The 270,030-nt window shown below is 44.2% G+C and overlaps 7 protein-coding genes across 17 annotated transcripts; 5 read left to right on the top strand and 2 right to left on the bottom strand.

Annotated features, from left to right (window-relative positions):
- The first annotated feature begins 5,844 nt into the window (after nt 1–5,844).
- snrpb (small nuclear ribonucleoprotein polypeptides B and B1) lies at nt 5,845–29,559 on the top strand. 2 transcript variants are annotated; one of them, XM_055652006.1, is made up of 7 exons: nt 5,845–5,981; nt 11,218–11,369; nt 16,210–16,321; nt 19,437–19,589; nt 20,016–20,145; nt 24,839–24,961; nt 29,296–29,559. In XM_055652006.1, exons 1-7 carry the CDS (start codon nt 5,979–5,981, stop codon nt 29,331–29,333), a joined length of 711 nt encoding a protein of 236 aa, XP_055507981.1. In that variant the 5' UTR covers nt 5,845–5,978; the 3' UTR covers nt 29,334–29,559. The 2 variants fall into 2 exon arrangements, with proteins under 2 accessions (XP_055507981.1, XP_055507980.1); XM_055652005.1 differs by having other exon boundaries at nt 24,839–24,970.
- Nucleotides 29,560–29,683: 124 nt separating this feature from the next.
- On the bottom strand, nt 29,684–66,912 carry ddx27 (DEAD (Asp-Glu-Ala-Asp) box polypeptide 27). Its single transcript, XM_055652004.1, has 21 exons — nt 66,752–66,912; nt 62,681–62,824; nt 61,593–61,652; nt 57,197–57,416; nt 56,249–56,286; nt 55,631–55,717; nt 55,146–55,251; nt 54,109–54,282; nt 51,513–51,663; nt 46,572–46,671; nt 43,726–43,867; nt 42,142–42,295; nt 39,337–39,418; nt 38,592–38,769; nt 37,908–38,014; nt 35,378–35,474; nt 34,951–35,039; nt 34,275–34,398; nt 34,007–34,100; nt 32,649–32,723; nt 29,684–31,313 (listed from the first exon to the last, which is right to left on the bottom strand). Exons 1-21 carry the CDS (start codon nt 66,824–66,826, stop codon nt 31,298–31,300), a joined length of 2,313 nt encoding a protein of 770 aa, XP_055507979.1. The 5' UTR covers nt 66,827–66,912; the 3' UTR covers nt 29,684–31,297.
- A 7,996-nt stretch (nt 66,913–74,908) lies between these two features.
- Nucleotides 74,909–88,698, bottom strand: LOC129707187 (uncharacterized). The gene is made up of 3 exons (XM_055652003.1): nt 88,463–88,698; nt 84,239–84,314; nt 74,909–80,219 (listed from the first exon to the last, which is right to left on the bottom strand). Exons 1-3 carry the CDS (start codon nt 88,544–88,546, stop codon nt 77,269–77,271), a joined length of 3,111 nt encoding a protein of 1,036 aa, XP_055507978.1. The 5' UTR covers nt 88,547–88,698; the 3' UTR covers nt 74,909–77,268.
- Nucleotides 88,699–99,011: 10,313 nt separating this feature from the next.
- LOC129707184 (tubulin beta chain-like) lies at nt 99,012–111,596 on the top strand. Of its 2 annotated transcripts, none has more exons than XM_055651991.1 (5): nt 99,012–99,153; nt 99,301–99,374; nt 106,318–106,426; nt 106,656–106,766; nt 109,685–111,596. In XM_055651991.1, the coding sequence occupies exons 1-5, from the start codon at nt 99,078–99,080 to the stop codon at nt 110,746–110,748; spliced, it is 1,434 nt and encodes a 477-aa protein (XP_055507966.1). In that variant the 5' UTR covers nt 99,012–99,077; the 3' UTR covers nt 110,749–111,596. The 2 variants fall into 2 exon arrangements, with proteins under 2 accessions (XP_055507966.1, XP_055507967.1); XM_055651992.1 differs by having other exon boundaries at nt 99,110–99,165.
- An 8,639-nt stretch (nt 111,597–120,235) lies between these two features.
- nudt19 (nudix (nucleoside diphosphate linked moiety X)-type motif 19) lies at nt 120,236–137,851 on the top strand. Of its 6 annotated transcripts, none has more exons than XM_055651998.1 (3): nt 120,273–120,368; nt 124,350–124,420; nt 130,209–132,248. In XM_055651998.1, the coding sequence occupies exon 3, from the start codon at nt 130,213–130,215 to the stop codon at nt 131,398–131,400; it is 1,188 nt and encodes a 395-aa protein (XP_055507973.1). In that variant the 5' UTR covers nt 120,273–120,368; nt 124,350–124,420; nt 130,209–130,212; the 3' UTR covers nt 131,401–132,248. The 6 variants fall into 6 exon arrangements, with proteins under 6 accessions (XP_055507977.1, XP_055507973.1, XP_055507975.1 ...); XM_055651999.1 differs by lacking the exon at nt 130,209–132,248 and adding an exon at nt 136,577–137,851 and having other exon boundaries at nt 120,354–120,368; XM_055651997.1 differs by having other exon boundaries at nt 120,366–120,428.
- A 5,458-nt stretch (nt 137,852–143,309) lies between these two features.
- On the top strand, nt 143,310–162,724 carry cstf1 (cleavage stimulation factor, 3' pre-RNA, subunit 1). 3 transcript variants are annotated; one of them, XM_055651994.1, is made up of 6 exons: nt 143,310–143,456; nt 146,476–146,687; nt 149,394–149,671; nt 152,269–152,466; nt 154,878–155,268; nt 161,341–162,724. In XM_055651994.1, exons 2-6 carry the CDS (start codon nt 146,519–146,521, stop codon nt 161,598–161,600), a joined length of 1,296 nt encoding a protein of 431 aa, XP_055507969.1. In that variant the 5' UTR covers nt 143,310–143,456; nt 146,476–146,518; the 3' UTR covers nt 161,601–162,724. The 3 variants fall into 3 exon arrangements, with proteins under 3 accessions (XP_055507969.1, XP_055507970.1, XP_055507971.1); XM_055651995.1 differs by having other exon boundaries at nt 143,310–143,463; XM_055651996.1 differs by lacking the exon at nt 143,310–143,456 and adding an exon at nt 144,279–144,410.
- Nucleotides 162,725–171,306: 8,582 nt separating this feature from the next.
- On the top strand, nt 171,307–265,296 carry LOC129707182 (cas scaffolding protein family member 4-like). Of its 2 annotated transcripts, none has more exons than XM_055651990.1 (7): nt 171,307–171,705; nt 234,092–234,517; nt 238,755–238,868; nt 247,287–247,415; nt 249,283–250,641; nt 253,419–253,517; nt 256,632–265,296. In XM_055651990.1, exons 1-7 carry the CDS (start codon nt 171,658–171,660, stop codon nt 257,070–257,072), a joined length of 2,616 nt encoding a protein of 871 aa, XP_055507965.1. In that variant the 5' UTR covers nt 171,307–171,657; the 3' UTR covers nt 257,073–265,296. The 2 variants fall into 2 exon arrangements, with proteins under 2 accessions (XP_055507965.1, XP_055507964.1); XM_055651989.1 differs by lacking the exon at nt 171,307–171,705 and adding an exon at nt 225,567–225,752.
- The last annotated feature ends 4,734 nt before the right edge of the window (nt 265,297–270,030 follow it).

Genomic DNA, 270,030 nt, shown 5'->3' with positions numbered 1-270,030 from the left:
AGCTAGCTTACTCCAACAGCACTTCAACACCACTCAAACCCATGACTTCTACCACAAAAAAGCCAATAGTGACATGGGTGTACTTTTAAGTAGAACGATTACAACGGCTCAAAGTGACGAGCAATTAGTAATGGGTGATAAATGCATCTCGCTGCATCTCCCCTTTTCCTAATCGGCCACCATTTAGATAATAATCTGCTTTCCTGTTTTTGCCACCAAAGTGGATAACCTCACATTTATCCACATTATACTGCATCTGCCAAACATTTGCCCACTCACCCAGCCTATCCAAGTCACCTTGCAGTCTCCTAGCATCCTCCTCACAGCTAACACTGCCCCCTAGCTTAGTGTCATCTGCAAACTTGGAGATGTTGCCTTCAATTCCCTCGTCCAGATCATTAATATATATTGTAAATAGCTGGGGTTCCAGCACTGAGCCTTGCGGTACCCCACTTGTCACTGCCTGCCATTGTGAAAAGGACCCGTTTACTACTACTCTTTGCTTCCTGTTTGCCAGCCAGTTCTCTATCCACATCACAGAACCCCCAATGTGTGGTTTAGTTTGTAAAAATCACCTATCCTTGCATAACAGTTATACAGTGCAAAATAAAAAGACGTTTCCCAATTAGCAGCATCGGAAACAGGCCACATAATAACTCAATCCAGTCCCTACAATAAATAGTCCAGTGCCGAACGTTTTTTTTTTTTGTCCCCCTTAGTCCCACCTGCCTGCACTCATACCATAACCCTCCATTCCCTTCTCATCCATATGCCTATCCAATTTATTTTTAAATGATACCAATGGAACAGTTCTTGTACCGAGGGTAGGGAGACTCCAATGATCCTCTCTGCTCCCCTCACTACCCTCTGCAGAGCCTTCCTGTCCGAGCAGTTGCAGGTGCAGTACCACGTATTTATGCAGTACGTGAGTACAGACTCCACCGTACCCCTGTAGAAAGTCCTGTGGGACCTTGTCGAAAGCCTTCTGAAAGTCCAGATACAACACATCCACTGGTTCGCCCCTATCCACTCAACTGGTTACACCTTCGAAAAATTCTATAAGATTCGTCAGACATGATTTACCTTTCGTAAATCCATGCTGACTTTGTCCAATGATTTCACCACTTTCCAAATGTGCTGCTATCCCATCTTTAATAACAGACTCTAGCAGTTTCCCCACTATCGATGTTAGACTAACTGGTCTGTAATTCCCCGTTTTTTCTCTCCCTCCCTTCTTAAAAAGTGTGGTTACGTTAGCTACCCTCCAATCCTCAGGAACTACTCCAGAATCTAAAGAGTTTTGAAAAATTATCACTAATGCATCCACTATTTCTGGAGCTACTTCCTTAAGTACTCTGGGATGCAGCCCATCTGGCCCTGGGGATTTATCGGCCTTTAATCCATTCAATTTACCCAACACCACTTCCCGACTAAGCTGGATTTCACTCAGTTCCTCCATCTCCCTTGACCCGCAGTCCCCTGCAATTTCTGACATATTATTTATGTCTTCCGTCATGAAGACAGAACCAAAGTAATTATTCAATTGGTCCGCCATATCCTTGTTCTCCATGATCAATTCACCTGTTTCTGACTGCAAGGGACCTACATTTGTTTTAACTAATCTATTTCTCTTCACATATCTATAAAAACTTTTGCAATCAGTTTTTATGTTCCCTGCCAGTTTTCTTTCATAATCCATATAACCATATAACAATTACAGCACGGAAACAGGCCATCTCGGCCCTACAAGTCCGTGCCGAACAACTTTTTTTCCCCTTAGTCCCACCTGCCTGCACTCACACCATAACCCTCCATTCCCTTCTCATCCATATGCCTATCCAATTTATTTTTAAATGATACCAATGAACCTGCCTCCACCACTTCCACTGGAAGCTCATTCCACACCGCTACCACTCTCTGAGTAAAGAGTAATCTATTTTCCCTTTCCTAATTAAGCCCTTTGTCCTCCTCTGCTGGTCTCAGAATTTCTCCCAGTCCTCTGGTATGCTGCTTTTTCTGGCTAATTTGTATGCTTCATCTTTTGCTTTGATACTATCCCTGATTTCCCTTGTTATCCACGGATGCACTACCTTCCCAGATTTATTCTTTTGCCAAACTGGGATGAACAATTTTTGTAGTTCATCCATGCAGTCTTTAAATGCCTTCCATTGCATATCCACCGTCAACCCTTTAAGAATTAATTGCCAGTCAATCTTGGCCAATTCACGTCTCATACCCTCAAAGTTACCTTTCTTTAAGTTCAGAACCATTGTTTCTGAATTAACAATGTCACTCTCCATCCTAATGAAGAACTCAACCATATTATGGTCACTCTTGCCCAAGGGGGCACGCACAACAAGACTGCTAACTAACCCTTCCTCATTACTCAATACCCAGTCTAGAATAGCCTGCTCTCTCGTTGGTTCCTCTACATGTTGGTTTAGAAAACTATCCCGCATACATTCCAAGAAATCCTCTTCCTCAGCACCCCTGCCAATTTGATTCACCCAATCGATATGTAGATTGAAGTCACCCATTATAACTGTTTTATCTTTGTCGCACGCATTTCTAATTTCCTGTTTGATGCCATCCCCACCTTCACTACTACTGTTCGGTGGCCTGTACACAACACCCACTAGCGTTTTCTGCCCCTCAGTGTTTCGCAGCTCTACCCATACCGATTCCACATCCTCCAAGCGAATGTCCTTCCTTTCCATTGCGTTAATCTCCTCTATAACCAGCAATGCTACCCCACCTCCTTTTCCTTTCTGTCTTCAACTTGGTTGAAGGGGGCGCTGTTCTGGCGGCAGCCATGACAGCAGCGCATCAGCCTTTCAATTTTATTTTTTATTTTTAGTATGTTTTAAAGTGTGTATTTAGTGGGGTTTTTTGTGTTTTGTGTGGGGGGTGGTGTGGGTGGTGTAAGGGGGAAACGGCTTTGGTCGCCTCCTCCATGGAGAGGCGACTTTTTCCAGGTCTACCATCAAGGATCGGCGAGGTCTTTCCCGGAGACGTGCCCAGGGCTTCAGCGGCAGGCGCAGCGTGGACTCGGCGTGGAGCGGGTGAGCCCTCGCTGGGGCTTGCCGGAGGGGAGTGCTCCCTTTCACTCCATCCCCCTCCAGCCAGCAGCCTGAAGTCGCAGCCTTAAGCCACGGTCTCACTCCAAAACAATTGAGTTCTTCCCAGTTCTCTGCGTCTACAGCCCGGGACCCAGGTACTAGAAGAAGCCGCCATATATGGCCCGCGGATAACTTCTACCGTGGGCCCGGCAGTGGACTTACCATCACTTATTGGAGGGGAGCTTCAACTACGGCCCTGCAGTCTACTCAGCAGGCTCAGCCAAAATGTGTGGAGAGTTCAACATTTCAGCCTGATGACCACACAATCTTGAAGCCGCGGTCTTTGTGATTGCCCGATCCTGGACTGACTCTGGACTCTGGTCTTGTTCAATACGGTGGGGGGGGGGGGGGTTAAATGGAGGAGGACGGCCAAAATTTTTTGTGCCTTCCACCACAGTGATGAATGCTGGAACTGAATTAAAAGCTTGGCTACGTTACATGTTGTGTCCTGTTTATGCATTTTATTATTTTGTTAACCCATCTTTATGCTTTGTATGGAACTGATTTTTAAATTATGTAAAGCACTTTGGGGTCAATGAAAATTGACTATAAATGTGCTATATAAATAAACTTATTATTATTATTATTATTATTATTATCCCTCCTGAATATTGAATATCCCTGGATGTTCAGCTCCCAGCCTTGGCCACCCTGGAGCCACGTCTCCGTGATCCCAACCATATCATAGTCATTAATAGCTATCTGCACATTCAACTCATCCACCTTATTACAAATGTTCCTTGCATTGAGACACAAAGCCTTCAGGCTTGTTTTTTCAACGCTCTTACCCCTTTTACAATTATGTTGAAAAGTAGCCCTTTTTGATTTTTGCCCTGGATTTGTCTGCCTGCCACTTTTACTTTTCACCTTGCTACCTATTGTTTCCACCCCCTCTGCCTCCTGCCTCACACACTGTCTACTAGTTTTCTCTATTTGAGTCCCTCCCCCCAACCGTTCTAGTTTAAAGTCTCCACAGTAGCCTTTGCAAATCTCCCCGCCAGGATATTGGTCCCCCTCGGGTTCAAGTGCAACACGTCCTTTTTGTACAGGTCGCACCTTTCACAAAAGAGGTCCCAATGATCCAGAAATTTGAATCCCTGCCCTCTGCACCAGTCCTTCAGCCATGCATTTATCCTCCACCTCGCTCCATTCCTACTCTCACTGTCGTGTGGCACAGGCAGTAATCCTGAGATTGTTACCTTTGCGGTCCTTCTCTTTAACTCCCCTCCTAACTCCCTAAATTCTCCTTTCAGGACCTCTTCTCTTTTTTTACTACCTATGTCATTGGTACCTAAATGCACCATGACCTCGGGCTCCTCTCCCTCCCATTTCAGGATATCTTGGACACGTTCAGACACATCCCAGACCCTGGCACCAGGGAGACAAACTACCATCCGAGTCTCCCGACTGCGTCCACAGAATCGCCTGTCTGACCCCCTAACTATAGAGTCCCCTATTATTAATGCCCTCCTCTTCTTTTCCTTACCCTTCTGAGCAACAGGACCGGTCTCTGTACCGGAGGCCCGGCCGCTGTTGCTACCCCCAGGTAGGCTGTACCCCCTCAACAGTACTCAAACAGGAGTACTTATTGTCAAGGTGTACAGCCACCGGGGTACTCTCTAGTCCCTGCCTGTGCCCCTTGCCTCTCCCAACCGTGACCCACTTGCCTGCCTGCTGTGGTCTTGGAGTGACCACCTCCCTGTAACTCCTCTCAATGACTTCCTCGCTCTCCCTGACCAGACGGAGGTCATCGAGCTGCTGCTCCAGGTTCCTAATACGGTCCCTTAGGAGCCCCATCTCGACGCACCTGGCGCAGATGTGGACGTATGTAAGGCTGTCAAGATTCCTTGATCTCCTACATCTGACATCCAGAACAGCAAACTGCCCTGGCACTCATACTCCCCTCTTACCTAGGATGCAATACAAAACAAAGTACAATACAAAACAAACTGTCACAATACCATCAGCAGGGATCTGACTCCCAATCAGCTGCTCCCTCTTGTCTTAATTTCCACTCTATCTATTTGTGTTGCAACTTTCAGGGAGATAAGAACTTGGATACGAAGATCATCAATGCTGTTAAAGACTTTCCCTGACAGTTTGACCTCCTAAGTGCAACAGCTCGCACTTACTCAGCCTAAACTCTATTTCCCATTGTGCCCATTGCTGTCACCAATGAAGACAGTGCGATCAAGAAACGGGAGGGAGATGTCGGAGATGATCCAAGTGAATTTGAGTGCAGGATGGAAATTAGTAATGAAGTCTGAAGACTGAAGAAGGGTATCGATCCGAAAGGATGGAAATTAGTGGTCACCCATTCCTTCTCTCCAGAGATGCTGCCCAAAGATCTTATAGCGGAGCTCTAAGATCTTTGATGCTGCATGTCCCGCTGAGTTACTGCAGGACGACAGATAGCACAATGGGCTAAGAGTTCGGCTGGCGACCGGAAGGTAGCCGGTTCAAATCCCGCTTGGAGTGCATACTGTCGTTGTGTCCTTGGGCAAGACACTTCACCCACCTTTGCCTGTAATCATAATGGAATGTTACGGCGGCAGGCGCGGGCACACCGCGACGCCCTGTGTCTCCCTTTCAAGGGAGATGCTAAAAATGCATTTCGTTGTCTCTGTACTGTACACTGACAATGACAATAAATTGAATCATTTTCATTTCATTTCATTTTGTATCCATCTGTCCACCTCTTGCTCGCCCCGCCCCGCCCCGCCCCGCCCCTCCCCTCCCCAGGCTGAGGCGTCGCCACGGCGCATGCGCGGACCTGCAGCCAGCCGGGAGCCGCCGCGGCCGCGCTAATTTTTCTCGCTCTTCAATCCGTCGGGTTGCGCGCCCATCCCGCCCGCAATCATGGTGAGGACACCCGGGCCGCCATCTCACGGTCACCATCCACGATGCCCAGCGGATAGTGCGCGGAAAAGCGGGCGGGCGGATGGATGGATGGTCATAGTAGTTTGGGGTTGGCGCCGGCGCCGGGCTGCGGCCTGGTCGCGGGCAGCGGGGCCGGGGGAGGGAGAGGGGCCGTGGGCCGGCCGTCCACCCGTCCAGTGCGGGGAGAGTCTCTCCCGGGCTGCGGGGCAGAGTGGAGGAGGCTAGAGCCCGTCAGATGCGGGGAGAGCCTCTCTCTCCCGGGTTGTGGGGCCGGGAGCCTGCGGGCGGCCCGCCTCGCCGTGCGATGCCCGGGGAATCTGTCCTGGGCGCTGGAGCCCGCAGTCAGCCCGCCTCGCTGTCCGGTGCGGGGAGAGTAACTGAGGGTCCGGTCTCTCCCGGGCTGAGGCGTACTGCCGCTTCATGCATCGGGAAGGTTTAGAGAGGCGAGGGCCAAAGCGCCGGGGCTAGCATTGGTGGAACATCTTGGTTGGTAGGGACGAGTTGGGCCGAAGGGAATGTTTTTGTGTTGTATGGCCCTGACTTGGTCGAGTTCGTCCCATTAGTGTGGGGTCACCCATTAAGGAAATTGAGAACCGACGAAATACGGATCAGTAAACCTGTAAATCAGTAAACCCGAGGGAAAGATCCTTCGCCGCCTACATCAGGGAAATAGGGATAGTGTTAAATCCAAGGAAGAGGCATATAAATTGGCCAGAGGAAGCAGCAAACTGGAGGAGTGGGAGAAATTTAGAATTCAACAGAGGACAAAGGGGATAATTAAGAGGGGGAAAATATATTTTTTTAAAACAACTTCTGCAGTTGTATAGGGCTCTGGTAGTGTGTCCAGTTTTGGTCTCCGAATTTGAGGAAGGGCATCCTTGTGATTGAGGCAGTGCAGCGTAGGTTCACGAGATTGATTCCTGGGATGGCGGGACTGTCATATGAGGAAAGATTGAATAGACTAGGCTTGTATTCACCGGAGATTAGAAGGATGAGGGGGATCTTATAGATACATATAAAATTATAAAAGGACTGGACAAGCTAGATGCAGGAAAATGTTCCCAATGTTGGGCGAGTCCAGAACCAGGGGCCACAGTCTTAGAATAAAGGGGAAGCCATTTAAGACTGAGGTGAGAAAAAACTTTTTCACCCAGAGAGTTGTGAATTTGTGGAATTCCCTGCCACAGAGGGCAGTGGAGGCCAAGTCACTGGAGGGATTTAAGAGAGAGTTAGATAGAGCTCTAAGGGCGAGTGGACTCGAGGGATATGGAGAGAAGGCAGGCACGAGTTATTGATTGGGGACGATCAGCCATGATCACAATGAATGGCGCTGCTGGCTCGAAGGGTGAATGGTGAATTCCTCCTGCGCCTATTTTCTATGTAAACTTCTATAGATATGTGAAGATGAAAAGATTAGTGAAGACAAATGTAGGTCCCTTACAGTGGGAAGCAAGAAAATGGCAGACCAATTAAACAAGTGTTTTTAATATGGTTCCCTAAGGAAGACACAAACAATCTCCCAGAAGTACTAGGGGACCGAGGATCTAGTGGTAGCGAGGCACCGAAGGAAATCCACATTAGTCAGGAAATGTTGTTAAGGGCTTGGACACAATAGAGGCAGGAAACATGTTCTCGATGTTGGGGGAGTCCAGACCAGGGGCCACAGTTTAAGAGTAAGGAGTAAGCCATTTTTAATGGAGATGAGGAAACACTTTTTCTCACAGATAGCGGTGAGTCTGGAATTCTCTGCCTCAGAGGGCGGTGGAGGCATGTTCTCTGGATTATTTCAAGAGAGAGCTAGATAGGGCTCTTCAAAATAGCAGAGTCAGGGATATGGGGAGAAGGCAGGAACGGGATACTGATTTGGGATGATCAGCCATGATCACATTGAATGGCGGTGCTGGCTCGAAGGGCCAAATGGCCTACTCCAGCACCTATTGTCTATTGTCTAAATGGTGTTCGGTAAACTGTTGGGACTGAAGGCAGATAAATCTCCAGGGACTGATGGTCTGCATCCCAGATTACTTAGGAGGTCGCCCTAGAAATCGTGGATGCATGGGTGATCATTTTCCAATATTCTATAGACTGGATCGGTTCCTGTGGACTGGAGGGTAGCTAATGTACCCCCACTTTTTAAGGAGGGAGAGCGAAAACAGGGAATTGTAGATGTTAGCCTGACATCGGTGGTGGGGAAGATGCTCAAGTCGATTATTAAAGATGTAACAGCAGCGCATTTGGAAAGCAGTGGCAGGATTGATCAAGATCAGCATGGATTTATGAAGAGGAAATCATGCTTGACTAATCTGGGATGTTTTGAGGATGTGATAGGTAGAATGGATAAGGCATATCTGGACTTTCAAAAAGCCTTTGACAAGTTCCCATACAAGAGATTGCTGTGCAAAATTAGAGCACATGCTATTTGGTGTAGTGTATTGACAGGGATAGAGAACTGGTTGGCAGATAGGAAGCAAAGAGTAGGAATTAATGGGTCCTTTTCAGAATGGCAGGCAGTGACTAATGGGGTGCCGCAAGGCTCAGCGCTGGGAACCTCAGTCATTTACTATATATATTAACGATTTAGACGAAGGAATGAAATACAACACCTCCAAGTTTGCAGATGACACAAAGCTGGGTGGCAGTGTGAGCTGCGAGGAGGATGCTATGAGGCTGCAGGGTGACTTGGACAGGTTGGGTGAGTGGCCAGATGCAGTATAACGTGGATAAATGAGAGGTTATCCACTTTAGTGGCATGCGCAAGAAGGCACATTATTACCTGAATGTTTTCAGATTAGGAAAAGGGGAGGTGCAACAAGACCTGGGTGTCCTTGTACATCAGTCACTGAAAGTAAGCATGCAGGCAGTGAAGAATGGATTGTGCATGGAAGCAAGGAGGTCCGACTGCAGTTGTACAGGGTCCTGGTGAGACCACAACTGGAGTATTGTGTGAAGTTTTGGTGTCCTAATTTGAGGAAGGACATTATTGCTATTGAGGGGATGTAGCGCAGGGTCACCAGGTTAATTCCTGGGATGGCGGGACTGACATATGATGAAATAATGGATCGATTGGGCTTCTATTCACTGGAATTTAGGATGAAAGGGAGTCTTTTAGAAACATATAACATTCCTAAGGGATTGGACAGGCTAGATGCAGGAAAAAATTTCCCCACGTTAAGGGAGTCCAAAACCAGGGGTCACAGTGGAATAAGGGGTAGGACTGAGATGAGGAAAAAAAATTTCGCCCAAAGAGTTGTGAATCTGTGGAATTCTCTGCCACAGAAGGCAGTGGAGGTCAATTCACTGGATGTTTTCAAGAAAGTTAGATATAGCTTTTAGGGCTAACGGAATCGATGGATATGGAGAGAAAGCAGGAATGAGGTACTGATTCTGGATGATTAGCCATGATCATATTGAATGGCAGTACTGGCTCAAATGACCTTTTTTCTATGTTTCTATCATGAACTTAATGACTGTCTCCACAAGGAGTTTTAAGTATTCAGTCAATGTTTCAGGTTGGTTTTTCAGGGGGTTTTTTGTGTATCTCCACATTCATATTGATGTAGAAACAAGAGACTGCAGATGGTGGAATCTTAAGCAAAACAAAGTGCTAGAGGCAGCATGTTGCGAAGTAATGGTCAGTAGGAAGGAGGGTCAGGAACCAAAACATTGCCTGTCTATTCCTTCCACAGATATTAACTGACCTGCTGAGTACCTTCAGCACTTTGTTTTACTTTGCTGATGCTGTTGGCTGACTGGCAGTGTTCTTATTCTCATCATTTGTAGCTGTGGATGTGAGAAATAACATTGTCGAGCCTGGCTTCCAAGTACAGAAAGCAGGTGTAGGGTATGAGATGTTTCTGGATCTAGAGAAGAGTAGAGTGAGAGTTAACTTAAATCCATAATCTATTCAACTGTCTTATCTTGGGTCCCAAACAGTAGAAAACTGTTTTCATAATGAAGTCAAAGACAGACACAAAGTCAGGCAGCATCTCTGGAGAAAAGGAATAGGTGATGTTTTGGTCACGACAAGACCCTTCTCAGAGTGAGAGTCAGGGGAAAGGGGAACGAGTGCTATAGATGGTACTTCGGAGAAATGAATGGAAGATAATGCAAAAAGCTGTCCCTTCATTGGGACAGAATTGAAACTGTCTGAGCATTCATTGGCATTGCAACTGTAGGTTCAGGAGGAGAAAAATAGGAGGGGGGGGGGTTGCATTGTTGGTTAAAGAGGATGTCACGGCTTTCAGAGGTGACATTACGGACGGTTCGTCTAGTAAGGCTATATGGATCTTATAGAGGTGTATAATATCACAAGGGGAAATAGATAGGGTGAATGCCCAGAGTATGTTACCCAGAGAAGGGATTTCAAGAACCAGAGGACATAAGTTTGAGATGAGAGGGGAAAGATTAATAGGAACCTGAGTGGCAACTTTTCCCCGGAGGATGGTGGGTATATGGAACGAGCTGCCAAAGGAGGTTGCCAAAACAGGTACTAGCACAGCATTTAAAATACATTTTGACAGCTACATGGATAGGAAAGATTTAGAAGGATAGGAGCCAAATGCAGGTAGATGTGACTAGCGTAGATGGGCAAGCTGGCCGAAAGGACCCGTTTCCATGCTGTATGACAATGATGCCATGCTCTTGGCTCCAGCTGCAGTCTTGAGGGAAACTACTTTCCCCATCATTATTCAGACCACCTCTTCCACCAGCATTCAGACAGGTTAAACAGCAATCTCCTAGAGTCATAGTGATAGAGTGTGGAAACAGGCTCTCGGCCTAACTCGCCCACACCGGCCAACAGTGTCCCAGCTACACTAGTCCCACTTGCGTATGCATATCCCTCCAAACCTGTCCTATCCAGTAGAAAATGTTTGGAGGAAGCAGAATTTTTAATTGACTTCAATTGTCAAGATATGGAAGGAGAATATAAGGCAGTGTGGAATGCAAGATGTTGTATTATAACACAATCTGTATTAACTTTTGAAGTTCAAGGATTTTTGTTTTTAATGTTAAAGGCTGTCATTGGCCTGGTGTCTTTGTTCTTAGCTACATATGAATCAGGCAATACTGATCACCTTGAGATTGATCAATGGAAATCATTTTTATTTCTCTGAAATTATGCTAAAGAAAAATCGTATTGCCTAAAAGCCACAAAATGGCTAGACATAATTTCATTTGGAGGAGTGACTTTAGAGTAATGATTTTCTTCTCTCATCAGACGGTGGGTAAGAGTAGTAAGATGCTTCAGCATATCGACTATAGAATGAGGTGCATCCTTCAGGATGGGCGCATCTTCATTGGAACATTCAAAGCATTCGACAAACACATGAACCTTATCCTATGTGATTGTGATGAATTCAGGAAAATCAAGTAAGTAAATGAAAAATAGATTCTTGTATGAATAGGAAAAATATTTACATTTCACTATGAGAGACATCCTTCTGTTTATATATCATAAAAATGTTGATGACTGGCTGGTTCGTACTGTCTTGTGGATGTAGAGGTCTGGATGTGCTGACTATTCATTGTTGCTTGCTAACATTGTCTTTCTTATATATAGCCACTCAGATCTTTCTGAACACATGTGTATCGTGTCATTTAAACAACCTGCAATTTTTGTTGTCCAGGAATGGATTACATATATTTCCTATATCATACTCCATTTGTTGACTTATTTTCTTACTTGCATAACCTTATTGCCATCACAATTTACCATTGCCTACCTTTAAATCTCCTGCATATTTGGATACTTTTGACTTGGTTCCTTCATCCAAGTTGTTTTAAATAGGTAACGCCCCTTGTCAAGCAGATTAAGCTTGGTAGCCTTAAAATGACCTCCTTATCCCTCATTTTTGACACTTTCTCAAATTACACCAGGTCAAATGATTTCTTGAATTACTTCTGTTTTCTTATCCAAAGTCTGGAGACACTGGCAGCCGGTCTAAAGCCAACTCACAGAACCCTAGGATGCAGCTATTGAATTCCATGGAATTTATCTTTAATTCCATATAATTTAGCTAGTACTTTTCTCTAGATTGCTTTAAGTGCCTCGTGTCTTGGTGGTTGAATATAATGTCTCATTTCCTTCTTCCAGTCCTTCTATAACATCTCTTCCCACATGAAATACCAGGCCACATTTATAAGAAATCCCATGCCAATTTAAGTGATCTTGCAAAAAAAAGGGGGGGGATTTCTAATTTGCCTGAATGTGTGCTTTTTAAATTCTAATCACCTTGTCTTTGACTGACGGCTCATTGCACCATTTATACAATTACTGATTTCCTGAACTAATCTCTGGTTGCTTGACCAGATATGGCAGATAACCAACTTGTGCATGAGGTCAGTCTGGATATGTAGTGAGGAGCAGTTCAGACTCTGCTGCTGTCTGTCAGAACTGCTCAATCCAGTCGAGATAAACCACATTATTTCTCTATTCCAAGCCACTGCCTTATAATTCCTCTTGTTTGTCTCCTTTTTTCCCCATAAATGCGAGGACTTCTGGTTACTAAGATTATTTGATCAACGGCCCTCGGTCTCTTCCCCTCTTGTGCTAAACAGGCCAAATCTCTACTCCCCCTCACTTACCCCAGCCCAGAACTTGCATTCAGTTTTTCCTCCCTATTTCAGCTCGTGCTTCTCAAGCATATTTTTTCAAACACACCTGCTTTCATCAACCTCTGGCAGTATCATTGGAAATGGTGTGATTTCCATGCAAAAGTTGTCTACGTCCACATTTTAACCACTGATCTTCCGCTATCTAAGTTGCTACACTGTTTGTGCAAACTCCAAAAAATTGAAGTGTAAATTTCTTCCTGCTAAGCAATTTATTCCCAACCCCAAATTCCATTCCCTGGTTTTGGACTTAATTTGTTTTGCAGCTGGCAATATTGCAATCTTGGGAGGGAGAGGGGTACTTTTGATCCTAAAATGAGCTTTATTTGTATCCAAAGCTATTTCTACTTTTTGTGGCTTCAACAAAGTTATTCTCTCTGCCTCCTGAAATCATGTCATTGTTGCCACTGCAATTTGAATAGACTTCTGCCAGTCTCTGTTGTTGTACACTTGTAAACTTGAGGTCATCTTGAAACTTGCCGTGGATGTCCAAACTTGTACCATTGGCTCCTGATCAAACTTATTTTCAAATCTCTCTTCAAATCTCTCATCATTCCCTTTTTCTGTAATCTACGACCCTCCATGATATATCACTGGTCTCAAATCCTGGTCTCTTGCCAAATCTAGACTTTAATAATACTTCCAATGATACCTGTCTTTTCAGCTGTTGTGGCCTTTAATGTTAGGTAAAGCATTTACTGCTGCATCCAAAGAATGCTTTTAAACAAATTCTGACATCAAGCTACTTTAGAACATTTGTTCATAAAAAAAGTTAACAGATTTCAAATCCTTGAGCTCTGCAATTAGAATGTTTCTGTTATTTTCTCCTGGAAATGTTCTTTTAACATCTATATTTATAACATGCCCTAATATCTACTTGAATGATTTGGTGTTAGATTTTATCTTGAGATGCTTTTCTATCTACAGGCACAATAGAAATCACAGGGTCTGCTTTTGTTGACAATTTAATATTGCAAAGGAGTACTTTCCCATAATTGTGTGTTATTGTCCATTTTCTACCATTGCTTTCTTTTAAACAACCCAGTAATTCTCTGCTAGATTCAACTGTCAGAAATGCCCTCCTTAAATAGAACGTAACAGTGAAAACTGACCCTTTATCCCACGATATCTGTGCTGAACAAGATGCCAAGACAAACTCTTAGCTGCCTATGCATAATCCATATCCCTCCCTTCCCTGTAAATGTAGGTGCTTATTCATAAGCCTCTTAAATGTCACCATTGTATCTTCCTCCGCCACCATCCCTGGTAGTACATTCTAGGTCTCGTCATTAATTGTATGTATAATTGTTTATTTTGTAGGCTTACATTTGACCTCCCAAACTGCAGCACATCACGCTTGCTCAGGTTAAACTTCGTCTGTCATTTCACTGCCCATTTCTGTAGCTGATTTATATCCTGATCTGTAATCTGACAGATATTCTCGCAGTCTGCGACTCCAGCAATCTTGGTGTCCTTTGCAAACTTACTAACCAACACATCTACATTTACATCGCCATCATTGTTATATGTATATAATGTGTGTGTGTGTGTGTATGTATGCATATATATATATATATATAATTATGTGTGTATATTTATAACAGGAGAGGTCCCAGGTCATATCCTGCAACTCCATTAGCCACAGACCTCCAGCCTGAATATCATCCTTCCACAGCAACCCTCTTCTCTTCTATCTAGTTGTAAATCTTTTGGATCAGCCTACAATGGGATACTATTAAATGCCGTACCAAATACCATGTAGACACATCCACTGTCCTACCTCCGTCAACTCCTCAAAAAACTCGATCAAGTTAGTAAGACATGGCCAACCACATACAAAGCTATGCTGACTCCGTAATTAGCCCATTCTCTTCCAAATGAGAGTAAATTCTCTCCAATAGCTTCCATACTACTAACGAAAGCCCAACTGGCTTGTAATTGGCCTGGATCTTTTCTACCTCCTCCTTAAAGGAACAACATTAACATCTCCAGTCCTTTGGAACCACGTCTGTGGCTAGAGAAGATGCAAAGATCATCAAGGCTCCTGCAATCTCTTCTCTTACCTCTGCCAATAACATAGAGATATAGGAGACACCTGTCCCCTTTATCTTCCCCGTCGACTCCATCCAAGGACCCCTACAGTCTTTTCAGGTGAGGCAGAGGTTCACTTGCACCTCCTCCAACACCATCGACTGTATCAGCTGTTCCAAGTGTCAACTTCTGTACATCGGCGCGATCATGCGCAGGCTCTGCGATCTTTTTGCTGAATGCCTCTGCTCAGTCTGCCTTAACCAACCTGATCTCCCGGTTGCTCAGCACTTTAACTACCCTTCCCATTCCCAATCTGAACTTTCTGTCCTGGGCCTGCTCCATTGTCAGAGTGAGGCCCAGCGGCAAATTGGGTGAACAGCACCTCATATTTTGCTTGGGTAGCTTACACCTCAGCAGTGTGAAATTTGACTTCTCTAACTTCAAATAGCCCTTGCTTTCCATCTCTCTCCATCCCCTCCCCCTTCCCAGTTCTCACACCAGTCTTACTGTCTCCAACTACATTCTATCTCGTCTCGACCCAAAACATCACCCATTCCTTCTCTCCAGAGATGCTGCCTGACCCACTGAGTTACTCCAGCATTTTGTGTATACTAAAGATATATGTTTGTTGCATTTGCCACAAGGAAATTATTCCTTGCAATAAAGTGATATGGGATTAAAAATGATTTAATTTTAAACTAATGTTTGAAATAAAGTTTGCCAGTTAGTGGCCCGATATTTCACACCAAAGGTTTGTCCATGAAGTCGAAAGAATCTTCTAAAATTAGACAGGCCTATTAAGGTATCTTAAGACCTACGGTGCCCAGTCAAAGCGAAATGTGTGGGTATGAGATATGTGCCAATGCTTATTAAAATAACAAACTACCAGGACAGTGCCTGCGTACTATAAACAGTTCAAAATATAAACCCCAAATCTTTTTTTTTTTTGCTTTTAAATAGCATTTCTCAAGCAAAGCAGCAAAGTTCTCTCAGTCTGATGAGCATTGCAGGCCTTCAACTTCAACTAACACTGAATCTGACAATGCACCGATTAGATCGTGGTGTGTTTCATCAGTGATGGCGTCCTTGATTTGCATAACTTTTCTGCAATTGTTGCCTGCACTTGTAGGCAAGGGTGTTTGTTTGAGATACTGGAACTAACCTAACATGTATCATTATCATTTAAAAATAAATTGGATAGTTATATGGATGGGAAAGGAATGGAGGGTTATGGTCTGAGTGCAGGTAGATGGGACTAGGGGAGAATACGTGTTCGGCACGGACTAGAAGGGCCGAGATGGCCTGTTTCCGTGCTGTAATTGTTATATGGTTATGTAGAGTACCCAACAAGTCATCTTTGGTTTGGGGATGTTTGCTATCTGCAGCCTTCCTCCTGGGTTTGTGGGCACCATAAAACCTTATGGATTAGGGTAGACTTGTTTCTGTTCCAGTGATTCAACGAAATTGAGGGCATAATCTTGCTAAACTCAGATGATAAGAGAATATAGTTTAATTGTTAATCTTTAGTTGGCTGTGAAAACTAATCTTTTTTTCCTCCCTACGTAAGGCCCAAAAATTCCAAACAGCCTGAGCGGGAGGAGAAGCGGGTTCTTGGATTGGTCTTGCTTCGTGGCGAAACACTGGTTTCTATGACTGTAGAAGGACCTCCTCCAAAAGATGCAAGTATCTTCCTTCTCACTGGGGATTGGATATTTCCAATATAAATAAGGCTTTTACCCATGAAATGCTCAATTTTCACTCTATGACTTGGTATCTTAATGATGTAGCAGTCAGTGACGTTTTGGAAATCTGTTGCGTGGTGGTTAAACATGCGTATTGCCCTCTGGAGATATTTTGCCGAATATTTGAAATCGAGCCAGATTGGCAGAAATTGGGAACGGGTAAAGTGGCAAGTTGCATACTTCCCCACAGCCATCAGGCCTTTAAACTTGGCTCGGACAAAACTCTGAACATTAATAGCCCATTATCTGTTATTTGCACTTTATCAGTTTATTTATGCATGTGTGTATATATTTATATAATGGTATATAGACACACTGATCTGTTTTGTAGTCAATGCCTACTATGTTCTGTTGTGCTGAAGCAAAGCAAGAATTTCATTGTCCTATCAGGGACACATGACAATAAACTCACTTGAATCTTGACAAATTGCTGGCACATATGACCAAATTGTCACCTAAGCATCCGTGATTCAATTTTGAAGAGTGCTGCTGGAATAATAACTGAAAATTATAATAGATCATATAGATGTTTTAGTGTGTAATTTGGACTGAATTTACTATAAATGATATTTGATTGTGCAATTACAGTCATTGGAAGATATTAGAGGTTTAGGTGTTTCAAATAGAGAAGATGCAAATATCAAGGATCCTGCAATCTCTTCTCTTGCCTCTGTCAATAACCGTGAGATATACGCTTGTTGCATTTATCACAAGGAAGCTATCCCTTGCAATAAAGTGATATGGGATTAAAATGATTTAATTTTAAACTAATGTTTGAAATAAATAGACAATAGGTGCAGGAATAGGCCATTTGGCTCTTCATGGCTGATCATCCCCAATCAGTACCCCGTTCCTGCCTTCTCCCCATATCCCCTGACTGCTATTTTTAATAGCCCTACTGTAGCTCTCTCTTGAAAGCATCCAGAAAACCTGCCTCCACCGCCCTCTGAGGCAGGGAATTCCACAGACTCGCCACTCTCTGTGAGAAAAAGTGTTTCCTCGTCTCCGTTCAAAATGGCCTACTCCTTATTCTTAAACTGTGGCCCCTGGTTCTGGACCCCCCCCCCCTCAACATCGGGAACATGTTTCCTGCCTCTAGCGTGTCCAAGCCCTTAACAATCTTATGTTTCAATGAGATATCCTCTCATCCTTCGAAACTCCAGAGTGTACAAGCCCAGCTGCTCCATTCTCCCAGCATATGACAGTCCCGCCATCCCGTGAATTTAACCTTGTAAACCTATGCTGCACTCCCTCAATAGCAAGAATGTCCTTCCTCAAATTAGGGGACTAAAACTGCACACAATACTCCAGGTGTGGTCTCACTAGGGCTCTGTACAACTGCAGACCTCTTTGCTCCTATATTCGATTCCTCTTGTTATAAAGGCCAACATGTCATTCGCTTTCTTCACTGCCTGCTGTACCTGCATGCTTACTTTCATAGACTGATGTACAAGGACCCCCAGATCCCGTTGCACTTCCCCTTTTCCCAAGTTGACGCCATTTAGATAGTAATCTGCCTTCCTGTTTTTGTCACCAAAGTGGATAACCTCCCATTTATCCGCATTAAACTTCATCTGCCAAGCATCTGCCCACTTCCACAACCTGTCCAAGTCACCCTGCATTCTCATAGCATCCTCCTCACAGTTCACACTGTCACCCAGCTTTGTGTCATCTGCAAATTTGCTAATGTTACTTTGAATCCCTTCATCTAAATCATTGATGTAGATTGTAAATAGCTGTGGTCCCAGCACCGAGCCTTGTGGTACCCCACTAGTCACTACCTGCCATTCTGAAAGGGACCCATTAATCCCTACTCTTCGTTTCCTGTCTGCCAACCACTTCTCTATCCATGTCAGCACTCTACCCCCAATACCATGTGCCCTAATTTTGCCCACTAATCTCCTATGTGGGACCTTATCAAATGCTTTCTGAAAGTCCGGGTACACTACATCCATTGGCTCTCCCTTGTCCATTTTCCTAGTTACATCTTCAAAAAATTCCAGAAGATTAGTCGAGCATGATTTCCCCTTCGTAAATCCATGCTGACTCGGACCGATCCTGTTACTGCTATCCAAATGTGCGGCTATCTCATCTTTTAAAATTGACTCCGGCATCTTCCCCACCACCAATGTCAGGCTAACTGGTCTATAATTCCCCATTTTCTCTCTCCCGCCTTTCTTAAAAAGTGGGATAACATTAGCTACCCTACAATCCACAGGAACTGATCCTGAGTCTATAGAACATTGGAAAATTATCACCAATGCATCCATGATTTCTCGAACCACTTCTTCCTTAAGTACCCTGGGATGCAGACCATCAGGCCCTGGGGATTTATCAGCCTTCAGTCCCATAAGTCTATCCAACACCATTTCCTGCCTAATGTGGATTTCCTTCAGTTCCTCTGTCACCCCAGATCCTCTGGCCACTACTATAAAGTTTGCCAGTTAAAATACCCTGCCTGCCCAATCCTTAAGTCCCATAAGTTTTTGGAATCATAAAATCTATTAATTAATCTATTAGTGACCTCCAGATACAAAGTTGAAAAAATCATAACAGTAACACTTTGAATGTCCGTTGTCTGAAAAATGAACTCCTAAAACACTGGTTTGCGTACCATGCTGCCATGCACCCTGATAAAATCTGCATTTGCTCATCCGAAGTAATACTTTATTAAATGAAAGTATCTGTTACTAGGATTAAGCGAACATAGTGAGTAACCAAAGTCATTGCTAATATGAGTATAAATGTTGTGTCACGTTGTCTCGATGTGCTGAACCAGTTTATAGTGGTGACAGAGCAACAATGCATTGAGGTGGAACTAAATTGGGAGGCAACAGCAGAAGTCTGTCCAGACGGTGCACACTGGTCTAGAACATTTTATGTTGGGACATGTTGGTTACCATGCTCCTTTGCCTAGTGAGTGTACAATGTTTAATGATCTACGGGGAGAGGAATTGGAGGTCGCATTAAGTATCTTTGCTTTTGCACGCTTGACATTCTGGCTGTTGATTTGTTTGGACGTCTTGGATTACATGTGCTTTTCTAATTGCAGACCGGAATTGCTCGTGTGCCTCTTGCTGGTGCAGCTGGTGGTCCTGGTATCGGGCGAGCAGCGGGTCGTGGTGTCCCTGCGGGAGCACCAATGCCACAGGCTCCAGCTGGGTTGGCAGGCCCTGTCCGAGGAGTGGGAGGACCATCTCAGCAGGTGCGAATCTTCCTGACTGCTGCTCTCTGTCATTTATAAGCGGCAACACTTTAATTTAACTTGACTGGTGTATACCCAGATATTAACATGCCAGTGTACGTCACAGTAAACTGGTTATTTTAAATGTTTGTATCTTCCATTATAAAAGGATCTGAATGACTCGTGCGTGTGCAGTGACATGCCTGCCTTGGCTGATTTTGGTTGCAAATTTTATCATATAATTAGTTTTGTAAATCACTCTGTCCCTTTAGCAAGAATTATTATACTTCATATATATATATATCCTGAATGTGGAATGTATTAATGTGCACTGAGATTTATCGTTGGGGAAGTATGCCCATCTAAATAATAATATAATTTGGCATGTTATATTTGCAGCAGTGAGGAGCTGATGTTTAATGATGATGTTTCTACCATTGTGTATAGGTGATGACACCCCAGGCACGTGGGACTGTTGCAGCAGCTGCAGTTACTTCCAGTATCGCGGCAGCACCACAGCAGTACATACCTGGCCGCGGAGGCCCACCACCAATGGGCCGAGGCGCACCCCCACCAGGTGAGAGCATAACACATTGGCAGCAGTGTGGTGGTGTAGTGGTATACACTGGAGCTTGCTGGAGATGGCAGAATAGTTCATTGTAAAGCCTACTGTCAGACTTCACAAGGTCATAGAGTCAGGCAACATGGAAACAACCACATTGGCCCAACCTGTCCATGCAGACCAAGATGTCCCATATGTATCAGTCCCACTTACCTGTGCTTGGCCCATGTCCCTCTAAATCTTTTCTATTGTGTACCTGTCCAAATGTCTTAAATGTTGAAAATGTACCTGACTTGATCTCCTCCGGCAGCTTGTTCCATATATCTAACATCCTTTGTTTGCAACAGTTGCCCTCCCGGTCGGTTCCTGTTCAATCTTTCCCCGCTCATCGTAAACTTAGCTCTCGAGTTCTTGATTCCCCTATCTGTGTTCACATTATCCCCCTTATGAGTTAAACACCTCTATAAGTTCACTCTTATCCAAGGAATAAAGTCCTAGCCTGCCCATCCTCTCCCTATAGCTCAGGCCCTCGTGTCCTGGCAACATCCTCGTAAATCTTCACCTGCGCCCGTTCCAACTTATAGGTATCTTTCCTATAGCAGGGTGATCAAAACTGAACAAGTTAACAACTGGTTAAGTTTCATATTGTTATTTCAAAATTCCTTTTTATCAACTGCCCCTTATTTGGAATGCTTGGAATTGGCATAATTGAACAGTGGAAAATTGTGGTGTCTAGTGTGTATTTTCTGAATACAACATACCCCAGTGTAGCAGTAGTTTGGATAATTGTTGGATATTGGTAGGAGGCTACCTTTTAAAAACTAAATAAAACTTTGCATTTCTATCACCTATCACCGGACCCTCAATGGTACAGTACTTCACTTCTCATTGAACATTGTGCTTTACTGATCTCGTTGTCTGTTTGGGGGTGAATTTGCTGCTGAAACAGAATAGGCATTTCCTGTCTCATATTACATCAAGCAACAAGTATATCGTATGGTGGCAGATATGGTGACTCCCATGGTTATCTGGACTCCACTTCTTCTCACCCTGCATCCTGTAAGGACTCTATCCCCCACTCCCAAGTCCTCCGTGTATGCCGCATCTGCACGCAGGATGAGATGTTCCAAACCAGGGCATCAGAGATGTCCTAATTCTTATGGGAACGGGGGTTCCCCTCTTTGACTATAGATGAGGCTCTCGCCAGGGTCTCCTCTATATCCCATTGCTCCGCTCTCACTCCCCACCCCCTCCCCCATTCGTAACACGGACAAAGCCCCTTGTCCTCGGCTTCCACCCTACCAGCCGCCACATACAACAGATAATCCTCCGATATTTTCGCCACCTCCAACGGGATCCCACCGCTGGCCACATCTTCCCATCTCCTTCCCTTTCGGCTTTCCGCAGAGACCGCTCCCTCCGTAACTCCCTGGTCAATTCGTCCCTTCTCACCCAAACCACCCCCTCCCCTGGTACTTTCCCTTGCAACCGTAGGAAATGCTCCACTTGTCGCTTTACCTCCCCCCTCGACTCCATCCAAGGACCCAAGTAGTCTTTCCAGGTGCGGCAGAGGTTCACCTGCACCTCCTCCAACCTCATCTGTTGCATCCGTTGTTCTGGGTGTCAACTGTTCTACATCGATGAGACCAAGTGCAGGCTTAGCGATCGCTTCGTCCAACACCTCCACTCAGTTTGCATTAACCAACCTGATATCCCGATGGCTCAGCACTTCAACTCCCTCTCCCATTCCGAATCCGACCTTTCTGTCCTGGGCCTTCTCCATGGCCAGAGTGAGTCCCACCGCAAATTGGAGGAGCAGCACCTCATATTTCGCTTGGGTAGTTTACACCCCAGCGGAATGAACATTGACTTCTCCAATTTTAGGTAGTCCTTGCTTTCTCCCTCTTTCCCCTCCCATTCCCAGCTCTCCCACAACCTAATGTCTCCGCCTCTTCCTTTCTTCTTCCTGCCCCCCCACATCAAGAAGGGTCTTGACCCGAAACGTCACCTATTCCTTCGCTCCATAGATGCTGCCTCACCCGCTGAGTTTCTCCAGCATTTTTGTCTACCTAGAATATTATATGGTAATCTCTATGCTTGGAATTAACAACTTCCGGAAAGAATCATAGAAAATTTATGAGACTTGAAAAATGACCATTCAGTTCATTGTGTCTTCTGATTGCAAAGGAGTTATGCACCCTAATCCTACCTTCCAGTGAAATGGTTTATTTCTTTACCAATCTTCCACATGGTGAGTTCCAGCTGCCTGCCTCTGTGTTTTCCTAATTCTTCCTCAAAACTCCCACTTCTGTTGATCTTGCCTCTTGGTTCTGATCCTTCTGCAAAATGGCACAAGCTCTTCCTATTGAGAACAGATTGTGTAAATTTTATACCACAATTTTCTCCTCTCAGTAGTCTGTCTTCCAATGAAAACATCTCATCCAATCTTTCATTGTTGCTACAGTTTTCTATTCCCAGTCTCTTTCCATACATTTTGCTTTTCTATTTTCCTTTTCAACAGTCTTCCAGCCTTTGTGCCATTGTATGTTTTTAGGTCTGAAATAATCAGCTTTATTGTTTATCCTATTATGCAGCTCTACAATGAGAGGACTTTAGATGTAGCCGTCCACATTTTTTTAAAGGATCACGCTTGTCCTGAACACCTTGAATGCCTCCCTTTTCTCTTCTGATTTATCTTCATAGTAGTATGCTATTCATTTCTGCTGAGGGAATTCTCAGTTTAGCAAAATTGACCTTCAGTTAAACTTTTATTCCTTAATATCTTTGTCCTTTTTTAATAACTTTTGATCAACCAAATGATGATTACTGCTACAATAAAAAACGCTTGTGCCCCTTCTACACACTCTACTTCATTCCCTGAATCTAATTCTAGAATTATACCTCCCCTTCAGAGTTGCTATGAAAGTTCTCTTGAATGCAGTGAAATAATTCTGTATCCTCTATATCTTTTATATTGTATCTCAATGAATATTAGGATAGGTGGAATTCTTGCTTTTAATTTCTCTAGTGGTTTTTTTCTTTGTTTCAGTAACTTGGTTAAAATTTGCTCAATTAACTCCCTCAAACCCAAAGTGTGATCACTCCATCTGTGTTATTTAGTAACTTATGAAGCCCCTTTGGTGACCTTTCAAAGATATCACTACTTCATATCATGAGCATATCAGTCTGAAGAAGCTTGACATAAATGATTGTAATTCTATATTGTGATCTGTGAAGCTAAGATAATTCCTCACAACTGCACTGATTTCCTTTATTAATAGTGCTATATCTGTTACCTGTTCTTCCTAAATGTTGATTACCCTGCAAAACGTCATGAGTTCAGGAAAGATATTAGCCCCTAGTAGCCTTAAAATTCCTGCGTGCTCCAAATCCCAAGTGTTGGGCTCTGTTTATGAATAAGTTTATTGGCCAGTTTATTATACAAGGAATTTGCCTTGGTGCTCTGCCCGCAAGTGACAACATGACATACAGTGACAGTTCAGAATGATACATTAAACATTAATAATAAAACATTATTGACGAAACGGTGAATTAAATAAAATACCAGAGCAAAAGGAGGCTACAGATGTTTGGTTATTAAGTAGAGCTTCTACTCGTGGAAAAAAGCTGTTTTTATGTCTGGCTGTGGCAGCTTTGACAATCCGGAGTCGCCTTCCAGAGGGAAGTGATTCAAAGAGTTTGTGACCGGGGTGAGAGGAGTCAGAGATGATCTTGCCCGCTCGCTTCCTGGCCCTTGCAGTGTACAGTTCATTAATGGAGGGAAGGTTAAAGCCAATAACCTTCTCAGCTGATCGGATGATTAGCTGCAGCCTCTGGATGTCGTGCTTGGTGGCTGAGCCAAACCAGACCATGATGGAGAAGGTGAGGACAGAGTCTACGATGGCCGTATAGAATTGGACCATCATTACCTGTGGCAGATTGTGCTTCCTCAGCTGCCGCAGGTAGCCTCCCATTTAAGGTCCTTGGAGATGATGGTTCCCAGGAACTTAAAAGACGCCACAGATGTGACTGTGGTGTTGTTGATGGTGAGTGGGGTGAGGGGAGGGGGAGCTCTCCTAAAGTCTACAATCAATTCCACTGTCTTAAGAACATTGAGCTCCAGGTTGTTGCGATGGCACCAGGACGCCAGCTGTGTCACTTCGTGTCTGTAGGCAGATTCCTCCCCATCCTGGATCAGTCCAATCTGGGTTGTGTCATCCGCATACTTGAGAAGCTAGACAGAGGAGTCAGTGGAGGTGCAGTCATTGTTGTAGAGAGAGTAGAGGAGAGGGGAGAGTACGCAGCCTTGCGGTGCTCCTATGCTGAGGGTTTGCGGGTCCGAGATGTGCTTTCCCAGCCTCACATGCTGCTTCCTGTCTGTCAGGAAACTGGTGATCCGCCGACAGAGGGGTTCAGGCACAGTCAACTCGGAAGGTTTGGAATGTAGTAGCTTTGGCACAATGGTGTTGAATGCAGAGCTAAAATCAACAAACAAAATCCTGGCAGTCTAGGTACTGGAAGATGAAGTGCAGGCCCAGGTTGACTGCATCATCCACAGATCTATTGGCCCGATTTGCAAACTGCAGAGGGTCCAGAGGGTTTGTGATATTTATCCATGGGACATTTCTTTGCTACTTGCTAGGAAGGAAATGATGACTCTGTTCTCTTGTGTTTGAGTGCTCTAACATTGTATACATTTGGTTGGCAGGTATGATGGGCCCTCCCCCTGGTATGAGGCCACCTATGGGACCACCAATGGGAATGCCCCTTGGCCGAGGGGCACCGATGGGAATGCCACCAGGGATGAGACCGCCACCGCCGGGAATGCGAGGCAAGTTTGGTAATTATAATCCATCACTCACATCAATAGTTTGGATAAGAATATACAGGGCAAGATTAGCAAGTTTGCTGATGATACAAAAGTCGGTGTTTTTGCAGATATTGAAGATGGGTGTAAAAGATTGCAGCAGGATCTGGGTCAATTGGCCAGGTGGGCTGAGAAATGGTTGATGAAATTTTTAATACAGAAAAGTGTGAGGTGTTGCATTTTGGGATGTCGAACAAGGGCAGGACCTACACAGTGAATGGTACCCCTCTGGTGAGTGGTGTGGAGCAGAGGGATCTAGTACAGGTGCATGTTTCCTTGAAGGTCGAGTCGCAGGTAGATAAGGTGGTCAAAAAGGCTTTTACAAAATTGGCCCTCATCAGTCAGAGTAGAGAAGTTGGGAGGTCATGTTGCAGTTGTATCATTTTGTAAGCATTTGGAATATTGTGTTCAGTTCTGAGCACCATGTAATAGGAAAGATATTGTCAAGCTTGAAAGGGTTCAGAGAAGATTTACGAGGATGTTGCCAGGTCTAGAGGGTATGAGCTTTCGGGAGAGGTTGGGTAGGCTGGGTCTCTATTCCTTGGAGTGCGGGAGTATGAATAAAATCTAATGGAGGTATATAAAATTATTAGAGGAATGGATCGGGTAGATGCACATTCTCTTGCCCAGAGAAGGGAAATCTAGGACCAGAGGGCAAAGGTTCAAGGTGAAGGGGAAAAGATTTAATAGGAACTTAACTTTTTCCACACAAAGGGTGGTGGGTGTTTGGAACAAGCTGCCAGAGGAGGTAGTTGAGCCTGGGACTATCGCATCGTTGAAGAAACAGTTAGACAGGTGCATGGATACGACAGGGTTGGAGGGATATGGGCCAAATGCAGGTAGATGGGAAGAGTGTAGCTGGGACATGTTGGCTGGTGTGGGCAAGTTGGGTTGAAGGGCATGTTTCCCCACACTATGACTACCAACTGGTGGAATGTATCCAAATTTAATTACCAGCGGGCATCTTTTATGACTAATTATGTTAACAGCAACAGGTCATAAATTCTAATCCTACTGCAACTATCAGTGAAATACAATTTCGTATCTCACTGGCTGATGAATCATCAATGTTCATGCAGCAACTTCTCTGTGCCAAACCTGATAAGTCGGTGTTGTTGCCATTTTCGTTAGTCTTGCATACTCCAGAGGTTGACTTGCTGTTTGTAGAGATTATCCGGAGTGATTCAAAGCTGCCTGCAGTACTTATCAATCACCCCAGCCAATCTGGGTGAAGTGAAGGGTACTAAACACAGCCATGTCTGTGTCATGATGTATATACAGCCTGTTTCAGAGACTCCTCTCCCATCCAATTTCAGAGCGTTTTTTCTTGTCATGACCCTTCAATACTAAACTAAGCTTGGGGTTGACATTCTGAAACCTTTAATTTTCTTTTCTAACAAATGCTTCCTTGTGGATAATCAATAGGACAGATGTAGTTAAGAGGAAGCTAGCTAAGCAAATGATTTAAAAAAAATATATAGAACAGTAAGCTGTGCTGTGCTGAATTTTATGTTGTTAGAGATATGTCAATGACAACTGGCCAAAGTATTAAATGAATTACAAAGGCAACACCAAATGCTTAAACTTTGCATTGTATACAAGATGTGATCGGTCTGGTGGTGACTCCCAGGCTCAGGAAATGCTAATCCTCTGGTTTCTCTACAATCCCAGTTAAGATGCTGTTCCATTGTGGGATAAATGTTGCTTCCAAGACCTGTCTGCCTCATCTTGCTCCTATCTCGGTCCAATCCTTTTCATCCCTGTTGTAGCTGGACTGTGGTTAGCATGGTGTTTCCTCCATTTTCCACTTGAATTGTGAGTCACCTCAGTTATTGGTACTGAGCCAGAAGAGTGGGTTTGATTGCTCTGGCAGTTTATACAAGGGCCCCACTCCAAGTGGTTTCATGACCCAGCTTCATTACTTGAGGGATGTGTCTTAATCTGCGTTTATAGTTTCTCATATTACTGTGGTAAAGGCCAGTCCTTTTGCTCGGCATTACTCAATGTTTATCTCATCTCACTACAATTAGCTACTCAGTATCTAATTGTATCCAGTTTATTAGACCTCTGAGAGAGACCTTGAGTAAAGCAAATCAATTTACAGTGATGCTGACAGGATATGTTAGGGTATTTCTAGCTTGTAATTACATTTATTGCAGTAAGGTCAGAGGGGAAAGATTTATTGCAAACCTTTTTCGCTCGGAGTGATACATATATGGAACCAGCTGTCGGAAGTGGCTAAGATAGATACAATAACAACATTTAAGGAACATTTGGACAGGTGCATGTTTCAGAAAGATTATGGCCAAGTGCTGGAACATGGCACGTATACATGGGCATCTTGCTTGGTGTGGACGAGTTGGACCAAAGGGCATACCTGGTATGACTCCATTTCACAGCTGCTTTATTGTGCTGTTCCACTCTGGCTCAGGGCCAGAGTTGAACAGCACAGAAATGAACATTTTGGCCTTGCCAAGTAGGATGCCCTTCCAACATTTTAATCCCATTTAGCTCGCTATCACTATGATTTGCTTATTCATGTGCCTGTCTAAATTTCTCTTACACAGTGTATCTGATTCCATCATCTTCTATGAGTTCCAGTTCCAACACTGGCTTAAAACAAAACCTTTCTGGTGGTATCCCTTTTAAAACTTCTTCCCCTCTTGTTAAGCTAGTGTCCTTTTTTTTTGCTAACATTGCATTTGGAGAAGATTCTAATGATGTTCTTATTTTATATACCTGTATCAGAGCTGCCAAGTAGTACGGAAATGCGATAAGAATACTGATGTACGATGTTAAATACGGATTTAAAATACGGAGTTCAGTTCAGTCTGAAGAAGGGTCTCGACCAGAAACGCCACCCATTCCTTCTCTCCAGAGTCGCTGCCTGTCCCGTTCCAGGTTTCAACAGAGCTCTGTCAGTTTAACGCGTGGGAATTTAAACGAAGAGCTGTCGGCTGCAACGCTGTGGGTTCTAAATATAGCGCTACCGGCTGCAGCGCTATGGGCTTTAAACATATGGGTCACAGGCTGTTCAGGAAAATTCTCGTATAACAATGAGTCTTTGGAATTCTCTTTGTCAGTGGAAGTTGAGCCTTTGATTATTTTTCAGGCAGTAGTAGAATTCTGGATAAGTCTAGTGGTGAAAGGTTACCAGTGGGATTGCAGTTACATTGGAATTGGCCTTGATTTTACAGAACGGTGGGTGGGCTCAAGGGGCAGAGAGGGAGGGGTGGGGAGGGAGAGGGAGAGGGAGGCCTCCAAAATGGCTTCTACATCATCATCTGGTGCTAAAAGCAGTAAGCAGCCGTTCAAACAGCAGTATACAAAGAGATGGCAATGAATGCACTGTCAAGTAACGTGCGTAGAAGACATGTCAATTGATAGCAAAGTTATGCATTCTTGGACTATTACATGGGTATGACCGCACATAAAAAAAGTTTTTTTTTTCAGCAAAATGGCACCGCGTAAAAATACTGATTTTTCAGGTACCAGAATACTGAAATGCTGACAAAACGTGGCAGCTCTGCTGCATGAGGTCACTCCTCTGCATCCTTTGTACAAGGGAACGCAAAATCTCTAAAAGCCCTAATTAGTCTTTAGAAGTTGCAACAAAGTTCCAAAGTTCCAACTTTTATTTTCTATGCACTGGCCTATTAAGGAAAGCCATGTGACCCTTCATCATGAAGAAGGGTTTCGGCCCAAAACGTTGCCTATTTCCTTCGCTCCATAGATGCTGCTGCACCCGCTGAGTTTCTCCAGCTTTTTTGTGTACCTGCCCCTTCATCATGCTGCCTAGGTGTCATGCCACTTTGGATTTGAACTCCAAGGTCCCCACTGTTTCCTTAGTTCCCAATTTTGAATTGGCAAGCTTGCCTTGGGCCCCATTTGGCTTAATCTTCTGAATCAGTGTACTATGCTTGACCTTTTCAATTGCCTATAGTTCATAGAGATAACAAGAGAGTGCGGGAATCAGGCTTTGTTTAAGGTGCAAACCTCCACGCCTTGTTGCAGCAGCATCTTGTGTTCTAGCATTAAGGAGCCTTTCCTTCATCAAATGAGTAAATCACGATTACTCCCACAATCCCACATAAACTCATGCTGAATAACCCTAATCAGCCCTCGGTTTTCCAATTGTACATAAACCCTATTCCTTGGAAATATTGGAGAATATTCTGTCACTTGCATAAGGCTCTACCAGTCTTATACCTGTTTAATAAATTAAAAGCATTGCCATTTTTATGGTACCTCACTGGTGCAAAAATCTCAGAACTAATACATGTCTAATTTACTTTCAGGTCCTCCTCCGCCCAGTATGCGTCCTCCAAGACCGTGAAATTGTAACCGATAAGAAGTCAGGGTTGACAGATTCTACCCGTCCACGTGGGAACATTTGTTTTTCAGGAAGTGGTGCCCTGAACAAAGACTCCCCCTTGTGACATCCCGTGGTTGCAATGCAAGCACTGAAATTTCTGGGATTCTTATGTAGAATGGCAAAACTGTTGGATTTGTTTGATTTGTATTGTAATATTTTACATTTTTTATTAAATGTTTGAGTAAAAGTTGACTTTCAGCTTTTATTTTCAAGTCACTCCATCGATTGTCGACATAAGCTTCAGCATAATCCAGGTCACTGCAGAAAAACTTGTTTTTGTAACCACACATTGATATCTTTGATTACATATATAATGCAAAAAATGTGTTTATTAATAGCATTTGGGTCTGCTGACAAACAGGAAACCAATAATTTCTTTACGTACATAGGCATGACTTATTTTCAGCATAAATTTACTTAATCATTTTAGTTTATCCTGGAATTTACTAACAGCCGAGGCCCATTCAAACATTTAAAATATTCATAGCTTTTAAAATGGAATCAAAATGTCACTGCTATACTTAGTCTGAACCTCCACCATTTCTATTTGTTTAACTTGCTGTACACATCACCTCACTGACCCTCAGTCTCTTTCCCTCTACTGTCTTGTTCTGATCAACTTCTGAGCATGGACTAGTGTTCTTACACCTAGGTTTAGTTAGGGATCACAGAGACTGCTGCTTAAATTTAATTACACTTTTGCCTCAGCAGAATGAATGCAGGAGTGAGGAAGCTTTCCCAAGAAATACAACGGACATGACCCTGGACTTTTCCCTTGATGCACTGCATAAACATGACTCTCTCCTATTCACAGCATCACCCCTGCCCATGAGGCATGACTCTACCCAACAAAAGACTCAATACCTTTGCAGGACTTGGCTCAAAATGACAACTGCCCATGTCTGCCCTGCAATGCTGTCTGCTCTGCTAAGTTTCTACAACACTTGCTTTAGCTCAAGATTCCAACATTTCCAATTCCTTCTGCCTCTACCTTAGTAGATTATATTGGCCTACGAGTGCATTAATAAAAGAGATACATATAGGATACTTGTGATAAATCGTACTGCAGAATGGGTGCATTGGTTTAGTTTCCCTGCCAAATGATCGAGTGTCATTTGAGGACATGCAACTCGCTTACGCTAGATTGATTTCAACCAATAGGATGTTTCCCCATCCCTATTTAAAATACTACGATCTTAATGTTCCCTTGGGCTAATTTTGAGGGGGGAGGTGGGGGGGAAACTAGCCAGTGGCAAAATTGAATTTTAACTGGAAACGTTCACATTGACACGGCAAAGCAAACACCACATCCAGAAGGGGTGTCCTGAGTATGGAAGGATGCATCGGTCAAATAAACAGAACTTCTGTCCCAAAGGATTGCCAGTCGAGCAGATTTCAGTCATTTTGTCAAAATACTCTTTTTATATTTCAGATCTGCTTATATAACACAAAATACTCAAGGATAGGTGCTCACTTCAAGGCAACAAGGTTCCTATTTCAATATTTTCTCTTGTTCGTTTTTTGTTGACAGTAGATTCTCCTCAGCAAGTTGAAGACGAGGCAGTGTGCAAGGGCTAAGTAAACGTGAGCGTCTGCAGGACACCACTTAAAATTGACACATACCTGTTTTAATTACAATGCAATGTTTCTATTTCTGAAAGGACTTTACCCACAATAATCAATACTTGGGTACAGAAGGTGGGAGAGTACAGGAAGTGAAACAATACCAAATATGAAATCTCAATTATAACAAAATTGGAAGTCGGCTTGTTTCAATAAATTGATGTCCATTCTTACACAATTTTTCCGGATCAGAAGTATGAATCAGTTTCATTATTAAGTATGTCACAAGTGTACATGCTAATAAGGACCTCATTCTTGGAAAGGCAATTTCATAAATATCCAGCTGCTTTTTCTGTTCGGGTTCACCTTCTCTTGTACCTGAAACACAAAGGACGTATGTGAATACCCTAGTAGATTAGTAGATTTCCGGCGGCTGTCACTCTACTAAACAACGTACCTCGGTGACTGCCAATCACCCCCCCCCCCCCGGACACTTATTATTTATTTTTTATTCAAATCGTTTGCTATGTCGCTCTTCAAGGGAGATGCTAAATGCATTTCGTTGTCTCTGTACTGTACACTGACAATGACAATTAAAATTGAATCTTGAATCTGAATCTGAATAATATGCAGGTGGTGAACAGGCCATAAGAAATGGGCAAGGGGCAACGGCAATGATTCCAGTTCATCTTTAATGATTGGGAGAAATATTAGAGTGAACATGAGAGAAGGGGCCAGGAGCCCGACTGCACTGTGTGAAATGGCCATGTAAGAAAAGCCTTAGAGGTGCACGTAAAGAGTTGTGATGGCAGGCAGTGGACCTGATGGTAGAAGGTTTATGATGGGCCAAATGGCCTTTGCTTAACAAAGTCTAAAATTCTAATTCAAAGGGGGAGGACGTTGAGCGGGAAAGCTTCTGGATCACAACAAAATCAACCTGCCTCCAAATGTACTAAGTACTAATGATATCACTTTTATCATATGGGTGCTGCACCCAATCGCTACAGTTAAAGACACTTCAATATCTTCAAATGACAAAAAACAGATTATAGAAACATTCAACAAAGCATATCCAAACCTCAGTTATACCATTAGAATAAAATGTCTATTTTGAACTGGCTGTTATATTTAGCTTTAGCATCCTTAAACTGGGGGCAGGGGATGAATACAAACATATTTTTAAATCATGTTTCACAGCCAAATGACGCGTCAGTTCTTTTAGAGAGAGTACACATTTTTGAGATGTAATCATGTCTGAAGCAGAACACTCATCTCACTCCTGCACCCACTGGAGGGGCTAAATAAATAACCAAATGTCTAGGTTAACATGTAACATTGGGCAATGTTTGTCCTTGGACTGCACAACTAACACAACAAATGAACTGCAAATTCAACTCCCTCTTTTAAAGAGGCCAGAAAACCTCACAAATTGCAGAGACTGTTTACATTTTACCAATCCCCAGGTTATGAGAGTGAAGAGTCAAATGAACTAGAATATTTAAATTCATGCTTGCTGCAGCTTTTTGAGAGAGTAGCTGCAACACCAACAAATATAAACGTGCTGGACGTAGAGTAAACTAAGTAAACTGGACTATACAAAGATGTAGAGCAAACTTAACTGAGTTCTGGTGATGATGTACTGAAGGAATATTCAGTCTGAACTAATCACCTAGATTGCTAAAGTTGACCACTTTTTTAAAAACTGGAGCTTACCTAGATTTCGATTTAAATGCATTCCCTTTCCTATGCTGTGATATTCCAAGTCTCTGTCTGTCTTCAAATGATGGCCTTTAAAAGAAAGCAAGATTCAATTAATGCAGGTACCAAAATAGCATCACATCTCATAAATCAAAAGTATACAATAGTGTCCCACACAGCAAGTTCTGACGAATAGCAATGGTTGTATAGGACAATTTATCTACTAAATATGATCTATAAATTTCATGAAGCTGCCTGGCTCCAGTTTTGTAAGTCTGAAGAAGGGTTTCGACCCGTAACGTTGCCTATTTCCTTCGGTCCATAGATGCTGCCTCGCCCGCTGAGTTTCTCCAGCATTTTTGTAAATTTGGTTCTTATGATGCCAAGGAGAGGAAAGCTCATCTATTTCACCTGACATGACATATTTCTCTACCCAGGTACCAAATAGTTAGACAATGAATACATTCCTTCTAGTTTGTTCCAAGCAGAAGGAAAGGTTTTCTTAATCTCTAAAATGACATTTGCCATTTGTTGTGAGGGATAAAGCACCATTTGAGAGGGTCGAGCATCTGACTCAAGCCCAAGGAGGGTGGAGGCATCCCTAACGTTCACAATTGAGGCATCGCAGCTTCTGATCCCAGGCGGGTAGACCACAGTATGATTATTATCCGCACCGTATCTCTAAACTAAACTAGTGTCTTTTCCAGTTTAAATCTCCCTCAGAAAACTATACTAATCTCTTGATATCCTATAATTTTGATCATTCAGCTAATAAAACCCTCGGGAGTAAATCTTGCCGCTTCCCTCACCTCCTTTAAAATATTATTTAAAACGATTTTATTGGGATGCATCACACAGCATACTATTTGGATAGTTATATGGACGGGAAGGGAATGGAAGGTTATGGTCTGAGCGCAGGTATATGGGACTAGGGGAGAATATGTGTTCGGCATGGACTAGAAGGGTCGAGATGGCCTGTTTCCGTGCTGTAATTGTTATATGGTTATATAGCATGATTTGGAAACAGCTCCAGCCAAGACCACAAGAAATTGCAGAGAATCATGCACATAGCCCAGACCATCGTACAAACCAACCTCCCTTCCATTGACTCCATCTACACTTCACGCTGCCTCGGCAAGGCCACCAGCATAATCAATGATGAGTCTCACCTCAGTCACTCCCTCTTCTACCCTCTCCCATCAGGCACGAGCTACAAAACTAAACCACTGAAGGAGCTGCAGGTCGACTTTATTAACATCTGATGTAGTTTGCATCATATTCTACTTATAAAATGCTCCTGTGTAATACCATGAGATATCGTACTGCTTCAAATGAATGATACAAAATGGAAGATGCTGGATTCTACAACTTACCCTGCTCGATATCGTTTAAGAGCTTTCTGACTTGTATTTGTCAATTCTTCATCAAATACAGACTTCTTTGATTTGTTTATTCTATTCATTTGATCTTATGATAAAGAAAAAAATATTTTTCATTCAACGCATAAACATTTTTATAATCAGACTGGTATAATAAAATAATACCAAATAATTTCCTTTTACAAGATAACCAGCTATGATCTTGTTTGAAGAGCATGTTTAATTGAGGTTTCATCCTGCAATTGGTCCATGCTTTACCCACCAGCATCGTGGCTTGGCTCCTCTTCAGGCATTACTCGTGCCCTCTTTGGTCTGCGGCCTCTCTTAGCAACGCGTTCTGCATACATCTGCGATTTGACTATTTCAATCTGTGCCCTGTCTTCAGCCTAAGGTAAACAAGAGAGTACTGTCACTGCATCTGCCGCTGTACACCACAGTCTCACCTCAGGCTAGCATCTTAATGTTGTCACTGGGTACCGTAGATTTACCACATCTGCCTCCCAACGTTCTCCTGCCGCGATGTGCTTAACGGTTGCCAAAAGTTTCACGAAGAAAAAGAGAGGAGCAACTAAATTTAAACCAGTGAAATGGTTTACTACATTTACTGCTTCCATTTATTTGTATTCTTACATTTACATTCTCCAGTTTGTCCCTCCACTCTTGCCAGTTCCTGTCACTATAAATCCAGGTCAAGACCTGTGTAAAGGGCCTTTTCTGCATGGCTCCATTTCATTCAGTTGAAGGAGTTTTGGTGTCACTCTGGTCCACGCAATCAAAAAATTCCACCCCACACTCATTCTAGATATTCTGCTAATGGAACACTAATACGAGTACAATTATATTTGCACTTCTACTCTCTTCACAAGACTTTAATTTAACTTCAATCAGCTGCAAGAGGTTTATGCAAATGTGAATATGCCGGCGGCAACAGTACTCACCGTCATTTCCTTCTTTTTCAGGTTTTCCATGAATTTCCTCTTCTTTTTGCCTCTTAATGCAATGTCAAACTCTTGCAGAGCCTTTGAAACTGTTTGTAATAGAAAGCATCAAACAACCTTTAATAAATATTTTCCTGTCAAACGATTCCATGATCAATTTCCCTATTCAAATGAGAATTGCAAACATGCAATCTGTATTATTTACTGGTCGGAGGGGGAATGTCGGTACAGTCTAAGGAATTACAAAATAAATGTCTGTTTGCATGTGGTTTTGAGTCAGAGTTATACAGCGCATGACCCCATTATCAAGGACCATTTTCACACCGGTCATTCTCTTCAAGGATCACTTTCCTGTCTCTTGCACTAAACCAGACATTTCAACACTTTAGTGATAGCGTTCCTGGGGCTTATCCAGAATGAAGCTCACCTTTCTCTCTCTTGCGTTCCTCTCTGGTCTGGAACCAGGTGCGCTCTGGCCTGGTGTCCTCATTGTCCTTCTGCAGCTTGTTTTGCGCAGTGTTGATCTGTGGGGATCAAGTCATTTAGGAGTCATTGTTTACTGCAAATCAATGATCCAGCTCAATGGCAGTGCCCCTCCTTCCACCTCCGTACACTGTCATCAACAATTCTTTCCACTCTCCCCTGCTTCGTGCAAAATCACGAGCTATACTCATGCAATCAACAGTATTGTGGGAAAATGAGCCCAATAATCATGAAAAAAAATGCTTCTACTTGTTTATTTCTTTTTATTTGGACACAACTAGTCAAAAATGTCAACCTCTGATACACAATCCCTTCCGAACAACATAAACTTGCGATAGGAGTATCACTTAGCAGAATGCACCATTACCTAAAGACAGAGATAGTTCTGTTTAAAAAGGCAAATAATTTAGCATGTAGATATTGATCATCTCTGTACACCAGGGGTTGGCAACCGACCCCATACCCCATACCCCAAAATCGGCCGGCCTGCAGGCATATTTTTTTCAATTAATTTTCGCGACCTGGAAACTGCTGTCAGTCCCGGGGCACGCGGGTGACATGGGAACTGCAGAAATAATTGAAAAACACGTGAAAACTAATGCGAAAAACAACACCAAGTGTCGCACAATGGCAATAGATGAGGCCCGCCATACACATGGGTTTGGTTTCACCGTGTAGAAATCACAGCAGTGTTTATTCATAGTTCCCCCCCCCCCCCCATTTCAGGGCACCATGTTTGGGACATGGCAATGTCATTTAAATGAAAGTAGTCATGTTTAGTATTTTGTTGCATATATTTTGTTGCATGCAATGACTGCTTGAAGTATGCGATTCACGGACATCACCAATTGCTGGATGTCTTGTCTGGTGATGCTCTGCCTGGCCTGTATTGCAGCCATCTCTAGCTTATGCTTGTTTTGGGGGCTAGTCCCCTTTTCTCTTCAGCATATCAAAGGCATGCTCAATTGGGTTCAGATCAGGTGATTGACTTAGCCACTCAAGAATTTACCATTTTTAAGCTTTGAAAACTCCTTTGTTGTTTTAGCAGTATGTTTGGGATCTTTGTCTTGCTGTAGAATGAACTGCCGGCCAATGGGTTTTGAGGCACTTATTTGAACTTGAGCAGATAGGATGTGTCTCTACACTTCAGAATTCATTATGCTACTACCATCAGCAGTTGTATCATCAATGAAGATAAGTGAGCCTGTACCTTCAGCAGCCATACATGCCCAGGCCATAACACCCCCACCACCGTGTTTCACAGATGAGGTGGTTTGCATTGGATCTTGGGCAGTTCCTTCTCTTCCATACTTTGCTCTTGCCATACTCTGATACAAGTTAATCTTCGTCTCATCTGTCCACCAGACCTTTTTCCAGAACTGTGGTTCTCTTTTAAATACTTCTCGGCAAACTGTAACCCGGCCATCCTATTTTTGCGACTAACCAGTGTTTTGCATCTTGCAATGTAGCCTCTGTATTTCTGTTACAAAGTCTTCTGTGGACAGTGGTCACTGACAAATCCACACCTGAAGAGTGTTTCTGATCTGGCGGACAGATGTTTGGGGATTTTTCTTTATTACAGAGAGAATTCTTCTGTCATCAGCTGTGGAGGTCTTCCTTGGCCTGCCAGCCCCTTTGCGATTAGTAAGCTCACCAGTGCTCTCTTTCTTCTTAATGATGTTCCATACAATTGATTTGGTTTGGTCTAAGGTTTGGCTGATGTCTCTAACAGTTTTATTCTTGTTCTCAGTCTCATCATGGCTTATTTGACTTTCATTGGCACAACTTTGGTCCTCATGTTGATAAACAGCAATAAAAGTTTCCAAGGGTGATGGAAAGACTGGAGGAAAGACAAGGTGCTGAGAGCTCTCTTATACCTGCATTAAGGAGGCATTTAAACACACCCGATCAATTACAAACACCCGTGAAGCTATGTGTCCCAAACATTATGGTGCCTTGAAATGGGGGGGACTATGTATAAACACATCTGTAATTTCTACATGGTGAAACCAAAAATACCCTTTAATAAAATCTGACACTGCACTTTAACCACATGTGATTTTTTCTATTACAAATATCAAATTGTGGAGTACTGAGGCAAATAAATAAATGATGGGTCTTTGTCCCAAACATTATGGAGGGTACTGTATAATCTGAGTACAGGGTTAAAGTAAGGGGTAAGAGATTTGAAGAAGAGATTTTTCACCCAGAGAGCATTTGAAATGTGAAACACACTGCTAGACATGGTGGTAAAGACAGGTAAACATGGAAGGATACAGGCTGCCGGTTGAATAAATGGGATCAGCATACGTAGGTATTCAGAGGCCAGCATGGATTTTTGGACTGAAAGTTGGATTCCTACATTGCATAATTCACTGACCAACTGTGGCTAATATATCCAGCATTTGGTCACTTTGTCGACCATTGCCAACACTTAATAAAATGGTGTGAAACCCGAGGCAAATGTCACATACCTGAGCCTCCGAGTGTTGCATCATTTTTTCCTCTTTCTCCAGCTGCAGAACAGCATAGATTTCCTTTTCCAATTTGTCAATCTTCTGCCGGAACTTCAGCACCACATCTGTGAGTAGGAACAAGGACATGAGCACTGGGTCCCACACAGAATATTTAACATGCATCATCTGTCATACTGTAAATTTGGGACATTCTCTAATTATAGGCGCTACAACTGTGAGGTACAAGTGCTTATTCTACCCGTAATCCCGAATCAAACACAATTAACATCAACCGCCATGTCCTTTCCTCCCTCCTCTGCCCCAGACCATCCAGAACAACTGTAGCACCTATCCCACTCCTGGCTGTGATTCAGCTCCCCAAAGACAAAGGGGTCGGGTAATTTTAGTTCATTCATTTATTTGAACATGCAGCATGTAGGGAAGACAAATGCTAGAGCAATATGCAGAATACAACGAGTTCAAGATGTCACTCTACATTGGTACGAGTTGTACAAGTCCTCCCTCCTGTAATTCTCAACTCCTGCTGAACGATGGCTCCACAAGCACCAGCCACCTTTCAGGTCTTCATCCACTGGTCATCAGATTGTGAGCAGGAGCAACAGTGTTGGGCAAATGCAAATCTAGTTCAGGTCTTTTATCTTTACAGCACATGCCAAGCACAACGGTTCTGTCTGTTCTCACCTTGTGGAACGACACGAGCTTTCACCTCAGTTTTAGCTTTCCTCACAATTTCTTTTAGCATTTTCCTTTCCATCTCTCCAGCGAGGGACACGGATCGCCCACTGCGGCCTGCTCTTGCTGTCCGGCCCACCCTATGCACATAATGCTTGACCGTGTTGGGCATTGTGAAGTTAATCACCTAGAACAGGAAAAACACATTATTTCACTGAAACCAACCAACTCATTAACTCAGTCAATTTACTTAAACTTTCTTACTTGCCAAACAAAGATCAGCTTTCAGTGTGCGAGGAAATCAGAGCACCCAGATCAACGCAATCACAGGCAGAACGAGCAAACTCCACACAGACAGCACCGGAGGTCAGGATCAAATCGATGTCTCCGGTGCTGTGAGGTGGCAGTTCTACCAGCTGTAACACTGCGAGTCCACTTATTATAAATACAGCAGTTTAATGGAATTGGAAAGCCAACAGTGGATCACAAGACCATTACAGATTTGGACATGCAACTCCCCGGGACATTGCAGAGTGCCGCCTGTGTTAGACTTTGACGTGAAATCAACTTCCAGTTACCTCAGGAATAATCCTTCTCGACAACATCCTGTGTGGCAAAGGGGCTTAATCTGCTGGTAATGGGATCAGGTGGGGTGAATATACAAGCCCACCCGCAAAAATAAGAAAAACTTCTGTGTAAGATCCACGCCATCAATTTCCCATCGATTGTCCTTTTGCACATTTGAGTCACTTACTGTTTTGACCCCATCAATATCCAGTCCTCTAGCAGCAACATCTGTAGCTACAAGAATATCGATTTGTTCATCCTTGAAGCGCCTGTAACATTGGAAACGACAAATGAAGAGCTAATATTACTTTTACATACAACAGCATAACACTCTCCTGGAAGTAAAGTTGTTATATTAGCTATGGTTTCAGTTCAAACTCATCATGCAAAATAAGCTCATTGACAAGAGGAATCTTTATTTAGATTTGCCCTCATGTATCATACTTCAGGAAATAGCCATTGATTTAAAATGTCGATTAAACAACGAGAGGGTAACCAGGAAGATGGGACTGGTAAGGAGGGAATTTGTGTTTGAAGTTTGAGGATGTAGGCCAGGTACCTAACAAATACTTTGCAGCTGTATTCACAAAGGAGAAGGGCATAGAGGACAGCAATATCTGAATAGAGAATACTAAAATGCAATGGGAGTTTCACATCATGAGGGAGGTGATGTTGGCGAGCTTGAAGAGTATTAAGGTGAATAAATCCTCAGGGCCCAATGAAATCTAGCCCAAGAAATTAACGGAAGCAATTGGGGAAATTGCAGACTTTGACAAAGATCTTTGTGTCTTCTCTAACGACAGGCGAGTGCCCAGATGGCTTGAGAATAGCCAATGCTGTTCTTTTGTTTAAGAAGGGAGTGGGAGATATTCCAGGGAACTATAGACTGGAGAGCCTCACATCGGTGGTAGGGGTAATATTGGAGAAGATTATTTGGGATGGGATTTATTCACATTTGGGAATGGACTTGTTAGGCAGTCTGTATGGCTTTGCACATGGCAGGTCATGTCTTACTAACCCAATCAATGTTTTTTGAGGAAGCTACAAAGGTAATTGATAAGGGTAGGATGGAGGATGTTGTCTACATGGATTTTAGTAAGGCTTTTGATAAAGTTCCACAATGGTAGGCTGATCGAGAAGATTAAGATGCATGTGATTCAAGGTGACCTGGTCATATAGATTCATGACTGTGTTACCCATTGCAGAGATGTGTTTGAAGGATGCTATTCTGGCTGGAGGTCTGTGATCACAGAACTTCCGAAGGTATCTGTGCTAGTATCGCTGTGATATATATATTTATATATAACATGTGGTAAAGGCGTAAATGTAGATGGGTTGGATCGTAGGTTTGCAGACACCAAAATTGCCAGAGTTGCGGACAAAGAGAAATGCTATCAAAGTAAACAGTGGGATATAGATGCACTACAGAAATGGGCAGAGAATAGCAGATACGAGTTCAATCTGAGCAAGTGCAAGATATTACATTTTGGGAGCTCAAACGTAAAGGAAAAGTAGATACGTAGTATGGAAAATGGGTAGCACCCTGGAGTAGGAGGCTGTCTGATTTAGTTTCCCTGCTCCAGGTTCCAGAAGTTAACTGCATTATCTCAACTATTGATCCAGCCAAGATGAGCAAATATACCACTGATCAAGGACTCCACCTGGAACTCTGCTGGTCACATCACACCAATCGATTTTCAAATACTTAAACTTCTTTTGAACATGTGTTCTTTTGAACTGTCATCTCTAGTAGGTCACAATATTAAACCAAATACACTCTATTAAAACAAATGCTGCGGTTACAATGGAAACGCATTACAAATCTATAGGATGTACACAAAAATCTCTTGTACATAGGACAAAGAGAATACGATCAATTTGATGGATCCCGGTGATCCCCTCATTCTCCAAGCAACATCTTCAAACTTCAAAAGCGGACATGAAGAGGTAAAGTTACCAGATCACGTCTACAAAGACAGGATTAAGGGCAAGCCTAATCACAGTCTAAATCTACTCACATCCACACAATTTTCAGCAGGGATGACTAGCAGCATTCAAGACCAGGAATTTAAACTACAGGTGCACAACCTTTTATCCGAAAGCCTTGGGACCAGACACCTTTCGTAATTCAGAATTTGTCGGTCTTCGGAATGGAATTTTTTTTGCGTAGATTTTAATGGCTGGCTCAGTGGTAGAGTGCTCGGCTCATATCCGCAAGGTCGCGAGTTTGCGCCTTGATCCCGGCAGAAAAAGTTGGAGCGGGCTGGGCTGGGCTGGGCTGCTGCTGGCTGTGGGTCTCTGGGATCTCCGTGCTTGCAGTGGGCCTGGGGGTCGGTGTCCCGTTGGTCCTGACGTCTCCGGTGACTGCACTGCACTGCTAGAATCGCCGACGTGAAGACAGTACAAAGCCCCCACGCTGGTGCAATGAGCGGGGAGCTGGAGAGGGGAGGGAAGGGGTCACACACATGGCCGGGAAGCAGAGGGGTGTAGGTGGGGTGAAATTGAAGGGAGCGACAATTTGCTGCTGCCTGCACGCTGAGTTTAAAAGTTCCCACGCAAGACTCACGATACACTGTGTATCGTGTCTACCGTGGGAATTTTTTAACTCAGCGGGCAGGCAGCGGCATATTGTCAGTTATTAACCCTCCCGCGCAATATACCCTCACCTCTCTTTTATGAATGGGGATTTAGTTCCCTTTTCTTCGAGGACCGACCGGGGGTTCCGCTGTCACCTCTGCGGGCCGCCCTCGGTGAACGTTTTCAAGGACCTTTATTCAAGGACCGAAAAAATGGCCGCTATTCGGAGGTTTTCGTTATTTGGGTCGTCGGATAAAAGGTTGTGCACCTGTATAGGTACAACCGACTTCAAGAGATTCCCACTAAGCAAAAATTGGGAATTACTTTGGCTCTGCATGGCTTACCATTCAGTTTTTTTTACATACAAGGCACAAAATGAATTAGGAATCTAACACCAACCACTGGAGCAGCTTACCTAAGAGCTTCCAGCCGCTGGGTTTGGGAAAGATCACCATGTAGTTCGCCAACCTTTAGTCCCATCAGCCCCAGCAGGATGTGCATTCTATGGGCTTGCTTTTTAGTCTGTGTAAATAGCATAACATGGTCCTGAAATGTGCGAGTGAGAAGAGCTAGGAGGAGGAAAGGGAAAATAAAACGCAATCAAATCAAATGACCTTGCACAGATATTACCCCAATCTTATTCACTGCCATCTCTCACTCACTCCATATCAAACATCTTGCAAACAATATTAGTCATCTTAACCCTAGTTCGAATGTGGTAAACTAGTGTGTACATAATTAAGTCATTTCTAATTTGAAGAGATCATGGGTGTAGTTGAACATCTCATCTAAAATACAACTCCCCACCAATGGTGCAGCGCTGATGCCCTTGATAGTATCAGTCGAAAAGAAATCCATTTCCCATGAACAATATGATTACACCTCAACAGTTACTATGCTCTAAACCATGTTCTGTACATATAAGAGATGTTTTGTTATATTGTTAGATAAGAAGGGGGGGGGGGGGTTTGTTCCAACAATTATAATGGCTTCTACAGACTTCTCATCAATGATCCTATAGCGAGCAAGATGGTCCACGCGACGAAAAAGACGTAGTACGGTCACGGGCAGATTCATGGGTAATTTTCGGCCCCATATCCGTAACCGGCTTCCGTCTCAGCACCAAAGATCCTATAGCGGAGCAAAGATACTAGTGCGGAGACGGAAGCTGGTTACGGAAACATCCTCGTAAAAATAAAAGTTATTTGGTAAAAAATCTCATCATTTTCAGAATTTAAATTTATTAACACAAACTGTTCCCCCCTGCAACGTTGATTACACTGCGAGTCGGGTCGGGTCAGGTTACGGAAATGGATGAAAAAAAGGCCCACGTTCCACTCCGTTGTATACTACACGTCAGCCCATTGGCCCATTGCATTTAGCAGGAGTGGTCTATCTTGCTCCACTATAGGATCTTTGCTTCTCATTCTGAAACAGTTTGCGCTATCTAAATCACATGACTTTACACCATGCACTTAATTTGCATGTTACAACACAGTTTCAATTGTAACAATATAACAACATTGTATGACCAGACTCCCTTTAATACAACATGTCCCTGGTTTTGAAAATACAAGGGCTATAATTGTTCATTTTGCAGAATAAAATCTTAAACCAAAGGCAACACCAAGAAGGGGAGTGACCAGGCTGACATTAGTGGTCATTACTGTGAATTGGTATCAGCCACATACAAGTGTAAATCTGCAACAGTGGTTGAACAGCAGATTGAACCATTTGCATTAATTGTGCAATAGCACATTTTAACACTGCTTTCATTTCAACTGAATTCTCTAACAAAAGTCTACACATTTTTGCAGTCTTTTTTTCTTTTTACTGTCTTGCAAAAATGTTGTTTAATGTATGTTTATGTTTTTGTTGTGTTGTCTTTCTGCCTGTGATGCTGCTGCAAGCAAGATTTTCATTGTACTTGTACTTCACTGTTCTTGTGCATAAGACAATAAACTCAATGGCTCAGAATTCAAATGCAGGTCTTGGCTACCTGCAACAATCGCCTCCCTGTCTCCCTCACGGTTTGGACGGATGCGTACGAATTCCTGACGGAGGAAGGGGGCAACATCTGTGTTACTGTTCACGAAAATTCGAACCGGGTTCTTCAATGACACCGATGCCAGGTCATTCACCTGCAGGAAATGACAGAAAAAGCCTTAAATTACAACCAAAGAAGAGTTCTTGAAAGTGGCAGAAAATAAATAAATGGGTGAAACAGGTGACCTGCACCAAGAATAGCAACACGATTAATGGGTCACTTCTGGAGCAATAGATTAATGACAACCATCATACATTTTTTAAGACACAATGGCAATTTTTTCTTGTTTTTTTAGGAATTGAAAAGCAAGAGTGCAGGTAGAATTTTAAAAGGCGGCATTTAACACATGCTGCACAGGATGTTTGCCGATAGCACTAATATACAGTATTAATAGTTGATGGTGGAAGTGACCACCAGGGAACAAAAATGAACAAAAGTGACTGATGGACTGTTGCTTCCTCCTAATGGTTACCACTGGAACTACAAGACTATCAGGAATGTTGACGACACAAAGGTAGGAAAATGTAATAAGAATATTAGGAGGCTATATAAACGTATGGATAGTTTGAGTGGGCAAACATCTGACACTTGGATGATATCATGGGGAAAATTAAATGGACAATTTTGGCAAGGAAAATAGAAAGCAAATTATTTACATTAGATTGCAGAGCTCTATGATGTTCAGGAATCTGGGTATCAGTATATGGCTTGCAAAAGCTGCAATACAGATACATAATGATACGAACTAACAGAATGTGCACAAAATGCTGGAGTAACTCAGCAGGACGAGAAGCATCTCTGGAGAGAAGGAATGGGTGATGTTTCGGGTCAAGACTCTTCTTCAGACTGATTGATTTAAACCAGCATCTGCATTTCTTTCCTAACAATATGTGACTGATTATTACTACAGCAATTGATGAAAACTTCTTCAGTTCGAGGTCACAGGTGATAGATACTACAGCTGGAATAGCGTGTACAAAATCTGTCTTATTTAGGAGACGACTTTTATATTGGAAGCAATTCATAGGTTTATTATATTAATAAGTGGACGGGAGTGATTAGACAGGCTACAGGTTAGCCTGTATTCACTGAAGTTTAGAAGAATGAGAAGCAAGTGACTGAAACAAATAAGGGGGTCTTGTCAAGAAGGATGTGGAGGTGATGTTTCCTCATGGGGAATTCAAAAACTAGGGGGTTGCTGTTTAAAACTGAAGGGTCATTCATTTACTACAGAAATAATGCAGACATTTTTCTTACAGAAGGTCATCAGCCTTGGACCTCTGCTTCCATCATCTACCGAGAGAGTTTTGGAATATGTTTGAGGCAGAGGTAGATAGAGTTTAGACAGGCAAGATGACCACGGCTGAACTGCAATGCATGCAGAGTTGGTGGTACAACTGGGTGGGCTACACACGTATTAAATTGCAGTGCAAGCAAGGACCAGAGCAACTTAGTCCTAATTCATATTTTCATACCAATCTGCATCTGCTTGTGCGCTACCCATGATCACAAAGGCTGGCATATTGGATATAAAGACGTCTAATGAAATGTCCAAATACAAGATAGGGTTGGAAGAATGATAGTGTAGCAGAGTGGCGTGGCTTTGAGGTTGAAGCGCACAAAAGCAAAAACAAGTCCATAAATTGGACTTAAAAGCTTAGTTTTCCCAAGTTCGGAAACAAAATACAACAGCAAAGCACGAATAAATGTAGACAAATGTTTATTAGGATGCCCCTGTAACAGTAAACGAAACAGGAGCAACAGTATTATAGGACTGCTGCAACTACTGCACCATACAATAAAACACTGGCATATCTGTTCTTAGTCTAATCTCCCCTTTCCTACCCCATTTCAATAACCGACACATATAATCCCCAAAACGACCTTTCTCTATCTTGTATATATTCAATGACTAGGAATCAGAGATCTGGGGAAAGAATTCCAAAGATTCAAGAGAGAACAAAGCTTCCTCGGTGATCACTTACTCTGAAAATATGCCCCCAAGTCACCTTTGTCACCTTTGAGAGAAAACATGCTCTCTACATTCAGGTTGACAATCCTCTCATAATTCTGCACGTTTCAATATGATCGCCTCTCATTCTTTTAAAATTCCATGAGCATGGATCGACTTGCTCAACAGTTCTTCATGAGACAATCTCCATCACAGGAATCTACCAAAATTGTAGTTGCTTCTCTGGGTCCAACCTCGTCAACAATATTCTAAGATGTTCAAGTGTATAATCCTTCCCTTATATAATAAAAGGCTACACTCCAACTGCCTTCCTTGCTAACTCCTGCATGTTAACTTTCTGTGCTCTGTATAGGATGACACCCAGGTTCCTCTGTAGTCTCTCCATTTAAACAATTTTCTGATTTTCTGTTCATAACAAAATAGATAACTTTTCATCTGCCAAACTATATGCAGACATCTGTATGCCTATGCATCAATGTATAGATACATTTTGACAGATGGACTTTTGGGGTCCTTGCCACAACTTGCTTTCCCTCATATCTTTTTATCATCACCAGTCCTCAAGTTAGACTGCTAACAAAATGTGACGCCCCTTTAGTTGCAGAAGTTGATGCACCCCACAATTTGTCCATTTTGAGAGCACCACTCAGCAAGGATGCCGAAAGATTAAGCAGGGAAAGGCAAATACAAAGCTCGCTACTTTCAAGAGCTTCCTGTCGGTGACTACTACTTGAGGATGCATGTTAGTGTTCAGCAAGTCAGTTAGCCTGACTCTGCAACATGGTGAAACTACTTTGATATGTCATTCAGCAACACCTCCACACACCTCATCAGTCATGGTCGCAGAAAACAGCATTGTCTGCCGTTGGTGGGAGCAGAGCCGAATTATTTCCTTCATCTGTTCCTCAAAGTATTCATCGAGCATCCTGCATACGAGAAAGAAACAGAAATGACACGAAGCAGTAACCCCACCTCACAAATATTTCCGTTTATTTTGTACAAAACACTGCTGTAGCAACTTGAACAAAAAAAGCCAAAGTTGCAACACCGCACCATATTGGACGGATTAAGGGCCGAAGATATGCACCGAACTGGAACAAAACCTTAAAATAGTAAGATTAAACGAGAACTTACCAGTTTGAAGTTTGATCTGTATTTTATGAGGAGTTACGATGAGGGATTACGTGAAGACCCCGTCCAGCACGCATGCGCGATATACTTCAAAGCAGCGGTGTGGAATCACAGAAAACACAATAATTGAAATAAACACAGTAAAGATAAGAACTAAGATACCAGTTGATCTCTATAATTGAGGGTGGGAGCGGAGGGCATGTAATCCCTCAGCGTAACTCCTCATAAAATACAGATCAAACTTCAAACTGGTAAGTTCTCGTTTAATCTTACTATTTTACTTCGGAGTCACGTGAGTGACTACGTGAAGATTTTAAAGCTCTGTGATTTCAAACCGTGTAACAGTCCATACGTCACGCGCTGCCGAAGTCATCCAAGGGAGGAAGTATGTTATCGTAATCAAACATGAATCTGTTTGTAAAACAACAATGGTATTATTTGAAAATAATAACGAAGAAATTAATGCTCCCCCGGGCTAAATTATATATTTTTTGCAGGGTCTAAAATTCTCTCCGCAAGTGAAACAGGTTTTATAATGGCTTGTTGTAGAATGTTTAAAAGTTCTTCACATGGACCACCCCGCTGTTACCAGGTTAGGTCCAGTGGCACATCCATACTGTTAGCCGCCGACGTGTATGCTGCTCTGGTGGAGTGAGATGTGTAAATATCGCTATCCACTCCAGCAGTTCCCAATACTTGTTTGAGCCATCTAGAGATGGTTTGACTCGGTACCCTGACCCAGTGGCTTTTTTGTGGCTGACCCATTTTTGTCTCCCTCGGGAACTTTAGGCTGTGTTGATACATTGTAGAAGGCGAGTCATTTCATATAACGGGGGTCAGGTGGGTACGCCCGGAATTCCATAATGAGTCCTGAAGTTCCTGGTCTACTCTGTTTTACCAGCTCCTGAATGGTGAATGTTATTTGGTCTGATGTTACGACCATATTGTCCAGTCTGAGTAGGTAAAAGGACTGGACCGTATACAGGGTCGTATACAGGGTAGCTGTTTTCAGAGTAAGGGATCTGACTGGTGGCCATCCCTTAGGTGTGTCAGGACAACGCTGACATCCCAGATCTTGGTATATCTAGGTCTAGGGGTTTTGAATAGAAGGTACCTCTCATTAATTTGGCAACCAGTGGACGAGACCTATGGCCTGTTTCCCTTGGTGCCTGTCTTAGATAGGCTGACAGTGCACTTCTAGCACATTTGATAGTGCTATAGTTCAGACCTTCATCGTGGTGAAGGCTGGCCAGGAACTCCGGTACATAGGTATGGTGATTGATTAGTAGGTTGTCTCTGTTCTCGAGCAGTATGTTTCCCATTTTGTTATACTGGAGAGATATTGTTTCTTGGTGGAAGTCGTTGAGATGCTGTCATCGTGTCCATGGTCCTAAAAGGTCTTTTTTGACAATCCCGGCTTATTCTGTCATAGCATGGGTGACTTTTGCCTGATACAGGGTAGATCAGTAGATCTGGTCCGTGGGGAATGGTCATGGGTTTCAATGACCCTGTCAAGGATCACTGGGAACCATGGCTGTGTAGGCCAGTCGGGTACTACCAAAAAGTCCGAAGCAAAGTTCATCTGTATTTTGCGTAGTACCTGACTGATGAGGCAGAAAGGGGGGGAAACATAGAGATTAGTTCCCCCCCCCAGTTCAGTGAGAATGTATCCATCGCCGCTGCTTCAAGGTCTGGTTCCCAAGCGACATACATCGGTACGTGGTGATTTAGTCGGAATGCAAAGAAATCGATATCTGGTGTTCCATATTGCTTTGTAATTTCAGCAAATACTTTGGTTTAATATGTCTGCCACAATATTTAGCTTACCTGGTAGGTAAGTTGCTGATAGCCAAATATGTTTGACGACACACCATTACCAGATTGTGTTGATCAAATTGTCACATGATATCGATTTTATTCCGCCCATGTGGTTAGTATAGGCCACCACTGTGATACTGTCAAATTGTAAACGAACATGCAAAATGGTGCACTATTGAACAATATGCTTTTAACCCATAGAACGCACCCAACATTTCCAACTAGGTTTTATGTCCAGTGTCTGTGGTGGTGATGACTCTAGATTAGTCCATCTACCATCTGTTCTGGATATGGGTTATTTTGTTTAAACGCTAGCACCTTTGCTCTAATGGAAAGGTCCAAGTTAAGTAGCTGGTAATGCTGCTACTAATTTCACAATTACTCTTGCCACTTTGTCGAATGGTTGGTTAATTATTAACCATTAATTTGTTACAGGTTTGTGCCAATTCTGTTGACTTTCCTTTTGGCAACGTGATAGACATGTGGACTGAGTTAATTGAAGACCAGATAGTTGTGGATGGTGTCAACGTAGATTTATCTGGATTGTATGACAAAGCCCAGGCTAAATAAGTTTTTAGTAGCTAATGCTGCTGAATTAGCTAATTCCATGGTTTTGTCTGTTGTTAAATATCATCGAGATATGCCATGACAATATGTTTCCTTAATAGTGTCAGGGCTGGTTTAAATATCTTGGAAAACAGTTTTGGCTCATATTTAGCCCATTAGTCAATAATTTGTACTGCCATAGTTACCCCATCCAGGTAAATTGTTAGGTATCTCCGATGATCTTTATGAATGGGTACTGAATAGTATGCATCTTTTAAGTCGATGCCTACCATAAAGTATCCTTAGGAAATCCATTGTTTGGCAGTTACAATGTTTTCCATTAAAGTGTGTATACCTGACGAAAGTATTCAATGTGGTTAAGTCAATGATGGTGCAACATTCACCATCTTTTTTGGTTTTTTTAGTAAATTTAATACGGATTCCAAAGGTCCATATTTAGACTTCTTTATGACCCCTTTGTATGTCTTCTCCAGTTCAGCTTGTCCCTCATGTTTTCTTTTTAGTGAGAGGGTAAAACCCCTTTGGGGTGCGTGCTGAACTGGTGGCAAGTTTTTATTAAATTCAATTTTTATCCTTGAATACTTTTTGGTATATAACTACCAAGTGTGATTTTTCTTCATGCTTCCAAAACCAGGTGTAGTCCCCCCCCCCCCCCCCCCCCCCCCCCCCCCCCCCCCCCCCCTCCCCTGTTAGCACAATCCCCATACCTTTTATTTGATGGTAGGAACCATACCCACCTACCTCCACTGTTGTTTGGTGGTGTGTTCATTTCTTCGGTTTCTGGTTCCTTGTCTGTCGGGGTGGTGTTTTTGGTGGATGGCGCGTTTTCCATGGGGCCCGCTCTGTGCCCTTTCCCGAAAGACTTGAGGGGACGGTATGGGGGCCCCGAGCTTTCACCAGTACCATGAAGTAGACACCTACTGGTGGATGCGTAGAGGTACTGCCATCTGGGTTTTTGCGTAGTTTGCTCATTCCAGGTCCTGCCCTCATGAGGCCAAATGCCCTGGATTCTTTGTCCAGATTTTAGGCTTGATTTGGTAATTCTTTGCCAAATAGCAGGATCTGTGGTTCTGAGGTCAGCGTTCTACAGTTCTGCGAATTTGAGGTCGAGGGCAGGTCTTATGACCTCCTTCCGGAGGTGGCCAATCACATACTGTGTTGCACAGTAGAGCCAGGGTGTTTTGGCATGTCAACCCTGTCCATGGAATGAGCATGTGAAGTGATAGCCGACGTCAGGGGTATCTACATTTTTTGCAATTTTAAGTTTTTTGGGTTTAAATACCCTGCTCAATGTACCCCCTGTAATGGCAGGCAGATTGAGCAAATGCAATTTTGGGGAGGCGTGATAAAGTCCAACGCCTCAATGACTACCTGTCTTGGAGAGATTTAAAGGGCAGGTAGTAAGCTGGTTCGCCAGTTTAGGCTGTAACGGCCGTCCCGCTCGCGGTGTTGCCACGTAGCGGTTCACCACTCCCAGCAGCTCTTCCTGGTCCTGTACCTCAAGCATACTCCCGATTTTCTTCAGCAAGTGACCCCTCTTCTAGATCAGCCCAGTCCTGGTCGCCAATGCTCCCCTCTGTTGAGGGAGATGCGATGGCCAGTGCGTTAGTGCACTGGAGCGGGAGTGTTTGTGCTCCCTTGGCGAGCTTGCCCCAGCTCCCGGAGCAAGTCTCGCTGGAGCTTTTGCTCCATGAGCCTTTCCATAAGGCTTGAAACGGTCACCTTTAGCCGCTGTCGGGCGGGAGTCTACCGTGCCGGGCTCTGCTGAGTGAACCGGCCGGTCCGACTTCCGTGTGCCTTACATCCAGCCCGCTGCAGTTGGTCGCCAACGTTCCCTTGAGCTATGCTAGCGGCGCTGGGCTCGGCTCGGAATGCTGTCGGTGACTGTGGCGTTGTGCGGTCCAGGTGCCGCCGGGCGCCCCCCCACTGCTGGAACCTTCCTGGTCCATGGCAGCCCGACGGGAATGACCTTCCTTAGAGTTTTCCCTGTTCTATTCCTATTTAAAAATAAAGCAGAACAGGGTTTCGAAAACACCATGTCCTCAGAGTAAGATTTGCTTACCTGAAGGTCCGTTTTCAAATTGTTGCGGGAGAGCTCGTAGTCCCGTCCGTCGCTGTGCACTGCGAGACGCTATGTCGCGCATGCGTGCTGGACGGGGTCTTCACGTAGTCACTCGCGTGACTCCGAAGTAAAATGACTGTTTTACTCCCCCACCCCCTCCACGAACAAGGTTTCTTTACCCTTTCTTACCTGTCAGCTTCGTCCAGAATGAGGACCTCAATGCTGCTGAGGTCAAAGGATGGACAATTATGAAGATGATCGATCAATCGGCCTGGGGTGGCAATGAGAACATCAGGCCCTGATCTCAGAGATGCTTCTTGGGTTTTTACATCCAATCCACCTGAAATTAAACAGTACTGTCGTTATCTAAAGCTCCTCAATGAAAATGTTGCAGCACAGAAATCCCATTCAATTCACTCCTAGGCTGAGAATTTGTTCTTGAAGGCAAGTACATGTGCAACAAAAAAGCCCCATGCTCTTTCCTGGCTAGAACTCCCATGTAAAAACATGTTATCCTGCTAAACAGAACTTTTGTAATGTGCAAAATCTGACATCATGTTCCAGTCTATTTAAAAGGGACTTGCTTTGAATACAAAAATAGAGCATCTTCCTTCAATATTAGTCCAGATTTTGAGGGATTACACCAAAAAGAACCAGAATTGCTGTTAGGACCTGTGATACTGACACCAACCTCTGGGATTTCCATGCACATAGATGAAATTCAATATTTCAAGATGCCATCAGTTTGTTACTATGCTCCAATTATAACGTCCAACAGAGGTGAAGAAACTTGGATGAAAACCTCAACATTTGCATTTCACACTCACTTTAGAATCATGTGGCAGATCCCAGGAGATGCAATGGGTTTTCCCTCCCAGATTTGTATGGCAAAAGCTGAGAGTACCTCCAGAACAACTTCAGAAAAGTAATATTTTTCAATAACATTTTAAGAATACTGTCCAAAGAATACACTTAAAATGTTTTTAATAAATTAATGCCAATTAGTCTATTTTGAGAGTTTATGTACTTTTTCAAGTTGTGATTACCACAGTCCTGAAATGTTAATTCTGCTTTTCTTTCCACAAATGCTGCCTGACCAACTGGATATTTCCAGAATTTTCAGTTTTTATTTTAGATTTCAAGCCTTTGTAGTTTTCTTGATTTTCATTTAAAAGTGATCCTTTTCTTCAAGAGGAAAGTTTTCTTTCAGTTCAGTTCCAGTCACCTCTGAAGTGATTGCATGCTGCCCCTTAAGATGCATTTGCAAAACCTTGAGATAAAGAATTTCCCACCTGGAAGATCACCTGACAATTATCTTTAAACAGCTATAGTGGTTGCAGCAATATTGTCTGTGCTCAGGCTGATTTATTAGCAACAGAAAGAGGGCATGTGTTTGTAACAACCATGTAACTATAATGTCCCAGGTTATCCATGATCTGGATTTTCATTGCCCCTCTGCTAAGGGCCTTTGGTTGACATGGATACCATTGGCAGATCTTACATCAATAAGCGAGTTCGGTATTCCGAAAAATGCAACGAATCATGGGATTTGTCAAAGGTCACTCACTATAAAGAAAAAGCAAATGAAGCGCTGGCTGCATAAACTGTATGTAAATTCTTAACCATATTTATGATTTATGTGTAAAAATTTAATTTGAGGAACGGGGGTGCCATGTAGTGGGAGAATAGGTGTAACAGCGAGAGAGAAAGAGAGGGGGCAAATGCCAGTGGTAGACAGGGGAGAGCGCTCAGATCCGCGCCTCATCCACAGCCCGGGTCGAGCCCGTGTCCCCGGCGCTGCCGAGCCACCGCTGGACAGCCCCGTCCCGTCGTCTCCCCTCCTCCCCACCACCCGGGTGTCCCGTTCCCACCCAGGGGGCCGTGGCCGGAGCAGGGGGGAGGGGGGGGGGGGAGTGGGGGAGGGAGAGGGTGGGGGAGAGAGAGGCCTGCTCCAGCCCCGCTCGTACTCCCGAGGAACACATTCCTTTTCTCCGGGGATGCTGCATGTCCAGCCGAGCCACCGCAGCACCCCGCACGCATCCCTGCCGACGATCCGGCGACGGGGAGGTTGGCTGGCAGCACGCCCTGCCCCACCCACCCCAACGCCCCGTGGGCGCTCGGCCCCCATCGCCACCAAACCTCTCCGTCCACCAGCAGGCGTTGTGCCTATCCCAGCTCCGACTGACTCACTGTTTGTAATGATTATGACTACTGCCCTCCACCGAGGGGGCAAACCCACGGCCACTGGGCAGGGAGAGAGGTGCGACCAGTGGTCTCCGGCCCGCTGGGGGACGACCCCCTCGGGAGCCGGAGTAGAGCCGGGCTGGAGCGGCGCCGAGCCCTCCCCCCCCCCCCCCCCCCCCCCCCCCCCCCCCCCCCGGCTGTGAGCCCCCCCCCAATACCTCCGGCCACCTTGGGACGGGGACGGCCCAGCGGCGGTTCGGTGGCACCGGAGACCCGTGCCCGACCCCACGGAGCAGCACAGAGCACTCACTAAAACGAAGGTCTGATAACCAAAAATAACACACAGCAGATCCTCACCCTCCACTGTTTAACTCGTGACCTATGACCTGGGCATGTGCTGTCAGAATACCGAACTCGCTTATTACTCTGTAGTGTGGCTATCTATGCCTTTTCTGTTACACTATGACACTTTAGTGATACATATTGTTTTATAAAGAGCATACAGAAGTTGGCACAATTATAAAGCATTAAAATAGATGTTGTTGCCACATTCAGGTTCAGTTTTCGCACTGCAGCAGTTACATATTTAGTCCAAACTTACCAACAGCAAGACAGACGGTGATGGATGTGTACTGTGCCAAATTTCTGGCGACAGAATGCACTTGAATGCCTAGTTCACGAGTTGGAACAAGAGCCAACACCCTGGTAACAGGAGCCTGACGTGGTTTATAGATCAAACGTTCTAGCACAGGCAGCATGAAGGCAGCAGTTTTACCTAAAGTATAGGAGAATACAAAGAGAAACCTAATTAACAGCCACATGAGAGTTTAAAATCTTTAAACAAGAGATGTTCAGTGATATATCAGGCTGAGAGATAACCAGCTGTTATCAGGCAACTGACCATCCTACCAACAACTAAAGTAGTCCTGAACTACAATCCATCTCAATGGAGACCCTCGGACTATCTTTGATTGAACTTTACTAGCTTTATCTTGCACTAGACGTTATTCATGTTATTTTCTTTATCATGTATCGGTCCACTGTGGATGGCTCGATTGTAATCATGTCTTGTCTTTCCGCTGACTGGTTAACACACAAAAGCTTTTCACTGTACCTCGGTAGATGTGAGAATAAACTAATCTAAACATATGAGACCTTTTCCTTGCTGTCAAATGCAATACTCTTAAAATGGGTTTAAATTCATATCTGAGTAAACCTAAATTCTGTTTCTCCATTAATTTGCCTTGGACTAAACTCATTTGAAGCTATGGCCAGAAAAAGCATCCCAATGCAGCTACTTGCTAGACTACCAAAGCTGCCAAGAGTATTGTGTGAAAAGTACATCATGGCTAGACTGCATTGTCACTAAAAAGTCTTAACTCACGACAGAGCAGTAGCTGCACAATTTACAATAAGTAAATAGAGTTAGTACATAGATAGCACAAAAATGTATTGTATTGACAGCCCGAATTTGATAGCTTATGCTTGGAATACAGAAAATGAAATCACAGAAAAAAAATAATGTTCAGTTCCAGAAAATATTATTGTCTAACATCAAACTAAAAATTCTACGTGTACAAAATATAAAAATACAAGTGATATTGGTGACTGACAGGTAAGTTATTGAACAACACCCACCTGTCCCAGTAGCAGCACAGGCACACAGGTCTCGCCCCAACAAACCCAAAGGGATACACGCTTTCTGAATGGGAGTTGGCTGCTTGAAGCCCATGGTAGTGATTGCCTAAATTCAATCACACAGAAGAGGAACAACAGTTAGCGAGATTGGAGAAACTGTCCAAGAGATGCTATATTGCATGCAATATACTTATCGGACTCTATTAGGAAATGTCCCCAGGGATATGGGCCAAATGCCAATTTGGTCAGCATGCATAGGTTGGGCCTTTCCATGCCTTATATCTTTCTATCACTCCAAGATCCTAGACTTGCAAACCAGCAGTCATCATGGACAGCCATTAACAAACATCAAACAATTTAAACTGTACATTTTAAGAATCCCAATTGAACAATTAAATATGTACAAAATGGTCTAAGCATTTGCCTTAGCAAATTTAAAAGCTGACAACTTCATACTTTAAGTACTACACATTAACACACAATACCTTTAAAAGTGGTCGAGAGAGATTCATGTCCTGGAACATGAGGCTGTCATCAATCTCCGGAGCTTCCTCAAAGAACAAGCCCGATTTCTGTATTGGTGCAGAAAAACTGTGTGAATCTGGAGGCCTACACAAATATTTCGTCACATCATATTTCCTCATCTTCCCTCAATTTAACAATCTTATCCAGCATCCCTTGTTTCTTAAACCCTTCACAATGCTTTCCTACCTTGTATGCATAGAATGCTTTTACCCAAATGTATCCTCATTTTCCAAAGCATTTCACTTTATCATCTTCATTTGCTCGTCTACTACTCCCCCTAACTAACTCTGCCCCTTCTTCAATATTGCTGTGGCTCATCCCTTACTCCTTTCCATCAGCCTTGATATTGTTCCTCTTACTTTCCTGCATTTAGTTGTCCCTTCAATCCCAAGCAACCAATTGGTATTCAAGCATTTCTTGCCAGCTCTTGAGATTTAGAACTAAGCAAAGTAAAATCTCAACTGCTGGTAAAGATCATGAACAACTCCCTATTGCAGCTTCTGCCGAAGCATCTGGGCTCATCTTCAGCAATAAATTCATCCTTGTTATCTTCACGCAAAAGAAGGTGAAGTACTCACGTTTCTAGTTTTCTTCTTTCCTTTTAATTTCAGTGTGTCTATGAAACAAATAGCAATCAAATAAAATGAATTACATAGAAACATAGAAAATAGAAGCAGGAGTAGGCCATTCGACCCTTCGAGCCTGCACCGCCATTCAATATGATCATGGCTGATCATCCAACTCAGTATCCTGTACCTGCCTTCTCTCCATACCCCCTGATCCCCTTTAGCCACAAGGGCCACATCTAACTCCCTCTTAAATATGGCCAATGAACTGGCCTCAACTACCTTCTGCGGGAGAGAATTCCAGAGATTCACCAATCTCTGTATGAAAAAAGTTTTCCTCATCTCGGTCCTAAAAGATTTCCCCCTTATCCTTAAACTGTGACCCCTTGTTCTGAACTTCCCCAACATCGGGAACAATCTTCCTGCATCTAGCCTGTCCAACCCTTTAAGAATTTTGTAAGTTTCCATAAGATCCCCCCTCAATCTTCTAAATTCTAGCGAGTACAAACCGAGTATATCCAGTCTTTCTTCATATGAAAGTCCTGACATCCCAGGAATCAGTCTGGTGAACCTTCCCTGTACTCCTTCTATGGCAAGAATGTCTTTCCTCAGATTAGGAGACCAAAACTGTACGCAATACTCCAGGTGTGGTCTCACCAAGACCCTGTACAACTGCAGTAGAACCTCCCTGCTCCTATATTCAAATCCTTTTGCTATGAATGCTATCAAACCATTCGCCTTCTTCACTGCCTGCTGCACCTGCATGCCTACTTTTAATGACTGGTGTACCATGACACCCAGGTCTCGTTGCAGCTCCCCCTTTCCTAATCGGCCATCATTCAGATAATAATCTACTTTCCTGTTTTTGCCACCAAAGTGGATAACCTCACATTCTAGTGCTAACATCACGTGCTAGAATTAAATGACACTCTGCAATTTTAGACCCAGCAGTTCTCTTACCTGCTTTCTGTAAAATATTCTGATCTTCACGAGAGAATTCAGATATCGATTCTTCATCATCTTCATCATCTGTCGCTTGTTCTCCATCAGATTCCTTTTCTTCATCATTGTCCTCGATTTTGTCTGCTTCTTCTTCATCTGCCTTTGTCACGTCTGCGTTGGATACGGAGTTCTCAGTCGAATCGGTCTTTATTTGCTTTGCTTCTGTTGTCAATTTCTCCTGCAAGTGAACCAGGACAGACAGGTCGATTAATTTTTTTTTAAAACAGCGAATAATGGATACTCAGTAGATCTACCACAATCCTCGGATAATTCAATTAATTCATCCAAAAGAGAGAGTAAAGTAATTCCAGAGTTTAGTTTGAGCTAAACTGTACTTCTTAAATCAGACATAAAAACATGATACAAATGTCACCCAGATTTGATTTAGCAAAGCAAGAGAAAAAGATATTGACTGGACCTCACCTGAATACAATGAACAAGTCTAGCTAAGGTTGTATGTACATTTAAAATGAGTATAGAATCTGCCTTGTTTTAGTTTCATAATCTGTAATGCAGCTCAACAATATACACACAAAATGTGCAATCTTGAATATAGAATAATGTTGACGTGTTTTATCAAGAAGATTTGACACAGGTCAACAGAGACATCAGGGCAAATGATCTAAGAGATACAATCTAAGGAGAGGGCAAAAGAGAAGTAATGGAAAGATTTAGGAGGAGAAATTCAGAGCCTAGGCTTTGGTAGCTGAAAACCCTCTGCCAATGGAAACATTCAAGTTGGGAAAGGTCAAATAGTCAAAATTGGACCAGGGCATATATTTCAGAGGGTCATTTAGGACAGGAAAATTTCAGAGATAGGAAAGGGCAAGACTACCTTTGTGTTGGCTTTCAATCGTGCTAGATTGAAGGCCTCCCGTCACTTCTGGTGTGAACATACACTCTTTTCTTGTCTGTCGGGAAGGCAAAGGACAAAAAGGCAGATAGGAAGATGCCGAACACAGTGGGAGCTAGGATACAGCCTTGCTTCACTCCATTTCTCATGGGGAAACTCTCTGATGTAGCGCCATCAAATTGCACCATACCATGCATATTCTCATGAGCTGAATGAGGTTTAGAATTGAATTGAAGACATGGACATCCAATCTTGTCCTGTACCTGGTAGAGACAATGACTGCTGATCTAACAAAAGCTTTTGATTGTATCCATAAAAGTGATGTATAATGGGATTATCTGCTCTCTGCATTTTTCTTGGATTTGACGCCGGGACAAGATCATTGTTTATTGTGGATTTACCTCTGTGGAAATAGCATTGAGTCTCAGGGTATATCTGGTCAGCGAGTCGGTGAAGTCTTTGCAGGACCACTTTGGCAAAGGCCATTCCTGTAACACTCAGAAGTGAGATACCCCTGTAGTTGTTGCAATCTCCCTTGTTCGTATAGAGCGTAATGATGTTTGCGTTGCACATATCTTGAGGGACACACCCTTTCTCCAGGAGAGCAGGAGAAGGTTGTGCAGGCATGGCAGGAGTTGACGATTTCCACACTCAAGTTCAACAGATATGCCACCCTGTCCTGGATCCTTCCTGGCTGCCAGGCAATTGATGGCTTTTACCAGTTCATGCAAGGATGGTTCATAATCAAGCTTCCGAGGGAGAGCATCAAGAGCTGCGTTGGATATGTTAACCTCACACAAGAGGGTTTCCGCCCAAAACGTTGCCTATTTCCTTCGCTCCATTGATGCTGCTGCACCCGCTGAGTTTCTCCAGCTTTTTTGTGTACCTCACACAAATATAGCTGAGAGCAGTGTTTGACCCAGTTATCCAGCTGTTTCCTTTTGTCAGTGATGATGGTGATGTCTGCAGATTTCAAAGGAGGAATTTTGGAGACGGTTGGACCTATTGCTTGGTTTATGCCATTGTTCATGGGCATAAAGGTTTCCACAGTCACTTGCAGCTTGGATTTCTTTGCACAATTCATTCCAGTACCTGTTTGCGTAATGCCTTGCTGCTCTCTGTGTGGCTGCTTTTGGAAACCTTAGGCCTTTTTCTGTGTTGGGGTTCGGTTGTGCATCATGTGTGACGTGCACAAAGCATTTAACTTCAATTAATTTCATCGATGTATGCCTCAAACCAGTCGGTATTCTTACGCTTTTCTTTTCCGGCGGCAAGCGATGCTGCATCATAGACCTTTTTCGGGAATTTTCGGACGTTGTTGGCATTCCTTGGAGGGTCCAGAGCTGAGAGCGCTTGGGTGAGCAGTTCTGAGAAATGTTGATGTTCACCCACATTATTGGAGATGTTAATATAAGCTTTTCTGTTTGGACGCGTACACCTTACATGGGAGAAGCTTCACCTTGCTCTTGATGAGTGGATGGTCAGTGTTGCAATCTACACTGTTAAATTTGAATGCAGACAACACAAGGCAGATCCTTCACCTGCATCTGCCTGTTGTCCACATTCAAACAACCTAGCATAAGTTTGCCAATTTTAAGTACCATTTATAGAAACGTTGGTAACAATTTGCTGGCTCACACCTCACTGGTTCCTTTCAGCTGTGCGTTTTTTAATAGGCATCTACTAGTTATTAATGGGTTCCATACATGGTTTTCTGTATCTTTCCACAATTCGTGGCTTCATACAGATTTTATAAAAGTTTATCCGTCTTAACTCTCTGTCAGACCAAAGGCCCCAGCTTCGAATCTTTGTCCTTGTACAGTCATAGATTCATAAAGCACCGAAAAGGGCCCGCCATGTCCATGTTGAGCATTTTGCCTATCTACATTAATTCTAGTTACCCATATTACGACTATGTCTTACCTATTTAAATACCTGTTAAAACATCCCTTAAATGTCATGATGGTATCCGATTCCACCACCTGCCCAGGCAACATTCTTAGTGTTAAAAACGTTCCCCTCAAATCTCCTTTAAAACTCTTTCCCATCATCTTAAACCTATGCTCTATTGTTCCTGATATCCATACCAAAGGTAACAGGGCTCTGATCTATCCACCCTATCCACGTCTTTCATAATTTTATATACTTCTATCAGGTCACCCCTTGGTCTCCTTCATTCCATGGAAAACCTATCTAATCTCTCATCATAACTTGTTCTCCGATCCAGGCACATTCAGGTGAATCTCTCACGAGCTCATCCACATCCTTCCCGTGGTGCATTAATCAGAATTGCAGACAATATTCCAAGTGTAATCTAACCAACGTTTTGTAAAAATGCAACAAACTGTCCTAACTTTTGTATTCTGTTCTGACCTGCGAAGAAGGCAAGGATACCATCTGCTTTCTTCACCGCCTTTTCAACATTTGTCCTCTTTTATCGGCAATACCATTTTATAGGGAACTATGGACCTGAATCATAAAGTTCCTCTGCTCATCAATATTCCCTACCATTTACTGTACAAGTCCTACTCCTATTTGACTTCCCAAAATACATAACCCTGAACCTTGCCCATGTCAGGATTAATTTCCATCTGTCAAAGCTCTGCCCAAGTTTCCATTTGATCTCCATCCTCTGGTGCCCTCAGACAACCTTGCTCACTATCCACAGCACATTTTTTTTTGTCTGCAAACTTATAAAATCATACCTGCTATATTAATGTTTAAAACAAACAAGAAAGATCCCCTATGGTACACCGCTGGTCACATAGTTCCAATCATGGTGGTATTACTGGGCTAGATTGAAAGTAAATGATTTATCAGAGCTCTAGCAGCCGACTGGTTTTCTGTTGCCCTGGATCATGCGTGTGAGTTTGATTGTGAACTCTGCATTTACCTAGACTTGTACATAAAGCATAACCACTCAAATACAATACAGAAAATCTGCTAGCACCAGTGAGATAGTTCCTGCAAATCAACAGCTTAATTATTAGTTTTATTACTTTAGATTAGGGGCGGGGAACCTGCGGCCTTCTGGGCCATTAAGTGCGGCCTTTTGAATGAATCTAAACTTTGTAGAACAAATCCTTCTATCTTTATTAATATGTTTTTGTTCGTCTTTTATTATTTTAATTTTAATCTTAAAATGAGCGTATTTAAAATACCAAAGAGTAAAAGAAGATTCAATAAAATGTTTTCATTTTCTTGAAGTTAGTACATAGTAATTAGATATTTACAAAATAAAGTACATTTTGAAGTATATCTAATCGAAATGTCTTGGATGCGGCCTTATTAGATTACAGCTAACTTAATGTGGCATTCCAACATGAAAAGGTTCCCCACCCCTGCTTTAGATAAATGTGAAGAGGTAACTGTAGAGATTCAGGAAAAAGGACAAGACTGCAAAATGTAGTCATTTTGACAGCATCCAGGTTTCACTGAACTTCCCACATATGAGCATTCAGACACAATTTACTGATGGATTTGTTTTTTAAAACAACAGACCTCTTTCTTTCTTTTCTTTCGAACTTTGTCTATCTTTTCGTCCAAGGTTGTTGCTGCTTTCTGGAAAGAAACAAAAATATCAATCTTTAGCTTTTACTTTAGCAGAAACAGGGCCCCATTCGGCCCACCGAGTCCACACTGACCAACGATCATCCCATGCCCTAATATATACTTATACTACAAAAACTAGGGAGAATTCATAATTTTTTTACTGAAGCCAATTAACTTACAAACCCATACGTCTTTGGAGTGTGGGAGGAAACTGGTGTACCCGGAGAAAACCCACATGGTCACAGGGAGAACGTATAAACTCTGCAGAGGCAGCACCTGCAGTCAGAATCAAACTAGTGTCTCTGGCGCTTAAGGCAGTAACTTTACCGTTGCCCCAACGTGCCGCCCTTTATTCCTCCAGGGGAACTGATGAAATGTAGTTAGGGCCAGTCAAAAATCACAAGTTGCCATGTGAGATAATCCAGATGTCAGATCAATTCACTTGTGACTGATGGTTTGCAAAATTTAGGGAATAAAACACCTGTCTCAGTGCAGGGAAATTGATAAATAATCAGACGTACTGAAGGTGGAAAAACAAACCAGTAACTGATTTAGGATCATATAGACTTCCATACATATACTTCAGATTATTATTGTCACGTAGTAATGCGGAGATACTCTTACTTTGGCAGAAAATCATAAACAAAGCTTCCAGGTTTTGTTACTCAGTTTTACAATAACATTTGAACAGAGAACAATGTCTTCTACTGCACTAATAGTCAAAATAATCTAATTTTAACAAAATTGGAAGATCAGCCTGAAAATCAAGATGATTCCTTTTCTTGGTCTGGCATTTCATCCACCCCTTTCAAACATTAGGCCATAAAAGGCACAGTAAATAGGAGATCCTACATGGACCACACTGCAACAGTAAGCACTGCACCATGCACATCATTGCTCACAGTGTGATTGGAAGTTTCTGGCTCAACCATGTTATCGTGGCAAAACTTTGAGCAATCCAACACTGAATGCAATTTGACATTTTTATAAAACCTGTAGGATTACTGCAGTTGGATTGTGACATCAGAAAACCTCACTTTTTTCTTCAATTGCTTCAGGACATCTGCCATCGCCCAATCTTCATCACATTCCCCATCCTTCTCAGTAAAGAGAAAGTCTTCACTGAAGTCCACACACTGTTTCCTGAACTTCTTTTTCTTCAGCAAAATGACAGGCAATTCCTAAACAAACATCAAATAACCTTGTTAGTCAAAAGTAAATGCAATATCCAAGATGACCTGTCCTCTCCAATGCTTACAATCAGAATATTACATATCCAAATGAGATTCCTTGGTGCAAACCCAGGTTATTGTTTTGTAAGGTTACACAAAAAAGCTGGAGAAACTCAGCGGGTGCAGCAGCATCTATGGAGCGAAGGAAATAGGCAACGTTTCGGCCCGAAACGTTGCCTATTTCCTTCGCTCCATAGATGCTGCTGCACCCACTGAGTTTCTCCAGCTTTTTTGTGTAACCTTCGATTCTCCAGCATCTGCAGTTCCTTCTTAAACACTTATTGTTTTGTAAGTTCGGTAAAAAAATTTAAGTTCCTTAGAACAGCATTAGTCGACTTGCAAAGGTTATTAATTTTTATTTAGTGGCACATTTTTGAAAGTATGACTTTTCTAATAATTGATCCTAAAGTACAAACATTTCAAAGTGCATTATTTAAAAATGTAAATAAGGGCCAAGAGAAGACGACAGTTGAAGGGGAGCCCAGAGAGCAGTTCATCCCAGCTTGTATCAGATCACTTTCTCCAACCAAATAATACACAAATAAAATAAATGCTCCACTTTCTATTCCCACTACATTGCAATGGCATTTCTTCCACCTGACTTGAAATTTGAACACACAATTAACAGGTAATTCAAAATGAGGATGGCTACATGTTTTTAATTTAAAAGTATGAAACTGCTTCAAACATGCTTGAAATCGCATGCTTTGGTCCACAGAGTAATTGCACAAACAACAGCCTTGCAAATGTTTGAAAGCTTGGAATTCAATGCAGTGGAAAAGCAATTGAAAAAAATTTGTTTAGGAAGAAATTGCATATGCTGGTTTAAACCGAAGATAAAATAAAAAAAATGCTGGAGTAACTCAGCAGAACATGCAGCATCTCTGGAGAGAAGGAATGCGTGATGTTTTGGGTCAAGACCTTCAGACTTTAAAATGTATTTATGAGATATGGACATCACAGGAAATGATTGCATTGATTAGGAAGAGGCAGTTGCGGGGGGATGATTTTCTGTCTCTACATAATCCTGTTAGTCTTTGTCCAAGATGGCTGCCATGAAGGGAGAGTGGACGCTGGCGCGCTTTGGCTGCCGCTGCTCTCTCTTCACATTGTGTTTTTGATTTTCTGTTTTTGGACTGAATTCTGTTTTTAGTTTGTGTCTCTGTGATGTTTATTATTTATTTTACTCTGATTATATGTTTATATTCCTGTTAATCTATGTAAGGTGTCCTTGAGATATCTGAAAGGCGCCCAACAAATAAAATGTATTATTATTATTATTATTATCAGTCACTTTAGTGAATCTGGGAAAAGACAGCAGATTTTCTCCCTCAAAGAACATTTGTGAATGAGTTTAGTTTATATGACGATGAATGGTTTTGTGGTTATTGTTTCCAGCTCACTCTCACCTTCACCAACACCTTCTCCCCAATTAAGATTTAATTTTAAACAGAGCTATAGATTCATGGAATTATACAGCACGGAAACATGCCCTTTAACCCAACTAATCCATGAACCAAGGTGCCTGCCTACCTGAGCTAGTAACATTTGCCTTTGTTTAGCCCATATTCCTTTAATCCTTTCCTATGCATGTACCTGTCTTGTCAACATTAAATTGAACCGATCTGCAGATGCTGGTTTACAGTAAAAAGCAACGCTGGAGTACCTCAGTGGGATGTTTCAGAATTAAGATCACTAACGTCACTGATACCAAAACCCTCTCAAGCAGATACTGCTCGAGATCTCTCTTATATCCCTCTTGAGATCGCATCCTCCCAAGCCAACAATGGTCCTACCAGGGCTCCACCCTGCCCGAGGTTATTTGATGCCAGTCCAGATCTTTTCTCGCCACCAGCTCTTCACCCTACACCCCCACCCCACCGCTTCCAGTGTGAAGAAGGGTCCCGACCCAAAACTTCATTATTTTTCTGTCCCGCTGAGTTATTCCAGCACTTTGTGTCTATCTTTGGTATAAACTAGCATCTGCAGTTTATTTATTTGTTTCTACACTCTGTCCACATAATAGTCATTGCATTGTATTTACTACCAATCCCATTGTTATACAACTGCACATTTCCAATTCTTGCAACCTATCTAGCAGCACTTGAGTTTTGCTCACAGTTTCAGCATCTGCAGTTGCTTGTTTTTCGATCATAACCAGCAAGGGGTTAACTTCCCACTCCCTAAAACAGTCCCAGAGTTTCCCAATAATCTAGACCTTTAACATTGAATCCAATTTCCTGATTTATTTTGAAAAAAAACGAAAATCTGCAACTTTGGGATCCTTCCTGTCCCTAAATTACTATCCTCTCCCCCACCACATGCCTCCCCGCCGACTCCAGCGCTTCCCATACATTTGTAGTCTCTAGACGCAATTATTCATCGCTCCTCTGGCCGTAGGCGAGTTTATCTGTTAGCGATCGAAAGGGGAAAGTTTAGTCGGCGATGCCTGGTTTCAGGAGACCCCAAAAGAGATTGTTTGTTTCTGCTTCTGCTTGTTTCTTGCACAGCCGCCAACAGCTGGGATATATCGTGCAGGTTACGCTCGCATGGGCACCAAAGATCCTATAGATGGGAGACAAAAATGCTGAAGAATCTCAGCGGGTGCAGCAGCATCTATTGAGCGAAGGAAATAGGCAACGTTTTGCCTAGGGTTTCGGCCCGAAATGTTTCCTATTTCCTTCGCTCCATAGATGCTGCTGCACCCGCTGAGTTTCTCCTGCACTTTTGTCTACCTTCGATTTTCCACCATCTGCAGTTCCTTCTCAAATCCTACAAATGGGCACTGCTTCAGCCAGGAGTGATGGCCTTTCAGTCCGTTTGCGGCCACTTTTCCTTTAATGCGCTCTGACTGTTCTCCCTGCGAGATTTCTCGTTTATTATATAGTTATAGAGTACCTGCATGTTTACATATTCTTGCTGTGCTGCTGCAAATAATTTCATTGATGATGGACCCAAAAATGCTGGAGTAACTCAGCGGAACAGGCAGCATCTCTGGGGAGAAGTATTTTTTGTGCATATGTAAAGGGGTAGACCAGTTCTGCAGTTCCTTCCTACACATTAAGAATATAATTGTTCTATCTGACAATAAAACACTTTGTGCACTTTGTAAACACTTGAGCTAGTGCGAGGGGGCCGGGGCCTCTCCTCGGGTGGGTGACACCATCCCTCCCCCCCTCTCTCTCTCCCCCCCCCCCCCCCCCCCCTCCCCCCCCCCCCCCCCCCCCCCCCCCCTCCTCCTCCCCCCCCCCCCCCCCCCCCTCCCCCCCCCCCCCCCCCCCCCTCCCCCCCCCCCCTCCCCCCCCCTCTCCTCCCTCCCCTCCCTCTCTCTCTCCCCCCTCTCTCTCTCCCTCCCCCCTCCCTCTCTCCCCTCCCCGTCTCTCTCCCCTCCCTCCCTCCTCCCCCTCCTCTCTCCCCCTCCCTCTCACGTCCCCCCCGCCCCCCTCCCCCCACCCCTCCGCACCCCAGGAAACTCTCTCTCTCCCCCTCTCCCCGTCTCCTCCCCTCCCCTCCCCCCCCCTCTCTCTCTCCCCGATGTTGGGGATTAAATCCTCGTGGGTGTCTCTCGCCCCCAAAGCTCCCCGAGCCCCCCCCAAGTGGGACCGTGTCCGCCCCCCAACCCCCCCCCCCCCGCCCTCCTCCCCCGCCCACCCCCCCCCGCACAAAGGTTCCCCCATCCCCCTCCCCTCCGTCCGCCCACCCCCATCCTATCCCGACCCAGGAACTGCCATCCTCAGCCTCTCCTCCTTCCTTCTCCCCCTCTGATGCTGCCCCCTCCCCTCTCTCTTACTCCAGCATCCCCCCTCCCCCCTTCCCTCTCGGGTCCCACCCCCCCCCTCTACCCCCTTCCTCCCTCTCTCTCCCCGCACCCCTCACCTCTCCCTCCGACCCCGTCTCCTCCTCCTGCTCCGGAACCTCGTCCTCCTCCCCGATGTTGGGGATTAAATCCATCGTGGTGTCTCTCGCCCTCAAAGCGGAACCAGCACGTGTGGGACCGTGTCCGTCGCCAACACCCGCCCGCCCGCCGGCCGCCGCCGCTCACCACCCGCGCACAAAGGTTCCGCAACCCAGGAACTGCTCAGCCTGAGGGACGTCCATTCCTTCTCCCCACTGATGCTGCCACCTGTCCCGCTGAGTTACTCCAGCATTTTGTGTCTATCCTCAGACTGACGGGTGGCTCACTCCCACTTATCTGCCACGTCTGAGGCACAGTCATAAATACATATATTTTAATATTGTAGTAACATAGCTAACATATAATGTATAGATGGGTAGACAAAAATGCTGGAGAAACTCAGCGGGTGCAACAGCTAACTTAATGCGGCATTCTAACATGAAAATCCCCCCCGAATCAGACTCTAACTTCATCAAGAATGGTATGCATAGAATGAAGGTGATTGGCAAAAGTGAAATCTTCCTTACACAGCAAGTGGTTAGCGTTGCCAGAGGAATTGTGGATTCAAATCATCTATCGCATTCAAAAGTGAATTGGATAAATATCTGCAAAGACTGCAAGTCTATGGGGAAGGGGACAGCTGCATTGCCTTTACATAAGCTAATAAAGACTTGATGGACGAACTGCCTGCCTGTGTTGTCATCCATTGGTGAGAAACTCAGTGAGACAGACCGCATGGCCCATGTTGTCCATGCTCAACAAGGTACCTTCCTGAGCCATTCCCATTTCCCTGTCTTTGGCCCATATCCTCTTAACTTCCCCCATCCATGAACCTTTCCAAGTGTCTTTTAGATATTGAAATTGTAGCCACCTCTACCACTTCCTCTGGCAGTTTGGACTATATAACCACCCCTGTCTGTGAAATGCTTGCCCCTCAGGTCCTCTCTAATTATTTTCCCTCACCTCAGGGGCTGGCACAGTGGCAGTTGAGTTGCTGCCTTACGTTTACAGCATCAGATACCCGGGGTTGATCCTGACTGGGCGCTGTCTTAACAGATGTTTTATGTTCTCTGTGACCACGTGGGTTTCCTCCGGGTGCTCAGGATTCCTTCCACATTCTAAAGACGTACAAGTTTGGCAGTTAATTGGCTTCTGTAAATTGTCCCTAATGTGTAGGATAGAACTAGTGTACGGTTGGCACAGACTCTAGTGAGTGGATGTTAGTTAAAAAATTCTATCAACTATGTATCAAGGATAAGATTTTAGGATTTCACTCCTTTTGGTGTCATTAATTTTTTGGCAAGAAGTAAAAACATTCAGAACACTTCAGTGTGAAGTCTGTTTGCCAGCAGACAAAGGATTCTGTGTCCGCTACATTCGCAAATCATCTGAATCTTTAAATAAAAAATCTATTTGAAATATTTCAACCTTAATTCCTGCTGAACTCAAATCAAATCCAATACTATTAACCGTGTTTTCATTCTTAGAGGTACTGAGAGAATCCAAGCACTACAGGTCAAGATAAAACCTGCAAAACTGAGACCTTTACTTAGTTGTATTAAGCCCCTAGAAGTAATCCAAGAGTCTTTTACCCAATAATCATTCAGCATAGATGGTCAATGGAAAGGGGCCTGCCGCTGTTCCAACATCAAGAACAAAATGTACACAATTAAAACACTGCCGTTAGCCAAGACAAAGTCAATGCCGTCTGTGGACCAGGCACAGGCCTTTTCTGATCTGCATAGTTCAGAGACTTACAAACTACTGAATTACCATTGCAACCAAAAGCACAGCAACATGATGAAGGTGCTAATGTTAGTTTAGAAAAGATAGATGAATATTTTTATTTTTAAAGTTCATTTTACAAGCAGTCAAGCTTATATACATGTACAGGTCTCAAGCAAAATCTGGTCAAAGCAAACCAAATGGAAGTTCCCCAAATTGTAGTATTGTCCAAGATACAATCCTGATGGGGCCATTGCTGCAAATTTTTCAACTCAAACTATGTCAGCAATTTTACATAATTCTGCAGTTGTGTAACTCCTTGTTTCCTCCAAGGAGTGTGATGTGTACCCAGTGTAATATGATTCTCAGCATCAACTCTGCACTTGTCTTGAGCATCTCTCAGTTTTTCAGGATCTTGGTAATGGCATGCATTTCCTCATGGGTTAAAGGGGTCAGGTTGAATCCTTTGAGTTCAGGTTTTCCTAGGATGATAATTAAATCAAAAGGATTAACAATAACAAGAGTTTCCCAGTAGTATAACCAGCATTAACAGAAATAAAACATGACTTACCTCTCCAAAGACTCAGTTAAACGTGCACTTTGCCAAATAAAATGTAAGTTAATTTAATTTATTTCAACTAGGAATGCCGCATACCACAACTTACATTCACGTACTTTTTATGAAATAAAGCATCCCAAGTGATACATGGCGAAACATTTGGTAAATAATAATAATATACCAATTCAAAGATACTTCGAGGGGTGATCCAAGTTTGGTCAAAGGAGATAAATTAAGGAAATTCTCAACTAGAGAGGCCTAAGCTCAGAGAGTGGTGGACAATATTAGAGGATAAGGAAGATATTTAAAAACCAAGGATGATGAGAATTTAAAATCCTCATCATCCTTGGTATTGTGGCACAACAGTCAAGTGTTGTTGCTTTGCAGAAACCCAGGTTCCTTCGTGACTCCAGTGCTCTGTGTCTAGAGTTTCCCCGTTATCTGGTTTCTTTATTCATTAAAAAAACGTGCGGTTGAGTTCTGTTAACTACCCTTAGTGTAGAAAAAGAATATGAAAGGAAAGCTAATGGGTCTATACGACAGAATATAGTTGCAGGAATATGGGGCAACAAGGAGGGGTAAATGGGACAAACGTCACTGCTCTGTTGGGTTCTGGCATGGAGTTGATGAGCCAAGTGGTTCCCCTTTGTGTCATAATAAATATGTAATTTCTTTCAAATTAAAAATGAAATGTCAATCGGCATTTTCTGCCTTTCATGACCAATTCAATTGTATGCTCTGAATTCTCACCCACCTGTGGTAAATTATAATTTCTTTACCTGTCAAATACCTACCTTTGTCTTCAAAACACAGGACTCTGTTTCCACTATCCTCTGTGAGAGAGAGTTCCAAAGTAACTTGGGCCTCTGAGAGGATGTGATTTTTACCTTGTTGCAGTTTAAAATAGGCAACCCTTTACTTTTAATTACAAGGTCTGACCCCCTAATTCCATATTCTTTCTTCCATATCCATTCTGTCAAAACACATCAGCATCTTGTATGTTTCTTTTAAAGGACATTGTAAATGTTAGTACTGTATTTATTCACTGGTGGGTTCAGATTTGCAAGTTTAAAATGATTCCCAAAGGCCAGAGAAAATCTAGGTGAACCCTACATATACAAGAGAATTATAAAAGGGATGGGTTTTTTTTTTTTTAAATCACCTTGAGCTTCATTTAAACGATTAACTTTCATTTTCAACTGATTACAAAGTTTGCGTATTTCTTCATCCAAATGCTCTTGATCTGAAAGAACAAGTGATTTTGGTCTTAAATCATGGAAATTTTAACGTACAGGACACCTTTAAATATTAACATTAATCAATCTTTTACTATTTGAAAAATACAACCTATTATTTTACGTTAAAAAGAAAAACCTCAATTTTCCACATTATTGTTTGTATGATTCTCATCTGTTCCTGGATTATGGATTTCCAACCGTCACTCTGAAAATGCCACAGATTAGGGCTGATAAATTTATAGAAATAAAACGTAAAATTATTCAAATCCTGCAATCCTGTCCAGATCTTGGCACACGATACCCTGAAAGTGGTGTCACAGGATGATAGGATGGTAAAGAAGGCATTTGGTACATTGGAATTCAACAGTCTGGGCATTGAACTGTTACAAAATGTTGATGAGACTGCATTTGGAATAATGTGTTGAGTTTTGACCATTCTGCTATAGGATGGATGTCATTCATTTGGAAAGAGTGAAGAGAAGATGTATATGGGTGTTGTCAGGGCTATGGGCTTGAGGTATAGGATAGGTTGAGCCGGCTAGGACGTTATTCCATGGAGCGCAGGAGGTTGAGGGGTAAACTTATAGAGGTGTATAAAATCATCAGGGGAATAGACAGGGGGAATGCAGTCTTTTACCCAGGGTACGTGAATCAAAAACCAGTGGACATAAATTTAAGGTGAGCAGGGCAAAATTTAATTGGAACCAGAGTGGCAACTTTATTTACGCAGATGCTATATGGAATGAGCTGCCAGAGAGGGGAGTCAAGGCAAGTACTATATAACAGCATTTAAAAGACACTTGGACAGGTACATGAATAGAAACGGGTTAGAGAGGTAGGAGCCAAACACGGGCAAATGGGGACTAGATTTGATAAAGCATCTTCATTTGGCATGGACGAGATGGGCTTAAGGGCCTTTTTCCATGCTGTATGGCCGTTACATAATATTAGGACAAGTCTTTCTCCTGGTTTTGAATAGCAAAGACAGAAACTAAATTGTATTACCTTCTCAAAGAACAAAGCAAATAAAACATGACTGAATCATTGGTTCAGCAAAGAATACAACTGTTAAAGTAAAGGAAAATGCAACATGAAATCAAACTCAAATCTCTCTTCTCTATCAGTGGTTTATTTCCACAATCCCCTAGTTTGTGATTTTTCAACCCCGCGCCATCCACTAGAAATACTGTTGTTGTAAACATCTGTCTTTGCATGACACTATAATTTACATTGCTGCTTCCAGCTCACATATTAAATGGTATTTAAGCCATGTAAAATACCTACCTTTCTGAATCATGTCCTTGGTCCTAGTTTTGGAGAATTTGATAAACATGTCTCCAAAACAAACCATCACATTACCTGTAAAAAAAAAGATAAAAGTTAAAAGACAGCAGCTGTTACCAACTAATGCGATCCTGAGTTTTAATGACCTGATATGCAAACCCCAATAGTTCTTTTTATACAATGTGAAATAGAGGTCAGATTCCAAATGAAGAACATGACACTGCATGATACAAAACCCGAGTTGCGGTCATTGGTAAACTAGCAGGTCCTACATGGATAGGACAGGTTTGGAGGGATATGGGCCAAACGCGGGCAGGTGGGACGAGTGTAGCTGGGACATGTTGGCCAGTGTCGGCAAGTTGGGCCGAAGGGCCTATTTCCACACTGTATAACTCTATCTCAGCCATAGCACCAGTTCATTTACCATGTTTAAAATTATTGTCCCAAGCAGCAGGGTATAATTCGGCAAGACTTGTTGTATAGTAGTGGCACCTGTTGGAATTGCATGCTGTCAGCCCTATTGGTTTGACACTTTTCAATGCTTGTCAGAATGCTGATTATATGTTTAAGACAAAGTGAACACCAGAATAAAAACACTCTCTTGCGTTAACTGCTGAATTTTGAAGATTCTTGAATAGCTACAGCAACCAAGCTTCCACAGCCCTGTTGGAAAGAAATTTTCATAGAAAAAATATATTCTTCCAATTTCTGTCCCAAATGATCATTCTGTTGTATTGAATTGAATAAATAAATTGAATTGAATTTATTAAATTTTATTAGCCTATATATGTAAACATAGAAGGAATTTGCCTTGGTGCTTTGCTCGCACAATATACAGAAGACAATTAAAAATAAAACATTATAATTTAAACATGTGAAGAATGAAATAAAATACCAGAGCAAAAGGAGGCTACAGACTTTTGGTTATTGGGTAGAGCTATTGCTCGTGGAAAAAAACAGTTTTTATGTCTGGCACTGTCGGCTTTGACAGTCCGGAGTCGCCTTCCAAAAGGAAGTGCTTCAAAGAGTTTGTGGCCAAGGTGAGAGGAGTCAGAGTGAAAATGCTTTTAAATATATAAAAGATACATGGTGGAATACCTGACTAGGTTGTAGCTTGTATTCCCTCTCAAGCAGACTTTCTCTAGTGGAAAAGTACCAATTGATAAGAGAGAGAGACAAGCCCAGGCTTGTCTCAGGTTGATGTATATTGAGACAATGACTAAATGTCTTGTCCTGAAAGTACCATCTCATAAGAGACCGATGCCTTTGATATGTCTTCTCTTGGAAGTACCAACTGATAAGATGCCTTTGAATTGTCTGGTCCTGAAGGTGCTATAGCGATGTAAATTGGCTGCATCTTGTGACCATGACTGACATCTTCGGAATGTGCCCATATGGCATATACAGTAGAAACTAATGCCTTTGAAATGTGTCTACCAATTGATAAGAGAGACAACCAACTGGTAAGAGACAAGCTCAGACTTGTCCTGTAGTGATGTATATTGGCTGCATCTTGTGAACATGACCAGCATCTTTGGAATGTGACTAAGTGACACAGTATAAAACACCGTGCAGATCTTTGTTTACTCCACAGATGTGACTGTGGTGTTGTTGATGGTGAGTGGAATGGTGAGTAGTAGAGGGAGCTTTCCTAAAGTCTATAATCAATTCCACCGTCTTCAGAACATTGAGCTCCAGGTTGTTGCGATGGCACCAGGACGCCAGCTGTGACACTTCCTGTCTGTAGGCAAATTCCTCCCCATCCTGGATCAGTCCAATCAGGGTTGTGTCATCCACAAACTTGAGAAGCTTGACAGAGGTGTCTGTGGAGGTGCAGTCATTGGTGTAGAATGAGTAGAGGAGAGGGGATAGTACGCAGCCTTACGATGCTCCTGTGCTGAGGGTTTGCGGGTCCGAGATGTGCTTTCCCAGCCTCACATGTTGCTTCCTGTCTGTCAGGAAGTTGGTGATCCATTGACAGAGGGGTTCACGCTCAATCATCTGGGAGAATTTGGAGTGTAGTAGCTCTGGCACAATGGTGTTGAAAGCAGAGCTAAAATCTACAAGCAAAATCCTGCATAGGTCCCCTGGCAGTCCAGGTGCTGGAGGATGAAGTGCAGGCCAAGGTTGACTGTGCCATCCACAGATCTATTGGCCCGGTACGCAAACTGCAGGGGGTTTGTGATATTTTTCAGGTGGGCCAGCACGTCTTTCAAGGGTCTGCATGATTACAGAGGAAGTGTGACAGGCCTGTAGTCATTAAGACCAGCAATCCTTGGCTTTTTGGGTACTGTGCAGGTTTTCTGAGACTGATTGAAAATATCTGTGTAGACTGGTGCCAGTTGTTTGGCACAGAGCTTGAGGGTAGAGGGGGAAACATTGATTTTGCAGCTCCTTGTTCCAGACACCTCAACCAGGGAAAAAAAATCCCTGTAAAATATAAGGTTGTTATCTCCGGTTTGCTTCCAGTTCCCCGTGCTGTCGAGAGCAGGAACAGGGAGATACGGGACCTGAACGTGTGGCTGAGGAACTGGTGCACGGCGCAGGGATTTAGATTCTTAGATCACTGGGATCTGTTTTGGGGTAAGGGGGAACTGTACAAAAGGGACGGATTGCATCTTAACAGGTGTGGGACCAGCATTCTGGCAGGCAGGTTTGCCACTGCTACACGGGTGGCTTTAAACTGAATAAGGGGGTGGGGGGTGTCGAATGGGATAGTGGAGGATGGAGTTAAAGGGAAAGGGTTTCTTAAATGTGTGAGCGTAGAGACCGAGGGGTGTAAAATGAGGGTAGAAGCAATAGGTAGCAAGGTGAAAAGTAAAAGTGGCAGGCAGACAAAACCCGGGCAAAAATCAAAAAGGGCCACTTTTCAACATAATTGTATAAGGGGTAAGAGTGTTGTAAAAACAAGCCTGAAGGCTTTGTGTCTCAATGCAAGGAGCATTCGTAATAAGGTGGATGAGTTGAATGTGCAGATAGCTATTAATGACTATGATATAGTTGGGATCACGGAGACATGGCTCCAGGGTGACCAAGGCTGGGAGCTGAACATCCAGGGATATTCAATATTCAGGAGGGATAGAGAGAAAGGAAAAGGAGGTGGGGTAGCGTTACTGATTAGAGAGGGGATTAATGCAATGGAAAGGAAGGACATTAGTTTGGAGGATGTGGAATCGGTATGGGTAGAGCTGCGAAACACTAAGGGGCAGAAAACGCTGGTGGGTGTTGTGTACAGGCCACCTAACAGTAGTAATGAAGTTGGAGATGGTATCAAACAGGAAATTAGAAATGTGTGCGACAAAGGTGTAAAGGAAACTAGACGTCGTCCATAGTCCTTTAACTAAGTCTTTATTCAAGCACTAATAACACACGTTCCAGTACTAACCACAACTGGTCTACACACGTACTGGAACCTAACAGGGAGGGAACATGCAGACACTACAGTTATACTATAGAATGTGGGAGGGACGATATGCTAATGAGGTAGTTACATATATGGTTGCATGCATAACCATCTACATCCCTTCCCGTAAGATAAACAGCAGCAGCAGGCAATTATACAGACCTGCACATAATAACAATAATGGTAAGTGAACATCCCAAACTAAGCATAATCACCATACCGATCAGGGGCCCGCACAACTCTGCCAGAGCGGGTCCGTACAGCACCCTCACTCCCCTCTCCCAAAGACAAAGGCAGCGAAGATCGGGGGGACGGAACAGGCAGTAAAGCAGGTCGGGGACTAGAAACCGGCGAGGCAAGAGACGAACTAGAAGGGGAGGACGAAAAAGGAGAACTGACAGGAGAGGACCGTGGGGAAAGAACAGGAGAACCGAAATCAGGTTTCACAGGAGCGGGTAGGGTAGCCGCAGGAATGACAGCAGGGGCACATGGGATAGCCCGAGGGGGAGAGACAGGTGAAGGAGTGGATGTGTACGGGAAAGGGATCGGCGGAGGAGGCTCACGGACAGCACGCAAATGCTGGCGACTGCGACGATATACAGTGCCCTCGTAATCCACCAAATAGGAGCGAGGGGAGTCAGCCAGCCCTACAACAGTTACAAGCTTGGAAAAACCGGTAGGAGTCTGCATGCGAACCACCTGGCCCGCGGAGAGGGAAGGTAGAGGACGACAAGACTTGTCATGAGACCGGCGCTGGATCTCATGGCGATGAGAGATGCGGCGGTGGACCGCCTCAGGGGAACGAACCGCAGGAGTCAGCAATTGTTGAGAAATAGGCATAGGAGGACGGAGGACGCGAGACATGAGCCGTTGGGCAGGAGAACCCAAAACCCCATCGCGAGAAACATTGCGCAAATTCAAAAGTCCTTGGTAAAAATCACAATTTGATAAACGAGACTGCTCCAACAAAGTCTTGGCACTGCGCACAGCACGTTCTGCCAGCCCGTTGCTCTGAGGGAATTCCGGACTGCTAGTGTAATGGGCAAAGTTCCACTTAGTCGCAAAAGCAGCGAATTCAGCACTAGTAAACTGCCGGCCGTTGTCAGTTTGAAGCTTCACTGGTGACCATCTCTGAGGTGATGGTGGGAAGAAGGTCCACATCAAACCAAGATGAATACGAGTCAACAAGTACCAGATAATTCTTCCCACGCCACTCAAAGATATCGGCGGCCAGTGAAGACCAGGGCATTTCAGGTGCCGGCTGTTGTAGCAGGGGCTGTCGTTGATGGTGAGGGGCCGTGGAGTTGCATGCAGCACACGCAGCAACACGAGCCTTGATGTACTTGGCCATAGCAGGCCAATAGTATTGCCCTTGGGCATGGGCAACGGTTGCGTCCGCGCCCGGGTGTCCGGAGTGTGCAGCAGTATATAGCAATGTTACAAAATTTTGAGATTTTAAAAATCAAGTCTGCAATTTATCCCATCAGATAAAGCATAACAATAAGTTTAATTTGACACCAAATTCACTTTCATATCTCAAGTATTAAAAAAGTTATGGCCATTTTCATACTCGGAAATTAGCATCTTGTTCCCTATTGATTTTCAATGGACATTACAAAAAAGCTGTGATCTTGGATAATCAAAGGCTCATTTCTTAAGGAAAGATTAACATTTTTAAATAGCCTAAGTGTCCAAAGATTATTCACAAATAATTCACAATATAACATGATTTTTATATCTAATTTACATTAATTTATAGGCCAAATGGAAGGAATTTAGTGTTCAATTGCTGTAAATAAATGCCCATTTAAATCTGCTTTCTAGTGGGTTCATGTGAACGCGCGCTGGTTTAGAATGTTGACAGCGCGCTGGATTAGTGCCCTCAAATGCCGAGAAAAATACTGCGGGATATAAAAAGCCCAAAATGAACTACTCGCTATAGATAACTTGATATATAGGGTTATATATATGCCCCATTTAATGTAAAAATAAGGTACATACCTTTAATTGTTTGCTTTATAAAACCCTGGGGCTGCGAGATGTTGCGGAATCAGAGAGTAATTTTAAACTATTATAACTATATTATCGAGGCCTATAAAACTAATAATACCTTTTGCGACCGGGTCTTGCAGCGATTTTTCGTTAATGATTTACTAGGCTGAACATCTGCGATTAGTACAGCCTAGTAAAAATCGCGTTTTAAACCCGCCCCCTCCAAACAGCGCCAAAATCGCGGACCTGGCTGTGGGCAGATTCCCAATGGCGATTCAGGTAGGTTTTGTAACATACCTACAGTATAGTAGGCGCATATAACGAGGCAGGAATAACAACTTTGTGACCCTTAATGACAATACCATCCCGAAGTACGAGCTCGTCCCGAGCCAGGAAGAACGGCCTCACGGCAGCAGGCAGGGAGTGTGGCTTGCAGGGCCAATCACGCAGAATAACAGCAGACAGCTGCTGCAAGTCAGAGTCCACAGCGGTGTGCTCAATCAGCGTCTGCAACTGCTTCGATGGGACGAAATTCACGTTGAGGACATGCAGATCAGATTGTTCATATGGATGCTGTGCACAGGAGGACAAAGGCGCCCGCGACAGGGCATCAGCAACATGCATTTCCGTGCCCTTCTTGTACACTATGTCAAATTCAAAACGTTGCAGCTGTAACATCATCCGCTGCAAACGGGCCGGGGCAGCATGAATGGGCTTATTGAGTATAGTAACCAGCGGCTGGTGGTCCGTTTCGACTGTGAACCGCACACCGTAAAGAAAATCCCGAAACTTCGAACAGGCAAACACCACAGCCAGGAGCTCCTTCTCGATCTGAGCATACCTCTGCTCCGTGTCAGTCATGGTGCGAGAGGCAAACGAGACAGGCAGCAGAGAATCACCTTCGCAGATCTGCATGCAGGCAGCACCGAGGCCAAAACGGGAAGCATCACAGGTCACGACAATCGGCAGCTTGAGGTCGAAGAATCGCAGTACTGGAGTGTCAATCAGCTTCTTTTTCAAAGCATCAAAAGACAGTTGGTGCTGCGGGCTCCATGACCAGGCAACGTCCTTCTTGGTCAGAAGGCGCAGCGGCGCACTGAGTTCACTGAGGCGCGGGATAAACTTGCCCAAATAGTTCACCATCCCGAGAAATCTTTGCAGACCTGCAACATCAACAGGGGCAGGAAAATCTGAAATAGCCGTAGTCTTAGCAGGGTCGGGCTTCAGACCCTGAGAGGTGAAAATGTGTCCGACGTAGGAGACCTCAGACAGCCGGAACCGGCACTTGGAGGGATTCAGCTTGAGGTTTATCTGACGAGCGCGGTCGAGGACCCGGCGGAGATTACGGTCATGCTCCTCGACATCCCGGCCGTACACAAGGATGTCATCTACAATGATGGCACATGGGAGCCCGGCAAACAACTGCTCCATGGAGCGCTGGAAAACCTCACTGGCGGAGCTAATCCCGAAAGGCATTCTGAGGAACTTGTACCTCCCAAAAGGCGTAGCGAAAGTAGTTAGGTCGGACGACTTGCTGTGCAGAGGAATCTGCCAGAAGGAGCTTCTGGCATCAAGAACAGAAAACACGGTGGCTTGGCCCACCTGGGCAGCTACATCCTCGACAGTCCGCATAGGGTAGTGTGGTCTCTTTATGGCAGTATTCAAGTCCTTCGGGTTGATGCAGACCCGAATCTCGTTCTTGCCCTTCTTCATGGTTGCGACCATGGTGGACACCCAGCTGGTGGGCTCGCTGACAGCTTCCAGGACCCCCAGGTTCACCATTTTGTCTAGCATAGCTTTGACCTTGTCCTTCATCGCAAACGAAACCCTATGAGACGGACGGCACACTGGGGTGACAGATGAGTCAATGGCAATCTTGTATACGAGAGGTAACTTCCCCAACTTGTCATCGAAAAGATCGGGGTATTCGGACACGGGGTCTAACTTTACCCGCACCTCATGGACAGTACTGTCAAATGCAACCAGGCCCAGATCCTGGCAAGCCTGATTACTCAGCAGAGGCACACAATCACAGTCCAAAACAAAAAACGATAAATCACGAGATGTCTTCTGTAGCTTGCAGTGGAAAGTTACCCTCCCCACAGGAGTCAGCTCCTCCCCACCGTAGGCTCGCAGCACTGAGCGATCAGCAGACAGTTGCTCATTATTTCTTATCTTGTGGAAGAGCTTTGTTGAAATTACACTGACCTTCGCACCCGTATCCAACTTCGCTGTGAAGGTCTTGTTATTGACAGTGACTAGCACCGATGGATCGGGGAGTCGAGTCTGGTTGTGCAGCAGAGCGTAAACACTAGCATCCCCCATCGAAATGCTGGAGTCGGACTCGAGGGCGGAATCCTCTTCAAGCTGAGAATCAAGGACATCGTCGATCCTTTGGAGATTGTTGAGCACCTGGCGAGGTGGCTGAGCCACGTTCCCACGGGAACGGCAGACGGACGCGAAATGGTTAAGCTTCCTGCAGTAGTTACAGGCTTTTCCGATAGCAGGACAAGCAGCCTGTGGCAAGTGACCATATCCACAATTAGGGCACTTTCTGGCACCCTGGGGGCGGGGGGCAAAATGGGGGCGAGACTGTGGTCTGGAATTGCTAGGTGCCCTTCGTGGCACGGACAGAGTAGCCACAGCGATGGTGCGGTTCCCAGAACCTCTCTCCCCACTGACCGGAGTAACGACCTCAGCCAACCGGCAGGCATGCACAGCTTCATTTAACGTGAGGTCAGGTTTCCGCATTAAATCAGTTCGCAGCTTTTGATCAAGCATTCCATTAACCAGTATGTCCCGCGTGAGCTCGTCACGCAACTCACCAAAACGACAGCGCTGCGACAGGTGGCGGAGGTCAGCAATGAAACATTCCACCGGCTCCCCAGGCTGCTGCTTGCGGGAGAACAAACGTGTTCGCTCCAAGATTCGATTTGAAGGCAGGTCACAGATCTCCGTAAACTTTCTCAGTAGACAGGCAGGGTCGTTAGGAGATTCAGCAGGCTCAACAACCTGGTCAGCCGCGTCCATGACTGCTGGACGGTATTCAAACGAGTTAGCCCTCCTCATGGCATCAGGACCAGCGAGATTCAGCAGCAAGGATGCTCTGAGAGCAGGAGGGTCATTGTGGTGTGCGATGTTCACATAATGATTGTAGTCCATTACAAACGTCTCCCATCGCTCCGCGATGTCAGCATCAAAAACTAACGGGGAAGGCTTGCGACACGACGAAGCCATCCTAGCACACACTTACACGATAAACGAAATAAAAAAAACCCGATAAACAGAGGCGCAGATTTACAGGGTCTGACACCATGTAAAGGAAACTAGACGTCGTCCATAGTCCTTTAACTAAGTCTTTATTCAAACACTAATAACACACGTTCCAGTACTAACCACAACTGGTCTACACACGTACTGGAACCTAACAGGGAGGGAACATGCAGACACTACAGTTATACTATAGAATGTGGGAGGGACGATATGCTAATGAGGTAGTTACATATATGGTTGCACGCATAACCATCTACAAAAGGCAAAACAGTTATAATGGGTGACTTCAATCTACATATAGATTGGGTGAATCAAATTGGCAGGGGTGCTGAGGAAGAGGATTTCTTGGAACGTATGCGGGATAGTTATCTAAATCAACATGTAGAGGAACCAACGAGAGAGCAGGCTATTTTAGACTGGGTATTGAGTAATGAGGAAGGGCAATGAGGAGGACAAAGGGCTTAATTAGGAAAGGAAAAATAGATTATGAAAGAAAACTGGCAGGGAATATAAAAACTGACTGCAAAAGCTTTTATAGATATGTGAAAAGAAAGAGATTAGTTAAAACAAATGTAGGTCCCTTGCAGTCAGAAACAGGTGAGTTGATCATGGGGAACAAGGATATGGCGGACCAATTGAATAACTACTTTGGTTCCGTCTTCACTAGGGAAGACATAAATAATTTGCCGGAAATAGCAGGGGACCGCGGGTCAAAGGAGTTGGAGGAATTGAGTGAAATCCAGGTTAGCCGGGAAGTGGTGTTGGGTAAATTGAATGGATTAAAGGCCGATAAATCCCCAGGGCCAGATAGGCTGCATCCCAGAGTACCTAAGGAAGTAGCTCCAGAAATAGTCGATGCATTAGTAATAATCTTTCAAAACTCTTTAGATTCTGGAGTAGTTCCTGAAGATTGGCGGGTAGCAAACGTAACCCCACTTTTTAAGAAGGGAGGGAGAGAGAAAATGGGGAATTACAGACCAGTTAGTCTAACATCGGTAGTGGGGAAACTGCTAGAGTCAGTTATTAAAGATGGGATAGCAGCACATTTGGTAAGTGGTGAAATCATTGGACAAAGTCAGCATGGATTTACGAAAGGTAAATCATGTCTGACAAATCTTATAGAATTTTTCGAGGATGTAACTAGTAGCGTGGATAGGGGAGAAACAGTGGATGTGGTGTATCTGGACTTCCAGAAGGCTTTCGACAAGGTCCCACATAAGAGATTAGTATACAAACTTAAAGTACACGGCATTGGGGGTTCAGTATTGATGTGGATAGAGAACTGGCTGGCAAACAGGAAGCAAAGAGTAGGAGTAAACGGGTCCTTTTCACAATGGCAGGCAGTGAATAGTGGGGTACCACAAGGCTCAGTGCTGGGACCCCAGCTATTTACAATATATATTAATGATCTGGATGAGGGAATTGAAGGCAATATCTCCAAGTTTGCGGATGACACTAAGCTGGGGGGCAGTGTTAGCTGTGAGGAGGATGCTAGGAGACTGCAAGGTGACTTGGATAGGCTGGGTGAGTGGGCAAATGTTTGGCAGATGCAGTATAATATGGATAAATGTGAGGTTATCCATTTTGGTGGCAAAAACAGGAAAGCAGACTATTATCTAAATGGTGGCCGACTAGGAAAAGGGGAGATGCAGCGAGACCTGGGTGTCATGGTACACCAGTCATTGAAAGTAGGCATGCAGGTGCAGCAGGCAGTGAAGAAAGCGAATGGTATGTTAGCTTTCATAGCAAAAGGATTTGAGTATAGGAGCAGGGAGGTTCTACTGCACTTGTACAGGGTCTTGGTGAGACCACACCTGGAGTATTGCGTACAGTTTTGGTCTCCAAATCTGAGGAAGGACATTATTGCCATAGAGGGAGTGCACAGAGAAGGTTCACCAGACTGATTCCTGGGATTCAGGACTTTCATATGAAGAAAGACTGGATAGACTCGGTTTGTACTCGCTAGAATTTAGAAGATTGAGGGGGGGATCTTATAGAAACTTACAAAATTCTTAAGGGGTTGGACAGGCTAGATGCAGGAAGATTGCTCCCGATGTTGGGGAAGTCCAGGACAAGGGGTCACAGCTTAAGGATAAGGGGGAAATCCTTTAAAACCGAGATGAGAAGAACGTTTTTCACACAGAGAGTGGTGAATCTCTGGAACTCTCTGCCGCAGAGGGTAGTTGAGGCCAGTTCATTGGCTATATTTAAGAGGGAGTTAGATGTGGCCCTTGTGGCTAAGGGGATCAGAGGGTATGGAGAGAAGGCAGGTACGGGATACTGAGTTGGATGATCAGCCATGATCATATTGAATGGCGGTGCAGGCTCGAAGGCTGCACCTAATTTCTATGTTTCTATGTTTCTATAAGGTGCTGGCAAATTCAGCAGGTCAAGCTGCACCTGGGGAGAGAATGGAGGGGTGACATTTCAGGTTGGGACCCCTCTTCATACTAAGTTCCTCAAGCACTTTGTTTTTTGTTGACGATTCCAGCATTTGCTGTCTCTTGTGTCTTCTTTCTTTAAAACATTCCTGCATTGGAGAGGATTTGGAGGAGGTTCACAAAAATGATCCTGGGGATGATTGGGTTAATGCGTAATGGCTCTGGGCCTGTACTCGCTGGAGTTTAGGATGAGGGCAGTTTAGGATGATCGCTGGGCCTGTACTCGCTGGAGTTTAGGATGAGGGGTGGATCTCATTGAAACTCATTGAAACAGACGGAATAATGAAAGGCCTTGATAGAGTGGATGTGGAGAGGATGTTTCCCACTAGTGGGAGGGTCCAGGACTAGAGGGCATAGCCTCAGAATAAAAGGACATACCTTAGAAAGGAGATGAGGAGGAATTTCTTTAGCTAGAGAGTGGTGAATCTGTGGACTTCGATGCCACAGATAGCTGTGGAGGCCGTCTTTGGGTATTTTTTAAGCGGAGATTGCTAGTTTCTTGATTAGTAATGGTGTCAAAGGTTCTAGGGAGATGGCTGGACAATGGGGTTGAGAGACAACGATAGATCAGCCCATAATTGACTGGCGGTGCAGACTCAATGGGTCTAATGACCTAATTCTGCTCTATGTCTTATCAATCAATTATGAGAATATCTTTACCAATCTGTGGGAACTATTCCCTAATTTCTGAAAATTTGGTAGATGACAACCAAATGCATTCTCCATCTCCACAGACCCTTCCAAACCTTATGATGGAGGTTAATTTCTGGAGATTTACCGACTTCAGTCAAATAACTTTAGCAAACATTAAAAAAAAACATTGCCAGTTTCTTTCAGCAGCTCATTCACATTAAATGATCATCCTCCATTATCTCCAACATCATCCTTTTCCATGAAAACGTGTTTAATTCTTCTGCCATTTTCCCCAACATAAATTCTCCTGTTTCCCTCATCATTGAACCCACAATATATATTTTCCCGTCAGGTAGCCAGGATCAAAGCCAGGTCTCTGGCACTGTAAAAGCAATAGCTCTACCGCTGTGCCAACTCATGTCTTGTTTACTGAGTAAATTATTCATATGTCCAGTGTAAAAAATAGTCAAGATTGCAATCCACTGACTAATTTTAAACCTCCACCTGAAACTTCCCAGCACAGTTCTGAGGCCTAATTATTGTTGCGTATATAAATGGACAGCACAGAGAAAGAACTTTCGTCCCCTCAATCTGCGGCAAGCATCAAACATTATTTTAAACTAATTCTACATTAGTCCCACTTTGTTTATTCTCTCTGCATTTTCATCCAATAGATTCTATTACACACTCACTGGGAGCAATTTATGATGGCCAATTAACCCACGTCTTTGGAATGTGTGAGGAAAGAGGCCCTATGACACTATGAAACCAGAGCACACAAAGGAAACCCATGCAATCACAGGGATAGCATGCAAACTCCAGACAGAGAGCACACTTAAATTAGGTTTGAGCCTCAGTCTCTGGGGCTGTGAGACTAACTCTCTATTAGTTGTGGTACTCTGCCCTGCTAGCATTTGTACCTGTTTGTTTGCTGCTATTGTGCAGTGCTCTCAGTGCTTCTCGGTTTTGATGTCTCTTCGCATCCAGACTAATGATCTGAAATTCACCAGATGCAAAAAAATGTCAACCATATTTCTGGTAAATCAAGAATAATATTATACTAATATGGATAATTTCAGAATGCAAACCTTATTTACAAAAAGAAACATTGGAATATCGCACCAATGTTGAACAGATTTTCAGTCCACATATATGAAAAACAAATCTGAATTATAACAAAACATGGGAATTGCAAATCTGAAATAAAAAGCCATAGTCCTTATAATTAACTTCTACCACCTTATCATTGCAAAATGCGTACCAACAATGGTGTTGACTAATCAATTGCCAACATTAAGTCATAGTCAGAGATATTCAGCACAGAAATAGGCCCTTAGGCCCAACTCATCCATGCCAGCCAAGTTGCCTAGGTTAGCTCACCACATTTGCATGCATTTGGCCAATATCAATCTTGATTGACCTTTGCTATCCATGTACTTGTCCAATGACCTTTAAACGCAACTAAATTCATAGAGCACACAGAAAGCTCATTTAGCCCAACTTGTCCAAGCTGATGGATGCCCATCTCAGCTGGTCCCATATAACAGCATTTTACTCATATCCTTCATCCAACCACCTCTTGTGCCCATATCTACAGAATTCTCAATCCATAGTCCCTTTGTGTGAAAAGGTTGCCCCGCAGGTCCTTAAAATCCATCTACTCTCACCTAAAATTTTTGCCCACTAAGTCCCCCCTATCCTGGGAAAAAGACTATGATAGTCAATCTTATCTATACTCCTCATAATTTTATATACCTTACTTTAGTTTAGTTAATTATTGTCAAGGTAAGCAGTACACATATGTGGCCTGGATGAGCTGCCTATTGCCAAAACTGGTCTGAAAAAGGGTCTTGACCCGAAACATCCCCTATTCCTTTACTCCAGTGATGTTACCTGACCTGCTGAGTTACTCCAGCCTTTTGTGTCTAGCTACGGTTTAAACCAGCATCTGCTGTTCCTCCCTACACCTTTTGACTGGCCGAAATGCGTAGGAAGGAACTGCAGATGCCGGTTTACACCAAAGATGGACACAAAATGCTGGAGTAACTCAGTGGAGTAGGCAGCATCATCATATTCTACATCAAATGTAGAATAGCTCATTGTTAGCAAAGAGACAGTTAGCTAAGAGAAGGAGAACCTTCTCCGAGCTAACAATAAGCAATTCTACATTTTGAACAAATCTAAAGAAGGGTCTCAATCCGAAGCGTCACCCATTCCTTCTCTCCAGAGATGCTGCCTGTCCCACTGAGTTACTCCAGCTTTTTGTGTCTATTTTCGATTTAAACCAGCATCTGCAGTTTCTTCCCGCATTTTCCCAGATCTGCATCCCTTTTGATGTCTTGTTGTCACACCTTACCCTCCCTTACTCCCTTAAATTTACGAGTCATCCTGAAATACAGGACAGGTGCCAGAAGACAGGAGGGTGGCAAATGTTGTGGCTCTTTTCACGAAGGGCTGCAAAAATACTGGCCTGGTGAGTTTAACATCTGTAGTTGGAAAGTTACTAGATAATATTCTGAGGGATAGGTTATACAGTGTCAGCATGGTTTTGCACATGGGAGATCGTGTCTCACAAATCTGATTGAGTTTTTTGAAGACGCGACCAAAACAATCGATGAGGGCAGAGCTGTAGATGTTATATACATGGATTTCAGTAAGGCATTTGGGGTGGAAGATTGCAACCTTCACGTCGTCCACCCTGTTTCGACGAATGCAACCAACCCAGCATGCACAATCAAATAAGATCAAATAGACCAAGTTGTCCTGCAACTTTAAGCTGTGCACGCCATACGCAAGAAGAAGTAAAGCATTTGACAAGGTTCCACATGGTGGGCTGCTCTTGAAGGTCACATCACATGGGATCCAAGGAGAGATAGCTGAAAGGATAGCAAATTGGCTCCACAGAAGGAAGCAGAGGGTGATGGTGGAAGGTAACTTCTCGGACTGGTGGCCTGTGACTCGTGGTGTGCCTCAGGGTTCGGTGCTGGGCCCGTTACTGTTGGTCATCTACATCAATGATTTGGATGAGAACATACAGGGCAAGATTAGCTAGTTTGCTGATACAAAAGTGGGTGGTTTTGCAGAGAGTGAAGATAGTTGTGAAGATTACACTGCAAATGGTAGGCCTCTGGGGAGCATTGTAGAGCAGAAGAATCTAGGAGTGCAGGTGCATGGTTGCTTGAAAGTCGAGTCGTAGGTAGATAAGGATTTTGGCACATTGGCCTTCATCAGTTAGAACAATGTTTCCCCAGTGGTAAGCAAAAGGTCTTCAGGGGGTACGCGGCAATTTTCAGCTATGTACCACTGAAACATAGATTCAATATTAGAAAAAAATACTGTGGTTACGAATTATTTTAAACATACATATTTGCAAATAAATTATATATTTCGTATGAATTCTCCTACTCGAGTTGTGATAACTGCTGCATTTGGGTAGTTTGCAGACTCCTGCACGACAACTCGTAAATTTTCGTTCAGCCTCACTCACCCAGCCCGAATGGTTTGCACTTCATGTGCGTCTGCGACTTAGAAAGAGTAATGAAATGGCCATGGGTAAAAGTTTTAGTTAAGACGGTGAAGTAGATATCAATAAAAGTACTCAGTTATTTGATAATATCGTGAGCGTGATGCTTGTTAAAATAATGAGGAATAGGTAGTATTACATTTTCAGTGATATAATTGTTTTAATGATACATAGAACTGTACGTAAAATAAATATTATAAATCTTTTTTCTAGCCCTTAAATTCTCAATTATGGATCATTGGTTATTTTCCCAACATAAGCAATTTCATCCTTCACATTGATGATAAATTATTTTAATTTAAAATTTATTTAATGGATACTCTATTAATTTTATTCTAGTAATTATACATTATAGAAAAATTTTGTTTACATGCATAGCTTAATCCAAAATTAAAATGTATGCAATTTTTATCGACTTTTACAATGAAATACGATTGTTTTTAACGAGGGGTACAAGATGCTTACGAAAATTTACAAAGGGGGACACGGGTATCAAACTTTGGGAATCACCGAGTCAGAGTATATAAGTTGGGAGGTCACGTTGCAGATATATAAGACGTTGGTGAGACCGCATTTAGAATATTGTGTTCAGTTCTGGGCACCATGTTATAGGAAAGATATTGCCAAGCTTGAAAGGGTTCAGAGCAGATTTACGAGGATGTTGCCAGGACTAGAGGGTGCGAGTTAAAGGGAGAGGTTGAGGTCTCTATTTCTTGGAGCACAGGAGGATGTATAATCTTATAGAGGTGTACAAAATCAAGCGTGGAATAGATCGGGTAGATTGACAGATCTCTTGCCCAGAGTAGGGGAATTGAGGCCAAGAAGACACAAGTTCAAGGTGAAGGGGAAAAGATTTAATAGGAATCTGAGAGGTAACTTTTTCCACACAAAGGGTGGTGGGTCTGTGGAACAAGCTGCCAAATGAGGTAAACATAGAAACATAGAAAATAGGTGTAGAAGAAGGCCATTCGGCCCTTCGAGCCTGCACCGCCATTCAATATGATCATGGCTGATCAACCAACTCAGTATCCCGTTCCTGCCTTCTCTCCATACCCCCTGATCCCCTTAGCCACAAGGGCCACATCTAACTCCCTCTTAAATATAGCTAAGGTTAACGGTAGTTGTGACTGGGACTATTCCAAGGTTTACGAAACAGTCAGGTACATGGATAGGACAGGTTTGGAGGGATATGGACCAAGCGCAGGCAGGCAGGTGGGACCAAAGATCCTATAGCAGAGGATCTTTGGGTGAGACTAGTGTAGCTGGCACATGCTGGCCGTGGGCAAGTTGGGGTCTGTTTCCACACTGTATCACTCTGACTTTTAAATCCGTGTGTGTGTCTCTCTCCCCTAACCCAGTCTGAAGAAGTTAGACACAAGATGCTGGAGTAACTCAGCGAGTCAGGCAGCATCTCTGGACTGAAAGAATGGTCGAGACCCTTCCTCAGACAACATCTGCAGTTCCTTCCGACACATTCAGTCTGAAGAAGGGTCCCGAGAAGTCACCCATTCCTTCTCTGTTGTGTCTATCGGTTGGACTGTCCGGGGCCTCTCTCCCCAGGCCAGTCAATCCCCCCAGAGGCCGTGCAGGGCCCGGTTCCTCTCCTCTCCTCTCCTCGTACCTGCTGCTTGTCTGCTATCACGCTCTCTGCCAGCAACTCCACCTCAGTCAGGTAATCCACCACTCTCTCCGACTCCCGCGCCATCTTCACTGCAGCCCCAGACCAGCTGCAAGGCGATGTCTCTCAGCAACTCCCCCTTCGCTTCATTGGCCGGAGGATGCTCTGAGCCAGAGTGGTTTGGCGAAGGCAATGTCAATCACACTTGTCCCCGCCCTGGGCTGAAGCTGGCATTCTGGGACTTGTAGTCTAATGCTACACCATAGTAAATCTTTAGGCCCAATATTCAGCTCACAAAGTGTAGGAAAGAATTGCAGGTGCTGCTTCATACAGAAGATAGGCACAAAATGTTGGGGTAACTCAGAGGGTCAGGCAGCATCTGTGGAGAGAAGGAATGGGTGACATTTCAGTTGGAGATCCTTCTTTAATTTAGTTTAGAGTTTATTGTCATATGTCCCAGATAGGACAATGAAATTCTTGCTTTGCATCAGCACCACGGATTATAGTAGGCACAAATACAGAACATATCATATCATTGAGTCCATACACCATTATATAAATATATACACACATCAATAAATAAGCAGATAAAGTGCAAATAAACAGATAATGGTCTATTAGCGTTCAGAGATTTGTTTCAGTTGAGCTTAATAGCCTGATGAGTTTCGGGTGGGCGGCACGACTCACGCCACAGCAGCCTCTGCAATCCGTCTGCCTTTTTTATTATTTTTTGTCTCGTTTGGATGTAGTTTTTTTTTTAACTGGGTATGTGTGTGGGGGGCGGGGAAGCTTTTAAAATCTTTTCCCTGTAAGGAGAACCCGACCTTTTCTTTGTCGGGTCTCCGTTGTCGTTGGGGCTGTGAGATGGAAATGTGAGTGCTCACAATCACGATGCTAGAGACAAATTCAGAGAAACAAGTATATTTTATTAACAAGTCTACAATTGTCACACCTTTAATTCCTCCCCTTCGGGCTCTTTCCAATCGGAGCACTAAGGTGCACAATCTACAGGTACCTCCCCGGTGCCGCCCTCATCATACATCGCATGTGCATTTAAATGAGACATCTTGTATTGCTGGGCATTTTTGCAATATTCATTTATCTTATTAAGCAAGCGCAGTACAGAGTAGTTCATGCCCTTTCCCCCAGTTCTCGTTATGTTCTTGCCTGACTGTGGTTATCTTCTGACTCTCATCCTTGAAATGTCACCATCTGTACTTGCTGCTATTATCTAGCCGAACGCAGTCGGGTGTATGTGCTGAGAGCTCATCATCACCCTTCCTGCTTATCTACTCTCAGCTATTTCTCAGGCCTTAGTCTAAATCAATTATCCCTATTAACCCCTTCCTCACAGGGCCGAGCACTGCGGAGCGGCCTCCAACCGGAACGACCTGGGGCTCCAGTCGCGGAGCTGTGGACTTACCCACAATCGCGGAGCTGGCCGAGTTTGGAGAGGGAGGAGCTGTGGTAGCGCGCTGCTGCGGCCCGACCCCGGAGATTCGGAGGCTTACCGCAGGTCTGGTGGACAGTGACACCGGGAGCCCGCGGGTCCCTGCTGGGAGACCGCTTTTCGGGGCTTACGCACCAAGACCCGGAGCGTGGCCTTACATCACCCGGCGTGGTTTTAATGGCCTCGGGGACACTTACCATCGCCCGCCGGGGGCCGGGGGCTTTGATTCTGACATCGGGAGGAGAATGGGGAGTGCAGGGGAGAGATAAGACTTTGTTTTCCATCACAGTGAGGAGGAGATTCACTGTGATTGGTCTGTGTAAATTGAACCTCAATGAGGTTCAAATGACAACAAATAAATTGTATTGTATTGTATTGATGGCTGTGGGGAAGTAGCTATTTCTGAACCTGGACGTTACAGTCTTCAGGCTCCTGTAACTTCTACCTGAAGGTAGCGGGGAGATGAGTGTGTGGCCAGGATGGTATGGGTCCTTGATGATGCAGCCAGCCTTTTTGAGACAGCGACTGTGATAGATCCACTCAGTGGTAGGGACTGGGCAGCGTTTACTACTTTATGGTGTCTTTTCCACTCCTGGGCGCTCAAGTTGCCGAACCAAGCCACAATGCAACCGGTCAGCATGCTCTCTACAGTGGACCTGTAGAAGTTAGAGAAAGTCCTCCTTGACATACCGACTCTCCGTAATCTTCTCAGGAAGTAGAGTCGCTGATGTGCTTTCTTAATAATTGCATCAGTGTTCTCGGACCAGGAGAGATCTTCAGAAATATGCACGCCCAGGAATTTGAAGCTCTTGACCCTTTCCACCATCGACACGTTGATATACTTCAGACTGAGAGTCAGGCGAAAGGGAAACGAGAGATATAGACTGTAATAATAATAATAATAATAATAATAATAATAATAAATACTTTATTGATCCCGTCAGGGAAATTCAGATGTCCAGAAGCCAACAACCAACAAACCCACACATTCAGAACAAAAGCAGACAAAAAATACATAAAATACAATATGGACAATACCTGAAAGCAATAAATACTGATAAATGTAGAGAGATATAGAACAAATGAATGAAAGATGAGCAAAAAATAACACTGGCCATTGTGAGCTGTGGGCTAAGGTGAACCGAGTACAAACTTGGGTGGGGGAGGAATGGTGAGCGAGAGGGGGAACGTAGGGGTTGCTTGAAGTTGGAGAAATCATACCCCTGGGTTTTAACCTGCTCAAGTGAAATATGAGGCGCTGTCCCTCCAATTTGCGATTGGCCTCGCTCTGACAATGGAGGAGGCCCAGGACAGAAAGGAGGTACTAGTGAACCTCTGCCTAACCTGAATGGACTGTTGCGGTCCCTGGACAGAGTTGTGGGAAGAGGTATAGGGACAGATGTTGCATCTTCTGCGGTTGCAGGGGAAGGTACCTGGGGAGGGGTGGTTTTGATGGGAAGGGATGAGTTATCCAGGGAGTTATGGAGGGAACAGTCTCTGCGGAAAGTGGATAGGGGTAAAGATAGGAAGATGAGACTAGTGATGGGATCACATTGGAGGATTATGCGTTGTATGCAACAGCTGATGGCTGAAAGGTAAGGGCTTGGGGGATCTCTGTCCCTTTTGGGGGGGGGGGTAGGGGGGGTAGCAGGTGCGGGGCTGTGGATACCGAGGAGGCACATGTGAGGGCCTCATCTATGATGGAAGAGGGGAAGAATGAGGACATCTAGGATGTCCTGGTATGGAACACCTCATCGTGGACGCAGATGCGGTGTAGGAGAAGGAATTGGGAGTAGCGGATAGTTTTTGCTGGGTGGGAAGAAGTGTAATCCAGATAGTTGTGAGAGTCAGAAGTTTATAATAGACATCAGTCAATAGTCTATCTTCTGTGATGAAGATGGGGAGATCAAGAAAAGGGAGGGAGATGTCGGAAATGGTCAAGTGAGCTTGAGTGCATGATGGAAATTGATGGTGAAGTTAATCAAGTTCATGAATACCTGCGTGGGTGGAGAGGTTGCACCAATGCAGTGGTCAATGTAATGGTGATAGACTTCTGGGATAGGGCCAGTGTACACTTGGAACAGGGATTGTTCAAAGTCAATCCCAATAATTAGCTAACAATGTGTAGGAAGGAGCAGTAGATGCTGGTTTACACTAAAGATAACACAAAATGCCGAAAAAGTCAGATAGGGAGCATCTCTGGAACGAAGGAATGGGTGACGATTCAGGTTGAGACCCGTCTTCAGACTGGGATAACAATGATCCATTCTACATTCCTTGATCATCGTCTGCTTTGATCTGTCTTCTTCACACCTTATGCTTCCCCATATCTCTAGTCTCCCTCTCCTCTGATGCTCAGTTTCTCAGCATTTTGTATCTATCTTTAGACCCAATTACTTTGTTCATCACTTATTCATCCAACTGCAATAACACTACCATGTAATCATTTCCCCCTTTTGCATTTAGTTGGTTTCTGTTTCGTCTCAGATGCTCCTTGTGGTAGAATATTCCATAATAATGTAAGAATTTGGAGCAGGAATTGGTCAACTTCCATTGAGCACAGGGAAAAAAGGTCCTTTGGCCCACTGAGTCAAAGCTGACCATTTGAAAACAATCCTACAATAATCCCATTTGATACTCCCACATTTCCTTACCAGATTGTATCACCATGCACGCACTGGCCCAGTGAAATTAAAAACTGAAAATACTGGAAACATTCAGCAGGTCCAGTGTATCTTCACTGCATTTCCTAAATAGCAACTATGATGTCACAGTCTCCATCACAGGAGATAGACTATCGACTGACATCTATTACAAACCCACTGAATTCCACAACTATCTCAACTACACTTCTTCCCACCCTGCTTCCGTCAAAGACTCTATCCCCTACTCCCAATTCCTCCATCTGCACCACATCTGTGCCCAAGATGAGGTGTTCCATACCATTCTCATTCTTTAGTGAATGTGGGTTCCACTCTACCATCATAGATGAGGCCCTCTGTCTCCTCGGTATCCCGCAGCTCTGCCTTTGTTCCCCCTCCCCCTAGTCGCAACAGGGACATAGTCTCCCAAGTCCTTACCTTGTACCCCGTCTCATACAACACATAATCCTCCTACATTTTCACCACCTCAATTGGGATCTTACCTCTAGTCATATCTTCCCATCTCCATCCCTTTCCCCCTTCTATAGAGAATGTTCTCTCCGCAACTACCAAGTTAACTCATCCCTTCCCACCGAAACTACTGCCTCCCCAGGTACTTTCCCCTGTATCAACAGGAGATGCAACACATGTCTCTATACCTCCTCACTAGACTCTGTCCAGGGACCTTGACAGTCCTTTCAGTTTAGGCAGAGGTTCACTTGCACCTCCTCCAACCACATCTACTATAACCTGGATGGGCGATCGTTTCGCTGAACACCTTTGTTCAGTCCACCTGGATGTGCCTGATCTCCCAGTTGCTAAACACTTTAATTCTCCTTCCCATTCCCACACTGACCTTTCTGTCCTAGGCCTCCTCCATTATCAGAGTGAGTAAACGCAAATTAGAGGAGCAACATCTCATATTTTGCTCGTCATCTTACAACCCAGTGGTATGAATATTTATTTCTCTAATTTCAAGTAACCCCTGTATTCCCTCTCTCCATCCTCCCCCCACACAAATCACACCAGCTTCTCGTTCTCACCTAACAAATGGCTAACAATGACCTGTTAGTTTTATCATCATTACTTTTTTGCATATCTTTCATTCATTGTTCAATATTTTTCTACATCATCATCTGTATCTCTGCTTTCCCTTTCCTGTGACTTTCAGTCTGAAGAAGGGTCTCGGCCTGAAATATCACCCATTCCTTCTCTCCAGAGATGCTGCCTGTTCCACTGAGATACTCCAGCCTTTTGTATCGATCTCGGTTTAAACCAGCATTTGCAGTTCCTTCCTACACATATATTATTTTATAGTTTATCTTTATCTCACACCCCAATCACTCTTTAAGTGTAGTACAAATGAATGATGTATGTATAAACTCAGTTCCGGCCTCCCTTCCAAATGTCTTATATTCTCTAAGTCTACCCTATCAAACACTGTTTTAATCCTGGAGAAAAGGAATAGGTGATGTTTCAGGTCGAGACCCTCCTTCAATCTGAAGAAGGATCTCATAAGGTCATAAGTGATTAGAGTAGAATTAGGCCATTTGGCCCATCAAGTCTACTCCACCATTCAATCATGACTGATCAATCTCCCCCTCCTAATCCCATTCCCCTGCCTTCTCCCCATAACCTCTGGCACCTGTATCAAGAATCTATCTATCTCTGCCCTAAAAATATCCACTGACTTGGCCTCCACAGCCTTCTGTGGCAAAGAATTCCACAGATTCACCACCATCTGACAAAATAAATTTCTCTCATCTCCTTCCTAAAAGAACATCCTTTAATTATGAGGCTATGACCTCTAGTCCTAGACTCTCCCACTAGTGGAAAGATCCTCTCCACATCCACCCTATCCAAGTACTATTCTGTACATTTGAATGATATCCACCCTTCATGCTTCTAAACTCTAGCGAGTTCAGGCCCAGTGCTGACAAATGCTCATTATAACTTAATCTACTCATCCCTGGGATCATTGGTGTAAACCTCTTCCGGACCCTCTCCAGAGCCAACACATCCTTCCTCAGATATGGTGCCCAAAATTGATATCAATATTCCAAATGCAGCTTTACCAGTGCCGTATGGAGACTGTTTTTTGATGCAAGCCCTCTTGAAATAAATGATAGCATTGAGTTTGCTTTCTTTACTACTGATTCGACTTGCAGATTAACTTTTTGTGAATCTTGCACCAGTACTCCCAAGTCCCTTTGCACATCCGATTTCCCCATTTACAAAATAGTCTACGCCTTTATTCCTACTACCAAAATGCTTGACTCCACATTTTGCTACACTATATTCCATCTGCCACTTCTCTGCCCACTCTCCAAACCTGTCCAAGTCCTTCTGCAGAATCCCTTGCTTTCTCGACACTACCTGCCCCTCCACCTATTTTCGTATCATCCACAAATTTGCCGACAGAGCCTCCAATCCCCTCATCCAAATTAATATATAACGTAAATAGTAGCTGCCCCAACACCGATCCTTGCAAAATTCCACTGGTCACTGGCAGCCAACCAGAAAAAGGCCCCTTTATTGCCACTCTTTGTTTTCTGCCATCCAGCCAACCTGCTATCCATGCTAGTATCTGCCCTTTGATACCCGTAGGCTCCCCTTTATTTTGACTCTCTCCACCATTGCTGACTTCGGCCTATTTTATCGTGAACTTCTAAGTACTCTGCAACCTCATCCTTTATAATGGACTGTAAAATCTTACCAACCACCAAAGTCAGACTATAGTTCCCACCATTCTGCTTTGCTCCCTTCTCGTACCAGGGGGCAATATTGGCAATTTTCCAATCATCTGGGACCACTCCTGACTAGTGATTCTTAAAATATATCTATCAATGCCTCCGCAATCTCTAAAGCCACCTCTTTCAGATCCCTAGGATGCAGTCCATCCGGCCAGGTGACTTATCCACCTTCAGCCCTTTCAGCTTCCCAAGCACCTTCTTCCTAGTAATAGCCACTCCACTAACTGCCAACCCTGATTATCTTGAATTTCAGGCACATTGCTGGTGTCTTTCACCGTCACCACGGATGCAAAAAAGTTATTCAACTCCTCTGCCATTTCTTTAGTCCCCATTATCACTTCTCCTGCATCATTCTGCAGTGGCCCAACATCCATTCTTGCCTCTTTCTTGCTCTTTATATAACTGTAGAAACTCTTGATATACTCGTTTATATTACTAGCTAGCTTACCTTTGAATTTCATCTTTTCTCCCCGTATCTTCCAGATTATTCCCAGAAATTCCTGCCATTGTTGTTCCACCGTCATCCTTGCTTGGGTCCCTTTCCAGTCAATTTTGACCAGCTCCTCCCTCATGCGTCTGTAGTCCCCTTTGCTCAGCTGCAATACCGACTCTTCTCAAGCAGAAACGTCACCGATTCCTTTTCTCCAGAAATGCTGCCTGACCCACTGAGTTACTCCAGCCTTTTGTGTCTGTCATCATCTTCCCCCCCATTCCCTCCCCCCTAAAGATAGAGGGTCCCTATCTACTACCCTCACTCCACCTCTATGCCCATCCCTCTCTACCCCCCCCCCCTCTACTCCCCTACCTTTCCATCCCTCGCCCTCTCCCTCTCTACCCTCCCCCCCCCCCCCCCCCCCCTCTACCCCTCCTCCCTCTCCCTCTACGCCCCTCCCTCTCTCTTTTTCTACCACCCCCTCCCCCCCTCTCTGCCCCCCCCTCCCTCTCTACCACCCCTCTCTCTAGGGATTGAATAGGGAGGTTGAAGAGGAGGAGGAGGGAGTGCTGGGGATAAGGAGAAATGAGCCGCACCTGCGCAGTTGGGGGCTATGCGTGAGTGGTGCAATATTGCATTGGAGGAACGGGTGACTGGTGGAATGTTGTGTTGGGGGAGCAGACCCAACGGGTCTGCATTTGCTCTAGTGGACTAAAATCTTACCAACCACCGAAGTCAGACTAAACGACCTATAGTTCTCACTATTCTGCTTTGCTCCATTCTTGTGTAGCAGGATAATATTGGCAATTTTCCAATCATCTGGGACCACTCTTGCCTATAGTGATTATATAGTCAATGCCGCTGCAGATCAGCCAGGCCCCTTCACTGTCCATCTTTAAATCCTCCCTAAAAACTCACTTTTATTCACTGGCTTTCGACACTGGCTGAGACATTGTTCCTGTTTTTAGTGCTTTTAATGTCTTTTAATTTTTACTGTTTTTATAGTCCTGTCGTCTTAATGGTTTTAGTAGTTTGTAATAACTTTTTGTTGACTTCCCATGTACAGCACTTTGTGGTAACTGATGTTGTCTAAAAGCACTTTATAAATAAAGTTATTATTATAATGCCTCCACAATCTCTAAAGCCTCCTCTTTCAGAACCCTAGGGTGCAGTCCATCTGGTCCAGGTGACTTATCCACCTTCATCCCTTTCATCTTCCCAACCACCTTCTCTCTAGTAATAGTCACTCCACTAACTTCCACCCCCTGACTCTCTTGAATTTCAGGCACGTTGCTGGTGTCTTCCACTGTGAAGACTGATGCAAAAAAAGTAATTCAACTCCTCTGTGATTTCTTTATTCCCCTTTATTTTGACTCTCTCTGCCATTGTCTCATCGATATAGACAGGTTTCTGGGTTCTCATCCTTCCTCTTCCAAAGTCCACAATCAGTTCCTTGGTCTTATTGACATTGAGAGCCAGGTTGTTGAGCTGGCACCATTTGGTCAGTAGATCAATCTCACTTCGATACTCATCGTCATCTGTAATTCGTCCAACAACAGTTATTCTTGAGCAAAATACAAAGTACTCAGCAGGTCAGGCAACATCTGTGGAGGGATTAGACAAACGACTTTTCGAGTCGGGACATATCAGGTCGGGAACCTTTTTAAGACCTCTAGCATTTTGAGTGTTGCTCTAGTCCATCACAGGTTCTGACCTCCCCATTATTAAAGGCATTTACATGATTTGCTGCCTCAAAAAGGCAGCCAGGATCGTGAGAGACCAACACCACCCTGGCCACACATTCATTTCACCCCTGTCAACGGGAAGAAGACATCGGAGCCTGAAAACTGTAACACCCAGGTTCAGGAACAGCTTCTTTCCGACATCTATCAGGGTATTAAACACTATACATATATCTCCACCCTCGACCCCGTCCAAGGACCCCAAAAGCCTTTTCAGGTAAGGCAGAGGTTCACGTGTGGCGCCTCCAACCTCATCTACGGTATCTGCTGTTTCAGGTGTGAACTAAATATCAGCAAGACCAAGCGCAGGTTCGGCGATTGTTTCGCTGAAAACCTCCGGTCAGTCCGCCTGAACCTACCTGATCTCCCGGTTGCTAAACACTTTAACTCCCCGTCCCATTCCCACACTGACCTTTCTGTCCTGGGCCTCCTCCACTGTCAGTGGGGGAACAGCATTTCATATTTCGCTTCAGCAGCTTACACCCCAGCGGTATGAATATTGACTTCTCTAACTTCAAATAGCCCTTGCTGTCCCTCTGTCTCCATCCCATGCCCATCCTAGTTCTCTGACCAGTCTGGCTGTCTCCCTGATTATATTTTATCTCTGTATACTTCATTGTCACTTTCTCCTAGCGAACAATGAACTTATTCGACATTTTCCTTGAGGTCATCCCTTTTGATGTCTCATTTTCACACCTTACACTTCCTTATCTCTGTGTCTCCCTCTACCCTGACTCTCAGTCTGAAGAAGCGTCTCGACCCGAACCATCACCCATTCCAGAGATGTCTAACATTTTAGAGAAACGTCTATCCAGCCTCTCGCTGAGTTACTCCAGCATTTTGTCTAATTACAACCTCCAAATAAGCTCTGCACTATAGACTTAGAGGCATTGGTGTTGTCATTATGCACTTTATTGTATGTTTGTTTATATATATATATATACACGCGGGGGGGGTAGTTAGTGTGTGTGATGCCGCATGCTGCCCCCCCCCCTCCACGCAACCGCACGTTGGGGGAACAGACCCAACGGGTCTGCACTTGGTCTAGTATATATATATATATATATATATATATATGTGTGTGTGTGTGGTGTGTGTGTTTGTTTGTATGTGTGTATGTATATATATATATATATATGTTTGTATGTGTATATATATACACACACTGAACTTTTTCTATTGATAGATAGATAGATAGATAGATAGATAGATAGATAGATAGATAGATAGATAGATAGATAGATAGATAGATAGATAGATAGATAGATAGATAGCCTTTATTATATTGTTTACAGAGTACTTGTATACATATTCTGTTGAAGAATGTCATTATTCTATCAGGGGCATTGGACAATAAAACACTCTTGACTTGACTCTAGATTCCAGCATCTTCAGTATCTTTTGTCTCCTCTTGCTTTCTTGCGCCATCGCCCTCCTCCTTTAACACCAATCTATAATTTGGCGTACTCCGCAGAACGTCCACTATCTCCAGCTCAATGCGAGGCGTAGCATCTTCACATGACACAGGTTTACACCCCTGGTTCAACTACACATGATTGTGGGAGGTGATTGTATCCCCCACAGTGCACTGGGTTTGGATGCTTCATAAAAGTAGTGAGTGGAAAACGCATTCTGGCCGTGTGAGACGCTGGCTGTGGATCGGTAGTTCCTTGGGCAAGTCCTATTGTAATTATATTTTAAAACAAGCGAGGTTTTTTTTTTGTTGTAGCTGCGCGCAAATATAGCGGTTGTCTGTCGTTTTAGCAAATAGACAATAATCTTCATTTTGCCTTGAATCAACCTGCACCATCTCTCACACAGAACGAACAGTTATAACAATGAGGGAAATTTTGCACATCCAGGCTGGACAATGCGGGAACCAGATCGGAGCCAAGGTAGGAAGGAAATCCACCAAAATAAATTTATGTTTGTATAAATACACGATGCAAATAATTACTGTGAGCCGCAAGATATTCCAGGGTTATAATTCATAAAATGTTGCCATTGCCGGATTTTTTCCCCTCAAAGAAAATCAAACCACACCCTTTCTCAACGCTTTGAAACGTAGGAAATTGATTCAGTGGGATGCAGTCTGGGCAGCAAGATGCCACGCTGTATAATCTTTAATGCCAGCTATTGCCTGCGAGGTTTTCTTTAAAAAAAATAATACAAATTGGGGGGATATTGTGGTCATTGTTCTGTGGGACTGAAATATGTGAAGGCAATTGGACATGCGCCCCATGCTGAAGGCAGTTTTGTACCCCCTCCCTCTCAATTCCTTTGTCTGAATCGTCAGAAATCGGCACAAGAGGATCCACAGTGTCATTTCGATCAAAATCCAACGCAAACGCTAGTAACCAAACCTTTCCTCAATTTGAAATAAACTCGCAGTACGGGAGGAGGTGGGGGCTCAGTGTAGAACAATACAGCTGATGCCGCAGATCGCTCCAGGCTTTTGGGGTTAACTGAGGCGCAAAGTCGCTGAATTGGACAGTACCCTCTCGGGGGAAAAAGCTTCGTGCGGGCGGCCAGCTTGGATTGCGAACAATGTCCTTTCATCCCCCCACTCCTCCATGCAAAATTGTTTCCCAATTCATTGTTTTGGACGATTGCGAATCGTGGACATTTTTCCAGCCCGACTACTGGAGACGTCTTTCTTGAAAATAGTGTGTTTGGGTTCGCCTGGGTTCCCCGTTATCGCTGCCTCCCGATTAGAATAATGCTGACCCCATGATTACATTTATTTCCGATGAGCGGTTCAATAAATCTCCCATTTCGACATCCCAACTACTTGTCCCCTTCCCATCTGTTCTTGTGTTATAAATCCAGTTTACAAAATGGGACTAGAAACTCTGGCCAAGACAGAAACGCAAGATTGATGTCACTTCCAAAGGGGATAGGGGATCCTGCGACAAATCCATTCTCAACCGGCTTTGATGCAGCCCTCTGATCCACATGCAGTTTTCCCATTGTGCCAAAACGCGTTGAATCCAGCTGAAGGGTGCGGTTCGGCCATCGGTTAAACACTTCCACCCCCCCCCCCCCTCGCCCCGCCCATAATAATTGATGCTTTCAGCTTGAGATTGGTCCAGCCTTCATCAGCGCCTCTAGACATGTTACACGCGGGTGGCGGTTATATTGTTCAGACCTTCGGGCTATCAATCTGAAGGCACTGCTTCTTTAATACCCGCTGACGACATTCATTATTAGAGTCAGCATCTGCCAGTTCTTCGGATATTGGGAGCTGGACAGTGAGCAGTCCTTCAACAATTCTGCATTTGCAGGTTTCATTATTTTGTTACATTTGTGAAAAATCGACAATTATAGACAATAGACATTAGATGCAGGAGTAGGCTATTCGGCTCTTCGAGCCAGCACCGCCATTCAATGTGATCATGGCTGATCATCCACATTCAGTACCCCGTTCCTGCCTTCTCTCCACGTCCCTTAACTCAATTATCCCTAAGAGCTGTGTCTAACTCCCTCTTGAAAGCATCCAGAGAACCAGCCTCCAATGCCATCTGAGGCAGAGAATTCCACATACTCACAACTCTCTGGGTGAATTTTTTTTTCCTCATCTCCGTTCAAAATGGCTTACCACTTATTCTTAAACTATGGCCCAATAATCATATGTTTCAATAAGATATCCTCTCATCCTTCTAAATTCCAGAGTATTCCAGCCAATCTATCAACATATGATAGTCCTGCCATCCCGGGAATTAACCTTGTGAACCTACGCTGCACTCCCTCAATAGCGAAAATGCCCTTCCTCACGTTTGGAGACCAAAACTGCACACAATGCTCCAGGTGTGGTCTCACTAGAGTCCTGTTCAACTGCAGAAGGACCTCTTTACTCCTATACTCAACTCCTTGCGTTATGAAGGCCAACATACCATTCGCTTTCTTCACTGCCTGCTGTACCTGCATGCCTACTTTCAGTGACTGATGTACCAGGACTCCCAGATCCCGTTGTACTTCCCCTTTTCCCAACTTGATACCATTTAGATAATAATCTGCCTTCCCGTTTTTGCCACCAAAATGGATAACCTCACATTTATCCACATTAAACTGCATCTGCCATGCATCTGCCCACTCACCCAACCTGTTCAAGTCACCCTGTATCCTCATAGCATCCTCCTCACAGTTCACACTGCCACCCAGCTTTGTGTCATCTGCAAATTTGCTAATGTTACTTTTAATCCCTTCATCCAAATCATTACTATATATTGTAAATAGCTGCGGTCCCCGCACCGAGCCTTGCGGTTCCCCACTAGTCACTGCCTGCCATTCTGAAAGGGACCCGTTAATTCCTACCCTTTGTTTCCTGTCTGCCAACCAATTTTCTATCCATGTCAGTACCCTACCCCCAATACCATGTGCTCTAATTTTACCCACTAATCTCCTATGTGGGACCTTATCAAATGCTTTCTGAAAGTCCAGATACACCACATCCACTGGCTCTCCCTTGTCCATTATCCTGGTAACATTCTCAAAATATTCCAGAAGATCAGTCAAGCATGATTTCCCCTTTGTAAATCCATGCTGACTCGGACCGATCCTGCTACTGCTCTCCAAATGTGCCACTATTTCATCTTTTATTATTAATTCCAGCATCTTCCTCACCGCCGATGTCAGGCTAACTGGTCTATAATTCCCTGTTTTCTCTCTGCCGCCCTTCTTAAAGAGTGGGATAACTTTAGCTACCCTCCAATACACAGCAACTGATCCTGAATCTATAGAACATTGGAAAATAATCACCAATGTGTCCACTATTTCTGAAGCCACTTCCTTAAGTACCCTGGGATACAGACCATCAGGCCCTGGGGATTTATCAGCCTTCAGTCCCATCAGTCTACCCAACACCATTTCCTGCCTAATGTTAATCTCCTTCAGTTCCTCCGCCACCCTAGATCCTCTAGCCACTAGTACATCAGGGAGATTGTTTGTGTCCCCCTTAGTGATGACGGATCCAAAGTACCTGTTCAACTCATCTGCGATTTCCTTGTTCCCCATAATAAATTCACAATTTTGCCATTTTGAAAGCCAATGTTGCCAAATTAGGGTTAAAGGTTTGCAAACCTTTGCTGAGGATTCCTAGGTGCACTGTTCAATACATCTAACATAAATTCTCAAAGTGCTGAATGACTTACTGACACATTCAGTTTACCTAGGCTAATGACAAGGTAGCAGCTACTTCTTTACATAAAACTTATTAGATAAAGTAAACGTATTTCGTCAGGTTTCTAATTTTGAGCCGAGGATAAAATTCTTAATGGCATAAGTTGTTTATTGGTAAAACCTTCACTCAAAGGTCATTTGGTTCCCTTCTCAATAGAGTTCACCTACTGAATTGCAATAACAGTGCACAGGTGGTACATGAATCACCTCAAACCAATTGGCGTGTATGCCAAGAAAAAAAAAACCTTTGGAAGAACTTAACGGGTCAAGCAGATCAGTGGGGGTAAAGGTGATCGTACTCAGTTTGGGTTGAGACTCTGCATCACATTCTTTTTATTTAAATGTCAATAAATTGCACTATTTCTTCATTGTACATGTCATCGGCTTCAGAAACAGCAGTATATACCTCTGCTTCACTAGATCACGGCTGCACTTTGAATGAAATTCACTTTGCAGTGATACTCCAGAGCTAAAATCATATGGAATCCCAGTAATATATATTATTACAAAGCTCTGATCTTGGATGTTTACTTATGGGTTTGCTTGTTTGAACTTGTTCTTTGATTCACATGTCCTCGAAAACCCGACGCGGTAACGGTGACATTTTTACATTTTCCGGTAGAGATTTACCTCATGATTTCAAAAATTCCCTCTTCTGAAAATTTGATTAATTATTTCCCGAGTTTTTCACTAAAATTGTTTACCAATCTGAGATCTTTTTTGCAGTTAAAGAGCTGAAGCGAGCTGGATGACGTCAATAGACAATAGACAATAGGTGCAGGAGTCAGCACCGCCATTAAGTGTGATCATGGTTGATCACCCCCAATAAGTATCCCGTTCCTGCCTTCTCCCCATATCCCCTGACTCTGCTATTTTTAAGAGCCCTATCTAGCTCTCTCTTGAAAGCATCCAGAGAACCTGCCTCCACCGCCCTCTGAGGCAGAGAATTCCACAGACTCACCACTCTCTGTGAGAAAAAGTGTTTCCTCGTCTCCATTCTAAATGGCTTACTCCTTATCCTTATACTGGCCCTTGGGTCTGGACTTCCCCAACATCGGGAACATGTTTCCTGCCTCTAGTGTGTCCAAGCCCTTAACAATGTTATATGTTTCAATGAGATAACCTCTCATCCTTCTAAACTTCAGAGTGTACAAGCCCAGCTGCTCCATTCTCTCAGCATATGACAGTCCCGCCATCCCGGGAATTAACCTGGTGAACCTGCGCTGCACTCCCTCAATAACAAGAATGTCCTTCCTCAAATTAGGGGACCAAAACTTCATACAATACTCTAGGTGTGGTCTCACTAGGGCTCTGTACAACTGCAGAAGGACCTCTTTGCTCCTATATTCGATTCCTCTTGTTATAAAGGCCAACATGCCATTCGCTTTCTTCACTGCCTGCTGTACCTTCATGCTTACTTTCATAGACTGATGTTCAAGGACCCCCAGATCCCGTTGTACTTCCCCTTTTCCCAACTTGACGCCATTTAGATAGTAATCTGCCTTCCTGTTTTTGCTACCAAAGTGGCTAACCTCACATTTATCCGCATTAAACCTCATCTGCCATGCATCTGCACACTCCCCCAACCTGTCCAAGTCACCCTGCATTCTCATAGCACCACCACACAGTTCACACTGTCACCTCACTAGTCACTGCTTGCAATTCTGAAAGGGACCCGTTAATCCCTACTCTTTGTTTCCTGTCTGCCAATCACTTCTCTATCCATGTCAGCACTCTACCCCCATACCATGTGCCCTAATTTTGCCCATTAATCTCCTATGTGGGACCTTATCAAATGCTTTCTGAAAGTCACAATGGCTCTGCTCCTCGCAGCTAGCTGCGCAGAGTTTTCAACCCCCTCCCTCCGCCCCTACCCCTCTCCCCCTTCCCTCCTCCCCCTCTCCCCCCGATCCTCTCCCTCTCCAGTCCCCCGTCCGCGCCACCGCCTCCCTCCCCTCTCCCCTCACTCCCCCCTTCCTCCTCTCCACCCCCCTCTCCCCCTCCAACTCTCCCCCTCTCCATTCCTCCCTCTCCACCCCCTCTCCACTCCCCTCTCATCCCACCTCTCTCCCCCCCCTCTCATTCTCTCTCTTTCACTGCCCCCTTCACTCTCTGCCCCTAGAGATAGGGCGGGGATGGGGGGAAAAAGGAGCCAATTAATAATATTAATATAATATCAAGTGGGGGGGCAGGGGGTGGTGGTTACAGTGTGTGTGTGTAGGAGGGTGGTTAGTGTATGTTGTGGGGTGGTTAGTGTGTGTGGGGGATGGTTAGTGTTTGGGGGGTGTGTGTGTGTGGGGGTGGTTAGTGTGTGTGTGACGCCGCAGCCCCCCCGCAACCGCGCGTTGAGCGGACAGGACCCAACGGGTCCTCCTTGGTCTAGTATACTATAAATGCTAGCCTCCCCTGCAATCTGGGATAGATCTGTACTCCAAACAGCATTATATTTCTGTGCAGCTAGATGGCAAGACACCGTTTTTCCCCTTTATCAGGAATGTCATGAGATTTTAAAGAATTCACTGCTGTACAATTTTGTTGACATGTAGTAAGGCACCTGACTGAAATTAATTTGGGATAGTCTGATATGAATTCTCAATGGATAATAAAACTCATGTTTTAGCCCACAGTGTTTTTAAGAAAGATGCTGGAAAAATCGAAGGTAGACATAAATGAAGGAGAAACTCAGCGGGTGAGGCAGCATCTATGGAGAGAAGGAATAGGTAACGTTTTGGGTCGAGACCTTTCATCAGACCCTTCTTCTATATTTTTATATTTTCGGGTCTCGACCCGAAAACTCACCCATTCCTTCGCTCCATAGGTGCTGCCTCACCCGCTGAGTTTCTCCAGCATTTTTGACTACCTTCTAGTCCACAGTGATCATTCGTGTGATGCTGGTGGGATCAATTTGCATAAATTAGTTAAGAGGCATTTAATGAGTGCCACTGCCATCTATGCACATTGCCTATGTTGAGTATCCAGATTTAAAGATTTTTATACCATTATATCACTTAGAAATCCAACCTTTTCCACCTGGATTATTTGATTTTTATATGGAGGTGGCCCAATTCTTGAAGGTCTAAAATGCATGCCTTTGTTGGAGAAATATATCTTCGTTTTTTTCCCCCTGATCCTCCTTCATTTGTAACATAAATATTATAAACACCAAAATGTGGGTGTAAAGCTTTTCTATCCATCAATTATCAGTGCCTGCTGTGGAAAAGCTCTGCTCAATACTGAGTAATATATACAATTTATTCCTGCCAATTGACATTTAGAAAATGGCTTTCGGCAAATCGAGGATTAGTGTTGGAGCATGTTATTTTGCCTCTCAAATTATAGAATCGGAATTTTCTCTGGATAATCCAGAATGTAAGGGCTAATCAGCAGGAAAATCATGAATTTGCCGTTTTTGTTTCGGGGAAATGTAAATCCTGCTTCAACTTATAAACTTACAAGACTGAGGGTCGGTGGGTAAATGGAACGAGCTGCCAGTAGTGGTAGTTGAGGCAAATTGGGCCGATTGGCAGATTTTTATTTGGTGCGTATGCCTGAATCTGTGGGTTCTTTTTTGATGATCGTCACAATTTGTAAATTTAAAGACTACATTCCACCAAGATGAAGAATCTAATTTGTGAATGAATTTGTGATCTGCATCTCTAGTTTTGGGAAGTGATCAGTGATGAACATGGAATTGATCCTTCTGGAAGTGCTTGTGGAGATAGTGACATACACTTGGAAAGGATCAATGTCTACTACAATGAAGCAACTGGTAAGGAGTTATTGAAGCTTAAAACATCTGGTGATATCTACAACTCTTAACGGGATTACCGTCCATTGTACAAAGCATGTATCTCTAGTCTAGACTTTTCTTGGATTAATCAAAAATACAGATGTGTCTCAATTCGTTCCATAAAAGGCATCTTAATTTTTATATTAATCTTTCCAAAAATTTTAATCTGTTTCAAATGTAACATTGCCATTGTTTGGTTATTTTGCAGGTGACAAATACGTTCCCCGTGCAATTCTCGTGGATTTGGAACCTGGTACCATGGATTCCGTCAGATCTGGGCCATATGGACAGATATTTAGACCAGATAACTTTATATTTGGTAGGGTTACAATAATATTTTTCAATTGCATAAGAAGAAGGTATAAGATAGTTGAGTGGGTATTGTAAAGATAAAGAGATTGGGGTTTATGACGGGTATAGTCAAGTCAAGTTTATTTGTCACATACACATACGAGATGTGCAGCGAAATGAAAGTGGCAATGCTCGCGGACTTTTGTGCAAAAGACAAACAACAAAACAACCAAACAAATTATAAACACAATCATAACACACATATTCTTTTACATAATAAATAATAGAAGGAAAAACGTTCTGTAGAGTTAGCCCCTGGTGAGATAGGCGTTTACAGTCCGAATTGCCTCTGGGAAGAAACTCCTTCTCAACCTCTCCGTTCTCATCGCATGGCAGCGGAGGCGTTTGCCTGACCGTAGCGGCTGGAACAGTCCGTTGCAGGGGTGGAAGAGGTCTCTCATGATTTTGTTTGCTCTGGAGTTGCACCTCCTGATGTATAGTTCCTGCAGGGGGGTGAGTGAAGTTCCCATAGTGCGTTCGGCCGAACGCACTACTCTCTGTAATATAACTAACTACTTCTTGTCCTTGGCAGAGCAATTCCCAAACCAGGTGGTAATGTTCCTGGACAAGATGCTTTCCACCGCCGCTGCATAGAAGCACTGTAGGATCCTCGGAGACACTCTGAATTTCCTCAATTGCCTGAGGTGGTAAAGGCGCTGCCTTGCCTTACTCACCAGTGCTGAGGCATGTGATGCCCATGTCATATCCTCAGAGATGTGGACTCCCAGATATTTAAAACAGTTCACCCTATCCACGGGATCCCCATTTATACTCAATGGAGTGTACGTCCTCGGATGATGTGCCCTCCTAAAGTCCATGATCAGCTCCTTTGTTTTTTTGATGTTCAAGAGGAGGCTGTTCTCCTGGCACCAGAGTGCTAGATCAGCCACCTCCTCCCGGTAGGCCCTCTCATCATTGTCTGCTCTGCGCATGTGCACATATTCATGTCAGGTAACGCGTTTTTACCTTTGGTCTGTTAACCTTGGAAGCACCTCTGTGGTGAAGAAGTGAAGAACAAAATAGGTACGCTGACAACCCCTCCCCCTCAACGAGTGGACTCTTCCTGAAACTGTGCATTTTAGGGTGTTTGGTAAGGTTCATGGATTTTTGGTTTCAGCATGATTCGGAATATTCCTTCTTTACTGGGCAGTCATGGGCCAGAGGCTCATGGGAGTCAGTGTGGATATTATGTTCTTCAAGGAGGCTTTGAGCACATCCTTGAATCTATTTCTATTAGTCTGTTTGATAACAAACTCCCCAGAGAATAGTGTTTTTCTTTCGGGACTCTGGTATTGGGCATGCACCTAATATACCCCACCCAAAGTAATCACTTGAGTTGTAACTAGACCACAGAGCTATACAGCATGGATACATGCCCTCCAGCATAAGCTGCCCATAGTAACCAAGTTGCCGAACCAAGCTAGCGCCACTTGCCTGCACCATATCCCTCCAAACGTTTCTTGTCCATATATTGGCCCAACTAGGCTCTCAACGCTGGGGATCCTGGGCTGAAAAACAACAATGATGTGGTTCACAACTTTCCAATCAGTTGAGGATTTTGCAGAAATGGTGTTGTGGTGTCTTGAGGTTCCTGCTGTAGGTAGTCCAATTCTCAGAAATATACTGGGGAAGGATCATTGCTTCCTGGTAAACCATAGGTTTGTACCAGCTCTCATGTCTTGGTCCTGAAGTATTTATTTTCGACAATCAATCAAAGGCAGCAATGAATGTCATCACCTATTTCAGTCTTTCCTGTCATAGCTCACAAAATACAGAAAGTGGTCCACCTTTTCCAGGGTCCTATCATGAACCTTCAATGTCAGTATACAGTGTTATACAGTGGTGCAGGTTGGTGGAAGACCTTGGATCTTGCTTGATGCTGAGTGTAAGGCCTATCCTCATCTCCTTCAATAAATGAGTTGAGATGGCTTATAGCTTGGACGTTGATTGTATTACATTGCCTTAATCTGCAGCTCAGCCACTGAGATTCAGGTAATCTTGGTTCTGGAGTGCAGTCATAGTAAGCTAAAGTTTTGCTTTTTATTTGAAGATGAGCATCACTCCTGCAGGATATTTCTTGCAGAGGGGATACTAACATGAGGTGAAAAAGATTGAGAAAAGTTTTGAGCCTAATGACGTAGCCTTGTTTGCCGTGAGTCCTCAGTTCAGTTTAGTTTAATTTATTGTCAGGTGTACCGAGCTTTGTTGCGTGCAAACCAGCCAGCGGAAAGTCAATACATGATTACAGTCGAGCCATTCACAGTGCACAGATACATGATAATTGAATAATGTTCAGTGCAAGTAAAACCGGTAAAGTCCGATCAAAGATAGTCTGAGGGTCCCTGATGAGGTAGATAGTAGTTCAGGACTGCTGTTCATTCTCTTCACCAAAAACATTTCTGTTGTAGACCTGTTGAATGGTATCATGGCTTGCAAAGACCAAACATAATATGAAGACAAATCTCTGTACATCCAAATTGGAAGAGGTACGCTGCAAGGATGCAGTTTAAAAAAAAAATAACAGCCTGTATGTTGCATTGGAAAAGAGCAAAGGGGCATAAAGTACAAATTATATTATTTAAAGGCCAGCCTGTGGGGAAAAAATTATATTCAATCTAAATCTTAATTCAAAACAGAGTAGTATTTTGCCTATTGTAATCTTTTGTTCCTTAAACCACTTTCATTTTTATATCAATTCTCCAATTCTCCTGACGAATATGTGCTGGGCGGTGTTCATTTGGGGTGCAGAGCCTCTTTCTAAATTTCAGTAGTTTCCCATCGATCAGATTTTCAGATAGAACTAATAATATAGCTTTGTGTCAACTAGTATTGGAGAACAAATTGCATTGCAAAAATGTTCTAAGGAATGAGATTTGTTTCTTCCAGGTCAAAGTGGTGCTGGAAATAACTGGGCCAAGGGTCATTACACAGAGGGAGCTGAACTGGTAGATGCAGTACTTGATGCTGTAAGGAAGGAGTCTGAGAGTTGTGACTGTTTACAGGGATTCCAACTCACTCACTCTCTGGGTGGTGGCACTGGCTCCGGAATGGGAACCCTCCTCATCAGCAAGATCCGTGAGGAATATCCCGACCGTATCATGAACACCTTCAGTGTCATGCCCTCCCCTAAAGTTTCCGACACGGTAGTGGAACCATACAATGCTACCCTGTCTGTGCACCAGCTGGTGGAGAATACAGATGAGACATACTGCATTGACAACGAAGCCCTTTACGACATCTGCTTTCGTACTATGAAGTTGACCACTCCCACCTATGGAGATCTCAATCACTTGGTCTCTGCTACCATGAGCGGGGTCACCACCTGCCTTCGCTTCCCCGGACAACTTAATGCCGATCTTCGCAAGCTGGCCGTTAACATGGTCCCCTTCCCTCGGTTACACTTCTTTATGCCAGGATTTGCGCCACTTACCAGCCGTGGCAGCCAGAATTACAGAGCACTCACCGTGCCAGAGCTAACTCAGCAAATGTTTGATGCTAAAAACATGATGGCGGCCTGCGACCCAAGGCACGGGCGCTACTTGACTGTTGCTGCCATATTCCGAGGCCGAATGTCCATGAAGGAGGTGGACGAGCAGATGCTCAACATCCAGAACAAGAACAGCAGCTACTTTGTGGAGTGGATTCCCAACAATGTTAAAACAGCCGTTTGTGACATCCCACCAAGAAACCTCAAGATGTCCTCCACCTTCATTGGTAACAGCACTGCCATCCAGGAGTTGTTCAAGCGCATTTCAGATCAGTTCACCGCCATGTTCCGCAGGAAGGCTTTCTTGCACTGGTACACTGGAGAGGGAATGGATGAAATGGAGTTCACGGAGGCAGAGAGCAACATGAATGACCTGGTATCTGAGTACCAACAGTACCAGGATGCCACTGCAGATGAACAGGAAGAGTTTGAAGAGGAGGAGGTGGAAAATGACGAAGCATAAATTCAAAGGAATCTTTAAGAGGCTGCAACAGCAATTTGCGGAACAATTCATAATCTGTGTTGAATTCTGCGTAATTTGCCAACCTTTTAATCAAGATGCTGTGATACTGAGAGTACTGTAAAGATGGGATCTTTTTTGAAGATTGTATGTGTGTTTGTTTGTCTGCGTGTAGTTCTAATCAAGCACTGCCCCATTATGGTAAATTATTAAATCAAAACTTTAGAGAAAATATTGCCTGCTTTTATGAATTGGCCTGAAACACGACTGAAGCTGTCTTCATTTCTTTTCCATTTATAATAGATTTTGGAGTACTACATGTATGTTTTTAACACAAAATTACCTTTACAGTTTTGGTGCTGACAGTAGACCCTTATGTACTCTTTCAGATTTTATCTTTCCGTAGTGGGAAACAATGTTGTCAACTGGGGAAAAAACCCTTTGCGAGCTTTGTCCATTATTTGTTATGAGGATAGATTGACACAATTTTTAAAAAACAGCTCCTGCAGTTTTTTAGTATAATTATATTCTTTCTGAGATAAAGTAAGAGTACTAAAGTGTATTGAATAAATCTGGGACTCAAGGGCTTTAGTTAGTTTGTTTTATAAAGCAACTATTTCATGGACGTAACTTTCCCTAGAAGTGTGGTACAATGGACTGTTGAATAGTGAGTGTTGAGATCTGATAGAGCTACATTGACCAAAATGCAGATATAGGCCCATGAAATGTGACTTCCACTTCCATGAACTGCTAAGCCCCAGCACTGACTCTATTTGGATCTGTGGTCATTCTCTGTATTGCATGCAAATCTAACTTTGTCTTTCTGCCATGCTAATAAATGCGTAACACTTTCCTCCTGTTTTATTTCCTTTAATAACTGACTACAGCAAAATACCATACATCACCCTTTCCCAATGCAATGAAATGGAGGGAGAATGGGGGAAGTGGAAATAGATGGGATTTGTTTGGTTTTGCTGACTCTAGCAGATAGGAATCTGGATCTATAAAGTCCATTGTTATTATATGCCAGGAAAAGGAAGCAAATGTCAGGGTTCCTTACTACATGCACAGAAACACATAGGACCTAAACGTCATGGACAATAGACTGTAGGTGCAGGAGTAGGCCATTCTGCCCTTCGAGCCAGCACTGCCATTCAATGTGATCATGGCTGATCATCCACAATCAGTACCCCGTTCCTGCCTTCTCCCCATATCCCCTGACTCCGCTATCTTTAAGAGCCCTATCTAGCTCCCTCATTAAACTATCCAAGGAACCGGCCTCCACCGCCCCCTGAGGCAGACAGTCTTTGCTAGCATTTTGCTAACGATACTTCAACATTGGATTCTTCATTCATTCAATGGAAGAGCGCTAAGTTGTGACAATGCACAAGACAAAAGAACTGCGTGAAAAGCAAGGGGCAAAAGTAATATATAATTTTCATCTTTTGACCTAATTAAATTGCATTTTTAATTGCTTTACAGGTTCTAGATTTTTATCTTTTAAGTATTACTATTTTTTGTAATAAAAAAAAAATTGAACATTGGCAAGTTTAACATCTGACTAAGCCAGGGGGTATGGCTTAGCTAACAGTCAAAATGTATTCAATAATTTTATCATTGAAATTATAAAATGCCCATTTACGGCCCTCCTCTCTCATGTCGGCGTTAATGGGTGCAAAGCTCTACTGCTTTGCGAGGATTGAGTAATGAGGATCAGGACACCTTTGATCAGATAGATAACATTGCCAGATCAACAAAAGGTTGATTCAGGTTTAGACTACCATGTTGATCAGTTTGAACATGGACTACTGGCAGAAAATTCTGCCTGAATTAATTGAATGCCATTTTGTTTTTAGACATGGGTAAAAAACGTGGACTGTGGAGGCCAAATAGCTCTATGAAAGATTTGTTCAGGTTGGGTCCACAACCAACCCTTTTTCCAGTGTTATCTGCCTTTTGAAAATTATGATTGAAAACTTAATCCATTACATTTAAAGTATTGCGACCTAGAACCTAACAATGCATTAGAGTTGGAAAACAATCCTTATTTACCATCAAATTCTTCTAATGACTATTTAAAATCAACAAACCTGGTTATTGGCCCACTTTCCAGAAGAAATTGTTACTTCTTACTTGATGCATCATGACCTCAATCAATGGGTCTCCATTTAGGCTCTGTTCAAAAATCAAAGTGCTAGAACAACTCGGCAAGTTAAGTAGCATCTGTGATGTGAGTGAACAGATAATGTTTCTGATAGGGATCCTTCTTCAGTCTGCTCAATTAAATTCACCACAACATATATTTTATCCTGATAGAGAACCTAAAACTCCCCAAATATTTGATATCCATCCTAAATTGTGCTCCAAATATTTGACACAGAAACATAGATGGAGCATACTCAAATATTGTTAAGCATTATTTTTTTCCCCCTTATTCAATGTCCCTATAACCGTGTAATTTTTAAACATACTTTCTTAACTTGCTTTGTCGCTTACAAAGATTTGTGATGATGCATCCAGATATTCTTGAATTTGTCCTTTTCTCTTTGCTAAAAAAGTGCCACATAGATTATAGGTACACAAAAATGCTGGAGAAACTCAGCGGGTGCAGCAGCATCTATGGAGCGAAGGAAATAGGTGACGTTTCGGGCTGAAACCCTTCTTCAGCCACATAGATTATACCGCCTTTCCACATTGCTTCTACAAAACTGCGTAATTTGAGGAATGTTGTACAGGAACCAAAAAAATCATGGCCTGTTTCAAATATTAGCAGCAAATCTTCACATGTACCTGCACCAGCAACTGGGGACTTACCTGCTTTATTTACCATTTAGAAGGAAGGTTGGCATTTCCACTGGATATAACCCACCATCATTTCACAACTGAGGGGAGTAGGATGGTTGTCATTCCACTGAAATCACAGAATTAAACTTCAAGAAATAAAAATTTAAACATTAAGCAATGTATCTGCAGACGAAAATAAGACCATGGACAAATTTCTTAAAAATTATCCATGGTCATTTTAGATTTGCCGGGGAATTCATTTAAAACATTCTAATCGATTGTACTTTTTAAAAATTCTTATGTGCATTTTATTCTCCAATGCTTCAGTCCTTACAGATATAGTTTGGTATTCTGGCACAACTGAGAATACATAGAAACGTAGAAAATAGGTGCAGGAGGAGGCCATTTGGCCCATCGAGCCTGCACCGCCATTCATTGTGATCATGGCTGATCATCCACAATCAGTAACCCTTGCCTGCCTTCTCCCCCTATCCCTTGATTCTGCTAGCCCCTAGAGCTCCATCTAACTCTCTTTTAAATTCATCCAGTGAATTGGCCTCTACTGCCTTCTGTGGCAGAGAATTCCACAAATTCACAATTGTCTGGGTGAAAAGGTTTTTTTCTCATCTCAGTTTTAAATGGCCTCCCCTTTATTCCTAGACTGTGTCCCCAACTTTGGGAACATTTTTCCTGCATCTAGCTTGTCCAGTCCTTTTATAATTTTATACGTTTCTATAAGAATGCCTCTCATCCTGCTAAATTCCAGTGAGTACAAGTCCAGTCTTTCCAATCTTTCCTCATATGTCAGTCCCACCATCCCGGGGATTAACCTCGTGAACCTACGCTGCACTGCCTCAATAGCAAGGATGTCCTTTCTCAAATTGGGAGACCAAAACTGCACACAATACTCCGGATGTGGTCTCACCAGGGCCTTGTCCAACTGCAGAAGGATCTCTTTACGCCAAAACTCAAATCCTCTTGTTATGATGGCCAACATGCCATTAGCTTTCTTCACTGCCTGCTGTACCTGCATGTTTACTTTCAGTGACTGATGTACAAGGTCACCCAGGTCTCGTTGCACTTCCGTTTGTCCTAATTGAGATAATAATCTGCCTCATTGTTCTTCTCGCCAAAGTGGATAACCTCACATTTATCTACAATATACCGCATCTACCATGCATCTGCCCACTCTATCAACCTGTCAATGTCACCCTGCAACCTCATAGCATCCTCTTCACGGTTCACACTACCACCCAGCTTTGTGTCATCTTCAAATTTGCTAGTGTTACATTTAATCCCATCATCTAAATCATTAATATATATTGTAAATGGTACCAGGACGTGGCGCCGACAGACAAGAAGCCAAAGCAAAGATGTCGAAACGCCACCTACCCGAAAGGCGGCGTCGCCTACAAGCTGAAGGACCGACTGCCGCTCAACAGAAAAGTCCAATAACGGACATGACGTTGCCGGGGGGCGGGACTTGTCAACGATTGATCCAGACCCCCGCGTCCATCACATCACTGTGTAGGCATGAACATTGTCCCAAACCTCCGCTCCACCCGACCCGCAGCCCTCGGAGGGTGGCCGTGGGAGAGTGGGAGCTGCACACCTTCGGCCGCTTTCAACTTGGTGCTTTGGTTCAGATTGCCCAGTCACCAATGGCTTGTGTGGGAAAATGAACCCCACGCTCCCGTCTCCCCCTTCAATATATACACCATAGTTCGTTAAATGCTAGGCACTCCTTGTTACAATTTAAAATACTATATAGATTACATTATTCAAAGACAAAATTAAACAGGATCTTTCCAAGTATTTCCCCTCTTTGTGATAAATCTCAATATTCAAGAAGCCAACTTAACCCACACTTTTGTAACTTGTATAAAAATTCCAAATTTTTGGACGGACATTTAAAAAATTATTTCTGATGTTATTAATAACCAACGGGACCCAGATCCAAAATTAACACTATTAGGATTATCAGAACTTTACGATAAGTCAGAGACACTTTCTTGAATGCAGTCTAATAACTGTGGAAAAATTAATACTCAAATTTTGGAAAAAAACAGCAGCCTCCCCAATTAAAATGTGGATTATGGGAATGACTGAGACCTTGCATTTGGAAAAAATAAGATTTGTCTTCATTGACAAACCAGAATTATTTATTAGAATATCGTCTCCATTTATTGAATTCGAGTTTGTGATTGGATGAATAATTATACTTAATATCTCCTGGACCTATCTCCACAATCTTGTTATTTGTAATTTATTTTTTCGTCTTCTTTTTCTCTCTATTAGTTTATAGTTTCTTTTATCTTTTTCTCTCGTTATCTTTATTCTTTAAACATTTAAAAAAAAATTGAAGCTATGTCAGAAATCTGTAATTAAATTGTCGCTTACTACTGTAATCTGTATACATGCTTCTAATGAAAATATTTACAAAAAAAAAAAAAAGTATAGATAGATAGATAGCCTTTTATTGTAATTCAGACCGAAGTCTGAACGAAATTGCAGCAGTCATACATATAATACCATACAATAAAACATTTATCGACCATTTCCACAATAACCCATTTCAATGAGAAAAGAGGGATAAGTAGATATAAAGTGTTGGAGTGTCCTATTTGGCTTTCTATATATTTGGCCATTTGGCTGAATGCGGTGACAAGCTCTCCTTAGCTGCATCCAAACAATATATCAACATCAGGTTGGATGGAAGTTTTTGCAGTAAAGAATCACTGTTTACGGCTGTTTGAGGTAAGTTGTTTTACTTTGCTACATAATTATAGTTTGCTATTATAATGCAGGGATATCATGCATCATTCAGTTATAGTGTCCAGTTACATAGAAACATAGAAAATAGGTGCAGGAGGAGGCCATTCAGCACTTCGAGCCAGCACAGCCATTCATTGTGATCCTGGCTGATCGTCCCCAATCAATAACCCATGCCTGCCTTCTCCCTATATCCCTTGATTCCACTAGCCCCCAGAGCTCTATCTAACTCTCTCTTAAATCCATCCAGTGATTTGGCCTCCACTGCCCTCTGTGGCAGGAAATTCTACAAATTCACAACTCTCTGGGTGAAAAAGTTTTTTCTCACCTCAGTCTTAAATGGCCTCCCCTTTATTCTAAGACTGTGGCCCCTGGTTCTGGACTCGGCCAACATTGGGAACATATTTCCTGCATCTAGCTTGTCCAGTCCTGTTATCTATATTATTAAAAGTCTGATCTTGACCACTTCCTGTTGTTCTGTATATTGATTTTAGAAAAAACGCAGCCACTTACGGCTGTGATTTTTGGCCATCCTACTCAGAGTCCCCCTCTGCTGCGCAGGACAAGAGGACTTTTCCCATCGATGAAAAATAAAATAGTTATTAGTGTTTAAAAGATGTTGAGATTTTCTCTCCTGAAGGCCACACCCCTCCCGGAGGGACTATAAAACCTGGAAGTGTTGAGTGTCTCAGTCAGTCTCTGCAAGATGGGGGAGCGAGTGAGTCACGCCTCTCAGTCTGAGCTGTGAATAACACTGAACACATGTCTACTAAACTGTGAGTGGTTTACTGACCTGTCAGTGTCCTTAATGTGGTTTGAAAATATAGTTTGGAAATGCTAAAGTTGTGTTGCCTTTGGTTTGGAAATGCTAAAGCTGTGTTGCCTTTAGTTTGGAAATGCTAAAGCTGTATTGCCTTTGGTTTGGAAATGCTACAGCTGTGTTGCCTTTGGTTTGGAAATGCCCAAGCTGTGTTGCCTAATTAAAGTTGCCTTGCCTAATTAAAGTTGCCTTGCCGAATTAAAGTTGAATTGCCGAATTAAAGTTGCCTTGCCGAATTAAAGTTGCCTTGCCGAATTAAAGTTGCCTTGTCGAATTAAAGTTGCCTTGCTGAATTAAAGTTGCCTTGTCTTCTATATAATTAAAAGTCTAATTTTGACCACTTCCTGTTTGCGCTTTAGATTTTAGAAAAAAGCTACTACGTATGGCTGTGATTTTTGGCCATCTTACTCAGAGCTCCCCTCTGCTCATCAGGTGCCGCAAATTTTTCCCATCGATGAAAAATAAAAGAGTTATTAGTGTTTAAAAAATGTTGAGATTCTCTCCACTGTCAATCACACCATGAAGGCCACGCCCCTTCTGGGGGGGTGGACGGGACTATAAAGCCCAGAAGTGTGGGCATGGCTCAGTCTCTGCAAGATGTAGGAGGGAGAGGTCATGACTCACTGTCTTTAGTGGCCTTGCACCCTCCTTGAAAAGGAATGAAACTGCACTTGAATTTGGTGGCCTTGCACCCTGCTTGAAGTGGTAAGAAACTGCACTTGAATTTGCTGGCCTTGCACCCTGCTTGAAATGGAATTTCAAGGAATAGCCGTGAGTCAACTGCCAGCCCACAGCCGCGAGTGAGTGAGCTGCCAGCACAACAGGCTTGAGTGACTGAGCCACCAGCCTAAGAATCCATTCGGCCCACAATGTCCATACTAACCCTCTGGAAACCAGTTATTTCAGCCCACACCGATACTAACGCTCCAGAAAGCCGTGTTGCCTTTGGAATTGGTGGAGAGGTGGAATATTGTGTTGGGGACCAGCCCCCACATGTGATGTTGGGACCCAACGGGTCCCACTTAGTCTAGTAATTTTATATGTTTCTATAAGAACCCCCCTCATCCTTCTAAACTCCAGTGAATACAAGCCTAATCTTTTCAATCTTTCCTCACATGACAGTCCCGCCATCCCAGGGATCAATCTCGTGAACCTACACTGCACTGCGTCAATCACACAAATGTTCTTTCTCAAATTAGGAGACTAAAACTGTACACAATACTCCAGATGTGGTCTCACCAGAGCCCTATACAACTGTAGAAGAATCTCTTTACTCCTATACTGAAATCCTCTTGTTATGAAGGCCAACATTCCATTAGCTTTCTTCACTGTCTGCTGTACCTGCACGCCAACTATCAGTGATTGGTGTACAAGGACGCCCAGGTCTCGCTGCACCTCCCCCTTACCTAACCTAACCCCATTGATAATTTACATTAAAACCAATGCCATGGGGCAATGCCATGCCCAGAGCACATGGCCTGCAGAGAGGTACAATGACTGACACGTGGTTAGGATCAAGTATCAGCAAGTGCATATACGAGCCTTGTGGAATTTGTGCAATAAACTATGCTATATAGGCCTAAGTACAATTTAAGCTGGAATATTATGTTATTTGATGGTGATTTATCTTAAATAAGGATGGACTTTAATTTGATAAGCTTAGAGTCATCCCCCGTGTTTAAGAAAAACTACGGAAAGCCGTATCAGACATCCCATAGTATGTACATAATTGCAATATCAGTAGTGATGCAGTGAGCGTATGCTTAAAATATTGAACTCAATAATGTTGTTTATTGTCAGGCTCAATTTGTGCCATTATAGGATGTTTTATGTGTGGCATGATCAGCAAATAGTTTGAAGAAGGTACACAAAAATGCTGGAGAAACTCAGCGGGTGCAGCAGCATCTATGGAGCGAAGGAAAAGGCAACGTTTCAGGCCGAAACCCTTCTTCAGACTGATGGGGTCTTCGATTTTCCAGCGTCTGCAGTTACTTCTTAAATAGTTTGAAGATACTTGTTCTGTACTTTAGATTCATTACATTCAGTCTCGTGTTTAAAATTGTAAGTATGAATTTTGGAACATTTGCAATATTTACCTACCATATATCACAGTGGAACATTTGCAATATTTGCTTACCTTGTATCACAGATCAAGAAGATAACTGCTACAATAATATTAATTTTTTTGTAACTGATAATTTGTTATTTATGTTTGCTAGGTTTACCACCCTGAACCAAACTAATAAAAAAATATTTGATGACCTAGGTTTTTAAAGTTTTCTACATTCAAATGGAGGAACAAGCTTTGAAGGAGAGTATTTTTAGTTCACATTGTTCTCCCATTAAAAGCGTTTTTGGACAGTTCAGGCTAATATTATCCTGGGCAAATGACTAAACCTAGCTAGTACTAGTAGTAAGACGATGTACATGGAGTGTCCTATAAACTGTAATGATGATTTACCATTCCATTACGCTATCGGGTGGTACCCGGCAGTCTCTCAATTCCGTTCATTTTCAGGTGACCCCCTACACACTCCCATAGTCAGACGTAGTTCGTCTAACATAATGTCTCTTGGCTGAAGGTCTACTAGTGTGTGTAGGATAGAGCTAGTGTGTGGGTGATCGCTGGTCGGCGCGGACTTGGTGCCTATGTCCGAAGGGCCTATTTCCGCATTTTAAAACTTAAAAACACACTCCACAGGACATTGCCAAGGTTAATTCTGAAATAAGAGAGATCCAAGCACAAGAATGGAACCGCGTTGTTTTGGTTTAAATCATCCACACCATTAGATGCTGCTGCACCTGCTGAGTTTCTCCGGCATTTTCGTGTACCTGGGGGATCTGAATGTTACGGACAAAGATCCTATAGCAGAGCTCCCGCCGACCCACAGGGGCCGCGCGCTCCCGCCGCCTCCGCGCGCTCCCGCCGACCCACAGGGGCTGTTTTCCGCGCGCACATCCGCCGCCGCCGCGCGCTCCCGCCGCCGACCCACAGGGGCCGCGCGCACCCGCCGCCGCCGCGCGCGCTCCCGCCGACCCACAGGGGCCGCGCGCGCACCCGCCCGCCGCCGCGCGCTCCCGCCGACCCACAGGGGCCGCGCGCGCACCCGCCGCCGCCGCGCGCTCCCGCCCAACAGAGGCCGCGCGACCTCCCCTGGGGCGCGCAGATTGGCAGCGGCACCAACTGTTCCAGAGGATTCGCCGGGGGAGGAGCGCGGCCCTGGGGCGCTGGCACCGGCACTGGACGGTGAGGGGGAGCAGTGAGTGGTGTCCACATCCGACGATAAGGGGGAGGGAGAACCGGAGGGTAAGGGGGCAATGGAGGGGGAGGGCAAGAGGGGACGGGACACACAGGTGGGAAACAATGTGGTGGCGGAAGTTTGTTTTTCTGGACTACAGGCCTCTGACTACTTTAGGGTTGGTTACCCAGCCATAGGAAATCTGTCATTGAGCTGGGAACAATGCCGATAAGATTTAGAAAGATGTCGCCTGGACTGGAGGAACTGAGTTACAGGGAGGTTTTGGGCAGGCTGACACTGTTCAGTAAAGTCTAGGAGACTGCGAGGGTAAACCTAGCGCTGTGTGAAATCATGAAGGGTACAGCACACGGTCTTGACCAAGGGATGGGTTATCAAGAACTAGAGGGCATTCGTTTAATGTGAGAGGGAAAAGATTTAATATGAATCTAAAGGTCAACCTTTTTACACTGACGGCTGTACGTATATGGAACAGGCTGTCAGTAGCAATGTTACAAAATTTTGAGTTTTTAAAATCAAGTCTGCAATTTATCCCATCAGATAAAGCACAAAAATAAGTTTAATTTGACGCCTAATTCACTTTCATATCTTCAGTATTAAAAAAGTTATCGCCATTTTCATACTCGGAAATTAGCATCTTGTTCCCTATTGCTTTTCCATTGACTTAACACAAAAGCTGTGATCGAGGACAGTGAAATGGCCATAACTTTATTAAAAAGTAAGAGAACTGAAATAAATTTTCAGTTATTATAGATTGAAGCATTCTGAAACAAATATGAAACAATCTTACTTGGATGACCTGAAATTAAAGCATATAATTAGTTAGTTACCCAATTGTAGCTAATTCCAAAGTTCAATTACTAATCTAAACATCTATCCATTTCTTAAGAAAAGATTAACATTTTTAAATAGCCTAAGTGTCCAAATAACATTCACAAAGAATTTACAATAAAACATGATTTTTAAATCTTATTTATAGGCCAAATGGAAGGAATTTAGTGTTCAATTGCTGTAAATTAATGACCATTTAAATCAGCTTTCGAGTGGGATCCTGTGGAACTCTGTGGAACGCGCTGGTTTGGAACTTTCCCATTGCGGCGGATTTGTACCCCATATGCTCAGAAAAATACTGCGGGATTTAATGGGGCCCCAAATTAACTACTCGCAACATAAAACTTTGTTTAAAGGGATCTTAAGAAGCGCTTTTTAATGTAAAAATAAACAACCTACCTTCCGTTGTCCCCTGCATGAGATCCGTCCCGTTGTTGGCGGTCGCGGGTTTAGAGGATGATTTTTAACTTACTTTAACAATTAAATTAACCAATTAAGTTTAAAAATACCTGCAGCGAACGAACCTCGCAGCGATTTTTCGTCAGCAACTAAGTAGGCTGAACAACCTCGATTTGAATAGCCGAGAGAAAATCGCGTTTTAAACCAGCCCCCCTCTCAAAGGCGCCAAAATCGCGCACACGGGCAGCGACAGACCTACAGCGTCGCTGAAGGTAGGTTTTGCAACAAACCTACTGTCAGAGGAAATGATTGAGACAGGAACAAAACTCCATTTAAAAGACGTTTTCACAGGTACATGGATAGGAAAGGCTTAAAGGGATATGGGTCAAACACTAGTAAATGGGACCAGTTTACATGGTCTATTAGGTTGGCATGGATGAGGTGGGCCAAAAGCCTTTTTCCATGTTGTATGACAGAAGGGAGTTCTGGTTCTGGTTGATTACTGCGCAAACACCTCATCAGTAGTTATCTTGCGCAGGTCAGAGTGAGTAGAGTAGTGATTAAATTTTGAAGTGGGCACTTTTGACCAAGTTGTGGCGATCTAGTTGCTCAATCCCCTTTTTAAATGACTTAACATTGGGGGCAGCACGTGTGTTGGGTGGTAACCTATTCCATTCCCTTATCGTCCTTGGGTTAAGGGAATATTGGTAGCAAAGTTTATTGAAACTTAGCGAGTTAATGATGTAGGGACCGTTAGTTAGTCTTGTTTCATGGCAGTTGATGCTGTGGGAATGACAGGAGATTTGATGGCGTGATTTTGTGAATCTCCTTGTAAATTGCAATAAGTCTTAGCCTGATTCTGCGGTGCTCTAGGGAGCCCCATCCGAGAGAAGTCAGCATATTATTCACGCTTAATTTGCGCTTGTAGTCATTACATACAAAGCGGGCTGCTCGGTGTTGTACTTTCTCCAGGGTGATGTTGTTGTTGAAAGGATCCCATATGGCTCCACAATACTCCAATTTGGGCCTGACCAAAGACTTGTAGGCATTCTCTTTGATGGATGTACGACATGCGTGAACATTTTTTTGAGAAGGGCTGGTGCAGGAGTCCAGAGGTGAGATGGACTTGCACCTTCACCTCTAGCTAGGAAAATGTCATAATGTTTGCATTTAGCTCTTAGGGCTAAGAGATTTTGCTCTTAGGGCTAAAGGAATCAAGAGATATGGAGAAAAAGCAGGAATTTAGATGATCAGCCATGATCATATTGAATGGCGATGCTGGCTCAAAGAGCCGAATGGTCTACTCCTGCACCTAGTTTTCTATTCGTCCTATTCTTATCTTGCAGGCATCCATTTAATTTCTCTATCATGACGTGAGTGTCACAGCGTACTTACCAAGTGAATACTCTAGAGCCTAGACAAATAACCCCAAGATGGATGTTCAATGAATTTGAGTTCAACAAAACATCCACTGGAAGGATAGATCCGCTGGAGGTCATAGTACACTAGTACACAAGCAAATTAGAGTAGCCCTAAATGTGAAACAATGAACTGCAGAATCTGATATACGACAAAAGACAAAGTGCTGGAGGAACTCGGAGAGTCATGCAGCATTTGTGGACAACATAGATAGGGTGACATTATGGGTCGGAATCCTTCAGACAGATTGTGGTGGGGAGGGGAAAAGCAGGCAAACTGGACTCAAGGAGGTCAGTGAGGCTTGAGGTGATCCATCAAATGGTAAATAAATAGGTAATAAATGAGGATGGTGAAGAGCGAGAGAGAAAGAAACAGTGTTGGAACTAAGATACAGTTTATTACAATTGGTAAAAATCTGAACTAAAATAAAATGATGGGTGTCCAACAGGTGACACAGCATTTGTTGAGAGAGTAAACTAGAGTTTATTTTTGACATTTCACCAGAACCTTCCATTTCTGATACAAACTGAAAAGGTTGGTTATCTAATCTTTTGGAATTTGATGTTGAACTATGTGGCTGTAACATGCTTAATTGGAAATTTATATGCTCCTTCTTGAACTTGCGTTGGGCTTAATTGGAACAGTGTAAAGGTAAAAGACAAAGCCTGCAGAATGGGAGAGGGGTGGAGATTGCAGAATAGGAGAGGGCTAGATCCAGGCAACTAGAAATCTAGAGTCATGCTTGAGGGTTAAATGGAACTGTTCCACAAAAGCATTACCCAAACTGCATTTGTGACATTGGGGCAATATTTGATTAAGAGATTTTGAAAAGTGAAACATAGTTCAAGGGTAAAGAGTTCCATAAAGCTGAAGGGTAAAGATAGCCGGTCAAGGGAACCCTGGAAAGTATGGTTTAAAAAGAACAAAAAGTACAAATATAACAGGTAGAGAGCACTGAAAACATGGAGACTTTCCAGGAAAATAAAAACAAGTTGGAAGAGCAGAGAGGGTAATCAAAATATCACTGGCAGACAGGATTAAGAGAATCCAAAGGTGTTTTATAAGTATATTAAGATAAAGAAAGTAAATGGGCAAGAGTAGAACCCAATAGGGATCAAAGGAGAAATCTATGCATGGAGTGTGAGGAATTGGGCAAGATCTTAAATAAATACTTTTCACCTGTATTCACTTTGGAGAAAAGCACAGTTGTTGGAGATTTCATTTGCAACAATGACATTCTAAGGGCCCGATGAGATGTATCCTAAAATGACGAGATTACTGGTTGGGTCTGACAGAAGTATTTAAATCTTTGATTTTCACAGGTAAGATGCCAGATGATGGAAGGCAGCAAATGTGATACCTTTATTCAAGAAGGGCAGCAGGGATAAGACAGGTAACTACAGGCCAGCTAATCTAAAGGTCTGAGGGACAGGACTAATGTACACTTTGAATGTAAGGGATTAATCAGGGAGAATTGGCACCGATTTGTTAGTGGGATAGCCTGTCTGACTAATTGAAGTTTTAAAGAAATAACTAAATTTGAGGACATCGATATAGTAAATCTGGTCTTCAGCAAAGCTTTTGAGGTCCCACATGGATGGCTCCAAATAATTAAAGTATAAAGGTTTTCAAATCAGATCCAATATTGGCTTAGTGTAGGAGATTCGGGATGATGTTCAAGGATTGCATTGATGACTACCAGTAAAAATCAGCACTAGGACTCTTGCAGTTTGTTATATGTATTAATGTCTTGAGTGTGAATATAGGATGGAGGATTAGCACATTTAGATACAAAAAATTAATTTGTATTTCATAGTGAGGAGGCTAGTAAGGGTATGCAATGATATTGATCAACTGATAAGCTGGGCAAGGCAATAGCAGATGGAATTTAATCCTGATAGATGTGAGATGATGCATTTTGGATAGTCAAATAGAGGTAGGACATATACCATGAATGATAGGGTCCCAAGGAGTATTACTGATCAAAGGGATCTTGTCCAAAGTCCAAAGATTCCTGAATGTAGCAATACTGGATAGGGTGGTGAATAAAGCATATGGGATGCTTGCCTTCATTAGCCAGGACATGAAACATAGTGCAGGGAGGTAGTGGACATAAAGTGCTGGAGTAACTCAGCGGGTCATGCAGCATCTCTGGAGAAAATGGATAGGTAATGTTTCACGTCAGAATCCTTCTTCAGACTGATTGTAGGGGAGGGGGGGAGAACAGGAAAAAAACTGGAGCCAAAAAGAGGCAGGACAAATCATGGCTGGCAACAGATGACCTTGGGTAAGGGGGTTCCTTATAGACAGATTGTTGGCCAAAGGCTAGAGATAGAAGCAGGTGTGACCACAAGAGGGATACATAGTTGTGAACTTAAAAGCTGGTTAAAGCTGATTAAAATGGTGGTACAGGGAAAGAGGGGGGGGGGGGGGGGGGGGGGAGTGGGGAATAGTGGGAGTGCGGGTGTGCAGGGGTGGAGAACGGGAAGGGAGGTGTTTGTAGAAGTTACCTAAAATTGGAGAATTCAATGTTCATACCGTTGAGTTATAAGCTATGAGGTGCTGTTCATCGGGTTTGCGTGTGGCCTCACACTGACAATGGAGGAGGCCCAGGACAGAAAGGTCAATGGGAATGGGAAGGCTAGTTAAAGTGCCATTCCTGTCCTTAATTCATTCACATTTCTGTGATTACATTTATATTGTTTTTTTTCAGGTGCCTTTTCTTTTCAGGTTTATCAGCCTTGCCTATTAGATTCTTAGCACCAAAATTAATGCAACTTGTCTGCCTTATCATGTCATCAACTACTCTTCCTTGTTGACTCATTTGAATTATAATCTATATTTGACTTCATTTTTCTACCTAATGTACTACTGTTTTCCATTTCATCCTCCATGCCAAATTAACGTAAAGCCTCAATAATAAACAAAACTCCCTGTAAGTTCCCATCCAGTTCGGATGTAATTTGGCCTGCTTGTACAACATGCATCTTCCCAAGAAGTGGTCCCAATGATCAAAGTATTTAAACCCCTTCCTCCTGCACCACCCCAATTAGCTACCTACCCTCCTATTTCTATATTCATTAGCATTTCGCACAAGAAATAAGATACAGATTACAACCTTGAAGTTCTTGCTCTTCTACTTTCTACCTAAATGGCCTGTCCCATTTTTCATATCATGTTGCCAAAAGATTTTGAACAATTCAAAATCCAGCGGTGCCAAAAAAAATGTTGCGACACTTGAAAAAATACCGCGCGTCAATACGTCATCACTCCGCAAATTTTTCGGTGACCTGATACGTCAGTCAATGATGCCGGCAGTTGCCGAAAAAATCGCCAAGTGGGACAGGCCCTTGACTCCCTAAATTCACTTTGCTGCACCTCAACTCTTTTTACCTATGTCAATAGTGCCAATGTTTATCACGACCTCTGGCTGATCATTCTCCCTTTTCAGAGAATGACCTGTAGCCATTCCAAGATATCCCTGACCCTCGACGACAGAGGCAAAAAACCATTCAGGGGTTTAGTTCATACAATGGTTCTATGTATGCCAAACAAATAATTTCATTGTACCAAGTACACATGACAATTAATCAACAATCTGTCCCTCTCCAGTTTGCTCGAGCTTGTTTAGTCCTTTTTTACAGTTATCTATCGGAGTCAATCGTGATATCATATCGTGATCTCAGCAGAAAGTAGCAAACTATTTATTCACTCCCCACCCCTTCCACCAACCAAATCTAAAATGGTTTACCTGTTTGAGAAGAGGATAGCTCCAAATGACAAGTTCACTACTGGATACTACCCTACAAAGCTTCCACTAATCTGGAGATTGTGGGAATGGACATAGAGTGCAAATTAACATCTTTTAAAGATCACCATTGTTCAATTTCATTTTTTCTCAATTCTAGTTAAACATGGCTGGATTCATTTGCCGCCTACTGAAATAAAGACCGTTCCAAATAAGTATATATTTACTCTAGATTGCTCCTCAATCTAGACCTAATATCACATTGTAAATACTTACTTTCCCAAATGTTCCTCACCTCGCCCACCTTGTCCCTGACAACCATAATCCTACAGAGATTCCTTCTGTAATAAACTGGAAATGTTTAGATTAAAATTCAGAAAACGTGAGAAATAGTTCCCCCGCTTTTCTGCTACCTCAGTCTGTGTCGGAATAGATGGAAGTTCTCCATTATCACTATTACATAGTTCTTCTACCTTTCAATAATTTCCATGTAATCTTCTTTATATACTTCCAAACAATTAGTTGTGTATAGGGGCCAACCTAAGATGTAATGGCAGCTCTATTGTTTTCGAACTCCTATAGATTTGTCCTTTATTCCTGAAGGACATCTGCCTTCTCTAGTACTTAAATATTATTTATCAAAATAGTCACACCCCCCATTATTCTTTCCTTCACTACCCTTCCTGAACCCATTGTACCCTGGACATTTAGGACCCAAATCTGCCTTTAGAGACAATCCCAAGAGACTATGCAGCCAATTTCATTTGTTCCAATATTTTTGCAACACTATATTGTTACTTTTACTCTCCTGCTCACGGCACAGTGGTGCATCTGGTAGATCTGCTGCCTCGGAGGGCCAGAGACCCTAGGTTCTGCCAGTGTGGAGTTTACATATTCTTCCTTGAACCACGTGGGTTTCCTCCGGGCACTCCAGTTTCCTCCCATATCCCAAAGACATGTGGGTTTGTAGATTAATTGGTCCGAGTGTGTAAGGGGGTGGATTAGAAACTGGGATAATATAGCACTACTGTGAACGGGTGATCGATGGTCAGTATGGACTCGGTGGGCTGAATGGCCTGTTTCTGTGCTGAATCTTAAAATTAAACAAAGCTAAAATGCTTGTCGACCCAATGGGCCCAATGTCTTCTTCCAATCTACTGCTCCAGTGCTCTACTATTCTAAAATCTTTGATAATTTATGTAAAACCATTCAGGCTTAAACAGTACCACTGTTTTGAAAGGGCCCTAAAGAAAGCAAATTAAATTACCTGTGACCATGATTCATTTACCTTTTCCTGCATACTTTGGCATGGTCTAGCATAATATCCTCGTCTATCGTGCCCAGGCTCTTGCTCAACTATAGTTGTAGTACAATTAGATAATCAAATGACATTTCACTATATTCATAAATACATTCATAAATTGTAACTCCCCATAATATCAATTCATAACTTCCTCATCTGAAACTTGCTCATGTTGACACAGATATGGATGGAAACATACATGGAATGTCCAATTCAATCACTGCATGCTATTAAACTATATGTACATGTATCACATTCAATTGTTAGTAAGCCTGATGTTTGAATGTCAGACATTCAAACATCAGTGATCTTTTTTCCACCCTACAATAAGCATTGTACTACAGGTATTGCAAACATTTACCCCTCTTTCTCGGCCGTTCAAAACTCTGGCTAAATCTGACACCTAGTCCTGGTCACACATCCTCGCTATTCCTGCTGTCCTACATGGGTTTGTGGTTCCCATAATACCTCAAATTTAAAATTTACATCTGCATGTTTACATTTCTGAAATGCCTTGCTTTTTTTCAGATTCAGATTCAGATTCAATTTTAATTGTCATTGTCAGTGTACAGTACAGAGACAACGAAATGCATTACTTTTTCTACTTTTGTCACCCTGACTTCCTCCATTTTCCAATGTCACACTGACTCAATTTGTACACTCCAAATTTAAAGCAACATTCCTTATTTCAGCTGCCTCAGTCCCAAACCAGACATTTGCCTTTAATTTTTGATGTGCATTCTAATTTGGAACAGTGTTATTTTAACTTCATTGAAGTTCAGTATTCTTACCTGGTTAGCAATAATTCTTACAGTTATTGATTTTTGACACACAAACCAACCAGGAAATTTAAACACGTTTAAAGACTGTCAGATGGAAGCACCCTCAGGAACAAGTTGTAGACTGAAAGTCAATGACCAGTAAATTATGATTTTGTCATAATTTTTCCCAGTAGATATTATACAAAATTGCACCACTTTTACTACAGTGAAAAAAACATGGCCTCAACATTAGTGACGGGAGCATATGAGCCCCCAAACTGAATCGGAAATCTAAGGACATGGAGGTCCAGTAGATCATTACAGCCAAGACTCATTGGCCTAAATTCTCTCTGGGGATGCCAGCAAAGGGAAGCTGAAAATCAAAAGCACCATAAGAGGCTGCGGCGTGACTATATGGAGTTTTATCAAATCATGAGGGGCATAGATAAGGTGAATAGTCAGTCTTTTCTCCAGCGCACGGGAGCCTAAAACATGAGGGCAAAGGTTTTAAGTGAGAGAGATATAAGACTTAAAATAGAACTGAGCAGCATTTTTTTCCCCACGCAGATGGTGGTGCATATATTGAATAAGTTGCAGAGGAAGTGTTGGAGGCAGGTATAATTACACTTAAAAACACACTTGAATATGTTTGTGGATAGGAAACGTTGGGAGGGATATGGACCATGTGCAGGCAAGTGGGATTAGCTTGGTTAGACATCTTAGTTGGCATGGAGCAGTTGGGCCAAGGGGCCTGTATCCATGCTATTATAGCTCCATGACTTTGTCAGATGACCAGCTATGGACCCATGAATTTGTTAATCATTAAGGGAAGGGGCATTCTACAATGACTGGAAGCTGATTCCCAGAAGCTTTGCAGACGGCTTCATCCAGATATCTGAAGGAGCACTTCTGATCTTGACTCATAACAACATATATATTTTTAAATCTTACCTATCCGTCTCTTTATATTCTCTGGGACAAATAACTTGACAAGGAAGACCCATTGTTTCTTCGTTCAGACCTTAGTTTGTTTAAATATCATCATAACAGCATAAAGCTGGAGTTATTTTTTTTAGGGCCTGCAGTTGGAGACATTTTTTATTTCCACATTATTAAAGATTCGAATAAATATTTTTATAATGTATGATTAAGAAGTTAGGAGGGAAAGAGATGAGGTGGCAAAGGAATGTCAGCCATACCTCAAAGTACAAGGTGCTGGTTCCAACTAAGGAGCACTATAGCTGCTAGCTCACATTGGAGAACACTGAGGATACTGCTCACAGTAGAAATGTTTTTCAATGATAAGTTGCATCAGCTGATGAGTAATAATAACAACTAACAATAATCTAAAAGGTTCTATTTATTGCAGCAAAATGAATAGAGATTTAAAATATTGGAAAGAAGCGGCGACTGTGATCCTGGCTGCAGGTACTCAAAAACAGCTTATGAGTAAAGGCGCTACCAATTCTCAGCCCAGTAAACCTACAATTTCAACACCTACACGAGAGAGGAATCCATCTCCATCATGCCTAGAGAAGGCAATATGTGATTTTGCCTTACTTTTATTACAACGGAATCAGGGACACGCATTTCTCCCCAATGCTTATGTGTTCCCAGGAGGTCGAATCAGCACAGCTGATTTTTCCAAAGAATGGATCCAGTTGTTCCATCCTTATTGCCAATCACCTAACTTTAAGTTGGATACTGTCAAGCAAACTATTCGGAGATCTCCAATCTTTGCAACGGAAAGGAGAAAATTAGGATCTCAAATACCTGGAGAGGTAGCTTTCCGTATTTGTGCCATTAGGGAAACTTTTGAAGAATCTGGGATACTCCTTGTTAAGCCGAATAACCCTGACAAAGACTTGAACAAGCAAGGGGTCATACAGCTTGCACATTTCGATCAAAACAAACTTGCAAGTTGGAGGCCACTTGTGCAGGAAAATGCAGCAAATTTTATAAGACTGTGCAAAGAGTTGGACTGTTTACCAAATATTTGGGCATTGAAGGAGTGGAGTAATTGGTTGACTCCCACGTATCTGGGGGGAAATAGGTTTGATACTGTATTTTTCATTTGTTGTTTAGAAGAAATCCCTTTAACAGAACCTGATGATCATGAAATAATCTTTCACAGTTGGATGCACCCTCTTGAGGGGATCAAGGGTCACCAATCTGGGAGATTGCTTGTTCCCCCCCCACAATGGTATGAAATAGGCAGACTTTGCCGATTTATCCACCTCCAAGATTTGCAACAATTTAGCCAAGATCGTTCTGTAGACGGTTGTGAGCGATGGTTTCCCATCCGTCTACTTGCATCTGATGGTTTTGCCACCCTGTTACCTGGGGATGATCTTTATCCAGAAGATCCAGATTTCACAGGGGAAATGGAATTAAACCTCACTACCTCCAAATCTCTGAAACAAGCACGGCTAGAAGTTAGCAGACTGCACCGAATAGAGTTCAGAAAACCTCACGATTGTACTCTGTATGTGAATATTGAACCCCAATATAAACATGTCCACCCATTAGAAATAAACAATCATCCTCATAGTCATAGGTGAATTGCCTGGTTAATATGCAAAAACATGTGCCTGAAATAAATGTTAGCGAGTGTAATGATAAGCATTTATTTCTGAATGAATTTTCACACTGAACATTAAACCTAGAAAAAAAAACATGGCTGTAGTGTAACTTGCACAAATTTTGTTTAGCTAGAATATTCTAGTCGTTCATAAGAGTCAACCATACATAGGAAATTCGGAGAAACATATTTCCTCTAAATATCTAAAAGAGAGACCGTGGTTCAACATTGATTTTTTTTTTAAGGGACAAGAAGGATTTACAGGCAGCAATGAGCCAGGACTGTTCGTGTCGGACAAGCCAATTCTAACATCTATGGACAAATAAGAAAAGGTTTTTAACAATTGCAGTCAGGGCACTGGTGTACACTCTGCAAAATATTTTCTACTCTATGCAAGAACTTTGGGTTCAGCTCATCTGCAATGCTGGAATCTGATTTTGGTTTAATTAAAAGAGAAAAGAAATGTAAGTCATCTTGTTTGATGCCATTTGTTCTGAACAAAATTTCTAATAGAATACAACATCATCCCAGCCAGGGTTTTGGCAATTTACAATGGATTTCCAATCTGTTTAATTTCCTGGCATTTGTGCCGTGGAATGTGTCTGCTGAATTTGTACTTAGTTTTTCAATATGTTCATTTATTTGATTAGAGAGAAAGAGTTATAATAATTTGCTTTAGTGTCACGATTAAAATTTTTTTTTTAAAGATTTTGAGAAGTTGAATATCAATGACATTCAGAAGCATTCAAAGAACATTGTAACTTTTACCACCAACAAAGTCGAGTAAGCATTATTTTGCCAATTAAAACAATTGAATGGTTATATAAGTCTGCCATCAATTTTTCAGTGTCCTTGGTTCCAGAGCCTTTCAAGATTATCCGTATTGCGATTGTGGTCACGGCTTCTGGGAGAAGTCCAATGGTACCAGAATACCCTAGGTCCCCGAGGGGGGCAAGATACCAGCCTTCAACGTCAGCCTCAGAAGTCAGCTATGGGAATGGGCCAGAGTTCCAGAGCATGGACTGCAGTGGCAAGTTCCAGCTGCAGCTGGCCATAAAGGCCCATCACAGCCATCCCCTTCATCCAGATTGTCCAGTGAACCATCTGCGCCTGGCCACCTCCCGCAGCTGACTTTTGAGGGCGTGGAAGGTAAGACCCCTGGTTCTTCTTACCGACCCTTTGTTCTAACGTCTGCTGCCGTCACCAACTTCCTCCACCCTCCTCACTGGTCCTCAGGGATGAGCGGGAGCCAGGCTTGCTGGCTTGCCACTCCAGGCAGGTTCCCAGTTCCGTGGCAGGCACTACCCTCGCATATATCCATGTTGATTGCTCAGGAGTTTCTGCTGCGCACATCAAGAGCTACCCTCTCATATATTCATGTTGATTGCTCATTTTATCATATTTTCCAAAAACCTTGTTACTACTTTAATACTGAATTGTAATATTTGCCCTATTGTTGTCAAGCTAGCTGATCTGTAATTCCCCATTTCCCCCTCCATTTAAAATATTGGGGTTAAAATCTGTCTGTTTTAGATATTATGGAGTTTCATAAGATGACACCATTCTATATACCATCCTCATTGGCATCTCTTTTAATATCTTGCGATGTAGGTCATCATCACATCCTGAGAATTTACCAATGTTCAGTCCAATTAGTTTCTCCACTTCATTTTTTACTAATACTGATTGTTTTTGAGTTCCTTATTCATTCTAGATTGCATTGTCATTGATGCTTTTTTTTAATGTGCTGAGAGGATTTTCTGTTGGACAACCTGAAAGCAGTTGTAGGAGAGCAGAACTTTATAAAAGTAATAAGCCTTGGTGAGTTTCAGTTGAACAAGCTGAAAACAGTCTTATGGCTGTGTTGGAAACATGAATTTGAGGCTTTGGCTTGAGAAACTTTGGTGTAAAGGTACAGTTGGCTTTTCTTTTCCTTTCATAAATGATCTTCTGCTAGTTAAGTAAAGCTGATGGTTATGGCAGTTGCATGTTCCTACAAGATGTTGGAAGTTGGGGAGCCTTCCGATGTCACAGAGGACTAAACTTATGTGAGGTGTGTCCTAATGCAGCTCCTTACAGATGACATTGGGGAACTGGAGTAGCAGCTGGGTGAACTCGGGATCATGTGGGAGACTGAGGAGGTCATAGATAGGAGTTACAGTGAGACGGTCAAGTCTAGAGTACAGATTGAAAGTAGATGTGTGACCACCAGGAAAGGGAGTAGGCACAGAGTTCTGGAGTCCCCTGTGGCCATTTCCCTCAGCAACAGGTATGCCCTTTAGATACTGTTGTGGGGGTGGAATTAGGCCATTCGACCCATCGAGTCTACTCCGCCATACGATCATGGCTGATCTCTGCTTCCTCATCCCATTTTCCTGCCTTCTGCCCATAATCCTTGACACCCGTTTTAATCAAGAATTTGTCTATCTCTACCTTAAGAATATCCACTGATTTTGCATCCACAGCCCTGTAGCAATGAGTTTCACAGATTAACTACCCTCTGACTAAAGAAGTTCCCCCTCACCTCCTTACTAAAAGAGCGCCCTTTAATTCCAAGTCTGACATCTGGTCCTAGATCGGGGGTCTCCAAAATATAGCCCGCAGGCCACATCCGGCCCGCCACGAGATTTTAGCTGGCCCGCAGCAAGCTCTTAACACGTTCGTGCAGGGGGCTATTTAGTGGGTTTTGTGGTCGCGGGTTCTGTGCAAGCGAGATAAAACTCTGCCCCCACTTGCCCCGCCCCTCCTGTCTTTACTTGACTGGCTTCAAAATCTTTTTTTCCTCCTCAGGGACCTGACAGCTCCACGGGTACGTTTCCTTTTCTTTTGCCGTGGTGATTTTAAGATCCAAAATATCGGGAATTATCGCGTTTGCTCGCTGAATTTCACCAAAACTAAGGCATTATTAACTTACTTTTGATGAAATTCAGCGAGCAAACGCGATAATTCCCGATATTTTGGATCTTAAAATCACCACGGCAATTGTCAGCTGTTCACTTCTGCCGCTTTCTACCTTCAGTTCCCTCTTGTAATTACCTCACTTTCTATCATTTTTTTTTGCCTGAAAATTTAGGTCGCTGTGCTTCACGGTCACCCCGACTAGCACAGAAAATTTCAGCTAAAAAATCGGCCGTTTTCCATGTTTTTAACGGGTGGGAAAGTGCGTGTTTCCCCATTCACTTACATGTACCAAACTGAGAGATGTCCTCCAGTTAAAATTTTCGGTCACGTGAGGGGGATCTACGCTCATTTGACCTTTGGTGAAATCACCCTATACAGTAATGCAGATGTTGGAATCTTCATGGAACACTAAGTGCTGGTTGAGGTCAACTGGTCAGGCAGCATCTGTGGAGGGAATAGACAGGTGACTTTGTGAGTTGGGACCCTTCAGGCAGATTGTAATAATGGGGAGAAAACTGTAAAATAGGGTCTGGACAAAGCCTGGCAAATTATAGGTGGGGGGGGGTTTGATTTGCAGATGGGTGGAGTATGTGACAAATGCGAGAGGTAAAAAAGACAAATGGTGTCAGAAAAGGGGAGAAGGGTAAATGTAAAGCTACAGGGAGGGAAAAGAAAGGGAATAATGGGAAAATGAGGGACTTGGGAATGGGAGATAAGTGCATGAAGGAGGTTAGGTGACTGGAGAGTGATGAAAATTTCTGGGAGACAATGGGAGAAATGGGTGTGCACTGCGATAGAAAGAGTGGTTAAGGGATATTACTTGAAATTGGGGAATAGTAAGCTATCCAGGTTGAATAAAAGGTGCTGTTCCTTAATTTTAACGTATGTACTCTGGCATTGGAGAACACTTAAAAGTGGTTAACAACCAGGAGATCCTGCAGGCCTTGACAGAGAGCACAAGCATTATATAAAACGGTTGCCTCGTTTATGCTTCGTCTTGCTAATTAATGTAAAGGTCACATCAGAACATGTCACTGGGTTCATTCATTGTACCATGCACTTGTAATATATTAACAATGTTTTTCATTATCATTCCCTTCATGAAACGATTGATAGGCTGTTACACATGGCTTAACCTCTCCATGACCCATGGTAACAGGACCCTAAACTGTGGTCCAGGTTCTGCAGTCTTTCCCCACAAAGACTTTGTGTTGACTGCACCGGGCTTCAACTGCATCCCTCGGCACTGAGTCCTTCACCCTGCAATATACCAGTTGACAGAATTCTATGAAGGCATTTCCTTAAACTGGAAGGTCAACAAGTTTAGTGTGTTCCTCAGTGCAGTAGGTCTGCTCTAATGCAATAGCGATATCCCTGCGAAATCTGGTTATGCAAAGTTGCATATTGGCAGAACAAATTGTAATTGCCTTCAAACCACACATTTAAACAAATTTTCCTAATGGCAATCGATGAATGTGGCCCATAAAAGGCCAAAAATTGTGTTCTATTCCATCAATTATATTGTAACCAATTGGTGTTTATAGAAATACTCGTAATATCAGAAATATGCAGAGTTAATGATCTTCGAGTAGCAGTTAATGTTTGTCTCAGTAGGGTCCTCAGGCACTAGAACACAGTGTCTATTCACTCAAAGACACACTGGAAAGTAGGCGATCAGCTTCCTGCTGTTTATTGGCTTTTGGTCTCATCAGTGGCTCACTTCACGCTTGCCTTACATCGCTGCAAATTCTTTTGGTTACATTCTCTTTGAATGTGACAATTGAATATGTGGTTACTGATGATCTGTATCAAATGTACAGTTCAACCAATTACAGCAAATCCCCAGGTTACAATCCCCTCGTCTTCTATTCTGAGAATTGTTTGTAAGCTGAATTGTTTGTAAGTCTGAAATGAACAAACCCAGCTGTGAGAGGATAGTGAGCAGGGAAGAAAAAAGCAGCTGCCAGCCAGACTCGTTGACTTAGTGGATGAGGAAGTGAATGTGCTCAGTGTACCTAGTTCTGCCCGTCTCACCACAGTCGCTGATTGCTGAGGTTGAAAGGTGGGAGGAAGACAGCGATAGAAGGCAAGTGAAAATGCTCTCTTCTCACCTTGTAAAAGATGCCCACAGGTCCGCACAGTCTGCAAACCCATCCTCATCCATCTTACTGGTCTCCCACACACTCATTCATACATGTGTCAGTAAGTCAGTTCATACCTGTAAAGATAAATTAACAAGTTATTGTTTCTTGCAGCAACGATGAATAGAGACTTAAAATACTGGAAGGAGTCTGCGACCGTGATCCTGGCTGCAGGTATCCGAAATCACAAATTGAGCGAAAATGGTATCAATACGCAAATCTCTCAGCAACCACACGAGCGGAATCTAACTCTGTCAAGCGTGGCAAAGTCAGTATGTGATTTTGCCTTGCTTTTGTTGCAACGGAATCAGAGAAGCACATTTTTCCCCAATGCTTACGTGTTCCCAGGAGGTCGAATCAGCACAGCTGATTTTTCCAACGAGTGGATCCAGTTGTTCCATCCTTATTGCCAGTCGCCCAACTTGAAATTGGATACAGTCAAGCAGACTGATCGGAGGTCTTCAATCTTTGCAACGCACAGGGGAAAACTTGGATCTCAAATACCTGGAGAGGTAGCTTTCCGTATTTGCGCCATTAGGGAGACTTTTGAAGAATCTGGGATACTCCTTGTTAAGCCGAATAGCCCTGACAAAGACTTGAACAAGCAAGGGGTCATACAGCTTGCACATTACGATCAAAACAAACTTGCAAGTTGGAGGCCACTTGTGCAGGAAAATGCAGCAAATTTTATAAGACTGTGCAAAGAGTTGGACTGTTTACCAAATATTTGGGCATTGAAGGAGTGGAGTAATTGGTTGACTCCCACATCCCAGGGGAGTAAAAGGTTTGATGCTGCCTTCTTCATTTGTTGTTTGGAAGAAATCCCTTTCACAGTACCTGATGGTCATGAAATAATCTTTCACAGTTGGATGCGCCCTCTTGAGGTGATCAAGGGTCACCAATCTGAGCAACTCTTTCTTCCTCCCCCACAATGGTATGAAATAGGCAGACTTTGCCGATTTATCCACCTCCAAGATTTGCAACAATTTAGCCAAGATCGTTCTGTAGAAGGTTGTGAGCGATGGTTTCCCATCCGTCTACTTGCATCTGATGGTTTTGCCACCCTGTTACCTGGGGATGATCTTTATCCAGAAGATCCAGATTTAACAGGGGAAACAGAATTAAACCTCACTACCTCCAAATCTCTGAATCAAGCACGGCTGGAAGTTCGCAGACTGCACCGAGTAGAATTCAGAAAACCTCATGACGGTACTCTGTATGTAAATATTGAACCCCAATATAAACATGTCCACTCATTAATGATGAACAGTCATCACAATAGTCATCTCTGAATTATCTGACCAGGAAGCAAAAAAAAAAAACTCTGAAGTAAAATATCATTGCATTGTTCAAAACAATCTGTTTAATTTTAATTACATTTTCCCCAATACAAAGAAAGCAATATCAGAGCAAAAACACATTAAGAAAGCCATGGCCAAATGATTACAACTTAAAACCACTAAATCTTTCTGAATATTCTAGCAGGTCCCATAGAACATATGAAGGTGAGAAATGTTCTCAGAATAGTAAAAAGCTGGGGGGAAAATCCAAATGGGAATAATCAGCATCCACGAAGAGCAACAAAAAATCATGATAATCTTATATTAGACACAAAAGCTGGTGTAACTCAGCAGGTTAGACAGCATCTCTGGAGGTAATGTTTTGGGTTGAGACCCTTCTTCAGACCCTTATATCTACCTCTTATCTTCTAAATCTTATCTCTAAACAATTAATTTGTGAATGTCCAAAATTTACTCACGAGGAGCCACCACCCATTTTATAAATCCATTTCCCGAGATAGACGCAAAAAGCTGGAGTAACGCTATCCCACTGAGTTACTCCTGCTTTTTGTGTCGCCATCTTCGGTTTCAACCAGCATCTGCAGTTCCTTCTTGCACATTCAGTTTCCCAAGTTCTTTATCCTGTTAAATATATTCCCTTTCCAACTTTTCTTAGTTCTGATGAGGGGTCATAAATCTGAAAAAAGTAATTCTTTATCTCTCCACAGATAGATACATAGAAAATAGGTGCAGGAGTAGGCCATTCGGCCCTTCGAGCCTGCCAACTCAGTATCCTGTTCCTGCCTTCTCTCCATACCCCCTGTCTGTCATTATCATTGCTGCATTGTAGAATCATACAGCAAGGAAATAAGTCCTTTAGCCCACTCATCAATGCCCAGTCCATTCATGCCCAGCAAGATGCCCATGTACAATAGTCATATTTGCATGTGTTTTGACTCGTATCCCTCTGAATCTTTCCAATCCATTCCTTCTGCTCATAATACATGTATCAACAGGCAATGATATTTCAAATATATGGTGTAATATTAATATCAGGGTTCTGGGAAAATCACCGAAGCAAATTCCAGCATCAAATGAAATAAAAAATGATTAATCAATCTCTGCATAGTATTATTTCACTTGAGCTGGTGTGTATACAATCAGTCACTATCCATGCATTTGTAAATGAGGAGCAAATTCAGAACATCTGTAGAATTTTTATTTTCAAGGATAAATATTAAGGGTTTTGCCATTAACTGAAAACTTTCCCTTTCATTCGATCTCTCAGAGTACAGCATCTTACACTTGCTAGGATTGAACTCTATCTGCCATTTCTGGGGCTGATCTACATCCCACTGTATAGTTTGACAGCTTTCCTCACTGTCAGTAACTTGTCAATGCAATCTAGTTGGAGTGTAATTAAAGCATTACACTCCAACTAGATTGCATTGACCAGTTCCGGGCACCTCAACTGAGGAGGGGTACTTTGTTCATGGATGGAATGTATATAGGGAGGTTGCACGAAAGTTCACTGGGTCATACGGCTCGACGCACGGAGCCGCTAAATCCAACTGGAAGACATCCGTCATTTCCGGTATATGTTATTAATGCTAGAAACGCGTACTTTCCTACCTGTTAAAAACCGCCAAAATGTTGAGTTTTTGCGCTGAAAAAATGTGTGGTAGTCGGGGTAAGTGTGAGAGACATGTACCCAACTTTAGAATTCCAAAAGTGAAGCGAAATGAAGGTATAGAGAAGCGAGAACTGAAGGGACTACAGCAGCTAAAGTGCTTGGTAAACATGGACAATATTGGGAATTATCGCGTTTGCTCACTGCGTTTCATCAAGTAAGGCATTATTTGTGTTTTTTTCTTGATTCCTTTGGTATCTAAAAATTCTCAGAAGTGATAAATCTGGCTGTATTTTTCTTCAGATGCGTTTTCATTTTGTATGTAAAAACCCACGAGAACCATGGGCGATTTAAAAAAATTACAGCCAGATTTATCACTTCTGAAACTTTTTAGATGCCAAAGGAAACAAGAAAAAACACAAATAATGCAGTGATGAAATGCAGTGAGCAAACGGCCAATGTTCGCCAAGCACTCTGGCTGTTGTCCCTTCAGCTCTCGTTTTTATCTACCGTCATTTCTCCTCACTTTTGGAATTCTGAAGTAGGCTAAATGTGTCACACGCTTATCCCGATTTCCATAATTATTTACAGCGCAAAAATTGACAATTTCAGCGGGTTTTAACGTGCCCGCTACGCTGGAAACAATGGTAAGTGCCTACCTGCAGTACATCGCGTGTAATCCATTTGGAGTAGCGTAGCAACAGTATGGGTCGTGACCCGACTGCCGTGAAACCTCCCTATATAGGTATGTTACAAAACCTACCTGAATCGTCATTAGGAATCTGCCCACAGCCATGTCCGCAATTTTGGCGCTGTTTGGAGGGGGCGGGTTTAAAACGCGATTTTTACTAGGCTGTACTAATCGCAGATGTTCAGCCTAATAAATCATTAACGAAAAATCGCTGCAAGACCCGGTCGCAAAAGGTATTATTAGTTTTATAGGCCTCGATAATATAGTTATAATAGTTTTAAAATTACTCTCTGATTCCGCAACCTCTCGCAGCCCCAGGGTTTTATAAAGCAAACAATTAAAGGTATGTACCTTATTTTTACATTAAATGGGGCATATATATAACCCTGTAATTAAAGTTATCTATAGCGAGTAGTTCATTTTGGGCTTTTTATATCCCGCAGTATTTATCTCGGCATTTGAGGGCACTAATCCAGCGCGATGCGAACGTTCTAAACCAGCGCGTTCACAGAAACCCACTAGAAAGCCGATTTAAATGGGCATTTATTTACAGCAATTGAACACTAAATTCCTTCCATTTGGCCTATAAATTAATGTAAATTAGATATAAAAATCATGTTATATTGTGAATTATTTGTGAATAATCTTTGGACACTTAGGCTATTTAAAAATGTTAATCTTTCCTTAAGAAATGGGCTTTTGACTATCCAAGATCACAGCTTTTTTGTAATATCCATTGAAAATCAATAGGGAACAAGATGCTAATTTCCGAGTATGAAAATGGCCATAACTTTTTTAATACTTGAGATATGAAAGTGAATTTGGTGTCAAATTAAACTTATTGTTATGCTTTATCTGATGGGATAAATTGCAGACTTGATTTTTAAAATCTCAAAATTTTGTAACATTGCTACACACCCCCTCCCCCCGGGCCCCACACTCCCTCTCCCCGGGCCCCACACTCTCCCCGGGCCCCACACTCCCCGGGCCCCGTGATCCCCACACCCCCTCCGCCCCACACCCCCCGGGCCCCACACTCCCTCCCCCGGACACACCCCCTCTCCCCGCCCCCACACCCCCTCTCTCCGGGGGCCCCCACACCCCCTCTCCCCGGGCCCCACACCCCCTCTCCCCGGCCCCCACACCCCCTCCCCCCGGGCCCCACACCCCCCCTCCCCGGGCCCCACACTCCCTCTCCCCGGGCCCCACACCCCCTCTCCCCGGCCCCACACCCCCTCTCTCCCCGGGGGCCACACACCCTCTCCCCCCGGGCCCCACACCCCCTCTCCCCGGGCCCCACACCCCCTCTCTCCCCGTGCCCCACAAACCCCCTCTCCCCGGGCCCCACACCCCCTCTCCCCGTGCCCCACCCCCCCCCCTCCCCCCGGGCCCCACACCCCCTCTCCCCGGGCCCCACACCCCCCCCCCCACACCCCCTCTCCCCGGGCCCCACACCCCTCTCCCCCTTTTTTTTTGTGCCCCCACACCGGGCCCCACACCCCCTCCCCCAGGGGGGGGCCCCACACCCCCTTCTCCCCGGGGCCCCACACTCTAGGTATGTTACAAAACCTACCTGAATCGTCATTAGGAATCTGCCCACAGCCATGTCCGCAATTTTGGCGCTGTTTGGAGGGGGCTGGTTTAAAACGCGATTTTTACTAGGCTGTACTAATCGCAGATGTTCAGCCTAATAAATCATTAACGAAAAATCGCTGCAAGACCCGGTCGCAAAAGGTATTATTAGTTTTATAGGCCTCGATAATATAGTTATAATAGTTTTAAAATTACTCTCTGATTCCGCAACCTCTCGCAGCCCCAGGGTTTTATAAAGCAAACAATTAAAGGTATGTACCTTATTTTTACATTAAATGGGGCATATATATAACCCTGTAATTAAAGTTATCTATAGCGAGTAGTTCATTTTGGGCTTTTTATATCCCGCAGTATTTATCTCGGCATTTGAGGGCACTAATCCAGCGCGATGCGAACGTTCTAAACCAGCGCGTTCACAGAAACCCACTAGAAAGCCGATTTAAATGGGCATTTATTTACAGCAATTGAACACTAAATTCCTTCCATTTGGCCTATAAATTAATGTAAATTAGATATAAAAATCATGTTATATTGTGAATTATTTGTGAATAATCTTTGGACACTTAGGCTATTTAAAAATGTTAATCTTTCCTTAAGAAATGGGCTTTTGATTATCCAAGATCACAGCTTTTTTGTAATGTCCATTGAAAATCAATAGGGAACAAGATGCTAATTTCCGAGTATGAAAATGGCCATAACTTTTTTAATACTTGAGATATGAAAGTGAATTTGGTGTCAAATTAAACTTATTGTTATGCTTTATCTGATGGGATAAATTGCAGACTTAATTTTTAAAATCTCAAAATTTTGTAACATTGCTACCCTATAGATTTACTAGAATGATATGTGATCTTTCAATGGTTAAATTGCAAGGAATGGTTGCACTAATTATGTACTTCCAACAAGTTAATGAATTAAGGGTTATGCAGGGGAACTGAGAAAGAGAAAAGCAGTCAAGAAAATGTTATTCACAGAATGTGCAACCACATAAATACAATATATTCATATGTTTGTATTCACTACGAGCAAAAATCAATTGCAATGCAAATATTGCAGCTACATCATCATACATGTACTGCATGACTAAAAAGAGTGAAGGTTTTACATTTCAAGTTCCAGCTCCTCAGTGTCCTGTGTACCAAAGATCTTATAGCTGCTCTAAGATCGTTGTGTGTACGAGGGGCTTAAAACATATCCTTTCTCATCGAGACTTTACAGTGGCTGCACGAAACGTTCGTGTCCCCTTCAGCATGCAGTAAGTCCTGCAGCTTGGCGCACCACCACGTTTCATGCGGACCAAATCATTGACGTGCGGACTGAGCCCTGCGCGTGACGTCAGCACGCCCGCCCGCCCGCCCGCCGCCGTGAGTAACTGCCGCTCTCCCGCTCCCGGCAACGGACCAGGCCCCGGCCCCGCCGCTCCGGGCCTTGCACCGGGCCTCACCGCGGACACGGCTTCAGCCCCGGCCTCACCGCGGACACGGCTTCAGCCCCGGCACCGCACCAGGTCTTGCCGCGTCTCCAGGCTCTGCACCGCACCAGGCCTCACCGCGGCCACGGCTTCAGCCCCGGCACCGCACCAGGTCTTGCCGCGTCTCCAGGCTCTGCACCGCACCAGGCCTTGCCGCGTCCCCAGCCTCTGCACCGCACCAGGCCTCACCGCGGACACGGCTTCAGCCCCGGCACCGCACCAGGTCTTGCCGCGTCCCCAGGCTCTGCACCGCACCAGGCCTCACCGCGGCCACGGCTCCAGGCCCTGCACAGCAACAGGCCCCGCCTTCAACCACCACACCGCTTCAGGTCGAGGGTTTGTCTGAAACTGAGGGGGGTATCGTCCACGAGGCTCGGTTACCGTGCTTGCCAAGGCCGGGCGGAGGGAGCGATGCGAGATAGACACTAGCCTCGGGCCCGGGAGGGGAGGGTGGTTTGTAGTCGAGGAAGTTGGGGGCATGGAAGCGATGCTTGGGAGGGAGATGATGAGTGGGTTAGGCGAGGGACATGGTCGGCGGGGGGTAAGTTAGACGTGGGGTAGAGTGGGCGAGGGAAGGGGGGGGGGTGAAGAAGAGGGATGGAGGGGTGGGCGAGGGAAGGAGGGATGCATGAGGGAAGGTGGTGGGAGAGGGACGAGGGCCAGACACATGTGGGGTAATGCAGGTGAAGGATGGGGTGGAGACAAGACATTGTATACGTTGGAATTGAGCAAGAAAAATTGCTGGAGGTCCTCAGCGAGCAGTCCTCGGGCAGCATTTGTGGAGGGAATTGACGTTTTGATCTAAAGATCCTGGCCCAAATGAGCTAGAGTTTTAACGGCATATATTTCTGGCCAAAGGTTGCTTTTGAATTTTCGCTGCTTGGGCAGGGATCTGCAGCAAATGTAACACGTTACTGAAACAGGAAAACGTGTTCAGTTTGTAAAATGGACGTATATGAATCTGTTCATTTTCTAAAGTTTTATTAAGTGCTGCTACTGAATTTGAGGAGGTCAAGCACTCAAACAGACCTCTGAGATCTGAATCTGAAGAAGGGGCTTGGCCTGAAACGCCACCTATTTCCTTTGCTTCATAGATACTGCCTCACCCGCTGAGTTTCTCCAGCATTTTTGTCTATCTGAGATCTCCCTGCGCCTCTACTTAATAGAGGCTGAAGTCTTATTGAGAACCAGAGAATATGGATTGCAATGGCGTAAATGGAAAAATCCTTCATTATTGGTAGAGGCTGAATGTAGTACCGATCATCTGTATAGATTTTCAGAAGGTATTTGATTTTTCCAGACAATAGACAACAGGTGCAGGAGTAGGCCATTCGGCCCTTTGAGCCAGTCACTGTGATCATGGCTGATCATGCACAATCAGTACCCCTTTCCTGCCTTCTCCCCATATCCCTTGACTCCGCTATCTTTAAGAGCTCTATCTAACTCTCTTGAAAGCATCCAGAGAATTAGCCTCCACTGCTGAGGCAGAGAATTTCACAGATTTACAACTCTGGGTGAAAATGTTTTTCCTCATCTCTGTTCTAACTGGCTTACCTCTTATTTTTAAACTGTGGCCCCTAGTTGTGGACTATCCCAACATAGGGAACATGTTTCCTGCCTCTAGCATGTCCAATCCTTTAATAATCCTATACGTTTCAATAAGATTGCCTTTCATCCTTCTAAATTCCAGTGTACACAAACCCAGTCGCTCCATTCTTTCAACATATGACAGTTCCGCCATCCCGGGAATTAACCTCGTGAATCAACGCTGCACTCCCTCAAGTCAAGTCAAATCAAGTCACTTTTATTTCTATAGCACATTTAAAAACCACCTCTCGTTGACCAAAGTGCTTTACATTGGTGGAGGTATTAACGTTATACAACAGTGGTTCATAGATTAAATACATACATATAGCCCTCTCTCAGAGGACGTCAAGAAAGGCTTGAGAGTAAAGATGAGTTTTAAGTCTCGACTTAAAAGAGTCGATGGAGGGGGCAGTTCTGATGGGAAGAGGGATGCTGTTCCACAGTCTCGGAGCTCAATAGCAAGAATGTTCTTTCTCAAATTTGGAGACCAAAATTGCACACAATACTCTCTCTAGGGCCCTGTACAAATGTAGAAGGACCTCTTTGCTCCTATACTCAACTCATCTTGTAATGAAGGCCAACATGCCATTAGCTTTCTTCACTGCCTGCTGTACCTGCATGCTAACTTTCAGTGACTGCTGAACAAGGACATCCAGATCTTGTTGTACTGGTTAACACAAATCGGGTTAACAAAAAGCTGGTTAACACAAATCAAGGCCATGGAATCATTGGATCATTTGCAATGTGGATAAAAGACTTGTGGATAGTTGTCTTTTTACTGGGGGTGGTAGAAGAAGTGTTCTCCAAGAATCAGGACTGAGGCTTTGAATGCGGATGTGCAGGGTAGAATTATAATTTGCAGAAGACATGAAATTTGGAGTTGTGATAACCAGGACTGTAAAACACTGCGAGAACTGGAAAAATGCACTCAATTCAAAACACATTGGGAATAATAGGGATATTAGTCAAACACAGGCAGATTGGACTAATGTAAATAGGCATCCTGGTCGCCATGGATAAGTCGGGCCATAGGACCTATATTCCATACTATATGAATATGAATATGAAAAGATTCTAGATTTCGTGAAACAAGAAATTTTAGATTCTTGAATAATGAAACAGATTATTTTTGGAGCTGACATGGTGGTAACAAGTTTATACAGGGTAGGGACCGAAATTATTTAAATTAGAAGATAATTTAGCGATCGCAGGATGTAGATTAAATATCATAGACCACATATACATGGGGGATGTGATGGAAAGCTTTTACGCAGAGTGATTATGGTCTGAAACTGCCTGTAAAGGTTTTGGAAATAGTCGGGTCTTCTGCGAGGGAATTGGATTGACATTTGAGGGGAAGGGGAGAGAATGTGACTGAATTGATTGCTTGATGAAAGATTGATGAGAGTACCAGTATGGACTTTAGAGGGAATGGCAACCTCGGCTATAGTAATTCTGAAATCTTTTGCAGATGAATTCTATAAATTCCAGTTTTGCCATTAACTTGCACTGTTTATTTTTTTTAAATGTGCATAGATCCTATTTGGAGCTAAGGCAGGAATGAAGGTTGAGAGGGGGGAGGATTTCTTTCTTAAGATCAATCTTTAGGCGAATGTAAAGAGGATACTTTTATTCAAAATTCAGATTGACCTGCAAATGAATGTGTAAATCAGTTCAAAACTAATCAAAGATGTTTGAAACGGAATTACTGTCTTGACAATTTCATAACTTTTTATTTTAAATTTATTTTTGATTTTCCAGGATAATTATACCAGGATAATTGTATGCAAGGAAGACACAAGAAATGTATCGACCCAAAGTTACTTTAAAGGACCGGCAGCACCTTTACCGACTTATTATTGGCCAATTACTTTATGATGGATACATGAACATTGCATCAAATCTCATAAATGAGATCAAGCCGCCATCAGTTTGCTCACCCTCTGAGCAACTACTACATCTTGCCAAGCTCGGTAGGTACCTTAAAGAAACTTAAATTGGCTCACCTTTTCTTTTGGCTACTGACTGCAAGGTGATTCACTTGGTGAATTAATCATAGAAACATAATAAAATAGCAGCAGGCGTAACCTATTTGGCCCTTTGAGTCTACTTGATCTTTCAATATAGTCATAGATGAATGTCGGTCTCAATTCCATATTCCCGAGTTCTATGCATAGCCCTTTTCCCTACCGTTTCTTGTCAACTTTTCGATCCTTGCCAATGACCCCGAATATCATTTACTTTAATTTGCACACTAACGTATTTGTGGGACTTCATCAGGAATTTTGGAAAATCCAGGTACCTCAGCAGGTCCAAGTAATGCAGCAAGTCAGATTGCATTTCTGGAGGACATGGATTGAGGAAGTTTGGGGTCAGAACCCGTCTTCAGAATGATTTTTGTGGGGGGAGAATGGTGCGGGAGAGCCTGCAAGTGATAGATGGATAATGGTGAGAGAGTTTTTGATCGGCAAATGGATGGGCGAAGGCGAGCGATTTTAAAATAAGGAGGCAAAATGATGTAAGAAAAGTCCAGAAGAGGTATCTAAACTAAACAAAAAAAGTTGCAAAATGTGAAGTTAAAGAAAGGGATATGGGTGGAAAGGGAAGGGTGGGGGTGGGAGAAATGGGCGAGCTTGGGGAAGAAGGGGAGGGGGGAGGGAAATAGGTGGGGTGGGATTTTATTGCCCAAAATTGGAGAATTCATTTTTCATGCCATTGGCTTGTAAGCTACCCAAGTCGAGTATGAGGCGCTGTTCCTCTAGTTTGCGTGTGACCTCACTCTGGCAATCGAGGAAGCTCAGGAAAAAAAGGTCGGTGTGGAAATGGGAAGGGGAGTTAAAATGGTTAGCAACCAGGAGATCCAGCAGGCCTTTGCCAAGCACAAATGAACGTCAAAATGGTCACCTAGTCTTTGCTTGCTCTTGCTGATTTAAAGGACGCCACATTAGGAACACCATATGCAGTAGATGAAGTTAGATCATTGCTTACCTGCTGAAATATATGTTTATGTGGCTTGATTTTAGTTTTTGATATTCTGGGATTTTTGCTGTGTTAAAGTTGTTACCTAATGTAATGTCTGTTTCATTGTCATTCATTCAGACTTTTTAATCTTATCACATTGCAATAGACAATAGGTGCAGAAGTAGGCCATTTGGCCCTTCAAGCCAGCTCCGCCATTCAATGTGATCATGGCTGATCGTCGCCAATCTGTACCCCGTTCCTGCCTTCTCCCCATATCCCCTGACTCCGCTATCTTTAAGAGCCCTATCTAGCTCTCTCTTGCAAGTATCCAGAGAACTGGCCTCCACTGCCCTCTGAGGCAGAGAATTCCACGGACTCACAACTCTCTGTGAGAAAAAGTGTTTCCTCGTCCCCGTTCTAAATGGCTTACCCCTTATTCTTAAACTGTGACCCGTGGTTCTGGACTCCCCCAACATCGGGAAGAGGTTTCCTGCCTCAAGCATGTACAAACCCTTAATAATCTTGTATGTTTCTTCTTTCTCTCTTTTTAATTTAATGTTCTTTTTGGAAAGTTAAAATTGAAGCTGTTCACAAAGCTGTAAAATTGTCATGTTTTTTTGTACAAATGCTTCCAATAAAAACATTGAAACCAAAAAAAAGATGATGGAAATCTGAAATAAAATCAGAAAATGCTGGAATCCCTCAGCAGGCATGACAGCATTTGCAGAAGGACTGTCAGAATTAAAGTTTCAGATTGTTTCAGTGCTGCTTCAAACCTTTTTTTAATTTGGTGTCTCAAACCATTCTTGGAACAGTGTAAAGTTTTATACTTCTGCAACATATACCCTGCAAGGTATACATAGTTTTCAATAGATGCCATACAGTCAGTCTTTTTGTTAAAGATTTAACGAGAGGAAGAGAATGTGAGATTGGGTCTTTTAAGGAATCAAATTTTCAATCTGTGTTTATGAAAATCAAGTTTCAGATTGTTTCCCTACCATTCAAACCTTTTTTAATTTCACTGCCTCAAAGGCTGCCATCTTGGCCACACACTCATGTAAAGTTTTATAGAAGCACAGGAGCCTATACCAACATCTGCAACAGTTCTTCCCACAGCAATCAGTTTTTAGAATAGCCATACAGTCAGCCTTTTGTTAAAGATTTAACGAGAGGAAGAGAATGTGAGATTGGGTCTTTTAAGGAATCAAATTTTCAATCTGTGTTTATGAAAATCACTAGCTCCGACCTCCCTACCATCGAGGGGATCTATCGCAGTCACTGCCTCAAAAAGGCTGCCATCCTGGCCACATCCTGGCCACATACTCATCTTACCGCTGCCATCAGGTAGAAGGTACAGGAGTCTGAAATCTGCAACATCCAGGTTCAGGAACAGCTGCTTCCCCACAGCAATCAGACTATTAAACACAACTTCAAACAAACTCTGAACTATAACACCCTATTGCACTTTTCTGTTTTTTTACGTGTATGTATATGTGGTCTATGGGAAATAGACACACTGATCTGTTCTGTTGTGCTGCAGCAAGCAAGAATTTCATTGTCATATCTGGGACACATGACAATAAACTCTCTTGACTTGTCTTGACTTGATATTGTGTTTTCAGACTGCAGGTTTTGTTTTTCTTTTATTTACAAAATATGATTGTTTTGGCTTGATCTTTCATTGATTTTTGTCTTCTGATGTGGCTTTTTTTTAACAGGAATGGAGAATGATGACAATACTGTTCAGTATGCTATTGGACGCTCAGACACTGTGGCTCCTGGAACAGGTATTGATATGGAATTTGATGCTGATGTCCAGACAATGTCCCCAGAGGCTGCTGAGTATGAGACATGCTATGTGACATCGCACAAAGGACCGTGTCGCGTGGCTACCTACAGCCGTGATGGACAGCTGATTGCTACAGGTTCGGCTGATGCATCCATCAAGATTCTGGATACCGAGAGGATGCTAGCAAAGAGTGCCATGCCTATTGAGGTATGTTGGTAAAGTATACATCTATTTTAGATTAGTTCAAACGCAGTTAAGTATGATATCTTTTTCTCCTGCAAGCATTCCTCTCCTAGAAAGCCACTTCATGGACAGGAGTGACCGACCGACATAACATTTCTTTCTAATTTGGAGATATGCTGAAATCCAGTTCTGCCCTTTCTGGGTATTCATATTTATTGACTATGGAGATCTGGGGCTTATAGAATCAAAGAAAATTAATGACACAGCTTATTGTGTCTGTACTTGTTGGAAAAAAATCTGCGCAATCAGTTTTATGCTCTTGACAGTTAACATCATACATTTCAGGTAAAACATTTTACAGGTGAAAGGGAAAGTTTTATAATGTTGTATGATGTGAATTATGCTCATTTATTTAAATAGGCAGCGTAGTCTGGTGTGGTACACAAAAATGCTGGAGAAACTCAGCGGGTGCAGCAGCGTCTAAGGAGCGAAGGAAATAGGCGACGTTTCGGGCCGAAACCCTTCTTCAGGCTGATGGGGGGTGGGGGGGAGAAGGAAGGAAAAAGGGAGGAGGAGGAGCCCGAGGGCGGGGGGATGGGAGGAGACAGCTCGATGGTTAAGGAAGGGGAGGAGACAGCAAGGGCTAACAAAACTGGGAGAATTCAACGTTAATGCCAGCCGGACGCAAGCAACCCAGGCGGAATATGAGGTGCTGTTCCTCCAATTTCCGATGTTGCTCACTCTGGCAATGGAGGAGACTCAGGACAGAGAGGTCGGATTGGGAATGGGAAGGGGAGTTGAAGTGCTGAGCCACCGGGAGTTCAGGTAGGTTATTGCGGACTGAGCGGAGGTGTTCGGCGAAACGATCGCCCAACCTCCGCTTAGTCTCCCCGATGTAAATCAGCTGACATCTAGAGCAGCGGATGCAGTAGATGAGGTTGGAGGAGATACAGGTGAACCTTTGTCGCACCTGGAACGACTGCTTGGGTCCTTGAATGGAGTCGAGGGGGGGAGGTGAAGGGACAGGTGTTGCATTTCTTGCAGTTGCAACGGAAAGTGCCCGGGGAGGGGGTGGTACGGGAGGGAAGGGAAGAATTGACAAGGGAGTTGCGGAGGGAGCGGTCTTTGCGGAAGGCAGACATTGGGGGAGATGGGAAGATGTGGCGAGTGGTGGGGTCACGTTGGAGGTGGCGGAAATGGCGGAGGATTATTTGTTGTATTTGCCGGCTGGTGGGGTGAAAGGTGAGGACTAGGGGGACTCTGCCCTTGTTGCGAGTGTGGGGATGGGGAGAGAGCAGTGTTGCGGGGTATGGATGAGACCCTGGTGCGAGTCTCATCTATGGTGGCGGAGGGGAATCCCCGTTCCCTGAAGAACGAGGACATTTCCGATGCCCTGGTGTGGAACGTCTCATCCTGGGAGCAGATGCGGCCTAGGCAGAGGAATTGGGAGTAGGGGATGGAGTCTTTACAGGGGGCAGGGTGGGAAGACGTGTAGTCCAAACACACAACTGACTGACTTCATCCACTTCACCACCAACTTCCATCCGGCACTCCAATACACCTGGACCATTTCCGACACTTCCCTACCATTCCTTGACCTCACCATCTCCATCGCAGGGGACAGACTTCTGACCGACATACACTACAAACAGACCACATCCTAGTCTGGTGTGGTGCCTGGCAAAGGTTTGATTTATCCGCTTTTTGTATTTACACACTGCTTTTCAAGCCCCGGTAACCCCCCACGTAAAACACGAGGTGTATGTAGGTCAAATTCAGATGAAAGTACGATTTGAAATTAGTTGTGCAGATTCTCACAGCCAAATGGTCACATCAAGATACCTGCAAGAATTAGCACCTTCCCTATAAGAGAAATAAATTAACAATTAAAATCAGTAGTTTAAAATATTTTACTTCAGGTGCACTGGCATGCAAGCTAGGAGGAACGTGCAATGGTTTTGTCCTTTTAGTGGTTTTGTCCTTTTAGTGGTTAATTCAGATGCTAATTGAATTGGATGTGCTGAATCTTTTCACAATGGGAATAATTTTCTGAATCTCAAAGGGATTTTTGTTATTTAAAGATTATAAACATTTTGGCAATGGTGTGATACATTATGTAGTTTTAGTTCAAATTAGAAATGTTGAAGGTAATTTGTGGTGATGTATTTAGGAGTGTATGTTCTCTTATACTAAGATCTTTTAGTATTAGAAGCATTTGAAGATACTCTTGTTATTTTATTATAAAACCTTGTGTACTGCACCGTAAAATCAGGAAGGGGGCACTCTGAACCAAGGGTTATGTGTGCAGAACAATTTTGTAATTCATCCCACAAAGCAAGACAGACTTATTCGGTATTCAAAATTGTCCCACATTTTTCCTGGGCTCATCTAGTCTGTTATATTTTTTGCTCTGTACATTGACTAACTTGGTCTCAGAATCTTGATGTTCTTGAAGGCTTCTTATTAATGTGACAATGAGAAGTTGCTACATAAATGTTGAATCTCGCAACTTCACAGGATGAATTACTGCATTAATACCAAATAAATACGGACAACTGTGAAAGATGTCATTTAACTTGAAGAGCAAATTGTTTATAAGATGTTCCAATTGTTTGAAACAGGTCATGATGAATGAGACAGCACAGCAAAACATGGAGAACCATCCTGTAATTCGCACGCTCTACGATCATGTGGACGAAGTCACGTGCCTTGCTTTCCACCCCACAGAACAAATTCTAGCATCGGGGTCAAAGGACTACACACTAAAGCTTTTTGATTATTCCAAACCTTCTGCCAAAAGGGCATTCAAGTATCTACAGGTCAGAGATTAAAGTTCATTACTTCATTTGATACTGTTATAGCTTTTATTATGATTTGGGTTCAAAACTCTCAATGAGCCCAAGTACTTTACAGTAGGGGAATCCAGTTTTGATTTAAGTGTTGTTTTTCGTTAACTAAGTTCCGATTTGTTTGTTGATTAAATTGATATAAAATATTACTCATATGGGTATTTCATTGTTATGCATCCCTGGTGTCACTGCCCTCAAGGACTCCTTGAACCACAGTTGATCCCCTAGCTTAATTATAAGGGCAAAATGGAAGGATACATCAGACGATGAGAAGAGCAGATTGTAATATTGTCTATGGCCTGCAGAGCCTCATGGTTGCATGGTTTTGTGGTGCCAGATCTGCATTGTGTTCATCTATTTTGCACAATGATGACACCACACTTCATGGTAGACTGTGTCCTTAGCATGAGGATACGACTTTATATCTATTAAGACTGCTGTTGTCATCCTACCAATGCTATTATGGACAAATGCAACGTCAAAAAATAATTTGGTGAGGACAAGCTGAAGTAAATGTTTGGATGTTGGGTAATTTGTTAGCTGCTGAATTATCTGTCCCAAAGCTTATTCTTTGGGACTCCACCATGATGAGCCTATGTCCATGATCGTGCTACAGAATCACCTGTGATACATATTGAGAACACAACTGGTGCCCTTGCTACCTTTATTGCTTTTGCAAAGTGCTGTTCAATTTGCAGAGGTACTAATTCTGAAGGCAAATAGATGAAGATAATCAGGGCTTTTCCTTGTCTTTCTTTGATCTGAGACCTTGTAGGTTTGGAATTTATTGAGGGCTCTTGGGGTTACTTCCTCCCAGCAGTATACCAATATATTGCCATCTCTGTGGAGTTGTCTTGTCCGTATGACAAGATTATAATGGATGAATAGATGGATAGTTATATGGATGGGAAGGGAATGGAGGGTTATGGTCTGAGCGCAGGTATATGGGACTAGGGGAGATTATGTGTTCGGCACGGACTAGAAGGGTCGAGATGGCCTGTTTCCATGCTGTAATTGTTATATGGTTATATGGAATCTGGGACACGATTTGCAAGGTATAATTCAGTGAGAAAGTACCCATCAGGCTGTTCCTTGTTTAATCCCAAGAATAGGTTTCCTTTGGAAGATTGACTGAGCTAGGCGCAATGTGCCATGTCTGATGCTGAATAGACTGTCTAGTTTTATCTAGCAAGTTATGGAGCATCTTTGTGGGTTTACACGCCATTTCAGAGCTGCAGACCACAATCTAACACATCTGCAGCTCTAGCGTTACATGTATGGCAGATTTCCTTTCTTGAAGAAGACATTGGTGAACTAGCTGGATTTTTGAATCTAATAATAATGTCATCTTTTTAAGCATGGGTTTTTGGTTACTTTTCCTGAATTAATTAAATTTAAATTCCACAGCCATCATGGTAAGATTTGAATTTGTCCCAGTGTTATTAGTGCAAGCCTGTGTCTTGCACTTTGGGAGGTTGAATATAAGGGGAAAGTTTTCAGTTTATGGCAAGACCCTTAACAGCATTGAAATAGAAAGGGAATTGGGGTTCAAGTCCACAGTCTATATCCGTCTGAAAATGGCAACACAAGTAGATAGATTGGTAAATAAGGCGTATGGTATGCTTTCCTTCATTGGTTGGGACGTCATAAAGTCAGGTTGTAGCTTTGTCAGACTTTGGTTAGTTTGCATTTGGAAAATTGTGTGCAGTTCTGGTCATCCAATTACGGTAAGAATGTGGAAAGCCTTGGAGAAGGTGCAATACAATACAATACAATACAGGAGTGGTTTACCAGAATGCTGTCTGGATTAGAGGGTATTAGCTATGAGAGGTTGTCCAAACAAAGAGCTTGTACTTTCTTTAGAATGTCTGAGGTTAGGGGAGACCTGACAGAAATATATAATATTATTAGAAGCAGAGATGGGGTAGATATTCAGAACTTTTTTTCCCCCAGGGTTGAAATGTCAAAGACTAGAATCTACAGTCTAATTTTGTTCTCTTATTGATCTTCCTCATAACAAACTTTGAATTTTGATGAATTTCAGATCCATAGTTGGAGCATCCCAAATACACATTTTGTGTGGAGGAGCCTTAGTATTCTGTAATCAGTAACTCTTTTTAAAAGCTGTCTGAGCATTTCAACTAATTCACTTCAATGCCCAGACTATAATTTATTTGTAAATTCTAATTAAAAAAATTAACTGCCTCCCTGTCCATAGATAGCTGCTTGATCTGTTATTTCCAGAATTTGTATTTAACATCAACCAGAAGCAGGATGTGTGGCTGCTTTTCCACCTGGTACCTGCAAGAAAAAGGAGAAATTTGGAGGGAGCCATATAGTCCATCTAATTATCACAGTGATTTACCTCTTTATGTTTTTAGGAAGCAGAAATGCTGCGCTCCATCTCTTTTCATCCTTCTGGAGATTTTATTCTTGTGGGTACACAGCACCCTACTCTGCGATTGTATGACATCAACACTTTTCAGTGCTTTGTGTCGAGCAATCCTCGTGATCAGCATAAAGATGCAATCTGTGCGGTGAGCTACAATCCTAGTGCCAATACATATGTGACTTGCAGCAAAGATGGCAACATCAAGCTCTGGGATGGCGTCTCAAACCGTTGCATCACAACGTACGAGAAAGCCCACGACGGTGCAGAGGTGTGCTCCATTATGTTCTCAAGAAATTCAAAGTATGTTTTGTCAAGTGGAAAGGATTCTATTGTGAAACTGTGGGAAATATCAACTGGACGCACAATGGTCAAATATACAGGTAAGAAATTTGAAATGAACTGAAATTTAGCTACATGGTTCATCACTTACTAAGCATATCATAATGTTAATAATAGACGGTTTTCTTTTCCCCTTTTAAGTTATGAAGAAACTACAAAGGTATATAGGTAGATTCAGTGAATAGCCAAAGATCTTGTAAATGAAGTGTAATGTGGGAATATGAAATTATAAATTTTGCCTGGGGGATAAAAAAGAAACATAATTTAATAATGAAAAATTCTAGAGTTCTGAAATGTAGATCCAGGTAAACTAGAATGCAGGTGTAACAAGTAATTAGGAAAACTAATTACATGTTATAATTTATTGCAAGAGGCATTGAATACAAAAAAAAGGGAAGTTATGCCTCATTTATATTGTACCTTGGTGTTGGCGTCATGAATGGTTTGGAACTAACATCTGGATGGGGCAGATTGAGGAAGTTTGTCGGACTACGCTTGTGTTTGCTGGAACTGAGTAGAATGAGAAGTAATGATTGAAACATGCAAGATTCAGAGGGGTTGTGGCAAAATGGATGCAGAGGGGCTGTTTCCTCGGGGAGATGACTGTTTAAAAATAGGGGGGTGTTCACTTAAGGCAGAAGAAGTGAAGTTTTTCTGAGGGTTGTGAGTCCTGAGAAATTCTCTTCCATAAAGGATGTCAGAATCTTTGAAAACAATTATAGCAGGGTTAAGTAGATGGGGATAAGTAAGGGAGTGAAAGGCTACAGGCACTATTTGGGACAGCAGAGTTGAGGTTACAGTAAGATAAGCCATAATTTGATCAGCATAAATCAGACCATGGCTACAGTGATGCGGCAGGTAATGCAGGTCCTTCATTTTCAACAACTTGAATTCAGTCATGACCTCAATGCTGCCTTTGTGACGTTTATGTATGCCACTGATGTTCCAGTTTCCTTCCACATCCCTAATTTATTCTGGTTAGTAGGTTAATTAGTGTCTGTAAATTATCCTAGTGTCACTGGGTAGAAGGAGAATCAGGATGTAGCTGACAGATGGACATTGTGAGAGACTAGGTTGCAGGGAGGGGTAGGTTTTGCTGGAATTGCCCTGAAAGCAGCATCAAATCTTGGCTTGAAGGGCTGAATGGCCTACTCCTGCACCTATTCTCTATTGACATAGCCCCTATATATGGAAATGGAATGATATAACAGGTTTAAGGGGAAGAGAGGCCTTTTCCAGCTCCTAATTTGTAAGTTGGTATATAGCTGATCAGTGTGTCTATTTTGAGATGCTGATTTGTTGTAGGCACCTTAATAAAATATAAAATGGGGAAAAAAAGTGGATTCACAGAATATTCCCGAGTAAAAGAAGAGAGGGAGAGATTGTAACCTAGCTTGTCAGGAGTAGCCAGGAAGAAAATAATAACACTGACGTTTTACAATTCTATGTGTACAGAAGAGGAGTTGGGGCCAGTGTAGATTAACCAGTGATCATATTCAACAGTTAGGATAGCCGTGAGGGGCCACATAATCTACTCCTGCATCTATTTTCTTGTGCTCCACTATAATGTCAACCTGCCCAACAATGCGTGGTTTCCCAGCTATGTCCTGTTCATAAAAATCAATACAAAATAAAATTTACACTCTCACATGGTGATGGCAGGTGCTGGTGTCAGTGCTAAGGAGTAGCAGATACTTGCCATTGATCTACTTACCATTGGCAGGTTTTGATTTACTAATTTGATAGTGTTTTGAGGTGGTAATGAGTGGGACAAAAGTAGGAAGATTAAGATACATGGGATTAATATTGACTTGGTCGTATGGCTTTGGAACTGGCTTTACTAAAAGAAGGCAGAGGGTTCTGGTAGTAGAACACTATTCGGGCTGAAAGTCTGTGACCTGTGGAGTTCTGCAGGAATCTGTGCTGGGACTCCTACTGTATGCAATTATATATAAATGTCTTGGACATTAACATAAATGGGTTGGTTAGTACATTTGCAGCTGACATCAAGATTGCTGGGGTCACAGACTGTGAGGAAGGCTGTCAAAGTGTACAGCGGGATATAGGTCAGCTACAGAATGGGCAGAGAAATGGCTAATCGAGTTTAATCTGAGCAAGTGTAAGGTTTTGCACTTTGGGAAGTTTAATGCAAGGGGAATATATGCAATTAATGGCATGACCCTTAACAGCATTGGTGTACAGGGGGATCTAGGTGTCCAAATGCATAACTCCCTGAAAACGGCAACACAAGTAGATAGGTGGAGAAGGCATATGGCATGCGTGCTCACATAGGTTGGAGCATTGCGTATAAGAGTCGGGAAGTCATTATACAGGTTTATAGGTCTTTGGTTATGCTGTATTTGGAGTATTGTGTGCAATTTTGGATGCCTCGTTATAGGAGGGATGTGGAGATTTTGAAAAGGGTGCAGGGAACCTGAGGGTTAACATTTTCACACAAAGCGTGGTGGGTATACGGAACAAGCTGCTGGAGGAGGTAGTTGAGGCAGGTACTATCATAACTTTTAAGAAACATTTGGACAGGTACCTGGATAGGACAAATTTGGAGGGATGTGGGACTAGTGTAGATGGGACATGTTGGTTGGTGTGGGCAAGTTAGGCCCAAGGTCGTGTTTCCACACTGCATGACACAGTACAATTCTGAATGGTTGCAAAAACTGGGAGATCTATAAATTATTCATTGGAAATGGCAAAGAAAGATGAGAAAATAGTTGAAAAGTCATACAGGATCTGAGAATAAAATGTAGGAGGAAAGAGTAAGAAAGTAATTCTGAACCTTTTATAAAACACAACACAGCAGGAGTCCCTCTCCATGCACCCCACTTTAGGAAGGGCTTTAAAGGGGGCGAGGAGAGACGTATTAAAATAATTCAAGGATGAGTGTAGTAGCCATTTAGCTTAACTCGGTATATTATAATTATATCCAGTTATTTTTAATTTTATCTGCCTGTAATTATGTGGGTGGGATTTATACATAGTCTGGGCGTGTTTGTGGCTAGGATTCTGGCGCAGACTCCCAGATAGTCTGCCAAAATATATTTCTCAATGTTTCTTGTTTAAAGCCTGCACAATCACCCAAACTATTTATTTATTTATTTATTTATCATCTAATAACAGACAAGCCTGCAGCATGGAATGATCTCAACAATCCTGATTTTGGCAAATAATAAAATGTCCTAATTTTGTCCAACTGACAGCTGACAATTATCCCATTCCTTAGCTTGCATCTGAGTAAAATTTATTTCAAAATGCATTGATAGTTTACCATTATTTAAATGGTAAATGTAACTTCAGAAGCGTTTTCATTTTGCATGTTAAAACCCACCTGAGAACCATGGGCGATTTTGCAATTTTACTGAGTGATTTTTCACTTTTAAAACTTCTCATATAACAAATGAATAAAGATAAAAAAGTCAATAATGCCTTACTTTTGACGAAACTCAGCGAGCAAACGCGATAATTCCCGATATTTGGGACCTTTAAATCTCCACGGCAAATGTCTGCTGTTCACTTCCGCTGGATTGGCACCTTCAGCTCCCTCTATAATTTACCTTAGTTTCTATCTTTTTTTTGGACTGTAAATCTAGGTAGCTGTGCCTCACGGTCACCCCGACTGGCACAGTAAATTGCAGCTCAAAAACTGGCCGTTTTCGATGTTTTTAACGGGTGGGAAAGTGCGTGTTTTCCCATTCACTAACATGTACCGGATGTATAGTATGTACTCCAGTTGAGATTTTCGGTCACGTGGGTGCGGATCTACGCTCCAGTGACCTTTCGTAAAATCACAATATTTAACATTTGAACAGAATTTAGCCTGCTGTATGCCTCATGATGTTGGATATTCTAACATGAATAGAGTGGAGGCATAGTAGAGACTTGACACAGCCAATCCAATATAAAGTGTTGCCTTCAACTAAGAAGGCAGATCATTATTGATAGTGCAAAGTGTGAATTTAGCAAAATGTCCATTTTTGCTTAATGACTTAATAATGGCCCAGTTCCTTTATTCTCAGCTTGCACTTTGCTAAACTGATTGGCAATGTTGCACAGATATGGTTTGACAACAGGCCATTAAAGGTAGCTGTGGACAGTTGCTGAGGGAAAACCTTTACAGGTGGCTCCTGTCATTATTTCAGCTTCCTTTCCTACAACCTGGAAGATGCAAGGAATATGAGGCGCGTCCACACAGTAGCACCTTGGATCAATGTTTCCAAGGGTTTCAGGTGGTCAACTGCCTCGGGTGGTCAACTGCTAGCAATACACAGGTTAGAATGAAAACAGACAACCTGAAGGATAAAAGTGACAAGTTGTAGAATTTGTAAAAATTATCATAAAAATTAAGTAACCAGAAAAGGGAAGAAAATTGCATGAAAGGGGAAGGAAAAACAGGAAGAAAATCTAAGCTTTAAACAAAAACCAACTTTTAAAGACAAAATGGAAACAAGTTCATCTGTGTAAATGTATGATCAATGTACAAAGACAAAGGAAGGAACTACTAATTGGAAATGGGGGGGGGGGGGGGGGGGGGGGGGGGGGGGGGGGGTAAGGGAGGGGGCTGAAACCAATTTTGAAATACAGTAATATGTTTTTGGTTTATAGTTTCACTACATTCTGTTAGTTACTATTGTTATGTGCTCTTATTTGTGAAGTTTAAAGTAAAAATCTAGAAAATTAGACTGGATGTCAAATGGTATTCTGCTTTTTCATCTGTCAACCCAATATTCTAATCATATTTCAGTTTTTAATGTTTGTTGTGTGTTAAGAGAATTGAATTTTAGCATTTGCTAAATATGTTTGGGGTTTTTTTGTGACTGGTTTTCAGTGGCTTCATAGTGGGTTCAAGATTTGTGCTTTATTGATGAATAAATCCTTAAAACAGCTTATTTTTAAACCTGAAGTTCCATTTCAAAGGATAATTGAAATAAAACAAAATTTTGATTCAAATATGACTGAATTGGCTGGACTTCAGGTGACTTGACCCTAAAGGTTCTGTGTTCTTATGGGTATTATGTGTTGGGCACCCCATGGATTATTTGAGATGCCTGAAGAGATCATAACTGAGACTATAGCTCTCAACTAATGATCGCAATACAGGTCAACAATAGGCCCTGGAAAGCAATAAGAAACGGGAACCCTGGCAGACTTTGTTCTTGTGCACTACTGTCAATTTAAAATTGGCTGCATTTGGTTGAATTATTCATTGCAGCCTTTGGAACATTCTAAGTTTGCTGAACAACTTCATTTCTTTTGTAATGAGTATAGCATATGGGTTAAACTCCACAGTCAATGGGTATTTCTTATAAAAGCCATGGGAGAGTCGGTGGTAGCAGTATTAGGAGTTACAAAAGCCATTTATTTCTTTCAGGCTGTGGGCGTTGCATGAAAAGGCCAGAATTTATTCCACATTACTTTCTACCCTTGAGTATGTAGTGGCGAATTGCCTTATTGAGCTGCTGCCAACCTTCTGGTGAAGATACTCCCACAGCATTGTCAGGACAAGAGTTTCAAGATTCCTGAGAGAGTAGTTTGCAGAGGATATCAAATGTTTGGCTTCATAAAATATAAATATTGAGTACAAAAACAGGGAAGCTATGCTGAATCTTTAGTGTGTTCTTGTAATCCCACAATTATGTTTTACATTCAAGCAGAAAAACTAATATGTGATTAGAAGACAGCGATAGATTGGAGTCAGACCACCAGAAGCTTCCTGAAGGTGCCAGGACCCAGGACATTGCAGGATGTTGACTGTGGTGGTGTCCAGAAGTACAGGCCAGCAACAAATTAGCCCGGGGATAATTAAGAAAATAAGTTGTTCTTGTATAAATGATTGAACACTGCATTCAATTTCAGATTTATGACCAATTTTCTGAGATTAATTATCCACTTAATATAAAGAAGCACAGCCCTCTAAATTTGGGGCAGGTGTGAATCTATTATTTGAATTGCATGCAATTTGGGAAGATAGATGAAAAACTGTTTTGTAGGAAATAGGGTTTTAAAGATGGAAACGATTCAATTTCACTACATTGTGCCTTCAGTTTAACGGAACTAGACAATTGATTGCAGTATAACATTTCTTCTTTTCCTCTTTCCAGGAGCAGGATTGAGTGGTAGGCAAACACACCGCACCCAGGCGGTTTTCAACCACACTGAAGATTACGTGCTTCTCCCTGATGAAAGAACGATAAGCCTTTGTTGCTGGGATTCGCGTACAGCTGAGCGCAAGAACCTCCTGTCTCTAGGTCACAACAATATTGTCCGCTGCATAGTGCATTCACCTACAAATCCTGGTTTTATGACATGTAGCGATGACTTCAGGGCAAGATTCTGGTATAGAAGGTCCAGTACTGATTGATTGAGACAATCAGCAAACGATTGATGATGTATGGAAGCTCACAACCTGGTTACTATGCATTGAGAAAGAGTTGGGCAGTTTGTAGGAATAGAAATTATTTCAACGTGGTCAATTCTCTTCTACTCTGCTCCAAACATTGGCTTGAGGTAACAATTCATGCTAAGATATGATATTACCCAATTCGTTTTAAGTTACAATGTTGATTAGCCTCCACACATCAATGGACTATTTGGCCCACATTTGTTCATATAATTCCTTCAAGGGATATTTTGCAACATGAGAAACCACAGGTTTGTGTTTCCATGTTATCTTCACGTGGTTTTAAAAAATACGTGGTTTTAAAAAATAAAATTCTAGCTTTGTGTGTTGAGATCAGTAACGCTCAAAACTCAAGTCATTACTTTCTTCATCAAGGTGCAACACCAAACACTTTACTTATCCCAGTGGATGAGGTCAATGAGCTGTTACTATTTCAGGATTAAGTTTTCCTTTTGTAAAAACTATTGCAGCATAAAACCTCTTTAAAATGGTATACCGTCTCTGAAATTTACAAAACGAGACCATGAAACCTGTAGTTTTCTTTGGTACTCCTGTAGTGATGAGTGCAAACACTGGCTATGAAGGATTGAGTTTGGGCGATCTGAATGTAGATCTAATGAACCCAGAGCATAAAACTAGTACCTACTTGGTACGAAATTAACCCAGATAAGGCAGGTAGTTGATTACCATAAATAGCCTCCATCCCTTTTTGTATTTCACGTATAATGTGAAAAGAATTTTGCCGTTGAAGATAAATAACTTGAAGTTGAATGGTGACTCTACACTTGTATATGCTTCATGTTCAGTGTTGCTGATTAAGTCAGTATTTACATGAGAATTTCTACACTCTTTTTGGATGTTCTTGACCAATCTCCCTTTTTGATATGTTTTACATCGAAGTTGGCAGCTGGTAGACTAAAAATTGATCCTATTTTCATAATAATATTGTTTTACATTTATAATATGCAAGGTCACAATGAAGCTGACCCATTTTTCCTTGTAATGTACTTGTAGTCTGTCAGCAATGCAAAGTTGTAGCTACATTCATTGCTGGCAGCTTGGTGGTAATGAATAAACTTGAAAATATGATTACTGTTTAGTATTGTAGTCATTAGAACTCCCTCAGTTTCCTCTCAACTGACTTCTGAGCTTTGGTTCCACAATATGCATACATAATATACCGTGCATATTATTATTTGTGAATGAGTCAATAGGATGGATTAGCGTTCCAATTAGAACAAAGTTCCTTTTCTCCCATGACATTTATACGTGGGCACTTGCCAGCAGGGATCATCTGATCAGGGACTAAAAACTTCTAGTTTCCTTTTTTATCTATCTGTGAAAAGGAATCCCATGGCAAATTTCATAGTCTTCACAGTTCACTAGGCAGCACTCTCGGTTCATTCCCCTTCCAGAATCTAGGTGCTTAATCTACACTGACGCATGCACATGGTACTGAAGGGTTGCTGCATTTTTAAGTGCATTTTTTGTGTGAATTATCAAACTGACATCAGATAGACCATGAGAGCTTTAAGGAGTACTAGTCCAAGTACTCCCCCAACGCAAGTTTCCACCACTCACCCGTTTTCCCAACGCAAGATTCCACCACTCACCCGTTCCCCCAACACAAGCCGTTCCCCAATCGTAATTTTGCACCACTCACGCATAGCCCCCTAGTGAGCAGGCACGGCTCATTTCTCCTCATCCCCCAGCACTCCCTGCTCCTCTTCACACTCCCTCTTCAATCACGAGAGAGGGAGGGGTGGGGAGGGGCATAGAGAGGGAGGGGGGAAGAGGGGGAGCGGTAGAGAAGGAGAGAGGAGGGAGTTAGAGAGGAGAGAGTGGCAGAAAGGGAGGGGGGTAGAGGGAGATACCCTGGTCGTAGAGCAGTGCCTGGGCCTGGACCTCAGCCTGGTCCTCGTACTGGGCCCTCACTCCAACTCCAGCACCACGCACCCCACCGGGCTTCTGGCGCTTGAGTGCCCCTTCCTCCCAAATTTGTCTCGTCCTGCTTTGCGAGTTGTCGTTGGAGCGCTTGAGTGCCCCTCTCTCCCCCCCCCCCCCCCCCCCCCCCCCCCCCCCCCCCCCCCCCCGGAATTTTTTGAAAATCTGGAATGCTTTTGGAGCGCTGGAGAGTGCATTGTGACGTCACTCGGTAGGAAAATGAATGAGTTTTCGGGCTGTTTTTAAAACTTTAAATGATTAAAAACTTGGGAAAGATAGGTGGAAATGCGACAGGAAGATGATTATCACCTCGACGGGAAAAAATGCGAGTAGAATGTGTGAAAATGGGAAGGCTAAGGCCTAGCGTTTGGAAGAAAATATGAAAACTAACCAGACACACACACACACACACACACACTCTCTTCAGGAGGGGGGGTCGGGGGGGGAGAATCTTGCAGCCGGGGGGGGGGGGAGCATCCTGCAGCTTGTCGGGCCGGGGGGGGGGGAGGCTCCTGCAGGGGGTGGAGGGGACGGCTTCAGGCAGGGGGGGGGGGGGGGGGGGGGTGCAGCCGGGGGGGGGATGGCGTCCTGGGGGCCGGGGGGGGGGGGAGGGGGAGTGGGGGGCAGATGGTGACTGGGCTGGGGAGTGGGGCAGGGGCTGGGCGGGGGGAGTGTCCTGCAGCCAGGGGAGGGGGACTGCTTCAGGGGGGGCCTGTCGGGGGTTGGTGGGGGGGGGGGGGGGAAGTTGTGCTGCCTATACCGTGCCGGTGCCGCTTGCCACTACCGTGGCCTGCTGTTGTCGCTGCCATGGCCGAAAGCTGCCGCTGGCATGGCCTATCGCAATCGTGGCCTACCGCTGCCTTTGACTGTCGCTGCCTTTGCCTACCACTGTCGCTCACCACCAGCTTCAGGCGGGGGCCGGTGGGGAGCATCCTGCAACTCACGCAGTGGCTCCCGGCTCTGACCTCACTCGGCGGCCCCCGTCCCTGGCTCCGGCCTCACTCGGCGGCTCCCGGTTCTGGCTTGCAGCTCCACTCAGGGCTTCCGGCTCCACTCAACGGCTCCCGGCTCCACTCAACGGCTCCACTCAACGGCTCCACTTAGTGGCTCCTGGCTCCACTCAGTGTACCCAGCTCACTGTGGTGGTTGCAGCAGACTCAGCCCCCACTCGCTCTCCACACTCTACTCACTCCGCTCCTTCAGCTTTATTCTCCTCGCCGCTGGTGATTGACAGCGGGTGCCGGAAGGGGTGTCGCTGTCCCAGTGAATGACAGGAAAGAAGACCAATCTGCTGACAAAAGATGAGACCAATCTACGCATGCACGTTTTTTTAAAAACAATTTTTAAACCTTAATAACATTTGTAATATTACACCGATCGGAACAAAACTTGGTGCACTTGCAGCACAGGAGAATGGCGAATAAGGTGGCGAAGAATCGTAGCACTATCCGGTATCGTTTTTGCGCAAATATAAAAACAATGCAAACCGGAAGAGGACAAGATGTGAGTTTGAGAAAGAAAGAATACAATAGAACAGAAAATAGAAAGATAGATAGATCGATTGATTGATAGATTGATTGATTTGTTGTTAAAGGTCATCAATAACAAAACTGGACATAACCAAAATAAATGAGATCAAATTGTCTCCATTGGAGTATATTCCCTGTGAGGACACTTACCTTTGGAGTGCCACCCTCTTGGGACTACTCTTCCCATCCGTATGCCTCCCCTCTCAACTGACTTCCTGCTATGGGTCCACAGTGTTGCAATACTGTACATGACAAGTATCTGCCACCACGAGAATGGTAGATCCCCATTAGTGCCTGAACACATGCTGGTATAGCACTCTGAGATTGAGGAAGGGTGAAATATGACTCTGTCTGTTCCCTTAATGCAATTGGGTTGTGTATGTCTACCTATTTCATAGAACGCAAGAGGAACTACTAAATAGGATGATTGTAGACCCAAATGATTCGGGGAAGTTTGAAGTGATGAAAGTCACAATAAAAAGACCAAGTATAAGATTAATAACGTCAAAACGTTAAGTGAAAAGAGCACAAGATTTTTTTTCTATTGGAACTGTACAGAGAACAGTCATTTGAAATTAAATGTGTGTTCTCCAACATTCTCCATTTACTTTGGAATGCCTGCAGTATTCAGGGAAATAAAGCTCTTTTGTTTCAGCTGCAGAGACAAATGAATATATGGAGCCAGAACTAAAATTCCCCAATTTTATAAAAGGAGACTAGTTCATTTTTGGGGGAAAGAAGGACTCATTCACTAACATTTAGAAAAGATTCCCTTGTCACCTTTGAGACAAATTAGCTGTTATGGAAAGTAGTTATTCCCCTTTTTCAACATTGGTCATTTGTCCTGATTTCCTTATTACATTTAATAATTATGTTCGATAAATGGCCCCAATTTTGGATTACCCATGGTAGAACTATATCACATGGGTTTCATAAACATCCAAGGGTTAGTTTCATGTATGATATAAGTTAGCTTGTTACTTGGAGAAACACAGTATGAAGAAGGTTCTTTGGAGATATTACCTGACCCGCTGAGTTACTCCAGCACTTTGCGTCCCAGCTTGTTACTTGACTGGCAAGTATGTTCACAGTGAATCCAAAGGTGTATTATGACTGAGACCTCTTGGAGCCCAGAGAGATGATGAGGAGGAGGGGGAGAGAGATGAGTAAGAGTTGCCACTACAAGAGTGAGCAAACAGAAAACCTATACATGGAAACAAAAAAGGGTGGGTGGCTTTTCTGAAATTTTTTAGGCTGCCTTCTTAGAGGAGAATGATGCCAGGGTCGAAATGAGGTGGATGAGCATAGGTTATTGGATGGGATAAAGATTGCCACAGAGGATGTTTCAAGGGATTCAGTATCTCTGAAAGTCGATAAATCACCAGGCTCACATGACATATAAGAAAGATAGACACAAAGTGCAGGAATTACTCAACAGGTCAGACAGCATCCCTGGAGCAAAAGTATTGGTGACATTTTGGATGGGGGCCTTCTTCAGACTGAAGGGAAGGCTTGGGTGGGGGGGGTGGGGGGGTGTACGCTGAAGTTAATGAAAATTAGAGAATTCAGTATTCATTCCACTGGGTTGTAAGCAACCCAAGGGAAATATGAGGTGCTGTTCCTCCAATTTGCATGTGGCCTCATTCTGGTAATAGAGGAGGCTTAGGACGAATGGGTAGGGGAGTTGAAATGGTTGGCAAATGCGTGATCCCGCATGCCTCGGTGGTCCGCAGGAGCCCACATCTCGGGCAGCTCTGTTTATGGATTTTCGGGAGGAGGCAGGCCTGTGGGACAATGATGTTGGAGGCTATGTCGGGCAGATCGTCAGAGGTGATGGTCAAAAATAATCTGGGAGATTATGGCCCGGTGGGGTCATGGTCAAGGGGTAGGTATGAGGAGGTGTCTTGAGATCTGGTGCCTGGCCTCAGCATGGTGGAGGTCTTCTTCTTGCGTATGGGGTGCACAGCCTAAAGTTGTACGACAACTTGTCCTATTTGATCTTATTATAGTGTGCACGCCGGGCTGATTGCATTTGTCGAAACAGGGCGGACCGCGTGAAGGTTGCAATCTCCCACCTCATGGTGGAGGTCAGTCTGCCAGACGGCAATGGCATTTCCCTTGGCGGCTTTGATAAAAATGCCGGGAATGTTGCGTAGTGAGTGGATAGTTTAGCGTTCAGAGGGGGTGCGATTAGAGTTGGTAAGGGGAGTAGAACAATCAAGATAGTTGATGTCTCGCCGGCAGTTAGAGATTAAAAGGTCCAGAGAGGGTGGGAGGTGAGTAGGTGGAAGTTAGTTACATTTGGTGAATTCAATATACCACAGGGTTGTAAGCTACCCAAGTGAAATATGAGGCGCTATTCCTCTAATTTACACGTGGGCCCATTTAGCAATGGAGGGGCCCAGCAGGAAAAGGTCAGAATGGGAATGGGAAGGGGATTTGAAATGGTTGACAACCAGGAGATCCTGTAGGTCTCAGCAGAGCAGACCGAGTGTAAGTGTTTACAGGTTATCAAAAGAAGCAAGGGAGTTGTGGAGTGGAGTGCTATCCAAGGATTGGTCAGCCGCTAATGTATCATTGGTTAGCAAGGGATGGGGGGATAAACCAAATAATTATAGGCAGTTTAATTTCACTTCTAGAGGAAATATTAACCTTTAATTAGGCACTGATTTATTGGGGGCATTGAACAGGGATTTGCATCTGACTTGTTCCATTTTGCTGAGGTAGCAAGGACAGCTGATGAGGGCAGTAGAGGGCAGAGTTGTTGTAGTGTACATGAATCACTCCCTGCACTGGAGACCCGACCTTTTCTCGTCGGGTCTCAGGTGTCGTTGAGGCCGCAACGAGGAGCGGCCTCCAACGGGAAGAAGCCGCGGAGGGCCGACTCACCGTTGCCGTGCGGAGCTGGCCGAGACCGGAGCGGGTGCTAGGAGCGCTGCTGCTGAGCATGCTGGTCAGCCGCTGCTGCTGCTGATCATTGGGGTCTGCGGACGCAAGCCCCGGATGGGGGGATAAACCTGCAACTAATTATAGGCCCGTTTAATTTGAAGAGCTTCTAGAGGAAATATTTGCGAACCTTTACACCAAGACCCGGTGTGCGACCTCGCACCACCCGGCGTTTCATTGGGGGACAATCGCCATCGCCAGCAGGGGCTTTGCTTTGACTCTGACATGTTCTATAAGTTTTTTTGGCTGATCACAGCTATGTGATGGAATGTAAAAATGTAATTATGTTGTGTCTGGGGTCTATTTGTGTGTAATGTATGGCTGCAGAAACGGCATTTCGTTTGGACCTCCAGGGGTCCAAATGACAATTAAATTGACTCTTGACTCTCTTGAATTTTAGAAAGACTGTTAAACAAAAGTTACCTCATGATAGTTTGGTCGTAAAAGGAAAGCCAATGGGATCCAAACGTTTTTTATAACGAGCAAGTTGTTGCAATGAGGGTCCGCTCTACATTTTATAGAATATGTCAATGATTTGGATGTTAATTTAGTCCAATTTGGTTGACAGGAGGAACTCGAGGAATATTTGGGGAAAAAAAGCTGGAGGGGACATTTGTCCCTTTGAATCTTTGTAACTATCCAGTACAAATATGGCTGATCCCCGAACTTAATGTTGTTACCCTGTGCTACTTGTGTGTGCCTTTTGTGGCCAGACATCTATCAACTTCCTTAAATATATTCACTGTGTAGGACTCCACAGATTCACCACTCTCTGGCTGAAGAGAATTCTCCTCAACTCAGTTTAAAATGCCTTGCCCTGGATCTGAGACTTGCCCTGCATTCTAGACCCTTTATCCGTAGTCAAAGGATACAACCTCTTTGCACCCAGTCTCTCTGCTAGAACCATGAATGTTTTGATGGGAGTGATAGAGATATGTGAGGTCATGCATTTGGGCAGGTTTAAAGAGGAAGGAGAATTTAACACATCTCCAGTGACAACCAATTTCTATGCACAATGTCCACGGATGCATTGCAGCTTGGTATGTCAACTGATCTGTCCCAGACCACAAGAAATCGCAGAATCATGAATGCAGTGCAATCCATCACACAAACCACATCGCCCTAACCTTTGACTATCGATACTTTACACTGCCTTGGAATGCAGCCAAAATAATCAAGCATCACACACCCCTGTCATTCTCTCTTCCCCCTTCGCCAATTGGGCAGAAGATGTCAAATCTTGAAAGTCCGTACCACCAGATTTAGTAACAGTTTCTTCCCTGCTGTTATTATGCCCTTGAATTCATCTCTCATATGCAAGGGATAAATTCCTGGTTTTAATTGCGACACTTGCACTTTTTAAAATCTACGCTTTCTCTGTGGCTGTAACACTATGTTCTGTTTATTTTCTCTATGGTGCTACCAAATGCACATGTCTATAGTATGATTTGCCTGAATAGAATGCAAACTAATCTCTTGCTCTATATAGGATTGGGCTTTATTGCTCATTTTCCAAGTGGCATGGAAACAAAATGGTTAGTATTTGTGGAAGGGGGTCACACAGCTCAAAATAATGGCCTCTTGTGTTGCAAATGTACTGTAATTATTAACAACAGTGAAATTACTGATGCCCGACCCTTATAAACACAGCAAGGACTGATCTCTGAATAAAGACTTGTCAGGGAAACTTCTACTCACAGAAAAACACAGTAATAGGTTCTTCAAAAATGCTGAATCTTAACAATCTCACTCAGTTTAGTTGATCAATGTCACACGTACCGAGGTGCAGAGGAAAGCTTTTCTTTGTGTGCTATACAATGAATACAATCCAGCCACCTAAAGTGCACAAATGAAGGTTAAAGGATATTTCATTTAGTACAAGATATAACTATAGTCCTAAACCACTACCACAATAGTACACTTGCTGATTTTGACGATACCTTACTATAGCCCCCACCCTCACAATAATGTATACCTTCATTAAAAGACTTTCAGTCTAAAGAAGGGCCTCGACCCGAAACATCACCCATTCCTTATCTCCAGAGATGCTACCTGTCCCAGCATTTTGTGTCTATCTTCGGTCTGCAGTTCCTTCCTATAGGGAGGTTGCACGCAGTCGAGGTCACAACCTGTGACCCGTACTGTTGCCACGCAACGCCAACTGGAGTACACGCGGTGAACTGCATTTACTATGGCTGTCAGCACAGCGGGCCCTTCTTCTAGCCCAGCATCCGGACTGGTTGCACGCCCGCGGACCCCAGGCCGTCTATCCCCGCGGCCAGGGGTGGGGGGAGGGAGTCGGGGGGAGGTGGGCAGAGGGAGCAGACCGTCCCCAACTCTGCTGCAGCTGATGTTGCCTCGAGCCGCGGCCCCGCTCCGACCTCGACCCCGGTCCCGTGTGTGGGCGCTGCCGACCCACAGCCCCGTGACAGTGCGGCCCACAGAGGGAGACGGGGCAGAGGGCAGCCGTGGCCGGCCAACACGGGCTGGTGGGGGGGCGGGGGGGGAGAGTGGGAGCTGTCCCGAGGGATGTGCTCCTTCGGCTGCTTACACCTTGGTGCTCGGGTTCAGAGCGAACCTTCCCGCTTTCAATGACAGCACCCACAAATATTTATAGCACAAAAAAATGACAATTTTGGCGGTTTTTAACAGGTAAGAAGGTACGCGTTCCGTGTGTTAACAGTGTGTGCCGGAAGCTGCCACGTCCTCCACATGGATTGAGCTGCTCCGTGCGTCACGCCCTTTGACCCGATGTACTTACGTGCAACCCCCCCCTATACCTCCACTAGACTGTTTATAGTCCTCTGGTGTACATCCTATGAGAATGCACTTTATAGCATATGTCATGATCTCATGACATTTCTAATTTTTACAGCAACAGCCAGTTGCTGTCCACAGATGCAGAGGCTAGTTGTTCCTCCTCTTCCCTCTCCACCAACACCATTGCTCCTTCTCTCTCCCTCCCCAACACCACAAAATGCTTCTGTCGGACAACAATTAATTAAAATCAACTGTGAGCCTTTAAGAGTTTGTACCACATCACATGTCTGTGAATCCACTACGTTCACATGAATCCTGTATCCTCAGCTCACAAAACCACAGAGCCGTGAACTTCCTTAAAATGGTTCCGCAAAATGTGAAGCAAAGAAGTAGTTGGATTGTAAGTGGCAAAGTTCTACCCATTAAAATCTAGTGGGATTTCTTATCCACCTATATTTAGCTCCCAAGCGCCGCGGAGTTCGGAAGTGGCGAGTTAAAATACCTGAGTGCAGTTGCTTTTTACCTCTGTGGTTGCAGCTGCAGTCCAGATAGTGGTTGACTATATCCTGGAGGAGGGCACTGGCTGTTTTTTAATTAGTAGTGACGTCTGGGTATACTACCCCTGGTTGAAAACCCAATGTGGCTTTACACGAAGGATATCTCAACAGCACTATCCACACAAGTGCAGCGGCTGCTTTCACTCCTCTGGTGCCTACTGTACATACTGGATTCAGACACCTGCCTGCCTGGCATGTTAAGTGTGTGGCCAGTGCAAAGTTCCAGTTTAAGAAGAAACCTGCTTTGAACTGGTGTTGATTTTGATCCCGTCTTCATTCACAATGGCAGAAATCCCTGGATCCATCGCGCCCGGTTATCTTGGCCCCCAGGTATGGAATTTATGATTCAAAATGTTACAAACACATTGCGCTGAGGATCTTGCAGTTGCTTCAGTGTGAAATTAGCTGATAATTTGTAACACCGTCTCCTACTAATTTTATTTTTGCTCACTTTACCCACTTATCACAAAGCTTTAAGTGGGGATCCCACCTGCCTGTATCAGGAGTTTAAGTGGATAGTGAAGGTCACATTTGAATGAGCATAGCAGTTTCCAGTGATCCCCGCAGCATTTATGCATCAGCTAATCTGGAAGAGAACTCATGCACCAGGCCAGAGCTGTTGGGAAGGGAGTGGTTTAACTGGGGCTGTGAGTGGGCCAGTCTTTCCTTAGTGGGGGTGGTGAATAAGATGAATGGACACAGATGTGGGTTGCAGTGAATGGGGAGAGAAAGGGGATTAGGCAAAGGGAGAAATGAACAGGGGAACAGTTGAGAGAGGGGGTTGACAGAGAGAATAGTGGCAAGAGTTGGAATATTTGTGCTCATCCATCTGTGTGTGCGTGTGTGGTCAAGGTATGTCCAGTCAGAATGTGATTCAGCATCTGTGTGCGCTGAGTCTGTCTGTGAATCCTGGTCTCCAGTCACTAGACCTCCTTGGCATTGGGGTTGAGACATTTGTCCACCAAATCTGCACAGTAGTTGATGTGAAACATCTACCCCACATACAACCATATTCTGCCCTTCACTGTGGTGGGGGAAAGTCCACCTTGTCACTGAGGGGCTCCATAGATGCTGCCGCACCCGCTGCGTATCTCCAGCATTTTTGTCTACCTTGTCACTGAGGGACTGCCCGAGAATTGGAAAAATATTAAACTCTGAGCTTTAAATTTAATCTGCTGCTCAGCTGTCCAGTCCATCAATCTGCTTCTATCGTTCTAAAGACTACTACTAACCTAAAGACAGTCCACTGCACCTCCACACACACACACATGCACGCACGCGCACACACACAATCCCATGGGAAAATCCACAATATACCTCCTTCCAATATGAAAACCAAACCTTCACTGTTTCCTGTTACTTAACCAATCATCTCTCCATTTTGCCACGCCCCCTTTTATTCCATGGCCTTCAACCTTGATGTTAAGCGAACCAAATGACAATCTTCAAATACCTCTTAAGATCCAAATTTGTCTGGTCACCCACACTTCTCACATTGACCATCTCTGTTAACTTCTTGAAAAATCTCTACTCTGTCATTTGGCCATTACTTGCCACCTCATAAATCAATGGTGGCTTGCTCTAATCAATCCATATTTAGTCTAGTTTATTTTCAGTTCCGAGATAGAGCGTGGAAACAGGCCCTTTGGCCCACCGAGTCCACGCCGATCAGCGATCCCCGCACATTAACACGATCCTACACACACTAGGGACAATTTACAGTTATTGAAAGCCAATTTACCTACAATACTGTACATATTTGGAGTGTGGGAGGAAACTGAAGATCTCGGAGAAAACCCACGCGATCACGGGGAGAACGTACAAACTCCACTAGCAGCTAATTCTGTCTCTCATTTTTCTTTCCACTATTTACTTCACCACCAATTTAAAAATAATTAGTCTGTAGTTTCAAGGTTTAGCACCCGTACCCTTAGTTGAACAACATTTGTAATTTATCAATCCTCAGGTATTACCTTGAAACTAGACAACGTCCTAATTTAGTATCTCAGCCATCGTTGAGTAGATTTTGGTTTCCGTACGCCCCAACGTCACAAGCTGATAACATTTTTTTGGATTCCCTTTTTCTATATGGGTCATAGAGTTATACAGTACAGAATTTTGACCTACAGCACATCAAGACTAGTTGACATGCTGTAGTCTTTTCTCACGCTCTCTCTTTTTCATTACTTCCTCATTGAACTTTCTGGTTTTAGTCTTGGATTTAATATTTATATCTACCCTCAGCCTAACACTTTTTATACAATGTCATGGCCAGACTGGCTACTCCTTATAACTAGAATTCTGTGGCTCTGGCAACAGTTTCAAGAATCTAACATCTATGATTAGTGCTGTCACTTCCTTCCTGTTAGAGTGGTGTCCAGAACTCTACATTATTCTCCACTGTAGTTGTTGTATTGGTATACGAATGTGGAATTAGTTGTCATCATGCATCATTGTATTTGATACCAATATAGCCTCCTGCATTGGTTACTGAAGGAGAATATTGTGTACCATCTTATCTACATATCCTACTTCTTTCAAGGATCTGCTCTGTTATTTAGAGTCGTGCAGTCATAGAAGACATGCACAGATCCTTCAGCCCAAACATGCTCTAGCTGAGCAAGATGCCCGCGTGTGCTATTCACATTTGAAGGCATTTGGCCCATATTCCTCTAAATCTTTCCATGTCCATAAATCTAAATGTTTCTTAGATGCCTTTGCCAGCTCCTCTGGCAGTTAGTTCCACATACCCACCTCTAAGGGGGAAAAGTTGCCCCTCAGGTCTTTAAATATTTCCGCACCAACTTTAAATTTATGCCCTGTAGCACTAGACAACCCTAAACTAGAAAGAATATTGTGACCATCCTCTTTATCCATGTTGTGAAGTCTAGTTTTTTTTAGTGTAAGGATACAGGGCGGGAACAGGCATTTGGACCCACTGAGTCCTGAGTCCACACCAACCAGCAATCCTTGCACATTAACACAATCCTACACACACTAGGGATCGGTTTTACATCTATACCAAGCCCAATTAACCTACAAACCTGTACGTTAGCCTTTGGAGTGTGGGAAGAAACTGAAGATCTCGGGGGAAACCCACGCAGTCAGGTGGAGAACGTACAAACTCCATACAGACAGCATCTGTAGTTAGGATGGAACCTGGGTCTCTGGCGCTGGGTGAGGCAGCAACTCTACCACTGTGCCACCATGCTGCCTGTTTGTTGCTGGGTTTTTCCCCCTTACAGGAGTACCTTAACTCACACTTCGCTGGACTGAATTCCGTTGTCCCTTTTTTTCTCCTCTAATCGGATCATTTGTGAGACTTCAACTTTTTTCCTCATTATTAATCTACTGCCAATCTTGATATCGTTCACAAAGCTATTAACATGGTCTATTTTCAAGACCTGATTATGGACGCATTGTACAAATAACCAGGGAGCACCACAATACACAGTAAAACTCACAGTGAGACCCCACCATCAAATCTATTAAAAAAATCAGGTTTAGCTGATTGGCCCAGTCCTGATTGCTTTCCCTCCCCAGGCCACTGGTCTTCTTGTAGCCTGTGATGCTCTTCATCCCACTCCACACATCCCTCATGTTGTTCTGCTGACGTTTCAGCTCCAGCTTCCTTGTGTCGTCACCCTTGCCCTGTCTCAGTCTCGCCTGCACCTGTTTCACCTCCTCCCTGTCACCATTCCTGAAGTCCCTCTGCTTTCTGGTTGAGAAGGGCCTTTATGTTACAGGTAACCCAGGGCTTGCTGTTGGGGAAACATTGTACATTCTCCTCAGCGACACTATTATTCACACAGAACTCTATGTAGCTGGTAACGCAGTCCATGAGTCCATCAATGTCCTCTCCATGGGGACTACAGAGTGCGTCCCAGTCCCAGTGCGTTCTCAAAACATCATAGGCCTCCTGTGACCATCTCCTCACTGACCTTGTGGTCACTGGCAGCCTCTGGACCATTGGCTTATACCTGAGTAAGAGGTGAACCATGTTGTGGTCGGATCTTCCCAGTGGCGGAGGGGCTATGGAGCTGTACACCTCTTTAACATTGGCATACATCAGGTCCAATGTTTTCCTATCCCTAGTGGGACAGTCAACAAACTGAGTGAAAGTGCATAGTTGTAGCGTCCAAAGTCACGTGGTTGAAGTCCCCCGAGATAGCGATGAAAGCACTCGGGTATTGTGCCTGGAGTCTCGAGGTGACTGTGTGGATGATGTCACACCCGCACAGAGGGTTGGGGTACGGAGGAATGTAAACAGCCATCACAATGGCGTGTGAGAATTCCCTGGGCATAGAGTATGGATGTAGACCCACAGTCATCAGTTCAATGTCCGGGCTACACACACACGCTCCTTAACCGTGATGTGACCTGGGTTGCACCATTTGTTGGTAACGAGAATAGCAAGTTCCACACTTGCCACTCTCACTGCAGTCCCTGTCCGCCCGAACAGTCTGAAAGCCGACAACGCTCGTGTTGAACTCAGGGATGTCCTCGTGGAGCCATGCCTCCATGAAACATACATATGAAAATTCATGTAACAATACAGAAATAAAAATGAAAAGACTAGCAGGCACCTACACTTAACATCACCTTTCATCAGTATTGATGTGGATAGAGAACTGGCTGGCAAACAGGAAGCAAAGAGTAGGAGTAAACGGGTCCTTTTCACAATGGCAGGCAGTGACTAGTGGGGTACTGCAAGGCTCAGTGCTGGGACCCAAGCTATTTACAATATATATTGCTGAGCTGGATGAGGGAATTGAAGGCAATATCTCCAAGTTTGCGGATGACACTAAGCTGGGGGTCAGTGTTATCTGTGAGGAGGATGCTAGGAGACTGCAAGGTGACTTGGATAGGCTGGGTGAGTGGCAAAATGTTTGGCAGATGCAGTATAATGTGGATAAATGTGAGGTTATCCATTTTGGTGGCAAAAACGGGAAAGCAGACTATTATCTAAATGGTAGCCGATTGGGAAAGGGGGAGATGCAGCGGGACCTGGGTGTCATGGTACACCAGTCATTGAAGGTAGGCATGCAGGTGCAGCAGGCAGTAAAGAAAGCGAATGGTTTGTTGGCTTTCATTGCAAAAGGATTTGAGTATAGGAGCAGGGAGGTTATACTGCAGTTGTACAGGGTCTTGGTGAGACCACACCTGGAGTATTGCGTACAGTTTTGGTCTCCAAATCTGAGGAAGGACATTATTGCCATAGAGGGAGTGCAGAGAAGGGTCACCAGACTGATTCCTGGGATGTCGGGACTGTCTTATGAAGAAAGACTGGATAGACTTGGTTTATACTCTCTAGAATTTAGGAGATTGAGAGGGGATCTTATAGAAACTTACAAAATTCTTAAGGGGTTGGACAGGCTAGATGCAGGAAGATTGTTCCCGATGTTGGGGAAGTCCAGGACAAGAGGTCACAGCTTAAGGATAAGGGGGAAATCCTTTAAAACCGAGATGAGGAGAACTTTTTTCACACAGAGAGTGGTGAATTTCTGGAATTCTCTGGCACAGAGGGTAGTTGAGGCCAGTTCATTGGCTATATTTAAGAGGGAGTTAGATGTGGCCCTTGTGGCCAAGGGGATCAGAGGGTATGGAAAGAAGGCAGATACGGGATACTGAGTTGGATGATCAGCCATGATCATATTGAATGGCGGTGCAGGCTCGAAGGGCCGAATGGCCTACTCCTGCACCTAATTTCTATGTTTCTATGTTACACCTTAGTACAGATTAACTGTGAATGTTGCTGCCTCCCCACTTGTCCAGGGTATGGGCTGGAGACCCCATCACTACCTGGATGAAAACCATGTCTTCATCGCTCCTCTAATTCTTCTGATTCAAGAACAGCTTCTTCCTCAATGCTTTCAGACTCTTGAATGGACCTCACATATGCTAAGGTTGAATTCCTTATCCTCCACTCTATCTTGTTGCAGTCCTTCAATTTAAATAAAAAATCTGTACTTTCTCTGTAACTGTAACACTTAATTCTGCTCTCTGTTTAATTTTTTATTTTGCAATACCTGTTATACTCACGTATGTTATGATCTACCAGTATAGTACATCTCTTTTCACTGTATCTCCAAACAAACCAACATTTAATCTACCTTCCTGGTTTTTGAATCTCTGCTAATGGAAATAAATCCTTTGTATCCCATCTAACCCATCTAATTATCATAATTTTAAACACCTATATTAATTCTCTCTTCAGTGTCCACTGTTCGAACAAAAGCTCCCCTAATTCCTCCGATCTTTCCTGATAGATACAGTTTCTCAATGGGCTGCAATTGCTCTGTTTAAGATCCAATTATTTTGTAAGGATCTTTATATCCAAATAGCTCTGAAGTATAATTTCAGTTGCAGTGCAGGAAATGCCACATCTATTTTGTGCAAGGAAGTACAACTAAATGAGCAGATAATCTGTGATGGGGTTCATTATTCGGGATTATACATCGTCCTACACACCAAGGGGATTTACTCATTATATGGCCCGCCCTAAACATTCATTTTCTTGATGGCAAAACTTGATGACAGAACAGATTCTTGATTAGTACGGATGTCAGCGGTTATGGGGAGAAGGCAGGAGAATAGGGTTAGGAGGGAGATATACTGTAGATCAGCCATGATTGAATGGCAGAGTAGACTTGATGGGCTAAATGGCCTAATTCTGCTCCTATCACATATCACTTTAGGGGTAACATGAGGGGGAACTTCTTTACTCAGAGAGTGGTAGCTGTGTGGAATGAGCTTCCAGTGGAAGTGGTGGAGGCAGGTTCGATTTTATCATTTAAAAATAAATTGAATAGGTATATGGACGGGAAAGGAATGGAGGGTTATGGTCTGAGTGCAGGCAAATGGGACTAGGTGAGAGTAAGTGTTCGGCACGGACTAGAAGGGCCGAGATGGCCTGTTTCCGTGCTGTAATTGTTATATGGTTATATGGAAAACATAAATCACAATTTGGAACTCAATGCTCTTATGTGCTAAGAAATTATTCCTGATTAACTTATAAATCGATTCAATTTAGAACAGATTCATAAAGTCTAGTCCAGAGCATAATTTAATAATGTTTGGCAAATTGTTCTTTACCCAATAGACCAGATGAGCTGGAGATTCTATCGATTAAAGTCTGAAAATAACTAATCTGATAAAATCTCAATGGTTCATTGGTGGGTTATTCTTGTTATAGTCAAGTGTCTTTTGGTTTCACTGTGAATGTTTTTACATCATGAGTCACCCTGGTAGACTAATGATTCATTTTTGCTACCTTCACCAGTAAATGCATGAAAGTATGCAACATTAATGTATGTGCCCAAGCAGTGAAATATTATCTGCTTGATGGGGCAAAAGTGGAAATTATGAGCAAGGCACAGACAGCATTGGTAAATCTGTCTATACCAGCACCATAACACCACGGAAACCATTCTAACATTTAAAATAGGCCTCATGTTATTGTGTCTGTAACTCCAATGCTGCAGGGGAAATGCTGCCTTGCCAGAAGATTGTTCAAATAGACCATCTTAAAAATAGAGCAGTGGTTTATAAAATAGTGAAATTAAATCTTTATGTTTTATTTAATTTTCTATTTGTTTGTGCAATCATATTGTGAAATTTATACCTCTGCATGCCGTTCATGAAAACATTGAATGAATAAGTCCTTCATAAGTGTTGGTGCATCCTAAATGCTTGTAGGATAAAATTGTCCCACATTATAACATTCTTTTCTTGTACTCCCAATTTATCAACTGTGCTTTCATTCAAGTTATATCACTATTTTAGTTTGAAGTTCGGGAAGGTCAAACACTTCTCCTAAAACTTTCATGGTACCACTTTACCAGAAGTGAGCCCATATCAATTTTAAACCAAGTCCCTGTTGTATGTAAACAAAATGGAGCTTTTTCAATGGCTGGGTAGTGATGAACCTGTATGAAGTTTCTCAGAACAGCGGCTTGGAAATGTTAGTACATTCATATAAATATGTATACACTGTATACACTGCATGTATGTATGTGTGTATTTCTGTGTATATATGGGTATATATGTGCGTGTGTATACATGTCTACGTGTTCATGTGTGTGTGTTTATATATGTATATATGTGTGTGTGTGAGTATGTACATATGATCAGATATTTTACCCACCCTCTCTATCTCATCTGAAACATAAAAACCCATCACATTGACCTGCCAGTCGTGTCTCTCTTGCAACCAAGTTTCTGCAATGATAACATAAATACATATGAATAAATATTGCCAAACCTGTCTGCATATGATTCATACCCCTCCATTTGCTGAACATCCATGTGCCCATTTATAAGCCTCTTAAATATCAGACATCTATATGATGTCTGTGTATGTTTTAGACATGAGAACCAGAGCAGCAGGTCAACAAATAGAAGGGCCGATGAGGAATGGGAGGTTATGATAAGTAAATCTTAAAGGAAGGACAGGCAGGGAAGGCAGGGAGAGATTCATGAATACGGTGACAATGAAGGGCAGAAGTGTGTTTATGTCAATGCAAGAATTATTGTGGGTAAAGCTGATCAACTTAGAACCTGCATCAGCACTTGGAGTAATGATGTTGTGGCCACTATGGCCACACAGTAGAAGCCGTGTTTTGTTGGACTGTTTTCTCCCTCAACAGCTTCTTCCATAGGCTCAGCTCTGGGTCTGTTGCATGTGTTTAGCTGGGTATGATGGTGTCAGCTGCTCCCGCAAGCGATGAGAGTGCCTCTCTCATGCCTTGTGCAAAACCCCGCCGTGATGGGTAATGTAGCAATAAAATCTCCCCGTGATGACCCTTCAACATCTGAATTAAAACCAGATGACTTGGTTATCTGAGAATCATAGGATAGTGGGCACAGAAACTTTCTAGTTGACAAATCAAGTCTAGATTAGCTCTTCCAATTTGGTTTGGTTTAAAAAAACTTTTTTCCACAAAAGGCAAATACAAACAAAACTTTGAAAATGAAAGCATTCACTAAATAGATTTCAGTGCAGTAATCAGTTTTGCAGTTATGGCTTAATGTGAAATTGGCAAACCAAATTATTTGGTTATTTATAATCTCGAATGCCCATGGAAGATTGTGTGTCTGGCACTCAGAACTGCACTGTCTGGAGGTAATGGATGGGTGTGAAAGAATCTCACTGTAACTTAGTGCATGTGATAATAATGGAATCATGAAGGAACCATTGATATATCCGGATGTAAGTTTTTTGCTGAAGATAGGCACAAAAATCTGCAGTAACTCAGCGGGCCAGGCGGCATTTCTGGATAGAAGGAATGGATGACGTTTCGGGTCGATCTGCAGTTCCTTCCTACAATGTAGATATTTTGCTATTGTACGAATGAACAGCCTGGCCACTTTGGAGAATCTTGCCCATAAGATGAACGCCTCTCTTGCCCTCCCAGTATATCTCTCCATCTATTTGTGGGTCTCTCATTCTCTCGAACACTTTGTCATTCGCTTTATCTCTGTCCCTCTCATATACATTATATATAATCTTCTTCATGGACAGCCATTCAGGATCGGGATGACTTGCTTCCTGTCTAGTTTGTGGGTAGTGAGATGGTTGATGTAGGACTTGCATTTTTTCTGGAGCTGAACAGGATGAGGTGCTGGGTAGTTTGTGAAGTGCTGTGGGATTTGTGAGGTGGTTCACTCCTTCCAATGTGTATGTAGGGCTTGTAATTACTGCTGATGCATGAGACAGATGGCTGATGGCTGAGAAATCTTTCTTCCAGCTTTCTCCCCCCCCCCCCCCCCCCCCCCCCCACTCCACAATCAGTCCGAAAAAAATCAGTCCGGGTCCTGACCAGAAACATTACCCTATCCATGTTCTCCCGAGATGCTGCCTGACCCACTGAGTTACTTCAGCACTTTGTGTCCTTCTGGGTGGAGTGTCTGTTTTGGACTCTGGTGTTAGGCCTACTCTTGCTGCTTCCATTCAAAGCCATCTATGGAGAACAAATGAGTCTCTGTCTGGGAAGTTTTCAAAAAAAGAAATGCTACCCAGTATTTAAATATTAAGAAGTCAGAAGCCAAGAATGTTTAATAGTCATTTTCATTAGATATGTACAGGAGCAATGACATTCTGCAGATTTACAGGCACATTAAATGCAAATGAAATACAATAAATTATTAGGTATTGTAAGTAAACCGGATGATGTTGGAACAAAAAACTGAGTATGCAGAACAGTCTTTTTAACCCCAAATCTGTGTGGTTTGGTGTTGTGCCGTGTGGTTCAGGAACCTGGTTGATGAGAGGAAGCTGTTATAAATAGACACCTAGCGTGGAAACAGGCCCTTTCAACACCCACACCGACCAATTTGTCCCATCTACACTTGTCCCACCTGCCTGCGTTTGGCCCATATCCCTCTAAACCTATCCAATCCATGGTCCAAATGTTTCTTAAATGTTGCGATTTTAGCGAGTCGAGACAGTCGAGTATAACAAAGTTCTTTATTTTTAAATGAAAATAAAGCGATTACCCAGTCGATATTACACAGCCAAAATTAATGAAGCTCACTTGAACCGCACGGAGCTCGAAGGACGGTTTGCCAAAAACCCGCGGAAAACGCTCCTGCGCTGCCATGATAAAAGTCCCGTTTAATGAATGCAACGGCAAGTGGAGTTCATGTACCTGAGGGTCACCTTGTTCAAAACGGAAATCCAGCAATGTGAACCATCATTCTCGATGTGAGCTGAAGGGCCTTGTGTCCTCAGGCACAGTTAGGTATCTCACCGGAGTCAGACTCTGTAAGGGCTCAAGCCCTTGGGACCAGGACCATCCGCTCCTGAATTCAAGCCCTAATTTCCGGGACTGAGGGAACACTGCACTCTTGGACGGTTCCTCTCAGATGAGACATCAAGATGAGGCAACATCTCGCCAAGGTCTCCTGGTATTCTGGCTGCTTTATCTCCACCACTAAACCGAACAACTAACTTTTACTGAATTGTACTTTCTTGCATCTTGCGAAGTTACTGTAATTTATTTCCATTGGAAATTTTCAAATTTGGGTTTGGGGTGTTCTAAGATTTTTAAAGAAGTTACCAAAATGTGAACCATTCTTTTAGCTGAACCTTTCTCTGATGGACTTCAGTCTTTGAAAGTAATTCCACGGTAGACCAGGAGTTGACAAACACAATAAAATATGAAAGTAGTTATTTGGTACAGCCCCATCCATCCAAACTCTCCCTATAGCTCAGACCCTCTAGTCCTGGCAACATCCTCGTAAATCTTCTCTGTACCCTTTCCAGCTTAACAACTCCTTTCCTATAACATGGTGCCCAGAACTGAACACAATATTCTAAATGTGGTCTCACCAACGTCTTATACAACTGCAACAAGACATCCCAACTTCTATACTCAATAGTCTGACGATGAAGGCCAACGTGCCAAAAGCCTTTTTGACCACCTTATCTACCTGTGACTCATCCTTCAAGGAAACATGCACCGGCACTCCTAGATCCCTCTGCTCGACAACACTCCCCAATTCACTGTGTAGGTCTTGCCAATAGGTTAGACCACATTTCTCTGTATTCCATCAACCATTCCTCAGCCCACCTGGCCAATCGATCAAGATCCTGCTGCAATTTTTGGCAACCATCTGCACTATCTGCAAAACCACCCATATATCCACCAAACTTAAAGCACAAGGCATTGGGGGTTCAGTATTGATGTGGATAGAGAACTGGCTGGCAAACAGGAAGCAAAGAGTAGGAGTAAACGGGTCCTTTTCACAATGGCAGGCAGTGTCTAGTGGGGTACCCCAAGGCTCAGTACTGGGACCCCAGCTATTTACAATATATATTAATGATCTGGATGAGGGAATTGAAGGCAATATCTCCAAGTTTGCGGATGACACTAAGCTGGGGGGCAGTGTTAGCTGTGAGGAGGATGCTAGGAGACGGCAGGGTGACTTGGATAGGCTGGGTGAGTGGGCAAATGTTTGGCAGATGCAGTATAATGTGGATAAATGTGAGGTTATCCATTTTGGTGGCAAAAACAGGAAAGCAGACTATTATCTAAATGGTGGCCGATTGGGAAAAGGGGAGATGCAGCGAGACCTGGGTGTCATGGTACACCAGTCATTGAAGGTAGGCATGCAGGTGCAGCAGGCAGTAAAGAAAGCGAATGGTATGTTAGCTTTCGTTGCAAAAGGATTTGAGTATAGGAGCAGAGAGGTTCTACTGCAGTTGTACAGGGTCTTGGTGAGACCACACCTGGAGTATTGCGTACAGTTTTGGTCTCCAAATCTGAGGAAGGACATTATTGCCATAGAGGGAGTGCAGAGACGGTTCACCAGACTGATTCCTGGGATGTCAGGACTGTCTTATGAAGAAAGACTGGATAGACTTGGTTTATACTCTCTAGAATTTAGAAGATTGAGAGGGGATCTTATAGAAACTTACAAAATTCTTAAGGGGTTGGACAGGCTAGATGCAGGAAGATTGTTCCCGATGTTAGGGAAGTCCAGGACAAGGGGTCACAGCTTAAGGATAAAGGGGAAATCCTTTAAAACCGAGATGAGAAGAACTTTTTTCACGCAGAGAGTGGTGAATCTCTGGAACTCTCTGCCACAGAGGGTAGTTGAGGCCACTTCATTGGCTATATTTAAGAGGGAGTTAGATGTGGCCCTTGTGGCTAAGGGGATCAGGGGGTATGGAGAGAAGGCAGGTACGGGATACTGAGTTGGATGATCAGCCATGATCATATTGAATGGCGGTGCAGGCTCGAAGGGCCGAATGGCCTACTCCTGCACCTAATTTCTATGTTTCTATGTTTCTATATATCTGAGTACACTGTGGGAAGCTAGAGAGGAAATTGCAGAAGCCCTGGCTGAAATTTACATCATTATTAAATCCAGCAGAGGTGTCAGAAGACTGGAGGGTGGCAAATGTTGTGCCTCTATTCAAGAAGGGTTGCAGGGAAAAGGCTGGTAACTAGAGGTCAGTGATCTTAACATCTGTAGATGGAAAGTTACTGGAGAGTATTCTGAGGGATAGAATATACATGCATTTAGATGGATAAGGGCTGATTAGGGAGATGTCGTGTCTCACGAATCTGATTGTTTTTTTGAAGACGAGACCAAAAAGGTCGATGAGGGCAGAGCTGTAGATGTTGTATATTTGCACTTCAGTAATGCATTCGGCAAGGTTCCTCATGGTAAGCTGCTCTGGAAGGTTAGATCCCATGGGATCCAAGGAGAGATAGCTGAATGGATCAAAAATTGGTTTCATGGAAGGAAGCAGAGGATAATGGTGGAAGTCTGGAGGCCTGTGACTAGTGTGCCTCAGAATTCAGTGCTGGGCCCATTACGGTTTGTCATCTCTATCAATGATTTGGATGAGAACATACAGGGCAAGATTAGCAGATACATTAAAGATGGGTGGTATTGCAGATAGTGAAGATGAATGTCAAAAATTGTAACAGGATCTTGATCGGTTGGCCAGGTGGGCTGAGGAATGTTTAATGGAATTTAATACAGAGAAATGTCAGGTGTTGCATTTTGGTAAGTCTACCATGGGCAGGACCTACACAGTCAATGGTTGGCCTCTAGGAAGTGTTGTAAAGGGATCTAGGAGTGCAGGTATATAGTTCCTTGAAGGTCAGACAGGTAGATAGGGCGGTCAAAAATGCTTTTGGCACATAGGCCTTCATCCGTCAGGTTGAGTAGACTAGCACTCTGTTCCTTGGAGCACAGGAGGATGAGGGATGTTGTCATAGAGTGTATAAAATCATAAGAGGAATAGATCTTGGGGAAGCACGGACTATCTTGCCCAGAGTAGGAGAATCGAGGACCAGAAAACATAGGTTTAAGTTTAAGGTGGAAAGATTTAATAGGAATCTGAGGGGCAACTTTTTCACACAAAGGGTGGTGGGTGTATGGAACAAACTGCCAGAGGAGGTAGTTGAGGCAAGGGACTATTGCGACATTTAAGAAACAATTAAACAGGTACATAGAGGAATATGGGCCAAATACAAGCAGGTGGGACTAGTGTGTATGCGACATGTTAGTCAACGTGGGCAAATTGGGCTGAAGGGCCTGTTTCCGTGCTGTATGACTATGAAATCCCGTAAATGAAATTCAAACATAGCACAGGCCTGAAATCTGAACCAAAATGGAAATGCTGCAAACACTCAGCGGTAGTCAGTTCGATCCAATATCGACAACTAGTTCCAGTGTGGTTTCATTAACCAGATTGTTCACTGGAGCACCATCAAACATGGAACTAGAGCTGACTTACCAAGACAGCAATTTGAAGCAATGCCACGATGAAAGAGTAGTGGAGAGGTTTTGGGAACGAATTCTAAAGCATTACCCCTTGGCAGCTGGCGCTAAAGACAGAGTGATCCAAATTGATCTTGATGAAGTTAAAGGACAGGCTTGTGGGTTAAAGAACAGGAGGAGATTACTGAGGAAATATGGAGAGATATAAAGCCAACATCCAAGGTGGAGTCACACAGAGAGATGAATATCTGCCCCCTCTATTGGCCTTGTGTTTACCCTCCCCCATCTCCCATTCCCACTCCCTGGCCTGATGCGCAGTCTTGCCTGAAACATCTTCTATTCGCTCCCCCCATCAATGCTACTTGGCCGACTGAGTTCCTCCAGCAGCCCAGTTTGTGCTCCAGATTCAAGCATCCACACTCTTTTATCGCCCTGTCATCAAAGTTCGGTGTTGATTTAAATCCCATCAGTTTCCCACAAAATGAATTGAAATCACCCTCCAAATGTGCAGCGGTCGACTGAGGGTAGGAATGGGACCAAGAGAACTCTTCTTCTTGAGTATGGCGTGCACAGCCTAAGTTGCAGGCCAACTTGTTCTATTTGATCTTATTTGATTGTGCACGCCAGGTTGATTGCATTCGTCGAAACAGGGCGGACCACGTGAAGGTTGCAATCTTCCACCCCAACCTAGAGAACTGACGACCACAGTCCAGCAGGTGTTGGGCCCTGTCCGGTCGCTGAATCAGCAGCCACCCACAGGTCACGGGAGTACCATTGGTCTGTGTACCAGGGTGTCTTCAGACTTTAGAGTTACAGCTCGATCCACCAAGTCCACACCGACCACTAACACTCCCTACACCCCAGGGAGAATTTACAATTTTACCTCAGCCAATTAACCTACAAACCGAAAATAGACACAAAAACTCAGCGGGTCAGACAGCATCTCTGGAGAAAAGGAATATGTGACGTTTCGGGTTGAGACCCTTCTTCAGAAGTCTTTGGAGTGTGGGAGGAAACCGAAGCAGCCGGAGAAAATCCACGCGGTCACAGGGAGAACATCCAAACTCCATACAGAGAGCACCCGTAGTCAAGATTAAACCTGTGTCTCCAGCACCAAGGCAGTAAAGGGCCTGTCCCACTTGGGCGTCATTTGCGCATCATTTACGCGACAGGCCGGTAGTGACAGTCGCGTGAAAATCGTCCAGTATTACAATAGTTGCGCACCAAGTGCTGTTGAGGGCCCTGCTTCTTTTGGGAGCCATTTGCGATGTTGTTCGTACTTAGTCCGATCTCTGTGGCAAGGATTTTCCCAGCGAAAAAATTTCAAAACTACGCGCGCTTTATACCGGGGTGGTCACGTGGTGCGGCGTTCAAATGACGCACAAATGGCGCGCCGACGGCATACGGGCGGTGCATGGTTACGGACGTTGACACACGGTGACGCATATAAATTAGCCAAGGCAATGTTCGTGCGTCACCGTACGTAACTGTGCGTTACACGTACGCCATCTGTACATCAGCGTGTGCAAGGGATATGTCATGCAGGTGTTGTGCGAGGACTTTGAGCATTCCAAAATCCTGGGGCACCGCGTGTTACCGTGCATCACTCCATACACCACCACGCCTCACCACGAGCCATGCACGCATCACGACGCGCCAACCAATTTTTAGGATGTTGCGTAAATGATGCACATGACGCCCAAGTGGGACAGGCCCTTAACTACCGTAGCACCAAGAGTTAAGAGTCAAGAACGCCTAATTGTCACACATACTGCCAACAGACAATGACATTCTCACTTGCTGCAGCTTTGTATAGGTATGTTACAAAACTTACCTTCAGCGGCGCTGCAATTCTGCCACTGGCTGTGTGCACGATTTTGCCGCGTTTGAGGTGGCGGGAGGGGCGGGGTTAAAACAGGTTTTTTTCCCGACCTGGTCCTGAATTATATTTGTTGGAGTGCAAGATTTTGCTAAAGAATCGTTCCTACGGCCGTTCTGTGTGTTCAAAAAAAAATTCACCCGACAAGTTAATCGCTGGAACGATTTTAAAATCAGCTTCTGAAGCCGTCAATGCCGACAACTGGGACGGATTTTATGCAGGACCAGGTAAAAGAAAGTAGTTTATTTTTATGTATAAAAGTGTTTCTTAAGATGTATTTAATTCACATTTTAAGTTGCGAAACGGTGATTTTTCCCCCCGAAGAACCGGCAGTGTATTTGCTGCCGATATGGGGGACTAAATTCATTGCAACCTGTACGTTCCAAATGGTCCCGTTCCAGAAAATCCCACTCGCAAGCTGATTTAAATGACCATTAATTTACAGGTATTAAACATTAAATTCCTTCCATTTTATCTATAAACCCTTGACAATGAGATTTAAAAATTATGTTATATTCTGAATTCTTGTGTGAATGTTATTTGGACACTTAGGCTATTTAAAAATGTTAATCTATTCTTAAGAAATGGATAGATGTTTAGATCTAGTAATTGAATTTTGTAATTAGCTACAATTAGGTAACTAACTAATTATATGCTTTAATTTCAAGTCATCTAAGTATGATTGTTTCATATTTGTTTCAGAATGCTTCAATCTATAATAACTGAAAATGTATTTCAGTTCTCTTAAATTTTAAGAAAGTTATCGGCTTTTAAATGTTCTCGATCACAGCTTTTGTGTTAAGTCAATGAAAAAGATATGAAAGTGAATTTCCGAGTATGAAAATGGCCATAACTTTTTTAATACTGAAGATTTGAAAGTGAATTAGGTGTCTTCTTTTTATGCTTTATCTGATGGGATAAATTAAATACTTGATTTTTAAAATCTCAACATTTTGTAACATTGTTACTTTGTAGACCCATTAACTCAATAACACCACAAATAAATATACGATAATCAACAATACAATAAATTAATAATCAATAATACCAGGTAACTAGAACACAGGTAGGTACAAAATGCTGGAGTAACTCAGCGGACCAGGCAAAGCATCTCTGGAGAGAGGAATGTGTGACGTTTCGGGTTGAGACCCTTCTTCGGACCCCCTGGACACGAAACGTCACCCATTCCTTCTCTCCAGAGATGTTGCAGTTCCTTCATGGGCAAGTTGGGCCGAAGGGCTTGTTTCCACGTTGTACGACTCCATGACTCTATGTCCCCATCTATATCCATGTCAATGGGAAAGAAAATAAATAGGAGACAGACACAAACTACTGGAGTAACTCAGCGGGACAGGCAGCAACTCTGGAGAGAAGGAATGGGTGACGTTTTGGGTCAAGACCGTTGAAACATAAACAATTGTTTTTTAAAATAGTAAGATGAGTACGGGATTTAAAAGGAGATAAACAGTGCAGTGAGATGGACATGGAGAGCAGTGGTGGGCAGAGCCTTGGCTAGTGCTGGCGTGGAATGAATGTGAGTGTAATGAGACCCTCCAGTGTATCTGCCCCCACACACATTCAGTGTGACCACCCTCCACCAGTCATCCAATGAGCCAGTTGGAATATCAGCTGTGTGTTTTCTTATGGTAATAACTCCATTAAAGCCCCGCAGCCGTGAACCCAGTCTCTCAGGGAGAGGTCGCCAGTACAAAAAGCAAGAGGCACATTTCCAATATCCAGTCTCCAACAATCACTGCACAAAACAGCGAAGAAAAACAAGTTTGAAAATGCCGGGTGCCCGGTTAGCCTGATGCACTGCCTTGTCCTCCCCTGTGTCTGGATGTGTTATGTGGCACGGCAGCATGTCCTGGGAGGTATGAGCTGGAGGTGGAAGATGAAGTTCACGGTGAGTATATATATATCTCTTCACAGAGCAATCGGCGGCGTCTCCTCCTCGCCTCGTTGAAAACTTGCTGAAACCGTGTCAGTTTCTTGGCGAGAGCGTTGCTGTTGCAAAGCCCGGCTCGTTAAAGGAGTGAGCGTAATCGAAATGAAATTGGATCATCTATTTAATACCATGCAAACAATTGCAGGGAGTTAGCAAATGAAAGCAGCAAATCGGAGTTAGCTGCATTAAATCACACCGCTACATTGTGCAGAGCAGACGGCTAGTTGCCCGGACTTGTGTTGTATCAGAGCCAGTTTGCATTGCTGGAGGTGCCGTCTTGAAGCTAAACCCAGGCTCTCTGCTCTCTCAGATAGGTTTTTGCTGGTTTTTGCTGGTTTACACCGAAGGCTGGACAATCCAAATATATATATATATTGCTAAAATAATTTTAATTTGTGTGTTGAATCTTTGCCGTCATGTACAGTGGAGCAGATAGAAGATCTGTTGCTATACCTGAGTAGTCAACGAAAGTGAGGATTACTGAAACCAAAAAGCTGGTGACCATCACAATATTTCCAGCGAAGCACAATGTTTTTTGTGGTTTCTGTTTTTTCGCGTGAGGTGTTACCCTAGTAACGCTGTTCCTCCTTTAGACATGAGACTCTGCACCCATACACATGCACAAAGCTGGCCTCCCAAGTCTGTGCCGTAGCATCCACCACCACTGCTCTCACCAAGACTGACTCACTCAGCCACGAGTGTGAGTCTACCATGGTCTGTGTCTCACTAATCCCCCACACTCACTCAGCACAGATCAGTGAAGAACACCTTCACCACACATTGAATGGTTGGACAAGAGAAAACTAACGAGAAATAAAGAAAGCAAGTTATTATAAATTAAGCCATAGTTTGTGCATGCACCATGCCAGTTTCAAAATTTGGCTCTGTATGAATTGAGTTTTGAAAGCAGAGTTCAATGTGTATAAAATTGTACAATGCACATTCAGAGCAAGTGACTGAGGACGAAGATATGCCTCACGTCTATGTATGTGTGGCTGATGGTTCATTCCCATCCCTTCAATAGCACCTTTCATGTGAAAGATATCTTGAAGTAGGTGGGATATACCTCCGTAGATACCTTCAGCAGGTAGGCCTCCCACAAAGAACACATGGTCTACAAGTTACCCGTTGGAGAACTGTTCCCATGTATTAGTGTTGTTTATTATTGTCAGATGTGTCAAGATGCAATGAAAAAATTTGCTTTGCGTGCTACTCAGGCAAACCATTCCGTGCATGAGTACATCATGTACTGCAAAGGATAAAATAAAGAGTGCAGAATATAGTATTCCAACTACAGAGGAAGTGCAGACAAAAAATGCAGACAAAAATCACTGCACAATTGATCATTTTAAGATAATTGTAATCCCAAAACTCCACTTTAGTTGATGGAAAGGTTATTAATTGTAGATTTGGCAGGTTTCATCCATGGACCATCTTCACTACCTTCAACCAACTGCACTAAGACAGACTGAAGAAAGGTCTCGGCCCGAAACGTCACCAATTCCTTTTCTCCACAGATGCTGATTGACCAGCTCAGTTTTTGTCTCCAGCTTTTTGTGTCTATTTGCACAAAGACACATACTTGCTCATTATGTTATTGGCCCTTGCTATTGATAAATTACTTTGTTTCCACACACTACAATGGTGACTTCACTTCAGAAGCATTTCATTGATTATTCAGCCCATTGGGATGTCCTGAGTTTGAGCATATCCTCACTAAAGGCTGACAAGCTTAGAGTTTGCAATTGTCACCTTCTCATTTAATGTTATGTTTGTAGGGACTGTTCACACAATTTACTCACTTGATGCCATTGCAGGTTTATTTTACATGGAGCCTGTTCCATTCAGACATGTTCGCCTGTCTTGAGTACCGACTGCAATGGTGTGAAAAACAAACTGCTGGAGGACCTCAGCAAGCAGGCAACATCTCTTGGGTCAAACACTATTTTGGATCAGGACCTTTCTTTAGACTGATGGCGTGGAGGGGGAATAGGTAGAGGTAGAGAGAGCTGAGGGGAAGTAGGGCAAAAATTTAAAAGTGAGAGGTAGATAGAGGCGAGGAGGGGTTGACTGGCAGATGTTTCAGTTGGAAAGAGATGGGAAGAGATGGTAATATAAGATTCAATGTTATTTTGTTGTCACATGTGCGTAGGTAGGTACAATGCAATACATTTTTTGCATAAAGTTCAGCATAATCTGAGTTCAATCATACTTAAGCGAGTACTCCAATGTCGGTACACCTTGCAAATAAGTACTCCTGTTTGAGTACGGATGGGGGTGACAGCCTACCCGGGGGTAGCGACAGCGGACGGGCCTCCAGCACAGGGACCGGCCCTGGTGCTCTGAAAGGTAGGGACAAAAAGAAGAGGGCAATAGTAATTGGGGACTCTATTGTTAGGGGGTCGGATAGGCGATTCTGTGGACGCAGTCGGGAGACCAGGATGGTGGTCTGCCTCCCTGGTGCCAAGGTCTCGGACGTGTCTCAACGCGTCCAAGATATCCTGAAATCAGAGGGAGAGGAGCCTGAGGTCGTGGTACATATAGGTACCAATGACATAGGTAAAAAAAGGGAAGAGGTCCTGAAGGGAGGATTTAGGGAGTTGGGAGGAGAGTTAAGGAAAAGGACCAAAAAGGTAACAATCTCAGGATTACTGCCTGTGCCACGCGGCAGTGAGAGTAGGAATGGAGCGAGGTGGAGGATAAATGCGTGGCTGAAAGACTGGTGCAGAGGGCAGGGATTCAAGTTTCTGGATCATTGGGACTTCTTTTGGGGAAGGTGGGACCTGTACAGAAAGGATGGGTTGCACTTGAACCCGAGGGGGGCCAATATCCTGGCGGGGAAATTTGCAAAGGCTACTGGGGAGACTTTAAACTAGAATGGTTGGGGCGAGGGACTCAAATAGCAAAAGCTAGTAGACAGAATGGGAGGCAGGAAGCAGGAAAGGGAAGCACTCGGACACAAGAGGAGAAAGAAAAAAAAGGAAATAAACCGAGAATAAGAGAGGGGGGGTTTCTTAAATGTGCATATTTTAATGCTAGGAGCATTGTAAGAAAGGTGGATGAGCTTAGAGTCTGGATAGACACCTGGAAGTATGATGTTGTGGCGATCAGTGAAACATGGTTGCAGGAGGGCTGTGATTGGAAACTAAATATTCCAGGATTTCATTGCTTCAGGTGTGATAGAATTGGAGGGGCAAGAGGTGGAGGTGTTGCATTACTAGTCAGGGAAGATATTACAGCAGTGCTTTGGCAGGATAGATTGGAGGGCTCATCTAGGGAGGCTATTTGGGTGGAACTGAGAAGTGGGAAAGGGGTAGCAACACTTATAGGGGTGTATTATAGACCGCCAAATGGGGATCGAGAATTGGAAGAGCAAATATGTAAGGAGATTGCAGATATTAGTAGTAAGCACAAAGTAGTGATTGTGGGAGATTTCAACTTCCCACACATAGACTAGGAAACACATTCGGTAAATGGGCTGGATGGTTTGGAGTTTGTAAAATGTGTGCAGGATAGTTTTTTGCAGCAATACATAGAGGTACCTACTAGAGGAGGGGCAGTGTTGGACCTCCTGTTAGGAAATGAGACGGGACAGGTGGCGGAGGTATGCGTTGGGGAGCACTTCGGGTCCAGTGATCACAATACCATTAGTTTCAATATAATTATGAAGAGGGTCAGAACTGGACCTAGGGTTGAGATTTTTGATTGGAGAAAGGCTAACTTTGATGAGATGCAAAATGATTTAAAAGGAGTGAACTGGGATATTTTGTTTTATGGGAAGGATGTAGAATAGAAATGGAGGACATTTAAAGGGGAAATTTTAAGAGTACAGAATCTTTATGTCCCTGTTCGGTTGAAAGGAAACAGTAAAAATTGGAAAGAGCCAAGGGAAATTGGACATCTTGTTCGGGAAAAGAGGGAGATCTACAATAATTATAGGCAGCATGAAGTAAATGAGGTACTTGAGCAGTATAAGGAATGTAAAAAGAATCTTAAGAAAGAAATTAGAAAAGCTAAATGAAGACATGAGGTTGCTTTGGCAAGTAAGGTGAAAGTAAATCCAAAGGGGTTCTACAGCTATATTAATAGCAAAAGGAAAACGAGGGATAAAATTGGTCCATTGGAGAGACAGAGTGGCCAGCTATCTGCAGAGCCAAAAGAGATGGGGGAGATATTGAACAATTTCTTTTCTTCGGTATTCACCAAGGAGAAGGATATTGAATTATGTGAGGTAAGGGAAACTAGTAGAGTAGCTATGGATACTATGAGGTTCAAAGTAAAAGAAGTACTGATACTTTTGGAAAATATAAAAGTGGATAAGTCTCCAGGTCCGGACAGGATATTCCCTAGGACATTGAGGGAAGTGTAGAAATAGCCGGGGCTATGACAGAAATATTTCAAATGTCATTAGAAATGGGAATAGTCCCCGAGGATTGGCGTACTGCGCATGTTGTTCCATTGTTTAAAAAGGGTTCTAAGAGTAAACCTAGCAATTATAGGCCTGTTAGTTTGACTTCAGTGGTGGGCAAATTAATGGAAAAGATACTTAGAGATAATATATATAAGCATCTGGATAAATAGGGTCTGATTAGGAACAGTCAGCATGGATTTGTGCCTGGAAGGTCATGTTTGATTAATCTTCTTGAATTTTTTGAAGAGGTTACTAGGGAAATTGACGAGGGTAAAGCAGTGGATGTTGTCTATATGGACTTTAGTAAGGCCTTTGACAAGGTTCCTCATGGAAGGTTGGTTAAGAAGGTTCAACTGTTGGGTATAAATGCAGGAATAGCAAGATGGATTCAACAGTGGCTGAATGGGAGAAGCCAGAGGGTAATGGTGGATGGTTGTTTGTCGGGTTGGAGGCAGGTGACTAGTGGGGTGCCTCAGGGATCGGTGTTGGGTCCTTTGTTGTTTGTCATGTACATCAATGATCTGGATGAAGGTGTGGTAAATTGGATTAGTAAGTATGCAGATTATACCAAGATAGGGGGTGTTGTGGATAATGAAGAGGATTTCCAAAATCTACAGAGTGATTTAGGCCATTTGGAAGAATGGGCTGAAAGATGGCAGATGGAGTTTAATGCTGATAAATGTGAGGTGCTACACCTTAGCAGGACAAATCAAAATAGGACGTACATGGTAAATGGTAGGGAACTGAAGAATACAGTTGAACAGAGGGATCTGGAAATAACCGTGCATAGTTCCTTGAAGGTGGAATTTCATATAGATAGGGTGGTAAAGAAAGCTTTTGGTATGCTAGCTTTTATAAATCAGAGCATTGAGTATAGAAGCTGGGATGTAATGTTAAAATTGTACAAGGCATTGGTGAGACCAAATCTGGAGTATGGTGTACAATTTTGGTCGCCCAATTATAGGAAGGATGTCAACAAAATAGAGAGAGTACAGAGGAGATTTACTAGAATATTGCCTGGGTTTCAACAACTAAGTTACAGAGAAAGGTTGAATAAGTTAGGTCTTTATTCTCTGGAGCGCAGAAGGTTAAGGGGGGACTTGATAGAGGTCTTTAAAATTATGAGAGGGATAGACAGAGTTGATGTGGATCAGCTTTTCCCTTTGAGAATAGGGAAGATTCAAACAAGAGGACATGACTTCAGAATTAAGGGACAGAAGTTTAGGGGTAACATGAGGGGGAACTTCTTTACTCAGAGAGTGGTAGCGGTGTGGAATGAGCTTCCAGTGGAAGTGGTGGAGGCAGGTTCGTTGGTATCATTTAAAAGTAAATTGGATAGGCATATGGATGAGAAGGGAATGGAGGGTTATGGTATGAGTGCAGGCAGGTGGGACTAAGGGAAAAAAGATGTTCGGCAAGGACTTGTAGGGCCGAGATGGCCTGTTTCCGTGCTGTAATTGTTATATGGTTGTTATATGGGTAAGTACAAGATGTAAAAATAATGGGTTACACTCAGACCAAGTTGCCATGTTTCCAGCACCATTGTGTATGATTCAAATCCAAACTTGTTAGAAATTGAGTCTTAACTTGAGGACCAAACCACACCAGGCCAGTCATTTGAAACTTTTTGTTTGTGGAAGCTATTAGTAATCGTCCAAATTACTGTTCATTTTATCTGGGGTAAATATGGATTAGTTTGGAGATACAACATGAAAATGGGCCCATCGTGCTACTGAGCCCATGCTATTAATTGCCCCACTTGGCTCCTTCAAACTTTCCTGGTTTCATCTTACGCTTACGTATTTGACACTTATACCCTAGTAAAAAAGGTTTGCCTGTCTACGCCTCTCAATGTTACATACTTTGACATCTCCCTTCAACCCATGAAACTCCAGAGAAAACAATCCAAGTTTGTCCAACCTCTCCTGATAGCTATTGCTTTCTGTTCCAGGCACCATTCTGGTAAACCTCTTCTGCACCCTCTCCAAAGCTTCACACTCTATTACTGTAATGGGTGATCAGAAGTGCGGAATATACTTGGAGTAATTGAGTCCCATAAATCTGCAACATGACTTCCCCACTCTTAAACTCAACGCCCTGACCAATGAAGGCAATTATGCCATATGCCTTCTTTACTAATCTACTTGCGTTTCCACTCTCAAGAACCAAAGGACTTGGACCACAAGATCCCTCCATACATCAGTGCTGCTATGGATCTTGTCATGAACGGTCATTCCCCTTACATTCCATCTCCCTACATGCAACACCTCACGCTTGCTCACTTTATACTCCTGACGCCATTCCTGATGGGCACCCGAAAAAGGGACCACATCACCCCGATCCTGGCCTCTCTCCATTGGCTCCCTGTGCGGTTCCGTATACATTTCAAGACCATCCTCTATGTCTACAAAGCCCTCAATGGGCTTGCCCCCTCCTACATTAAAAATCTTCTCACCCATCATTCCACCTGCAGGTCCCTCAGATCGGCCGACTTGGGGCTGCTGAATATCCCGCGGTCTAGGCATAAGCTTAGGGGCGACCGTGCCTTTGCAGTTGCAGCTCCTAGACTGTGGAACAGCATCCCCCTTCCCATCAGAACTGCCCCCTCCATCGACTCCTTTAAGTCAAGACTAAAAACTTATCTATACTCCCAAGCCTTTCCTGACGTCCACTGAGCGAGGGCTATATGTATATATGTATGTAGTTTGTTTGTTTATACTATTCTTATAACAAATGTAAAGCACTTTGGCCAACGAGAGTTGTTTTTTAAATGTGCTATATAAATGAATGTGACTTGACTTGACGACTTGAAATTCCTCCGCCAATTTTTGTAGCTGATCCATGGGCCACTATATACTTTGATAGCCTTCCACACTTGACCAGTTCATCAATTTTGGTGCCGTCTGCAAACTTACTAACTAACCACGTACATTAATGTCCAAGTCCTTTGTATATTACAGAGGTCTCAGCGCTGATCCCCGTGGAACCCCACGGGTCTCAGATCTCCAGCCTCCAGGTCTTCAACCACAACCTTTTATCTTCTATCAATAAGCCAGTTATGATTCCTTACAACCATGTCAGTGTGAATTTTATGCATCTTAATCTTCTCGATCAGTCTACCATGGGAAACTTTATCAAATGCCTTAATAAAATCCATGTAGACAACATCCACCACCGCACTCGCATTGATCACCTTCATCACTTAGTTTAGTTTATTGTCATGTGTACCATGGTGCAGTGAAGAGCTTTTGTTATGTACTAACCAGTTAGCAGAAAGATAGTACATGGTTACAAATAGTAATTCTCTGAGAAATTTATGTTGAGGTCAGAGTCGGGAGTCGGGACTTTTTTACCGACACCGACTCCAGCAGCACCAAGTGTTTAAGAAGGAACTGCAGATGCTGGAAAATCGAAGGTAGACAAAAGTGCTGGAGAAAAACTCAGCGGTTGCAGCAGCATCTATGGAGCGAAGGAAATAGGCAACGTTTCGGCACGAAACGTTGCCTATTTCCTTCGCTCCATAGATGCTGCTGCACCCGCTGAGTTTCTCCAGCACTTTTGTCTGCCTTCCAGCAGAACCAAAATTGCTCCCACTCCGAATCCGACTTGACCACTCCGACTCCACAGCCCTGCTTCAGACTTAAACCTGTCCTTTAGTTTTAGACTCTGCTAACCCTAGAAAAAGACTGTGACCATTCACCATATCTACGCCCCTCAAGATTTTATAAGGCCACTGCCCAGCTTTCTATGCTCCGGTGATAAAATGCTCCTGCCCAATCTCTCCTTACAACTCCAGCCCTCCAGTCCCGCTAACATCCTTGTGAATCTTTTCTGCCACCTTTCCATCAGAATGACATCCATAATGGCATTTTGTGCAGTGTAGCATTTGCTGGTGGAAAATGTCCATGCAACAACAATGGGAGTGAAATTGATCAGTATTATAATGAAGACCTCCTCATAGTATTCATGTTAGTTCATGTTAGTGGTAGATACGATAGTGGATGGGGGAATACGAGAGGGAGGCTTCCTCCAGCAAACACAAATGAGAAGTTCAAGTGCCTGAGGGAGAATTGATCCGATCCCTGCCACCATGCCCGTCCCCTGATGAATTGTCTGCGGTAGCCACTGTGTAGTCTGACAGATGGAAAAGGGCAAAATACTTATCTCAACATGTCAGTGCCTTTTCCTGGAGAAGGATAACATGAACCAAAACAACTGTGTCTGAGTGTAATGTTGGGGAGAGATACTGCTGTCGAGTGAGAGGTTGTAGATGTCAACCAAGTGACGGCTGAGGGAAAAATGTGGCCAGCACAAGTTCACCATTGTCATCAGCACGGCACCAGGCAACTGGTGGATTCAGATGGCAGGCCTGTAATCCCCTGAGCCCCAGCAGGCAGCCTGTCCCTTGCACTTGTATCAGCTGTCTGATCAGCCGCCCCGCCAACATGCCCTTAGACAGGAGCAGAAGTCGGCGAGCCAGCGCCTCCTGAAAGAGGCTCGTGCGACCCTGTGTCAGACTCGCAGCGGCAGCTGGTGAACTGTGCCTGCTCGCTTGGAACCTGAATTATTAACACACGCTAACACAGGCTGTGACCAGGCATATAAATGGGAATAATCTTCAAGCTACAGGGAAGCACTTCTTCGCGCATTAGGACGTCAAAGTCTGGCCCTCGGAGGCCGTGGATCAAATGCAGCTTTGAAGATGAGACCAATGGAGCAGAGATAAAGGTCAGCTCTGTTTCAATTAGTCAGTGGAGCAGCTTGAATACCCGACTCCTGCTCTTATGTTGTACTCAGGTTAGAACATAGAACAGCACAGGAACAGGCCCTTTGGCCCACAATGTTTATGCTGAACATGATACAAGTTAAAATAATCTCATCTGCAAATGATCCATATCTCTGCATTTCTTGCATATCCATCTGCCTATCTCTGCTTCTTAAATGCCACTATCATATCTGCCTCTTCCACCACCCCCGGCAGCATGTTCCAGGCACCCATCACTCTCTGTCTCAATAAAGGGCCTGTCCCACTGTACGAGGTCATCAAGAGTTCTCCCGAGTTTCCCTTGATTCGAATTCGGAGAATTACGGTAATAGCCGCTCGTAGGTACTCGGGGCTTTTGTGGACATTTTTCAACATGTTGAAAAAACTTCACAAGTTTACCGTGTTTCCCGAGTACCTGCCGTTAACGTTACGAGCCATTAAGAGACGTCCCGAGCTCCGACGTACCTGCCACGTACATTCTACGTACTTACCACGAGTTTGATTTTTTTTTTTAACTCGGGAGAGCTCTTGGGTAAACCCGTATAGTGGGCGAGGCCCTTAAGGCACATCTCCTTTAAATTTTGCCCCACTTACCTGAAAGTTATGCCCTCTAGTTTTCAACATTCCCACACAGGACAAAGGTTCTGATTGTCTACCCATTTTATATGGTCTCAAACTATATATCCTTCCATCAGGTCTCCTCTCAGCCTCCGACATTCTGGAGAAAACAATCCACGTTTGTCCGACCTCCCCTTATACAGTATCACTGTGGTGTGTGCCTTAGATGGTGATTGTAGGTGAGGGAGCTTCACGGCACCTACTGCCCTAGATCTTCCTTAGGTTCGAGGTCGAGACAACCGAACTTCACTCACCCCCCTGCAGGAACTATACAACAGGAGGTGCAACTTCAGAGTAAACAAAATCATGGGAGACCCCTTCCACCCCTGCAACGGACTGTTCCAGCTGCTACGGTCAGGCAAACGCCTCTGTTGCCATGCGGTGAGAACGGAGAGGTTGAGAAGGAGTTTCTTCCCAGAGGCAATTCGGACTGTAAACGCCTATCTCACCAGGGACTAACTCTACAGAACGTTTTTCCTTCCATTATTTATTATGAAAAAGAATATGTGTGTTATGATTGTGTTTATAATTTGTTTGGTTGTTTTGTTGTTTGTCTTTTGCACAAAAGTCCGCGAACATTGCCACTTTCATTTCACTGCACATCTCGTATGTGTATGTGACAAATAAACTTGACTTGACTTGACTTGAGACCTGAGCAACTGATATGCATTTTGTAAATGCAGCTGCTTTGTACTGGTGGTGAATGACTGAGTGGTTAAAGCCCTGCCCCACGGTGTGGGTTCATTCAAGTGCTCTCCCGAGTTTAAAAAAAATTCAAACTCGTGGTAAGCACGGAGATTGAACATAGCGGGTATATCGGAGCTCGGGGACGTCAATTAGCGGCTCGTAAAGCTAACGGCAGGTACTCGGGAAGACTCGCTAACGGCAGGTAATCATGGGAAGACTCGTGAAGATTTTTCAACACGTTGAAAAATGTCCACGAGATCCCCGAGTACCGACGAGTGGCCATTACCGTAAATCTCCAAGTTCGAATCAGGGCAAACTCGGGAGAGCTCTTGGAATGAACTCGCACCGTGGAACAGGGCTATTAGGGTGGTCGATACAATGCTTTTCATGGATGGAGTTGAGTTTCTTCAGAGTTGTTCAGCGCTGCTGCACCCATCCAGGCAAGTGGGGGGGGGGGGGGGGGGGGGGGGGGGGGGGGGGGGGTCAACTAGCACACAGTTGACTTGTGAGTTGTATCCGGTGGAAAGGCCTTGGGGCCACACAATACTCAGCCTCTGACCTGCTCCAGTATCTGGTCAACCTGAATTTCTGCTCACTGCATTAAATGACAGGAATAGACTGTGGCACAGCATTGGGAGCTGCTATCTCACAGCTCCAGTGACCCTGGTTCAAGCCGGCCTCGGGTGCTGTCTGTTTGGAGTTTGCGTGTTTTCACTGAGCCTGTGTGGATTTCTCCTGGGCGCTCCTGTTTTGTCCCACAAGCCCAAAGATGTGCAGTTAGGTTAATTGGCCAGTGCAAGTTGCCTCTGGTGGGGGTGGGTGGTGGGGGAATGGGATGAGGGGAGTTGATGGGGATGCAACAGGAAAGATGGGATGGGTGCTTGGGTTGGGTGCTTGATGGTCAGTACTGACATGGTGGGCTGAAGGGCCTGTTTCCAAGCTGCTTGACCTCATGACAACTGGGTTGTCACAGTGTACCCTGGACTTATTGTACATCTATGGTTGTGTGTGACCCCTTAGATAATGTTTCTAGTTGCATTCTGCATCTGCGTTGAGATGTTGTGAATGCTAGATGGGCATTGGTCATGCAAAACGACAGATAGCACAATGGGCTAAGAGTTCGGCTGGCGACCGGAAGGTAGCCGGTTCAAATCCCGCTTGGAGTGCATACTGTCGTTGTGTCCTTGGGCAAGACACTTCACCCACCTTTGCCTGTAATGGAATGTACGGCGGCAGGCGACTGACACCGCGGGCCCTGTGTCCCCCTTTCACTCAGACTCCCTCCCCATCCTTGCCTCTCCTTCCCCAGTGGTCACAACCTCCCCAGTCTCTCCTCCGTCACCATTCATATCCAGTTTTGAAACAAAAGGTGATGATGGTGGCAGAATTAGCTCAGGATACTTCCAGTTTCCAGTCCCTTGACGTGGACGCTTCTGCTGTGGGGCCACAAGGGGAGTGGACAGATAGAACCAATCTGTTGCTGAAAGGCTTTTGCACAATCATGACCTCAGAAGAAAGTGATAGACATCCTTGCCTTTTCTTCCCCAGCGAATTCCTCAGAGTAATCCTGCATCACATCCCCATTTGCCCTCATTAGGAACATTCTTTCACATACCTTGTCTATTCTTCTTTCTGAAATATCTTAATTGTATCAAATGTTGACATCACTGTCATCGTCCGCTAGCAAAGGTATCAACCACCCTCAAAAAAAAGGTGATATCTGGCAGAATTAGCTTCGAACTTCTTCCTCTCACCTTAAATATATTTCTTATATTTGCCACCCACACCACAGGAAAAAGATTCTGATTATCCATCCTAGGTATGCCTCTTATAATTTGACAAATCTCCAACAGGCCACATTTTATCCTCCTTTGTCAGTCTGTAATGAAAGCCCTCCAATCCAAGTAACATTATGGTAATTCTCATCTGCAAGGATTATTTTGAAGGATACTTTCACATTCTTTGTCTATTCAAGTCTTTCTGAAATATAGTAATTGTATCTAATTCACTGTGTTATCTAAGCATGAAAGTTCATTATTCATCTGGTATAAACCACCCTCATAAAAACGTATCTTTCAGAGGTGCCCTTTTAGGCCATTCGGCCCTTCGAGCCTGCACCGCCATTCAATATATCATGGCTGATCATGCCAACTCAGTACCATAGGACCTGCCTTCTCTCCCTCTATCCTAGGTAGTGGTTCCCAACGTTTGACGTACGCCCCACAGGGGGGCACATTTGATCCTTTTGGGGGCAATCTGCGCGAAAGAGGTCTGGGTCAAATCGAAGTATTTTTTTGGATTTTCCATCAGGTAAACATATGTAGTTTATGTCTGCAATGTTATTTTGAAGTAAACTAATTTTTTAACCTTTGTAAAAAAAAGGTCTTTATTGTTCCTCACTGTGTTACAAAGCATGAAAGGCATTATTCATCTGGTTTAGCTGAAACATAGAAAATAGGTGATAAGAATAGGCCATTCAGCCACATGGAGGGGGGGGGGGGCATCAATATGATCATGGGTGATCATCCAACTCATATCCAAAAAAAGCCTTCTCTCCACTCCCTCTAGCCACAAGGGCCACATCTAACTCCCTCTTAAATATAGCCAATGAACTGGCCTCAACTACCTTCTGTGGCAGCGAATTCCAGAGATTCACCACTCTCTGTGTGAAAAATGTTTTTTTTCATCTCGGTCCTAAAAGACTTCCCCCTTATCCTTAAACTGTGACCCCTTGTTCTGGACTTCCCCAACATCGGGAACAGTCTTCCTGCATCTAGCCTGTCCAACCCCTTAAGAATTTTGTACGTTTCTATAAGATCCCCGCTCAATCTTCTAAATTCTAGCATAAACCTTGCTTTCAAGTTGCTTCAATTATTTTTCTTAACCTCAACATATAACGCTAAACTTAGGCATTGCGAGCCATACAAGTCTGTTAAATGTTTGTATTAGTAATCAATATATCAAAATACATGAATAGATCTTACTTTTAAACCAAGATCTACAGGCTTCAGGCATTGTGGAGCAGGTAACTGCTCCACAATTGTTGGTTATTATACATAGTTTTAATTCTGAATTTGTGATGGATTCCCACAGGTGGATTTCATGTGTCTTTACTGACACCTTAGATATTTTAATATGTTTTTACTCTGGCACTTGTTTTATTGGTTGAGTTCTGTGTATATCCTGCAGACCTAGAACATTTCATTTATGCATTTGTTCGTTCCTGATTCTATAAATCCATACTTTGCAAAAAAATTGAAATTTCAGCAAGCCAACTTATAAATGCTACACTACTCCTTTAACAGAAAGTAGGTGATAGACTATCTCGAACCTTGGGGCGGCACAATGGCACAGCGGTTGAGTTGCTGCCTTACAAAGCCAGAGACCCGGGTTCGATCCTGACTGTGGGCGGTGTCCATATGGAGTTTCTACGGGTTTGTATCAGTTTTCTCTGGGTGTTCCAGTTTACTCCCATACTCCAAAGAAGTACAGGTTTGTAGGTCAATTGGCTTGGTATGATTGTAAATTGGCCCTGTGTGTGTAGGATAGTGTTAGTGTATGGGGATCGCTGGGGACGAAGGGCCTGTGTCCATGCTGTACCATTGAACTAAAGGAAAGGGCAAAAATAGTATGACATGATCACCTCAGCAGATTCAAGTTACAAACCACAGACTGAATGTATGTCTTTGATGCTGGATCAAATGCTGGAAGCTCCGACCTAGCATCACTATGGAAGCACCTTCACCACACAGACTAGGGCAGGAGAAGATGGAAGACTACCAATCTATATATTAACGGCTGCTCCCAAAAATAATATCCATCTGTGGGAATCCATCGCAATTTCTGAATTAAGATGAGTAACAATTTATAAATATTTCAATTCCTACTTTGTGGCTTATTAACGATTTACTTAATACAAAACTAAATAGCTTGAATTAGCCAACTTGGGTTAGATCTGAGATCAACCCAAGAACTTTCAGACAAGTGGGACATGGTATAAACTAACAAATATATTTCAGTAAGAAATGGTTTGAAATGCGTAGAAATTCTCCTGCATGAAACTGCCTAATTGTGAGGAATTGGTTGAGTTGATGCAATTCTTACTATTTCCTGTTCACTTCCTGCTGTGCATTGTGTTCCCATGAAGCGTGATGAAACAGGATAGGTTTATTGCTAGCCTGATTAGCACAGGTGATACAGGTTTGTGGTGGGTGAACGGTGAGCATAAAAATAGTGTGTGGCCTCTTTTACACGTACCACTGAGATGCACGAAGGAAGAGATTTGAGTGGATATGGGCTTGCAGCACTAATCTGGTCACTACACTGGTCAAAGCAGTGGCAGGGTCTGAGGTTATTGGCATCCAGCAGATAGCAGTTGGGTCATTAGCTCATGCAGTGTGATCTTGTTAGAGTTGTAACATTGAGGCCTTGTCGGCCAATTTATCTACTCGTTGGAAAGTCCCTGAATCTGACGTGATTACATAACTGAGCCCATGGTGCAAGCTGTTATCAACTGAAATTGTTCTTGTGGATTGGATGGTAGGGCGAATGTGACCCTCTATTTAAGAGGGTAAGAGAGAAAGCATGAAGTCTCTGTCCATTAGACCAATCTCTGAGCTTTTCGGAGCTTCCGCAACGGGAACTTCTCCCGCCCGAGTTGCGGGGTTGAGGATGACCTGGAGCGGGGCCTTACATCGCCCGGCGTGGCTTCAAATTGCCGCGGGATTTGCTAGCACCCGCCGGATGCTCCAACATCAAGACCCGGAGCGTGGCCTTGCATCGCCCGGCGCGGCTTTAATGGCCGCGGGACGTATTTACCATCGCCAACCGGGGGCTTTGACTTTGACATCGGGAGGAGAATGGGGAGAGATAAAACTTTGCCTTCCATCACAGTGAGGAGGAGATTCACTGTGATGGATGTTTGTGTAAATTGTGTTGTGTCTTGGTTCTTCTTCTTGTTTGTATGACTGCAGAAACTAAATTTCGTTTGAACTCGCTGGAGTTTAGAAGGATGACGGGGAGCCTCATTGAAACTTGTCGGATAGCGAAAGGATTGGATAGAGTGGATGTGGAGAGGATGTTCCACTAGTGGGAGAGTCTAGGACTAGTTTCATGGTTTCAGAGTTAGAGGACGTTCCTTTAGGAAGGAGATGAGGAGGAATTTCTTTAGTCAGAGGGTGGTGAATCTGTGGAATTTTTTGCCACAGAAGGCTATGGAGGCCGTCAATGGATATTTTTAAGGCAGAGATAGATAGATTCTTGATTAGTACGGGTGTCAGGGGTTATGAGGAGAAGTCAGGAGAATGGGGTTAGGAGGGAGAGATAGATCGACCATAATTGAATGGTGGAGTAGACTTGATGGGCCAAATGCACCGATCACTTGTGACCTTATAATATGAAAATCAATTGTTAAATGTCCTCATGATTGTTCTATCAGATTTATTGCAGCAAGGTTCGGAATTAATTCTCAATTTCGGGGGATTCCAGCACAACATTGGAAGTTTGGTGTGTTATTATGGGAAGTTGGTTTAGACTATCAGCTGCAGGTGGATGGTGGTATGATGGTTACTTTACAGAACCAAGGACCCAATAATGAGGAAATGGCCAGTCCTTTCTCATGATAACAAATTTAAAGGCTCAGTTGCTGGCAGTAAAAAGATGACCACAATATGAACATTACCACGAAACCCAGTTGAATCACTAATAGGTTTCAGGGAAGGAAATATGTTACTCTTTTCCAGTCTGGCCTTGATTTGACTTGCAAAGTGTTTGAGAAACAAAAATCTACAGATAATGGAAATCTGAAATAAAAATGGAAAATGTTGTGACACACGGCGGGTCAGGGGCGTCTGAGGAAAGGGGTGTAGAGCTAATGTTTCTGGTCTGAAGCCCTTCGTTAGAACCAAGTTGGTTTAGGACCTCTCCCCTAGTGTGGAGTCTCAAAGGTGCTCTTGAATTCTGCTGGTGAACTCTATGTGGCATCCAGTGATGGAGCAGGGGGCTTGACCAGGTTCCCTCTTTCACCTCAGTGGCAATTGTACGGCAGCAAGCAAGAAATAAGCTGTTTTACAAAATAAATAATTAGTGCACGTCTCAATGTTTTTAATAATTTGGAAGCATATTTATGTTGAGTAACATAACAAATGTTTGAATCAAATGGTAGAATGGTCTGCGCCATGCTGGGACACTACATCGGGGCTGTTCTATGTCTCTATATCTCCCTCTCACACTAAAGCAGTTTCTGCTCCTTAAATCCAACATCAGGTGTTCTCCAAAAAGGCTCCAGTGACAACAAAGTGCATGGGCAAAACGCAAGAATAACTTGGCTATCTCCCCTCTCCACTCTCAGTCCCGATGCTGGGTCTCAACCAAAGCATCAACAATTCCTTTCCCTCTACCGATGCTGCCTGACCCTCTGAGTTCCTCTAGCACTTTGCTTTTATGTTCATATTCCAGCATCTCCAGTCCCTTTTCTCTTCAAATAATCCACTTCCTCTTCCTCTCACCAACAGCGAGACTAATGTTCCTTTCTTAATCATCAAAGCAGCCAAATGGATTTTAGTTTTAAGGCTTGACTTGCATAAGCCTACTGTTCTAGTCTGGAATGTTACCAGATTTCTGCCCCATATCCCTACAGATGATCTACGCTTGAGCTTAACTCACCTTGAAGGACTATTGAGCTTCAAGTTGATATTTATTTAGGAATATTTTCAGAAATAGCAGGAAGATATTGATCCAGTTCTAAGCCAGTGTAATGCCCCTGTCCCACTTAGGAAACCTGAAGGAAACCTCTGGAGACTTTGCACCCCACCCAAAATATATGTTTCTTCAATGACTGAGCCCCCTCAGATATCTAGTGTTGAGAATTTCAAAGATTCGCTGTTGTTTGGGTGAAGAAACGTTTTCCTTATCTCAATCCTAAATGCTTTACCCCATTATTTTGAGGCTGAGACTGCTAAGCCTAGACTCCACAGTCATGGAAAACACCCTCCCTGTTTTCAACCCATTGAGTCCAATTAACAATATGCATGTTTCAATGAGACTTGTCCTTCTTTGCTAATTTCTAGACAATACAGACCCTGTTTCCTCAATCACTAAACCAGCCATCCCTCGACCCAGTCTAGTGAACTCGATCTATAGCAAGTACATTTGTTTTTAGGTAAGGAATCAAAATGTATGTCAGACTCCAGGTGTGGTCTCCCAAAGATCCATATCATGAGTTCTGATGAAGAGTCTACACCTGAAACATTAACCCTGTTTCTCTTACCACAGATGCGGCCCGACATACTGAGTGCTTCCAGTATTTTAGGTTAATTTCGTTTAGTTTTGTTTATTGTCACGTGTACCGAGGTACAGTGAAAAGCTTTTGCTGCGTGCTAACCAGTCAGCGGAAAGACAATACATGATTACAATCGTGCCATCCACAGTGTACAGATACATGTTCAATTTATAGGAGTAATTACAAAATCTATCCATGTTGTTTTCATGATAAGCTGCTCTTTCAAAACTCTGGGATGAAGATCATATGGACCTTAGAATTTATTGACTTTCCGTCTCACCAACTTTTAATTAAAAAAAAACTAGTACTGATGTCTGCAGTTCCTCCTTCACATTTGACCTTTGGTTGTATGGTGTTTCGTGGTTTTTTGCTTTGTTTCAGGATGACAGATACAGAATATTTGTTTAATTTTGCTGGCATTTACTTATTCCCGGTTGTAAATTCCCCTTCTCTACTGGTCCTCACCCTCACCAACTTCTCTTTTGACTCCTCCCACTTCTTCCAAGTCCACAGCATAGCTATGGGCACCCACATGGTCCCTAGCTATGCCTGCCTCTTTGTAGGGTACGTTGAACAATCCCTGTTCCAGGTGTACACTGGCCCTATCCCAGAACTCTATCTCCGTTATATTGATGACTGCATCTGTGCTACTTCCTGCACCTACGCAGAACTCATGGACTTCATCAACTTCACAACCAATTTTCATCCTGCACTCAAATTTACCTGGACCATCTCCGACAACTCCCTTCCGTTTCTTTTCTCCATCACAGGAAATAGACTATTGACTGACGTCTATTACAAACCAACTGACTCCCACAAGTACCTCGACTACACTTCTTCCCACCCTGCTTCCTGCAAAGACTCTATCCCCTACTCACAATTCCTCTGTCTACGCCACATCTGCGCCCAAGATGAGGTGTCCATACGAGGTCATCCGAGATGTCCTCATTCTTTAGGGAACGGGGGTTCCCCTTTCCCATCATAGATGAGGCCCTCATCCGTGTCTCCTAGGTACCCTGCAGCTCCGCCCTTGCTCCCCCTCCCCTCCCCCCTCCCCCCTCCCCCTCCCCCCCGTAGTCGCAACAGAGACAGAGTCCCCCTAGTCCTTACCTTCCATCCCATCAGCCATCGCATACAACACATAATCCTCCAAAATTTCTGCCACCTCCAACGGGATCCCACCACGAGTCACATTTCCCCTTCTCCACGCCTTTCCGTCTTCCGCAGAGACCGTTCCCTCCGCAACTCCCTGATTAACTCATCCCTTCCCACCCAAACCACCCCCTCCCCCGGTACCTTCCCCTGAAACCGCAGACGATGCAACACCTGCCCCTATACCTCCTCCCTCGACTCTGTCCAAGGACCCCGACAGTCCTTTCAGGTTAGGCAGAGGTTCATTTGCACCTCCTCCAACCTCATCTACTGTATCCATTATGCATCGGCGAGACCAAACACATACTGGGCGATCGTTTCGCCGAACACTTTTGCTCAGCCCGCCTGAACCTACTTGATCTCCCGGTTGCTGGACACTTGAATTCTCCTTCCCATTCCTACACAGACCTTTCTGTCCTAGGTCTCCTCCATTGTCAGTGAGGCTAAACGCAAATTAGAGGAACAGCATCTCATATTTAGCTAGGGCTGCTCACTTCAGGTAGCCCCGGCATTCCCTCTCTCTCTATGCCTCCCTCACCCATGTTGCACTAGCTTCTCATTTTCATCCTACAAAACAGCTAGCAATGGCCTGCTTCCTTTATCATTGTTACTTTTTTGCATATCTTTCATTCATTGTTCTTTACCTCTCCGCATTATCATCTATATCTCTCATTTCCCTTATCCCTAACCAGTCTGAAGAAGGGTCTTGACCTGAAACGTCACCCATTCCTTCTCTCCAGAGATGTTGCCTGTCCCGCCGAGTTACTCTTTTTGTGACTATCTACATAAAACCTTGGTTCGGTTACACCTGGTGTACTGTGTGCAGTTCTGGTCACTGCACTGCAGGAAGGATATGATTGGATTGCAGGGGGAGCAGCAGATTTTCAACAGGGTTGGAGGATGTTAGTTGTGCAGAGACATTGGATCGGCTGTTACACAAAAAAGCTGGAGAAACTCAGCGGATGCAGCAGCATCTATGGAGCGAAGGAAATAGGCAACGTTTCGGGCCGAAACCCTTCTTCAGACTGATCGGGGGCGGGGGTGGGCGGGGACAAGAAAGGAAAAAGGAGGAGGAGCCCGAAGGCTGGGGGATGGGAGGAGACAGCAAGGGGACTGAGGAAGGGGAGGAGACAGCAAGGACTAACAAAATTGGGAGAATTCGATGTTCATGCCCCCAGGATGCAGACTCCCCAAATGGAATATGAGGTGCTGTTCCTCCAATTTCCGGTGCTGCTCGCTGTGGCCATGGAGGAGACCCAGGACAGAGAGGTCGGAGACGGAGTGGGAGGGGGAGTTGAAGTGCTGAGCCACCGGGAGGTCAGCTTGGTTATTGCGGACCGAGCGGAGGTGTTCGGCGAAACGATCGCCCAACCTCCGCTTGGTCTCACCAATATAGATCTGCTGACATCTAGAGCAGCGGACGCAATAGATGAGGTTGGAAGAGATGCAGGTAAATCTCTACAAAGCTGAGGCCACGCGCCAACTCTCGGACACTTCCTCCTACTTACCCCTGGATCATGACCCCATTGACGAGCACCAGGCCACCATCTCCAGCACCATCACCGACTTCATCCACTCCAATGCCCTACCCGACCGAGCTTCCAACCTCATCGTTCCCCAGCCCCGCACAGCCCGATTTTACCTTCTCCCTAAAATCCACAAACCTGACTGTCCCGGAAGACCCATTGTCTCTGCCTGTTCGTGCCCCACCGAACTCATTTCCAAATACCTTGACTCCATCCTATCACCCTTGGTTAAATCCCTCCCTACCTATGTTCAAGACACCTCAGACACTCTCCGTCGCCTCCGCGCATTCAATTCTCTAGGCCCTCACCCCCTCATCTTCACCATGGACGTCCAGTCACTCTACACCTCCATCCCCCACCACGATGGTCTCACAGCCCTCCGGTTCTTCCTCGACCAGAGAAGCAACCTATACCCAGCCACTGACACTCTCCTCCGCCTAGCGGAGCTGGTCCTTACCCTCAATAACTTCACGTTCGACTCCTCCCATTTCCTCAAGGCTCCTCAAATACAAGGCGTAGCTATGAGCACACGCATGGGCCCGAGCTATGCCTGCCTATTTGTAGGTTACGTCCAGTAATCCTTGTTCAATACATACCAGGGCCCCATCCCCGACCTCTACCTCCGCTACATCGACGACTGCTTTGGTGCCACCTCCTGCACCCGTACACAACTGACTGACTTCATCCACTTCACCACTAACTTCCATCCGGCACTCAAATACACCTGGACCATTTCCGACACTTCCCTACCATTCCTTGACCTCACTATCGCCATTGCAGGTGATAGACTTCTGACCGACATACACTATAAACCCACTGACTCCCATGGCTATCTGGACTACACTTCTTCCCACCCTGCTTCCTGTAAGGACTCCATCCCCTACTCCCAATTCCTCCGTCTACGCCGCATCTGCTCCGCGGATGAGGCGTTCCCCACCAGGGCATCTGAAATGTCCTCACTATTCAGGGAACGGGGGTTCCCCTCCTCCACCATAGATGAGGCTCGCACCAGGGTCTCTTCCATACCCCGCAACACTGCTCTCTCTCCCCATCCCCCCACTCGCAACAAGGGCCGAGTCCTCCAGTCCTCACCTTTCACCCCACCAGCCGTCACATACAAAAAGTAATCCTCCGTCAGTTTCGCCACCTCCAACGTGACCCCACCACTCGCCACATCTTCCCATCTCCCCCCATATCTGCCTTCCGCAAAGACCGCTCCCTCCATAACTCCCTTGTCAATTCTTCCCTTCCCTCTCGTACCACCCCCTCCCCGGGCACTTTCCCTTGCAACCGCAAGAGATGCAACACTTGTCCCTTTACCTCCCCCCTCGACTCCGTTCAAGGACCCAAGCAATCGTTCCAGGTGCGACAGAGGTTTACCTGCATCTCTTCCAACCTCATCTATTGCATCCGCTGCTCTAGATGTCAGCAGATCTATATCGGTGAGACCAAGCGGAGGTTGGGCGATCGTTTCGCCGAACACCTCCGCTCGGTCCGCAATAACCAAGCTGACCTCCCGGTGGCTCAGCACTTCAACTCCCCCTCCCACTCCGTCTCCGACCTCTCTGTCCAGGGTCTCCTCCATGGCCACAGCGAGCAGTACCGGAAATTGGAGGAACAGCACCTCATATTCCGTTTGGGGAGGCTGCATCCTGGGGGCATGAACATCGAATTCTCCCAATTTTGTTAGTCCTTGCTGTCTCCTCCCCTTCCTCAGTCCCCCTGCTGTCTCCTCCCATCCCCCAGCCTTCTGGCTCCTCCTCCTTTTTCCTTTCTTGTCCCCGCCCACCCCCGCCCCCGATCAGTCTGAAGAAGGGTTTTGGCCCGAAACGTTGCCTATTTCCTTCGCTCCATAGATGCTGCTGCACCCGCTGAGTTTCTCCAGCTTTTTTGTGTAACCTTCGATTCTCCAGCATCTGCAGTTCCTTCTTAAACATTGGATCGGCTAGGTTGATTTTCCTTCAAGAGGCAGACTGAGGGGGATATGCACAATTATTAGGGCAGAGTTAGAATGGATAGATAACAGAGGTATCTAAAACTTGAGGGCATAGGTTTACGGTGAGTGAAAGTGTTTTTAACAGGGATCTATGGATATTTTGTCCACAACAATCCCTGCAAAGCCTTCCTTTGAAACGCTTGGGTACAGCTGATCGGATCTTGGTGACTCGCCTGCCTTTAGTCCCATTAGAATCTCCAATATTTCGTCACTCTTGATAGGGATTGTTATTAGACCTCTCCTTCCAGTTGAATTCACTCCCTTTGGAGTATTGGCAGTGTCCTTCTCCATGAAGATTGCTGGAAAGTATTGGTTTAAATTCCAGATTTTTGTTGCCATCTGAAGAAGGGTTCCAACCCGAAACGTCACCTATTCCTTTTCTCCTGACCCGCTGAGTTACTCCAGCATTTTGTGTCTATGTTCAGTTTAAATTATCAGTCAGTTGCCTCTCATTATGAATTCCCCAGCCTCACTCTCCAGGAATCACACACTTACCTGAACAATCATCTTCCATTTTATATTTGGTGACCCTGCTTTTGAAATCATTTGCCATTAAAAATAACCGAGTCGGGGGATATGGGGAGAAGGCAGGAACGGGCACTGATTGGGGATGATCAGCCATGATCGCATTGAATGGCGGTGCTGGCTCGAAGGGCCAAATGGCCTCCTCCTGCACCTATTGTCTATTGTCTATTAATTCTCATATTCCATTTTTTGTCTCCTTATTGGCTTTTTTTTACCACTGGCTCCTGAAAAATTCACTGCCCTCTGGTTTACCACAGTTTGTTGCTACTTTGGATGCTCCAGCAATGTGTGTCTGAGATTCAGCGCGGAAACAGGTCCTTCGGCAACCACAGATAATGCATCTTTCTTTTAGCTCCCTCCTTCTGTGTGGGATACATCTCTACCAAGTATTATGAGTTTAGTTTGGTTTAGTTTAGTTTATTGTCACGTGTACAGTGAAAAGCTATCCAGTCAGCAGAAAGACAATACATCATGACAATCGAGCCATTTACAGTGTATAGATACATGATATGAAATAGCGGTTCCTGCTGATCTTCTAATTTTCGCTTAGCATATGTTCCCAGTCCACTCTAAAGGACTCCCAGTTCATTCTTTTGTAATTGGCTTTGTTGAAGCCCTTTCCTGGTGAACAAGATACCAACTAATCCTTTCTCATGGCACAAAACAAAATCTAGAGTAGACAAAAGTGCTGGAGAAACTCAGCGGGTGCAGCAGCATCTATGGAGCGAAGGAAATAGACAACGTTTCGGGCCGAAACGTTGCCTATTTCCTTCGCTCCATAGATGCTGCTGCACACGCTGAGTTTCTCCAGCACTTTTGTCGACCTTCGATTTTTCAGCACCTGCAGTTCCTTCTTAAACACAAGATCTAGAGTAACCTTTTCCCCAAAATTCAGAATATGAATCTGCAAAGCTGTCCTGGATATACTCAGGGCTACCAATTCTCACGCTTTGAGCGTGAGACTCACGCCCTCAAGCAAACTCTCACGCCCTCACGCTGATCAGAAATTTCTCACGCTCTGTGGGGTGAGAAATTTTGTGATCAACAAAAATGTCCAAACTCGGATAAACTGCATGGTCCGCGGGTGTTGGAGAGCCGGGGCTGCGGGAGGGATGGGAGCAGAACCAGCGGCGGGAACAGATGCGGGGAGCGGGGACTTGCGAGTGTTTGCGGCGCTGTCGAGTGTTTGCGGAGCTGACGCTGCAGCTCTGGCCAAGGGATACGGGGAAAAACAGGAGAGGTACGTAATTTAGATGAATAGCCATGATCATATTGAATGGCAGTGCTGGCTCGAAGGGCCGATGGCCTATTCCTGCACCTATTTTCTATGTTTCTATGCTTGAGTATATGGCAATAAAACTCGATCACTTGATTTTGAAGCATTCATGCATGGTGGAGGTATAATGTAGTCATAGAGTGATACAGTGTGAAAACAGGCCCTTCGGTGCAACTTGCCCACACCTGCCAACATGTCCCAGCTACGCCACCTGCTTTTGGTCCATACCTCCAAACCTGTCCTATCCATGTATCAGTCTAACTTTTTCTTAAATGTTGGGATGGTCCCTGCCTCAACTACATCCTCTGCCAGCTTGTTCCATACACCCATCACCCTTTGTGTGGATAAAGTTACCCCTTAAAAAGTTACCTCTTAAAAATACTTCATACAAAAAACATTGAAACCATACTTCTACAGTGCACTAAAACATGATTTTAATACATCAACTTTCAAAAAGTTCCTACCCTGGGAGGGGGGACACCCTTCTTCCACACCCTCTCCCCACTCGGTTGCTCCACTCCCACCGGGAATGTGGCGTGTGTGTCGGCTGGTCATTGTTGCACCTGTAATATACACAGGAAAGTTAGATATTGTATTGTATTGTATATCTTTATTGTCATTTCCTCAGTATTCACATACCCAGAGGAAACAAAAAAACGTTTCTCAACCAGTGTCCATTCAGTGTGCATGAAAAATAAATAGAAATAAAAAATACATGTATCATGAACAAATTTAACACTCTACTAAACATTCAACAGGCGTTCCGACCGGCAGCGGCACAACAGTGGCTCTGCTGCAGTGTGTCCAGGTTGGGGGTTCGTGCGCGATACTTGGCAGGGGGCAAAGTCCATTTAGCAGTCTTATAGCCTGTGGAAAGAAGCTGAGGAGCATCCTGCTGGTTTTGCAGCTAATGCTCCTGTACCTCTTCCCAGATGGTAGGATGGAGAAAATGTCATGCGATGGGACAGGCAAACTAAATAACAGACAGTCTGTCCTTAACCCCAGAGATGGACCCTCAAGGACAGGGGGTCTGCATCTTCGAGGATTGGTGGTCTGTGCATGTTTGTAGGAGATGGACCCTCATGGACAGGTGGTCTTTCATTAGTGGTCCAGGTCAACTCTAAGGGATACACAGTCTGAATACCAGTTGTGGGCTGAAGAGAGGTTCCGTACTTGGGCTCAGGTTTCAGATACCCTGTTAGTTGTAGTTTTGTGATACAGCATGGAAACAAGCCCTTCAGCCCACCGAGACTGCGCCAACCAGCGATCCCTGCACATCAACACTTCTCTACACACACTAGGGGCAATGTTTTACATTTACACCAAGCCAATTATCCTACAAACCTGTACATCTTTAGAATTTGTGTGGAAACCGAAGATGTCGGAGAAAATCCACGCAGGTCACGGGGAGAACATACGGGGGTGGGCTCCAGACTCCAGCCCTTCCTCTGGATCCACGTGGAAGACCTGGCTGGGATCTTGCTGCACGCGCTGGAGGGGTGCAGAGGGAGGGGGAGTGAGAGGAGGGGGGGAGAGTGCAAGGGGAAGGGGGGGAGGTTTGGAGAGGTGGAAGGGGTGCTGAACGGCTTTGCCCCATCTTGCTGCACCCAGGGGGAGTTTGTGGAGGCACTGGCAGAGCCCAGCTGCGGGTGCCGGCTGCATTGGTGCAGGCATTGACATTGGCCAGAGCGGGCATTGTCGCTGCTGCAGGGCCAGTGGGTGGAACCTCGCCGTACACTGGACAGCGGCTACCGGTACCGATTTCCCCGGCCACAGGCGGCCATCGACAACCTCCTCCACTGACCTCCAGGCTCACGGGTCAGGGGTCAACCTCTCCTCTACTGACCCCCAGCCTGGGGTCAGAACCAGCCTGCACCACCTCTGCAGTGAACTCTGGAATGGGGTCACAGTGTGGGGTCGGGGGTCAGTGTGTATGAGTCTGGTCAAAAGGTCACACCAGCACTTCCCCATGCTCAGGCCCGTCCTGCGCTGACCTCAGGGTCAGGGGTCAGATGAGGAGGGTTAGAGGGCGGTGGGTCAGAGTGAATGGCTTCCCCGAGATCACGACCACCCTGGTGTCCTGACCTAGGCCAGGGTCAGAGGTGAAGGGGTGGTGGTCAGCGTTAGAGGGCGGGGCATCCCTGACTTGCCTCGGATGAGGGGTGAGGTCAGGGGTCAGTCTGAATGTGAAAGGTCAGGTGACAGCAGGTGTTGCAGTGAGTTTGGGGGGGTTGTTTTAGGGTTGAGGGTCGCTGCCGGGGTGAGAGGTCAGTGCGGGGGAGGGGCAGTTGTAACCGGTTCCACTGAGGAATGAAGGCCATTCACCCATCAGCCGTCTCCTGTCTCTTTCACACTCACTCCGCCAAACCGACCTTACTCTTCAAAGCTGAGCAACCATTTCTTAACAAGAAACACCAAATGCAAAGTCCATGCTGATTCAGATTCCATGGAAAGGTCATGAGAAATAGGAGCTGAATTAGTCCATTCGGCCCATCAAGTCTACTATCTCATTCAATCACGGCTGATCTATCTTTCCCTTTCAACACCATTCTGCTGGCTACACCCCATAACCCCGACATCCGTTCTAATCAATAATTTATTTATCTCTGCCTTAAAAAGGCCGTTGACTTGGCCTCCATGGCCGTCTGTGGCAATGAGTCCCACAGATTCACCACCCTCTGACTAAATAAATTCCTCCTCATCTCCTTCCTAAAGGAACGTCCTTTCACTATCTCCCACTAGTGGAAACATTGTGAAAGTGGCCTGTCACAAAGTAATGTAAATTTATTAAAGATGGGTCAAACAAAGTTAGACACAAAAATCTGGAGTAACTCAGCTGGACAGGCAGTATCTATGGAGAGAAGGAATGGGGGATGTTTCGGGTCGAGACCCTTCCTCAGACAGTTGGGAGAGGGTCTCGACCTGAAACATCACCCATTCCAGTTGCTGCCTTTCCTGCTGGGTTACTCCAGCATTTTGTGTGGATCTTCGGTGTAAACCAGCATCGACAGCTCACAGTGCCCAGAGCAAACAAACATAATTGATGGTGCCCTCCCCTAATTCCCCATTTGATGGTGCCCTCCCCTAATTCCCCATTTGATGGTGCCCTCCCCTAATTCCCCATTCCCCATTTGATGGTGCCCTCCCCTAATTCCCCATTGTTGGGAAACAGGCCCTTCTGCCCTCCAAGTGCACGCTGACCACAGTTTTTTGTAAATTACACTGTTGTGCAGGGAATAGATAAGAAAGTGGGATAACCTAGTTAGCTTGAGTTAACGTACAAACACGTATGTCTTTGAGATGTGGGAGGAAACCAGAGCACCTGGACAAATCATCATCATCTTCGGCGGTCACTCGAAACGAGTATGACTGCCCTCTCCTCTCCATATGGTCGTCCACTTGTGGGTCTGCAGATGTCTGTAGAGGCCGATCTACGATCCACACACCTTGGTGCAACGTGGGCAGTGGAGACTGGCGGTAGTTGGTAGTCGTCGTGCCCCCTTCTCTCTCTCCTTACTGTGCTGTCGCTTTGTCTCTGCGACACGGCATTGTTTCATTTTGTGACGAGTAGCTCCTCCAGGAGTGCCTGTCCAGTGCAATGAGCTCCCAGTTGCTTGATGTGATGTGGAATTTTCTTCAGACTGTTCCTGGACACTCAAGTCTATGAGGCAGCAGCTCTACCACCCCCCACTCTCAGTCTGAAACATATAAAATGGGTGCAGGAGTAGGCCATTCGGCACTTCGAGCCACACCGGGTACCCCCAAGGCCAGTGATCATTGATTGCACAGCCTCCCTCCCCCCTTTCAAAAACGCTCCAATCCAATTTAAAGCATATATATTGCATTCAAGTGTAAGTTAAAAGACTCGGTACAGTATGCACCATATTGCACAATTTCAAGCTGAAAAATGCGAATGTTCCGTACCAATTCCGTACCAACTCCTCCCCCCTCGGTCGCTATACTCCCTCGGGCTTGGTCTCTCACAATTTCTCACTCCCAACTCTCACCCAATGTTGGCAGCCCTGATAATATACTCCATGAATGTGTCTCCAATTTGAACTGTCCACTCAACACGCTGCAACTGTTCTACCATGGATGTGTCGCAACCTCTGCCAACATCTGCAAAGCTGCACTTCCTGTTGGGGTTACTGAGAGGAAGCAAAAAAAAAAGCTACTTGGTTACCTTCCTCTCCTCAGCTCTGCAGACAGTTTGACCTGTGAACATTCTCCGAGCAATCAGCAACTAACTACATGCAGAAAAGGGATGAATTCTGGGGCTGATCTATGTGTCTCAATATCATACTACAGTGGCCACCTGGGGCATAATGGATATGAGTAAAAAGCCGGAACGGGGTACTGATTTTAGATGATCAGCCATGATCATATTGAATGGCGGTGCTGACTAGAAGGGTCGAATGGCCTACTCCTGCACCCATTTTCTATGTTTCTTTCTTTAAAATCTTTTTATTAGCCTTTTTTCCAAAAACAAAACAAAAAACAAAACAAAAAGAATAATGCTAAACAGAACAATGATATTGATATATAGGGGTTGGGATTACATTAATAACAGGTTTAACCTAAATATGAGTCCAGTATCAAATTACACATCCCGGTCTCTGTGTAAATATAGTTAAATCTTTAAAAGAAAACTTATATATGTAAAAAAAAGATAAGAAGAAAAAAAAGAAAAAAGAGAGAAAAAAGGGAAGAACCAAAACCCCCCTAAACTAGAAAAAAAAAAGCAAGACAGAATCTGAGCTGAGAATTTCAACAATTTAAGTCCCTGTTTGTCGTCAAGTACGTTCCACCATATAACGGTTGGAGAGGGAGCAGTTTATGTTGTATAAAAGTGTTGAATAAATCTTCCCCAAGTCTTATCAAATTTAACCAAGATTTTTTAACCACTCCTGATTTTTCCTAAAGTTAAACGTGATATTGTTTCAGAGTCTATGTTTCTATAATGGGAACGAGACCAAACCATTAGTGTCAAAGACCTTGCTGCGTTATTGCAGTGTCACAACCACATTGCCACATCCCTTTCAGTGTTACCCTCCAGCTTCCCAGTAATGTTGGCGAGCTCCTAATCTTCCAGGATAGGTGCTAGCTACCTCATGGGTAAATGTGCGTAGAACTCCAGATGTTGGCTGAAGATGTGACACCTCTACTGTAGAACAGTTGGGGAGTGTTCAACGCCAAAACCCACCAGGAAAGGATCTTCGAGTCCCCCTGACTGTGGAGGTCTTCAACAGAGGAGGGGAGATGGCACAGGAACGTCATGAACTTCTCTCTACCCGCCTGGTTCTTTCACCAACCCAGCCCATGTTGGCTTGCCTGAGCTTCACGATGGAAATGTAATATTCCTGATATAGGGAATAAAAAGATAACCATAATGTCAGGATCATTCTCTTTTCCATTCTAAGTTATAGCCTTGAAATGGGAATGTTTTCTCTCCTATCTCACCCTCAGTCACGTGTGAGACAGAGAAAGCGGGAGAGAGAGGGAGAGAGAGGGAGGGGAGAGAGCGTGAGGGAGAGAGAGAATGCATGAGAGAGAGAAAGTCAGGTCTATCTGTGATTCAAGGTGTGATTGATCTTGCTGGGGGTTTAGTTACGTATGTCCTTGCAGCTTTCCCCAAGGGCAGGTAATCAAGGGTACTGCTGGTGATTGTGCAGTGAACCTCTTGAAGTATGTTTACAGCGGTTACAGCGACTGCCGCGATATTTTCAACATGTTGAAAAAGTTTCAGCCACAGTGGCAACAATTTTTGCTGCTGTAGGTTGTCGCCAAGTGTCGTAGGTGAATTCCACTAAAACTAGTCCCTGACAGTCGCCTAAAGAGTCGCTTGAGGACCATGGTTAAAAGCAAATTTATACAAGACTCTATTTCTTCCACACTTGAACAGCACACAGGCATTCTACTCAGGCGGTCTTATGGGCTGTGTTATTTATACATACTGCAGTTGGTGTGTTATGTGCTGTCTGAGTTCATGTGCCACTGCATGCGAGGTTTGCAGTGTAACTGTATGCACATGACAATAAACTTGACCTGACACATGGGTGATCTAAACAAAAAGAAATTCAGTGCGAAGAATCACTCAGAACTATTTCTTTACTTTGAAAGGACAGACAGCCTAATGCGCAGCTACGCCATTTGTAGGGCACAATGAGGGGGAGAAAACCAGCTGCTTCCAGATCAAAAGCAGGCTTCTCCTTCAAACATAAAATTGATAAGCACTTGAAATAATTTGAAGTGGTACCAAAATAGACGGGGTGGGCATGCATGCATGCAGGCTGATAAGGAGCAGTGCTGTCTGTCAGTTGCAGCTGGTGCTCCCCGAGCAAGGAGAGGTGACACAAACAGCGCAGCGCGCCAGTTGTCACACAGGCTTGTGGATGCCTGAGTTGTACATGACACCAACTCTGAGCACCTCGGGCCCTGTGCATCAGCTGGCTTACTTTACTTTTCATAAGCTTCAAGCCGGCTGTTGTTGGACAGCAAGTGTTTTGAGTGTGGAGGCGAATACTTCACATACTCGTGCATCGGATGGGAAATGCCCTGTGTTCGACGGTCACCGTGCTAATTTAAATCTCTCTCCCCACATCGTGCTTCACAGGGTAAATATTTTCAACACTGTGCCACAAAGACCAGCAAAACTGATATGGTTTGATAAGGCATATCCTGCAACTTAGCATTTTCAAAATGCTGCATCATGCACTGTAAAAAATGTTATAAACCACACGTTTCCGGTCAGGGTCATGCAAAACATTTTTATTTTTCATTTTTGCATGATTATACTATGAAATACTACACTCTGCGCTGCTATTCTGATATATGACACCTTTTACTGTAACAAAACACATGTTGTCCTTCTGTGTTATATTCCTGCACCATATATTCATTGCTCATGGATGACTTCTTGATTGTAAGATATTTTAATATATTACACTTGATATTTAAGTGTTTAGATATACAGCACGGAAGCAGGCCCTTCAGCCCATCGAGTCCGTGCTGACCAGCGATCCCCGTACATCCGCACTATCCCAGCATCATTTAGACATTTTTATGCCTATGACTAGAAGAGGCTTTTTTGCAAGACTGGGCCATGCAATGTTGTTTCATGCTTCCATCTGACACAGATGGAGGCCATTCGACCCATTGCGTCTGGCTATCAGAGCAATTCCATCAATCCCATTGTAGAAACAAAGAACTGCAGATGTCGATTCCTACCAAGCATAGACACAAAGTGCTGGAGTAACCCAGCAGGTCAGGCAGCATCTCCGGTGAAAGAGATAGGTGACATTTTGGGTCGGGACTCTTCCTCAGACGAATGTTTGGGGTGGGGGGGGAGATCCGGTGGTGAGAAAAGATCAGGATAAATCAGGGCCAGCAATGACCTCAGGCATGGTGGTGTCCTGGTGAGCCCCCCTAGTCATTTAACCAGTTCCACAGTTCACCACATTGCATCCTTCTTGAGATTACACCTCCCTTGCTAATAATTGGCCTACCCGGGCACCCCCAAACCCCTTGTTTTAGACTTTGTTAGGGTCCTTTCACAGAGTATCCATTACGTTACAATAGCTGCCAGTTCTGGAAAACCGTAACTATTTGCCAACCACCACAAGGCTCTGTGCATCCGTACTTCTTGCCCTCTCTGCACTCCTCTTTGATTGCAAGACTGTCAGCAATGGGATTGAATGTCCTTGCCTGGGCTCAGGACTACACTCACCAGAGCATCGCTGCCGACAACAGAGACAGCAAAGGAGACTCAGAAACGACCACCGGCTGTCACTTTGGTCATGTTGAAAGGTGGGCAGACAAGAGGCTGAACGCTTCTTCCTGTGTTCGCAATGTTTTATTTGCAAAGAATAAATCCTTCAACCACTCTGCAAACCTCTCCATGGGCTTGCTGCCCTTATCTCCACAACCTTCTCTGCTCACACAACCATTGAGATGGCTTTGGACTCTAAATCTGTAGACATTTAATTCCTGAAACTGAGTTTTCCACCAGCATCATGTGAGAACTTTATATTTTTAATTGATGATAATAACAACTTTCGAAATCTCTCTCCTTTTACGATGCACCTTAAAATTCTACCTCTTTAATCAAACTGTAAGTCATATATGTTCAGATTTCCACGTGCGGCAGGTCTTCGGTGATGCTCTTGTGAAGTGTTTGGGGATGCTGAGGTACTGTACTGTTGTTTAAAGAATATTTGAATAGTCTGTATCTTGGTTAAAGGAATGAGTTCCATGCTGTTACTGGTAACATGGATCCCTGATACACCACGGCCGGTGAGCAGGAGTGCATATGATCTTTGGTGCGTGGTGGGTGGAAGAGCTCACTGCTGACCCCTACCTGTAGCTAATCCAGCAAGGTTGTTGTGATCAAATGGGCGCTAACTACACGTAGAACATAGAACAGTACAGCACAGTACAGGCCCTTCAGCACACAATGTCCGAACACAATATCGATAAACGAATCTCCTCTGCCTGCATGCAATCCATATCTCTCTCCCCACCCACCCCATTCCTGTTTATTCATGTGCCTATCTAAAACAATTTTAAATGCCACTACCTTATCTGCCTCCACCACTACTTTGACAGTGTATTCCAGATACCCACCATTCTTTGTGTAAAATAATTGCCCTGTACATCTCCTTTAAATTTACAGTAGCTCATCTCACTTTAAAGCTATGCCCTCCTGTCTTTGATATTTTCCACCCCAGGAGACTTTATCTATGCCACTCATACTTTTTATATATTTCTATGAGATCTCCACTCAGCTTCTGCCAGTCCTGAGAAACCAATCCACCCTCTTTTTTATAGATAATACCTTAACCTAAACCTTGCTTTAATGTAAATAAAATGGACTTCATCAGTTAACTGGGTTCCAAGCATGCAAGCTGTGTATGGTATATCTGTTATATATTTTGATTACAGCTGTGGGACATTTTTGTCCATTCCTCATTGCCCAGTGAGAATATTGAGTGAGGCGCATATGCTCCAGTTACTGAGAACAGTTGGCTCTGAGAGTGGGTTTCAGAGGTTAACCCTTTCAGGAACATATATTGAAGGAAAAGCATCAAACTTATTCTGCAAGGGCTAATTTGCCTCACTTCCAGAATTGAGTTATAGAGTCACAGAGTGATACAGCATGGAAACAGGCCCTTCGGCCCAACTTGCCCACACCGGCCAACATGTCCCAGCTACACTAGTCCCACCTGCCTGCATTTGGTCCATATCCCTCCAAACCTGGCCTGACTAACTGTTTCTTAAACGTTGGGATAGTCCCTGCCTCAACACCCTCCTCTGACAGCTTGTTCCATACACTCTTTGTGTGGAAAAGATATCTCTCAGATTCCTTGAAGAGTTCGGAAATAATCCAAACGTTTTTTCAGTCCCAGTCTGAAAAGTTAATGAATCAATGTCCACGGCTCTTTGGAGATCTATGTCTTTGCCTGGTCTTCTACCTCAGGCCCACTGTCCTGCACTGACCATATCCTTGATTCACTTTGTTTCCAAAAATCTATCGATCTATGTCTTGAAATGTACACAATTCCAAACATTTACACCTCTAAATGAAGACATTTCTTCTGCCTCTCATCATTTCTTATCCATGTACCTGTTCAAATGTTCTTTTTAATGCAATGCAATGATTGTACCTGCCTCTTCCAACTCCTCATCATGCTCATGCCACCGCCCACTGTGTGAAAAACCTTCTCCTCAGATTGCCTTTAAATATTACCCCTCACCTTAAGCATATGTCCTGTAGTTTTGGACTTCTCTGCTCTTCAATAGAGACTGACGATCTTCACCATCTAATCCCCCCATGATTTTATAAATGTCTATAATGTCACCCCTCAATCTCCTGCGTTAGTGACACCAATCCCAGCCGGTTCAATCTCTCTTGCAACTAATACGCTAGATTCTAGGTAAACCCGCGTTGAATCTTTTCCATATTCCATCTAACACTACTAAGCCCTTCCTATAGTGTCAGGACCAGAGCTGTACACAATTTCCAAGCGTAGCCTAACCAATGCCTTGTACAGCAGCAAATGGTTACTATAAAAGCACGAAGTACGTACTATAACATCAGGATAAGCGCTCAATGAAGAAAACCCAAGCCCCAAACACAATATCCCAACTCACATACAATAGGCCTATGTATGAAGGCAAGCAAGCTAAATGCCTCCTTCATTATCCTATCCACCTGGATCACCATTTTCAGAGAGCTATGAACTAGCACCAGTAGGTCCCTCTGTACATCAACACTTCTGGAACCTTGCAGTTTACCATAAAGGTCCATCCAGTATTAGACGAAGCAAAATGCATCATCTCACCCTTGTCTAGTTTAAATTCCAGCTGCTACTGCTCTGCCCAACGTTCCAGATGATCTGTCTCCCCCTGTATCCGAGGCAACCGTCCTCACTCTCTACATATCACTAACCTTTGTGCCATCAGCAAACCTACACAGCAGGCCAGAGACATTCACATCCAATGGACACACAAGAGATTGTATTTACTGGAATCTTAATCAAAAACAAGGTGCTGAAGGAACTCAGCGAGTAGGGTAGCATCTGTGGGTGGGATGGATAAAGCACATCTCAAAGGAAGGACAGGCAGAGAGAGATCAATGAATGTGGTGAAACTGTTAGAAACCAGTCTATTAGATAGGGCTCTTAAAAATAGCGGAGTCGGGGGATATGGGGAGAAGGCAGGAACGGGGTACTGATTGGGGATGATCAGCCATGATCACAATGAATGGCGGTGCTGGCTCGTAGGGCCAAATGGCCTCCTCCTGCACCTATTGTCCATTCTCTATTGTCTATTGTCTGATGGAGTGAACTGATGGGGTGTTATTTTCAATGCAAGAAGTAACATGGGTAGAGTGGATGGACTCAGTCCCTGGATCAGTGTACACTGGTACTGTGGTCATTACAGCAACTTGATCGTGAGGGCCACGATTGGCAGCTTAATGACACAGGGTTTTAGATGTGATCGAGAGGCAGGTAAAAGAGGTGGAGGATTTGCGTCACTAAAGGGTTAATGCCACAGCGGAGCATGAAGGGACATGCTAAAGAGATCATCTACTGAGGTGATATGGTAGAGCTCAAAAATAAGATGCAATGACTGTGGCATTAGAGGCTTCTCAGTAGCCAGTGGGAGATAGAGGAACAATCTGTGGACCAATTACGGAAAGGGTAAAAGCAATAAGGGTAAAAGCAAGAGCTTCCTCACTATCGACTGGGATTTCCATAGTCCAAAAGGCTTGGACAGGGCAGATTTTGTTATGTATATCCAAGAGGGTTTCCTAAAACAGCATATGGATAGTCTCTAACTCAAAGAGACGCCATACTGGACCTTGTATTGGGAAACCATCCTGGCAAGGTGACTGGTGTTTCAGTTTTGGGAACAGCAATCACAACTCCATACATTTTAAGTTCACAAAAATGCTGGAGAAACTCAGCGGGTGCAGCAGCATCTATGGAGCGAAGGAAATAGGCAACGTTTCGTCCCGAAACGTTGCCTATTTCCTTCGCTCCATAGATGCTGCTGCACTCGCTGAGTTTCTCCAGCATTTTTGTGTACCTGGGATTTTCCAGCATCTGCAGTTCCTTCTTTAACGCTCCATACATTTTAAGGTAGTTACAAATAAAGGATAAGTCTACAGCTTTGAGGAATTGGGGTAAGGCGGGTTACAATGTTATTAGACAGGAAGCAGGAAGAGAAAATTGGACGCGCCTGCTGTTGAGTAAGTTCACATCAAACATATGGGAGTCATTTAAAGACCAGCTGATCAGCGTTCAGGACCGGCATGTTCCAGTAAGGAGGAGGGATTGTAAGGGGACCTTGGCAGAACAGTGAGATTCTAAAGAGGGTCAAAAAGAGAAAGGAAGCATATGCAAGGTTTAGGAGGATTAACGCGAACACTGCCTTTGAGGAGCATAAAGCAAGCAGGAAAGAAGTCAAGCAGGACCAGAGGGAGCCATGAAATGTCATTGGCAAGTCGCATAAAAGAAAATGCCAAGGCGTTTTATATGTACGTTAAATGCAAGTCGGTAACTGGGGAGAAGGTAAGACCCCTCGAGGATAAATTAGGGAATTTATGAGGATGTAGACGGGGTACTAAACAAGTACATTGCATCTGTTTTCACCAAAGAGAAGCACATGAAAGACAGGGCAGTCACGGTGGCGCAGCGGTAGAGTTGCTGCCTTACAGCGAATGCAGCGCCGGAGACCCAGGTTCGATCCTGACTACGGGTGCTGTCTGTACAGAGTTTGTACGTTCTCCCCGTGAACTGCGTGGGTTTCCTCCGAGATCTACACACTCCAAAGGCGTACAGGTATGAGGTTAATTGGCTTGGTAAATGTAAAAATTGTTCCCACTGGGTATAGGATAGTGTTAATGTGCGGGGATCGCTGGCCGGCGCGGACCCGGTGGGCTTAAAGGGCCTGTTTCCGCGCTGTATCTCTAAAACTAAAACTAAAACTATGAAACAGTGAGATCTGTGTGGGGAACACCAATATGCTAGGAGCGTCTGAAGAAAGGTCCCAACGCCATACCAAAGTCACCCATCCTTTTTCTCCAGAGATGCTGCCTGACCCGTCGAGATACTCCAGCGCTTTGTGTCGATCACCAATTTGCTGGGGGCAGTTTAGGGTCCAGAAGCTGGAGGTGCTGGGTCTCTTGAAAAGCATGAAGATGGATACGTACCCGAGGAGACTGCAAGGGCCTTGATAAGGACCTCTGCATCTTCTCCAGCCACAAGCCAGGTCACGGGGGGCTGCAGAGTGACCAGAGTCGTTCCTTTCTTTAAGAGAAGTAGAGATAATGCAGGCGATTACAGGCAGGTGAGCCTCGTGTCAGTGTTGGAAAGGATTTAAGAAGGAACTGCAGATGCTGGAAAATCGAAGGTAGACAAAAGTGCTGGTGCAGCGGGTGCAGCAGCATCCATGGAGCGAAGGAAATAGGCAACGTTTCTGCTTGGATTTTAGAACGGTGTTTGTAGTAAGGTATTAGTAGGTATTTTCAGTAAGCTGCAGCAGGGACTGTTAAATGGTGCCTGAATTACGCCTCTTGCACATGGACTTGGTGGACTGTTCTGTACATTCTGTACTGACTGGTGTGATTGTAATAGGGATAGTCTTGCGGACATGCCTGCAACAAATGTATTTCGCTCTACCTGGTACACATGACACTAAAGAAACCATTGAAATGTGATAGAATATCTCATGGTAGGCTCGTTACAGATGATTAAGATGCAAGGGATCCATGGTGACCCATGGTGAATTGGTTTACCCGGGTGTCAAGGGTTATGGGATGAAGGTGTGATAATGGGGTTGGGAGGGAGAGATAGCTCAGCCATCATTGGATGGCAGAGTAGCCTTGATGGGCCAAAAGGCCTAATTCTACTCCTATCACTTATGACCATGGAAGACGCATGGTCGAGGTGGGAGAGTGTTACTGGCTGGAGGACTGTCACCAGTGGTGATCTGCAGGGACCTCTGTCATAGAGTCATACATCGCAGAAACAGGCCCTTTGGCCCAACTTGCCTATGCCGATCAAGATACCTACACTAGTCTCACAGCCCACACTAGTCACTTATCCCCTCTAAACCTTTCCTATCCATGTACCTGTTCAAATGCCTTTTAAATTCTGTTAAATTCTGTTGAGTATCTGCCTCAACTACCTCCACTGGCAACTCATTCCATCTACCCACCACCCTCTGTGTGATAACATTACCCCTTACGTTCCTATTAAATCTTTCCCCTCTCAGCGTAAACCTATGTTCCCTGGAGCTTGATTATCTGTGCATTTACCATATCTATTCCCCTCATGGTCTTATACACCTCTATAAGATCCTTCAAGGAATAAAGTCCTAGTCTGCCACTCCCTTTCCTATAGCTCAGGCACTAAATTCCTGGCAACATCCTTGCAACTCTGCACTCTATCCAGCTTAACAACATCGTTCCCATAACAGGGTGACCACAACTAAACACAATGCTTCAAATGCAGCCTCGCCTGAGTCTTGTACAAGTGTAACATACCATCCCAAATTACTTGCCTGTTATCTTCACTGATGAAGGCTTCTTGGCCATCCTATCTAACTGTGAAGCCACTTTCAAGGAACTATGTACCTGTACTCCTAGATCCCTCGGCTCTACAACTCTCTTCAGGGCCCTGCCATTCACTGTGAAGGTCCTGACCATGTTTGGCTTCCAAAAATGCAACACCTCACACTTATCTGCATTAAACTCCATTAACTATCCCTCCATTAACTGTTTCCCAACTGATCAGGATCCTGCTGTAATATTTGATAACCATCTCCGCTATATACAATACCACCCTCTTTAGTGTAGGGAAAGAACTGCAAATGCTGGTTTAAATCGAAGGTAGATACAAAATGCCGGAGTAACTCAGTGGGACAGGCAGTGACAGGCAGGTTCATTGGTATCATTTAAAAATAAATTGGATAGGCATATGGATGAGAAGGGAATGGAGGGTTATGGTACCAGTGCAGGCAGGTGGGAAGGGGAACAAAATTTGTTCGGCATGGACTTGTAGGGCCGAGATGGCCTGTTTCCGTGCTGTAATTGTTATATGGTTATATGGGTCAAAACTTCACCTATTCCTTCTCTCCAGAGATGCTGCCTGTCCTGCTGAGTTACTCCAGCATTTTGTGTCTACCACCCACTTTAGTATCATCTGTAAACTTTCTATTCATGCCTTCTAAATTCTCATCCAAATCGTTATGTACTGTATATAAATAAAAGTCTCATCTTGACCACTTCCTGTCTGCGCTGTATATTGATTTTAGAAAAAACGCTACCATATATCGCTATGAATTTTGGCCATCTTATTCACAGTCCTCCTCTGCTGAGGCAGACCTGAGGATTTATCCGATCGATGAAAAAAAAAAAGTTATGAGTGTTTAAAAAATATTGAGATCAGCTGATTGGTCCTCCCGCCTGTCAATCACTACGATGACGGTAACGCCCCTTCCGGGGGGGTGGGGGGCAGGATTATAAAACCCCGGACGCCTGGATGTGAGTCAGTCACTCGGGAGGATTACGAGGGAGAGTCCACAACTGTGATTCTAAGCTGTGAATCAACTGAGCTGTGAGTCTGCAATGTACTTGCAATAAATGATTTGTGAGCCCTTAATGACAATTCAATGAGTTGTTTGGCAATTTGGTGGCCTGCACTCTGTTTGAAATGCTATGAAATTGAATTTGGTGGCCTGCACTCTGCTTGAATGGAGTTTCAATGAATAGCCGCGAGTGAACTGCCAGCCCACCAGCCCTGAGTGACTGATCTGCCAGCCCACCAGCCCTGAGAAAACTGAGCTGCCAGTCCACCAGCCCTGAGTGACTGAGTTGCCAGCCCACCAGCGACTGAGCTGCCAGCCCACCAGCCCTGCGTGACTGAGCTGCCAGCCCACCAGCCCTGAGTGACTGGGCTGCCAGCCCACTAGGCTTGAGTCACTGAGCTGCCAGCCCACCAGGCCTGAGTGAGATGAACTGCACTCTGGGAGGTAGTATATTAGTCCATCTATGAGGAGATTATTTTTGGCATAAATGGCTGTGTAAAACGCATTTTCATTCAGCTGTGGCTGGAAATTCTGAAGCATCCATTTTTATTCACATTCATCACTCAGAAGAAGGTACTGACTAATCTGTCCAAAGTTATCTCACTAGAATGAACCATGGCTAGTTAATGAAATTTAAGAGTTTATAATCCCTACTCCAATAGGGTCCTGGATTTTTAACCTGCTTATAATGTTGATGAAAGTAATATGCATGGGTCAGTGTTCCAATATCCAAAGTAGTAATCAGATTGGATTGTGGGCTGTGACCAGGGGTGGAAATCCCGGTGGGACCAGGTGGGACACGTCCCCCCCCGTGTTTTGAGTGGTGGGGGACAATCCCCCCCACCCCCCATTTTTGGTAATACGGATTTTAAAACCCGGTGAAATCTCCGTTTTCCACGAGAGTGGCGTTGGACTGATGATCGAGGGCGCCGATTGGACAAGAGAGACGTCAGTCAGCAGGCAATGGTGGTGGGACCATGATTATTCAGCACGATGATCGGAGGAGGGACACGTGCCAAAACACTCTCGGCAGCCCTGAAAACAGACGTGCGCCTCATCCGCAGCCAGGATCGATCCCGGCTCTCCGGCGCTGTCCTGTCCCCACCCAAGTACCCCCCCCTCCCACGCCCGGGGGTGGCCAGAGACGTTGGTAGTTAGATGGGAGCTGTGCCCCCAGGCCCACAGCCAGCGCAGAGAAGCAGCGCTAAACCCAGCTCAACTTTGCCTGTCCCGCCAGGTTAACCTACAGCCCTGCCTGGACTTACGGGAAATATGACCCAGGTTTAAAGCCAGCGCACAGTGCTAGCTGCACGGCTCCGGACTGGTATTCCGTCAGTCCAGGTGGCGAGACAGGCAGAGTTGAGCTGCATTTAGCGCTGGACTGAGCCTCCGAAACCTCGCGTGACTGTGTGAGTGTGCGAATGCGCGCGCCGCCGCCAAGAAATTGTGTTCCCCCTGTCCCCCGGGCCCCTCCATATTTTGATAGCGATTTCTGTGCCTGGCTGTGACTGAGGATTGAAGACCCTTAAAGAATGTGACGAGGGGAGGGTTGGGTGGTTCAATGGAAGAGTGAGGGAAATGGAGTATTGTTTAGGGTCTAGCATTGTAGTTGGGGAGGTGGGAGGTCAGGCCAGTAGAGCATTGTGCAGGCTTTGAGATCAAATAAGAGTAAGGTTGGGCGCAGGAGTGCTGACCTTAATTGTTTAATTGTGTGGGTTTTAAAGTTAGTTGTCCTGGAAATGGTCAGGACGGAAAATAGCCATCTCAAGGCAAACCCAGGTTTCGGACACCAGGATTAGGTCTTTCATTTACATCTACAGATGATCTCAGGCCAGCTCGGACATGGGGCAAAGGTGAACCTTTGCCAAGTTGGTGATCGCTCCAACTCACAGTGGAACGTGTCCATGTGGATACACGGCATTTAAGTCCCCGAACAGTTGCCACAGCAACCAAACATAGCGACCAACAATCCCGAATCACTCATGAAGTGCATGAACTAGGGGTCGGCATAACTGTTCCCTGGGACATTCTACCCATTAGCCGTTCAGTTGGAGGTAGACAGAAATGCTGGAGAAACTCTGCGGGTGCGGCAGCATCTATGGAGCGAAGGAAATAGGCAACGTTTCGGCACGAAACGTTGCCTATTTCCTTCGCTCCATAGATGCTGCCGCACCCGCAGAGTTTCTCCAGCATTTTTGTCCACCTTCGATTTTCCAGCATCTGCAGTTCCTTCTTGAACAGCTGTTCAGTTGAAATGAGCATCGTTCAGTGTCGGAGGTGGGGAAATATCTGATTAGTTAACAGTGGGGATAGTGAAGATTTGACGTTTGCCTCGAAGGTAAACATGGAACATCCCTCTCACCTCTGGCTGCTGGGATATGTTCAGATATGACACCACACACATGGCAGACACATTTCAATGAGGAAACATTCAGAAAACAACCACCACTCATTTCTTCCTCCTCGAGAGACTGACCTGTTCTAACCGGAATTGCAGCTTATTCGTTGCAGATGTGTTCTAACTCCCCAGCTAAACAAACTAAAGATGCAAGACTTTTATTAGCACAGATGGTGTTTTAAGCTGTGTAGGCTAAAACTTGGAAGCAATGGAGAATTAACTATTGCAACACAGTGCAGAATGAAATAAAGTGAGCTCATTCTCCTCCTGATGGTGCAAAGATCTGGGTTACTTTGTGAGGGTAATTGTCAACAATAAGGTCAATGCAGGGAATATGAACGCTTTCATTTTATTAATGCCATAGCCTTCATCTGAGTTATATCAAACACATCACGGCGATCACGGTGGCGCAGCGGTAGAGTTACTGCCTTACAGTGAATGCTGCGCCGGAGACCCTGACCCGGGTTCGATAGCAACTACGGGTGCTGTCTGTGACGGAGTTTGTACGTTCTCCCCGTGAGTTTTCTCCAAGATCTTCAGTTTCCTCCCACACTCCAAAGACGTACAGATTTGTAGGTTAATTGGCTTGGTAAATGTAAAAATTGTCCCTAGTGGGTGTGGGATAGTGTTAATGTGTTGGGATCGCTGGTCGGCGCGGACCCGGTGGGCCGAAGGGCATGTTTTTGGCCGTATTTCTAAGCTAAGCTAAACAAACAGCAATAGGCATAGCATAAATCCTTGAGGCACACCACTAGTCACAGGCCTCCAGTCTGGAAAACAATCTCCCACCATCACCCTTGCTTCCGTGCATGTATTCCTCTAAAAATAAGTGTAAAGCACTGAAACCACTTGGACAACCAGTAGCAACCCATCTGTTCCCACACTGCAGATAGCCATATATCTATGGAAGATGTAGTTTACTCAACAGCAGTAGAGTTGCTGCCTTACAGCGCTGAGAGACCCGAAACTACAGGTGCTGCTTGAAGTTTGTATCCAGTGACCGCATGGGTTTTCAAGCTCCCACACTCCAAAGTTGATGGTAGGTCTGGCATAAGTTAATCCTGGAAGGGTAGTGTTGTGCGGGGATCGCTGGTCAAGCCAAAGCATTGTGCTGTACCTCTAAACTAAGCTCAACTAAACCTTGGATACTTTTTGAGGTTATAAGATAGTTTAGGAAGGAAAACATGCTTGAAGATCCAGGCCTCAAGCTCAACACAAAGTTGATGGTCTTCTGGCAGCTTCTCCTGGAAAAGATTTGCAAGCCAACATTGGTGGTACCTCATAAGTACTTTTTGAGGTGTATAGTTTAGGTAGCCCAGGTCTCAGGAGGGCAGAGACTACCACCAAATTGTGCAGGGGACATAAGGGATATATTAGGTTAAATTAATGCTGTGTAGTGTGCATGAAGGATATTTTAGGTTAAGTGATGAGGCAAATGGAATATCACTTGGGAACACTTCCAATTGTCCATTTTTTTATGATAAATAAAAAGAAGCATCCTCTGTAAATGACAAGAACCTGCAGTGACCAGAGTGCAGAGGGATCTGGGTGTCTAGTGAATGATGTGTAAAACTCAAACATGGAGATGCAGCCAGTACTTCGGAAAGCTAAAAGAATATATCGTCCCTCATGAGGGAAACTGAAACAAAAATAGGAAGTTCAGTTATATAGGTTATTGGTTAATTCATATCTGAGAGATATGTACAGTATTGGTCTCCTTTTTTCAAGGAAAGATGCTAAAACAAAGGATTTAGTTCAGAGAAGGTTTATAAAAGTAATGGGCATATTAGTGCCTGGAGAAAGGTTAGAAGACAAGGCTTGAGTTCAGAAGTGTGGGAGGGACGATTATAACATGGGATTTGATGGATTTTGGAGTTTTCTCTTGTGGGTGAATATAGAACTAGGGTCACTGTTTGAAAATAAGGAGTCACCCATTCAAGACAGAGATCTGGCATTTGTATTTTCTTTTCAAGGATGTTTGGGTTTGTAAAATGTCCTCAAAGGACAGCGGAAGTGGAGTCTTTCACTATTTTTAAGACAGAGGCAGATAAGTAAGTAAGTAAGTTTATTGGCCAAGTATTCACATACAAGGAATTTGCCTTGGTGCTCCGCCCACAAGTAACAACATGACATACAGCGACAGTTACGAATGACTCAGAAAACACTAAACATTAATAATAATAAGACATTAATGATAAAACACCATTGATCAAGCATGTGAACCAACAAAATACCAGATCAAAGGGAAGCTATAGATTTTAGGCTGTTGAGCAGAGCAACTATTGGTGGATAAAAACTGTTTTTATGTTTGGCTGTGGCAGCTTTGACAATCTGGAGTCGTCTTCCAGAGGGAAGTGATTCAAAAAGTTTGTGGCCAGGGTGAGAGGGGTCAGAGATGATCTTGCCCGCTCGCTTCCTGGCCCTTGCAGTGTACAGTTCGTCAATGGAGGGAAGGTTGCAGCCAATAATCTTCTCTGCTGATCGGACGATTCGCTGCAGCCTCCAGGTGTCGTGCTTGGTGGCTGAGCCAAACCAGACCATGATGGAGAAGGTGAGAACAGACTCTACGATGGCCGTGCAGAATTGGGCCATCATTGCCTGTGGCAGATTGTGCATCCTCAGTTGCCACAGGAATAACATCCTCTGTTGTGCCTTTTTGACTGTGGAGTCGATGGTAGCCCCCCCACTTATCAAGGGAATGAAAGAATAGAGGGCAGTGGTGCAGCAGTAGAGTTGTGCCAGAGACACGGGTTCGATCCTGACCACGGGCGCTTTCTGTACGGAGTTCGTACGTTCTCCCCGTGATCTGCGTGGGCTTTCTCCACATTTTCCGTAAAGCAGGGGTGGTTCTCATAGTAAGAAAGAAACTGTGTTGTTGAACAGGTTTCCTTTCATTACTAAAAGCCCTTCTCTTTGTCACAGAATCTTATGGCAAAGGCTCTCTATGACAACAAGGCAGAGACATCCGACGAGCTTGCGTTCCGTAAAGGAGACATACTGACTGTGATAGAACGGAATATCAAGGGGGATGAAGGTTGGTGGCGCTGCTCTCTGCACGGACGGCAAGGCATTGTACCCGGAAACCGCCTACAGCTCATCAGTGGATCGCAATATGACATGCCATCCCTGTACCTCTCCCCATGCCCAACCCTCCGCAGGCCGTCACAGCTCGATATTTACCAGATGCCAACCAACCAATATCCAAGCTCACCCTTGTCTTCCAGTTCTCACCTGCAGGACAACATCTATCAGGTACCATCAAGGCCTCAGTCCTATGGCCAGCATTACCAAGCGCCAGGACCATCTGCTGAATACTGTTGGGACAGAGGACAGGCACCAACACGCCAGGTAAGAGAATGCCCGCTGACTGGATGTTATAGTATTTTAAAACTGGGTTTAGTGTGACCAGGTAGAGAGAGAGGTCCAATGCACGGAATCTGACCATTCACCATCAATATAACCTGCTGTAGCAAGGATTGACCCGAAAAACCTAGCAGTTAATGGGGCCCATTTGCCGTGGAGCAAAGCATGCTGAGGTGACCTTATAGAGGATTATAAAATCATGAAGGCCATAGATAAAGGAGATAATCACGGCCTTTTTCCCCACGGATGTGAAAGTCTAAAACCATAAAGCATAGGTTTAATGCGACGGGGGAATGATATAAAGGGGATCTGAGAGGCAATACTTTTAAAACGGTAGGTACATGGAACAAGCTGCCAGAGAAAGCTATAGAGGCAAATACAACCACAATATTTAAAAGGTACATGGATATGAACAGTTTTTAAGGATATGGGCCAAATGCAGGGAAATAGAAATGATTTAGATCGGCATGGACATGTTGGGCCGAAGAGTCTGTTTCCAAGTTGCATAACTCGATAAATCTAGCATTGTATCTAAGATTCATCAGGGCAGAAGTTTCTGATCCAAGGATGAGATGTTATTGATGATGAGGAGTGTGGTCTGAGGTTGCAGAATGGTAATGACCAGCCAGTAGGCGGGTCATAGATAGCCTGCTACTATTGTTAATCTAGATTTTCATCAGAAGGTAGCGATGATGACATTGAGAAATCATCCATAATAAAAACTGAACAATGTGACATATGTAACTTCAAAGGAGACAGGGAATCAAGAAATCAGCAGCTTGCTCAGTCTGTCAGAATTGTCCTCGCCTTCCCAAACCCCTGCACAACTCCTGCATTCACTAGTTCCACGCTGCAACAGGAGACTGGGGCCTGATAAAGGTCAGGACTGAGAGGAAGTAAACACAGAGTACTCATCCTTCAAAATGTTCTCCTGGCTTTACCTAAACCACACACAAGCATATTCACCCTTCTTTTCCATTTCGGTGCTTGCCAATATGCTCCAATTCTCACATGTGATTGGGAATGTGTGCCAGAACTGCGGTATCCTGGGAGACACTTTATTAAGGGAATAAATGTGTGGGATTACAAGAGGTGTCCGATGAAAATCCAGCAGGAAGATCACGTATCTGGAAATCATTGAAGGACATAAAAAAAAAAAATTGAATCTAAAAATTTCATGCAGATGTTAATCGCAGAATGATCCAGCTGTAAATTTCTGCCAGTACAAACAATGAACAATGAACAGCTGGATCTTTCAGCAATTAACATCTGTATGGATATTCTTCTTGGATGATGGCAAGCCAGCAGAATTTCAGCTGAAAAAGATCACTAGGATGATTCATATTGCATGATTTATACATAAACCAAGGTGAAAAATGATCCAACTTTTGCACTTATTCTTCAGTGCAACACATGTCTTTGCAGAGAATACGCAATATTTCCTCAAGTGTCAATCCCTCTCCTGGTCTAAGATCTAATCTTAGATGAACCCAATCAATTTTAATCATCTATGCGTTAGATCATGATAAAGTGCCTTTACAAATGACCTAAGGCACAAGTTCCAAAAACTTACAAAATTCTTAAGGGGTTGGACAGGCTAGATGCAGGAAGATTGTTTTTCCGATGTTGGGGAAGTCCAGGACAAGGGGTCACAGCTTAAGGATAAGGGGGAAATCCTTTAAAACCGAGATGAGGAAAACTTTTTTCACACAGAGAGTGGTGAATCTCTGGAACTCTCTGCCACAGAGGGTAGTTGAGGCCAGTTCATTGGCTATATTTAAGAGGGAGTTAGATGTGACCCTTGTGGCCAAGAGGATCAGAGGGTATGGAGAAAAGACAGGTACGGGATACTGAGTTGGATGATCAGCCATGATCATATTAAATGGCGGTGCAGGCTCGAAGGACCGAATGGCCTACTCCTGCACCTAATTTCTATGTTTCTATGTTTCCAGACCTTGGTTCGCAACTCCCAAACAAGATCTGATATTCTATAATTTTATGTTTAAGAAAGAACTGCAGATGCTGGAAAAATCGAAGGTAGACAAGAATGCTGGAGAAACTCAGCGGGTGAGGCAGCATCTATGGAGAGGAGGAATAGGTGACGTTTCAGGTCGAGACCCTTCTTCCAACTCTAATTTTATTCCAAACTTCATTCCAAAAATATTTATTATTACCATTAGTTCATTAAATAATCACATCCCCGTCACACATGTCCAGATCAAAAATAGGTTTAGACAATAGGCAATGGGTGCAGGAGAAGGCCATTCGGCCCTTCGAGCCAGCACCGCCATACAATATGATCATGGCTGATCATCCCCAATCAGCACCCCATTCCTGCCTTCTCCCCATATCCCCTGACTCTGCTATTTGTAAGAGCCCTATCTAGCTTTCTCTTGAAAGAATCCAGAGAACCTGCCTCCATTGCCCTCTGAGGCAGAGAATTCCACAGACAACCAGTTTAGCCTGGTTGGATCCAGATTGTTTTGATCTAAGAAATTGTCCTGGATATAGTCAACGAACTCCATTCAAAATTTCTGTTAAAATATAGAATCAAATACAATGGTAACAATATGATTGAAAAACCTTGACAACAGATCTATTCACAGCCCTCCCCAATAGCAAACGCAATCAAAACCCCGGTTACAAATCCATTAAAACCCCATTAAGAAATCCACTAAAACCCACTAGTAACAAATATAGTTGTGAACTCCAATACCAATCAACTCCACCTTGGAGCAGCCAACTGATGAAGCACCTCATCCTCTGTTGCTTGAATAAATCCTTTATCATTACTGGGCCCTCACTAGAAAGACCACAGCAGTTACAGACGGCAGATAGACATAACATGCTGGAGTAACTCAGCAGGGCAGGCAGCATCTCTGGAGAGAAGGAATGGGTGGCGTTTCGGGTCGAGACCCTTCTTCAGACTGAGAGTCAAGGGAGAGGGAGTCTAGAGATTATAGGGGGAAAACGACAGGTCAAAGCAGATGATGATAAGGAAATGTAGAATGGTTCATTGTGAGCTGAGGGGAAGGTGACAAGGAAGGCATACAATTAGTAAAATCAGAAGGACAGTGAAACTAGTCAGAGAACTAGAGTAGGGGAGGGATGGACAGAGGGAAAGCAAGGTTTACTTGAAATCAGAGAAATTAATATTATCACCCCTGGGTTGGAAGCTGCCCAAGCAAAATATGAGGCGCTGTTCTTCCAATTAGCATTGGATCTCACTCTGACAGTGGAGGAGGCCCAGGACAGAAAAGTCAGTATGGGAATGAGATGTTTAGCAACTGGGAGATCGCACAGACGGACTGAATGGAGGCGTTCAGCTAAATGATCGGCCAGTCTGCGCTTGGTCTTGCCGATATATAGGAGTTCACACCTGGAACAGCGGATACTGTTTGTAACATGGAAGAAGTTTCTATCTGGAACAGCTGGGTCCCTGAACAAACCCTATTTGGGAACAGCTTCCAAAGATGATGCCTGCTTTGCTCTCAGTTCTAAAGTCAGTATCATTCAAAGTCTCAAAAAAGTTGTCGGTGGACTTCCTCTTTCCACTAGTTTGGTCAGAGGTTGCTGTCTCCTAATTTTTACAGAGGGAATTCTAAACTTGATGCAACCATTGAACCAAAGAAAGAATGAGAGGCGAGTAGACCTCATGAACCCTGGGGTCACATGGGGAGGGAAGAGTCATTTATTCAGTTGCGATATAACCCATCTTGCCATCTGATCATTTGCACTTCCCCTCCCTAGAAGTTATTTTGCACGTTTTCCTGAGTGGGTTAATGGCCAGTTTATTTTGACGGGAACCCTGCAGAGAGCACCCGGGGACCCTGGTTAGGATCAGTCTACCTGTGGCTGGATTGATGGACAGTTTCACAGCACTCTGTCTAAGGTGGTGTGAAATGCCGGACCCTTTAAATAATGTTCAATTAGACCCGTCGACATTACTGAAAAAGTGTTTGATCTGTCAGAGGACAGCAACAGTCAACGCTACAAAGCTTATGAATTAGGAGCAGGAGTCTGCTCCTTCACCCACCAAGCACCAGGTGTACACCGGGAACGTGCATGTATTGGGATGGTGGGCATATTGTTAGAACACTGCAAGACAGGAAGGATGGCAGCATCGTCCTTCATCATTATTGAGCCAGATATTGAGTTGGATAGATTGGCAAAGCACTCCTTATACTTTTATTAAATGGCTTTGCATGTTTTTCACCTGCAGGTGTTTTCGCTTCCCCGAATGGGACCGGCCTTCAGCCTGAACTCCATTTCAGGACCTTATGCTGATGCTTACGATATCCCGCCGTCCCATATCTCCAGACTCCAGGACAACCAGGTAATGTGAAGAAATCCCAATTACATAAACCGCTGAGACACACCCTGGGTATAGGGGCCTTGATACAAACAATTACGGATCAGTTCTGGCTTGTTCAGCTTCAGCTGTGTACTTATGTAGAACCAGATGGGCGCGCTTCTACGCTGTTATTTATAACCTGCATAAGCCACAACTCTCACCTCAGACACTTCACTTTGCCAACTGTAGAAGAATTGCCAGCTCATGTACTTCCTTGGCTAAAAGACAAATCCATGTCATCAACCATTCACCCTCAGTAGCATCAAAGTAGATCCCCAAACTGATCTCAGTCAAACGTGCCTGTAATGTCTCACATACCCTAGCTGTCATGGCTACCTAGTCGGTGATCTTTGCACTCTCACCAAAATAACCCCACACCGTCTGGGATCAAAGCATTTTTAACTTTTAAATTTTGAACTTTTTCAATATTAACTGGTTGAAGTTTAACGAAGTTTAACAAAATCAAACTAAAGCAAGGCAGAGCCGGACAACAGCAGCACAAAGACATGATTCAGAAATTGTGAATTGAAAAGCAAATTTCAATGGAAATCTCTTCAAATTAACATTTCAATTTGCATGTTAATATGTCAAACCAATTTTCAAATCTCAGTGGCCACTCTCATGTACAGGCAATTTATGCACATTTTTGAGCATGACATTTGCCCAGTTTTGTTTCAGTTCTCAGTCATCCACTGTTGTCCACAAGTTGGCCAGCAGTTGGTGACTGTGATTTTTCACAAAGCAAATTCTATAACTTGGCCCAGCCATTGCGAACAAAGAACTAAGCAGAGACTGGGTATATTTATAAAGTGTAAGGGTTACTCCAGCTCCAGCACACCAGCTCCTCACACCACACACACACACACACACACAAATTGGGATGCAGCTAACTTTGATGGCTTTACAAAGTTAAGGTTCCTTCAAAAGAATTATGCATTTGGCCAAAATCCAAAGAGAAATTCTGTTCAGACCTAGATACCAGGACGAGAACAGATCTTGCACGAGTTACAATGGGAGTTACCGGTACTTAGTAGGGATTCAGTTTAATTTATTGTCATGTACACCAGGTTCACCTGAAGCTCACAGAATAAACAGTATACATGCAGTATTGATAAATACAGCAATAAATAACTATGACAGTTGCAAAACAGCAGGATGGTGCTAGGTTGTAATGCAAAAGCCAAGCCGTGCAAAAGAATATTAAAGTACTATAACGGAATAACCAAATGAGGTGGAGTTTAGAATCAAAGTAGGTGGCAGCACTTCCTGGAATGTGATGTGAAATAGATGTTTGGTTCAGGAATCTGGTAACAGTGGGGAAAAGGCTGTTCTTAAGTCTGGACGTCTGAGTCTTCAACTTCCTGTATCTTTTTCCAGAAGGTAGAATATTTAGGGTTAGAGATATCCTTGACGATACCTCCAGTCCATCTGATGCGACGCACCTTGAAGATGGACGGGTGCGAAGGAAGTTATGAGCCCGTGACGGGCTGGGCTGTATTCACTACCCCATGCAGGTTCAGGAGGTCAAGAGCAGAGGAGTTGCCATTCCAGGTCGAGATGCATCCTGTCAGAATACCTTCCATGCTGCATCTGTGGATGTTAGGGAGATTCCTTGTGGACTTGTCGAATTTTCTCAGACACTGAAGAAAGTTGCTGATGTGTATATTAAGCGCATCCTGCAGAGATGTGATATTGCCCGAGGTCATTCCTAACCATCTCATATCCCATTCAGCGCAGTTCTAAGTGCTTTGTTGTGCGGCAATCAATGAGGGTCATGGGTTCTCTAAGGCACAATTCTATTGACAGCCAGACAACAGCAATGTACACAAGAGATGCTAGAGAAGAGAAAGGCTGGCAGGATCATAATGAAGGTCAGCCTGGCAGGAAATGGCCACAATAGTCTTCTTCAGGGGTGATAATCCCCAGAGAATGGAGCAATGCTGAGAGAAGTGTCATGTTTTCATAGGGTATATGCCAGTGTACAAACTGTGTACAAATGTATTTGTGCATATGGCAACAATCTCACTTGACCTGACAGGTTAGTTGAATTTAGTTTTAGAGATAAAGCATGGAAATAGGCCCTTTGGCCCACTCAGTGGACGTCTACCATCAATCACCTCGACACTAGTTCTATGTTATCCTACTTTTGGATCCTACACACACTAGAGGCATTTTACAGAAGACAATTAATCTACAAACCTGCAAGTCTTTGGGATGTGGAAGGAAACCGGAATACCCGGAAAAAACCCACGCGGTCACAGGGAGAACATACAAATTCACAGTCAGGATTAAACCCAGCTCTTTGGTGCAGTGAAGCAGCAGCTCTATGTGCCAATGTGCCACCCTATGGACAGTGCATGGATATTCACAGGATAGTATTAGTGTTGGTTTATTATTGTCACGTGTACCGAGGTACAGTGGAAAGCTGTTTGGCGTGTTATCGAGGCAAGCCATACCACACATGAGTATAACAAGCGGTGCATAAAGAGATAGGAAACGTAGAGTGCAGACAATAGTGTTACGGATACAAAGAAAGTACAGTTAAAAAAGCTTTCAAGCTTCTGCTTTCACCTGGTGGAAAAGGTGTAAAGAGGGGATGACTGGGGTGTGAGTAGTCCTTGTTTATGTTGGCGGCTTTGCCAAGGCAGAATGAAGTATAGATGGAATTGATGGGGGTGGGGGGTCGGGGGAGGGAGTTGAAGACTGGTCTGTGTGATGGACCAGGCTGCATCCACAACTCTTTGCAATTCCTTGCACACTTGGGCGGAGATATACATCCCAATGCATCTCACCTTGGTCAAGCTCAATGCCTTCTATGCTCACTTTGAGAGGGAGAACATACTTGGGCCACTACTAATCCTGATGACACTGTAATCTCAGCCACAGAGGCCGGTGTCAGAAAGTACGAGGCCCTAACTGCCTTACAAGGACATTCATAATACCGTACCCAGGAAGAGTAAGGTGACTCATGACTGCTGACCAGTGATACTAACATCTGTGCTAATGAATGTCATTGGGATGTTGTCTGTGATGCACATCAACTACTGCCTTAATAAGGACCTAGAAAATCTACAATTCTCCAACCATCACTAGATCAATAGGGGATGCGATCTCATTGGGTCCCCACACTGCATTGGACCACCTAAGGACACGTACACATCATCAAGCTCGTCCCTATGAGATTGGATCCTCAACTTCCTTGTCAGCAGACCACAGTCAGTATGAATTGGCAACAACTCGTCCTCCTCTATATCCATCTGTACAGGGACACGTCAAGGCAGTGTGCTCAGTCTCCTCTATACCTGACTGTGCAGCCAGACACAGTTCCAACGCCACCTTTAAATTCGTCAACGATACCACCATACATGGACAAATAATGGGCAACAATGAGTCATTGTGGGAGAATGTTTGTTCGATAATTTGAATGAATGGTGCCAGAACAAAAATCTAGCTTTCAATGTCACAGTCCTGAGTGTATGGAGAGTAAAGTGAGATGCTGAGAATGCATCTATGTGGGGCAACGGTGTTGAGAATTATTGTGAGACATATCTTCACTGTTTATGGACCATGTTCAGTTCAGTTTAGTTTATGGGTCAAGAAGTAATGGATCCAGTTACAGAGGGGGTTGTTGAGTCCTATGTCTGGATGTTTGGAGACAAGTTGGGATGATGGCATTGAATGTGGAGTCATAGTCAATAAATATTCTGACATAGGCATCTTTATTATCCAGATGCTGCAGGGATGAGTGTAGGGCCATGGAAATTATGTCTGCTGTGGACCTGCTGTGGCAGTAGGTGAATTGCAATGGATAAACGATGTATGTGAGGCTGGAGTTAATGTGTGTGGTGACCAGCACTTCATGATGGTGCATGTCAGAGCACTAAACAGTAGTCATTAATGCACTTGACCTTGCTCTTCATTGGTTCTGGGATGGCAGTGGTCTTCTTGAAGTAGATAGGAACCTCAGAATGGAGTAGGGAGAGGTTAAACATGTCCGCAAATACTCATGTTAACTGTCACTGCGTGTTCTGAAGGCATGGCCAAGGACACTATCCGGACCAGATGCTTTCTGCAGTTCAATATTAGCAAGGCTGATCTGATAATTACAAAGGTAACTATGTACAGTACTCCCGAGGCTGTTAGGGTGCTTGACGCCATTCCACTGACCTCCTATTGCTCATCATGGAGGAATGCATTATTGCCAACAATATTGTCAGACTCACTTTGTAGCCCGGTACGGTGTGCAAGTGTGCAATGGTTATCCCAGATTCCATTTGGTCCAGAATTCCCTCTTGGCATTCCTAATGGCTTGGTGAAGGTCATAAATAGATTTCCTGAACAGGTTGGGATTGTCTGACTTGAACGCTGCAGACTTGGACTTAACCAGGGAGTGAATATCGCAGGTCACCCCTTGTTTCCAGTTGGCGAACACTCGGGTTGACTTCTTTGGCATGCGGTCCTCCACACCTTTACTGATGAAGTCTGTGACAGCAGTGACATACTCATCGAAGTTGGCTTCAGAGTCCTTGAATGTGGACCAGTGCCCTGACTCAGATTTGTCACATAGGATTTCAACACACTGTACCACCTTCTATACCAGATCTTCGCTCTTTGGTTTCTGCTTGTAAGCAAAGAGCAGTGGTACAGCCAGAATTGCAGCCAAAATGTGGGCAGGAGATGGAATGCTAAGCATCTTTGATGCAAATGTACATCCATCGTCTTTAGTGATTTAAATTCTTTTAGCAAGGGTTCAATCATCAGGAGGCACAGAGATGCTGCAGCAAGCAATAATTCAACAAGAGATCCTGCAGTGAGTGACTTTATCAGTATCAATAAAGGTAACTCCAGCGACTTGAGGGAAGAGATGGCTAAAGTTGATTTGGAAAGGGATCCTAGCAAGAATGATGGTGGAGCAGCAATGGCTGGTGTATCTGGGAGTAATTCGGAAGATGCAGGATCTTTTCATCCTTGAGAGGAAGAAACATACTAAGGGGAAAATGAGGCAAGTGTGGCTGACAAGAGAAATCAAAGACAGCACAATAGGCAAAAGAGAAGACATATAATATGGCAAAGATTAGCAGGAGCCTTTAAAAACCAACTAAAGATGCAATAAGGCGAGAAAAGATGAAATATGAAGGTAAGCTAGTCAATAACATAACAAAGGTTTTTTTTCAAAGATATAAAGGGTAAGAGAGGCAAGAGTCAACATGGAACCTCTAGTAAATGACACTGGAGAAGTAGTGGGGAACTCGCCGAGAAGAAGAATGGGGAACACAGAATGACGGATGAACTGAATTTGTTTTTTGTAAGGCACATGCCAGAAATTCAAGAGCCAGGGAGTAGAAATGTGTGGAGTCGCTATTAGTAAGGAGAAAGTGCTTAGGAAGTTGAAAAGTCTGACGCTAGATAAGCTCCCTGGACCAAATGAACTACACTCCAGGGTTCTGAAAGAGATAGCTGAATAGATTGTGGAGGGGTTAGTCAAGATTTTTCAAGAATCACTAGGGTCAGGGATGGTTCCGGACGACTGGAAAATAGCAAATGTAACTCTGCTGTTTAAGAAGGGAATGAGGCAAAAGAAAGGATATTATAGGCTGGTTTGTCTGACTTCAGTGGTTGGTAAAATGTAAGTCTATTAATAAGGATGATGTTTGGGGTACTTGGAATGACTTGATAAAATAGGCCAAAGTTAGCATGGTTTTGAAGGGCAGATCTTGCCTGATAAATGTGTTGGAATTGTTTAAGGAACAAGTGAGATAGACGAAGAATGTTGGGTGTCAGTGAATGTTGTTTACTTCGAATTCCACTGTACCTTAACTGGTACATGTGACAATAAACTGACCTTACTTGGATTTTCAAAAGGTGGCACATGTCTTCTTCTTCTTGCGTAATGCATGCACAGCCTAAAGTTGTAGGTCAACTTGTTCTACTTGATCTAATTGTTTGTGCACGTCGGGTTGATTGCATTAGTCGAAACAGGGTGGACCACGTGAAGGTTGCAATCTTCCACCCCGTGCCACATGTGAAGCTGCTGAAGAAGATATCCCATGGTATTAGAGGCAAAGTACCAGCATGGATAAAAGATTGGCTGACTGGCAGAAGGCAAAGAGTGGGAATAAAGGGAGCCTTTTCTGGTTGGTTTCCGGTGACTACTGGTGTTCCGCAGAGGTCAATGTTAAGTCTGCTACTTTTCACGTTATATGATATAATGATCTGGGTGCAGGAATTGATGGATTTGTGGCCAAGTTTGTGGATGGTAGGAAGTTAGGTGGAAGGGTAGGTTGTGCAGAGGAAGCAGGGTGGCTGCAGAAGGACTTGGACAGGTTGAGAGAGTGGGCAAAGAAGTGGCAGGTGAAACACAACGCAACAAAGGGTACGGTCAAGCACTTTGGTAGAAGGAATAAAGGCGTAAGACTATTTTCAGAATGGGTAGAGGATTCAGAAATCGGAGGTGCAAAAGGACTTGGGAATGCTGGTGCAGGATTCCCAAATGGTCAATTTGCAGGTTGAGTCAGTGGTAAGGACATCAAATGCAATGTTAGTACAGATCCACCACAGATTTACCAACAACTTGTGGTCTGGCACCTGATTGAATCCGGACAAAATTATGAGAGGGCACTTGATCTTGAGCTCATCGTGACTTCCACGGGTGGTCGCTGGGGCGAGTTTGCCGTCTGTGGCCGGGGCTCTGGAACTCCGGCCCGGATCAAGCCGGCAAATCAGTTCCCATAGTCGACATCCGCTGCTGATTGGGAGGTCGAATTTGCCCCCTGTGGCCAGGGCTCTGGAAGTCCTCCAGCCCATCCAGAGGTGACAAATCTGATCTCAACCCCCTGGACCGCCCACACCATCAAACACCCCAATCCAACATTAATTCCATGTTTTATTCTCTCCATATTCGCATTATCTGTCCACAGATTCTACATTGACCCACATACGAGGGACAATTTACAATGGCCAAATAACCTACCAATGTACACATCTTTAGAACATGAGAGGAAACCAGAGCATCTGGAGAAAACCCATGTTGTCATAGGGAGAAAATGCAAACTCCACACAGATGGAGATCAAGATTGAAGCTGGGTCTCTGGCACCATGAGGCAGCGGTCCACTAGCTGCACCACTTGGTCCACCTTAGGGAAGGATAGATTTGTGATTGAGAGATTACAGGGAAAGCTCACCTAATCGATTCCTGTGATAGTGCGTTCGTTCCACATGGTGTAATTAAGCCACTGGAACTGTATGTACTCCCATGAGTTTATCATAATGAGAGATGGCCTCAATGACATTTTCTCCTGGTCAATGTGGATGCATGGATGTGTTAGCTTGGCCACAGCGAGTGGAATCTTGGGTTGGCCATGCAGGATAGAGATAAGAAAACATTTGTTCACCCTGCAGGTGGGTAAGTCTTTGAAAGTCCCTACCCCAGACGGCTGTGGAGGCTCAGTTGATGAGTATATTTAATGCAGGGATTAATAGATTTTAAGATATTAAAGGAATCAAGAGATATGGAGATAGTGTAGAGAGGTGGAATCGAGGTTGAAGCATAATCCCATCAGTGGCACATTCCTTCTGCTTCTCAGTCACTATGTTCAGTGCAAGATATTTACTGACAGAGAACCAACTTCTTTAAGGTAAATGTGATGACATTTGCATGCACTGGCATATTGTCATATGATTAAACGTCACCCAGCCAGACGGTCATGGGATCAAACCATCAAGAATATGTCCAACCAGATATGGAACCATGATCACTAATGTCCTTCAGGAATTGATTGCTCCTCCCTGAACCTACTCCTCTCTACATGATCCCAGACGTGATCACATAGCAACACAATTGTACAGCAGCCCCACATTACTTTTAATATCCTGGGGTTTGTTATTCAGCACTATCATGCAAGCAGGAAGCCCTTCAGGTAAAGGATGGACAACTGTGCAATTATTATGCCATTGTTAAGCTTGGCCAGTAGGACCTGTGCAATCAAGGGTCTCATCCCAAGTTGGAGGAGAGAGCTTGGGTCTGCTCTCCAGTGTCCCTTCCAATGTGTGCAAAGGGCTGAGCCCAGGTCTAGGAGCAGTGGCAATGCTCCTTATCCTCCCATTGCTTCTTCTCCCCATCCCCAGACAAATGCTCAGTGAACATCACCATTCCAATTGTGTCAACCTAATCACTTCTACCATTCACACAGTGTCATAGAGCAAAGAAATAGGTATTTCGGCCAACTCCTACATGCCAACCAAGACACCCAAACCAAGCTAGTCTAATTTGCCTGCACACTGGCCCATTCCCTCTATACCTGTCCTATCCATGTGCCTGTTCTGTGCCTATGTTACAAATGAGAGAGGTGTTATGCATTCGCTCATCACATTATCATGCTTTCTTACTGTGTTTACGTACAGATGCCTAACACTGCTGCAGTAGCAAGGAAATCTTCCATGTTTCATACAGAGGAGGAGAGAAAACTAATCCAGCAGTTGTATGACATTCCACCGAGTTTTGAAAGACATAGAGCAGTGACTCAGAGTCAGGTAAGAATGGCTTGGGTATTAAAGTGGTGTCAAATTCCTTGTCTTAGGATTGGTGTGTCATAAACCACAGAGGCAGGTTGTTCGGTCCACTATGTCCATACCAATCAATGAATACACATCTATACTAATTCCATTTACCAACATTTGCACTTGCAGTGTAGCCGTCTAGAAGGCTAGATACTTCTTAACTTCTTACCTTGGTTACTAAACTCAAATGCTCTGAGGGTAACCTCTGCCATGGGAAAGGTTATTTACTTTCTGCACTCTCTATGCCCCTCATGTTATTTACTTCAATCAGGTCCTCACTGGGCTTTCTCTGCTCCACGCAAAACAAACCCAACCTACTGAGTCTCTTAGAAATATTCACTTCACTTCACACTAGTGCATTTCATGTCAACAGAATATCAGCCCGACTGCACGGGCTTTACAACTAGAAATCCTCTGAAGCAGAGTGGGAAAGGTGGAGCCAATTTGTACACAAGTTGCACAAAAGAGTAGCATGATCATGATTGTTTTGTTTCAACATTGTTAATTGATAGGACACTGCCGAACCATCCCACTCTTCACTGAATTATCCGGAATCTTTGATGCCAGTGGTGAAATGCTCAATTCTATCAAAGTTTCCTAACTTTGGAGTAACTGATGAGCCTAACCCCACCCATCCCCATCCCTGCCTTTTATTCCAGATGAGAATGTAACCAGCTGAGCTAATTACGCTCCTATTCATTGTTCACGGTCAATAATTCTCCAACCACCCACTGCCATTTGTTGACCCACTATGATTAGTGTGGGTGAATTCATAGCAGGTGAATGGACAGCAGGTTGCACACATTTCAAATCACTCATCCTTTGAGAATGAAGAGAACGTTCAACATAGCCTCTGCAGGGAGCACTGACGTTGTTAATGTGCAAGGTTTCATTTAATTAAATTTAGTTTGGAGATGCAGGCCCTTTGCAAGTACAAGGAGAATGTACAAACTCCATATTGACAGCACCCAAGGTCAGGGTCTCTGGCGCTGTAAGGCAGTAACTGTACTGTTGCGACCCTTTAAGCGATAAATGAATACACTAGGTACTGCCATCCCATGCTGGAGTAACTCAGCGGGACAGATAGCATCTCTGGAGAGAACAAATGGATGATGTTTCGGGTTGAGACCCTTCTTCAGACGAGGAGAGGGAGATGTTCTCCCTAGTGTTCTGGCCAATATTTACCCCCAGTGTGGCTGCACCTCACTGTCTACATTATAATTTGGGAAAATTTGGGACAGCTACTATCTACATAAAGCTACTGTCTGAAGAAGGGTCTTGACCCAAAACTTCACCTATTCCTTTTCTCCAGAGATGTTGCCTGATCCGCTGAGCTACTCAAGCTTTTTGTGTCTATCTTGAGCTGTCTGGACCCTGACCAGTGAGACTCAGTGCCGTGGCATCACCTTTGACATAAACTGATCACAATGTCACAGAGCATGTCCTTCCCACCAAAGCATTGAGTAAGGCATTGGCAGGTGGCTGAGTCACACAGTCAAATGGTTTGGGACTATTTCATAGGGCATATACACCACAGGCCCTTCAGCCCACAGCAACCTTTAAGTAGCCGTGTATGCTAATCCCATTTACCAATACTTGATCCATAGCTTTCAATGCTTTGGAGAGAGATCCTTCCTGGGGACAAATTCAGACTGAAGGGTCTCGACCCGAAACGTCACCTATTCATTTTCTCCAGAGATGCTGCCCGTCCCGCTGAGTTACTCCAGCATTTTCTGTCTATCTTCATGTTGAAACCAGCATCTGCAGTTCCTTCCTACACACAGAGCAAGGTCTTTCTCGGGGGACCTCTCCTCACCTGTCTGCCTCTCCCACCCCCCAGGTGTACGACGTTCCCCCGCGGATGAGCCTGGACTTGCCGGCCAGCGTCTACGACAGGCCGCCGGCGGCGGGGAGGGAGCTGGCGGCTGTCCGGAGGCCGGCCTGGGAGTGTCCGGAGGAGCGGCGACCATCCAGCCCGGCCGTGTACGACGTGCCGGTGTCTAGAGAGGAGGTGGCTGCCCGCTACAGCGCGCCGCCGCCACGGCCCGGCTCCGGACAGGCTCTGTACGACGTGCCCGTCCCACAGGGGGCCGGTCTATACCACACCCCCCTGTCCCGGGCCCGCTCAGCCGAAATCTACGACGTGCCCGCCAGCTTGCCCAAGCCGCCAGCCGCAGTCGCAGCAGCAGCGACCGCCATCTACGACCTGCCACGACTCCCGGCCGGTCCCCAGCCGGTGTACGACGTCCCCCCGCTGGTGTCCAGAGAGGCTGCCCAGTGGCCGGAGCGCAGGCAGAGCGCCCCGGACACGTCCCAGCGGCCGGCCTCGTACCCGGCTCAGGCCACGACCCAGCGTCCGGCCACCGACCTCTCTCCGGCCCCTTCCCGCTCTCCGGCCACGGCCCAACGTCCAGCGACTTCTCCCACCGCTCCCCAGAGTCCGGACATCTCGCCCGCTTCGGCCATTTCCCAGCGTCTGGCGCCAACTCCGGCCACGCCCCGGCGTCCAGCTCCCTCTCCGGCCTCTCCCCCCGCCGGGCCGGGGCCGGAGGAGATGAGCCTGGACGCGGCGGCCGCGCTGGACCGGCTCCAGCAACAGGTGTCGGTGTCGGTGGGCAGCATCATGGTGTTTGTGAGCAGTCGCTGGCGGCTGCGGGAACATCTACAGCCCCACCTGGGCGAGGTGAGCTCAGCGGCCGGCACCGTGCTCACCAGCCTGGCCGCCTTCCTGGGGCTGGTGCGTGGGGTGAGGGTGAACGCGGCCCGCCTGACGGACGCCAACCTCCAGAGCCGCCTGTGCAAGCAGCTGGAGGTGGTGGAGGACTCGCAGCAGATCCTGGTGGAGACGAGCCGGGCGCTGGCCGACTGTGGCTGGGCTCTGGACGCGCTGGTGTTGACCCAGACCCAGACCCAGGCGGCGCCAGACCACCTGGACCGCTTCATCATGGTCACCCGCACCGTGCCCGACGATGTCAAGCGCCTGGTCTCCATCATCATAGCCAACGCCAAGCTCCTCTTCGCCCAGAAGCAGCCCCCGCAGGCGAGCCCCCCTACCCCGGGTGCGGCCGAGATCAGGGCCCGTCTACAGAGGAAGACCACCAAGCACAAGGCGCCGGTCCCCACCCCGCTGCGGAAGGTGCAGAGCGTCAAAGCAAGCCCACACAACCGGGCAGAAGACTGCGAATATGTCCAGTTACAGGTTGGTGGGGCGACCAGGCGGGGGTGGGTGGGGGGGGGGGGTGGCGTACAACCCCTCTGGGAAGGAGCTGCAGGTCATGTGATGGCCTGTCCCACTTATGCCCCTTCCACTTGCCCCAAGGTTTCCGTGCGGTTCCCGGAGGTTTTTGTCAGTCTCCCTAATGGTCGAAAGTGGTTGCCAGAGGTTGCAGGTGGTTGCCGGAGGTTGAAGTCCTACCTTCCACTACCTGCAACCTCCAGAAACCACCTTCAACTAGCACCGCAACTGGCTTTGACTAAAAAATTACCGCTTTTTAAAACGGCAACCTATTTTTAGTCGCGGCCGGTTTGGAATTTTTTGAAATAATCGCCGAAACATTTTCCACTCTCTCTCTCGACCATTAGGGAGACTGACAAAAAACTCCGGGAACCGCACGGAAACCTTGGGTGGAGCGCAAAGTCTCCAGAGGTTTCGGTTCAGGTTTCCTAAGTGGGACTGGAGCATTAGGAGACCTAAACAGCAACCTCTGGTGAACATGCCCACCACCCAAAATAAAATCAAGGTCGAGGTGACCTGCAACCTCCTACCACCTTCCAACATACGTTGAAAACCTTCCCCGACTATGAAGAAAATCGGCTTCGACTAGACCTGCGACTAAAAAATTATCGATTTTTAAAACGGCAACCTATTTTTAGTTGAGGCCGGTTTTAATCATGATGAAAAAACAGCAGCAACCCAGATGAAGCCTCAACCACGCGGAAACCACTTTCGACCATTAGGGAGAGTGACCAAAACCTCCTGTGACCTCATGGAAACCTTGGGTGGCGGGCAAGGTCACCAGAGGTTGCTGTTTAGGTCTCCTAAGTGGGACAGGCCCTTAAGGCTATTCGGCCCATCGAGTCTACTACACCATTCAATCATGGCTGATCTATATCTCCCTTCCAACCCTATTCTCCTGCCTTCTCCCCATAACCCCTGACACCCGTACTAATCGGACACCTGTACAGAGGCCAGTTTAAACCGAACATGGATACACAAAGCTGGAGTCTGACCTGATAAATAACTAACTCCATCGTTTTTGTGTCTATCTGGGGTACAATCCGTGCTGGGTCCGAGGCACAGGAGACTACAGATGTTTGAATCTGGGGCAGAGGGGGGGTCTGAAGAACAGTCTCAACCTGAAACATCACCCATTCCTTCTATCCAGAGATGCTGCCTGTCCCGCTGAGTTACTCCAACATTTTGTGTCCATGCAAGATAGGAGGAACTGTGCTGGAAGAACTCGGTGTAGAATCCACTGAAGGGTCTGGTCTGAACATATCCCTCCACAGAGCCTGCATGACCTGCTAGCAGCTAGCAGCTACCCTTTCATTGCTCCTACCCTTTCCGTTGGATCCCAGCCTCACCAGCTCGATGTTTGCTCCCCCCGGGGTTTGCCTTAATCTAAACCAAAGATCGCCAGCTGTCCCATTTAGGTCTTTCAGGCCTGGGTCCCCCTGCAGAACTAGGAGAAAGGGTCCCCAACCTAAAATGTTGACCGTTTCCCTCTCCACGGATGCTGCCTGGGCCTCTGATGGTTCACTGCAGTTTTTGTCCGAGAACTGTGGGATTGTTACAACACAGGTGACCATTGAGGACTTCCTTCCCCATCTCTCCACAAGTCACTTCCCTTATCATGTATCTATACACTGCGAATGGCTCGATTGTAATCATGTACTGTCTTTCCGCTGACAGGCCAACACGCAACAAAAGCTTTTTACTGTACCTCGGTACAGGTGACAATAAACTAAACTGAAACTCCTTTCTCAATACCTGGAGCAACTTGTCTGTCCACTCTGGTGTTCTGAGGTCTCTAGACTCTGACCAACCTGCATGAAATAATTACTTTGGCCCCTGGTCATCTTTGACACATCCTCTCTACGCTAACCTAACCTGCTGTAGCCGCACCCTTTTGTCACTGTCTTTGAAGGAGAACCTGGCTTTATCCCACCGGAACTCAAAGGAGAAATCTCTCACTCCTGAAACCAGTTCCATTGCCCCTCTCTCTCATGCTCTTGTTTTTTTCTCTTTCTCTTGTCATGCTCTCTCTCATGCTTACTCTCTCTCTCTCTTTTCTCATACTCTCCCTCTCATGCTCTCGCTCTCTTTTTCTCATGCTCTTTTTTCCACCCTCTATTTTCTTGCGCTCTCTATTTCCCACGCTCTCTTTTTCCACTCTCACTTTCTCTCCCTCGCTGAGTTACTCCAGATTTTCTGCGTCTATCTCTCTTTCTGACTGGACCTCTGACTGGTGAGACTCAGTGCCATGGCAACACTTGAGTTCTCTCTTTCTCTCTCTCAGGTTCTCTAAGTCTCACAATCAATGGTTCTCTCTATCTCATAGTCTCTCATCTCGGAAGCAGGCCCTCTCTCCCTCTCAAGCCCACACCGACTCTCCATCTCTGCTAACCCCCTCTCTCCTCTCTACTTGATCCCCCTCTCCCTCTATGCCCTTTACCCTACTAGGGAGTAAACAACAATTGTACCCGTGGGATGTGGGGAGACTCACACAGAGAAGGGAGAATGTGCAAATTACACACAGACAGAGGTTAGGATTGAACCTGTGTCACTGGAGTGGTGTGACAGCAGCACCACCTGCTGCACGACCTGCGGCTTTCCTTCCACTGGGTGCCGCACCTGGGCAGGTGAGTGGACCCTGGAGCAGCTGGTGCCGGGGACTTGCTCAAGCCTGTCTGTGCCGGGCTCACCCAGTATTGAAGAGCATCATTGTTGACGGTCTTGCTGATTGTTCCCTGCAGAGGAAGGAAGAATTTGAAAACCAGGAGAAGGAAAAAGAAAGCATCCGGCAGAGAGAGAAGGAGAGCTTCAGGCAGAAAAAACTCTTGCTCGAACGACAGGTATGTCTTCTGACTCTACTGGATTATAGGAACGAGTCAAACTTGTTTCTTTGGTGATTTGGAATTATCGCTGACCAAGCAATGCTGTGAAAGTTTTTCATCACACAAAGTCAAATAGAGACGGACATGGGCCATAGAAAGCTTCCTATCCGGATGAATGACAACAGCTACTGCTCTGTCCAGGCTCAGGAAAGTGCAGAGAGTTGTGAATGCAACCCAGTCCATTCCACTTTGCTCCCATTGATGCATCGTCTTCCAATCTACCTCGATGTGGTCCTTGAACTTTTCTTCCTTTGCGCATACTCAGTAGCCTATAAGTTAACGCTATATTCTGGACAGCACACAAAATAAAGTTTTTCACTGTAGTTCAATTCCAGTGATAATAATGAACCAGACCAATACCAATACATTTTACTGGAGACACAAGATTCTGCAAATATTTTATTTCCCTTTTTGTTTTGGTTCTTGGGGCTGCATGACTTGATCAAGGAACCCCGTTTTTTTTTTTAATGATCTTATGCTCACATTGACCCAGCAGGTTTGAGCTGTTTGGATGTGTAGGAAGGAACTACAGAGGCTGCTTTAAAACAAAGGTGGACTGAAGAAGCTGGAGTAACTCAACGAGTCAGGCAGCATCTCAGCAGATAAGGAATAGGTGACGTTTCGGGTCAAGACCCTTCTTCAGTCTGAAGAAGGATCTCGACCCGAAACATCACCTATTCCTTGTCTCCAGAGACGCTGTCTGACCCGCTGAGTTACTCCAGATTTTTGCGTCTATCTTGAGCTAACTGAACCCTGACTGGTGAGACTCAGTGCCATGGCAACACCTTGATGTAACCCTATCACAAAGGGATAGAGCCAGTCTTTTCCACAAAAGCATTGGCAGGTGGCTAAGTCACACAATCAAATGGTTTGGGAATATTTCATTGTCAAACATCACGGAAGCAGGCCTTTCAGCCCATCAAGCCCACACCGACCTACCATGTATGCTAACCCCATTTACCAGTACTTGATCCATAGCCTTCTATGCTTGGGAGCATTGATGTGCAGAGAGATCCTGCGGACAAAATCAAAATGGCAGAACCTTTAGGAACATTGATATTGAGGGAGATGTTGAGGTGCATCTTCTGTTCCTGATCTTAAGTTCCTGAAAGTGGCAACAGGAGTGGCTAGTGTGGTAAAGAAGGCACATGGCATGCTTGCCTTCATTGGTCGGGCCATTGAGTATAAAAGTTGGAAAGTCATGTTGCAGCTCTATAAAACTATTGTTAGCCCACATTTGAAGTGTTGTCTAATTCTGGTTCAGTCAATCAGTTTTATTCATCACCTGCACATAAAGTGCAAGTGAAATGAATTTGCCAGCAGCGGTACAATTAAAAAAAACACACAAAAAATTTAACACAAACATCCACCACAGCATTCATCACTGTGGTGGAAGGCACACAATTTGTCCAGTCCTCCTCCATTTCCCCCGTAGTCGGGACCTCAACCATCCGCAGCCACCGCTGCGGGCGTCTAGATGTGTAAACAGGTAAAGTCCAGGTAAGTCCTGAATCGGTGCCTCCCTATATGAAAGATATGGAAGCTTTGGCAAAAATTCAGAACAGATTTGCCAGGATCTTGCCTCAATTTGAGACTGTTAGCTAAAAGGAGAGGATGATCAGAGCAAGTGGTTAAAATTATAAGAGATAGTCAGTTTTTTCCCAGGGTGGAAATATCAAACAGTAGAAGCAATAGGTTTAAGGTGGGACGGAGAAAATCTAATGGAGATTAATGAGGCAATTGTTTTACATGGAGAGTGGTAGATGTCTGAAACCACTGCCAGAGAAGGTGGTTCAGTAGATATGGTAGCAACATAGACAGACACAGTAACTAGCAGGGGACATGGTGATACAAGTCAACTACAGGCAGATGGGATTAGTTAGGTTGTCAGTATAGGCATGGAGGGTTGAAGGGCATATTTCTGTGTTCTGCCTCTCGTGATTCAAGTGCTCTAATATCAGAGGCATTCAAAATAATTAAAGCTTAAGCAAAAATAACAATAAAACATTAAATAAAAACGAAAGTATAATACAAATAAATAAATGTTGAAACAATCTAACTTTATCCCCAGTCATCTGCTGCGTTGAATGTCTTGTCTGGGATAGGTTATTTGGGCAGATTCTTCAGGACGAGAGAACCTCTGCATTTCATGTTCATAAGTGATAGGAGCAATATTAAGCCATTCGACCCATCAAGTCTACTCCGCCATTCAATAATGGCTGATCTATCTTTCCCTCTTAACCCCATTCTACTGCCTTCTCTCCTTAATCCCCGACACATGTACCGATCAAGAATCTATCAATCTCTGCCTTAAATATGTCCATTGACATGGCCACAACCTTCTGTGGCAATACATTTCACAGATTCACCATCCCCTTACTAAAGAAATTCCTCCTCATCTCCTTCCTAAAGTAATGTCCTTTAATTCTGAGGCTATGACCTCTGGTCCTAGACTCTCCCACTTGTGGAAACATCCATTGTATCCAGGCCTTTCACTATACAGTAAGCATCAATGAGGTCCCCCCCCCCCCATCATCCTTCTATACTCCAGTGAGTAAGAGCCCCTGTGCTGTCATTTATAAATCCACTCATTCCTGGACCCTCTCCAGTGGCAGCACGTCCTCACTCAGATGTGGGGCCCAAAGTTGTTCACAATACTCCAGAGGCAGTCTGACCAGCGCCTTGTAGAGCTGGCACCAGAACGTGACCCATGGAATCCAGCAGTGGAGTGCAGTGTGAAATGCTGGTGGACCTCTATATCTGTACCATGTGCACAGATTCCTCAACGTCCTGGGCATGTGTGTGTGGAATGGTGGTGCTTCTGCATATATCCTGGACCAATTTATTACTTGGTGTTGACAGAGAGGCCAGTTGGTGTGACAGTTCCTTGTCTCCCCCACCTTCACTGCTCATCTCTCTATGTGGTTAGTGTTTGGGAGAACATGTATTGCACAACGCATGGACAGCAGAGTGTAGGTTGCAACACTGAGGAACATAGTCGAGCGTAAAAAGAGTTTTGCAATGACCTCGCTTTGCTTTCCTTTCTCAACCGTGTTTTTGTCGCCTGTGTAGATGTCGGAAGTGAAGATCCGAAGGCCAGGCGATGTCAGTGTCAAAGTGAGTCCGGAGGTGATCCAGTCTCCGGTTCCCAGCTCTGAGTTATGCAGGATGTATTTCAGTGCCCTGCAGAAGGCCATCGTGTCCTTCACTGACACCATCAACGGCAACCAGCCGGCAGAGGTGTTGATCAAACACAGCAAGGTGGTGATCATGATCGGTCAGAAACTGGTGGACACCCTGTGCCAGGAGACCGGGCACAAGAACGTTCACAAGGAGATGCTCAGCAAAAGCAACCAGTTTTGTGGCCTCATGAAGAAGGTGGCTGTGGCAACCAAGAACGCGGTGATGCAGCCCAGCCCGACGACAGTGCAAGAGATGAAAGATCAGCTGGCGGAACTGCGGCAACAAGCTGAGCAGCTCAGGCTCTTCCTGGAAAAGAACACTGGCTCATAATGGGGGTGACTGCAAGAAGGGAAGACCTCCCCCATTGAAATCAATTTCAATACCATTACCGTGGACAGCATCTCTTGCCTTTTGGGTCCTCCCAGCTTTATTTTCCGATCAGCAATTGGGGTTAAGATGACCCCTTTACTTAATAACTCCGAACTCACAGAATTATTATTCCAGCCAAGTACAGTCTTTTGTGCCACGTTGTGAACATGATCCCGACATTCCGCCGTCGTACATACCCAACATTTGTTACAAAGGAGTCGGAGAGATGTTCCATGTTGACGCATCTTCTCCGCACCATTCTACTTATCACTAATGTTGCATTCAGATCATAGAACAGAGGATACTACAGCACGGGAACAGGCACTTTGGTCCACAATGTCTCTGCTGAACACGATCCCATGAGCAACTCTTATCTGTCTGCATATAATCCATATCCCTTCACTCCCGAAACAACCGTGTGCCTAGCTAAAAGCCTCTTAAATGCCACTATCGTATCTGTCACAACACCAGCCCCTGGGGTGCATCCCAGGCCCCCAGCACTCTGTATAACACACTTGCCTTACACATCTGGACAGGCCCTTGGCCCTTCATGTTTATAGAACAGCAAAGCACAAGAACAGGCTCTCCGGCCAGCCATGTCTATGTCCAACTTGATGCCAAGACTATCATGTCTACCTGCACATAACCCATATTTTTCCATACCTAGCATACCCAAATCCATAGCCAAAGATCTCTAAATGCCACTAATGTATCTGCTTCAACCACCACCCTCAGCAGGGTATTCCAGGCACTTATCACCCTCTGTGTAAAAGAAAAACCTGCTCCTCGCATTTCCTTTCAACTTTGCCCTCTCACCTTAACGTAAGGTCGTTCTGCGCTTTCCACTTTGATAGCATGCCTGAGCTTGAACTCTTCCAATTATTTATAACTCAAGGCAGAAACGAAATAGTCTTACAAAGTTCTAAAATCTAATATGTCAATCGCTGACCTCAATAGCTTAGCTCCTGAATTCTGCCCACATGAGCAACCTAGTCAATGCACTATGTTAATTACGAAGAAAATAATTGCTCAGCCTCAGCTGCAAATGGTTAATGTACAACAGCAAGCATTCGTGACTGTCAGATTATGTCTTAGTTCCTCAAATGGGAACATTGCAAATGGAGAAGGAAATTATTTGAATTCGGCTAATGCCTATATTGTTTCCACTTTTATGCTAGCCCAGTCCGTCTTATTCATGGCATATTCTCTCCGTTAAAACCAAAGTTTGTTCTTGCTGCTCTGTGCTTGAAAGATTTAACACGGGGCTGGGTGTAAATGACATGAGTTTGCCTTCCCCAGAAGTGTCCAGCTGTAGAATACATGTGGTCCCTTGAATTCTTGGCAAGTGTCAGGTATTCCTTGCACTGACAGCCCAGGAGCCTGCAGTACCGTTGCAGAGATGTTCTGCTTTCCCATACCTTCCACATGCATCGCCTCGGTCTGTAGGTGTTCAGTCCGACTCAGTGGGGGTGAAATTTGATTAGTTGGCGGGAAGTTGTGAATCAGACGGGTTGTCAATTTGTTACTTCTGAGTGAATCATCAGCAAGTTTTAAAGTTTGCTACTCATCGGCCAAACGTCCAGCTCGGTCTGATTCTGCTAATATTATGTCCATTGCTGCCTGAAATGATCCCTGAGCTCATTGCTTCTCACACTGCTGCTGAGCTTAGTGGCGTCTTGGTCAAATCAAAATTCACCAACCATTTTGCTCTGGTTTCCCATGGGTTCTGTTTAATACCAGATGTCCGCTGCATGTTAGATACAGGGACTGGTTCAGGTTTGGTCAGGAAACGACTGGTGATGCTTCATTAGCTCTGAGTGGGAATGGTTGAGAATAAAGAGAGGGAAATGCAATGTGCCTAACCATTCCCACGGCACTGCATATCATTGTTAAATATCATGCCAACACCCAATGTCTAGCTTCATTTAAAGTCTTAGAATAAAGGGGAAGCCATTTAAGACCGAGGTGAAAAAAACGTTTTCACCCAGAGAGTTGTGAATTTGTGGAATTCCCTGCCACAGGGCAGCGGAGGCCAAGTCACTGGATGGATTTAAGAGAGAGTTAGATAGAGCTCTAGGTGCTGGTTTAATCAAGTTATATGGGGAGAAGGCAGGCACGGGTTATTGATTGGGGACGATCAGCATAATCACAATGAATGGCGGTGCTGGCTCGAAGGGCTGAATGGCCTCCTCCAGTACCTATTTTCTATGTTTCTAATTGAAGTACAATCTTTAGGAAAGTAGAGGAAGGGTGAGGTGAGGAAGACTAGAGAGAAAAGTGAGTAAGACCACTAACTTGCTTGTATCCATTACATTCACACCCAGAAGGTGATGGGACAGTGGCTCCCCAATGCCTGGGTAAGACACAAGCTGAAGTTCACAGATAGTTTTTTTGTAAACCAGTATCGGCAGCTCCTTGTGCCTGAAGTTCACAGATGGTCCGGTCTCTGTTTCCCTTCTCACTGAAAGATTGCAGATAATATTGAAAGCTCGATGTAAAGTATTCAAATAAAGCACGTTGCAAAGTATTGTCAGAGGATTCCTATATAAAATTGCAAGATTTTAAGAAGAAATATGTTCAATAAATCCTGCAAAAGTTGCAGAAGAAACCATGCAGTATAAAAATAGTAATTTAAAAATGTATTACTTAAAAAAATAATTACATCCCATCAATTAAATTATTTTTAATAAGTTTGGTCATATTTCTGATTTCTAACCAAAAGCAGAGTAGAAAAAGATGGCAATGTTGGGGAATCTTTGTAAACAAGAGTTATTGTAAGTTTTGCTGAAAAGAAAAAGCATATATAAGGTTTAGGGAATTGAACCGGATAGAGACCCCGATTAATATAAGGGAAGCAGGAAAGAAATTAAACAAGGAATTAGGAGGGCTGAAAGGGGTCACAAAATGTCCTTGCTAAGTCGGAGTGAGGAGAATCACACGGTATTTTATAGAGGAGGTAGTTGAGGCAGTTGACAACAAGTAGTTGACATTTGGACAGGTGCATGGATAGGAAAGGTTGAGATGGATATGGGTCAAACACAGGCAGGTGGGATGTGTAGATGAGGCATGTTGATCAGCTTGGGTTGAAGGACCTGATTCCATGCTGTATGACTATGACATACTTTTAGAGGCACGAGGTTAGCTAAGGAAAGCGTAGGTTGACGCAAAGACAAAGGAGGGAATATATGTGTGGAGCCAGAGGAAGTTGGGCGATGTGCAAATAAGTACTTCGCATTGGTATTTGCTGAGGAGAAGGACATGGATGGTGGTGAGATCAGGGAGGGGTGCGTTCTTATTCTAAGACATGTTGATATTAAATAGAAAGAAGGAATTGGATGTATTGAAAAACGTTAAGGTGGAGAAGTCTCCAGGGCCTGGTGGGATCTATCCCAAGATATCAAAGGAGTAGATAGCTGGGACTTGCCGAGATCTTTGTACTGTCTTTAGCTACAAGTGAGGTCCAAGAACTGGAGAATAGCCAATGTTGTTACTTTGTTTCTGAAGAGCAACAGGAATAATCCAGGAAACTATAGAGAAGTAAGACTTACATCAGTCGTTTGGAAATTATTGGAGAAGATACTTGGGAATAGTCGGTTTAAGGTGAGAGGGAGAAATATTAAGGAGACGTGCAAAGTGAGTTTTTTTACACAGAGAGTAGTGTGTACATGGAACACACAGCCTGGGGAGGTGGTAGAAGCAGACACAATAATTAAGAGGCATTTAGACAGACATGTGAACAGGCAGGGAACGGAAGGTTAATGGACCATGTGCAGATGACTGGGATTGTTTTGAATGGCATTATGGTCCATACATTCACGGTGGGCTGAAAGGCCTGTACCATACTGCTTAGACTCTGTTGCTCTATTCCTATTGTTAAAATTCTTATTGTTTCTACCTCAGAAATTACTTCAGTGAATTTAAAAAAAAAATGGCAATACAAAGTGTGTACGAAGGAACTGCAGATGCTGGTTTAAACCGAAGATAGACACAAAAAGCTGGAGTAACTCAGCGGAACAGGCAGCATCTCCACGGAGTCCCGCTGAGTTATTTTCAATTTTTCACTGAAGTCGTTTCTCAGGAAGAAACAATGGGGATTTTAAGACACAAAAAGTTGGAGTAACTCAGCGGGTCTCTCTGGAGATGCTGTCTCTCTGGAGAAGCGGGTTGTCTGTAGACGCTGAGTTACTCCAGCGTTTTGTGCCAATACAAAGTACAGGTTCTGTTTTATAACATTTTGAGCCTCAAACATTGTAAGACTTCAGGAGTATTTACTGAGACAAATGGTGCAGTTATAATGAGACTCGGGTGGAGACCAAAACCTTTGTTGTCATGCAGCAAGTATTCCCACATCAGTACAAACGCAGTCACTGATACAGGGTGCGGGCATCATCCAGCCAGAATCTGTGTACGTTCATTTCTGCAAACTGCACAGTTCAATAAGCAATCCACCCCAATCCTTCACCAGTATCAGTCTCTCCCACTATGTGGCACTGCTGACGATTCTCTATCCATTCGTACTGCAAGACTCAGTAATCCCCAATCCACCCCTGCATTCCGTGTATCTCAAAATATATTGGGTCAGAACTAACTGTAAAAGTAGGCGAGGTGACTGCAACTGTTGTCAATCACCATTTTTTTAGAAAGGTAGTGTGGTGTACAGTCTGGTTCATTCATATTTTGAGATCTTCAAAATGCCTGATGCTAAACTTCATACTTCATTTCCTTCTCCTTTCACTCCCTTTTAAACAATCTGGTCGTTTAGTCTCTTACAATTTAATCTTTGACCGATTTTAACACCCCTTTTTAATCGACCTTTGATCTTGGCCCTTCCTGTGGTTATTTTTCACCCGTTAAATATCTTCAAAGATGTAATATTTCAGTTGCTCTGCGTTCCGTTGTGGCTCCATCGTCAGTACACACTCTCATCATCTTAGTGTGATGCTCGCTCTCTGAGCTCAGAAGCTAAGAATGGTTATCACTTGCATGAGAGTTGCTGGGGGAAAAACAGGAAGCGAAACAAAAATGCTTTTTCAGCGGCAGGTTCCAAGGTCATCAACATAACTGTAGAAGTTGTGATTTTACATTGCAGCGTAATGGGTGACAACGGTCAAAGCTATTATCCCAGTTGGATGATCAGCCATGATCATATTGAATGGCAGTGCAGGCTTGAAGGGCCGAATGGCCTACTCCTGCACCTATTTTCTATGTTTCTATCTTTTGTGTCCCAGGTTAGACCTTCATCTTCCAGTGCTGTCTGTGGGGTATTTGCATCTGTTCTCTGTCACTCCCAGTACTCAGTCTCCTCCCATAAACTAACAGTGTTTTGGTTGGTACCTCGTGTAGGAAGGAACTGCAGATACCGGTTTAAACCGAAGAGAGACACAAAATGTTGGAGTAACTCATCGGGACAGGCAGCATATCTAGAGAGAAGGAATGGGTGATGTTTTGGGTCGAGACCTTTCCTCGGTCTGAAGAAGGGTCTCGAACCCATCTCTTCTCTCCAGAGATGCTGCCTGTCCTGCTGAGTTACTCCAACGTTTTGTGACTATCTCTGGTTGGTACTTTAATTGGTCACTGTAAATTGATGTCGTTTAGGTGAATGGTAATCGGGACGAGTGGTTGTGGGAGCAATAAGTTTAAAATGGGATTAGTGCGAGAATAATGTGTTTGGTTATTTGATGGTACAGACATGATGGGCTGATGACCTGTTGCCGTGTTGTATGACTACCGCCTTCCTGATCTCTACTCCCAGCCAGCTGTCTATTGTGAGGCTGAAGTGAAGCCAACTCTCTCTCGAGCTGTGATTTGCAATAACCTCTGTGTCACATCTTTTATACACTAAAATATACCAAGTTGCTTCACAGGCGTGGATATACAACAACATCAGGATTCACAGGAGGTGAGGATTGGAAGATTGTCAAGCCAGGTAGAGGGGATGAGGGGAACAAGACCATGTTGGAATTAGGAAAAATGGGTGAGAATTGCAAAATTAAAGCATTGTGAGGGCAGGAAGCACACAAGGCCTACAGTGACAATGGACACACGCGGCCTACAGTGACAAGGGACATACAAGGCCTACAGTGACAAGGGACACACACGGCCTACAGTGACAAGGGACACACAAGGCCTACAGTGACAAGGGACACACAAGGCCTACAGTGACAAGGGACACACAAGGCCTACAGTGACAAGGGACACACAAGGCCTACAGTGACAAGGGACACACAAGGCCTACAGTGACAAGGGACACACAAGGCCTACAGTGACAAGGGACACACAAGGCCTACAGTGACAAGGGACACACACGGCCTACAGTGACAAGGGACATACAAGGCCTACAGTGACAAGGGACACACAAGGCCTACAGTGACAAGGGACACACATGTTGATGGTCAGTAGAATTCCTCATCTTTATTATTTTTTGTAAAGGCCTTTGGACTGAGGTTGACTTGCTCCACTGTGGTTTGTGAGTTCTGAAGTGGTTGACGAGGGCAGAGTCCACAGTTGGTGCAGGAGGAAACAAACATAGATTGGCAGGTACACAAAAAAGCTGGAGAAACTGAGCGGGTGCAGCAGCATGTATGGAGCGAAGGAAATAGGCAACGTTTTGACCTTCTTCAGTCTGAAGAAGGGTTTCGGCCCGAAACGTTGCCTATTTCCTTCGCTCCATAGATGCTGCTGCACCCGCTGAGTTTCTCCAGCTTTTTTGTGTACCTTCGATTTTCCAGCATCTGCAGTTCCTTCTTAAATAGATTGGCAGGTAATGTTCTGCTTCTGCTGTTTACACGTGTGCTCCACATCAACACGAGTCCATTTATGGGGTCCATCCATAGCACTGTGGTGGCACTAGTCGAGATGTCAGGGGTTATGGGGAGAAGACAGGAGCATGAGGTTGAGAGGAAAAGATAGATCAGCCATGATTGAAGTGTAGACTTGATGGGCCGAGTGGCCTAATTCTGCTCCTATCACATGAATTTATGAAGTTGTGCGGGAGCTTCAATGGAATTTGTCTGTGTGTGAAGTTTGCATGTTCTCCCTGTGACCATGTGGGCTTCCACCATTGTGGCGTAATGATCATTCAAAATGTATCTTTCTCCAATCAGAGTGATCGTGGGCCAGAGATTCTCATGTCAAATTTACATCATGTTGTAAAAATATTTACAAGAGGCTTTGAGAATCTCCTTGAATATTCCACCCATCTGGTTATTTCTATATCCGCTTGGGCAGCCTGCACCCTAGTGGTATAAACATTAAATTGTCCCAATTCCGTTAGCCCTTGCTGTCTCCTCCCCTTCCTAGCTCTCCCTCAGCCCTCGGGTTCCTCCTCCTCCTTTTACCTTTCTTCTCCCCGCCCCCCCACACCCTCCATCAGCCTGAAGAAGGGTTTCGGCCCGAAACGTTGCCAATTTCCTTCGCTCCATAGATGCTGCTGCACCCGCTGGGTTTCTCCAGCACTTTTGTCTACCTGGTAATTTCTAATCTGAGCTCTGTCAAAGGAAGAGTCTTGTGTTGGGCATGTCAATGTTGTGACCTACCCATTGGAACTCAAGAGTGCAGCAAGATCCTAAATACTGAGGAATTTGGTCTGGGAAAGGATGTGGAGATTTGTTCAAACACAGGTAGGTTTGTGTTTGTATAGTGCCTTGAATAGCCTTCAGAATCCCAGGAGGTTTTATTGTACCTCAGGCAAATTAGACAGCATTGAAATGGAGTTAGTGCTGTAATGTGACAACACAAATTACGTGAAACAGGGTCGCCAGCTTGCATTCAACAATGTCCCTTCAGCAGCAATGATATAAACAAGCAGTCAACTTATTTAATTTGTTCAAGTCAGGATATCGTTCAATAAGTGCTGTGAGATCCTGGTTCCTCCTCATTTGGAAGATGGCACTTCCCACCACAACACCAGATCAGATTAAAGCTGGAATACAGACTAAATTAAGAGGAAAGACCCATCTGAGCCAAAGCTGACCCATTAGTTCTGGCGACAACACTTGAACAGATTAATGTATGTGCTTGATTGAAACCTGGTACAGATGCTGTACAATAATTTTTCATTATTTAGTAGATCAGGACGTTCATTTATTTTAATGAGTGATGTTACAATGTGCTCTTGGATTCTTCTCAATTGTTGATTTTATGATCAATATTTTTGTACATTTTCAATAAAATATAATTGCCAACCTCCATCTTGTTTTTATCTTGTGATTGACCCGAAATATTAACGCTTATTTCTCAGGACCTGCTGAGTACTGCAACTGCAGTATTTTTAAAAAGTATTTACAAAAGGTTGCATGAGACCAAAAAGCAAAGGGGGGGGGGGGGAATTGCTGAAGGTGTGTTAGGTTCATAAGTCATAGGAGCAGAATTACACCATTCGGCCCATTGAGATTATTCAGTCATTGAATCATGGCTGATCGATCTTTCCCTTTCAACTCCATTCTCCTACCTTTTCCCCTTATCCTTTGACATCTTGACTAATCAAGAATCTGGGCGGCACAGTGGTAGAGTTGCTGCCTTACAGCTGACAGGGCACATTGTAGCTTTAGTATTGCAGATTTAGTATTGAATTAGACTAAGTGGGACCCGTTGGGTCCTATTTTCACACGAGAGGCCTGGTCCCCCAACGCAATATTCCACCACTCACCCATAGCCCCCAACTGCGCAGGTGCGACTGACGGGTTCCCGTTGTGACGCCCCTGATCCACCCTCCTCCCCTCACCCCCCCCCTTCCCATCCACTCACTCCATCGCCTCTCAAACCCCCCAACCACCCCCATCCACTCTTAGCGGCTCTCCCGCGGGGCAGCCATTCCCGCCCATTGTGTTCCCATTGTGATGTGAACACGCAGGTATTACTGCGCAGGCGCAGCTGACGGGCACGGCAACTGGAAAAGGGTTTTATTAAAGCTTAAAATGTGAATAACTCTTAAAATATAACAACAATTTAAAGGTTAAAGATACGATTTATTCAGTCCATTCTTTCTTGTTGCGTCTCTTGTTGCATCCTGCAGACGGGGGAGAGGCACAGCTTCAGGTGGGGCCTGTCGGGGGCCGGTGGGGAGGGGAGCACTGCCATGGCCTACCCCTGCGGTGGACTGCTCCTGCCGCTGTCATGGCCTACCGCTGCCGTTGCTGCTCTCCACCGGCATCAGGCGGGGACTGGTTGGGAATATCCTGCAGCTGGGGAGTGGGTCAGGGGGAAGGGAGCGTCCTACAGCAGGAGGAGGGGGACAGCTTCAGGCGGGGGCTGCTGGGGGCCGGAGACTTTCCTGCATCCGGGGGATGGGGATGGCTTCAGACCGTGGGCGGTGGCGTGTGGGAGCTTCCTGCAGCTCGACACAGGACAGCTTCAAGCGGGGGCCAGTGGAGGTGGGAGCGTCCAGCTGCTGAGGACAGGGACGGCTTCAGATGGGGCCTATCGGAGGCCAGTGGGGGGAGCGCTGCCGTAGCCTACCGCTGACACTGCCTACAGCTGCCGTGACTGTGGCCTAACCCCGCCGGCTTCTGGCAATGAGCATCTTGCAGCTGGGGATGGCGTCAGGTTTGGGGGTGGCGGGGACGGCTTCAGACAGGGCCTGTCCAGCGCTGGGGTGGAGGCGCTGCCGTGGCCTACCCTTGCCTACCTGTAGCCTCCAGACTCCCGCTGCATTCAGCGGCTCCCGCCCCGGCTCGGACTCTTGCCGGGCTCAGCGGCTGCCGGCCCCGCCCTAAGAAGTTCCCGGGCTCAGCGGCTTGCCGTGATGGTGGTCGCCCCCACCCGCTCTCCACACTTTGCTCACTCCGCTCCTTCAGCTTTATTCTCCTCGCCGCCAGTGATTGACAGCAGGTGCCGTCGCCGTCCGGGCGAATGACAGGAGAGAAGAATAAAAACCTTCATAACCTTTATAATATTCCACCGATCGGAACAAATCTTGGTGCGCTTGCAGCACAGGAGAATGGCGAGTAAGGTGGCAAAAAATTGCAGCACTATCAAGTACCGATTTTGCGCAAATTTAAAAACAACCTAAACCGGAAGAGGACAAGATGAGAGTTTTAGTTAAGTATAGAAAATAGAAATAGAATATAGTATAGAATAGAATAGAAAAAATAGAATAGAATATCGAATAGAATAGATATATATAGAAGATAGAAAGAAGACTAGACTAGACTAGATAGATGGAAGATAGATAGAAGATAGATTCAATAACTTCTGCTAGCTTGCCTTTCATGTTTGTGTTAGAATAGGCCAATTACATTATCTTCAGTTTTACCCTCTCCACAGATGCTACCTGGTTCGTTGTGTATTTCTAAGTATGTTGTGCATCTCACAGTTGATCATTTTCATGTTTTCACTCTGTGAGGTTGCACCTGTTTCACAATCACAATCACAATAATACTTTATCCACCTCAGAAGCAACCACAACGCATATTAACCCCAACATAATCACAAGTCTCCTCATTGATATTCCATCTGTGCTCTCCTCTCTGCAACTTACGTTAAACATGCATGATTCCTCTATTCTACCTCTGATGGTTATCAATGTGAAGCTATTTATCCCTCCAAAGATCTACCTGATGTTCTGAGTATTTTCAATATTCACTTTTTAAAATTTTATATATTCTATGAGGGTGGTATGGGTTTATTATCATGTTTACCGAGATGCAGTGACCAACCTTGCTTTGCATGTTATCAAGACAAATGTGCCCTACAGCAGGTAATGCAAAAGAGAAAATAAGCAAGAGTTCAGAATATAACTAGAGAGAAATTGCAGATTAAAAAAAAGCCCTAGCCCTTTGGAAGATTGGAAATTCATCCTTGGCATATAAGTGGCATGTTCAAGAGTCTAATGACAGTGGGGAAGAAGGTTTTCTTGGATCTGGTGGTACATGTTTGGGGGAGAAGAGAGAATGACAGGTGTATGAGTAGTACTTGATTATGTTGGTTGCTGGGGTGGAAGATTGCAACCTTCACATGGTCCGCCATGTTTCCACTAATGCAATCAACTCTACGTGCTCAAACGGAAGATCAAATAGAACAAGTTGTCCAACAACTTTAGGCTGTGCACGCCACACGAAAGAAGATGTTGGTTGCTTTTCCAAGACAGCATGTTATGTAGATGGAGTCAATGGAGGATAAGGGTGGAAAGGCTGATTTGCATGATGGACTTGGCTGCGTTCACCACTCTCAGTAGTCACTTGCTATCTTGGGTAGAGCAGTTGCCAGAGCAAGCTGCTGTTGGAATAGGTTTCACGAGACGTGACTATCAAACTGTACCTGCTTTATTTGTAATAACTTGTCAGACAAGGAGAAGGGTCCAGGGTCTGACCTCCCCAGAGGAGCATGGATGAAGCTCAACAGACTTCGTACTGGAGTTGGGCGTTTCAATGCAGCACGTGGAGATGGGGGCTCCGCCAGAGCCCAGCCTGTGAATGCGGAGCAGAACAACAGACAGCCAACCATGTCATCTCTGGGTGCCCGCTCTACCACCCACCAAATGGAGCTCAGGGCCTGGCAGACATTGACACAAAGACAACAACCTGGCTGCTCAACACCTGGCTTGAGATCTAACTATTCCTTTGGTTTATGTTTCATTCGCAAGAAGAAGACAAGGAGAACAGGCAAGCAAGAGACTGTCCTCACAATTCCAGTATTTTTATATCATTTTTGATAGCAAAATAGCAAGGTTAGTCACATACACTTGCTTACAGGGTTAACTATTGTGATCCAGCATTCAGTAACTTTCCACTGAGAAACAGGCTTCTTTATCCATGTGGGAAGATTAGGGTGTCTCGGTGTAGCCTTGAGTTCACAAGCTCTTGTGTTTAGCAAACTTGTTTTCTTAACTCTCTGGGCCACCTGAACCAGGCCTGCTTAGTCATTCACTGGAGTAAAGCTCAATTCCCAGAGTGAAGTGTAGCCCATGTTGACAGACAAAATGGTTCTTCCCACAATGTGATGCATCAGCATAGGATGCTTTCTACGGTGCATGTGTAGAAATTGGTAAGACATACTGAATTTGCTTGGGCTTCTGAAGAGGCATTCTGATGGATGCTTTTTGACTGTCGTGTGAATGTGCTGTTCTTGCTACAGTTATCTGACAAACAGGCTTTCTAGAGGATAACAGGCTGCAGGCAGAGCAAGGTTCCCGAGATGACATTAGATAATATGGAGGTTAGGTGAAGAATAAATATTAATTGACTCAGTCACTGGGAAGAATTACTTTGCTCTTCAGAGCAATGCTACGGAATCTTCTATGTTACCCTAATGATTAATAGGTTTAAAGTTACCACCTTTAATAGTGCAACATTATTACATTAGAATATAAAACAACCTAGCTTACTCATCAATCATATCCTTGAAATCGGATTTAAATACCTTTATTTTGCAAGCACAATTTTACTTGGCCTCTTGCCCTTTGTTAATTTTCAATCCCTGCTGATGCCAATATGTTGCCCTGAAGGAAGGATTAATGACAATGCTGGATGGATATATTCCACATTTATCTCTAATCTGTGCCATTTGAAGTTAGAACATGGCAGCATGGGGTGGTTGAGCCAGATGATTTGGCACAAGCCACATGTAGGCATTTTAATTAAAATGACGTTACACTTTACATATATTTATATTCTGTTTACCTTCCTTGAGCAGTAAAGGTCTCTTAAATTTTAATATCAGGCACCCATGGCACATCTGCTATCTTGTGGTTAAAGACACGACACGGCGTGATCCAATGGCATGCACGAGCTGGCATTAACCTTATTTCCTTTGTGAGAATAGTTTCCCACCATCTATTCCACCTATGCCTTCTGTTATTTTAAGCACTGCAATCAAAATACATCATTCTTTACACATAAGGACATTCAGCCAAGTTCATGCCAAGTCCTCAATTTAAATTTTTATGGTCATGTCATGTTGGTAAAGTTGAAGTGTACCCCAT

Source organism: Leucoraja erinacea, chromosome 21, assembly GCF_028641065.1.
Source record: "Leucoraja erinacea ecotype New England chromosome 21, Leri_hhj_1, whole genome shotgun sequence".
Classification (NCBI taxonomy): domain Eukaryota; kingdom Metazoa; phylum Chordata; class Chondrichthyes; order Rajiformes; family Rajidae; genus Leucoraja; species Leucoraja erinaceus.
Note: the sequence above shows the minus strand (reverse complement) of the source record. Positions and strands in the feature narration are given on the sequence as shown.

Excerpts from the sequence above, each read along its gene's own strand:
- nudt19 (XM_055651998.1), top strand. The coding sequence starts at position 130,213 with ATGAATAGAGATTTAAAATATTGGAAAGAAGCGGCGACTGTGATCCTG.
- ddx27 (XM_055652004.1), bottom strand. The coding sequence starts at position 66,826 with ATGGATTTAATCCCCAACATCGGGGAGGAGGACGAGGTTCCGGAGCAG. Across the intron at positions 56,287-57,196 it reads GAATATTTTACAGAAAGCAG|ACACACTGAAATTAAAAGGA; the intron begins GTAAGAGAACTG and ends TTTGTTTCATAG. Across the intron at positions 34,101-34,274 it reads GGAGCCAAGCCACGATGCTG|ATCAAATGAATAGAATAAAC; the intron begins GTGGGTAAAGCA and ends CTTTATCATAAG.
- LOC129707182 (XM_055651989.1), top strand. The coding sequence starts at position 225,579 with ATGCAAGGTTTAGGAGGATTAACGCGAACACTGCCTTTGAGGAGCATA. Across the intron at positions 238,869-247,286 it reads CCAGACTCCAGGACAACCAG|ATGCCTAACACTGCTGCAGT; the intron begins GTAATGTGAAGA and ends GTTTACGTACAG. Across the intron at positions 253,518-256,631 it reads AACTCTTGCTCGAACGACAG|ATGTCGGAAGTGAAGATCCG; the intron begins GTATGTCTTCTG and ends TCGCCTGTGTAG.
- cstf1 (XM_055651994.1), top strand. The coding sequence starts at position 146,519 with ATGTATCGACCCAAAGTTACTTTAAAGGACCGGCAGCACCTTTACCGA. Across the intron at positions 146,688-149,393 it reads ACTACATCTTGCCAAGCTCG|GAATGGAGAATGATGACAAT; the intron begins GTAGGTACCTTA and ends TTTTTTTAACAG. Across the intron at positions 152,467-154,877 it reads GGGCATTCAAGTATCTACAG|GAAGCAGAAATGCTGCGCTC; the intron begins GTCAGAGATTAA and ends TTATGTTTTTAG.
- LOC129707187 (XM_055652003.1), bottom strand. The coding sequence starts at position 88,546 with ATGGCGCGGGAGTCGGAGAGAGTGGTGGATTACCTGACTGAGGTGGAG. Across the intron at positions 84,315-88,462 it reads TGATAGCAGACAAGCAGCAG|ATCATTAGTCTGGATGCGAA; the intron begins GTACGAGGAGAG and ends GGTGAATTTCAG. Across the intron at positions 80,220-84,238 it reads CAATAGCAGCAAACAAACAG|TGTGTGCTAGGATGGCTTCG; the intron begins GTACAAATGCTA and ends TTATCGTGTAAG.
- LOC129707184 (XM_055651991.1), top strand. The coding sequence starts at position 99,078 with ATGCTTCATAAAAGTAGTGAGTGGAAAACGCATTCTGGCCGTGTGAGA. Across the intron at positions 99,154-99,300 it reads GTGGATCGGTAGTTCCTTGG|AACGAACAGTTATAACAATG; the intron begins GCAAGTCCTATT and ends TCTCTCACACAG. Across the intron at positions 99,375-106,317 it reads GGAACCAGATCGGAGCCAAG|TTTTGGGAAGTGATCAGTGA; the intron begins GTAGGAAGGAAA and ends CTGCATCTCTAG.
- snrpb (XM_055652005.1), top strand. Across the intron at positions 16,322-19,436 it reads AAGGACCTCCTCCAAAAGAT|ACCGGAATTGCTCGTGTGCC; the intron begins GCAAGTATCTTC and ends TTCTAATTGCAG. Across the intron at positions 24,971-29,295 it reads GGGAATGCGAGGCAAGTTTG|GTCCTCCTCCGCCCAGTATG; the intron begins GTAATTATAATC and ends ATTTACTTTCAG.